At 37.9% G+C, this 220,427-nt stretch overlaps 3 protein-coding genes across 7 annotated transcripts; 1 reads left to right on the forward strand and 2 right to left on the reverse strand.

The window, feature by feature from the left end:
* Window positions 1-53,481: 53,481 nt before the first annotated feature.
* Hddc2 (HD domain containing 2) lies at window positions 53,482-76,094 on the forward strand. Of its 2 annotated transcripts, none has more exons than XM_076859769.2 (6): window positions 53,482-53,592; window positions 54,758-54,879; window positions 56,460-56,562; window positions 61,538-61,606; window positions 70,329-70,467; window positions 75,721-76,094. In XM_076859769.2, the coding sequence occupies exons 1-6, from the start codon at window positions 53,521-53,523 to the stop codon at window positions 75,816-75,818; spliced, it is 603 nt and encodes a 200-aa protein (XP_076715884.1). In that variant the 5' UTR covers window positions 53,482-53,520; the 3' UTR covers window positions 75,819-76,094. The 2 variants fall into 2 exon arrangements, with proteins under 2 accessions (XP_076715884.1, XP_076715885.1); XM_076859770.2 differs by lacking the exon at window positions 53,482-53,592 and adding an exon at window positions 54,412-54,520.
* A 5,080-nt stretch (window positions 76,095-81,174) lies between these two features.
* On the reverse strand, window positions 81,175-170,657 carry Tpd52l1 (TPD52 like 1). Of its 4 annotated transcripts, XM_076858284.2 has the most exons (7): window positions 170,486-170,657; window positions 120,010-120,125; window positions 110,732-110,880; window positions 96,258-96,359; window positions 89,365-89,403; window positions 86,299-86,359; window positions 81,175-81,833 (listed from the first exon to the last, which is right to left on the reverse strand). In XM_076858284.2, the coding sequence occupies exons 1-7, from the start codon at window positions 170,502-170,504 to the stop codon at window positions 81,705-81,707; spliced, it is 615 nt and encodes a 204-aa protein (XP_076714399.1). In that variant the 5' UTR covers window positions 170,505-170,657; the 3' UTR covers window positions 81,175-81,704. The 4 variants fall into 4 exon arrangements, with proteins under 4 accessions (XP_076714399.1, XP_076714400.1, XP_076714401.1 ...); XM_076858285.2 differs by lacking the exon at window positions 89,365-89,403 and having other exon boundaries at window positions 170,486-170,656; XM_076858286.2 differs by lacking the exon at window positions 86,299-86,359 and having other exon boundaries at window positions 81,740-81,833; window positions 170,486-170,650.
* Window positions 170,658-205,707: 35,050 nt separating this feature from the next.
* Window positions 205,708-206,082, reverse strand: LOC143402341 (transmembrane protein 254-like). Its single transcript, XM_077109549.1, has one exon. It carries the CDS (start codon window positions 206,080-206,082, stop codon window positions 205,708-205,710), a length of 375 nt encoding a protein of 124 aa, XP_076965664.1.
* Window positions 206,083-220,427: the final 14,345 nt, after the last annotated feature.

The raw sequence follows: 220,427 nt of genomic DNA on the forward strand, positions 1-220,427 counted from the left end.
AACTACAATAAAAAATGGTCAAATCGTTGTTTCTCTTAGGGGTTTGATTTTTCCTTTCATGAATAAAAGATAAAAAGAATAAAAAATACAAAGATGTGAAAATTAGCTAAGAGTATGGCAAAACAGGCAAAGTGAACATCAGTAGCCATACATGAATTTATAGGTTTTCTAAAGTGAATTAACTTTTTAAAAAATGGCTAGAAAGTGTTTTAACAACTTCAGAACACACAAATATTAAAAAAAGGTATGAAGGAACGCTGAGAAATATTCATTTTTGATCCATGAGTTTTCAAACAATTTATTTGGAGCCACAAACTAAATTTTAAAGAGCTTCATGAAAACCCAGATATATAAGAAAAGTAGATGCAGCTGGCTTGAAATTAGTAGTGATTTACTTAATAAGAAATTTTAAAAGAGCACAGGAACATGAATAACTAACCCAGGGATGAAAAGATGATCAAAACATCCTTGAATATTTATTAATGACCCAAGATATACATAATATTTATTGGTGGAAATCATAAGTATGAAGAAAAACAGAAATTAGAATTATTCAAGTAGACAAGCTCATCATTTTATCAGTTTTGTTTTTAAACCACTTTGCTTTTCAACCATTTTTATAGACTTCCCACCTACTTGGAAGGGCAGCATTAGGGTCCCAGAGTGTGTCCCTGGATCAGGTCATCTCAGTGTGGTTGCCATGTGCACTGACTACAGCTGCTACAGAGAAAACCTGAACTACATCCCATTTACTAATGTGCTGAAGTTACAAACCAGATGATAGGTACAGTCTACTCCTTCTCCCAGTCCTTCTTCTTTGAAAAAGAGTATATAATAAATTATTCATTACTATTGATCCTTAAAAAGACTAATTCTTTTATAGCATTTCTCTTTTAAACTATACATACCCACAATGTCATTTTAGTCATTGCTCCCTCATTTTTGTTGTTGTGTTGTTTTGGATTTCTCTTGCAGAAAGTCTCCTTATGAAGCCAGCAGATCTAGATAATACCTTCAAAGCAGAAAACCCCAGTTCTTTCAATTTGACTCCTACAAGAAAGACTGGAGCACCACTTCACACCCACCAGAATGAAATCCAAAAGACCGAGAATAGCAAGCATTGGTGAGCATGTGTGTAAACTAGAATTCTCATTCATTTCTGATTGTTATGGGTTGGGTATGAGATGTTCCTCCTAAAGCTCATGAGTGAGACAATGCAGGGATGTCGTTCAGAGATGATTCAGTTAGATTATGAGAACTGTAACCTAATCAATGGATCCATCCATTTGATGGGTTAATAATTTGAGTGGATCACTGGGTGGTGACTATAGGCAAATAGGAAGTGGCTGGAGGAAGGAGGTCACTGGGTTTTGCCTTTGGAGTTTATATTTTGTCCCTGGCAGCAGAATGTTCTCTCTGCTACCTGGATACTATGTCCTGTGCTGCTTTCTTCCACCACATCCTTATACCACGATGTTCTGCTTCATTCCATGTCCAGAGGAATGAAGTCAGCTGACCATGGGCTGAACCTTAGAAACTATTAGCCAAAATAAAACCTTACCTTCCCTAAGCTATTCTTGTCCAGTATATTGGTCATAGTAATGCAAAGCTGACTAAAACACTGATGCAAATTGAACAGCCACTCTGAAAAATAGTTTGGTAGTTTCTAAAATGTTTAACCAAAAAAAAATTTGCCATATGACTTAGCAGTTACACTTCTAGATATCAAAACTATCTAGAAAATAAAAATAAAAATATGTGCCCACATAAATCCCTATATACTTATTTCCATAAAAGCACTATTAAAACTAGTTAAAAAACAGGATCAATTCAAATGTCAGCTAAGTGATCAGTAGATAAACAATATGTTGTATGTCCATACAAGGGAACACCATTCAACAATAATAATAAAAGCAAATTATCCACACATGCTACAGTGTGGATGACATAAATGTTAAGTGAATAAAAAGTCAAACACAACCAAAAAAAGTGATTCCATGTATTTGAAATGTACAGTAAAAGCAAATCCAAAGAGAGAGAAAGTGTACTAGTATTTGCCTAGATTGGGAATGGAGAGTGATTGGCACAAGGGATGCTTTGGGAGTGATGAATACATTCCAAAACTGGAGGGCACTGATGGTCACACAGCTCTGTAAATTTACCAACGGTTCTAGAATTATCTATGTCAAAAAAGTGAATTATTATTCTGCAAATTATAATATAAGTAGCTGAAAAAAAGGAAGAGTGGAAGTCAAATGAAGGAGGCAAGGAAAGAAAGAAAACAGAAGCAACCATAATGAAACATCTCTCCAAGCTGGAGAGAGTCTTTCCCTGGAAGCACTATGTAACAATGCTCTCAACAACCACAACACAAAATGCCCCACTAGACCTTCCTATTTCTGGAAAAAAAAATAAGCACGTTATGCATAGAGCTAAGAAAGTGCACAGGCTGCAAAGGGCGGAAAAAAAAAAAAGAAACCAACCAAATCTTTCCTTTCGTCTATTTTTGTAAAAGTAACAGAAACTATAAACATCTTCTCTTTCCTGAATTGATAATTTTATCCCTCATGACCTGTGTTTAGCCTCGGAGAAGGAAGTCATTTAACTTGAGCCATGGGACGGAGAGGTACTTGTAGCTCTCTCACTCTCCTTGTCAGCATGCAGCCCCCTCTGTTGCCACATCTTCTCTCACCTCCTCCTGTCACTAATCTTGCCCATCACTGGGAAGAGAGGACAGAAGAATTAGCTGTTGGAGCAGTGACCTGACACAGAGGGTTGACCCAGAGGCCCGAGAGCATTTTATTTGTTGGATACCACTTCCTCAGAGCTGACAGGCGGCCCTTCATTCTGAAATCACTCTCAGGCCACCAGCAGCATACTCTGACACCACGTGTCCACAGCTGGGCAGAGGCCAAATTCATCCCACGTACTTACTACTTGCTGTCCCAGAAAGAAACTAAGGGCTGTGTGGGTGCTTCGCTTCCTGGCAAGATGCTGCTGCTGTCTGGAACTCACCAAGCGTATGTAAGGTCGGCACGGTGCCCATTAGGGAACTAACAAAATCAGTGAAGAAGTAACCTGTGAAAACTCTGGTGTCCTGGGAGTTAAAAACACACTTGTTTGGACTTATCCAAGAACAAGCTCACTCTTTGAAACCACATCCCATGGACATTGAAAATCTTCAGTAGAACGTAATGCACAGTGTATGTGCCAATAATGTCACCTTTAAGCCAGAGCAGTGTATTCTGTTTTGAACAGCTTCCAAGAAGATGTTTTTCTTTTTTTTTACAGTAAGTCAAATATCAGACCGAGTAGGTGTATTGGAGCTGGAGGAGGAGAGAAATGTCAGTCTATTGTCTTCTTATCTGTTGAACCATACAGAGACTTTTTTTTTTTTTTTTAAAGATTCCTATGCTGGAAGTGCCATGAAGGTGGATTAACTCACTAGTAAGTGGGAAACCAACCCAGCCTGTCACCTACTCCAGGGAAGGACTTCTGAGTGACAATCTGAATGGTGGAACATTCAAAATGATCACAAGGTGGTGTGGCACATCCTAGATGAACATGTGGTCCACTTGTACAGAGATTTCATAGGATGTGTGCCCAATCCAGACACAGGATCACATCAGCCTTCTTGGAGGAAGGTACGTGGGACAAGTCCACATACAGACATATTCTGGCAACTCTAGTCTTCAGAAGAAGCATATCATTTGCTCTACCTACTCTTTCAGTGACTGCCTTTTATTCTCTCTTCCTTCTCAGTCTCTGATTTTTGTGTTTCTATTATTCCTAAAGTCTACATTTACAAGTTCCTTGGATTGCTATCATGGACTTTTTCTTTCCTTCTTTAGGTGATCCCATCCATTCATATGACTTTTAATATCACAATGGCTAATGGTTCCAATGTTATTCTCTGCAGTCCTCAGCCCTCCCCTAGTCTCAACTGGAATATCCAAATGCCAATTTGATACCACCTATTGGTCATCCTCTGTGCATCTCAAACTTTATATGCCCCAAATTATTCCTCTTCTTCATTCTCACCCCACCACCAAATTTATATCCATCTTCCGCTTTTCCTCATTTCAGCGGCTGGTCCCAGTAGAATGGCACCAGGATCACCAAGTAAAGTTAGGTAGAGGTGCCCTGCAGAGGGGTAGGGAATCTGAAATCCAGCTTGCACTTCCCTTAATGGACTATATGCCCTGGAACACAGCTGCTTGCATCTGCCTCGGTGAAGTAGGATATCTTCGTTTGTCAAAGGTGACACCTGTCCTAAAAGCTGAGTTGTTTTACAGAGGGTTGTACTTGCCATTTTCATCCTTAAGTAGGTGAGCTACAGTCCTGTTATCCACCCAGTGACCAATCTTGGGCTCTGCATTGGTAACTACTACATTCATTAGCAAGTTATTTTGCTTCTCTCTCATCTCCATGACCACCACCCAAGTTCGCATCTCCATGATAAACCAGGCAGACTACCACACATACCTCCATCCATTTCCTGCTTGTCTTTTGGTCCATTTTTTACACATTAGCCAACTTAATTGTTTAAAAATAAAACCAGATGTTTTGAAACATCTTCCTCTGCCTTTGCATAAAATCTTTTAATGATTCCCCATCCAGAGAATTCATTTAAATTTTCTCCACCTAAAAAGCCCTCCATGAACTGGACCTGCTTATACTCTTCAACCTCTTCCCTTTATGATCCACTTCTGTCCCCTTCCTCATAACACAATAGAGACAATGGCCTTTGTCAGTTCCCCAGGAAGATCAAGCCTCTTTCTTGCTTTAGGACCACAGTTCTTGCTGTTTCTCCATCTGGAACTTTCTTTCCTCGCTCTTCACAAGACTCGCTCCTTCTTACCCTTGAAGCCTCTGCTTAAATATCATTTTTGTCTAACAATCTCAAATGGGATTTGAGATTTCTATAATGCTCCATTCCAGCACTTTATTTATTTCATAAAACCCCAAACAGTCTCTAGTTAATATGCTTATTTGTTTATTACCTACTTTCTACATAGACTATAAATTCCTGAGGATAAATCATGTGTGTGTGTGTGTGTGTGTGTGTGAGAGAGAGAGAGAGAGAGAGAGAGAGAGAGAGAGAGAGATTTGTTTTGTTTCAGGTACTAGGGATCACACACTTGGACACTCTACTTCAGCCCTTTTAATTTCTACTTTAAGATAGGCTCTTCTTAAGTTGCTTAGGGCCTTGCTAAGTTGCTAAGACTGGACTCGAACTTATGGTTCTCCTGCCTCAGCTTCCCGAGTCACTGGAATTACAGGCACACCGAATTCCCTCTTCCGTCTTATGTTCCATTATAATTTCTGGGCTGTTTCTGGATCGTAACCAGCACTCAGTTTGTATTTGTTGAAAAAAAAATTAATTAGTATGAGTTTGGAAAGATAAAGAAGTTATCCAAATTAGATTGTGTTAGGGTAAGTTCTAAGTGAAACTAGCAAGTACAGAAACTTAGCAGATAGAGGTCACAGCTATTTGAGGACATTTGGGAGGGTGTGTTCATAAGGTCAAAATGGAGATCACAGGGAAAATGTGCTCTAAAATGAGCAGTATCACTGTGTCTCACAAAACATTGAACAGAGAAATTCTGAAAGAGTCATAAGAAAGTCACCTCCCTCAATCTAAGTGGCTCCTCACAGCCCTATGTAACTAAGGATCTTCTGATTATACTATCAATTGGCCTTTGATACAATTTCAAAATAGAAATAGGACACAACACTAGGACATTTCATAATGATTAACATAGTTGAAGTGTTCAAGGCACACATTTTGATGTTAAATTCCCAAGTGTATTTTTCTCCTGGATTTAATTTTTGGTTGGGAGAACAGTTATAAAGTGAATACCAGATGCATTATAAGGTTATAAATGTGAAATCCATTTTCTATTTTTCTGCTAGTTGACTATGGATTTTAAACAAGACCATTAACATCTCTGAAATGCATATACCTTGTTTTAGGGGGACAGGAAGGAGTTGATGGTACTCACAGATTTGGAGAGTAGTGTTCTATCTTTGTAGGTTTAAGTTATTCAAAACAGCATAAATGTTTATATAGTATGCACCATTGTGTGAAATGGGTGTGTGTGGGGGGGGTGGGTAAAGACAGATATTTGCATGTATTGCTATAGAATATTTCTGGGAAAATACACAAGAAGTTAATGACAGTAATTGCCTCAGTGGTGGGGATCCAGATGGGACAGCCGAGGGAGTAGGGATTTTCACTCTCCTCCTCTTTTCCTCCTCCTCTTTCATGTTGCTAATAATAGCTATTGTTAAATGTTTCACTGTTCTTCATGACTCTTACCCTGTATCTCAGAACTGTGACTTCTGCTTCATAGAAAATACAGAGATCATCTCCACACACATTTCTCAGTTTTACAGACATTACCGTATATATCACCTGACTTGGCATTAGATTTCACTTTCTTTTATGCCCCTCAGGGGATAAGACCTTTCTCTGAATCTTCCCCTCCCTCTCCTTCTCTGGCTTTCTCGCCACACTTTCTTGGCAGTATTGAAATATCCTCATATTTTTCCTATCCTTAAAAAAAATCTCTCCCATCCAAGACCTCCTCAGCTGCCATTGCCCTGCTCTTTCCCCTTTTAGCTGTCTCTTAGTGTATCCCATATTTTCTCTCTCTTTGTCATGAACCATTGGCATTCTTCCACACTGACTCAATTCCTTACACTCCCCTTGTAACAGAGTTCCTCAAACTCACCAAAGACATCCTCTGTTATTGAACCTGATGAATGCATTTTTCATCTTATTCAACTTCTGCCCAGTCTATTATCAGTGAAGCCACCTCTTCCCAAGTCTCTTCCATGGCCTCTCTAAAGCCTTCCTTGCCTTTACCCTGAGAGAGGGAGCAAATCCTAGTTGTCTTCATGAAAATCTGATGTGCCTCTACCATATAGTCATCCATGGACATGAACACTTAATATCCTGAGGGCAGGAGCTGTATCATGGTGATCTTTGAATCTCTAGGAAAGATAGTGCCATAATCAGTAAGTTTGCATTACTGAATATTGAAGGATAAGGACATTTTCTTCTGTAGCTTTAGTTTTAATACTGTGATAGGAACTGCCCATTTCTTCTAGTATCTGTCTTCTTCCTTAACCCTTGTAGCAAAACCTTGCTGGAAAGCTCCCTCTCCCAGCCTCCCTAGTGTGGCCGTGAGATGACACTTAAGGTAGCAAGAGGAAGTAGAAATCCCGGGTGGTATCTCCAGAGCACTCTTTGTTGTTTACTCTACTGCAAAGGGAATGGCTACAGCCACATCAGCCCTCTTATGACCAGGAGATGGCAGAGCAGCAAGAAAGGAGGAGTCTGAACTCCCCAGGGCTTTGTAGGGCGCTGTTTTGAATATTTGCTGCCTTCCAAACTCGTGTCTCAATTTAAATATCATTATAACAATGTTAAGAACTAGGACTTCTATGGGTTATTAGGCCATGAGGGCTCTGCCCTCATCAATCAATTAACACTATTATGGAGGGACTAAGTTCGTTATTGGGGGTGTGAATTCCCTTTAAAATGACAAGCTTAGCCCCTTCTCTCACTGTCACCTTCTTTCCCCTTCAGCAAGAAGGTCCTTGCCAGATTCCAGAACCCCATTCTTGAACTCTCCAGTTTCCTGATGGTGAACCAACACATTTTTGTTCATGATAAAATATCCAGTCTATGGTATTACATTATAGTAACACAAAGTGGACCAAGACACAGGGTTGTTACACCAGCCCTGTACAAAATACCTTGGCACGGGCTGGGGATGTGGCTCAAGAGGTAGCGCGCTAGCCTGGCATGCCTGAGGCGCTGGGTTCGATCCTCAGCACCACATAAAAATAAAGATGTTGTGTCCACCAAAAACTAAAAAATAAATATTAAAAAAAATTCTCTCTCTCTCTCTCTCTCTAAAAAAAAATAAAAATAAAAAATACCTTGTCACTTCTAAAATGTAAGGTAATATATGCTTAAACTGTTTAACTCACTCCAGGTGTATGTCTCTTACTAGCAGCTGAATTTAATCCTAACTTACATGCATCCTAAAATAAAGGTATTAAGTATAGTTTAACATGTCTAGGTGCTAGAGAGATCAGCCTTTCTGGTCTCTGATTCCCTTTTTCCACAGGGGAAATGAGGGACAATTATCTTGATGCAGATAGAGCACAAGAGACCAGATGATCAGTATCATGTTCGATAACCATGGCTTGACATCTTTGTCCATATTAATGGACTCTTATAATGGACAAAGTGGGAGGTTACCAGTTAGGACATGTGGTTGTTACTCAGGAGTCAATTTTAAGAAAGAAAGTGACTGATTAAGTCATTTGAAGTGATGGGATTAAATAGACCAGTTAATTTAGTCCAAGGAGCAATCTTGGATTTTGTGCAAGTTGCTAATTCTAAGAGCAAATGAAATTTAGTCACAAAACAGGACATTTTAACATCACACAAGCTTGTCACTAGGGGCATATTTGTGATGATTAGGGGGAACTAAAAGTATTGTTTGGAGGGAGTATCACAGACCTAAAAGTCACAGGCCACAACAGGTAGAGATGCAGTCTGGATTATAACAATTTTTTTAATGTCTTAGAAAAGCCTGCAATTGATTTATCCACAGCTGCATTCAAAATATTTTACAGTCATAATCTTAAACGATGTTTTGAAATAATTTGAATACCTGAATGTATGTGAAAGAGTCCAGACCCATGTATTTATACTGCAAAGCTTGATAAGCCAGAGTTTTTCCCATATAGGCATGCAATTGATTTAACTATAGGCCTGACCCATGGAATTCCCTTGTAAACTTACAGCCATGAGAAAACCCACTCTTGCCATGGAGCCCTCCTCCTGAAAATAGAGCAGGCGCTTCTTGCCCTTTCTCACAGTCCTCTTGGCTTCAGGGAAACAAGAATGCTCTTTGTCAAGGCATACCCAGGAGGAGCATTTTGCAGCTCAATTTTCTCATGGTGTATTCAAATAAAAAGGAATGAAGATAATTTAATTTGAAATTTGTCCAAGTGTTTCTTGTATCATCCCTGTGCTGTGGCATGTTTCTGAAGCAAATAAGATAGTGAGAAATCAAATATGGAGAAATCCAGCAGAATGCCTCATGTCCTAAAAATGCCCATTTATAGAGCTTACCATTTCTTTTATTTTATCCCTCTTTTCTGAAATAAAAGATCTGATAACTCAGTGTCCTGGATTAAAAAAACAAAGAAACATGCTATCAGATCGTACTCTTAACCTCAACCTATAAAGTATCATTTCTTCAAGAGTCCTGCAACTTAACTTCTTTCCAGACATAGTGAGTTGTGAGTTCAAAATTCTTGGCTGGAAAGGGGGACCTAGGTCACCATTCAACAGACTAAACCTGCAGGGCCTGCATTGGAATCAATATGGTGAGAGTTCTCAGTGCACTAAACTCATCTTGTCCAGGAGACTCCATAGCAGGCAGTATCTCCCAGAACCTGGCCTAGCAACTTACTGTTGATCTTGGTTTTGATCCAGCATGTGACTCTAGTTGAGGACAGCACATAGTAGGCACTTAGTTAAGCTGAAAAGTAGAAGAGTATATGAAGTTTTGGGCTTCAAATATTTAATTAAATTTTATTTACAGTTTATAATTGAAATAAAATGCTTTTTGTTAATTTTTCATTTTGCATGCGGACAATCAACCCATATAGTTACCAGTTGAAGTCTACACAACCATTATTAGTTTAATGCTAATGACTGGATGCTGTTTTTAAGTGAGCACAAAGTATTATAAGTTTTGCTGAATGTGATTTCCATTATATTCACATATTAAAAAGTTTAAAAGAAAAGGCTCTGTGTCAGAATGCCTAAGACCTAATCACAGACCTGCCGCTTACTAGCTGTGTGATTAAGGAAAGTCCCTATTTAGCTGTACTTGTTTCTTCATTTGTAATAAATGGGGATGAAAATAATAGCAAACACTGGTGTGCAGCAACTACTCAGTGATTCCTTATAGTTTAAGGCATCAAATATGCAGAGTAGAAATTCAACCACTAAATGTGTGGTGTGGATAATCCAGTGTTTCAATTAATGCCTGTGAAGGAAACTTGAGCTTTGCAGTCAGTCTGACTCAGTCTTGCAGAACTATGTGGAACTCAGTAGGTAAAATATCTTTAACTAGATAATCTCAAATAGTTTAATGCATTATTTAGCCTGCTAGCAAGGACAGTATAGATGTTATTATAAAGTAACAAGTTGTACTAAAAATAAGAGCTATGCCAAAATTTACACACAGACACTAAAGCTTATGACTTCAACATAACTTTTTGAGGAACACAGTTCAATTCAACATTTGATATGTCAATTTAGCTAAAAATAAACTGAAAGGCTTTAAGAGCAGAATTGAGGCTTCCCTCTCTGGGGAAGAGGTTCTTACCTGTGGAGTGCAGGGTCGGCTCTTGCCCAGTAGTTTCTGCCTTGCCTTCCAGTCTGTCCTTCAGGTTTCAGACTTGCCTAGCAAGTTGCCACAATCATATAAGCCAATTTCTTGATATTGGTTCATATCAAATATATCTTTATTAAATGTAAATGTATATTTATATTAAATTTATATATTTATTACCAGTTCTCTTTCTCTGGTGGAATCTTCTTTGGTACAATACTTAAATGAGTAGTACACATCTTGAAATCCACATTTGCACACTTAGTAATCATCTGTTGAGCATCTGCACCCCAGCCAGCAGTGTGGTACAGGGGTGATGTGTGTGGGCTCTGGAGTTAGGTAGCCTGAGCCTTAAAACCTGGCTTTACTGTTTATTGATTTAGTCACCTTTGCAAAGTAATATAATTTCCCCATGCCTCAGTTTCCTTACCTATATGAGGGTTGATAATAATATCATGTTGTAGAGTAACTAATACTTATTGATTTTTAAAATAATTAGTACCAGTGAATACCTATACCAATGGTGCTGGAGATGATTTATACTGACTCAAGAAATCCAATAATGATTATCTCAACTCCATATTCAGTTCATGAACTTTGGTAGCTTGAACTTGGTTGTCTTGGGAATATTTACACTATGGTTATTGGCAAACACTGCAAGTCAAGTTTTTTTTTTTTTTTTTTTTTTTTTAAGGTGGGTTACTAGCACAACTTTGCTTATATCCATGTCTGATACAAAGTTGGCCTTCTTCCATAGTAGTGATTATAACAGCTAACTTGCAATAGGGAAAAAAGTCAGTAGGATTCATTCCCTATTCTCAAAGAGCAAACTATTGCTAGTTCACACAGTCCTGGTGTAAACATTAAAAACAAAAACAAAAACAAAAAACCCTCCTTAAGACATATCACTGACATCTGAAAAAAAATTATTAAGTTAAATAGTGTGAATGCTACTACTAAGATTTATGTAATGCATAACTTTGACAACAAACTATACTTGGTATTCCTACAAGAAACCATAGCTATGATGACAACTTGCATTTTCCCTCACTCTTTTAAAGGTAAAATTTCCCCCCACTCAGTAAGTATGTGAAAGCAAAGCTTTAAAATAAATATTAATTCTTAAATAAAATATTTCCTCTTCCAGGACATTTTGAAACATCTTTTCAGTGGAGAAAAGGTCCTCAGCAAGAGAATCCAAAAGAGAAATAAACAGTCACTGGAAGCACAAATGCTGAAGGGATGTGCAGGGGCATATATTTATAAAAGAGCTCAATTGAAATTGGGTAATGTGCTTCAAGAACAGAAAAAAAAAAATCAAAACAAACAAAAATCCCTAGGACTTTGATAATAACGCTCTTATAACGTCTGAGAACATTCTCTCTTCTTATGTCCTCCTGTTTTCTTTTGGATGCAAACCTCCAGCCCAAGCCAGCCCAAGCCAGGCCAGCTCCACAGGCTTCAGGCATTCTTAGGTCCAGGGAGTCCATACTTGAGATGCTGGTTCAGATAGTCTACCTGGTACCTTCCAGGTGCACTCACAGAATCTGCTGCCGCCCATGTCTTTAAGATGAGAAATGAAACCTCAAGGGCCACATTTACAAGGGCCCAAAGCAGCCACAACTAAGCCAGTAGTTATGCTGAAGCCTCCTGGATTCCCATGAGAAATTCTCTGGATCTGGTTCATCTACATCACAGGAGTCTGCAAACAGGAGGCTACAAGAGTTTAAAAATGCAGCGACTCTGTGAGTTTTCCCTGACCATTTTTAGTTGACTTGTCTCACAGGAGCAGGAAAGAGACAAAGGGAGATGCAGGGGGAGGGGGAGGGGAGGAGCTTAGTGGCCTACAGTAGCACACAGTGCTCCACCTGGGTGCCCAAGGCTTCCACCCCCACCACGACCCCACCACCCAGGCTCTCTGGGGTTTGTTTGCTCTCCAGGAAGCTGCAGCCCGAGGTACTCCTCCACCAGCCCTGGACATCTGCTTGGCGAGTCTATTTTCTGCTACCGGCAGAAGACAGGAAGGAAGAGTTTGTTTCCTGTAAATAGAGGGAGAGAAAATTACAGCTATTATTGTTTTGACAACGGAAGCCCTCCTTGAAACTTGTACCCGGGTTCATTCCTGACAGGCATCAGTTCTGAGTTGCCGGCTCTCCACAGAAATTCCTCCCAAGGAGTCCCCAGGAGAGCCGAAAGCCTTGATGGCCTTGCATTAGATGTCTAATGGCATGAAGATGTAATTCTGGGCTATCCTGATACTGCGCTGTGGAAATGGAATGCACGCCTGCTTTCTGATGAATGTTTTGATACAAGCCTCGCCACCCCAATGAGCATGCTGGATCTTGACCCTTCAGCACGCACAGTAGTCTGCAAACACACAGCCCAGGGTGGAAAATGTCTTGATAAAGGAAATCACTGGTTTTAATCTTTTAACTGTCTTCCCCTGTTCTCTGCTCTTCTCCCAAGCTTTATTTCTTTTGAAGGTTCCTTGGCTTTTTTTTTTTTTTTTTTTTTTTTTTGTAGTTTCAGTTGGACACAATACTTTTATTTTATTTGTTTATTTTTATGTGGTGCTGAGGATCGAACCCAGTGGCTCACACATGCTAGGCAAACGCTCTGCCACTGTACAGCCCCAGCCCTGATTCCTTGGCTTTTAAAATTTAAACGTGTGTGTATAATTTATATATTATTTAAATTAATTATATATAACTATGTATTTTAAATTATATATACATATTTTATATTATGTGTATAAAATATAAATACACACACACACACACACACACACACACACACACACATATTCCCCCCACCAGTGAAAAGCTGCAAAATTACCCACTACATATTGGGGATCCTACTCCTACTTTCAAAATATTTGATGTGTCCATGTGTTGTTGGGAACATATTTGACCATGAACCACAAACATTTATTTGTTATTTTCAGAGTTTTTTACTCATCTTTTACTGCTCCATATTTGGGAACTAAAAAGAAAGGAGAAAAGGAGCTAACAAGGACTGTTGGGTTGGGAGTTGGTGGAGAGGAAATCTATTGTATCCTCTTATTAATGACAATGAGATTTGTTAGTCACAAGGGGTAACTATCTTCTACTGGTTGGAGAAAAACTTTATTCTGACAGTTGAAACAGGATACACATTTCTGAAATACAAAAAGAAGGGATTGCTTCAATTTCTTTGGTGAACTTGCAACAATAAGAGGGGATCCTAAGTCAAAGTGAGTTACTGGGCTCATTCTTAATCTTGGCTGTCTTGACACCACCCCCTCTGTTGGTCCTCTTTCACTGGCTGCTCCATTGTAGCATCCTTTGCTGGCCCTTATCCGCTGCTCTATCTTCAGATGACAGTATATACTAAAGCTCAACCTGGGTCCTCTTCACTGGTCCACTAGGCCTATGGCTTCAATAATATCTATATGGCTTCCCAAATTGTGACACCAGGCATCACCTGTGACCTGAATTCTAGATTCTTAGAAGCCACAGCCTGCCTGACACATCTGGTTAGCTATCTAATATACTTCTCAAACTTTACATACATGAGACAGAACACACATTTGCCCATCCAAAACTTGGACCTCTTCAGCATCCCCATCTCAGTGATTGTGACCACCTTTCACCTACCTATTCAACCAAGAAACTGTCTCTGATAATTTTTTTTCTTCCCTTATCCCCATCTCTAATCTCTCAGCAATTTCTTTTAGCTCTACTTCCAACCCACATCTTCTATTTTGTCTCTTTTCCCCAACCCCTTTGCTACCATCCTAGTCCAAGCCACCTTCTCTTTCACCTGGACTATGGTAGTGGACCCCATCTGGAAACTCTATGTAGATGCTCATCCACAAAATCCTTCTACACACAGTAGCTAGAGTGTTCTTTTGAAATATAAATGAGAGTATATAGTTTCCTTGTTTAAACTCTTTCAGTGACTTCCCATGACTTCCCATCACATTCAGAATAAAATCCACATACCGTATCTCAACCTACATAATCCTGCCCCAAATAATCTCTTCTGCATAATCTGACACCCTTTACTCCTACACTGAACCACCTTTCTTCTCTTTGGAGCCTCTCCTTCTTCACTAGAACATCCTCTGCGTGGGGTTTTCTCCCCTGGCATGTCATAGGCTTGGTTCCTTCTTGATAGTCAAGTCTATGTTTAGATGTCATCCTCTCAGAAAAGCCTAAAGCCTCTCAGTTCTATTTCCATCATTGAACTAATTGCTGCCTGGTGATTTTTATTCATTGCTTGTTTATTATTTCCTCCCTCCAAATATATTCTAAGCTTATGTTAACCACAGAACTTGTCTTCATTTCCAGTGATACACCCTAAGTTCCTGGAGAAGCTCCTGGCATGCAGTGGGTGATGCTCAATAACTGTGGAATGGATGAGAGAAGCAGATGATTGGGGGCACCAATCTGTCCCCAGATATCAGAAAAACCTTTTCCTAAGGAAGTGTTGTCTGAATGGAATCCTGAATGATGATTGGGAACTAAGAGCAAGAATTCAGGGAGGGGAAGAGGAGAGCAAAGCATTCTAGACAGAAGAAACACAGTAATGCAGAATCCTAGAGATGGGAGGAGCAGAGCACAGGGAGGTACCTTGTTTGGAACTCAAGGAAGGAGGAGGTTAGTGTTAAGCTGAGACTTAGAGAAAGTGTTCAGGGATGTGTTAAGGACTCCAGATTATACTTTGAGAGCTTTTGAAAACCATTTGACACTTAAATAGGCAGCTAGAAGGATAAGATTCACTTTCTAAAACTATCTTCTAGGCTGCAGTGTAAAGAGGCTGAGATGGGAGCCATGTGGCTATGGTCCCTCTTGTTATCAGGTGGCTGCAGCATTAATGTAGAGGAAAATTTATGATAGCTCAGACAAATTACTGGTGAAGGAGATGGAGAAATTGAATAGATGCTAAAGATATTAAGGGGATAAAATAAATAGAGGTGTTTAATTAGATACAGGTGGAATGATAGAGTGTGGGGAGGGACGGCCTTTGGGGAGATGTTAAGCATGAAAGAAGCTTTTGACTTACATACTACTGGCATGGATGGTGGCATCATTCTGGGAGGAAAAATACATAGAAGAGAATTCGAATTTTAAAAAATATCACAAAGCTGGTTTTCTGTATGTTGAGTCTGAATACCTTTAACATATTCAAGAAGAGATTTGGAAGTAGAGAGTTGAATTCAGTAGTGGAGGCTCAAAGAAAGAGAGGTGAACAGAAGATAAAAATTCAGGAACACAGATTATAGTTTACGAACACTTTGATAACAAGGACCACTTTGCATTATGCGTGCATGCCATGAAGTCTAAACCACGAATATAAGCTACTATGACCATTGCAAATAGTAAATGTGTATGAGTGGAAATTATACAGATTATTTTAAAGAAGCCAAATAGATGTTCACTTACAAAGATTTTATGTTTAAAGCCAGTTAAGAAAAAACAGCAAATGAGAGAAAACTATATATTTTAAGTTTGTTGTGAACGTTTGCAATATGTTTATACTGCCAAAATTTCAAATTGTTTGGAATTTGACAAATTGGTTAGAAATTTTCCAAAAGACTACAAGTTTATTAGAGCACCAAAACTAGGTTGTAATGAGACAAATATATTATTTTTTGTTATTTTGACTGATACCTAAAATTAAACATATTTATGGAGTGCCATGTGATATTTCAATACATGTATATATTGTATAATATTTAAATCAGGGTAAACATATTTCTACCCTCAAAAAATCATCTCTTCTTTAAGGTAAAACATTCAATATCTTTTCTTCTGGACTTTAATATATATACTACATATAATTAGTGCAACACATTATTGTTATATATAGTCACATTATGCAATAACACACTGGTGATTCTTTCTCCCATCTAACTATAATTTGGTAGCTGTTAATCAATCTTTTCCCAACCCACCCTCCCCTTTACTTCCCTCAGCCTCTGGTAACTATCATTCTACTTTCAGTTTCTATAAGATAAAGGTCTTTAGACTGCACATATGAGTGAGATGATGTGGTGCTTGTCTTTCTGAAACTGACATATTTCATTTAACATAATGCTCTCTAGTTCCATACATGTTGTCACAAATAACAGGATTTCATTCTTTCTTATGACTAAATAGTATTCCATTGTGTATCTGCACCACAGCTTCTTTATCCAAGACAAATATGTCCTAAATAAAGATCTTTGGCATAATGATGTCACAGTTGTTTTACAGGTTGAAGAATTATAACTAAAAGGGCACATTTTCTTTACTTCCAAAGCAGTGCACTACATAGTCATCACCCACCATGGGATTCTAACTCATCTTTCATGTTACTCAAAACATAAAAGTGGACATTACTTGATTGAAGTAGGACTATGTGAGCGTCTTATGTTCAAGTTTGAATTGTTTCAAATGAGACATAAACGTGAGTGTGAAAGTGTGACAGAAGATACATACATGAGAGCCGTTTCTTTGAAGGTGACATTTCATGAAAGTAACTATATTACTTTTCTGTGGCTGCCACATGAAACACCACAAACTGGTGTTTCATGCATAAAATTAATGCATCAAAAAATTTTTTTTTTTTTTTTTTTGTCTCACAGTTCTGGAAGCTAGAAGTCTGAAACCAAGGTGTTGGTAGGGCCATGTTCCCTCCAAATTCTCAAGGGGAGGATCTTTCCCTGCCTGTTGTACCCCAGGCATTCCTTGGCTCATGGCAGCTCCAGTCTCTCTCTCTGTGGTCACATGTCCACCTTCCCTCAGTGTATGTCTCTGTGTCTTCACATGGCATTTTCATCCATTTGCCTCTGGATTTTCTTACTACAAGGAAATCATTCCCATTGGATAATGCCCCCTCCTGCCTCATGGAGCATGACCTCATTGAACTCATCACATCCACAAGGACCCTATTTCCAAGTAAGTTCACATGCATAGGTACTGGGGATTAAAACATCAACGTATCTTTCCTTGGGGGACACAATTCAACCTACAACATGATCCATGGGTGCTAATGAAAATACATCACATGTGAACTCGCAGGTGAGGGCCAGGATAGGAATGTGTGTGAATTTCCATGTGTGTGTGCACATAGTCAAGGGCTAGAGCCAAGAACCAATTCGTGGATCTCCATTCTGCTTCCTGGTTCGTGCTTTCAGTGGTTACTTGGACAGCTTTTATGCTGTCCCATGACTCCATTCACAATGAGTAATGGATGGTTTCCGGGCTCTCACTCCCACTTTTAATGAATACCAACACTAATTAACTGACAGTAACATGTAGCTGCTCTTGGCTGCATGCATCTCTCACTGAGGTCATAACGGCTGTTGGTAAGGTAATTTATTACTGTGTAAGGCACACTCTCAGTGTGAAGACCATTTTTGCAAGTGCCAAAGCAATGCAAGGCAGGCCTTTCTTGGTAAGGTAATATGTTCCATAGCTCCTAGGCTTGGCATAATGACGCATTAAAGTCACAATGGCTCCACTGGAATGCTGTAAAGATTTCCAAACACACCACCATCTGGTGGGAGGGACAGAGGACTACTGTTTGAAGAAGGACTACTGCTTATATGCTGAAATCAGAAACAGCAAGGGAACCACTAAAATCATCAGAACAGTATATTATTATGATGATTAATATTGTTTGCCATAGAATTGTTCTGGGGATGATGGAATTGCATCTCAGGAAAAAAAAAAAAACAGCATAGAAGCAATGTTAAGGATTTTCGTTTCGGGAATGGCAGGCATCCAAGCCCTTGAGTGCCCTGCAGTGAGGTCACCTGGGCCGCCCGCTTCTGGACCCAACTCTGCACTCCCCATGAACTCGACCAAATTAGCTTTACACGATGAAGCCATTTTACTTCTCTAGAGGATCAGAGAAGCTGGACCCAGTCCCAGTGCTCTGTAGATAACCAGTCACAGGATACGTTCGCACCCTGTTCTCTCCTAGTACATCATGCTACAGATTCCTCTGTATTTCCCAGTTTATATCCATAGAGGGAACTTAGGTTCACATATTTCCTTCTATTATCTGCACTAATCTGGTGACCCGAAATCATTTATGTACCCTCCACTCTTGTTACAACGCCTCTGGAACTGTGTAACATTTTTTTCTCATGTATGGGGCTACTGTTCCCAAACAAGTCCTTTTATCCTTCCTATAATAACCTTTGTAATGGTAACAGCAACTCCTTGTAACACTTAAAATGCTTTTCTCACAAGGGCAGTGTGACAAGGAAAACTATGTCAATATGATTTTTAAAATGACATCCGAATAGTGAAAAATCACAAGACTCTCTGGTTAAAGTACTAAATAACAATGACAGTAGAAAGATGTATTAACATACACAATAAAGAATGGAAGAGAGTTATGTAAGTTAGGATGAATTTTAGGTCTCCAACAGTGGGTGTCAAAATTTGTTTACTGCTGAATTCACATAAACTAGAATCACTCTGTACAAAATATACACATACATAGTAATGTGAGCATAAAGTATTGAAACTGACTTTTTTCTTACTATTAGAATGCAAATACCCAAACTATTATCATCCACAAACTTTGAAGCATGTGCAATTGTTTTTTTAGAAATACCTTCAAATTTAGTTTGTGAAATCAAAAACAAAAAGCAGATTTGTTACTTTATAGTCACATCTTAAACCCATCATTAAATTGTTCAATCATCTTGAATGCTAATCATATTCAGATAATTAGTTCCAAATGACTTTGTCATTTTCTGTTTCCAAAAATCGATCTGGCCTTCTTTGGACATTTATGATCACATTTTTTAACTTTATTAGATATTCCTAGTTACAAAAGCTCATAATAACTCAAAGACATGTATAGGAAAAATAATAATCTTCATCTACTTCTCTGGCTCTAATCTCACTCTCATGAGCTAATGAATTAATCATGCTAAAGAATAATAAACAGTTCTATATATCAAACTATAGAGATTTTACAATATATATCTTAAATAAAAAATATGATATGTAGAGCATGACCTTATTTTGTCTTGACATGCATAGATCTATAGTATGGATATTCCAAATTTTATTCAAACACTGTCATATGGATGCAGTCAGGATATCTGCAGTTTGTTGATACTGCAGGAAACATTTCAGGAACCTTAATTATTCACAAGTCTTTAAGCACAAGTGACTATTTCTGTGGAAGAGATTCCATAAGGCAAAATTGCTAGGTTATATAAAATTATAAAATATATTTATATATATAAAATTATATAAATCACATTTTTTACTACTCCTGCAAAGGGGGAAAAGTGCATAGAATTAGTAAACACTACTGAAATTTAATTAATAGAAAAATTAAAAGCCCAATTCTGAGTTTCCCTATGCCCATGACCAAAGAATATTAGCCAGTCTCATTTGGTGAGAACATGTTCATTTTTAAACACAAGAGAATTCATGACAGCTGTGGCCAGTTATGCTTCTTAAGGTTGTTATACTTACATTATTCCTCATTCACTCAGTTGACAGTGATACAGGCAAGAAAAATATACTATAGCTACTTACTAGATATAACCCAGCAAAAGCTTTAGGAGATCAGTTGTGAGTTGAGTCATCCCATTCACAACCAGGGAATACAAAAATCCAAATTGAACATATTTTTAAACCATTGTCAGCTCTACCTGGAGCAAGCAACAATTTCATCTGTTTGTGACATTCTCTAGAGTCATTCATCAGGTCACCCCTACAGTAATTCCTGTTCTTCATTGTTGAGTTATTCTAGCCATCACCTACCTAAGTCATCACAGTGATTTCTGACACACCATCTAAAGGCTGCATCTTAGTTTTTAAAAAGTATCTTGCACAAAGACCATCAAATAAATGTCCAGCAATGGTCACAATGTGTTTTTTTTTTGTCTCATATTTTTATTATAAGTCAGTGTGTCAACCATTCAGGGTACAGGGGGCACTCTCTGATTTTTACTGCTGTGACTAAAGAAAAGTTCTAGGGTCCTCCAAGAAGTATAAATTTTATTTCACTTGATGAAATGGGTGTCTGTCTCTGCCAGGAACAGTCATAGGCATAAGGAACATAGAGATAGACATACCAGTCTCTGGTCTCAAGGAGGCAAGAGTCAGATACAGACATGACCCAGTGACCACATTTAAAGCAGAGTGTGGGAGGCGCTGAGATGGAGATGAGTACAAGCCATGATGGAAACACAGACGTGGGTCACCTATAGTACTTGAGATTGTCTAGAACGCTCAGTCAACCACAGGTGGCCAAGGAAGCACATAAAGCTGAACATACAGTGTGCTAAACAGTACTGAGAGCATATACAATGGAATATAGCTCAGCTATAAAGAAGAATGACATTATGGCATTTGCTGGTAAATACATAGAACTGGAGACTATCATGCTAAATGAAATAAGCCAACCCCCCAAAAACAAAGCTGAATGTTTTTTTTTCTGATGTGAGAATGCTGACTCACAATAGGTAGGGGGGACAGGGGGTGGAGAGTGGAGGTTCATCAGATTGGAATGGGGGAATGGGGTAAGCGAGAGGGGGGTGGGAACGGGAAAGACAGTAGAATGAATCAGACGAAACTTTCCTATGTTCATATATGAATACACAACCAGTGCAACTCCACATCATGTAAAACCACAAGAATGGAAGTTATACTCCATGTATGTGATATATCAAAATACTTTCTACTGTAACTAAAAAGAACAAATTAGAGAATTTTTCTAAAAGAGTATCAAGAGCACAGTACTGAGTGGTAGTGAAAGAGTGGTTAACAAATGATCTCATAGCAATTTGAAAATCACAAGATTCTATTTAAGCTCTTACTTTTGAGAAACCTAAAGAGAGACTCAGGCATATTTATGGTAGAACTTGAGTGATAAGCTCATGTTAGGGATAGGAACAAACAACTTTTCAACTTGTAAAATCAACATACTAAATAAAATTCTTCCTTGACCACCAGTATATCCATACCCATGTGATAATTAGTCATTGTATAGTGAACTTTGACTACACTTCTATAATCTTAATAAACGAAAATCATTAAAAATATCAATCTTACCTTTCCTTTATTAAAAAAAAACAATTTTTTTTGTTTTTGTTTTTACAGAGATCGACTTCCATGTGACACAGTTATTGCTATTTAACTCAGCTTCAAAATATGAGCTACAAAATAAAAGAATCTCAGGGAAATTTTTTAAATTGATGATGTGTTAGCTTCAAGAACATCTGCATAAAAGGAAATAGTAAATGATGTGGAAGTAAAGCAGCTTTATAAAACATTTCCCTCAAAGTTTATTTTTTTTAATCTAAAAACATAATAGTTTCTGAGAGCAAAAATTTAACCCTTGAGCCTTTCTTTTGAAAAACCAGGTCTGCTCAGTGCTGTCCCTCCTACTGCCATCACTCACATAGAAGAAGGACATTTCTTGTTTTCCATTTATTTTTATACAACACGAAGACTTCTTAAGTAGTTTTCTTACATGAAATATTGTATACTGTCACTTGGTGTCTTCTGAAAAAGAAATAAAAATAGTGTCCACTGAGTGCAGGGCCATTTTGCAGGGGCCCCCATATATCATCACTAAGTACTCATCTACATACTAGTCAACAATTTACTTTCCTTCTTTCCTTCCTTTTTACATTCCTCTCTCCCTCCTCTTCGCCTTCTCTCCTTTCTTTCTTTCCATCTTTTGTCCTTCAATAGTATTACTGGCCAATAGCAATGATACGTTTGACGTGATGCTATCTACACATATTCCAACAGCAGTTTTAACAGATGACTCATTCATAGTCCACTAAATAGTTTTATAGAAGGATGTGATATCTGATTGCAAACATACATGTTTACATTTAGAAAAGTTGAACACTGTTGATTTTTGTGTTCTTTAAAAATATCATGACTAGAATGAACCATGTAATAGGAGCCTGATTACTGGGAGTCAAACTGCTTCCTCTGCCTTTGAGAATAAGTTCTGTTTGACTGCCTTTGGGTGATGCCAGAGATCTAATCCAAGGCTTTGCACATGCTAGGTAAGGGCTCTACCTCTGAGTTACATCCCTGTCCCTGAGAGTAAATCTTTAATGCTGAAAGAGCATAGCAAATTGAAAATGTGATTAGATGGAAACAAATTAAATTGAATGAGAAAAACTACATGCTAATTTAAAAGCAGAAAAATACGTTATACAAACAAGATTATTGAGAATGGTCTTGTTTTATGTGAAAGAATGTCAGAGAAGTATGTCTCAGTCTTGGACTCATGGTGAATGCAAAATGACTGTTCGAGCAAAGTAGAATAATAATATTTCCAGAGCAATAAAACAAGCTGTAGGAGTTCAAAAGTACTTCTTGTTTGATACTCACCCACAATATTGCCAAAGTACCATACTCAGCTGGGATACACCAATTAAAAGAAACATTGAGGAACTTACAGAAAATTTACAGATTAAGACCCTGTTTTTATATTAAGATGATTTATATTAAGGTTATCAAGCAGCCCCTGTTTAAATTGATGGCATGACCCCACACCAACTTTACTCTACCTCCACTGACAATTGTCTCAGGATATGCTCATGTAAAAGAAAAGAAGGAGAAATGTTTGCAGTATGACCCTTCCTAGAGATAGAGATCAGCAAAAATAAAAAGACTGACTTTGAAAAGCTATGTAAGCAATCAGCTTGTCACCAACTACAAAGGCATAGTTACATTTCTTCTGGATTAGAATATCTGTATCTATGAATCATTTACATGTAGTACAGAAGCTTACAAAATGTATGAGGGAGAACCACATTTTATTCATTTATTTTATATCCTTCTTTCCATCATGAAGGAGTTTAAATGGCTTACAAGGATTCTGGAAAGACGGCAGCAGTAAAGGCATGGTATTTAAATATTCTCAAATCCCCTAATAAAGAATAGGAAGAGCAACTGTAATTACAAACCAAAACCCACAAGCAATGTGTGCACAGCAAACTAAGTGACAAGGTATCTCTTACAAACCCAAAATATGATGATCTGTGTGGGTCATTGTCAATGCAGAAGGAAGCACAGAGAGTCACCAGCCATCAGCAGCCCTGAGAATAGGAGAATGCAATTGAGTCCTCGAGGTCCCACATCATCTGAGGGAGAACCACAGAGGGTGGCGAGGGTTTTACAGTGTGCCCTTCCAGGATAAAACCCTAACTATGATAAAATCCTCACTGGGAAGATGGGGACAATAGACAAAATCCACAAAATCTGAAATCTGCAAATATGGGAAACACATTCCCCTTAGAATTAACATCATAAAAATGTCAGAGTTGAATCTCATACAAAGTTATGAACTAAAAGAGAGAAGCAAAACAACCTCCATACAATAAAAAATGTGTCACAAAGCTATGCCCACCAGAAGACAAAAAGTGTGATCTAATATTTAGAAGTTGCCTAAATGAAATGAAGAAAATGACAGAAAACATAAGAAATAACATCAGAATTAGGGCAAACTTAAAAAAAAATAATAATAAGGTGACTGGAGAGAAGGGAAATTGGAAAAGAAAGGTGATAGGACTTTCAAAAGGGTTAGAGATAGAAGAAAACATGATGGCATCATATGAGATGAGCCAGGAATGCAACAAGTAAACACATCTGTGACAATTAGATGACCCAACAAAATACAAATAGAAGGAAACTTCTTCTGCTTGATGAAGGGCATCTACGGTAAAACTGACAGCTAACTTCATACACAATGGTGAAAGACACAATGATTTTTCTCCTAAAATGACAAATAAGACAAGGTTATTTGTTCTTACCAGTTCCATTCAACATTGTATTGAAAAGTCTAGCAAGGGCAATCAAACAAGAAAATACACTAAAAGGAATGCACCCAGATTGGATATGAAGAAGTAAAACTATCTTTATGTGCATATGACAGGATCTAGTATATAGAAAATACTAAGGAGCCCATTAAAACAACCAGCAAAAGGAATAAATGTTATAACTAGGTTGCATGAGAGGAATATATAAAAAAACAATTGTATTTTCATAGAGTTGCAATGGACAGTCTAAAAATTAAATTAAGAAAAATCCCATTGACAATAGCATAAAATAAGTAAAATAAAATTCTCCCCATCAAAATGCCAATGGAACTTTTTACAGAAATAATTTTAAAACAATGCTAAAATACACATGGATACACAGAAGACTTTAAAGCCAAAGTAATCCTGAGAAAGAACAAAGTATATGCAATCTGCAAACTGGAAACATCCCACATCCTGACTTCAAAATTTATGACAAAGCTACAATGTGTAAAACACCGAGGTACTTGTATAAAGATAGATATATGAACCAATGGAAATACGCCGAGAGCTCAGAAACAAGCCCACACGACCTTTCACAAGGATGCAAAGGGAAAGGACAATCTCTGCAACAGACTGGCTGTCCATGAGAAAGAACAAAACTGGATCCTCCTCCTATACCACACACAAAAATAAACTCAAAATACAGACTTAAATGTAAAACCTGAAATAAAACTCCTAAAAGAAAACACAAGGAAAAGGCTGATTGACATTGGTATCCACAATGATTTCTTGGATGACACCAATAGCTCAGGTGGCAAAAGCAAAAATAGACATCAAAATAAAAGTGAATTCCACATCTGTGGATTCAACCAACTGTGAATAGAAAAAAAACCTGGGAAAAGAAATTGTATCTGCATCGAACACCTACAGACTTTTTCTTGTCAATATTCCATAAACGATGCTATATAACAACTATTTAGAACATTGCCATGTGTTAGGTATTATTAGTAATCAGAAATTATTTAAAGTATATGAGAGTATTGTGTAGACTATATACAAATACCATACCATCTTACATGAGAAATTTGAACACCTGCATATTTTGGTATCCAAAGGAGAATCCTAGAACCAGTTACTCATGGATACTAAGGGACAACTATATTTACAAATTATATATTGATAAAGGGTTAATGTCCAAAATAGAAAAAAAACTACCATAAATTATTAGCAAAAAAAAAAAAAGAAAAGAAAACCGCAAATAACCCAATTTAAAAATTGGTGAAGGACTAGAATAAACATTTTCTAAAAAAGACATACCAATAGCTAATAGATATCTGAAAAACTGTTCAGTATCACTAAATAATCAGAAAAATATAAGCCCAAACCACTAGGAAATATTACCTCATATATATCAGAATGGCTATTACCAATGCAAACAAAGAGAAGATAGAAAATGCTGGCAAATAAATAAATTGGAACTCTTATTCACTGATTTTTGGGAATAAATAATGTTGCAGCCACTTTGGGAAACAGTAAAGATGTTGCTCAAACCCACTTCTGGGTGTTTATCCAAAAGAACTGAAATCAAGATCTCAAAGAAATACCTGCACGGTCATGTCCAGTGTAACACCAGCCAAGATCCAGAAATAATCTAAATGTCTACCATTGTATGAAAGGGTAAAGAAAATATGGTAGATATGAAGAGTGAATTGTCACTTGGATTGGCTTTAAAAAAGAAGAAGATTCTGAAATATGTGAAAACATAGATGGATCTAGAAGATGTTATTCTGAGTAAAACACAAGCCAGTCCAAAAGGGACAAATAATGCTGGATTCATTTTATATGAGATAAGAGGTTGATAGGTCAACCCCTTATACTTTCATTAACAGTCAAGCTCACAGAGGCAGAGAAAATAATGGCAGTGGCCAGGTTGTGAGGGGAAGGAGAAATGGAGATTTGTTAATCAACAGTACTATGATTTAAGATATGGCTTGTCCTCCGAAGATTCAGGAAGCTTCGTTCCCGATGTGACAGTACTGAGAGATGGCAGGACTTTTTAGTGTGGAGGCTACTGGAAAGTTATTAGATCCTGTGGAGCACCACTCATATGACTGGGTTAATATCTTTCTTGATAGACTGGGTTAGTTCTTTTGAGCCTAAATTTAGTCTCCCAGGAGTGTATTAGCTCTCAAGGGAACAGATAATTACCACAGTGGATTGTTATAAAGCCAGATTCTACTCCATTCCTCTTTTTCCTTCTTGCCTCCTTTTTACACATGCTTATTTCCCCTTCTGCTTCTCTGCCATGTTATGACACAGCGCAAGGCCCTTACCAGAAGCTTTAGATAAGCTGAATCTATGAGCTAAATAAACTTTTTTCTTTGTAGATTATTTGGCCTCCCATACTTTGTTATAGCAACATAAAATGAGTGAAGATAAAACTTATAAAGTTTCAGTTAATCAAGATGAGTAATTTCTATTTAATGAATCTAGGAACTACTCATCAATGGATGTTAGCTTGTAGTAGGAAATTGAGTTAAAAAGAGGGTTTGACAGAAAGAGAGTATGCTCAACACAATATGGATGTACCAATGAAATAATCTTCCCCTCACTCCAAAAAGTAGAACTTGAATATGAACAAGCATCTGGAATTAACCAAGAATTTATGAAGAATACGGGAGACAGAGGAACATGTTAAACAACCTTTCTTGGATGCCACCAGGACAATTCAGACTGTGGGATGCTCTGTGGGATAGATGACCCAGTTCGTCAACAGAAAATGGCAAGGGAGAAAAATAAGGAAATGGAGGGAAAATAGGTCTAAGAAAACTTAAGAACCTGGAAGAGACCAAAGGAAGTATAAGAGACCTATTAGGCAATCTGTATTTATAGACTTTATTTGGAGTTTCAATCAAACTTTTAAGTATACACACGAGCATGTACGCTCATCCACGGCAGTTTGTAAATGGGAACAATGGATATTTGGTGATAATAAATTATTACTTATTTTTATGCATGAAACTATCATAGTGTTGTATTTTTAAAGAACCCCTATCCTTTTAGAAAAACATTATAAATTGTTTAAAATTTATATAATACCTGCAATTTGTTTCACTATAATCTAGGTGAGGGTGCAAAAGGGAGAGACAGATGAAACAAGATTTGGTCATATGTTGGTAATTGTTGAAATCAAGTGACCAGTATATGGCAGTTCCTTATATAGTTTCTCCAAAGTTTACATGTTTTAAATTTTGTACAATAAGAAAGTTTTTAGTAAAGGATTTCATCAAGTGGCAAATTGATGTGCTTGCAAGGGGTTATAAACTGATGAGAGAATATATAAAAGTTAGACAAACATCAGAGTAAAACAAAGTACAAACACATCACCAGGACTTATCCACAGGCTACTGTGGGTTACAAATTTTCCCAGAACTTTCTGGCACTATGGAAAAAAGGAAAATGCTTGAGATACAAAGATTTATGTCAATTAGATAAATATCAATTGTTCAGGAAAAGTTGCTTGCTCATTAGTTTACTCTAACATTGAGACCACCAGGATTTCTCTGGAAGGAGTCCCCCCCTCCACCTTGGTGCCAGGGATTGAACTCAGGGGCATTCAACCACTGAACCACATCCCCAGTCCTATTTGGTGACAGGGTCTCACTGAGTTGCTAAGCACCTCGCATTGCTGAGGCTGGCTTTGAACTCACAATCCTCCTGACTCCTAAACTGCTGGGATTACAGGAGTGTGCCACCACGCCCAGCCTGAAGGTCATATGTGGTCATTCATTCAGCCATTCATTTGTTTGTTCCCTCTTTTCAGCAAATATTTTTTTTGAGTACTTATCAAATACCACGTTCTTTGTTAGGAGTTATACACAATAATGAACCTGAGGACAAAAGAGACTTCTGTCCTTACAATTAATTAAGATGACCTCAGCACTCAGCAAGGGTAGGTACCTAAGCCCTTTGCTGGGGGGGGGGGGCGGCGGGTGGTGGTGACGAGGAACTTGTGTAGATTGATACAGCAGGAATGGGAGCCCTTTATTGTAGGACAACAGAGGTATTTATACATTCCACACAGCTTATCTTAATTAACATAAAATAGATACAGCAGTCAACCAATAAGGAATCTCCACACTCAATGGCTTGCTGGTGCCACCTCACAAACCACTCCCCCTGGCAAAATGCCAGGCACCATCCTGACTTGTTTACAGACTCTAACACTTTGCAAGATGAAGGAAGACTCATTTCCTGAAGAAAACCATAGTGATTTTGTTGATATCTGAACTAAAATTAGCCAAGTGAGGTAGTGGGGGGAAACTGTCTCAGACAGTGAGAAGACACAAATTGGCAGGACAGAGCAGGTAGGAGCAGTTGACCATAAGAAAAGAGGAGGTTAGCATCAACCTAAGGCATCCAAAGCCAACTGCTGGTGTTTTCTCAGAAATTGCTCTTTTTTTCATCTTCTCATTTCAGCAATGACAACTTTACCCTCATAGTTGCTTAGTTCCAAAACCTTGGGAGATGTTTTTGGTACCTCCTTCTGTTATTACCAATGTTCATTCCCTTGGTAAACGCTATTTGTTTTAAAGTACACCCAGAACCCAACCCCTTCTCACCACCTCTATTGAGACTGCCCCCTTCTTAAGTGGGCTTTCTAATTATGTCCTTGATTGTTCAACCTTGTGATTCCAGTGGCTGCAGGGAATTTTTTTAAAACATATGGAAGATAACAATATCCCTTTCAAACCCCAATGGCTTCCTCTCTCTCTCAGAATATAATCTAAAGTATTGCAATGACCAGGAATTCCCTGAACAATCTGGCCCCCTCTGGTCCCTTTTCCTCTGCAGCCTACCAAAGGCCTTCTTGCTCTTCAAATGTGCCGAGCACATCTGTCCATTAGGTATAGAATTTGTTCTTGCTGGTCCCTCTGCTTGGAATGCTTTACCCCAAGTTATTCCCCAGGGTTTCTTTTTATTTCCATAGGCACGAGCCTAGATGTTGCTTTGTAAGTAACACTTTTCCAAGTCATGAAATATGAAAAAGTAATGCCACTCTCCTGACTTTATCCATATTGATCTTGGATTAGTTAACAGTAGGCTGCTTGCTATCCCCTAACAAGCTCAAGTTTTCAGTAGCTTAATATAACTAAAGTTTATTTCTTGTTCATGCAAAAATTCAACAGGATGTTTTTGATTATGCAGCATTTCTAAGTAGCTCATCTTTTAGTAGTAACTGAGGTCCCAAGTTCTGTTCATCCATGGGTCTTCAATCATTTAGGGCATTGGAGCCCATTGCTATTATTTGCTGTATCTTCCATTAAGTAGACAAACAGAAGGCAACAGATAACACCGGAAATCATTTCATGGGCCAAATCTTGGAGTGGCATGCAACTGTTCTGCCCATATTCTACTAGCTGAATCTCATGGCTATGCTTAACTGCAAAAGAAGATGGAAAATGTAGTGCAGCTCTGTGCTTAAGTGGGGAAAAGATACAGAGTGGTTAACACTTGGCCAGTCCTTAACATGTGCTGCCATTATGGACACCAATGTCTGCCTCACTCATTCTCTGATATATGGAAAATTTTATTCTCTTCCTGTGAGGAGAAATTATCATCCCCTTCGGTTACTTTATTCAGCTCAAATCCAGGACTTCTGGGTGTTGTGAAGTACTCTCCATACGACTCTGTTACCCACAATCTAAATGACAAGTTATCAGTTCCTTCACCCAATATTCAACAGTGGACAGACATCAGATAACAATGTAAAAACTCCTGTTTGAGAAAGGGAAAAATAGATACTTGGCAATTGCTGGTCAAAACTGTTCTTAAATCCTGTTGGCCACATTCTAAAGTCCCTCTTCTCAGACTGAAAGAGTTCCTTTTTTATTGTTCATTGTAAGCCTTGACCCCTCTTCCCAATAAGTTTTCCTTGAAATTCTCCTCCAGGGCCAGATCTGAAGTTGGAGACTGTGGCTTCTTTGGAGAGACTAGAGATGTAGATCCTACTTCCTTTGGTGCAAGTATTGGGCCCAAAGGATGTTTTAAGTTGCAAATGGTAAAAATAAGTAAATAAATAAATAAACCAAAAAATTTTAAACTTTTTTTTTTGATCTGGAATTATGCTTTGTTTGGTTATTTAATTTTCTCAAAAACCTAGTAAATTATTGGTCCATTTGCTTCTAATCAGTTCCATGTGCAAATAAACACATTCCTAGTTCTTTCTCAGACCTAGTTCTCAAGCCTGATTTATTGCCAGGCTTTTTTGAGCATGTGCCTCTATCTTTCAACATTACTGACCCCTCTTCAAAGTTATCTGAAACAATAGGTAGGAAAAACCACATCTTAATTTGATCTTTCCTCTAGGTCTAAATCATTTTGTTTAATCAAGAAGTTGTACTGGTTCTTCTTTGCTGGGAGCCTTTTTGGCTATGACATCTTATTGTTGTGAGTTGCTTGCTTACTGTTGAGTTATTTAGCAACAGTTGGTTTTTCCGGTGCTTCAATTCCCCATATTTAAAGTCTAACTTTTTTTTCTTCTTTATTTCTGTTTATAAAGAGGTCCCTGTCTGCTCTCATCTCTACTCATAATACTTTGCCAAAGGCAACCAGTGGTGGTCAGTACATTCCAAAATTATTTCTTCTAATCACTTTCATTAGAGCTACCAGTTTAGTAGGGATAAGGATTGTCCCCCAAGCTACTATAGGCAATAGTTATAACAGATGGTTTGCCACCATATAACACAGATCATCATATTTCCTGCCTCCAATATCAATGTTATCATTGCCCAGCATCTGACTGCTAAGACATTGCCACATATTCTAAGTTCTTTGTAATGACACCACTCCTCCATTCCTGTTGCCAATATGTGTATTATTAGTCAGGGTAGATTAGCTTCCATAGAACAAAACTCCAAAATACAAGTGGGTCTAACAAAAGAAAAGTTTCTTCCTCATACCAACGGCAGTCTAACATAAGTAGTTTTGGTTGGATGGCTCTCTTTTACATGGTGATATAGGGACCCAAGGTCTTTCTGTTTCATAACTCTGTGATTACACAGAACCTCAAAGAGCTCTGATAGATGTCTGCTGTATTAGTCAGCTTTTTCGCTGCCATAACTAAATGACCCGACCAGCACAACTGTAGAGGAGAAAGAGTTTGAGGGCTCACGGTTTCTGAAGTTTTAGCCCACAGAAGGCTGGCTCCATTCCTTGGGGCTCAAAGTGAGGCTGGACATCATGGCAGAAGAGTGTGGTGGAGGGAAGCAGTTCACATCATGATCAGAAAGCAGAGAGACTCCACTTGCTAGGTACAAATATATACCCAAAGCCATGGCCCAATTCCCACCTCCTCCAGCCACACCCTACCACTTCAGTTACCACTCAGTTAATCTGTATCAGAGGATTAAATCACTGATAGGATTAAGACTCTCACATCCCAATCATGTCTCCTCTGAATATTCTTGCATTTGAGCTTCCGGGGGACACCTCACATTCAAACCATAACATCTGCAGTCATCCATCAAACTAGCCAAGAAGGAACACAGAGAAAGCTTTTACAGAAAGGTTTGTATGGCCAGACCTAAAAGTTTTATATATCACTTTAGCCCATCTTTTAATGTCCTACTGAGTGATCTACTTTTGTAAAATTATAATTCACATATGGTAAAACTAAGGAAACTCAGTGAAATAATTGTCACAAAATTTAGAGTGAAGGACAACTATGGGGATGGGAATGAAGGTGAATGAAATTTGGAAGGAACACATAAGGACCTCACTGGGGGTTAGCAATATCCTGTCTCCAAAGCTTGGTCATGGGGATATAGATGTTTGTATTATTGTTCATCTTTATACCCCTCAGATATACTAGAAACATTCTAATTAGAATCTATTCAACATATACTAAATGCAATGAAATTGATGAGTACTATAAGGCAGTATTCAATGTCTAATAAGAAAACATAGTCAGATTTAGCAAGGAGTATGTGAGCCTTTGAATACTATAGTGACATTTAATCATTGCCAAGTTCCTATATATAACAGGCACATCCTAAAGTACTTTATATTCATTATTAATTTGATTCTCTGAATAATCCTATGATGTAGGCACTACTATTTTCCTCATTTGACAAATGAGAAACCCAAGGTACAAGGTTCAAACCCTTGTGTAAGGTCACACAGTGAGTTGGTGACAGAGCTGGAATTTTCCAGGTAGCTTGGCTTTAGAGTTCATATCCTTAATTCTTGATGCTCCATATATCTATGTTTGCGTAGGTGGCAGTGGTGGTGGATGTGTTATAAGAAAGTTGTGAGTCATGTTAGATATTCATAAAGTTAGAGGGGGAAGGTCAGAATTCTTGTGATCTTCTCCTTCTTCTACGTCTCCTTCTCCTCCTTCTCCTGGTTCTTGGGAACATGCAAAGCAAGCACTTTGCCCACTGAACCACATCCCCAGTCCAGAAGTCTCATAATTGATAACCTTCCCCAGCCTACCATTCTCCTGGTGAGGCCAGAGTAGTCTGAGCAGGGCAGTCCAGTGAGGTGAGAATAAACTGCTGCAAGAGCAAGTGGCCCAGATTACCACTTAAAATGGGTTTAATGCATGTCCTCCGTAACAATCCTATCCCTGGTGACCAAGTCACACAACTTCTTACGGACAGGGGTCAGGGGAAGATGGGCTCCCAGCTGCATCTATGGGCAAAGCACTATTTTGACTATTTCATAGTCGAATCACAGGTTATCTAAACACCAATTATGATACTCTGGTTCTCTTCAGACCATATAAATGGTTTGCCTTTCACTAAACACCAATTATGGCAGTGGATAAGGGGGAAAAAAAGACTCAAGATGAGATTGGTTATGAGGTAAAGGGACTAAAATCATCAAAAACATGACACCTTTGTACCATAATAATAATAATAATAATAATAATGTTACTGAGAGATTATATCAGATATTGTGGATAGCATCAAAGAGATATTTGTTTGGGGAAGACTGCTATTCTGCTCTTTTTTTATGGTATTGCAATTTAGAAAAACTCACAGAATTTAAATGAAACTTCAAATTTCTGGTGTACCACCTTGACAGCATCAATGAAGGATAATGACTCAAAATGCAAATTTCCTTGCACATTCGTGCAGGCTTTAGAGTTTTTTTAAATTGTTTTTTGTTTGTTTTTGGAAGGGAATGTGTGTGTGTGTTTGTGTGTGTGTGTATGAATATGAATATGAATATGTATATAACCAAATCATATTATTTTTAGTGGTATATAACTTCAAAAAATATGAATTTCTTAATAAAATAATCATTTCTATTTCTTGAATATTTCTGTTCCAAATATTATGCTAAGTACTTTGCAGACATTATAGCAATAAGTGTAATGGCACCATGAAGACCATCATTGTCCTTTTTGTTGAAAAAAATTTAGGTGCTGAGGAGTTTCAAATGTTAAGAAAGCTTGGCCCAAAACACATGGCTAGTAAATAATCAATCAATGCTCCTTAATCTGGCTCCAGTATTACACCTTATTCATGGTTACAAATAGTATTCATATGGTTTCTAATTGTATTTTTCTAGTAGCTGTATAAATCTTTTCTTTGAACCACAAGTTTTGCTCAGGTGGTCTCTACAAATTAACAGTTGTTCTTTTAACTAGATCCCAATTCACTGGTTATTTCTAACCAGCCCATTTCTTTGGCACCCTAAATCCTTCTTATTTCAGCCTATACTCATTTGAATACCTACTACGTGCCAAGTACTTTAAGCTCCTGGAAAAGATGAAAACAAAGATGCTTCTTCCATAGCCCCAGTTCATATGTATAGAAACACATCTTAAAAAATAAAAAATACAAGGTCTCACTAAGTTGAAAAAAAAAGAGAGAAAGCATAACATCCCCAAACCATATGGAGTTATTCCTACATAGATAAATTTGACCCTTAGCATAGTAAGGAATTATATTCTGGAGTCACCAATTCAAATCCAGTTTGGAGAAAAGTCTGTAGCTAGTAACATAAAATGATAGCAATAACTGGGATAGTAATCTAATGTTGTATGTCCTGCCTGCATCCCTTATAATGAAACTAAGGCAATAAATTAAAACACAAAAATATACCTCAATAAATACAAACCAAGAGATAAATGGTTGAGTTTTTTTTTTAAAGAATCAGTCATCCAGGGGCTGAGGTTATAGCTCAGTGGTAGAGCACTTGCCTAGCATGTGTGAGGCACTGGGCTTGATCCTCAGTACCACATAAAACTAAATAAATAGATAAATAGATAAACAAATAAAGGTATTGTGTCCATCTATAACTAAAAATATTTTTCTTAAATAAAAGAATCAATCAGCTAATTGACTAACTAATTTTCATTGAATCATTCAAGTGCTTCCATTGACAGAATGGCCCATGTAATTACCTCCACGGTCTTCTTCACTTTCGTAGAGAGAATTTTTAGGGTAAGACTTTTTCACATTGAAAGTTTAGGAAGTAGGGAAAAGCCATCAACCCTAGTTACTTTAGCCCAAATGAGCCATAATTCAGGTGAGTTCCTCAAATACAGATGTTGACAACCACATTTTCCACAGCAGGATTAATGCTGTCCCTGATGTACAGGTGTCTATCGGCTAATAACAAGAAGGTCCCTCAAACAGGTACAATGCAGCAAAGGGTGACTTGGAAAGCCACCTCATGAGGGCTCAGGCCTGCTGGCATTAACATGATGATGTGAATGGCTTACTTGGGGGTGCAGTGACTCAGGTATCCTCAGCAGCTCACATATGCTGAGTCCCTCAAACCAAATGACATTTAAAAAATAAAATATCTCATGGCGAGTTACCAGGAGAATATATTTTTTGATATTGCTCTGTTTAATAGGGAATCTATCCTTTTTTCAGAAACATCTCTGGATTAAACTCACAACTTCCTGTCACAGAGCCCAATGTTGTCCTCCAATTAGTCATACAGACAAATACACTATGGTTTGAAATACAACCACTTTTCACATATGTGGTAGAACACAGTAGCTATTTTGTTTCACAAGTATAACATGATGGTTTTTCTGGGGGAAGTGAAGAATAATGTATCCAGTGGGGGAGGAATGTAATTAGCCTGAATAGAGTACTCGAGTTTGGCGAGGACAATAATAGCACAGTTATTGCAAAAAAAGATGCCATTATAAATTATATAAGAATTAAAATTAAAATTTCCCTTAGAAGCTTGAATTCCCATGGTTATTTCTTTTTTCTTTCTTTCTTTCTCAAAGGAGAGCTCTCTGAGCTTGGTGCTGTGCTGGGCTGTATATACTTCTATGCCACCCTGTACAGCCAAGCTCCTGCCTCATCCTCTACGGAATGCTTACTCTTTGGTCCCTTTTTGGGCCTATGAATTGTCCCTGGGGATATAATGCACTTTCAGAAAAACAGAGCATGGAGGAGGCCTGAGCAAGTCGGGAACAAACTTGGGCCACTTGGGAAGAAATCCCTAGGGTCCTTGTTTTCTGGACTGTGGCCTAAGAGCCAGGGTGCATGCAGAGAGCACAGGATCCAGGAGGCTTGGCCCTGAGCCTGTGTACTTCTTGATTCTAAGTCCAGAGGCCAGGACAGAGCTCTGTAAAATGTGGAGCTTCATGCAGGTCCCCATGTGCCTGCCTGTCTGTTGCCTTGGTCTAATGCCAGTGCCTCTGACCTGGGTCAAATCCAAAGCATATGGTCTTAAGCACTGGGATAAATAAGCACCATAGAACATAGTAGGTAAATTGCCAGCTGAATGAGTGATTGCATGGGACACAGTACTTGTCCTCTTGGAATTTGAAAGAAAAAGACTTGTAAATTATCTATTAAATTTGGAAAAAAAATGGGCTAAAGGAATCAAAGTTCTGTGATTATTGTGAGTTTTCATACCTGGGATATTTGGTGTGGCTTTCTTTGAGGGGCACCTGCGACTCAGCTATTTAATAAAGACATATGTTATAGGCTCTCCAGGCTGGATTCTCTACCACAGTCCAGGACTCAGCGATCTCCCTGAGAATCCTTCTCAAAGCAGCCCCACTGCAGTACCTGGGTAACAGTGCACCCAGAGAAGCAGCAGCCCAGGTTGCTTAGCCCATTGTATCCTTTAGGGTGGAGATTGAGAAGGAATAAAGGAACTGAAGTCAGCCAAATAGGCCTCAAAATGGATCCACTGATTGCATCTACAGGGCTGTTGATTCCTATGAATTGTTTAATGAAGGGGGTGGAACTTTAGAGTTCTTATTATTTTTTATTTATACGAGAAAGATGCTTTTTCAAAAGAAAGTGTTTTTCTTTTAATTATTATAATAGTGATACATGCTCTTTGAGAATAATGGTGAAAAATTAATCTCCCAGAGATTTGTCATATCAAATCTCCCAGAGTCCCCAACAATGAAAAATCAACCATATTCCCCCCAGTGAAAATAATAGCCATTACTATTGTATTGCATTTTTATGTGCTAAAATCATTACCACTCATTTATGGCTTGTTTTTTCCATCCAAGATTTAAGTAATATTCTCCTATAGTATTAAGAATCTTTGGAAACATCAAGTTTAATAGCTGCATGGCAGCCCACCATATAATTTTGCTTAGGGTTAACAATTCACTTAATTATTCTATTATGCTTGTTTTGTTCTTTCATGATGCTTGGTCTTGCTATTATTTTGGATTTGATGAATAAAACTGTATAAGTTTTTCTTCTCTTGTCTTTAATATAACATTCTATATATAAAGCAAATATATGTGACGCATATATAGACATGAAACATTTTAAGAATCAGGTTAATGGGGCCAAGAGGGTAGATTGATTTTAAGATTCTGCCAAATACTTTTCTAAAATTATGGATCTGTTTTATATATTTTTTAATTAAATTTTTATTTATATATGACAGTGGAATGCATTACAATTATTATTACACATATGGAGCACAATTTTTCAAATCTCTGGTTGTATACAAAGTATATTTTCACCAATTCGTGTCTTCATACATGTACTTTGGATAATGATGTCCATCACGTTCCACCATCATTTCTAACCCCATGCCCCCTCCCTTCCCTGTGGATCCATTTTAAAACATCATTTTCTCATTTTACCTTCCTCCAACAGCATGGAATACTATTATTTGTAACTGATAAGTAAGTGTGGTAACTCTTAATTGTGATTTGTACTAAGAAAGAAAGCAACTTAAATGGAATCATGCCACACTCCCCCCTCTGAAATATGTTTGAGGATCATTTTATACGATTGCTAAAAATATCTTCTGACTTTCAATCAATGATAAACCTCTGACTTCACTTTTTTCCTAAATATTTGACTTACTGCTCTTCTTTAAATGAACATTGGAGAGGTGGCCGCCTTGGTTCCCAGAAAGGGAAAACTTTTGGTTGCGTATGGAAATTATTAAAATCTATTAAAAATGATTCCATGCTCTCACTGAAAAATCTGTGCCCAAATGCCCAAAAGCAATTCTTAACAACCATAGTCGACTCACACTAGCTGAAATTATGTCACCTTACTTTTCCATCTTATCATGTCTTTTTACATTTAGGATGTTTCGTTTTTATTATATGTCCAGTTCTCCATAATATTGCATGCTGTGCATTTATTTTTTAAAAAACTCAAACCTAAGTTTTTTGTGGACTCTCATGAGGATTATATATTAACCTCCAAGCTAATTGTACTTAAAAAACAGGAAAAGCAAGGTAGCAGGTACGAGGATGATCAGCCTGAGACCCACACTAGAAAAGCACCCGCACCAGCAGGATGTGGGAAGTTCGCCACTGACGTGTTTCCATTCATGGTCCCCCTTGTGAACAGTAGAAGCGAAACGAGATGGTTGGTGGTCTGCGCCTGTCCAGTCATTGCTGGGAAACCGTCAGGATCACAATGCTCTTTTGTTGGCTGGCTTGGCAGCGACGCCAGCCGCTGAATGGGCCACAGTGACTGTACTAGTCAGGACGACTGCCTGGTCCTCTGGAGCAACCAAAGCCCTCCCCACCTCATAGCCGGCCACCCCAAGATGACAGCACAGATGTAGAGATGCTGCGATTGCCTCCAACCATATGCTGCACCAAGTTAGCTAGTGGAAAAATTTGGCTTGGTGATGATCACTCTCAAATTCAGGAGAAGCACTAATCTCCCCGGAAACTTGCAAAAGACAGCAGATAAACGAGACGGAAAATAAAGCACAAAAATACTACTGTGCAATGGTGTGCTAATCTCTCTAAGATTGCATGGTGATTATTGGCTATTTAGCTGAGAGGGAGGGCGAGCAAAAGATTTAAAATAAAACCAGAACGAAACAGAAAAGGGAGCTCTGAGATGATATTCATGAGGAAAGTATAGAGGCAGACAGCCCAGAGGTCTGACTCAGCCGTGTTTGGTCATAATGATTTTTTATATGTTTGCTTTTGTTGTATCAAATCTCCCAGAGCCCAGGTTTTCTGATTCAGATGTATCCCCTACTGAAAGAGAGAAGGAAATCGAACATTATAAAGCAGGTAGGACAGGACAACCACTAAAAAGAACTGCTTTCTCTTCTTACAATTCCCTGCTAACTCAGACTCCTGGTTTTATTTAAAAAGCCCACCACTGCCTTTGAAAACACACAGGGTCTTTTCAATAGCAAAAGATCAAATGATGTTAATCAGGCCGTGGGGCCTAATCCTTTAATGCAACTGTCTCTTTGCATTATAAACATTCAAGCTCTGTAAGCTGGAATGATTTTTATCTTAGCTTTTCTTTTTCTTCTTCTTCCTCTCTGTTTCTCTCTTTACATCTTGAATTTTGCCAGTCAGCTCAGCATATGCATTCTTCCACTTCTTTTCCAACCCCCACCTTAAGGATCAATTATTGCTGTGTCCTGCAACGAAGAAAGACAAGAAGATACAGCAGTATCTCACCGTCCTCTCTTCTCCATGTCCCTCACACTTCTGGTTGATCATCTGAAGCTGCATTTGAGTGGGAAAATCACATCCCCAGGGAACCGCACACAGCAGGCTTCTCCCTGCTCATTGGCCCTGCTCCTCTCCGCAATTGGTTCTGCCTGATGGATTCAGTTCCTCTAACCACAGATGTATTTACAGCTGCCATCAATAGCTTTGCTTGAAACAGTCTTTTCTTCAGGAAAATCGTAGTTTGAATTCTCTGGCATATTTAGCCTGAAGAAGAAATGATTGTGGTGGGGGAAGATCAATAGCAACGATCTTCAGAAATTTGATCTGCCATCCTGTTGAAGTAGGTTTAAACTTCTGTAGGAATTTAGAGCCCTTAGGATTGTGATTACCAAACAGGGTGTGGTAGTAAGTAGAGTCACCTGTGGACTTGTTTGGGGTACAGTTCCCCTGTCTGCAGATGCTTCCTGTGGAGTGCCACTGGGAGAGTGGCCTATTTCTAGGAGCATGAGGATGGAAATAATTGAGAAAGTGACAGAATTGGACTATCCATCCCACGAGATCAGCAAAACTACATATAATTTCCCCATCTTTTTATTCCTAAGACCTAACAGGGCCTACAAAAATGTTAGATGCTCAAAAATTCTTGAAGTCTTTAGTTTTTGATTAATTTAAAAAAACAAAACAAAAAATTCCAGAGAAGCAAATTAAGCAGAACAATCTAATAAGCATAATTCTAGGTGGGCTGAGTGGGGGACAGTTCTACAGCTTTGGAGGAGTTCAAGCATAAACCGGGATTCTGGTCTATCAGGGGAGACATAAAAAGACCTATGAGATTGATGCAGCAGCAGCCAGGTTGGCTCTAGGCAGAGAGAAAATTCTAAAACTATCTCATGACAGTGAACATGTTCAGTACTTGAAGGGCACATCATCAGTGTAATCCAGGGAAACAAATCATTTAAACCTTGATTTCTGAGAGTCCTATGTCAAATTTGGGATAGGACTTATACAGTCTCAAATATCTAGTTACTATTTATAATTTGAGTTTTGTTACTAAGAATAATAGCCACACCTTTGAAAGTATCTGAGATTTGGCCTTTTTCTTTAGAGACCTACATGAATGCTGGTAATGTTAGCATAGAGTTATGGCTTGTAGGTCCATTCTACCTGAAGACACCAAATAGCTTTTTCATTTCACCTCTTTGGTCACAGTAATTTAGAACCCAAATTTAAAAAAAAAAAAAAAAAAAATGCTTAAAGTTGGCAGCCAAGAGAATTCCATTTCTTGAAACACTGGAAATCTTCTAAGATTTCTCCCTCTTCTTCCTTTTTAATTTGGAATGAAATTTGCCATCCAAGGGAGTCGGCCCTGATAAGCACTTTTGATGCCATCCCTTTTATACTCATTTACACAGAACAGCTGAAGGAAATCTCAGGTGCTCAAGTCCAGTACAGACCAGTCATTTTCTGTAATGATCTCCTGGTCAAGATTGCCACCTAGTGGCGGTACACCAATTTTTTATTTGCTTTTATTTTTTAAATACATGACAGTGGAATGCATCACAATTCTTATTACACATATAGAACACAATTTTTCATATCTCTGTTTGTATATAAAGTATGTTCACACAAATTCATTTCTTCATAAATGTACTTTGGATAATGATGTCCATCACATTCCATCATCATTGCTAACCCCTGCCCCCTCCCTTCCCCTCCCACTCCTCTGCCCTATCTAGAGTTCCTCTGTTCCTCCCATGCTCCCTCTCCCTGCCCCACTATGAGTCAGTCACGTTATATCAGAGAAAACATTCACCATTTTTTGGGGGGGGGGATTGGCTAACTTCACTTAGCATTATCTTCTCCAACTGCATCCATTTACCTGCAAGTGCCATGATTTTATTCTCTTTTATTGCTGAGTAATATTTCATTGGGCAGTACACCAATCTTGTCCTCTGTAGGCCTGAATCAGGAACAACCTGCAGTAAGTGGGTGAATCTATGTCAATATTTATTTTTTCACCATCTATGAATTCACTTTTTAAAAGAATAATGGAAAATATTTAGCCAACGTCTCAGTCTGGATCATTCTGAAAATGTTTGTATCCTCTGCAGAATAAAACACATCTCTGAACTTTAGTCAGGTTAAGGATTATTCCTTTGCATTTTAGGGGTCTTGGAGGTCCTAAACGTTTCTCCTGTTTTGGGAGAGAAACCTGGGCTTCAGAGTGATGCAATGACCTCACATGACTCCCTGTTGTTTTCATACCCATTGATGGCTACCCTGGAGCCCTTTCATTTGGGGTACTCCTACCCAACTTGGGTTCCCCAAATTTTATTTTTATAGGTTACTGGAAATTTGGAAGTATATAAAAACTAATTGTGGTATCTGAAACTACATCTGAATGAAATTTTTATTTTCATACCTTTATTATATTCTGCTTGTCCTAATAAAATAAAAATCTTTCTATTCATAGCACACAAAACCACAGGCACTGATTTCTATATAGACATAAAAATCATTGTGTATGTCTCTTAATTCATTCATGTAAAATTTTTGAGAATGTATTTTTAGATTCTTCTTTGGAGGTGGCTTTTAAGTGATCTAAAATATATACCTGGTGTGTCTGGTATTCATACATCTTTTTTCCTAAATAATATGACATTAAAGTTTCATTGCTATTGCAGGTGAAAGGCAAGTTGCTAAGGATGAGAATATTGAAGTTCCAGTCCAGTGTCAGCCACCAAGCAGTTCTATGACACACTCTCCTGGTGGAGGTGTAAGTGTGGAATGTGCATGCCTGTGTTGGGAAATAGGTGTGGCGATAAGAAAATCTACACTGCTTTTCTCATTGAATTGTTTTAGCATCCAATTCAGTAACGCACTCGAAACTTAATCAAGTTTTCTAGCATTACAATGACCACAGCACTTTCTCACTGCCACATAGCGTGCCAAGTGTGTGTTCAAAGGTGAAAAGCACTTTGATCTGCCAGTTTGGATGGAGTCCCAATTTCACCACTTCCTGGCAGAGTGACCTGGGGGTTTACTGAAGCCTCCTAAGCTTGACATCCTAAGGGAATTTTAGAGCGTGTACCTTCTTGGGTTGTGTCAAGATTAAGTACAGGAACACATACAAATGTCAGCCCACAGCAAATCAAGGTTAAGTTGTCTTCATATTATGAGATTCCTGGCTCTTGTTTTTCATATGGTCATGTGGGTTGAATAATCTGTAAGAGCTGAATCTTTTGGTCCTCAAAACATTTTCCTTAGGTTTCCTTTGCCTATTTATAGAACTCTAGCCAAAGTATCATCTCAAAAGACATAAAACAAATTCCTGTGTCACAATGGCATAAGGATTCATGTGGTTGAAGGCTGAACCCAAGAACACCTACTGTTTATTCTGCCCTACTCACTTTCACCTTCAGAACTATGTTCTTTCCAGAAAACTTCAAGTCTGAGAGAAGAGCTGGTTTCAGGATGTCTGTAACTAGTAATTGTCTCCAGTAGTCTCAGACAACTGGTGAACTTTATGGACTTATAAAGTTGTATCTACTCTTTTAATTCCTATTGCAGGTAGTGGATTTACTTACTGGACTTTTGCTTTTAGATTGTGAATGCCACAAAGACTGGACTCTGTCTTTTCTCATCATACCTAATTCAAGTTTCATGAATGATCCAAGGATCATAGTGCTTTGACATTAAACTTGGATTTCTGTCATGTTTCTATTGCCTGTTTGTTGAGTATCTTGAGAAAATTACTTTTTTAATCCTCTAAATCCAGTTTCGTTGCAACCTTGCAGATTACAATGCATCTTAGAAGCCACACCTGGAACGCCCTTAGCACATATATGCTGTCCTCACTAAAGGCTCATTATGAGTATTCCTCTCCTTTAATTTGTCTATTATGATTATTCCTTCTATGATGGCTTCATCTCTATGCTCATCCAAAGGTATTGGCTCAGATTACCAAAGATGAAAGAAAAACATGGGAAGGAGAACTTTTGGGGTGGGGGTGGGGTGGGGAAACAGATTCATCATGAGAGCTCAAATATTTGCTAAGCCCAAATCAGGAAACAGAATACAGTGTTTTCCATGACCCAGAATAAAGGCCCAGCCGGTTGTCACACTGATGAGAAAACAGTAGTGAGATGGTTCCCCCTTGTGGTAATCTCCTAGAACTACAGATAGCCACATGTTAAACAGTGAGGAAATAATTGCCAAGAACCCTCCAACTTGTCCTTCCTGTCTTTCTTGAGAAAGCAGGAATGTAAGCGTGATGTTCCCCAGTGCATTTCTTGTTCCCATATCCTTCTCCTTCACCCATTCTGAGGGGCTGTGGACAGCATGCCCACATTCAGCAGCACTTCACAGCTTTGACTCTTCTACGTTAATAGATCTCAGTGCATACAAATTAGCTCATTAGTGGCTAATCAGCAATTAACTAATATATTTATCAGTCACAGAAACAAGGTCTGGTGAGATTCTTCAGGATATTTGCATATTAAAATGTAGACTTGATCTCTATTCAGAATTCTCTTTCCCCACCTGAAAAGAAGGATGAAATGTTCATTATAAGTTATGAAAGTTTAAGGAAAAGTGTGTTATCTGAGAATGCCTACCCCAGCTTCTTAATGACAACTATTACCTTTAAAATAGTGGTGTTAAGTGAGTAACCCTAAATTATGTTACAAATGATTCAGTCCTGAATCCCTGAAAAGCAGACAATGAGCACATTTAATTATCCTTGTACTATTTGTTCACTTGTTTTAATAAAATCTATGAAGAAAAAACTAAGTCCACCAATAGAAGAAAACTCCTAGACCAGGCATAAAGCAGTGTATTCTTCCACCACAAGGAAATCCTGCTGTGAAGTTTAGTCTTTTAGAATCAGGAGGCACTTTTAAAAATAGATGGTCCAGCTCCTTCTTTTGTAAAAGAGAGTTCTATGTTTATGTAACTCAGATTTTTGTGATTTTGTTTTAACCTTGATTGCCTTGTTTGGGTTTGTTACAGAGAAGTCTGGCTCTATAAATAAGTCAGGCTGTAAAACACCTTCCACCGTGTGTCATTTATTGGGAGAGAATTGGAAGCAGCTGAATGCATATTGAGGCCCATTGCTGCTCCTGCTTTAAGGGAAGTTGAAAAGCTACATGAAGGGAGAATGGGAAGAAACAGAAAGTTAGTGAGGAACCCGTGTTGTTCAGCTGTGGCTCTGGGTTGGGAAAGGAGGAAGTACCACCCTGCTTCCTCTCAGACTTCCTGCCTCCCCAGCCTCACCCGGATGTGGGAGACCAGGTGAACATACATGGGTCAATTCTGGACGCCTTGGTTTATGACAATGTTATGGCAACATTGGACCAACAGCATCTATTCTTGCAGGAGTGACTGGTCTTGTTCTTTACATTAACATTTTGAGCTCTGGATGTTCGTCAACTCTACAAACACAGAGGTCTCACACCTCTTTGCCTGTGGCCAAGATGATGATGTCCATCAAATGGGTCTCCTTTGTACACTGCCACTAACTAACCTTTTCTCATCACCATGGAAGAAGAATGTCATAGTAGACTGTAGGTTCTGTGGTTAAAAGACGGATCAGACACAGCGTCTAACCCCAAGAATCTTTCCATTTAATACCTTCATCATGATAAAACTAGTGAGAAATATTCCAGGAACTCAGAAGTGTACTTCCAAAAGGAAGGTTCTCTGTGGCTTGGTGGTTTGCCATTTGGTTTTCTAACCTACTAAAGTCAAGTCACACTTTGAAATGACAGGAGCAGCCATCAAAAAGGGCACTTGACCTAAATCAAAAATTTGCCTTTGTAATTTTGATGAACCAATCATATATGAAGAGTCTAATATATCCCTAAAGAAACCCAGCAATACCCTTTATATAGAAAATTTCTGCTTGATATTTCTTTTTAAATTCTAAAATATGATTTCTTGGCCAGATGGCCACCTCAGATTCACTAGGTATAGTGTTGTGTTGCTTAACAGGGGGACATGTTCTGAGAAATGTATGGTAATTTCATCCTTGTTGAAACACATAGTGTCTCAGCACAGACCTAGATGGTACAGGTCAGTCATGCCACATAACTTCTTCAATACTTTTTTAATGTTTTTGTGGTGGTGGTGATCAAACCCAGGACCTCAAATATATTAAGTGAACACTCTACCACTGAACTACAACCCTAGCCATCAGTGTGATCTCTCTTGATGCAATAAAGGCACATGGTGAACATGAGGTATGTGACGTTTCTGCCATTGTACCATGGCATGATGTTTTTTCTGTTTTACAATAAACTTTTTATTGAGGGGGGGGTAGTGAGAGGTGCTTAACCACACAACAACATCCCCAGCCTTTTTTAAAAAAAAATTTTTTTCTTATTTTCAGACAAGCACTCTCTAAGTTGCTTAGGGCCTCACTAATATGCTAAGGCTGGCCTCCAGCTTGCAATTCTCCTGCGTCAGCCTCCTGAGTTGCTGGGATTATAGGCATGCACCATAATGACAGGCTAAAGTAAACATTTTTTTTTTTAGTAAGTAGAAGGAAGACTCTAAAATAGCAATAAAAGTATAATACAGTAAATACTAAACTAATAATAATTGTTTAATATCATTATCAAGTGTTATTACTATACATGATTTCATGTGCTATACTTTCAAGGCTGGCAGTACAGTCGGTTTGTATTATGATCATCACAAATCTATAAGTAATGCATCATGCTATGGCCTTATAATGCCTCTGATGTCACTGGGCCACAGGAATTTTTGAGTTCCATTATAATTTTATGGGACCACCATAAATAAGGTCCACAGTTGACCAAAAGGTCGTTATGCAATGTGTAACAGTGTGTGCATAGTAGTAGCACATTCTGTCATCTCCTCTCTCTGCATGGAGTGATAATCCCACTCAGAAGACCCTCATAATTGCCAGGATGTTCACATTTTGTTTTATTTTGTACCATTTTCTGGTTTTCACACATTTTAAAACTTTTTCTCCCTTTTAATCTTGAGGGTTGCGTGCCATTCCAATTACTGGAATTATGACCCCTGAGAAAGTTTTACTGCAAAACTTAGAAGTCTATTCTTCATCATTAGGAACTGGAACAACATCTCCTTCAGTTGGAAGTAAATAACAATTCCAAGTGAATGTGCTACTACTATGCAGCTGAATATTATTAGAAAAATTTCCTGATCTCTTTTGTTGTAACATATTCTGCATATTACAATTGGCCAGTTATATCTACAGGTTTTATATCCTTTGATTCTACCAACTGTGGACTGAAAAAATTTGTATCTATACTGAACACATACAGACTTTTTTTTTTTTACATTATTTCCTGTGTAATGCAGTAATAGCTACTACTTACATAGCATTTACATTGTGTTAGATAGTATAAGTAGCCTGGAGATGATTTGAAACATACAGAAGAATATGCAGAAATTATATGCAAATCCTATGCCATTTTGTATGGAACTTGAGCATCTGTGCATTTTGGTACTCACAGGGGTCCTGGAACCAATCTCCCATAAATACTGATGATTGCACTCAACTTTGCTGCTGTTTTACAGAAGTAACCAAATTTATTTAAAAAAGAAAAGGCCACTGCTGAGTATATGCCCTCATTTATTCCTTTATTTGTGTCTGGAAAAGGACTATGCCACCAAGCCTAAAATATCTATTGGTTCACTGGGTAGCAGCTCCCAGAGGCAGCAGTAGGCATCGAGGTCAGCTGTGAAATTCACCTGGAACTTCTACCCTATTCTTTATGATGCAAGCAAATGAATGGGGCCAAACCATAGCTTTGATGGCTCCAGAGAGATTAAAGTTCAAGTCTATTTCACATGCTACAAATAGAGCAACAGAGAAGCTCAAATCTCATGTATGAGAATCTTCAGTCACTAAAGTTGGTCATCACAGAGACGGGAGGGCTTTCCAGAAAACAGGTTCAGACAATTTAAATTGAAACAAAACAATACAGTAATGTTTCTTTACACATGCAGAAACTCTCCGTTCTGTGACCCAGCTGTGTTTAGGGACAGGCAGCTCTACCAATCTGTGAATAGTGATTGGCTTGGAACCTGGAGACCAGACTGTCCTTGCTTAGCTTGGGGTGAGCTAGAAAGAAGGCAAAGTCATCCCCAGCACCCTGAGCCCCCACACTTGGTTCCCTCTGCTGCTTCCTTGAGCAGAAAGTGCCATAGTGGCTCTTTAGTTAATGGCTGGATTTATGGCAGAGGTGGTGTGCACCCTCTGACACTGCAATATTGCCCTAGGCAAGAAAGTGGCAAAGCGGAACAAAGCCCCATCTCCTTCCCTTGAACACACACTCCCTTTGTAATGTTCCTTCCCTCCCAGTCTTAATATCCTACATTTATCTTCTTTGAGCTGAGTTGCCCTACTTTAACCTAGTTACATAAATGATCAAAGCCAGCCTGTAATTCCCCTCATCTTTCCAGAGTCTCTGTCAGGGGAAAGCTCAGGAGCCTTTCTACATGACTTTTAAAAGGGGCTGCCACGCGAAAGTTGTTTATTTCTTCATTCATTTTAATATAAGCACAGCATCAATTATCTGCTGATTGTAATTCATCAATAAGATGAAGAATGCAATTTTAAGCATTTTCTTTTTGAACATGTAGAGTGTGGTTTCTTAATCTCAGCACTATGGATGCTTTGTGCAGATAATTCTTGTTGTGAAAAGCTATCACATGCCCTATAGAAATTTTAAGAGCCCCCCTGGTTTCTACCCCATTCCCACCCTGTAATTTCCTTCCTTTGCTCCCACTTTGTTGCAAGTAAAATTTTCCCTATGTACTGCCACTAGTACCCTTATGGCAAAAATCATTTAGATTGAGAAACACTGATATGGACTAGATGTTATTATTATTACTATTTATCTAGAAAGATAAAGTTTGTAGAAGCCGCATTTAAAAAAATTTTTTTAGTTGTAGATGGACACAATACCTTTATTTTATTCATTTACTTTTATGTGGTCCTAAGGATTGAACCCAGTGCCTCACACGTGCTAAGCAAGCGTTCTACTGCTGAGCCACAACCCCAGCCCCTAGAAGCAGCATTTCTTTCTCAGATATTTTTAAAGAGAGAAAAGTCCTGAGATTTCAGTCAGGCTTGATCTCTATTCTTTAGTCAGTTCTAAGAGAATACTTAATGTTTTTCTGGGTCTCTTTTCTCAGATCTATCCACTTGTGTCTATCTTCTTCCCCAATTCTTCACGTAAACAACAGGGGAAAAAAAAGTCATAAGAAACACAACTTCTAAACAATTTCAGGATATTCAAAAGAATCCCTCTAATTTTAAACATTTTTTTCCTTCTAGTTCATTCAATTGAATACCTCCCTTGCACACTTATTTAACCAGCTCCCCTGTTCTGTGGAATAAATTGGTTCCTGTCCCCACCATTGCTAGAGGGAGATGGTTGGCCAACTGGTGACTGAAATCGATTCTGTTTAATGGGATAGATATGGGTTGGCTAATTTCTTCAGTAAAAAAGGCAGAGAAGCTCAATTGATAACAAAGGCGCCAAGGTCATCCACTAGAATTAGGTATTATGCTAGTTTGTTAGTACTATTGTAACAAATCACCACCAAGTTAGCAGCTAATAACACACATTCATTCTCGCACAGGTCTGGGGGTCCAACTGGATCCCATTAGGCTCAAATCAAGGCACCGACCAGGCTGATTTCCTTCCTGGAGGCTCTAGAGGAGAACCTCGGCTTTCCCAACTGTGGAGTCCATGGTCCTTGGCATCCTTCTGTTGTCACCGCCAGCCCTGGCCAGCAAGCTTTCTGCACACCACACGGCTTTGTTATTCTCTTTTCTGCCACCCTCTTCCACCCCTTTATGGACCCTTGTGATTACGTTTGGTTCCTCTGGGCAAATCAGGATGATCTCCTTATTTTAAAATCAACTGATTAGCAAACTTAATTCCATCTGCTACCATTCCCCTTTGCCATGAGATGCAGCAATATCACAAGTTCTGGAGATCAGCATTGGGCATCCATGCAGATAGCCCATTATCCTATCTGCTGCAGTCATTTTCTTCTTGGTTTGTTTAATGAAATGGTTTAGAGGATCATTGATTGAGACAATTAAAAATGAAACAAAACAATACAGTAATGCTTCTTTACATATGCAGAAGCTCTCCACTTAGTGACCAGATGTGTTCAAGGGCAGCTCTAGCAATCTGTGAGTGGTGATCAGCTGAGAGCCTGGAGACCAAACTGTCCTAGCTGGGCTTGATAGAAACAAACACTGTTATAAGCCTTGATGAACAGTTGCGGTTCAGAAAATCAAGAAATGGCAGTATTCCTTGAGTGTTCACAGTAACAATCTATTTGGGGATAATAATATCCCTTTTAAAATCCATTGTATCTTTGAAATAGGGCCCCTCAAAAAGAGGCATACATTCAATTCATAATTTCTTAGCTGCTCAATGTCTTCCAACACCTGGTAACTTTGGAGAAATTCTGTGGCTTGTTGCAAGTAGAGGATTTGTATGTATTTTGTACATGAGGTGCAAGTACAGATAGGATTCCTAGGAAGACTAAATCAAGTCTGCGTCAATAAGGGAAAGCTCAAAAGAAATCAAGGCACTGCCAGCAAAGAGGCCGGTGACACTGCTCAGAAGAAAACATGTCAGCTGTCCCAGGTATACATCCTCTGGCATGCAGGTCTGTTGTTTCATAGGCTGTCTCTAGGATGCCCTTCACTGTATCCTTAAAATCTTCCCGATTCCCCTGGATCTTTTGTTTGTTTTTGTGCTCTTCCAGTGAAGCTGACTATGTTGTCCCTGGTCTTTCCTTTATCATCACCCATTATCATGAAATGGTACAGTTACTCATCCCAACTGTATTTATCACAATCCCCACTGCCCTTAGCATTCATTTGGTTCTAGTAAGATTCAATCCTTTACTGTACCATGCTCCAAAATACCTATTTTATGTCTTCTTCTTCTTCTTTCTCCTAACCCTCCAATGACTCCTCCTCCCTTCACTAATGTTCTGGCCTCCTCTCCTCCCAGAAGCATGGTAGCACTGAACTCCTCAGGCCCTCTTTGAAGTTAGATGTGGCAATTTTGCCAGTGATGTGGAAGAAAGGTCAGATATCACTCCAAGGGACGGGATTTAAGAGCCTGGGTGCCAATTTTCTTTTTTCCAGTCTTGGTAAGAGGAGTACAATGTCACCTGGCTCCCTGAATGAGGTTAGGACACCCCCTAGAAACTGACATTTGGCATGTAAGAGAAATACACCTTCCATGTGTCAAACTGCTGAGAAACAGGAGACAAGGAGGTTGCTAGTTGCTACAGCAAAACCCGCTGACATTGGGCTTCCTATTTTGGTAAGCAAATGAAAGCAATCAAAAGAGAACTTCTACAATCTCTCGTAGCTGCGTCTGCCTTGATTACTCACCATGTACTCTGCCTTCTTCCTGAGTTGTAGATAAATTTTCCATCTTCCTAAGGCCAGCCTTTCATCTTGTATACTAGATCACATGCATCTTCTTTTCCTTACTCAAGGCCATCATTCAACATTTCTCCGCTCTCTTTAATGAGCAATTTTCCCTCTCTACTAAGTAGCCTCCATCAGTAAATAAACATACTGTAATTTCTACTTTAAAGTGACCATAATAACTGTAGAGATTTTTAAAATTCCAATCAGCTGCAATATTCACTCCCATTCTCTCTGGAACCATCTCAATAGGTTTTTATGCTTGCCCTACTGCCCTGAAAACCACCCTTGCCAAGGTCACCAATGATGCCAAATATAGGAAATTGGGTAGTCAAATCTGGGTCCTTTTCTGATATGACAATAACTTGGTTGACCACATTCCTTCCTTCTTGAAATATTTTCTTCCAGGTACTTCTTTAAAATTCTCTTCAAAATATTTCTTTTAATCCTCTTCCTACCTCACTGGCTGCTCCTTCTTGGTCTCCCAAACTATAATATCTGGGTGCTCCAGAGCTCAGGTCTTGGATGTCTTATTTTTATTTCATCCACACTCTCCTGCCAGGTGATTTCATTCAGTTTCATGCACCATGCTATATGTTGATGACACACAAAATGTTTACCTCACCTCCAGATAGTAGAACAATTATAATAATATATTGCAATGAAAGTTATGTGAATATGGTCTCTATCTCAAGGTTTTCTTTTTATTGTACTGTACTATATTTTTCAGATCTTGTTTGATTGTAGGTAACTGAAACTGTGGAATGTAAAACCATGGCCAAGGCTTGGGGGAAGAGGGGAACATTGATCCTCTATTGCCACCACCCCTGGACCAAATCCAGACCATGCTTCAGCAGAGTTATTTTAATAGTCTCCTAACTGGTCTTACTTCTTCTTTCCTGCCCCATATAGTCTACTCTCAAGGGAGCAACTAGTCATCTGTTAAACAGCCTGCTAAGGGAGCAACTAGTCATCTGTTAAATCAGAAGCAGGTCCTTTCTCACTCTAAGGCCTGAAACTGCTTCCCCATTCATTCAGAATAGAAGTCAAAGCCCTGACAGGCCTCCAAGGACTTCCATGAATGGATTACTCACCTTCTTCTCATATCATCACTACTATTCTCTCCCTCATTTTCTCAGCTCTGAAAACACAGCATGTTTATGGTTCTGGAAATGGCTATGTGTACTTCTGCCTCTAGGAACTTGTGCTAGCTTGCTCCACCTAAGCTCTACCCACCTGATCATCTATCCCCAGGTGTCCTGGTGACTCTTTTTTTTTTTCTTTCTTGGAGTCTCTGTTTAAATATCATCTTCAGAGAGAGTTCTTCTCTGAGTAGTTTATATTAACTATATCCCTCATCTCTAGTCACCTTACTCTCCTTATTTTTCTCTCAAGCACTTCTTATCATCTGACATATTAGTTGTTTTTTGTTTATCTGTCTTTCTCTAACTTTAATGTAAGCCCTCTGAGAGCAGAAACTTGGTCTATTTTATTCACTGGTAAATCTCCAGTGCCTAGAGTAGTGTTTGGCATAAATCAGGAAATTAATAAACATTTGAATTAATAAATCGCATATTATAAATTGCCTTGAATAGCTATTAAACCTCTAGCATATGTGACTCTTATATTAACCAAATAGTAAACACTCTCAGGAATAAGTCAGAGTTATAGTTTGGATATGAAGTGTCCCTCAACAAACTCACATTAGTCGATACAGCAATGTTCAGAGGTGAAATGAATTGACTATGAGAAACTGTTCATGTGGTCTTGAATGACAGACATACACAAGTGCTGCTCACGCTCCAGCTATACTACACTGGTTGCTCAGAAAGTTGCATAAACCGATCCAGGCAATACCCAGTGCTTGCATTGTTTTCCTTTATGGATGATCTCTAAGTAATGCCAGTGGCTTCAGACACCTGGCATTCATGGCAATTTCATCTTTTTTTCCCCATTGAAAATGATTTTTTCATATGAGTAACTTCTTTCAGTGCTAAATCTCAAATAAATGATAAGTGCTATTTAAGATACTCCACTTTTATAAAGGCATACTTAAGAAATGCACACTTTTTTTTTTTTTTTTTTTTTACTCAGAAGACACACATTGGTGCACAAGTTCAATATGATGATTTTCAACCCAATCAGCTGTGAAGGTCATATGGGAGGTTTCCATAGTGCAACCCAGAAGAAGGAAGGGTGTGCGGGCTATAAATACAGACACAAACAGGAAATAAAGACATCAACTCATGGAAACTCAGTTCTGCAAGGCAAATAGCCTGGTGAGTGGTGGTATCGGAAATGTGTGCCTTTGTAGCTTTTTATTTTGACAGCAGAGTTCCAAAAGTGTTTAATTACTTTTTAGTTTTGTATTTATGTTTTGTTGGCACTGGGGATTGAACCCAGGATCTTAGGCAAGCAAGTGAACTGCCACTGAGCCACATTCCTAGCCCTTAATTACTGCGTTTTGTAAAATGTTTCTAATTTTTATTAAGGCTACAAACCTTCATATTAAAGTTGTTCAGTGGGCCCCAAACAGTGTAAACAATCTAAAAATCCTACAAAACCAATCTTTATTGTTTAGGTGCGTGTGTGTGTGCTGTTGTTTTGGTAAAAATTAACAGCAAAGACAGGGTTTATCAAAATTCAGGATAGTGGTTACCTCTGGGGAGATGGATAGAGGACTCAAAAAGTTCTAAATGTATTAGCAAATTCTTTTTCTCAAGTGACCTAAAGTGCAATGCCCAAGCAGCAGCCAATAAAGCCAGAAAAGATGGGATGCTCCTCAGAAGAGCCTAAGAAAACCAGGTGAGGAAATTAGTGGGTGGAGGAAGGAGGAGGAGAAGGACGCAAGGACAGAGGGAGGGGGAAAGGGGCGGGGCGGGGCGGAGGGGGCGGAGCCTCAGGTGGCGGCTCCCGGCTCCACCCGCGGGATAGGCGCCACATGGCTTCGGCCTCCACGGGCCTCGGGGCCCGGTCCTTGCTGCAGTTCTTGCGGCTGGTGGGGCAGCTCAAGGTGAGCGAGCGAGGGGCTGATTGTTTAGACCGGGCAGCGGCAGCCACGTTGGCGGGCCGGTGGGGCCTCGGGGCTCCTAGCCGGGCCCGCGGCCTGCCCGGTCCTCCGCCCTCTCTGCCGCGTGGAATTCGGGCTGGGAAATACCCTCCCGAGGCGACCCGCGTCGTGGACGGTAGTTGAAGAGAGGTGGCTCAGCCGGCCGCGGGGCCTGTCCGGTCCCGGCCGAGTCCGATCCTCGGCGTCCTGGTAGCGAGGGCACCAGGCAGCCGTTCCCGAGGCTCTGCGGCCCTCGCCTGCCGGGTCTGCACCGAGTACACGGGCCCACGTGTGCGGGATGCTCCTGAGCAGCCGCAGGGCAGGAACGGAATCCAGCGGCCAAGCAGAGGTCAAGTGGAGCGCTTGAACTCTCACACAGTGACTTCAATAACAAGACACCCTCCCCCAGAGGATTTTTATATAATACACACTGGAATTTCATCATGTGCGTCCTGCCCTAGCTCCCTCCTATTACAGTTAGTGATTTTGCAGAAGAATTTCCCCAAGTTCAAAGCAGATCATCTTCTTGCCACTGACTACTGTTTATAAAATGATTTAGAAATGTGGAATTCTGAGGCGGAAAGGCAGTCTTACAGGATCACATCATGGTTTTCTTTTTTGTTTTGTTTTGTTTTTCCTTTTATTAAAAAGGAAGAGTCCTGACTGGTAGGATGATCAAGCAATTAGAAATGGTTTTCTCCCTTTGGCTTCAGAATTTGGAAGTCCTTCACATGTTCAAATTCAGAGACTCCATTCCAGTGATCTCCACTTGTGTAGGATGCTTTTGTTTGAAAGGAAAAAGCTATAACTCTTGTAGTTAAGAAAAAAACGTAATTTTGTTTTTATGACTAAAAGATTTGTATACATTTCACAATTATGCTTCATTAACAGAGTAAGTTGACTTTTGGACTTTGGTATACTTTCGAATTACGTTTTACTATCCCCCATCCACCAAACTCTCTAGTTTGATTTCAGATGTTGATCATTTTGTTTGGTTTCATAAAGCATTTTCTTATAATAGGTTCTGAAATAATGGCCTTTATGTGCTCTTCCCTGGACATCTTTTAAGCATAGCAGATAGTAAGAGGACTTGTTTTGTTTTTAACTTTTTCTATTTCATACTTATCAGAGAGTCCCACGGACTGGCTGGGTATACAGAAATGTCAAAAATCCAGAGAGCGTATCAGATCACATGTATCGGATGGCAGTTATGGCTATGGTGACCAAAGATGACCATCTTAATAAAGACCGGTAAGCTAATCTGAACTTAGATGGTTGTAAGAGTCTGAGACTAAGGCCTCTGTCACATTCTTGTAGGTTGGTTTATATGTCAAGCAAAACTATTTGAGGCCAACCAGATTTTAGGATGTGGGAAGGAAAACTCTTGGAGATGATTGCTTCAGTTGTAAAGTGAAGTCTGGGCTTTTTGTGGGCAAGTTATAGAACCAGCAACTGGCCTTGGTCTCAGAGGAAGCATAAACATAATATTAGGGCTTTGAAGGTGAGAATGTTATGTCTAAAATTATCAGCTGTATTAGTATACTATTTGTCCCTTTTATGAATAGTAGAACCCATTTGTGAGGTGGCTTTGTAGTTGGATGTTCAAAATGCTTTTGGAGCATAGAGCAGAAGTTAATTAACATATAAAATGGTAAATAAATCTCAAATAAATTTCAGAAGCGAAAATCAGCTTCTAAAAAAAAGTATGGAGGAAAATAAAGTTATTGTCAAAATTAGGCAAGCATTCTAACAGTAGGGGAGATCCCCTGTTCATGGTTGATCTTAATGGAAGAAGCAGCAGGAATTGGATTCTAAGGATTGATAAAGATAGAGAAGTAGTAGTGGCACAATCCACAGAGAGAAGGGGATAGAAACCAAAGTCTGGAGGCAGGGAAGGTAAAGAAATATCTTGGAAAGGAAAAGAATATCAATTTGATTTCAGTGATGGATTCCTTAGGAAGTCTGGGGAGTCCTGTTACTCAGTACATAGGAACAGAGGAGATTTTTGGCAAATAGTACAAGATGGAAGTGAAGTCAAAACAGATGAATTTAGGAGTAAAAGTTTTGAACTAGATTCAGAAGGAGATGAGGCAGGGAAGCCTAAGAGAAGGCTATTAAGTTTGGTACTGCCTGTGTAACAGTGGGAGTGCTAAACAGAGTCATCTGGGCATTTGTGTCATTGCTTGCCTTTGTTATTTTGATGATGATTATCACAAATCATTAATTAATAATCATAGCCACTTGCTGAATTATCAAAATGTTCCAGGAAAGTTTTTTATCAAATTTAATTTTTACACCAACTTTATGAAGTACTGTTATCCCATTTTTACAGATGATAAATGAAAGGTGACAGAATTGGGTATTTAAATAATTTGGCAAAGATTTCATGTGGGTTGTTTGCTGAATTCAAACCCAGATCTGTTCAGCTTTACCCATGACCCTATAAATGGCTTCATTTTGTAATCTAACTAGAACATTGGGGAAAATGATTGTTTGTAAATTTTGTATAAGTAAGTAAATGCTAATCAGATTATCTCATGGCTTTGTAATCTGAAATTACAAACCTGTTAAAGAGAGATTTAGAAACCAGTCATTAAAAAAAATCATGCAAAGAGTTTCTCCTATACTCTTCTATATTATGTTGAATATTATACTAGCAGTTTTGTTTCAGAACTGTTGTAGGCTGATGGAATATAATTACTTTAGAAAATACTGCATTAAAATCTGTGGGGGTAGAGAAAAATGTATTATGTAACTTAAAAATAGCATAGAAAAGAAAACTTATAGTGAATATAATTCTGTATAATTTTCACCATTTCTTGCCTGGTCAGATGTATACGTCTAGCCCTGGTTCACGATATGGCAGAATGCATCGTTGGGGACATAGCACCAGCAGATAACATCCCCAAAGAAGAAAAACATAGGCGAGAAGAGGTCAGTATTGATTATTGATTCTTCAAAAGACCACTGGAAAAACCCATTGCCGGAGCATAGCTAAGTTCAATAGAGCTATTGCAGTAAAGGAGAACACCACCTAGATAGTCTCATTGGTATCTCAGGAAGGAGAGTTTAGGTGTAGATATGTTTAGTTTTAGAACCTGGACTGGAGAATGTTAAAATGGGACTTACAAGATAATAGGCCATTAGCTGGGATTGCAAAGGGTGTAGGACTTAATTTTTGGATCAGTGGGAGGCAGGGCCTTGGGAGAGTCACGGATTAAGCTATTGGAGCTTACTTTCTTAGGTGGTTTACACAAGAATAGGAATCTATGCTTGTTCTATAGCTTGTTTAACACAAGGATAGGCAGTCATTAAAATGTAGACATCGATAATATGACTTTCATTAGAGCAATAGAAATGGTTGGAATTTAAGTTAATTTGTGGAAATTTTTCATGCTAGTTAAGCTCTTTGGAGAGAAAATCTAGATCAAAAGTATAATTATTATTTAGCAAATTTGAATTTTGTCCTCTAATTCAGTGATTGGAAGTTTAAAAAAAAAAAGTAAAGGAAAACTTGTAATATAAAAAAACAGTAACATCAATAAAATGTAAAATCAATGTTGATGTGAGCCCTAAATTCAGAGCCCAGGGCGAAAGAGGAAGATATTTTGGAACCAGGGCTGGAAAATTAAGGATGACTTTTAAAATGCTGAATGAATAGTTTCTAAGTCACAGATTGTTGCAAACTACTTTATGGTAGACCTTTAAATTGTCCTAAATTACTGAGTAAGGGAGCTTTTATTGAGATCTGAGATGGTTTAAGAAGACTGGTGGCTCCTTTTTTTTTTTTTTTTTTTCCTCCTTTGCCGTACTGGAGATTGAACCTAGGGCCTTAAGCATGCTAGGCACGTGCTTAACCACTGACCTATATCACTAGCTCTCTAGTAGGCATAAATAGCTTTTTCCAGAGGTGTGGGAGACTAGAGTGCAGTAGCCATTAGGGTTTTTACCCTTCTAGAGGCAAGAAAATCCACAAAGAAGTAGAGTCCTAATTTCAGAGTTGCAACCCACCCTAAATTTTGAAAACAAAGAATAGTATAAGAAATGCCTTCCTGTTCCTGCCAAAATATAGGTCTATAAGATAGCCTAAACCATCATGACAGAAAGGGAAGAATGTAAGGAAATGTTTCTCTATAGAAGTCTACTGTCATGAATTGAGAATTCTTGTTGTGTTGGCAGAATTGATACAAAAAGAAAGCCATTTGCTCAAGAGTCTTGAGTTGCAGAAAGGAACTGGCACTTGAAACAGAGGGTGGTGAGTGTAATAATATCAAAGAAAAAGATGGGGGAAACTCAATTATGCAGCTTGTTTGGGTAAATCTGGATATGTAGAGGGAAATCATACTGAAGTACTAGAAGGTTCTCAAAGACCTTTGAAGTGAGGAGAAGGCATGGAGAAATATGACAAAGAAGAAAAGGAAAAGACAAATTGTCTCTTTAAAGGTACACAAGGAATTGCTCCACAGAGGAGTTAAGTCAGAACCTTCTGGAGAAGAACCCCAGTCAGTGTGAAAGATCTCCACCTACCACTGACCTAACAGAGGTCGAGTCCTGGCCGGTCTTACCCCATGGAGTACCTGAATAATCAGGGTGCTGCTGTTATTTCCAGATGCTGTCTCTTGGCCTCATAAAACCTCTTAGCCATTGCCTGCTCTTGCTGATTCACGGTGGAATAATGTCCCAGGTGGAAGGGACAGGGAAACAGCTTAAGAACAGCAAGTTCTTGGGCCAGAAACCAAGGGCTTGGAGAGCACTCATATTTCTTCATCTCTTCCTGCTTTTGGTCAAGATTTGGGAACAGAAAGAAAGATGAGAGAGGCAAACAATTTTTTATGGAGATGGTATTTATGAATAGGATTCAGATGTCTAAGTCATGCATTAAGATAATTAAATGAGGATTTCTTGGCTTGAGGTGGAACATGCATAAAGAGAACCAGGAAGCCTCATTTGCCCAGAGGCTAGCTCACCATATCCACAAGGCTTCAAACTGAAGTAGGAGGGAGGAAAAATACTAGATAAACTGGAAGGCTGATTGTTACAGAGGACGTGGTATTAAGATGAAAGGGAAAGATGAGGGCATTGAAGAGAAAATCCAGGAATGGGGCCAAAAGCAATACTTATAGTCTGGCCCCTTTCCTAAATACAATAACATAAACTTTACATTATAACCTGAGCTAGTGTGTGTTTCCTGACAGGATCATTGAGATTAGGGAGATGACCTTTAAAATGGAATTTAGCAATGGCAGGTTATATTCCTTTACAAAGTGAAAAGCTTATTAAAATGGAAGGCAGAGTCATGGTACATATATATCTGCAAGGGTTAAAGTGGCTAGAAACTTGGGAGGAAAAGGAGAAGGGTGGAACATTATTATAGGATTGAACATGCAGGATGGAAGAAATGAAAAATATAGTGAACTTTGACAGATGGCTTGTATGTACCAGGTTCAGAGCACTTTACATATGATAATTCAGTCCTTACAACAATTCTCTTAGGAAAGGACCATTATTACACATGAGAAACCTGAAGAACAAAGAGGTTAGGGACTTGCTCAGGGTTCCAAAGCTAATAAACAAGAAGCCAGATTTCACATGCAGTTTGCACCTAGCTACCACATTGTTTGATCTCCCCAGTATGTGAATGACAGATGATGCTTCTTGGATACTCGTCACAAACCTGTCACAAGACATTTGCTGACAGTTCCACTCAGCTCAGAACTTCAGGCAAATTCTTGACATGTTCTGCTATTGGAGGAAGCTAGGGAAATTGTCACTAGACTGATGTCCGAACGACACAGTGAGAGTACAGAAATGAGGGTATAGGGCCCCAGACCAGGAAGCAGAAGGTGGTCATATTCACCCATGATTGCTAGACTCAAGTGAAGTTGATTTCCAAGGATTTATTTTAGAAAACAGTGATGATTCTGTTGCATCTGCCATTAAACCCTAGGACTATTTTGCAGTTCTAATTGTTTAATAATAAGTGATATCAGTGAGCTTAGATTCAGAAAATCTACTCAGTTTCAGGAAGAGCATCAACATGCTTGTTATCTGTTTTAAAGAATGTGGTGATTTTAGTTAACAGAAAGCTGATTAATCAGTCAGTATTGGAATGTGATCACTGAAAAGCCAATTCAGTCTTAGGTTACATTTATAGGAATATAGTATCTAGCATGAGGAAGGTGATATAGTTTCATCTCTTCCACCTTGGTCAGTTAAGACATAAATCATGTTCACTACTGGGTGTATCACCTTAAAGGGAATAAAGTAGTCCCTTGTTAAAGCAGGATTGTAATGTTTGGATTCTAAAAGTTTAGAATAAAAGTTTAAACAAAAGGAATGGGCAAACTTTTATTCTGGAAAGTGTGGAAAAAAGCAATCTATTTATAAAGACATTTGTTTTGTGAAAATGTAAAGTACTTTCTTAAGCATTTTGCTGAGATTATAAGAAAGAAGCCAGGAAGAATGTAAGTATAAAGTACACTAAATTTTATGCCACTAAGGGTAGTCTGGAGCACAGCTCTGTGATTGAACAGCATGCTGCTGTTAACTTTAAGAGCTGATTGTTGACATTGGTAAACGTGATTTACTCTGTAAGCAAATGTATTTGATAAATTTTTTCCTCCCAGTAAGTAATAAATACACACATAAATATTCATTTTTGTTTTCATTTATGATCTTTATGTTTTGCAAAAATGGTTCTTATAACCATACTATTTTCAAGGAGACTAGCTTCCTGGTTAGAAGAACTGAAGTGAAAGTAAAAGGTATGTATTGAGATAATGAAGGAATTTAAAGCCATTTGAGAGTAAGTTTATCCCAAAATGTGATATTTTAGAAGGATACTGGAAAAATTTTAGGGAAGAGACTGGAATAAGGTTAACTCTTGAGACTTTGTAAAGATTATAAATGAGTGTAGGGCCTCATGCTGCACAGGCCAGGCCAAATCCTTTTCCCAGCCCCTATTTCATTATCTTTGGGCTTTGTGTATGCACACGTGTGCACACATGCATACACATACACACACACGCACACACACACACACACACACACACACAGAGTGAAAAATCATTGTTTTGTTTTTGTTTGTTTCTCTTTCAACCTCACCCAGGTCCTTATAACTCTCAGGGATGGAAGGGTTTTACTATGGACCTCTGGTGGTGACAGGTACTGGAGGAACCACTACTGAGGACATAACACCCTCCACTCTTATTCTCTTACCTCAGCTTTCTTTGGGTTTTGACTAACTCTCAGACTTCTAGTGAGGGAAGTGGCTTCCCTCTATCAGCTTCTGTTAGATAAAATGTGGAGAAGGACCCAGAGTGGCCTGGTTTAAGTTATGAGGCCATCCCTTTGCTTACTTACTTTGGCCACAGAGAGCCTGACCTAGCTCGTCACTCCCCCACCCACCATTTGACACTATGCTTGTGGATGAGTGAGGATAGCAGGAAGGATGGGGTTAAGCCTGGTGGAAGGACTACAAAGACTGTTGTTAGCTTGACATAGGAAAGTGCTTTTGACAGTGCTGCCTAAAACCCATGTGGGAGTCTCTTGAGAGGCTGAGTTCTGACTACTGAGCATGTTTGTGGAGAGAGGACAGAAGTGTTCCACTTGCAACTTGTGAGTCAGTGAATCTATGAAGGTCTATACTGTGACTTCCTTCATATTAATAACAGTAATTGCCCTGTGTAGTATTTTAAATTTCCAATAAAATCATATTAATAATAGAAAATAATATAATGCTACACAAAAATGTTGATACCAATGTAGGTCAATTTATTCTACTGCCCCTATGGGAGTTATCTGTAATAATCTGAGCCTGCAACTCATGTATAGTTGTTAAGCAGTAACATAAATAGTTGTTAACTTAGACAAATGTGAACATAATGAAAATAATAGTTTGATATTTCAGGAAGCTATGCAACAGATAACCCAGCTCCTACCAGAGGATCTCAGAAAGGAGCTCTATGAACTTTGGGAAGTAAGTATACAATAGGTAACTTTTTATTTATTGCAACTGAATTTATATGGTTCATCGATGTTTTAGTTGGCTTAGATTGCCTTAACAAGCTGTCTCAAATGTTGGTCTGTTTTTCACCTCCAAGTGGCTGCAGGAATCTCTTGGGGCTGATAGTCCGCAGTCCTTATTTATCTCACCACCACAGTGATTGGGATGGATTTTGACTCATAGATCCTGGATTTCTTGCTGATTTGCTTATATCCATCTATCCATTTCTGGTCTCTGAAAAGAGCATGGCTTTTGGAGATAGTTCAGAAATGGGATTGAATTCACCTTACCACTTAGTTGTAAGTCCTTGGGCACGTTCCTCTTATTGAATCTGTGGCGGTCATAAAGCCTTGAAGGGTCATTAGGGCTGAGTGAAGTAAAGGTGAAAGTCCACTGTGCTGCCTGGCACTGAACGGGGCTCATTCAGCATGGGGGGTTCTCTCCCTATGCTTGGTCCCTTCCCAGTGCTGCCAATAGACAAGGGAGGTGAGACTGGAAGGAAAGGACAGGGAGGATAGAAAGGGGAAGTAAGTTGTTTTATCTCATTGCTTCCATTCCTAATGTTGCAAATCCTTTGTGAGGGAAAACAGACTCCTCTATGGTACCCTTTCTCACCTCATTCTGCCTACACTGGCATAGCCTTGCTAGAGCTCTTAGACTCACTTTTTTTTTTATCTCCCTGCCCCCCCCCCCTTTTTTTGGTACTAGGAATTGAACACGGGGGCACTTCACTGAGCCATATTCCCAGCCCTTTTTATGTGTTTGAGACAGAGACTTACAAAGTTCCTTAGGGGCTTGCTAAGCTGCTGAGGCTGGCCTTGAGTTTGTGATCCTCCTGCCTCAGTCTCCAGAGCCACAGCTAGACTCACTCTTATTCCTGTGCGCAGGTAGTCCTGCCTTCCACTCTCACTTCTCACATTTCCTTCAAAGTGCTCACCTTCAGAGCCTGGTCTTCCACCTTCTGTTTCTACATACCCAGACCCCCACCCTGCCTTGCCTTTCTCCTGAACATCAAAGCTGGCAGTGGTCCCTTTCTTATGCCCTCACATGCTGGGTTGGTTCTTCCCTTGGGAGTGAGATGGGACATGAATGGGGTTGAAACCCTGAACAGACTTTTCCTCCTAGAATGTCATGTTTTACAACATCAGATTCTGTAGTGCACTGTTATTTCTGTGGTTTGTTTCATTACGGGATGAAATAGCCCTTTTAAGACAGTGGGTAGGGTGCAGAAATCAGTGCCTTCTAGTCAAAGAGTTACTTGACTTTTGTTTACATGTTTCTTTTCTAGGAAGTGAGAGTCAGATAGGCCTACCTACCTGCCCATATCCACAATTATGAAATTCAAAAAGTTCAGAGAACCAGTTTTTAAAAACTTGACCTCATTTGAACTCATTTATCAGCAAAATCATCTCTGAATCAACATTAGGCTATTTGGAGTTATTCATCCTCTTCCTTGTGATAGTTATATTTAGATGGAGAAATATTCATCTGTTTGGTAGCCAAGTACTACCCTAAAGCCCACTAAAGTTATTCAGTAATATACATTATATGTGCCATATTATTTTTTTAAAATAAGAAAATTTGAAATCTGAAACCAATCTGGTGCCAGGGTTTAAAATGAGAGATATAGGCTTTTAACATCTGCCTTGTTGAACAGTAATGAGAATTAAATCTGGTGAAGTATGCATGGTATCTAGCCTGGAGCCTGGTGTAGGTGGTATCTGTTATAGTATAATAGAATTTATTTAGGAAAAGGTATCTCTTGTTTGCAAGCATGTACTTTCAAGTAGTTTTTGGAACACTCTTTCTAAGATGCGGAGTAAAGAAGTGGAGTAGGTTGCATCTCATATATAAAGAGAAAATAATGGCACCTGAGTTTATGGAACTAATCCGTGTATGGTCTTTTAAGGAAGAAACATTCAGAATTTGAAAACCTTTTATAATAATTTGTCCCTTTGTGACTCCTAATTATTGTGAATATAGAGGTAATGTCTATAAAATTATTTTCTTAACTGTGAGCAACTAGCTAAAATTTTTACTGCAAAATTTATTTGAATTTAAACAGTATTCCAAGTAGTATACTACAACAGTTACTAAGAAAGACTCTGGAGATGATTAAATATAAACCATAGAATTAAAATCCTTGATAACCCCCCAATAGGTAACACTTTTGCTATCTTGTGCCATTCTTGGTTGATAAGCAAAGCTTGTTGAAGAACTTTTCTCCAGACACACTAGGGAAGGATGCTTCCTCTCCTCTTTCCAGCTTCTTGTGGTTGCAGTCCTTGGCAGTCCTTGGCCTATAGAAGCATTGTTCCAACCCCTTCCCTTTAGTCATGTGGTGTTCGATGTTAGTGTCTGTGCCCAGAGTTGTCTCTATTGTATTAACACCCATCCTAATCCAGTATGAATACCTTATAATTCAATTACTTCTGCAGAGACTATTTCCAAATAAGTCATAGTTACAGGTCACATGTAAGATTCAGGTGGATATGAACTTTTTAGTATAGTACAGGGACCTATAATAATTTATGTATGTTATAATTCATATCCAGTGTTAGTTTATGAGCTTCAATATGAGACTTCTGGGGTTCATATACCGGCTTCATATATTAGCTTTGTGGCCCTAAGCAACTTATTTAATTTCTTCATTTATAAAATGGCAATGATAATATACCTATGTTATATATTTGGGGGAATTAAAGTAATTAATATGTGTAAAGCAATTGGAATACTGCCTGGCATGTAGTAAGCTCTATTTTTCCTTATACGTATATTCTATTTTTCTCTGCCTCTAGTACTTATATTATGATTTTGGTTTAAGAAAATATGGTCAGTCTGTACCCATGAGAATTAGAATAATACTGGCTACATATTAAATACTAGTTGATTCATATTTGAAGTGTTGATCGCCATAGCTATTCACTACTCTAAATACCTATCAGCCCGAGGGGCATGTCTGTTTAAAGCAATTAGACAGCCTTGATTATAATTTTTCTTTCATCTTGGAAGAGTAAAATAGGATTTCAGTAAACCAAGAGGAAAGAGTTCTTTTTTTTTTTTTTTTTTCCTGAACGTATTTTAGAAAGGTGACTACCTTACCTCCTGCATTTCACTTTAAAGAAATTCCTTGTGGGCTGTATTTGTGGCTCAGTGGCAGAGCGCTTGCCTCACACATATGAGGCACTGGGATCGATCCTCAGCATCACATAAAAACAAATAAATAAAATAAAGGTATTAAAAAAAAAAGAAATACTTTTAAGACCCCAGTATGAACACAATCCTGATTGTGTAGTACACAGAGGATGCTGGAATTGGACTTTCATTTTTTTCACACTTATTTGCTTTGTTCTTCTTTACACATGTGTTATCTCAGAATAGTAGTTATATACCATCATCATCATTTCTGATACAAAAAAGAAACAGTTTGCCTCTGCTATCTCCATTTTTCCCTTTTATAATCATTGTATTGTGTCTGTGTTTTCAGAACATCTAACCATTGCATGCTATAGCTTCTCCTTTTCATTCTTAGTTCTGTAAGTAACTATATCATTGAAGTTCAACACCAGTTCTTATTTCAGTTTCTTAACAGTTCTGATTGAGACTTATTCTCTAGTAGATTCTTCAGGAAGGGCTTACAGGAAGTATGTTCTCTAAATTCTTGCATTTTGTACTCTTTGTACAAACACTCCTTTCTAATTTCAGTTTCTTTGGATATAAAGTCCTTTGCTCCAGTTTCTTTCCTTGAATATCTTAAGTATGTTTCTCTCATGGTTTTCTTGACATAAAACATTGCTATTAAAGTCTAATCATAATTTTATTTTCCTTATATGCCAGATGCTCTTTTTTGGGTATCTGAAGAATTTTTTTTTCTTTTAGGTCTTGGTAATTTTATTACAGTGTTTTTTGTTTTGGTTTGGTTTTGGTTTTGGGGATTGTTTTGGGGTGCTGGGGATTGAACTTAGGGGCACTTGACCACTGAGCCACATACTCAGCCATATTTTATATTTTTTATTTAGAGACAGGGTCTCACTGAGTTGCTTAGCACCTTGCTTTTGCTGAGGCTGGCTTTGAACTAATGTTCCTCCTACCTCAGTCTCCTGAGGCACTGGACTTACAGGCATGCACTACTGCGCCCAGCTATTACAGTGTGTTTTTGTGTTGGTTTTTCTGGGTATATTTTTAACATATACTTTGAAATCTTTAAAAAATTTTTGATTGTAAGAAAACTTTTTTGAAATGTAATTTTTTTTCTTTGATTTTCTTCTGAGATTACTCTATGTCTACTCATTTATTAGTTTTTCTTTGCCTAGCTTTAATACTTGTCAGTTTCTCTGAAATCATTTGTTTATTTTTCTTCTCCTCCTCTGCCTCCTTCTTCTCCTTCTTCCTTTTGATTTTTGTTTGAGAACCGGATCTTGCTAAGTTACTCAGTCTGGCCTCAAACTTGGGATTTTTCTGCCTCAATTTTCCAAGTAGCTGAGATGATAGGTTTATGCTACCATGCTCAGCTTTTTTCCTTTTCTTTTAATTTTGTATTTTTTACTTTTCAACTTATACTCCTTTCTAATTTCTGTTTCTCTTAAGGCACTGTTTGTCATGTTAATTAGCATTGTACTTTTTATTGATTAACTTTCATTTCTAAGATTACCTTTTATCTGATTCTTTTGTTCTTTTTTATGTTTTGCATCATTTCCTCCTTTTTTTTTTTAGCTCCTTTTGAAATTTTTGTGGTAAAATTGATCTCTTATTTTGAATATCTGTCTGATGTAAATTGTCTGTGGAGATGTTGTTTTGTTCCTTACTTTCTTTATCTTATGATAAACAAGTAGAGGATCTAACCACTGTGCTTTCTGTTGCTTGTTTTGATGGAAAACTAGTTTTCCTGAACTTTTGGAAGGAAACTTGATTCAGAATGACTTTTTTTTTTTTTTTTTTTAGTTTGTTAATTTTTGTTTCTTTTTAATTGACAAAAATTTTATATATTTGTGTACATATGATGTTTTGAAATATGTATGCATTGTGAATTATAGGATGGCTAAATTTATCTAATAAATAGATACAATACCTGTTTGGGTTTTTATGGTTAAAATAGGGAGAACCATCAAAATTATAATGGGATTGTTTGCTCCTAGTAAGGAGCTACTGTAGAAGAACATGAAGGATGGAGGAATATTATTAATCAGCTGTTTCCTAGAATTACTTACCTGTCTAATCTTCATCACCATTTTTTGTGGTGAGAACAGATTGCCTTCTTAAATTCACAAAACTTCCTCTTCAGCTTTTTTTTTTTTAAATGAAGTGTTAGAAAAAACATGTTAACTTGTTTTTAGAAATTTCTTGATCTTTTTTTTTTTTTTTTTTGGCTTTTTGGACTAGGGATAGAAACCACTGAAATCCCCAGCCCTTTTAAAATTTTATTTTGAGACAAGGTCTTGCTAAGTTGCCCAGGCTGGCCTTGATCCTCTTGCCTCAGCCTCCCAAGTAGTTGAGTTACCAACATGTACCACCACACTTGGCTTAATTTTATTTCCCTTCTTCATTTTATTTATTTATTTATTTATTTTTTAAAGAGAGAGTGAGAGAGGGAGAGAGAGAGAGAGAATTTTTAATATTTATTTTTTAGTATTCGGCGGACACAACATCTTTGTTTGTATGTGGTGTTGAGGATCGAACCCGGGCCGCACGCATGCCAGGCGAGCGCGCTACCGCTTGAGCCACATCCCCAGCCCCTCCCTTCTTCATTTTAATCTGATTCTTTTCTTCATCTCTAGAATCCTTATCCCATTCTGTCTTGATTCTGTTCCAGAAATTTCTTCTCACAGGGCATCTGTCCTGGAAGGGCACCCAGGAGGTCAGACTGGAGTGTGCAGTAGGTTGCACTTTGCCTGTGTTCATCCAATAGTAGAGTGGACAAGGTCTCCTCCAGTGTGGACTGCTCTCCTGAAAATTTGAGAATTCTAGCAAACACCTGTCTGTCACCTTATGAGTGACTGAGTTACACTCCCCAGCTGGGTGCTGAGGCGCTCAGTCACAGAAATGGGTGTGTCTTGCTACAGCCCCATGGGTGAAGCTATGCTCACATGTTCCTTTGTAATATAACCCCTTGCCCTGTTTAGGATAGAATCTTCCGTGGAAGTGCCTTGTGTGTGTCCCCTCCTCTTACTGTGCCCTTGGGTGTGGCCTACCCAGGTATCAGTCAACCTGCTGACAGTGAACATCATGAAGATAGACTCAGCCCCCTGAAACCTGACCCCTTGCCTCATTTGAATAGCTTCTCCTCAATAAAAGGGGTCATCGTGTGCTCTTGCTGTCTCTTTCTGTGGACCCTTAAGGTCAGAGGAGCCGTCACAGCAACCCCAAAGAAAAAGGTATTTGTGTCTCTTGTGTAGTTATTTCATGCAGCCCAGTTAGCCCAGTTTAACTAGAGTGACCCCTGAGCCTTTTAGAAACCCGGCACCTGTTGGCTATTTTGAAATTCTGTTTTCTGTCCATCAGGCATCCTCTTTTTCCTTGGTGCTTCTTCTTGACAGGTGGGAAGGGCTTCTGCAGGGCTTATAGCTGGAGATGTTTTGTCTCATTTGTGTAGAATTTGAAATGCATGGGAATGTCACATCCTTTATTATTTATTTATTTGTTTGTTTGTTCATTTGTTTATTTTTGCAAAAAATATCCATGATATTTTGATTTTGCCATTATTTTGCTCTGTCAATTTTTGTCTGTTTCTTCTCCTTTGCTCCCTGTTTTACCATCTACCTAGTTACTCAGGCCCCAAACTAGGAAATCATTTTCAATTTTTCTTCCCATTTTCCTTCTTATTTTATTTTATTTCATCGTTATGATTTCTTAAATTCCCCCCACTGTCCTTGTCTTCACTGCCATGGTCTTAGAACAGACAGCATCTAGTTTAGTGCTACAAAGTCTCAGAACCTGATTTTTCTGCTTCTGGTCTAGCTTTTACCCAGACCTCATTCAGAGTGAGCTTTCTAAAATCAGATAGAAGGGGACCCTTCCTGCTTGAAACCATCTAGTGATGCCCAGGAGTTACAGGGCAAACTGTGGTGTCCACACCAGGCTTTTCAAGTGTGGGCTCTGGCCTCCATCTTCAGACTTTTCCTTCCTGTAACACTCAGTCCTGTCATTGGGAGCTACTTGAAGTCATTTTTCCAAATCCTTCACCCTTAGAGCTTTGTCTATACTCTTTTCTCTGTGCCCTGCCTCCTTTTGGGAAAATAAAATTGGAGAAGGCCCTTTACCATTGATTTTTTTGGGGGGGAAATTCAACAGTTTACCTTTAAAAGAAATCTGTAAGTTCACCAGAATTTGCTACAAAATATTGTATTTCCTAGTGATCTTGAGATATTTTCTAATTTCGATTTTCAATAGAAAATAAATGCTAGATTGCTTTGCTTGTAGTATTCCATTTCCTTTTGTTAAATCATAAACTTTATTTAATGTTGCTATATAATGTGAATGAACACTTAAATAAGATGTAATTATTTTTAAGAGCCTTTGAGATCAAGCAAAATGTATTGAGTTGCATATTTAAATGATTCCCCTGTATAATATTCAGCTTTATCAAATCCAAAGAGCTGCCTTTATAAAAAATAAGGTATCTAATAAAAACCAAGAAGCCTTTCAGTGATTTGTATTATGTCACTCTGCCAAGAAAGTATGACAGGCTTATTATCTGAACACATCTGGGTGGAATTACAAATGAGAAGTTTTCAGGGAAACCAGGTGGGAACACTTTGGTCTTAATAGAAGGATGATCCTGTATGGCATTCACAGGGACTTTTGTCTGTGTGGCATGTGTCCTGCTCAGAGACCTGCTAGAGCTCCTAGTTTCAGATCTGCCCTGGGGAGGGAGGGACTAGTGGGAAGAGGAAAGGTGGGAAAGCTGCCCCCCTCCCACCACCTTCACCCCTTGCCACCAACATAGGACCCACACTGGTGTGTGCAAAAATTCATAGATCTGACTATCTCCTCAAGAGTCAGAATCCAGGGAGACTTAAGTAATCTTACACTTAATGGGAAAAGTAAGGACAGAGATTCCCAGGTAAAGTGATAACCAAAAGCAAAGGGTGAAGCTAGCAATTTGTTTAAGAGAAAAAGGTAATCCTTATGAGGAGGGAAGTAAAAGGTTGAAAAGCACAAGATGAAGTGTCATCTTGAAGTTACAAATCTCTAAACTGCTCAGGTGTTCTTGCCAGACATGGTAGTATATGCCTGTAATCCCATCTACTTGGGAGGCAGGAGAATCACAAATTCAAGACCAGCCTAGGCAATGTATCAAGACCCTGTCACAAAATAAAAAGGGATGGGGATGTAGCTCCTTGGTAGAGTAGTTGCCTACCATGTGTGTGGCCCTAGGTTCAATCCCCAGTTTGGGGAGGATGAGGGTAAAATAATGACCTTGAAATGAAGGCAGGATAATGAACCGGAGAAAAGTGAGTGGATGAACAAGTGAGACTTCCAAGGCATCTGGTGGAATATGTGGAAGGAAGTGTGTGCATCCTTCTTGCATGGACTCTGGTGCTAAGCTGTGAATTAAATGAAGTATCTCTGAAGGGTTTGCAAACGGGTGAAATGTAGCCAAAGTGATTTGAGCTATGACTCTCACTACTGGTTCTATAACCAGAAGTTTCCTGAAATACCTACCTAACCTTGCTGCTTTGATTTTCCATTTCCTTAGGAGTATGAGACCCAAGCTAGTGCAGAAGCCAAATTTGTGAAGCAGCTGGACCAGTGTGAAATGATTCTTCAGGCTTTTGAATATGAGGACCTTGAAAACAAGCCTGGGAGGCTGCAAGACTTCTATGATTCCACAGCAGGTACTTGATGCTATTTTTTTATTTTTTGTTCTTAGGATTGAACTCAGGGGCACTTAACCACTGAGGCACATTCCTAGCCTTTGTTGTATTTTATTTAGAGACAGTGTCTCATTGAATTTCTTAGGCCTCACCAAGTTACTGAGGCTGGCTTAGAACTCGAGATCCTCCTGCCTCAGCCTCGCAAGTTCCTGGGATTACAGGCATGCACCACTGCACCTGGTCATAATGCTATTTTCAATAAGAATCTGTTTTAGTTTGGCTTATTCTAAGTGAAGTGACTAGCAGGGTGTTAATAAAACCCACTGTTGGGAGCATCTAAGAAGAATATAATGGGATTGATGGTAAGATGACATTGGTACTGAAACGCATCGTTGCCTTGGAGTCTGAGCATCGCATTCACATTCCACCTCTGCCCCATGCCCACTGTGTGCCTCTGGGTAGCCTCCTGACCTCTCAGAGCCTGTGGTCTCATTTGAAACAAAAGGGGATCATAATATCCTTTGTAAGTCCAAGGTTGATTTTTGAGATTCAAAGAAGATGATATGTTTGAAAGGGCCCTTTGATCTATATGTGCCATGTGAGATGGAGGTAGAAATCGAGATTTAAAACAGGAAAACCTCTATAGCTGCAGTCACCTCTATCATTATAGTACTTCATAGCACAGCCCTGGAGTCAAACTGCTTGGGTTTGAATCCTAGATATGCCATTTACAAGCTGTGTGACCACCAGTAAATTATTTAACCTCCCTGGGCCTTAGTTTCCTTATCTTTAAAATGGGGATAAGATATACTTTTATAGGATAAAGTAGGAATGTTTTAGGATATAGTAGGCTAGAGTAGTGCCTGGCAGTAAGTATTAGCAATCTTCATTTTGATTCTTTACAGAGTCAGGAGCTGAGAACACTGTATTAGTGATAGCTGTTTTTCTTATTGTTCCCTGGAAGAAAACTCTCTTTCCTGGGTACTCTTCAGGCTCTGCTCAACCTGCCTTTCTCCTGAGTGTCCTGCAAGGGATGACCTTTCTCTGACCTCTCAGGACCCCACATGGTCTCACCAAATAGAGAAAAGTACTAGCTCACAGTCTCTGCTCCGAATATATTTGCATTAGAATGAAGTTGATTCAGTTTTCCTTTTCTCTTTTTCCAGCTCCGCTTCCTCTGCTCTAGACAAGGCCCTCATTATTTCTTATTGGACTGTTGCTGTAGCCTCCTGACTTAACCTGCCAGCAGGCTTGCAAGTACACCCTGCATGTCTCCTGTCTTCTTTTGTAGATAGTTATTATCATGACTGTCTTTATTTATTTATTTAATGCAGTGCTGGAGCTTGAACCCAGGGCCTCATGCAGACCGGACAAATGCTCTATCACTGAGCTGCTTGACTTCTTTATTTTAAAAACTCATGTGGCTTTTCTTTTTCTAAAACATAAAATCCTGATACTTTTTGAGTGACCTAAAAAGACCTGCAGTCTAAGACCACCCATCTCTCTGGTCTCCTTTCCTAATCCACCCTGTCACAATTAAACATTTTCTTTTTGCTCAGTCTGCACTTGATCTAGAGCTTGCCAAGGTCTCATAGTCTACACACTGAGGTCCCTCTCTGGATCTCTCTCTTCATTAGTCAGCTCTCATACTGCAGCAGAATCCCTGAGACAATCAACTTATGAAAAGGAAAGATACATTCTGGCTTACAGTTTTGAAGGTTTTAGTCAATGACCAATTATTTTGGGCTTGTGGTGGCACATCATGACAGCAGCATATGGTGGACCAAAGCTGTTCACCTTGTGACCAGGACATGGTGGGGGTGGGGTGCAGAAGGAAAGGGTTTTGTTTATCAATTCCCTTTGAGGACATGCTCTCTATTACCTGAAACCAAGCTGAGGAGCAAGCCTTTTCGTGGGCCTTTGGGGGACATTACAGATCTTAACTGTAGTGCTCCCCAACACCCTGCTTGATCACCAACTGATAGAGAGCAAGCTGTTTGATGACCAAGACCAGTTTTGGTTTAACCTGTCTTTGATATGCGAGGTGCTCAAAAATATTACCATAAGTAGAGTTAATTTAAACTTAATAATTTAAGTTTATTCTATTTAATTTAGTAAGTTATTAAGTTAATAACAAACCAAATAGAATAATTGTATAAACCAAGGATCAGCAAACTGTGCTCTAAGAGCAAAATTAGGTCACTACCTATTTGTGTAAATAATGTTATATCAAAACACAGTCATACCTCTTCTTTACATATTGTCTCTGCTGCTTTTTATGTTATAACAGCAGAACTCAGTACTTATAACAGACTATATAGTCCACAAAGCCCAAAATATTTACTATTTGGCTTTTTATAGGTAAGGTTTTCTGATTCATGTTGAAGGCAAGGATTGGGTTTCAAGATAGCATATCTCACCATAATGTAACTAGAATATAGGTTATATTTATGTGATTCTTTACATTTTATATAATTATCTTCTATCATAGTATATTCACAGTGAAAAATAGAAAATGAAATATGAAGTACCAGTAGAACTAAAAATGTGTGAGTGGAAGAGTTGTCTAAATTTCACATTTTACTAAGAAAGAAACTTGAGTCCAGAAAGATGGTGAATGGCCTGTAGCTGACTTGAGATTAAGATTCACTGCACTTTTATTCTGGTTCTACTAAATAATTAGTAAATAAAAATAATATAACTGATTCAAGCAATAGCTTCTTACTTAAGAAAAGTTTACAATCAAAGATGTATGTAGAATTGACTACTATTGAAGAGGAGGTCAAGGTTTTAGTGTTGTTGTTTTTTTTAAATTCACTTCACAACTTTGTATTTTCTTTTTCTGTCTTTGCTTTCTGAATCCTTGCTCACTGAGGAGTAGTACAAAGGCTGTGGCTGATAGATGAATAAAAGAGGAGAGTGGGAGATGAGCCTCCAGAAGTGGCTCATGGAGGATTTATGGGCACTAGAGGACCTTGACTGTCCTGTCAGTGAGATGAGGAGCCCTGAGAGGATGTGGAGCCCAAGAATATTTTGATCTCATTTATGTGCATGTATGTTTGTGTGTTTTCTCAGAGCTGAGGATTAAACCCGGTGATAGTCTGCTCCCCTTAGCTACATCCCTAGCTTTTTTCTTTTGCTTTCTTTTTTTTAAAGACACAAACTTTCAATCCTCCTGTTTCAGCCTCCAGAGTAGTTGAAATTTCAGATGTGAGCCATCATGTCAAGGTTATTTAAATTTTATTTTATTTTTTAAATTTTTTAAAAAAATTTTTATTGTTGGTTGTTCAAAACATTACATAGTTCTTCACATATCATGTTTCACACTTTGATTCAAGTGGGTTATGAACTCCCATTTTACCCCGTATACAGATTGCAGAATCGCATCGGTTACACATCCACTGATTTATTTAAATTTTAAAAAGGCCACTTGGCTTGAGAGATGGAGGCAGGAGGATCTCCAAGCTTAAAGCCAGCCTCAGCAACTTAGAGAGATCCTGTCTCAAAATAAAAAATAAAAAGGATTGAAGATGTAGCTCAGTGCTTAAGCACCCCAGGGTTCAATCCCTGGTACAAAGAAAAAAAAAGCCACTTGTGCTGAAAGCAGGGATAGTATATCTGGGGACTACAGCCATATCCAAGTGAGAAATGATGGTGGTTTGGACCCGAATGATCGGGACAGAGTAAGAAATGGTCAGACCCTGGATGTGTTTTGAATATAGAGTTTACAGGATTTGTTGGATAATTGCATGTGGGGTGTTTGTGAGAGGAGTCCAAGGATTTTGACATGATCAGCTGAAAGAATGAAGTTGCCAATAGATGGAGAAAATGGAGGAAGAAAATAGGGATTCCAGAAGCTAAGGGAAGAAGGTGTTTTAAGAAGTAAAGAATGGCTATCAGATTTGGTGACATGGAGATAATTGGCGGTCTCAATAAGAACAGGTTTGAGCCCAACTGGAGTGAGTTCAAACACCACTGTGAGGAATGGAATGCAGGACTGACTGTAATCCATCCCTGACTGGGTAGAACTGATGAAAAATGGGGTTGTGAATTGGAGAGATGCATCATCCTTAGAGTTCATTCATTTATAAAACAGTATGTAAAAAGAGCACATTTATGTGCTGATGGCAGTAATCAAGGAAAGGGGTGAGGATGGCTTGGGTGGGATCTCCTGCACAGTGGGGAGGCTGGTCTTGAGAGCTGGGACAGTTCATCCTCACTAAATTATTGCTAGTGATGATTTCAAGATGTACGCGTAGGAAGAGGAGACTGAGGAAGAGACAGAGAGGACTTCCAGAGGAGAGAAAGTCATAAAAAGGAGAGAGGCTATTAGAAGGATAGTCTGCATGAGCACTGACATCACGAATTCTGATGGGTGACAATGAACCTCAAGTGGTAATTTTCTAGGCGTGAATAGAAGTGGCTTACAGTGCTTTCTGTAGATGACAGCGGCCATGAGCGGCAGTAGGTGGAGTAGCCAGGTAGTGTGACCTTGGCACAGTGGAGCTAAGTACACTGTGGAAGCAGTAACCAGGTGCACGGAGATGGTCCTCAGCCCTATGGTAAAAACCTTAAGAGAGAACAGGGCCAGTCAGGGGAAGCCACATCCCCAGGACCAGCCAAGAAAGGGAAGGGAGTTTTCAGAGAAGAGACTGAAAACGGATTAAATAGAGTTTAGTGTGGAATGAAGAGTAAACAACAGTAACCTACAGACAGAAAAAGAGAGTGAGAGAAGAGATGCTGGGTTTGAACATTCCCCCACGTTGAACACCATTGACCTATTATAGCTTGGGCTTGGTTGCTGCCCAGTGCAGAAATCTGGAGAGGGCTGAGCAGCAGAGATGACAGCACAGATAGCCAGTGCAGTATTTGTGTTCTTTTTCACATCCTGGGACAGCCTAGAACTCCTGATCATCCCACTCCTCTTTTATATATAGGTGCTGTGTCCCCCTTAATTACTTGCAGTTTTGGACAGATTGGGTTCAGCTCTCCAGTAGTCTCACACCTTCCTGGAGTTTCTGATAGAGATAAGGGTTTCTGGTGAAGTATCTTGTGGCTTTGCTTAATTGATGGCTCTCTGCCTGATTATCATTCTACTTGGTGGCACCTGAGTGACAGAATAAAGTGATCCCTTGTCCCCTTCCTAGGATCCAGAGTGTCCTTCTGCTAAGAAGAATGGGTCAGATCAAAGAATGGAGCCCCCTGAGCCCTGGGGTCAAAGTGGGGAAGTAGGTGCCTTCTGTTCTCAACAGCAGTTGTCTTTTTGCTTTGCAGGAAAATTCAGTCATCCTGAGATCGTCCAGCTTGTTTCTGAACTTGAGGCAGAACGAAATGCGAACATATCTGCGGCCTCCATGGAGCCATGCTCCTGAGCTCTGTTGCTGCACTCCTATAATATATATTTCATTTTTCTGTTTCATGGTATTGTGTTTTGCCATTTTTGGTCAAGTGGTTTCCCCCGATGTGAATCTATTTATTTTCAGTTGTCTAGACTTGAGAAAGAAATGTGATATGATTTGAACACTGAAAGAAGCCACAGAACAGGAAGTGGTCATGATAATGCCACAGATGAAAACTGGACAAGGCAGTACCTTTTCTAAGAATTAAATAAATAAATAAATAAATAAATAAATATTTAACATCTTAAACTTTGGAATATTTATTGGAGATCTTAAGTCATCTTATTCTGATTTAATAACCTTGACCCCTGAAGGCCAGATTCACTGAAGGATAGAAAATTTAATTGTAATTTCTTTAAGAACAGAGTCTTCTGCTGATGTAGTAATAAGTATCCAGAAAAGCAAATGTGTTAGCAATGTATTCTCTTCTCAAATGAAATACTGCTTTATCAGATGGTCACTTTTTGAGCCAGACTTTTAATTTCACTGTGCCCTGATCATAGACTTTTAAATCTATTAACATGATCTGCCCTTCCCCCCAGCCCTTTATCATTTGGGAATATAAATTGGAACATACAGCTTCATAGCCACTTGCCTTCCTTTTTTTATTTTTCCATTTGATATACAGATCTTGAGACCCTGGTTATAAGAACATTTATTACCAGATGAAAAATATGTAAGAGGAAGAGTATTGCTAGAATCAGAGCCTTAGGTAGGCTATATATAAGCCAAATTTCTTCTATTCATTTCCCTTTATGAGATAAGGGATCAACCCCACATGCCTTGAAGTGAGGCACAATCACTGACTGCTGTGGAAAGGAAGGCCCTTCATGCAAACATGCCCTGTATTTGGTGTGCAGCAATGCGGCCTGTCTCTTTAATTCAAATGTCAGTTTCTATTGGAAGAAAGCCTTTGAGGCTGGCATGGTGAAATTTCTAGGCAGCGTTTCTTTGGAAACTCTTTGCAGTATCCATGGATACTCAATCTGCAGGAAGCAAGGTGCATGATCTCTTCAGAAGCAATGCACATGCACATATAGTTTCTCTGCATTGGAAGGAGAAGTACTGCAAAATCTGATTATTTTTGGAGATTATTAATACAAAAACAACTCCATCTATCAGTGTCGTGGAGTTTTATTTGTTCTGAAAACATGTACATAAAATAACCCCAGAAGAGTTCAAGTATTTATAACCAGAGAAGTTTATTGCCTAGAAGCCTTATTCTGAATGTTTTGTCTGCTTTATATTTGTCACTTAATCATTACCTCAGTTCATCTGTCTACCAAGAAATGGTTCACAATTACTCCTAAACCTTCCTGGGGTAATTTACTTAAAATAAATAAATAAATAAATAAATAAATGTAACAGTGCTGTGAATAAAATCTCCTTTTAATAAAAACAAAATGAAGATCAGTTAAAGAAGATAGTTATTGAGTCCAATGGCGATGTCTATAAATATTTGAACATTATTACTTTAAAGAACATTCTTTTTTTTTTTTTTTTAATACTTTCTACTTGCCTGGACTTGGTCTTCTGAATACCAAACCCTGTAATTATGATGCAGAGTAAATAATTATTCTTGGATTGAACTCAACAAAAAAGAATTCCTTGTTACTGTTTTTCCCTTGTGGACTGGCGTTTCACCAGCTGTTACATAATTCTCAGTGTCCTTGTATTTGAAAAATGTCAATTCATCTCAAAGCCTTGTGGTAGTGATATGAGTGATGAAATACTCTTGTAAAAAAGCAACCCCTATACTCAGCAATTTTATAATTTTATAGTCTTCATAATTTTATAGTCTTCTTACTTAAAGATGAGTTGACTTCTTCAGGAGTCTTCTGCTGATGTAGTTACTATACTGTAGTTTGATTAGGGTATGTGTGTCTCCCAAAGGGTCATGTGCTGGAAACTTTGACTTCAGTGTTGGCAGCTTTGAGGTAGTGGGACCTTTAAGAGGTGGTGCCTAGTACAAGATAATTAGCTCATGGGGCATTGCCCTTGGAAGGGATTAATGCTGGTCTCACATAATGAGAGTAAATTGTTATAAGAGTAATTCTGGGGCATGCCTGTAATCCCAGCAATTTGGGAGGTTGTGGCAGGAGGACCACGAGGTCAAAGCCAGCCTCAGTAAAAGTGGGATGGCTAAGCAACTCAGTGAGCCCCTGTCTACACTAAAATACATAATAGGGCTGGAGCTGCGGCTCAGTGTTTGAGTGCCCCTGAGTTCAATCCCTGGTACCCTGAATCTCTCTGGCTTCCTCTTTTGCCATGTGATCTCTCCTGCATATTCTCTTGCCATTGTGATGCCATGAGGCTCTCACTAAAGTTGAGCATATGCTGTTGAATCTTCCAAAATGGTGAGCTGTCTAAACCTGTTTCCATTATAAAGTATTCAGCTTCAGATGTTTTGCTATAGCAACAGATAATGGCCTAAGATACTTATGACTATTAGCAGAAAACATTTTACCGTTCTTAGTGATGATCAAAGTAATCACAAGATTTTGCCAAATATTATCAAATTATATTTGAATACCAAATTTGAAGTTGGGTTCACATTTCATATAAGTAAATCACTTTTTAACTTTAATACATGTATTAACTTTCACTAATAATGAAATAGAGATAATTAAGTTAAACCAGTTTATTCTGGTGCATAGTTTTTGAAGTTCCAATCCACGATTGGTTGGCCCATTGCTCTGGGCCTATGTTGAGGTGGCACATCATGGCAGAAGTGCATGAGGGAGTGAAACCATTCATTTTGAGCTAAGGATGTAACTCCATGGTAGAACACTTGCCTAGTATGTGTGAGGCAACAAAAAACTCACCTACCTTAGGAGATAGGGAGTGAAAAGGAAGAGGAAGAAACCCAGGTCCCCTTTGAGGGCATACCCCCAAGGCCCTAAAGGACCTCCCACTAGTCCCACCTCCTACAGTTTCCACCACCTCTTAAAAGCACCACCATGGGGACCAAGCCTTTAACGGTGAATCTTTGAAGATATTCAATATCCAAACTAAAGCATCATTCTGTCTTCTTTTAAAATACCCATTCCAGTTTGACACCGATAGGAGAGCAATGGGTTGAAGTTCACAATATTAAGCACCATTTTATAAGAGATTTAACAACTTTCATGCTGACAGGTACTGGTGGACCAATAAGCAGGCAGAAGAGCTGCCTAGATCTCCAGCATTCTCTCCATGGTGGCCATTGTCAATGAGGTGGCATCTAGTATCCATAATAAAACATGCAGTGTGTTCTATTTTCAATGGTTCAAAGAAGGTTTCTAAGAAAATATATTATTTAGTCTAAGATGGAGATTGCTTTGTTGACATAACCTACCAATAGTCATAAATGTTATGAGTGATTTATAGGATAAAGCTGCATCACAAATTTACAATTTTTCCCATCATCACTTTGTAAAAGTGCTAAATAGTTAAATTACATAATGGTTTGCTTTATAAAAAAGCTAGTTTATTTTGTAATTGTAATTCACATTGGAATTTTTGGTGCCTGGAATAATTTTTTATGAAATATCCTTTCATATACATGTTTTTGACCTGAAGTAATTTTTGTTAGTGAAAGGTTATGTCCATTATATACCAATACATTTTAGCACTTGTGAAATACTTTATGTGAATTGAGCAAGTCAACTTAATGGAGGAACTAGCAGTCAAATCAGACTATTCTGAACTTCCACAATTATGAGTAGGTGGTAAGACCAAAACAAGGCTCACTACTTAATCTTTCTAAGACTAACCAATTCTGACAACCAGTAGGCTCAGACTACCTACCTACCAATAACTGATGTGATTATTCTAATCTGTGTGATGTGGCTTAGTTACACATATCATGACATGGCCATTAAGAATACATTCTCAGAGTGAACCATAAAAAGCCTTTAGGTTTCCAGGCCCAGTGGTGGACACCTATGATCCCAGCTACTCAGGAGGCTGAGGCAGAAGGATCACAAGTTCCAGGCCAGCCTGGCCAACTTAATAAGAACCTGTTTCAAAAAATTAAGAAAAGAATTGGGGGCATAACTGAGTGGGAGAGTGCTTGCCCAGTGTGTATGAGGCCCTGGGTTTGATCTGCAGTTAAAAAAAAATCTCTAAGATTAATAAAGGTGACATTAATTATTTTATATATATACACACACCAAGCTAACAAAATTAGACTTGTGGTGATTTAATAAGTAGCTAGAATGTATATATTAGAAGCTTTGAGATGTTAATACTAGTTTTCTTATTTTTCTGTCCAATTTTAATATTGTTTTCAGACAGTAGGGCTGGGGCAATTATATACAGTAATCTGTGAGTGAATGAAGATATTTGTATAGTACTATAGCTCTGCTTATTTCATACAATGCAATGGCTGAGTGCAGCCAAAATGATGGTGATGGCAGAGAATTGAACAAATTTGAGCATTTCAGATTTCCCAATAGCTGCATGCTGGGCCCAGGGAGACTATACTTGCATGAGGCAGGGGTGATTCCACAGTGCATGTTCCAGCCAGATAGAGTTGGCTTCCTGCCCCATGAGGAAGGCCTTGATTTCAACCAACAGCCTGAAAGGACAAATGAGAGAGAATGCCAGCGCCCCCACTGGCAGGGCCCTTTGTCCACATTTGTCCACTCTGGTTCAATGTCTCGGTGTACTCCCACAGCTAAGATGTTAGGCCTCAGAAGGCTATGAGTTCTTGAACCAGCTTGATTTTTAGTTAGCTGTACAGACTGGATGGATTGTTGTACTCCATAAATTGGAATAGAATTTTTCAAATTGGCTTTATTGCACTATGTCATTTTTTCTATTTCTAATTAAAAATAAATACAAAAGAAAAAGAAAAAAATTAACATGCTTTCATGTGTGTATGTGCATAGTATAAATGTGGCCTTTTAAAATTGTGCATTTTACAAATATGTCTTAAAGTTAAATCCCTATTACTTAATATCAAATGTATGTTCCCATTTAGAAGAAATGAGATGCATATAATATGGAAGGTAAAAGTGACAATAGAAATATGATTGTTAATAAAAATATCAGTTTTTTTTCATACTTATGAAAATTTGTAGACTTTACGGGGTTATAAAGCTCTGCTTCTCCCATTGTATAGCTGTCCCCTTTTTAGATATTCCTTAGTTGAATAGCTACTACTCTATGAAGCAGAATTTTAGAATGGAAGATTATTTTAGCATCATAGAATAACTGAAGTTATAATTACTTTCATGTATCTGTCCTGTTCACCAAGTTGATTTAAAATAGCATGTGTAGAATAATATATCAACTTTTTAAGCCATCAAGAGCCCTGAAGACAAAGAAAGCAAGAATTCTGTCATTGTTAAAATCAATTATTTTAATTGCTTAAATAAACATACATAATTGATGTAGGTGCAGGAGATCACAAGCAGTTTGATGAAATTTGCAGTGAGTCATCTTACTGCTGGAGACAGTCATAAAGAGCTCCACCTGCTGATCTGACCAACTGAAAGAACTGGTCACTCTGTCTTCAAGGACATGCACATTGTAAAGGAGGCCAAGCAAAAATGAAAGCAAATAACTAATAGATATACGTTTGGGAAATAAACGTTGAATTTCACAAACAAGTTATAACCAATCATGTACCTGCTCCAGTTGGGACATTTTAAAAGATAGCAATCCATGATACAGAAATGTGAGGGTCAAGTGGTCTATCATCAACACACATACAGATAGAAACCATTCAACTTTCTAGAGAGGCCCTTTGAATAATAACATCAAGACCTCAAGTTTTCCCAGTGAGATTTTGGTCTTCTTATCTGGGTGTGTGCAGGCAGAGATGGGCTGGGCAGTGGCCAGCCTCTGGGTGCGACTGCAGGCTAGCTGGACCTAACACTGCAGCTTCTCCTCCTCAGCCTGCCGGGGGCCTCCTGAGGAGCTCTGGGCGCTGGCGTGGGCTGTAGAGCTGAGGACCTCCTCAAAACTGCCTCCTCCTTGGTTCGTCCCACCTACTTTCGTCTGAAAAGGCAAATCGGCAAAAAATGCAGTTAGTTATTAATTATCATCTTTACAAATGTGTTTATAAGAATGCCAAAAACTTGTTTACTTTTAAATTCAGAAATACTGTCTTTCTTTGGAGATAAGTAAAAGATGTAGAGAAGTTAGTTTCCTTTAGCAGAGTGATAGAATGTATGTCATTCATACTTTGATCTTGGGATAGGATTCCAGACTTCAACTTTGCAGTTTTAGTAATGTCCTCTAACTGTTCCATATCTAAGATTCTCATCCTTTCAAGAGTATAATCAGATCTGTAGACTTTCAGTATCTACCCCACTCATCCAGAGAATTGATTTCATCAAAATGGAATTGGATTTTAGATTAATTCTACCAATTTTACAAATGTCTGAATGTCCTTATGTGACTTATACTAAGGTTTTCTATTTGAGATTTAGCAGGACAATCTGAATTTCTGAAAAATGATTCTTGACAAGAAAGAGTGGCTAAATGGAACATGATTTCTGGTCTCTGCTTAGAGATCTGGCAATGGATCAAGTCCAAAGTACTGCTAATTTCACATCTTTCTAGGCAACTGCCTTCAGAGTAGGAAAACCCCTTAGAATACAAGTTAAGATGCTTCACAAGGCTCTCTTGTATACTTGTAATTGACAGAAGAGAAACATGAAGGAATCAACTTATATTTAAAAAAACATGATTAAGTATTATGAAAGATTCTTTATTAAAAGTCCTTCAAACAAATATTTAATGGTTCAAAAACGCTTGATGCAAGTTTTACTAATATTTGCATTGGTCTTCCCTTATCCATTCCCAATGTGGAAAAGGAAGATATAGTAGAGACAATGTTTTTGTTGAACTGTTATCTATACCTCACAGTCGTCAAATGATTGCTCAGAGGCACAGGCATGACACAGGAACATGTTCATGTCCCTCACCTGCCTTTTTGAACAGTTGATCAGGGTTTAAAAGCAGCTCATTCATTGCAAAACAAGTATTTTTTTTTTCTAATTGTCACTAAAATCCCTCTCTGCCTCTTAAATTCAGCTACTAAACTGACATTTTCTATAACACTTGGGTCAGAGAAATTCTTTCTGTAAAGGGCCAGAGAGTAAATATTTTAGGCTTAGGAACCACAAGGTCTCTGTCCAGATATTCAAACCTGCTGCTGTTGAAAGTAGCCGCAGACAGCATCTGAGTCAAGGAGCATGGCGGTGTTTCAATAGGACTTTAGCTGAGGACAGTAGGATGTGAATGTCATGTAATTTAATATTCTATGTGATAAAATACTCTTATTTTGATTTTTTCAACCATTAAAAAATGTGAAACTATTTTTAGCTTATGGATGAGTCAAAAAGCAGGTGACTAGGTGAATGTGGCCCATGTGCCTTATTCATGGGCCTCTGTACAGAGAACTGGTCCCTCCTCTCTGTTACCTCAGCACCTGAAAAAGGCATGGTGCAAGGAGAGGCTCTCAAATAAGATTTTTCATTGTACTTTCTTTCCTGAGAGAAACAAATTAAGATTAATTCAATGTGATCTATTCTATTAATAGTTCACATGATTTTTCTTTAAAAAAAAAATCCACATTCTCTTTGGCTTCTGTTTTGCAATAGAAATCACATACAGTATTCAATCAAGTGAATACAAATTACTGATGTTTTCTTCTGGGTTTTGCTTCTTCTACTCTTTGGTTTTCTCAGATCAAAATAGTAAAACCAAGGAGGAATGGAATGCTTTGAACGAAATCAGTCTGGCAAAGAGGGGGTGGAATACAGGGGCTTCCTAACCCCATGGGCTTACTGATGGTCACTGCAATACTTTGGGCAAGGACTGCAATAGATGTGAACCACAAGCCTTTGCTGGAGCTTCTCTTCATAAGGACCTTTCATCCAAGAACTTGTCAGTTTGTACCTAAATTTATAATTATTCTTTGGACAAAATCTCATTTGAACTGCCAAGCTGGGGTTCCTAACCTCAAAATGAAATAGCTGGTTGAGAGGACACAAAGAAATCAAAAGGTATAATATTTCTTGCCCTCCCTTTTTTAAGGTTTTGATTTAAGCCATGCATTCATCAAAAAGTAGGTGCACTAAAAATATGGTCTGCTTGATGCAGATGGAGAATGAGTGGCAGGGATGTAGTTGCCCATGATTCACTGGAGAACAGCTGAATATGACAAATTTGGTTTCATGGGTGTTGTTTCTGTATCTGCCTGTTTGTCTTGGATGAAATAGATAGGATGCTCCTTGACTGTACAGGTGACATCAGAAGAGATGTCATACACTAATACACTGCAAGGGTGTATGCAGGACCAAATTTTATATGCTTAGGACTGAATATAAAGAAAGAACAGCCGATTTGGTACAAATGCCACATGGTGTGCTTCAGACTACATGAGGAGATGGCAGGTGTGGGCCTTACTTCACACAACATCTTTTCTCATAGAACATAAGTAAGAGTTCTTAAAGCAGGACATGTGAATGGAAATACAACCTGGAGAACTGCAAAGACTTCTATTCATCCTCACTGATTCAGGAGCCATTCCCTCATCAGAAAACAGGCTCAGGATCCACAAATGAACAATAGAGACATTTTGGAGAAGATTTAGAACACAAATGTAAATTGCAGAACATAAGCTCTAGAAAGGATTAATTTAGTCTAGAAGGGGAAATTTAGTCTAGAAGGGGAAAAAGGACTGAGAAATATGTAATTGTTGAGGAGGTGGGAGGTTTTACACAAAGCACGATTATCAGGTATTCTACATTTCCTAGGTGGGCAGAAGAAAAGGAATTAGGCATTGGCTTTGAGACAGGAGATGTGTGAGATGTGAGTCTTGTTAAACCCATGGACAGTCGTACAAGCACAGAATCCACTCACAGGAGATCTCAATGCAGACCTGGTGGGCCAAGTGGGTACTGGGCATCTCTGAAGGAGGGGCAGGCACTATACCTTCTATCCCTATAAGCTGAGGACAACGAGGCTGAGAGTGTCCATCAAACATTTATAAATCCTGTGTAAACCATGAGGTCACCAGCGCTTCCCAAAGAAAATGAAGATAGATTGTTCTTTATTCTTCTTTAGTTTCTGCATATCTCCTTCTAAAAAAACCTAAAAAGTACAACTTGTCCTATGTCAGAACATGTCTAACAAGCAACAGGTCCATTCTCCTTGGGCTAAGGCTGAAAACTAAGTTTGAGAAACTGATACTTAGTATTTCCAAGACTTTTGTTTCTATACTAGATGTTCTTTGAAGAGAAATGTCCACCACACTGCATACCCCTCCCATTAAAAAACCGTTCCTGGTAATGGGGTGACTTAATGGCTCCTGGCTAAGTGATGGTGTTGACAAGCAGAGTAATAAAACTGCAGAAGTAGAAACTGTTGGTGAATGAAACTAGTGAAGGCATGGTAAATGCTGAGTAATAATTCCCTTCTTAGGCCTGTAACACCTGACTGCAGGCCTAATAAAGTAGACCCTCCACTAAGAGAAAAACCCTCCAGGTCACTAAGAGCATCTGTGACCTGTGGGAGGAGTAACTCTTACCCTCACCTGCACCCAGCAGGCAGCACCCATGAGAGTCCCACAGCCAGATCAGGAAGCAGCTCAATAATTGCAGTGAACACAACTGATTTTGATCTGGTGAAGAAGTGTTGCCTTTGTAGTGCTAATAATTACAAGATCTCATTAAATCACTGTTTAGATATTTTTCAAAGCATAATCTTAATAGTTTCCATCATTTTTTTCCTGTTTTAAGTTTATGCCTTTTGAAAGCAGACTGACTTTATTTGTTCTTTTTTCCCCTCTGTAGATTAACTTATCTATGCTTAAACAATAAATCTAGTCAATTTTTAAAAATACTATGTAATAGGCATATTTTCTGTTTATACCCAGGAATCAATGCATTACAATAAAATAGTGCATTGTGTGGCTCAGTTCAATTTTCTCTCCATGAAAACTGTCCTGTGCTGTGCTCAGGATATGAATTTGGTAAACTAGCCTAGACAGACAATGGGGGGGTGGATGGAATTATAACACATAGTACCTGCTTTGTTTTTGCTGGTTCATGTTCAAACCAGAGGAGCTCGGGGCTTTTATGGAACCTGCTCTCACATGCTGAACTCAGAATTCAGATATCCTTGATTCTACCCACAATCCTCTTTCACATGTCTACTTTCAGGCAGACAGCATTCAAGATGAAATGGTAGACACAAAGCCAGTTCATTATAATGAGCAATTTCACCCTTGAGTTGTTCGTACAAACGACTCTAAGGATGAAGCAACACTAATCCATACTGATTTTATCTACAGAGTTATATGAGAAGCAAAGGGTCTGCCTTCATTCAGGTCTAACCTTCTTGGCTGCCCTGAATGCTCATGGCCCTGCCTTGCCCTCAAAACTAACAGCAGCAATAACTAAGCTGTCCTGATGGAATGGACCCAATCACACGAAATCCACTTCATCTGTACCTTAAGGCTTGTGACAGTTGTCTCAACCCTCTCCTCAAATGATTTGAAAGTAGGAGAATTCCTAAAATAACAAAAAAAGAGAGGTCAGCTCCAAAGACCTAGCGTCTTAGCAACCGTGCTGTTTGGTTTTCTGCTCTGATTTGTAAACATCGCCTCTGCACCAGAGCTAGCTGTCAGCTTGCCACCTACAACAACCATGTTTAAAATATGTTCCACTTCTGCTAGGTTAGGTCCAGAAACCATAACCTGACATTGGATATTTCTAAGGAAAACAGTTAGATGCTCAACTGTGGAATAAATAGTACAGTCTGTGGCAATGATACAACTATAATAATTCCACAGTGCATCATAAATCATTTCCAATAAGTTAATGGAGTGACAATAGCTTAATTTTTCACTTGCTAATTAATTGCTACTAACAAAACATTCCTCTTCTGTTTTTTTCTTTCTTATTTCTTTTTCTTTTCTTTCTTTTTTTAAAATTTTATTTTTTGTAAGCAAATGGAAACTCAGCCTGAAGAGTGTCATGTCTGAATTTTCCTACTTGGAATTTTAAAGTTATTTATTTCAGTAAATATGAGACAAGACAAAAATAGCTCAAGGGGGGGGGAGGAGAAATGTTCATAAAAGTTCTTTTCCATGCCTTAAAAAGTCATCATATTGATAACTTCCATAACATGGTGTTTCTGAAAGTTCATGCATTCATTATTTTATGTTGAAACTTATCTACGGACTGTTTCACACCTGAGGAAAATGGCGTTAACAGCATATAATTTTCCTCCTAAAGAGGACATGCCTTTTTGTTCTCTTACCAGACAGAACTTTCACAGTTAATTGGCATTTGATTTGTAACTCATTCATTGTGTTTAATCTACATAACCATGTTTTTTGCTTTCAGTGTAGATCCTTTATTGGTGATTTCTGGTTTCTTATTTGGGATTTGGCTACATGACATTACAATTTAATGAAGTCATTACCATTAAAAATGATATCACTAAGTCCAAATAAAAAGATAGGAACTGAACTAAAAGATAGCTCTTAAATCTTGTATTCATATCAGCTTTTGGAAGCAACAACTGGCATTATTATCAGTTTCAGTTAAATGTAACTATATTTGATAAGCCCATCTGTTATTCCCCAATTAAGTATAGATACAAAATAAGAGGAATGACTTATAGAAACTTTATAAGGAAAAGTTGCTATAAAATATGGGTTTTACTGAATGTTGTGAGATGAACCATACCCCTAAAACTATCAAGAGGCAACTAATATAGAAAATATGTTTTTGAATTTGACTTTGACTTATCTGGGGATTGCCTCCTGAAACTTTGGTGCTTCGAATGGCCAAAAATGCACCTCCATTTAGGCTGTGTACACTACTGGTGAGTTTAGAAGAGCCGGGCATGGCATTACACCTTCTATGTATGTGACTGAAACAGTCAAATTCCTATAAGTAGTCCTTTATAATATTTCTGTTTCATGATGAATATATTAGTGAAATTATACTTAAGTGGCTCAAAAGTATATAGCTGTGGTGCTTCACTTCTACTGCAGGTTTCATTTGGCTGAGCCTGCTCCTGTGACCCACTGTCTTCCCCACAGTGGACATATATGTTAGATGATTAGAACCAATTTTTCTTTAAAAAGCTAATTTCAGGAAATTCATAGGGATTGCACTTGACCTATAAGCCCCTAGATGGATTCCTGGTTCACAGAGCAAAACTATATTATTTTTTTTTCTAAGCTGCCCAAATTTAAAATTTATTCAGCAAAGGAGCTCATAGCTTTGTGTTATATTATTTCATCTGAGTGCTTCATTTGATGAACTAATAATTTTGAATATGTATTCCCTATTTACTATCAACTATGGAAAATCAAATATTGTGGTCAAATTTCCAAATCAATCAATTAATCAAATAACCCCAGTGTAGAAGAGACTTCATGAGAAATAGTAGAACAAACATCCCTCTAATTTAATTGTTCCAGAATGCATGCCAGAGAAGAAGGATAAATTGTTTAATCAGATTTAATCACATCATGTGCAGCTATAAGCTTGTAGCACTGCAAATGACCCTGGAAAGAATTTGGTTTCTATGGTCTCAAGACTATTAAAAAGTAACTGAACTTCCTCTATTGTGTATTAAAACCACAGTGTATATGCTATTAAACAAGTAGAAGGGTATAGTTCTGACTAAAGTGGGGGAAGGTCTCAGAGGCCTGCTCTCCCCACCACCAATGGTCGCCCAGACACCTCTAGGACTCTACAGAGCACCTTGGAAAGAGCAGCAAATCTGATTCAAGCTTCTTATTTTAAATATGCCAAAAAATTGATACCAATGAAGTGACTTTGTCAAGGCTGCCACATTCATCCTTGGCAGAGTTGGTACATCATGTGTCTTCTAATTCCCAACCCTACATTCCTCTAGACTATTAGTTTGATTTTATCTGATTGTACCACTAAGCCATACAACATGAACCTGGGAATGTCTTTCTCATAAGTTTTCACCCAGTCAGTATTTTTGTGACATTTATAGTTCAACAGACATCTCACCTTAATATCTACCTGAAACATCCTAGTGATATCCTTTCTAGGACTATAGACCTATCCTTTTTATTTTACAGTTTCTCCCAGGCTTGCATTTAGTTATGTTGAAACAACAAATGTATTTCCACCCTTGCAAGTGTGCTTGGAATATCCTAGACCTGCACTAAGTTCTTAACACAGGTTACTTTGTTTTGGTGTCATAGCATCCATATGAGGTGGGTCTTATTTCTTGCAATGTATGAATAAGAGAAAGGAGATTGCAATAGGTCGATAAAATAAAACAGGAAAGGCTGGATTCAAGCCAGTGTGTCTGGTCAAAGGCCGAAGCCCCTTACACCATCCTTCTATAGAATTGAGTCTTAGAGATCAGCAGAGAGAAGGATGAGGTAGACCATGGCACTTCAGCAATTTCCTTTCACATAAAGGCATGTGCAGAGGGAAGCTTACAACTAGATATCAATAAAGTAACAATTCATATACATTCTGCATCAATGTTATGTAAAATATTTTACACACATTACCTCATAGCAGGCATACTTATGGAATGACGAATGGAGTAACTTCAGGACAAAAGCAGATTAAAAGAAAAAAAAAAAGAAGATAGCACAATATAAGTACATGAAAATCTCCCTCTTTGCAGTTCTAAAACAGCAATCTCAAATATCTGAAGTATTCCTTGCCCATGCAACCAAGATATTTGTTTTCCTTGGGCATAAGGGGCCAGAGTCAGTTTTCAAGGATATGAAGGAAGAGTAGCTGGTTCATGGTCACATACTACTCTATTTACTGAACGGTCCCTATAAGAAATCTGATAATATGTAGTATCCTCCTGGTCAGCCAAGTAACTCATGGATATCTTCTACAGGTCTAATCTGGGTCTCCACTCTTCCTGAGAAGGAATTCTCAGGAAGACAGTAAGGAGCGAAGAGTAGTACCCAGGAATTAAAGCCAGGCAAGCAGAAGCTAGTTGTTCCACTGCAGAGAAACTGTCCAGAGAAATGTACATGATTAAAAAATACATTCAAGGAAGTGCATGCCAGGCTAACACAACTCACACTGTTCAACATGGAAGGTCAGACTCCTACCTCCACTGTGGTTTAATTGTTAGGGACACCTAGTACAAATATAAACATTCCTGAGAATTTTAGGGATTCATCCTCTTAATCCTGTAATAGCTGACTCGTCTTTCCCTGCTCCCTTGTTATTTTCTATTGAGTTCCACTCAGAAATCAGGCTGAGCAGAGGGAAAAAGCAAGATGAGGCCCATTTTTTCCTGGATTGGTACTTCTTCCTCATCCATTTTCCAACACGGCCCCTGCTTTCTCTTCTACCAAAGGCTAATAGTCTTGGATAAATTTATCACCCTTCCCTGACAATATCCATTGACTTCAATAGTAAGGGCAGCACTTTATTGGAATGCAAAACGAAAACAACTGAAGGAATTCAGGGGATACTTAGAGTCTTACCCTAAATGCTCCATACATATGTTATAGACAAAAATATTTCCTGAGAAATTACATTTGAAGATATCACTAAAAGATATTCAACATTACCAATCTGTTCATCTCTTTTAATACAAGCAATTACTTAGGAATTTCTTTTTAAGTTTATGGTGAAATTCTAGCTAAAAGAAGGCTTAATTCAGAGGCAGGAGATTGACCATTGCAACTTCTTTGCATATGGGCGTTTTCACCCACCTTTCTTACCTTCAATTTCAGAAAGTACAGAAAGTTGAAGATGGAGATTATCAGCACAGGTAACCATGACAAGAAATTCAGAGAAACACAATAATCTAGAGAAAATAATTTTCCTATGTGCAGTTTCATTTTCTAGAAGTTTTATAAAAATACATTATTCTCAATTTGCACTTGCTTTTTTTTGATTTTCTTTTTTCTAGTCTTAGAATCTTTCAAACATAGGAAGAAACATTGCAGAAAAGAGAAGTTACTAAGAAATTGCTCAGCGAGTGAAATGGTGCAAATATTAGAAACGAGATAAATACATGCTTAAATAAATTCAAATGTATTAGGTGTCCCACAATTGGTATCTTCCTGGGTATGTACACTGTCTGGAAAATAGTCTAGCAGAACAGTGCTTACCCGATGGAGTGAGACCTGCATCCAGGCAGCATGGGAGAGAAGAGCAGGGGCAGAGTTAGCATGTCGGATTTAAAGAAATGGCCACACTGACCCTTGTTGTCCCCTCTCAAGAGCTTAAAAACAAAGATTACATATTCCATTCACCATTTTTTTGGGGGGTGGGATGGGGAGAGTACCAGGGATTGAACTCAGGAGCATTCAACCACTGAGCCACATCCTCAGTTCAATTTTGTATTTTATTAGAGACAAGGTCTCACTGAGTAGTTTAGCATCTCACCTTGGCTTTGAACTTGTGATCCTCCTGTCTCAGCCTCTGGAGCTGCTGGGATTATAGGCATGTTCCACTACATCTGGCTCACCATTTTTTTTTTTCTTTGAGTATATTGTTGACTTATTGCATCTGTGAGAGATTGGTTCCAAGACCCCATGTGGAAACCAAGATTTGCAATGCCAAAGCTCCTTATACAAAATGGTGTGGTATTTGCATATAACCTAGGCACATCCTCCTATATATATATATATATATATTTTTTTTTTTTTTGAATCCCTAACGCAAGGTAAATGCTATGAAAATACTTGTTATACTGTATTGTTAGAGGAGTAGTGAGTGATATGAAAAAAATCTGTATCCATTCAGTAAAGATGATTTTTTTTTCAAATATTTGCAACTTGCAGTTGATTGGATACAGAGGGGTAACCCATGGATACAGAGGACCAACTGCATTTTTTTTTTTTTTTTTTTTTGGTGGTGCTGGGGATTGAACCCAGGGCCTTGTGCATGCAAGGCAAGCACTTTACTTACTGAGCTATGTCCCTAGCCCATCAACTGCATTTTAAAACATGTTTTAAAGATTTTTTAAAAATCTATTATAATTTTTGCTTCTTTGTTTTTTTCATGGCCATATGAGTAACATTATGTGCCTCCTCCAGACATTTCATTCTCACTGGATTATAGGTTTGAACAAATTCACTGAGAAATTCTGAAAAATATGCCAATATTATTATGAAAATGTTTCCAACACTTTCCATTTCCTCCATAGTACTTTCATAAATGTGATTTCATTTTAATTTCACAGTAAACATTTTGGTGAAGCAGATATTATAAAAGCTATTTTATATAGAGAGAAAGAAATTGGACAATTTCATGACTGGCCCAAGGTGACATCACCTAATTGTAGTCAGGTTAAAATGAAACTATTATTTAGCTCAGGAAATACAACTTATTTTTATAAAACATATAAATTCTGACACAGGGATTTTTATTTTATTTTTAAAAAGTTCATGTTGTCGGATTGATTTTTTGCAATGTTCAGGATTAAACCCAAGGCCTCAGGCACACTAGGCAAGTCCCCCACCTCCAGCCCTTTTTATTTTATTTTATGTTACTTTATTTTATTTTGAAATGGTCTCAGCAAGATGCTCAGGCTGGCCTTGAACTTGCTATCCTCCTGCCTCAACCTAAAGCACAGTTGGGGTTACGGGCTTGTACCTTCACACCCAGCTAATTTGGAATTATTCTAAAGAAAGAGTATAAGATACTGTTTTTCTCCTAAGACATCTAAATTTGGCTGATAATCTTTTTGAACAAGTTCAGAAATGTGTTCTCAGAATGCACAAAAGAATTTTATCATGTAACTACTTAAAAATCTAGAATAAGATGATACTTTAAACCATAAAAGGGTTTAAGGTAAAAATTCGTGCAAAGATGTTAACATTTCCCCCACTGTCATTTTATAAATTGGCACATTGATTTGAGCAAAATGTCAAAACTTTGTAATTTTTCTCATTTAAGAGTCTTTATTGAACTTATTAAATATTAAAATTATATATATATATATATATAATATATATATATTTTATATATATATAATAATTTAAAACCAAAGACTCTTTGTAATATTTATTGTTTTTGCAGGGAATTATCTTCATTAATACACAAATGTTACACATTATAACTTGAGAGAAATAAAAATACCTAACGCAAGGTAAATGCTATGAAAATACTTGCTCTAAATTTTTCCAACTTCTCAAAATATTTCAGGACTGTATTTGAGTCTCTAAAAACATAGGCATCATTTTGTAGTATTTTTAGCCAATTTATAATGACAATGTTGTATCTTCTTTTCTTGGTATAAGGGACTAAACCCTATGGTGTTTAACCACTGAGTCACATCCTCAGCCCTTTTTATTATTTGAGACAGGGTCTTGCTAAGTTGCTTAGGGTATCACTCAGTTGCTGAGGCTGGTTTTGAACTTGTAATCCTCCTGTCTCAGCCTCCCAAGCTACTGGGATTACAGTCATGTGCCATCTTTCCTGGTTCAGTGTTGTATTTTCTCTATGAAACAATAATTAATGAAAAGTGTGGAACTCCTAGAAAATAGGTTATGCACTGTGCTAAAACAAAGCCACATTAAAACAGGAGTCACTACAATCTGGATATGATATTGAATTACTGTATGAACATGATTATATCAACATACAGCATATGTGCAACACAGTCTTCATTCCTCATTATGTGCAAAAACAGTGAAGAGCTTCACAAAACACAGTGTAGACTCCTGTTAATGGATGCTTCCTAATTTCCATCATGTGGGATAACCCTGAAACTAAGCTTGTCACTTAATAAAGATTAAAACTAGTACTCATTGAGTGTAAAATATATGCCAAACTCTCTTCTGCATCTTTTATAACTGAATGTTGTTGCTACCTTGTGTATGTGTGTGTGCATGTGTGAGTGTGTGTGTGAGTGTGTGTGATGATGGGGATCAAACCCATAGCCTCCTGTATATGAAGAACATGCTCTAGCCCTGAGCTATACCCAACATTGTTACTCTTATCCACATTTTGTAAATGAGTACAGTTGAGTACAGGAAGCTAAGTTATATTGGTCCTCTTCTTAATTTGATCACCTGAAGCCAAACCACCTGAGAGCTTGTTACAAAGGCAGATTCCTAGATTCCACCAATACCCACTCATGCACAATCTTGGAAAGGTGAGACACTCATTTTAAACAAGCTCTGGGGCTGTCTGCAAGATTCCCTAAAAATGGAGAAAAAACTATTCTAGTTGTCACTATTATGCAGAGGTCCAAGCATTCAAGTGAAAGATTTCAACTGTGTATCTAAAAAATAAATTTTATAAATATGGAAAAATGTATTTTCTCTGGTATAACAAGTATTAGGATCTTTCCTGTTCTAAAGGATTATGAATTCATTTAGAAAAATGTTACAATGCCTTTAAAATGACTGCAAATCTTATTTGTTAAACTCTGGCAGTCACTAAAAATTCAGAAAGTTGACCTGTTCAATGCATGTTGCCTCTGAAGAATTAGAATTGCTCTTGATAGTGCAGTTTAGTAAAAATGAAGATAAAAACAATATACTCAGATTCACACATATGTCCTTACTTAACTCTATCCTCATGAATGCCTAGTTGTTAAGGTGGTTCATGAATATTGGCATAATGCACCAAGATATAAATATTTGCCTCCGCATATCAAAGCTGCAGAGAAATAAGTAAAATAAGAATTGATGGCTAGGCACGGTGGTGCATGCTTATAATCCCAGTGGCTCGGGAGGCTGAGGCAGGAGGAGTACAAGTTCAAAACCGGCCTCAGCAACTTAAATCCTAAGCAACTTAGCAAGACCTCGTCTCTAAATAAAATATAAAAAGGGCTGGGGATATTGCTCAGTGGTTAAGTATCAAAAAAAAAAAAAAAAAAAAAAAGGAATCATGTTGGGTATAATGGCACACACCTGTAATCCCAGCAACTCAGGAGGCAAGGCAGGAAGATCTCAAGTTCATGGCCAGCTTCAGCAATTTAGTGAGGCTCTAAGCAATTTAACAAAACCTTGTCTCAAAATCAAAAATTTTTTAAAAAGGGCTGGAGATATTGCTTAGTGGTTAGGCACACTTGGGTTCAATCTCTGATACCAAAAACAACAACAGAAAGAGTTTATTAACCCAATAAAATAAATGCACAATTTCTTAAAAGAAGAAATTAGAAACTTCCTTGAAAAAGTTTTAACAATAAAATCTTGATTTCTAAAGAGAAAAATGAAATTGATTTCTAAAGAATGATCTCCTAAGGTATATTAGCCAAATTAAAAATAAACTGAAACTCTTTTAACTAAGCAAAAATATGAGAGTAATAACTCTAGATAAGTAACTTCCTTGACACTGTAATATCAAACAGAAAAATGGCCAATACTACATTTTTTGCTTCTAATACCTACAGTGAGGATGTTTTGTTCTCAGTTTAAACTATCTTCCTGTTTATCCTAGTTTTATTTAACAGTAATTCTAAAAATGACTACAATATAGAAGGTACTGCCTTAAAAGTTTTGTTACTGTTATGCACTAGATGATAATAGCCATTAAAAATGAAATTCAAAAGTATTAACATTCATAATTACTGCTAAAATAAAGAAAAATTTATTAGAAGTATAAATCAAAAGAATAAATATGAATGTATATATTTAGCACAGAAAAAATAGCACATAGTTGTATGCACAAATGTAAGCTAGGATAGTTTATCAGAGTGTATTCCAATGAGCACATCCACTGTTTAAGTCTTGCAAGATTCAGTGTGTGCTGCATTTTTATGAAATCCTTCCTCCTGACCCCCTAACTTCTACTTTTACTAATGAAAAAATATCTTTGGGACCAGGCCCCCTAGGCTAACCTTCAAGCAAAAATCACCCCAATAAAAAAATTTATCTTAATCATAAACATCACTTTTATGCATTAAAAGAAAGTTAAGACCAGCCAACAGACAATGCTTCTTTAACAGGATTCCCATCTGTTATGATTTAGATCTAGAATGTCTCCCCACATCTCAAGTGTTAAAGACTTAGTCCCCATTGCAGCAATGTTCACAGGTGGGGCTTTTAGGAAATGATTGGATCATGAGGATTTAACCTCATCCATGGATTAATCCATTTGATGGATTAATTAATTTGAATGAACTAACTGGGAGGAGGTGAAAACTACAGGTTGATGGGGCATGGCTGGAGGAAGTGTGTCACTGGGGTGTGCCCTTGGAGACTATATCTTGTCCCTGGTCCCTTTCCCTCTATTTCTCTTCCTGCTTCCTGGTGGCCATGCACTGAGCCGCGTTCCTTTGCCATACATACCCTTGTTCCATGATTTTTTGTACCTCCCCTCAGGCCCAAAGCAATAGAACTAGCCAACCGTGGACTGAAACCTCTGAAATTGTGAGTTAAAATAAATCTTTTCTCCTGTAAGTTCTTCTTGTCAGATATTTTGGTTACAGCAATGAAAAGCTAACACATCATGCTTCTTACCCACATACCTCATGTCACCAAACTTCTTGCTGATGGCTGTTCCCACATTGCTGAAAGCTGCCGTCGCTTTCTGCCCTGCATGGCTCAGGGTTTCATGTGTTTTCTTGTAGCTAGAACCAAAAGGGAACCAGGGTAAGCAATACAATTTTCCTACCATTATCTTCCCCAGACATTCACCTTTCTCCTCTCTTCTTACTTTGAAAATTCCCTTTCTTAAAAAGACTTAGGAAGAAGATGATCCACACATGTCATCATTTCTTATTTGGGGATGATGGGCTGACTGCTGTTCATCAGTAGGAAAGCCAAGAAGAACATGCATATAGAAATACAGGGAGGGGTATGAAGGTCTTTCATTGTAAATGCTGGAACTACTCAGAGAGCAGAGAGTTATTTCTAAAGAAATATATTAATGCTATGAAGGAACTTGTCAGTGACAGTGCTAGCCACCAAAGGTAACATAGAAATTAGAAAGTATAGGTTTTTATGAGAAATCTAGCATATATTGTTAATTTGGGTAAAAGTAACCAGAAAAAGGTAAAATACTACTATTTATTATCTTATTTTTCTAATATTTTAAGTTAGGAATAATAAGGGCACATAATCTGATGATAATATGGTAATTTTTATCAAAATAGATCTAGGAAGACAGGAAGTACTGCAATTACTTGTTTCTAAGTCTGTTGTCCCCATGAGACTGTGACCACATGAGAGCAAGGAAGTCATTCATCTTTGTGTCCTCAATATCTGGCAGAAGTTTACAGGAGAAACTCAATTAATACTACATGAATGAATGGATGACATAAAAAAAAAAGGACACTCCTCTGTGGCTCCAAATAAAGAATAATAATGGCAATAGGAACAGGGAGAGGTATGTCAGATAAAAGAAATAGAACAGACAGACTTGACAGGAGACCATAAGTGAGAAATATGAACCAGACAAAAGCACTGTCCCCAGGTTCCCAGCATGAATGACAGGAAGGACAGTGGAGCTATCCGAAGGGCTGAGAAATTTCTGAGAGTTCATTAATAAAGTGGGAAATAAAAGATACATAACTTGAGGAATATAGAGAAATCAGCAAAATTTCTGGATAGATTTTAAAAAATCATTCATAGAGTCTATTTGCCATATTCTTCCAATTTATATTGCTCTGGGGCAAGTTCCCCCAAAGCCACCCAAAGTGTATATATGGCACAATTGAGAAAATTGTATCAGATGAAATCAGCTGTGAGGAGCTTGCCTTTCCCTCCACTCCTTCCATCCCCTTTAAGTTATTCAGTCCCAAATATAAGACATGACTCCAGCAAATGCATTAAAACGTGCCCCTTGGTCTTCCCTAGGACTGAAGTCTCTATGGTATTCTATTATTTTCTTTTTGTTATCAAGACAGAGCGAGTCTGTTATATAACAGCATACCTCATTTATTACACAATGCCTGTTTTTCAGGGTGTTTAAAAACTATGTTATCTAGAAACCAAATAATTTACTGAACAGACATTTCCTACCAAATATGGGAAGATCAAGTGAACAAGGGACAAAGAAGAATCTATTGAGTAGGAGGTAATTTGTGAGTCTGGAGAGGGCTGTGCTTGTGAGTGGAACAGGAAAGGTGGACCCCAGATGGCACTGTGTAGGTCATGCAGCAAATGAGAAGGGAGGAGATGAAAGAAATGAACAGCTTTGAGGAGGTCTGCCCCTGAAAAGGTCCAAAAATATCAACTTACTCAAATTATAATTCTATTTTTACATTTTACTGCATGATTTTAGGTTTTAATTATGGGAAAAGAAATTTTGACCATGAGAAATCATGGAATTTCAGGCACTTTCCAAATAAAATATTAAAATAAAATTTGTTATTAAAGATAAGATAATTGGCATAACATTAACTGCTAAAGATCAGAAATAAAAACATCAATCATTATTATAAGATTTTAGATGCAATCTTGAAATGGAATGTGCAGAAAATTCTTCAGAAGAATCATGCTACTAAATAGGTCCCTGCAGTCCTAAACACTTGGATTAATCAGGCTCAGAAAATTTAAATGCAGAGAATTTAGACTTATTTATAAATAAAAAAAAAATCTGGAATTCCTATCCATTACATTTTTACAATGTTTTCACAAAGTAGTAATTGGGATATGAAACCAGATCTATTGCAGTGTATTAAAAATGAAATCGATACATTTTGAAATTAAGGAAAACACAGTATGATATGTAAATGAAGCATTCTCTTTCACTGTGGACTAGGATTCAGAATTAGGCCCAATTCAGGACTCTTTCTACTGATAGCATAATTCTGAAAAATATTAAGGAATATTTTTTTTCCTAAGCAATAGTCTCTCATGCATATTGGTAAAGAAATAGAACAGCCCTTTAGATGCAACATGGGAGATCAGCATCATTTTAAAACTTCTGTTTCATTCATCCTCTCCATCTAATCCATCAGGAAACCCTGTTGTTGGTGCATTTCAACTTTCAAAGGAAATCCAGAATCTGTTTCCTCATCACCTCCAAGGCCCTCTACCTTAGTTCAGACTATCACCATCCTTCTCATCTGAGCTCCTATAACAGCCTCCCAAATTGGCTCCCTTCTTCTACTTCATCTCTCTGTAAGTCCCTCTCAGCACAGCCACCAGAGAGCTTCATTGAAACATGAGTCAGAGCACATTGCTTGCCTGCACTAGGGCTGGGTACGGTGGCATATGCTTGTAATCCTTGCAACTCAGGAGGCTGAGGCAGGAGGATGGCAAGTTCAAGGTCAGCCTCAGCAAATTAGTGAGGCCCTAAGTAACTTAGTTATGTTTCAAAATAAAAAGGGTTAGGGATATAGATCAGTGATAAAGTATCCCTGGGTTCAATTCCCAGTACCAAAGAAAGAGAAAGAAACCCCTGCACTGGCTCCACATTTCACTGAGTGAAAAGTCATCAAAGTTCACATATGCAGGCCTTTGGTAGCCTTACACAGGCAGGTCCCTTAGCTCAGTTCTCCCTCTTGCTCTTATGTCCTCACCCCACTTCCCGCCACCCTGACCTCTTTGCCTTTCCTGGAACATGCCAGGCCCTACCCTATTTTCTTAGGACTTCTGCTCCAGATGTTCTGCTTTGTGATGCCATCAGACTTGGCAAGAAAAAGGTTCTGTTTTATTGTAAATGCCCCACTTTGAAGAATCAAAAGACCTGCCACCTTTCTGTGTCCAATCAGGTCCACAGGGCCTGGGGACCTTAGTCAAGTGAGTGACAATGAGATGAAACTGAGCTCTAGTGGTAAAGAGGAGATGGGGAGACGGGGGTTGAAAAGGAGATTAGGGAAGGGTAAGGGAGAAAGTCTATTGGGCAGCCACCCCACATTGATTTTGGCCTGAAAAGGTGACTCAAGGAAAAAGTGAAGAAACAGTCTGCAGTAACTATGGCCTTCCCATTGTGCAGGAACTGGCTACTAGTCAGAGAATTCCTTCTCATGCTGGTCTTGTATTGCTTTAGAATCTCTTGCAATTTGACCCTGTAAAGCTGTTCTACATAGGTTAATATTATGTGTTTGATGTGGCTTTGAATTTTGAAATAACAAGTGACTTTTGAACACTTGTGCATGTATGTGTCATTCTGAATTTGATGGCTTAATTAAAAATAGCTAGAAAGAAGTTCATATTGTAAGCAATAAGTGTTAGCAACATTGTGTTCTAAACACATTTCTACAGCAAAACGGAAGGTGAGTAAACATAAAGATGGGACTACTTTTGTGTAGTACGAGTGACATTTATGTCACACAATGAAAAATTGATCTGTTTCTACATGAAATTTTGATGTTGCAATGCAGTCTTTAATAGTTAAGTGGTTTTAAAGAAATTATTCTAGGACTCCTTATTTCTGAGAATTATTTAATGCCAAATCTGAAGGGTACGAGATATATTTTTCAGATTATAGTTTATGAAGACAAGGCAGAGAAGACGGTCAGGACTCCTTGGTGACAGGATAGGGCTGGGCCCAGTCCCAATCACCCACCTTTCTCCAGAATGACTTATTGCCTTGGAGGCAAATTTGAAGGTGAGTCAGGTTAGCTCTCAGGAACTCCAGTGTCCATGGGGAGAATACTGTATTTTAAGAATTTTAAAATGCACTTTTTTTTCACATTTTTCCTCTTTTTCCCTAGGCTAACCATCACAATTCATGTAAATAGTTTGTAGCCATTTTTCATGCATGCTTAGAGATCAACAATGGAGAGACAGAGAGAGTTCAAGGAGATAAGCAAGGAGAGAGAGTTTTAGGCAGGGAAGTGATTACCAGTGATAAAGTAACCAGGGACCCATGAGAATAGGCCATTGAACTCAGTATACTGAAAGGGTCCAAGGAGCACCACTCACATCAACGTCTAAGTGAAAAGAATCTCAGAGGTAGTATATTATATCTCTGAATATTATGTGGAGTTCTGATTGAACTTGATCTTAAAATCGAATAAGTTGGATTGGGGTTGTAGCTCAGCGACAGAGAAACACTGGGTTCAATCTTCAGCACCAAATAAAAATAAATAAATAAAAGAAAGATATTGTGTTCATTTACAATTAAAAATATTTCTAAAAAAATGAATACATAATTTTGATTGGGCAAAGGGGAGAGAGGGAATTGGAGGTGGTATGGGGAAGGAAAGATGGTGGAATGAGATGGACATCATTATCCTAGGTACATGTATTACAGCTAATATGGTGTGATTCTGTATCATGTACAACCAGAGAAATGAAAAGTTGTGCTCTATTTGTGTTCAATGAATCAAAATAAAGTATGCTTTCATGTATAATTAATAGAACAAATTTTTTAAATTTTAAAATAAATAAAAGCTGCTAACTTAAAAAACAAACAAACAATGAGATATGGATGGTGGAAGGGGATTGTCATCTCACTCCAATTAAAATGGGTATTATAAGAAAGACAAAAAATAGCAAATTCTGGAGAGCATGTGGGGAAAAGGGAATTCTTATACATTGTTGGGAAAATGAGTTAGCAGAGTTACTATGAAGAACCATACAGAGGTTGCTCAAAAAACTAGAAACAAATCTGTCATATGATCCATCTATCTCCCTTCTAGGTATATATCTAAACGAAATGATATCAGCTATCAGAGAAATACCTCAATGCCCTTGCTGCACTATTCACAGTAGCTAAAACATGGAATGAACCTGGATGCCCATCAACAGATGAATAGATACAAAAAATGTAGTGTGCATCCCTAATGAAATGTGATTCAGCTATAAGAAGAAATATCCCAACATTTGTAGCAAATTTATGCTTAGTGAAATAAGGCAGACATCAGAACATGAATATTGCATATTCTCTTTCACATGTGGAAGCTTAAAAAAGTCAATCTGAACATAGATCAGTAATTATTAGAGGCTGGGAAGGGAGAGGTAGAGGGAGAATAGAGAGAGGATGAATAAGGAGTATCAAAACACAGTTAGACGGAAGCAATAAGTTCTAGGGTTCCATAGCACAGTAGGTGACCATAATTCACAAGAACCTGTTACATATTTTATGAAGAACTAGAGGAGAGGAGCTTGAAGATGCCAAATACAAGTAATGACAAGGAGACAGAAATATTAAGTACCCTGATTTGATCAGTATCCATTATCTACAGATATTGAAATACCATTTTGTACCTCATAATATGTACAATTATTATGTTATTCAAAAATTTTGTTAACATCTTTAAATGGAAATGCTAACTACTCTGATTCTATCATTACATATTATATACAATTTTACCAAATTATTGTATTGTACCCCATAATTAGTACAATTAAAATAAAAAATTATAAAATTAAAACAAAATAAATAGTCGTTGGATATTCAATAAATTACTTGTGGAAAAAAAACAAAAAAAAAATCGAATAAGTAGCATATTATCACCATCCAGAAGAAAGGAGCCTAAATCTTGAGAAAAGATCTTTCTGTCAGGTCACTCCTCAAAGAAGTTGGCATATTTGCACTTGACTTTCTTTATTAGGCCACAGAATCTGGTACAAAGTTTGTACTGCTGACACTTAAAATTGTTTTTCAGCCCTAATATAAAGAACTGTGTTTAACAATAATCAAATAATGGATATTAACCTTCTGTTTGACTCGACAACCATTTGTTTTAAGTGGAAATAATAATACTTGACATCCTAGATTACTGGCGTCTCTTACTTTAAATGCAGATTACACCATTTATGACTTACCTAATAAGTAAAATGGAGAATCAGAACATGTTTTCCTTAAGCAAAAGTAAAAAAGGTTAGGATATCCTCAGGTTGAGGTCAATGTGTTTAGGTGGCAGAAAGCTTGGGAATCTGTGCTTCACAAAGTCTGTTCTATGCCTCTCCTCTGTGCCCGCACAGTCCTCTTTCCCGGGTCTCTCAAAACCCTTCATTGTGTTGCAGTGGTGATTTTCCAGTCTCTCTCCATGACCTGCCTGAACTTTCAGGGGGTTCATCTTGTTCATCCTCATTGTATCTCTAGTGCCTGAATTAACCACAGCAAGACCAACACAAACGCCAAGGACTAGAGTCTAGTTTGATTCATTTCAATTCATTGCCTTCCCTTCAGTTACAGAGCCAGGAAGATTTGGTGTGAGGTCCCTAACTCTGGAGAACAATGGAGACCTTAGGTGCTCTAACGCCTACAGTGGAGGAGGGTTCTGTGGGGACCTGTGCATCCCAAGAAGGCTTGAATCTGGTCTAGGAAAGAACCATTCTTTGGCAAAGGTTTAGTATGTGGCAATAGTGCCTACCACTTATTGGGTATTTCATGTGCACTAATTCATTCACCTAAGAATATTTACAGGCAGATTTCTTATTTGTTTGTTTTAAGTACAAGTAAGCTTCCTGGTTTTCTAAGAAACTCAATAGGAATGTAGCCTTTACTTTTCAAACATTCAGTTTGGCTGGAATGGATAGAATTTAACAAAGACAGGTTAGTCATTTGGCTGGCACACAGGGATCTGTACTAGATTCTTTTAGAGGATCTTTCTTTGCAAACCAAATAAATAAAAGTCAAATAAAAATCTGTAATAGATTAGAGAGGTACTTTGCATTAGGCAGAGGGGAGTGAAGGGAGGGGAGTGGGTTTAGGAGTAGGAAGGATAGTAGAATGAATCAGACATTATCACCCTATGTGCATATATTACTACATGGCCAGTGTGATTCTACATCATGTACAACCAGAAGAAGTTATAATCCATTTATGTATGATGGATCAAAATGCATTCTACTGTCATGTATAAACTAAGTAGAACACATAAAAAACAACCATTCTGTTGATTTTTAATGTAGATTCAGCTTGTCATGACTCACTAATTTGAAAGTTAGTGTTAATAATCAAAAAGAGAGAGCATGTAGTCATCTAAATGGTTTTGACTTTAAGGCATTTTTCTACATGCAACTAGGAGAAAGAATTAAAAATTAAACAGTATTTTTACATGAAGATATTTCATAGCATGAATATATTTCCTATTATGAGATTTAAAAGACCGCTTTCCTTGTATACAAAATATTTCACCAAAATATTGTACAAAAATATTTAGGATTGTTTCCTTCTAAAAGTTTCCTAAACATGTTATCAAACATAAAGTTACCACTTGTATCTAGGGAAAAAAAAAATCTGCTTCCTGCCTTGTACAATACGATGATGACCTGAAGGTAGGAGGAATGAACAACTAACTGTGTAGAGACTGGGTATGTACATCTTTTTAAATTAGGTCTTTAATCTTTACTGGTACTTTCAAACTCAACAGTGTTGCAGTGGGCTCTTCATAAAAGGAGATAATAATCATTTCTGACCATAATGGCCTGGATGTCTTAGAAGCCCAACATCCAAAAATAAATAAGTCATAAACTAAGCTCCAGTTTCTGTGCACCATGCACCTCTTAAATGCTGCACCTTAGGCTTTTACTTCTCTTTATGAAGGATGAAACTATTAAGCTTTTCAAAAAGGTAGAATAGTTTAAATTCTGTTCCAAAACCTCCTGCCCTCTACAGACCTACCATGTGGTCTGCGGTACAACTCAGAGCGGCTTATTAGTGGGAGAATTTCATGGGTTCACAAAGCAGAACACTGAATAAATAAATTAAGCATATGGGTTTGCAGACCCACCACGAGGTTGTATTTCCTAATTCCAACTTCTTTTTATCTACTAAAGAGATTCAGTCTCTCTCCTTGCTTCACTCTAAAACCACTTACTCTCTCATGCCCCTGTGAAGCCTAAAAACAACATAAAAAAGATGGAGAAAACAGAGCGAGGGCGTTTTGGTATATTCTTAGATTCACTCAAATCAAGGTACATTAGAAACTGACAAGAGCAACACCAAATCCCACACACAGATGAGCCCTTGACCTGCTCCTGTGTCCCTGGAATCTTTCTACAAAGGGGATAATTTGAGTCGGCTGTGTAATTATTCCTACTCATCTGGTCCTATTGCAATTTGAATCCTACTGCAGAGAAAAATATGCCAGGATCTTTCATTAACATACCATAGATTTTCTTTTCATTATAAATCAAACTAAATAGGTCATGATTGCTTAATCAGTATGCAAAGTATTGCCTTTGGGAATCACACACATCCTCTGACAGCTGAAATTCTTTTTAGTGCTATGAAATCTAATTCTAACCAATCTGACCCAACCACAGCTCCTCACTCCCTCATGTCCATTTTTCATCAGATGAGCTGAAGATCTTTCCTGGAACGGATATCATGAACACTAACAGAGCCAGAATTTAATTAATTCCGGGGAAATAGATTTTATTTTCCTTCCTCCCAACCTAGGATTAAGACCTGTGGGAGACCAACCTTACACATGACTGAGTCACACTCCCCGGCTGGGTGCAGAGGTGCTCAGTCACAGAAATGTGGCAGAGCTTTCCCCACCCTTCTTGGGTCCAAGGGTCGGTGTCTCATGCAGGGCCCCATGGGTGCCGCAGTCTAGCTGGGCACAAAATAACCGAGCCACCACGAGGCATTTGTAGGTTCAAACAGGAAATCCTTTATTGCCCAAACTCTACCAGCACTCCACACGCACCTCCCAGGAACTCTCTCACCCTCCACCGGGCTCTGCGCGAACTCAACAGGAACCCAGCGAGAACTCCACTGGAACTCCAAAGTAGCAGGCTCCTGAGGCAGCAAGAGCCGCCCTATTCCCGGAGCCGCCCTATTGTCAGACAGCAGGGTCCATATACAACTCAGTACACAGCCTGTTTCAATCCAGCATCACCCAGTACAGAAATTATACACAGCTTAACTTAATTATCACCATCTTAATGGCTCGCTGGCGTCACCTCTCAACCATTACTTCTGGCAAAATGCCAGAGGCCATTCCGACTCTCTGTGGCTCTCAACACATGGGTGAAGCTACGCTCATCTGTTCCTTTGTAATATAACCCCTTGCCCTGTTTAGGATAGAATCTTCCATGGAAGTGCCTAGTGTGCGTCCCCTTCTCTTACTGTGCCCTTGGGTGTGGCCTACCCAGGTGTCAGTCAACCTGCTGTCAGTGGATATCATGAAGATAGACTCAGCCCCCTGAAACTAACCCCTTGCCTCATTTGAATAGTTTCTCCTCAATGAAAAGGGTCAGCGTGTGCTCTCTCTCTCTCTCTTCCTGCAGACCCTTAAGGTCAGAGGAGCTGTCACGGCGACCCCAAAGAAAAAGGTATTTGTGTCTCTTGTGTGGTTATTTTGTGCAGCCCAGTTAGCCCAGTTTACCCGGAGTGACCCCTGAGCCTTTTAGTCACGAGAACAGAAACCCGGCAAAGACCCTCTTCCTTCTTTCAGCAGAAAAAAAGGTTGGAGACAGACCTTCCCTTGAAATTATTTGGTTGACATACTTCCACCTCCTTCTTAAAAAAGGGATCAATTCATCCCTACAAAGGAAAGTTTGCTTCACTCTTAAAGGCTAATGAGCCCAAGATCTTGTGGATCTGTTAGGTAATCTCTGCAAGGGCTGGGAGTGTCGCTCTGTAGTAAAGCACTTGCTTCCCAGGTGCAAAGCTCCAGATTATCCCCAAGCACCACAAAAATTAATTAATTAATCATCTGTGAGGAAATCTTATGAAACCCTATAGCTGTCAAGGACACCTGCGGATGACCCCCCGAGTGGCCACATCTGTCTGCCTCTGCCTCTGCCTCTTTCTGAGTCATCCTCTCAGTATACAACTTGCCTGTCTGTTGGGTAGTGCAGACTCCACGCAGGTACGACAGGATTTCCCCTCCAGACCTGCTTCCCAATCTTTCTCACAACAGCAGACAATCACTCCATGCCTGGAAAATGCCAGATGCTATTCTTCATGCTTTACAAACATGAACTCATTGAGTTCTCACTGCCTATCGGCTGAGTACTGACATGGTCTCATTTCCCAGATGCAGGGAGATCTAGGTGTCAACCCAAGCAATCGAGTCTGTCACCCATGAGCTTAACCACAATGCTGTGCTTCCAGGGTGGTAAACATACAATGCTCACCTCACAGTCACATTTGATCTCTGTGTTTCTTTCACTGTCCACCTCCAAAAACACTGGGAAGTCCTGTCACAGTGACCTCCAAATCCTATCCCCTCTCTGTGACTCTCTCTTATATCGTCATCCACCTGAGCTACTACAGTGACCTCATAAATGATTTTCAAGTTTCCACAATCTACATTACACAAAGTAACTAGAGTAATCTTTTTAAGAGGGGAACTTGAACTGGTCACTCCTGCCTCCAACCATTCAGTAGCTCCCAAAGTCCTCAGGACAAAATCCCCACTTCTTTTCATGGTCTGGAAGGCCCCAAGTCTGTGGCTTCACTTCTTCTCACTACATTATAAATACAAGAAATTTCTTTTGGCTCCTGAAACCATCAAAGCTAGTTTTCACCTCTGGGTCTTTGCAACAACTTTCCCTCAGCCTGAAAACTCACCCCTCCAACATTCCAAGAATGCATTTTTCTTGTTACTCAAGTCTCAGCTTGAAGTAAACTCCCAGGACACCCCCTTCCTGGGCCTCCAGCAGAGCAGCTCCCACCCATTCCTCCAAGTTTCCTTCTAGCATGTCACCCTGTGTGGTTTCACTCAAGCATTTCCCAGTATTTCCTCATTTTTGTTAATTTAAGTACTTGTTTCTTGCTCCTTTCCCTTTCAACACTCAATGAGAGTAGGAATCTTGTCCATTTTTATTGAATTTTACTATCTTGTGGGTCTAGACTATAATACCATGATAGTAGATACTATTAACACTTGTTGGATAAAGGAATGATTAGGAAAACCCCTTCAGTGATTTTCTATTGCCTGTAGGCAAAGAAGAATTATTTCTATCAACAGGTGCCATAAGGTCCAGTATACAGCAAGCCCTGATCCTCCTCTTAATCTCAATAGCACAAATTAACTGGATGTTCCTTAGGATGGGGAGCCTTCTCTCCTGCCTGAGTCTTTACCAGGCTGTACCACCTGCAGGAGACTTCTTCTGTACCTATTGGCCTGACTACATCCTGACTCTTCCTTCAGAGCTCTGCTTAAACATCACCTACCTATGAAAACCTTCCCTGAGATGCAGGCCAGGCTTAATCTCCTTACAATCCCTCAATATCCTATATTCCTTCACCTCACTTTTCACACTTAACATCTGACGTGTAAAAACAAAACTCTGTCTTTATGATTATATGGTAAATTCTATAATCTCAGGGAATAAATATGCTCTCTCCATCCTACAAAAAGCTTTACACTAAGTAGGTGGCCTGGCTACATCACCCATTTACTTATCATACAATGGAAAACACAAATCACATATTCTTCACTGTGGGAGTAGGCCAGAAGACTTCCTTGAATTTACCTATTCTAATTGTGCATCCTAGGACTCATAGGCATCTCTCACCTCTCTGTCCATATCAGATGCAGGGTAAATTTAACCCACTTGATGCTCAGATACTCCTAGCTCTCTTCAGCAAGGGAACCGCCCTGTCCTCCATTAGGATATCTTATTCTTGCATTGATTAGGAAAGCCAAGCGGAAAGATCCGGCTTTTTATACCCCAAAGGCAAGTTCAGATTGGTATGACATAATATAAACTGAAATAAATGGGAAGGCAGACAGACTCAGGAAATTGGAGGTGGTTCTGTCTCACACTGTCAGGACCATTATTTGGTATTGACCTCCAAAGTATAAAGATAGAGGCCCAAAATACTGGCAGATAAGCTTATTTAATTTGGTGCCTAATATTTAACTGTATTGTTTTTGGAGACTATTCATCTGGTATTGCAATCCAGTGCTTTAAGCTGGTGCACATCAATGTGTGGTTTCTCATCTCCTTCTGTAATTGTCAACAACAGGTTGGGGAAGGTTGGTTAGCTTCTGAGATGAACTTATGTGCTCCAAGGTTCCATCCTGTCCTACTCTAAGATGTGCCCTGAACCCATCTGGATGAATCCTTGGGCACACAAGCACAGAATCCTACAGGACTGTTAGGTCATGTTATACGGGCAGAAGAATATTCTCCTTTCATAAAGAAACCAAGGGCACAACACCAAGGAGACCTCACACTCCTTTCAGATGCAGCTTCTCATGTGAAGGGTGTCTTCACAGAGTACCAAAAAGTCTTAGACCTTAGTGCTTAAGAACCAGAAAGCAAAATTAGCCCCTAGCAAAATTGAAATAATTGCTATAATGGTACCTCTTCCTACTTCACGGTCTCTCTAGGCCCAGGAGAAAAGTTCTGCAAAGAGAAAAAGTTGATTCCCACATAGGCATTAGGAGTGCATGATCTTTACCTTCTAACGAGTGATACTAGGGAAGAACATGCATAACTCAAAAGCAAAGATCTCTTGATGGTAGAACTTGAGGCTAGAGCTAAAGCAGGGATAGGAAGTCTCTTAGATTTCCCCATCAGTCCCTTGTCTTAAAACACAAAAAGAAGAAAAAAAATCACTTCACATATGTGAAAACATTCTTCCCATTTGGTACAAGACACCTGACAAGGCAAAATATTTTAAATCATTAGAAAACTATCACCATAAATATTTTACATAATTTATAAAGTAAGTCAATAAAAGCATGATTGCAGAATAACCAAGATTACTGGTACTTTGCCTAATACAAGGCAAGACCACAGCAAACCCAAGAACATTCCTTTGATCTAAATCCATATTTAAATATTCCTTAGAGGATTAATGAAAAGTACATCCTAAAAGATGAGAGGCCCAAGGTTTTCTTTTCTTTCTTTCTTCCCTCCTTTTTGTCATGTGTGCCTGTGTGGGATTGAACATAGGGGTGCTCTACCACTAAGCTACATCCTTAGTCCTTTTAATTTTTTTTTTTTTTTTTTATTTTGAGACAGGATCTCACTAAGTTGCCAAGGATGGCTGCAAGCTTGTGGTTCTCCTGTCTCACTTCACAAAGTTTGTGGGATTACTGGCATGTGTTATAACACCTATCATAAGGTTTTCTTTCAAAATTAATTTCCAAAAAGTCTGTACAAAAACCGCAACCATGTTTGATAGAAAATGAAAATATACAGTGAGTGTGGAAGGAGGACAGAAGAAATAAGGATAGGTAGAAAGAAGACCAACAGGGAAGGAAAAAGAAATTGTCAATAAATCTAAGAAGCTCTAAAGCCTGTTTTCCTCCAGGCCTAAAGTCTTAAAATGCCCTTGAATCTCAGAGTCCTGGGAGTCTAGATGATCAATGCCTACATGTAACCTTGCTAGGCTATACAATGTATTTTCTTTAGACTGAATAAAGCAAAGGAAAATAAATATTGCCAGAGACTTATGGTATGAGTATATGCCCAACATTATTAACTAGATGACCTCAACCTAGCAATCCTGAAAGAACCAGACCATTGTGACCTGCCCTGTGCTCCATGATTAAGAGAATTAAGCTCACCAGTCTGATGTCACCCCCGTGGTCTTCTTATGTTTACTATTTTAAAGGTTTCTTCTAAACAGAAGAGCCCAAGACCCCAAAGTGCACCTTGCTCTAGAGTGCATGTATCCTGCTCTATCACTTGTTTTCCTAAATAAATCTGTTTGTGCCTCTTTTGATGTGTCCTGAAATCCTTTTTCAGCCTAAGTCAATAATCTGCAGGTCTGAGCTGAGATTCTCTTCTCCCTCCTTGGGAACTTCTTTGGTTGCCTGTCCAATGACAAGTGTCAAGTATTCTGAGAAAAAGAAAAATACCTGCCCACTTATAATTTTCATAAGAAACATCTCCAGTGTTTAAAAACATATACTAAAAACATTTAAACTATAAAATTCTGTAAAAGTAGTCTAAAAGAAATGAGTTTTAGTCAAAAGTTTTTGTTCCTCTAAGCTCTTTATAGTTTTTTTTCACATGCAACATATTTAGTGCTTTTTATATCTCTTTAGTTTGCTATAAGCACCAAATCAGCCTCACAGGATGAACCAAATGAGCCTTGTAGGATAAACAAAAACCCTGGAAGATTGTGAGACAGTGGCTCTCTGCATATTTAAATCAACACTGTAGAAGTGATACTCACGCAGTAGTGGTCTGCATGTCATGCCAGCTTTTGCTGAAGTTCTGCTTTAATTCATTCATCAGGTTCATGCCGAGTTTTTGTTTGATCTCAACCAGATGCCTTTCTTTCGCTGATAAAACTTGTCGTAATGTTGTAATTTCGTCTTCTAGCTACAGGTAGGAGGAAAAATGATAGAGCAAAACATCAAACAGATGAAAGGTACATTTCCAAAGGCTATAGTGCTCCAGAGCAGCCTCTAGAGCCTAATGAACTGTCTCATGCTTGGCCGTCCCAAACACATGCTATACAGATGGGAGAGTCTCACAGCACAAACTACAAAGAGAAATTTTTAGTGGTAAGGATTATAAAAGTAATAAATATTCCATGTAACAAAATTCAGATCTCACAGCCAAATACAAACACGAAAATAATTCACCTGTAACCTAGTAGGAAATAGCTTAGCTGATTGGGCTTTGGTTCTTTCTTTCCATTCTCCCTCTCTTCCTTAACAATGATGCTGGGATTGAACCCAGGTCTTTGCACATGCTAAATACTGACTCAACCACTGAGTTACACTACATCCTCAACGTATTTTTTTGGTTTCTAATTTAATTCCCATTGGAACAATGTTAGGAGGTGAGACCACTAAGGTGATTAATACCATCACACAGGAGTGGGTTAGTTATTTTGGGAGTGGGATCCTGAAAAAAGGATATTATAGTTTAGATGTGAGGTGTCCCCCCAAATCTCATGTATGAGACAATACAAAAAAGTTTAGAAGTGAAATGGTTGGGTGTTGAGAACCTTAACCTAATCAATGCATTAATCCATTTGAATTGATTAACTGGGTGGTAACTGCAGGCAGGGAGTGGGCAGCTGAAAAAGGTGGGTTGCAGAAGGCATGCCTTTGGAGTTTATAGTTTTTTGCTGGTGGGTGAGAGTTCTCCCTGCTTCCTGGTGGTCATGTCCTGAACTGCTTTCCTCCTCCACACTCTTCTGCGATAAAGTTTTGCTCACTGCAGGCCCATGGCAATGGAACTGGCCATCTATGGACCAAAACCTCTGAAACCATGAGCACCAAATAAACTTTCCCTCCTCTAAAATTGTTCTTGTCAGGTCTTTTGGTCACAGCAATGAAAAAGCTGACTAAGACAAAGGATAAATACTGATGCTATCCTCTATCTTGTGCACCTCCACGTGGCCTTTTCCCATGTTATGACCCAGCATGAAGGCCCTCCCCATATGCCAGCACCATGCTCTTGAACTTCCTGGCCTCCAGAACTGGGAGCCACGTCAACTTCTATTGCATACAGTTTACAAAGCCTGTGGTATTCTGTTATAATAGCAGAAGTAAGAGTAAGACTAATCTTCCTAATGTTTTTCTAAAGTTGTACATGGATATAATTTTTTAACAAAAATTGATTTTGCACTACATACTTTATTTTATAAAACAAATTCCAGTGTTGCTAATCAGTATTGCTTACTTTTTGTCAACTTCATGTAGCTGCATTGGTGCAAGTATGGACATGGCAGACACCGTGGCTCTACCAAGCTACTGCCTTAAGGATAGGAGGATGCATTTACTGGTGTGATTTGTGTTACTTTTTCAAAGTGGTAAACATATCAATCATCATCTCATTGTTCTTTGTAATTCTTCCCTCACTCTTCTTTCCCCTCCTAGACTTTCCCTGTACACATCAGTCAACCATTGACCTTCTTTCCTCCATTAGAGTTTGGTTTGCATTTTGTAGAATTTTTATATAAATTTAGTCATACACTATATACTCATCATATTGCTTTGTTCACTTGGCATACTTATTTAAGATTTAGCCATGTTTTTCCCTCTTCATTAAAAAATAGTATTCCACAAGCAATATTAAATGTTGGACAGTCTGTGGGGGGAAAAGGTCCACTCATACATTGCTGGTGGCATTGCAAATTGGTGCAACCACTCTGGAAAGGAGTATGGAGATTCCTTAGAAAACCTGGAATATAACCACAATTTAACGCAGCTACCTCACTCCTTGGTCTTTACCCAAAGGACTTAAAATCAGCATACTATAGTGACACAGGCTCATGAATGTTTATAGCAGCTCAATTCACAATAGCTAAACTGTGAATGCCCTTCAATCAATGAATAGGTAAAGAAACTGTGATATATATACACAATGGAATATTACTCAGCATTAAAAGAGAATAAAATCATGGCATTTGCAGGTACATGGATGGAATTGGAGAATATCATGCTTAGCAAAGTAAACCAATCCCCAAAATCCAAAGGCCAAATGTCCTCTCTGATAAGTGGATGGGTTGTGCTCCATTTTTATACAATGAATCAAAATGCATCATGCTGTTATATATACCTAATTAGAACAAATAAATAAATTTAAAAACTAATAAAGAAAAAAGAAAGAAAAAATAAAAGTAGTGTTCCACTGAATGCATAAATGACAGTTGTTTCTTCACTTGTTGAAGTATATTTGCATTTGGCTAATACAAATAGATCTGCTAAGAACATTCGTGCACTGGGGCTCTGTATGAACATATTTTTTTTCTTCCTCCATGCTGCAGGAGAGCACATTTCTTCAACATTACAACATTGCTCTTGCAATTGTAATTTCTAACAAAGGAACTGTGCAAAATACCCAGATTAGAGAGTGTTCTTGTATCCTCTAAAAATAAATTTGAACCTCCACAAGGTCTGATTTTAATTGGTTGTCATACTTAAATTGTCTGCACTATACATATAGATGTGTTATATATATATATATATATTACCCTAGTAATTGTAATTAAATTTATATTTTTGCTTTCTAAAAAGTAGAAATATTTGTGGATTTTCTTTGTCAAGCCAGGAAAGAATCATTAAGATTCCCTTAGCTTCCCACATGCATGAGGTTAATAAAAATCTGCCAATTTTCTAGATTTCTCATTTAAAAATTAAAAGGGAGGAAGAGTTGTGTCTCAGGTATGTTCAAAATATCACTCTACTTTTGAGCATGAACTACATAACTAACCCATTATACGTCTTGTAAATGTAAATGTGTTCTCTAGGGCTGGGGATGTGCTCAGTGGTCAAGTGCCCCTGAGTTCAATCCCTCATTACACCTGGACCCCAAGAAAGTACTTTAAAGGATGATAGTGGTGAATTTAATTCCCTCATTTGACAAGGAGACTTCTTGGAACTAGTTCTATTAATGTGTCTCAGCTTCAATTCAAAGAAGAGTCAGCTAGAGAGCATTGTTAGAATGCAGAATCCCAGCTATGTGCTCATTTTTTTAATATCCTGAGATTCAACAAGTATTCCCAGATACTCTGATGCAGATGGTGTGGAAAATCTTCACATCAAATTTGGAACAAAATGGAAAAAGTTAAATTACATTAATTGATTAAAATATTTACTATATTCTTTCCATTTAATTTAAAAATAATTATTTCCTCATTAGAAATTTATAGTCTGTTTCTTTGGTTTCTTGATTCCCTAGAAGATCTACTTGTAGGATAAATACTTATGATCAAAATTAAATATCTAAACTTGATTATTTAAATATGAATTACAGGGCTGGGGTTGTGGCTCTGGGGTAGAGCAAGTGCAAGGTGCTGGGTTTGATCCTCAGCACCACATAAAAATACATAAATAAATAAAATAAAGGTATTGTGTCCAACCATAACTAAAAATAAGTATTAAAAATATGAATTGCATCAAAATAACAAGTGTTGATACAGATGTGGAAGAACTGGAATCTCTGAATGTTGCTAGTAAGAATGTGAAATGATTCAGCCACCATGGATCACAGTACAGGGATCCACAGTTCCTCAAAAAGTTAAGTACAGAATTACCATTTTACCCAGAAGTTCTGCTCCTCGCTATATACCCCAATAAACTGAGAACAGTTACTCAAGCAAATACCTGTACACCTATGTTCACAGCACAACACTAATCACAATAGCCAAGAGGTGGAAACAGTCCATAAATATATAAACAGTAGTTTATGTTACAATACAATTTATTCAACTTTATAAAAGAAATGAAGTATTGATGCATGCTCCAACATGGATGAACTTCAAAAACCTTAGGCTACAAGTGTCCATCAAAAATGAATGATAAAGAAAATGTGGTATATATACACAATGGAGTTTTATTCAGCCATAAAAAATGAAATTATGTCATTTGCAGGAAAACCTATGGAACTTGAGACCATTATGTTAATCAAAATACGCGAAACTCAGAAAGTCAGGGGTCTTATGTTTTCTCCCATATATGGAAGCTAGAGATAAAAAAGAAAAGAAAGGTGTTGGGGGGCGGGGGGTGGTGATCACATGAAAAGCAAAGGAAAATCAGTAGAATAGAAGGAAGGGACCAGTGGGTGGAAGAGGAGAAGAGAGAGGGGAAGTACTGGGGAGGGATATTGGCCAAATTATATAGTGTGCATGTACAAATGCACAACAATAAATCTCACCATTATGTACAACTATAGTGCAGCAATTTAAAAAAATAGGCTTCCTGAAAGAAGCCAGGCACAAACATCATGTATTGTATAATTCCATTTATTTGAAATAGTCAGGTACGTTAAATCCCTGTATAGATTCAGATTAGGTAAGCCCCTGGGACTCTATATAGAGTGCAAGTGGGACATTGCCAGAGGCTAAGGAGGTGGGAATGGGAAGCTATGTACATTCAGCTGTACATAGTTTCTTCTCAAGGTGACAAAAATGTTTTGGAATCACACTGAGGTAGTTGATTATAGTATATTGTGCATACACAAAATGACACTGGATTGTTCATTTAAAAATGGTTTATCTTTTGTTCTGTAAACTTGACAAAAATGTGAATTAACTAATCAAAATTAGCCAATAAATTAATTTCAATATGAAATTTATGTTAAGGTTAAAATTTTATTTTTCTATTCTACCAGCAATCAATGAAATGCATAACTAAAACCCAGGAGTAAAACTTTCATCAGTATGAATCATCAGTGTACTGTTTAGGAGTGATATCATTTGGTGGCTTTTACATACTCTTTCAGGACCTGCCTCTTCAGGCTCTTCCTGGCTTGAGGTGAAAGTGTCAGAGAAGAAAAATGAAAATGCACACACTGTCTGGGCAGGGCATAACAATAAGGCCTATTGACCATAAACCCATGTGAGCTGCTCACTAGCCCAATCCAGAAAGAGGCGAGATCTTGGGGAAAGAACACAGAGAGAAAGGCCCCAGGGCTCAATGTTCTTCTTTAAGAGCCTATGAGATAGTAGCTGAGGGCACTGTGAATTCTTGGGGACATATGTACCAAATGAAGACGCAAGAGTCAAGACAGAGTTGGATAGGCTTTGCCTACTCGCTAATACCATTTGGTGTATTTCCAACTCCTATCAATATGTATTTTTTCTTGAGTCATTTTATCTAGGAGCCATTGGCAATATTTGATTATTATATAACCACAAATGGGCAGTACTAATGCCTACATTTCATCCTCTCCAAAAATCAAGACACATTATCTATAATTCCAATGCCAGGCACAGAATGCATCTTAGTGAAATTAAAGTGGAAGTGAGATGACAGTAACAGAATAATTCATCAAATTTATTTTAAGAGAGAGAGAGAAAAATTAAAATGTTTCAAAACCTCAAAACCAGCTGGTAACAAGACAACAAATATCAGAAACAAAATAGTACTTCTTGGTACATTGATAAATTTTGTAAAAAAAATGCCTATTCTACTTTGAGCATCTGCAAACATAAATATTCTCATAAGCTGCACAATAATTTCAATTAACTCTATTAACTGGACTCCTTCTATGCACAAACCATCACACCAGATCAGAGATGATGTTGGCTTCACATTCACAGGACTTTCAAGAACACACATATAGCATGACCACAGCAATAAATTAAAGATCAAATTCTATTAAAAGAAATTTCTTTAAAAATATTTATTTCAAAAAGATGAATTCATCCAAGGTGAAGCCTTTTTGACATGACTGGCTTATGTCATTGCTTCCACCAAAAGAAGTCTTCCTGTTGCCAGCACTTGATAAACACACAAAAATGCTGGTTGTGTGAGCAACCGTGGGTTGTGAGAAAGTAGAAGTCTAAGGGCATCCTCCTGGGGATCAACAACAAAGCAGGGGAATAAGGCTGGGGGAAGTGAGGTGAAAGGCTGGAGGAGGAGGGATCCACCCCAGCAGGAAAGCAACAGGGGGACATGTGGGAATCAGGAAGAAGAGTGAATTAAAGTACAGACTGCAAACCTGGCACATCAGAGACCTGCTTTTGGCAAAGCAATAAAAGGTGGGAAGTGTATGTATACACAGAAGCTTTGCTCTGGATCACAGCCACCCCTGCATGCCTGGGTCAAAGGCAGTTATCCAATAAGCTGGCCTCTGGGCAATCTTGGCACTCAGGTGTCTAACAGGCTCGTAAGATCTCCCCTTGGACAGAGAGTACCGTTCCTTTTGACCAAGGGACCTGGAAGAATGTCTGTGAAGAGTTGAGACGAAGGAGCAGAGTTGTCTCCAAGATGTCTTAGTTATTCTTAAGGCGGGTGGTGAGACTCCTTAAATAGATCTGGGTGACCTTGTTATAATGAAACCAGAGCACTGAGGTAAAATCTGAACGCATCTGTGATGTGAAAGGACCAGATCTGCTCTGTGTGTGCATGTGTATGTTTGTGCACATGGATGCATGTGCACATGTACTTGTAAATGATGAGAGCAGATTTAGGAAAAGAATAAGCATAAAGCAGAGGTGCCTTGAGGTGAAGGGAGAAGAAATGGAAATGCAAAGAAAAATCACAAGGATACCTCCTTGCTTTGCTTTTCGCTCGCCCTGGAGCCCAGAGTCGAGCCTAAGTCACTATGATGTTACCTTTGGCAACATGCAGTACTTCATCTGAAGAAGGCAGAAATAAGACAGGAAGCTCTTGCACTGAAGGCTAATGCATTATGGAGGTTGAAAGCATGAATCCCCATAACTTGAACACAGTATCAAAGAGTTTGGTGTTATCTTCAGAAGTCAGGCTCCAAACATCTTAGAAATGAAATTTGCTGGAAGCTGTTTACAGTGGCCAAATGAGACAGGAATTTATAAAAACACTACTACTTTTTGGGTATTCAGAGACATCCATTTAAAATCAGTGCTTATTGGGCTGGGGTTGTGGCTCAGTGCTTGTCCAGCTCATGTGAGGCACTAGGTTCAATCCTTAGCATCACATAAAAAATAAATAAATAAAATAAAGGTATTGTGTCCATCTACAACTAAAAAATATATTAAAAACAACCAAACCAGTATTTACTGTTTCGTGATCACAGAATAAATGCTCATTGTTGAACATTTAGAAAATATAGAATGTGGGCTGGGGTTGTGACTCAGTGATAGAGCGCTCGCCTGGCTTGCAGGAGGCATTGGGTTCGATCCTCAGCACTACATAAATGTAAAATAAAGATATTGTGTCCACCTGAAACAAACAAACAAACAAACAAAAAAAAGAAAATATAGAATGCAAAAAACAGATTCATACATGTACCTGTGTACATGTCAGTCATCGAAGAACCCAGAAGAAATCAAGACATTTTATAGCAGCTGGTCTATAACAGAGGGATGTGCTTGTACATAGATCACAAAGTTCTCAGAAGAAGAAGTTGTTTTAGCTTAGAGTTAGTTAGCTTACACCAGTCTGCAAGAAAAAACTTCTGGGCAATGCTGTTGACATGAACAGGTCATGAACCAGAATTTGGGGCCTTAAGAAAATGTGGGGCGAACCCATTACCCATTAAAGCCAACTTTGGTCTGTGTACTCTGGTCTGTGTGGCCAGTTGGTAGCCACAGACAGAACCAGCTAAAGACCCAAGCCATTTGATTTGAGGCACTGTGTTACTGAAATAATTTCTCCTTGTACCAGAGGAACAAGCTGCTCTTTAGATTTTAAAATAATATTACTTTAAAGTCAGGGACAGAAAGAAAAATGCCATATGATATCACTAATTTGTGGAATCAAAAAAAGCTGATCTCATCGAAGCAGAGGAGATCAGTGATTACCGGAAATTGGAAGGGTAGGCAGAAGGGGAAATGGATTAGTCAACATGTATAAAATTACCGAGAAGAAATAAGTTGTGGTATCCTATTTCACAGTAAGTTGACGATAGTTAGCAATATCTTATTATATATTCCAAAATAAGCTTCTAGAAGACAAAATTTTGGATGTGTTCCTACCATAAGGCAAGGATAAATGTTTGGGGTGATGGAGATGCTAATGACCCTGATGTGATCACCACACACTGTTTATCTATATGGATACATGACGCTGCACCTCACGACTATGTGCAACTGTTATATGTCAATTAAAAATAATATTTAAAGATATTTTTAATGAAATTATTTTAGGATGTGTCTTGTAAAAGCATCTGGAAAGTCCTTCATATTATGTTGAGCTATCATAATGTATACTATCAGAACAGAGTGGGCTAAGAGGCAGTGGATATGGTGGAGCTCAAAGTGGTGTCCTGAGCCTGTGCAAAGGTCCTGGGCAGGAAGGGAAAGCTTTGCTTCCAGTGGGAAAGGGAGCCTCCTGCCTTGTGCACTGTGAACAGAATGCAGAAGGATACTGGTCTCTGTCTCTCCTGTTCTGCTGCTACATTCTATACAAGGAGTCTTTTCTCCAGCCTCTCCACCCAGAAAGTAAAGCTCTTCAGCACCAAGTCTAAGGATGAGTGGGTCCTGCAAAGGCTTGCACAAGACCTGTACTCACCACGAGACCAGCACCCTCCTCTCCACTAACCCAGATCCATGGCAACTACACAAGATATAATTAACCTTCAATTAATATAGCTCTCCTCTCCACCCCCACTTTATTATTCTGCAAAAGAGTAAATTTAGTTGATTCCATACTTGAATTTTTCATAATTAAAAAAAACACCATTTCACAGAAAGCTAACTGACTTAAAACAAATGGCTCTTAAAGAGGAGCTTGCATTTGTACAAAGCCTTTAAGAAATTCCATCAGATGTGTAGGTGAAGCATCCCAAGTATCATGATACTAAAAAGAACAAGAAGTACATTTCTAACACTAGTTATTGCTGTTGATTAAAACAGCTCAACCATTCATTTTACCACTGTAACCAACAGGTAACTAATAATTAGCTCTACAAAAATAACTTGGAGAAAAATCAGTCATCTTGCAATGTATTTATAACAGTTTTGTAAATAAAAGACCAAATAATTGCAATATGGGACCTGTATCAAACTAATATTAATGTTCAAGAACCAAGACAGAAATAGCAAATAAAGAAGATTACTAAACATACCTGAACTAATTCTGCCTTCAACTCCTCCTTCTCCTCCTCAGAAAGCATGCTAGAGAAGTCAGCACTGGCTACTGCATCCTCATCTCTTCCTTGCAATGGTTCCGTCTCCAACAAACCTTTAGGCAAAATTAATAAACATAATGCAATTTAAAAAATAAACTTATGCCAACTTCTGTTTCCATAGCCTGGAGAACTAAAGACACTGGGTGACCCTCCCACTGGAAAAGAAAAAATATCATCCTAAATGTGTAATGAGCTCTAAGAGCACAAAGAATGCTCAGGAGTCAAAAGTGAGAACAGAAAGCCCGAGATGTAAGCACAATAAGCTTCATCAACTTTTATCTTTGCCACACAGGTGAATTCCGGGTTTGTTTTTTACTATGTCAGGGGGCCCAAGACCCACCCAAGAAAGGGGTTTAATGTGAGACCTCTGTAGAAACCTATGTCCCTGCAGAGTGACATCCCAAGAGGCAGGTGAATTAGAAATGAATGGCTTTCTTCTCCACAGGGGTATGCCCATCTTGAAATTCGGCATCTAATGGACAGACCAAAAAAAAAAAAAAAACACCCATCTGTTGAGAACTGATAATCCTGAGTGGAATTGCGGGTGAACCTGTCACTTAAATCCATTTTATTGCGGACTTCAAAACAATCTCCAGACCAGAATTTAAAATACGAAGGCTTTTCCCACTTTGGATGTGGTAAGCGTCCCAAATTGCAACAGTAGCAGCTGCCAGGAAACATTACAGACTAAGGTTCTGGCAGAGGACAACCAAAGGACCAGGTTTCTTGATGCCATTATTGTGCCTTGGTCTAACTACAGGACAGCTCAACTTGTGACTTGTTATACAAGAAAAATTCCTTCTCATTTAAATATAAAGAAGTTCCCAGGAAGGCCCGTGGGCATCTGGCAGACATCGTGTGCCTGTGTTCTCTCGAGGACCCAGGAAACAGGCCCAAACATGTATAGAAGCTTCATTTACAATATGATTCATGACAGAGGTGACATTTACACATCTGTGGAAAAAGGATAGCCTTTTAATGACTGTTCTGAAACAAGGAACTATCTATGTAGGAAGTTTAGACACCTTCACGCCATTCACTGGGTCAAAGCTCTGGACGTTCTAGAAGACAATCCAGGAGTTTATACTTGTGAACCTCTGGGTAGTAGGGTCACTCTTAAATAAGACACAATAAGGGTAAACCAGAGAAGAAAGGATGGATAAGATTAAAAATGTCTCTTCATCAAACACTGCAAGAAAATGAAAAGACAGCCACTGACTAGAAGGTACCTGTCACATACATAATGAACAAAAGCTTTGTTCCTAAAATATACAGAATTTCTGCAAACCAATTTTAAAACCAAAAAAACAACCCAATAGAAAAATGGGTTAAAAGACCCAAACAGATTCTTTCTGGGAAACAATCACAAATGGTTAACAAGCCTAAGAAAACCTGCACGACTTCATTGACACCCAGGGGAACACTAGTTGAATCATTCATTTCACATTGACTGGGTTGGCAAAAAGTTTCAAGTTGACATTACTAAATGTCATGACCACACGGAGGATCCAGATCTCACATGCTACTGTAAAGAATATAAATAAATAAAAATAACTTGGAAAATAATTTAGCATTATCTATTAGAACTTAATTTTCACATACTCTACAACCCAGCAATTCAACACCTATGTATGTATCCGGTGTTCTACATGAGCCTCAGATACTATAAATGAACACAGAGGTCATTAATAACAACTTTCATGCAAAAGTCCATAAACAGGACATTGCAGAAGTATGCCAGGGTGCAATTACACAACACAAGCTTGACAGCCCCAGCACAGAGAGTGAACAACAGCTATCCACACCATGTGAATAAAATTTTAGAGACAAGACACTGAATGAAAAACACAATTTTCAGAAGAACAATAAAGTATAATTCCACTCACATGAGATCCCAAAGCATGCAAACTAAATAAAGTATTGTTTAGCATAAAATTATGTTAAAAAAGTCAGATAAGGATAAAGAATTCAGGACTGTGGTTTTCTTCGATGAAGACTGTAGGAACAGATGGAGGCTATGGGAGCCCTGCAGGATTAATGGCCATGCTTCATTTTTGGAACACAGAATTTCTGTGCATGTGTATGTTCTGTATTTTACCCTTATTTTGCAAATATTCTTTTCTTTACTTATTTATTATTCCATAAAACAATTAAAATGAATTTTATATGAAATGAAAAGACAAAGGTAAAAATTACCCTACGTAATCAGAACGTGTCAGGTAAAGAGAGTAAAAACATGGCTCAAGTTTGCATGGATCTTCTGAAGCTGGTCTTACCCTGAGTCCCTCAAACCTACATCCTTTTGTCTGAATCAGCAAGGTACCACTATCACCTTGCACCACTGCTAAGACTCTAACACACATTCGTAACTGAGGTCTATCACAGATCCAATGCCATCAGAGCCTTTTCCTTCTACCCAGAGGCCAGTTTCAATGCTAAGAAACTTTCTTCTTCATAAGTAACATTTGTTCAGTGTAGAAGACAGTAGAATAAAATGATCCATTATTAATTAAAGTCGCCATTAATCACACTATCTAAGAAGAGTAATCACTTTGGTTCTTCCTTTCTTATATTTCTTCCATGTATAGATACACTGTCTTGTGTACTTGTAGAGCATGACTTATTTATTCAATGGGATATCATAAATATCTTTTCATGTCTAAAAGCACATATCCATGTTTATATATTTTTGATGACTGTATTTTGCTGCACAGATGGTTTCTGGAAAGCTGCAGTGAATATCTCCTAGTTAAATTATTAGTCAAAACATAGATGATTTACTATACATTGGACTATTCAGTCAAAGGGCAAGGACATTTTTAAACCTATTTTCAAATTATCCCCTAGAGAGTATACATCAATATTATGCAAATACCAGAAACCAATGAAAATACAGACTTAGGAGAATATAGAGAAGACTCTTACCACAACAATGCAACTACAGACTATTGGGTGGAAATATTTTATTTATTTATCCAGAAAATATGCTTATATATGGTCAATGTATTTTTGGCTAATGTTTTAGGATAACTGTCTAAACCAGGAATCAGAAGCAATTCCAAGCACAGGTACAAGAAAGGATGCAGAAGGTAAGCTCTCCCCTACATCAGGGGTTATAAGAGAGCCATGGTGGTGGAAAGTACAAGGCACTGTAGTCTTCTCCCGAATTCTCCCTGGCCCAGGGACTTACAAATATTGCTCAAATTTAACTGGAACCCAACTGTTCAATCTTCCCTTATTTTCATAGTCTGAGAAGACACTGGTCAGAGAACTGGTCAGAGAGCTCCAACGGCTTAGACTTTTCAAGACCTAAAATATCTTTACTATCTCCCCATATTCTAGAAAGAAAGTCCAAATCTTATGTAATGTGTAGTTGAATTGGGAAACTTCTAGTGAAAATAGGAAGAGGCAGACCCAATACCCAGCATAAATGATAAAGTGAGATATTCTGCACTGGACTCTGGCCCCACTCTTCAGAGACCTTATAACTCTTTCAAAGTCTCACTGCCAGAAATCCCTCATTCAAGAAAACTGCCCCGAGACCAGGTTGCTAGCTAGTCCAGGTCCAAGGTTCCTCTCTTCTTTTTCCATTTGTGCATCTATTTCCCTGCTACATCCTATCCCAGTGGGTGTTTTCAGAGTTGAACAGTTCAGCACAAGGTGCCACATTAACACAAACAAAATGCAAACAAGACCTGGTGTGTTCAGCAGAACATGTTCCACTCTCTGGGTCGGGAAAGCAGCAATCAAGTTATGAAGTCAAAGGATAATTACAGAATCAAGGAGTAGACAAAAATAGGAGTTAAATTTTTTAAAAAAGGGGGGGGGTGATTTACCAGTTAAACTGAATCAAAATCAGGAGAGAAAGAAAGAGAAAAAAGGAAATGATAAAAGATACCAAGTAACAGATGATGAGAGAATCGACTATAAAATTATAAGATTACCTGTTACCATAGAAGCAGATATTAAAGATTAAAAACATACATTTTGATGAAAGCAGTTATCATTGGGCAAATCCACTCAAGAATCACAATTTTTAGCAGCTATCAGTACATTATGAGCCAAAGGTGTCAACTGTGCCCCTCTCTTTGACACAGAGCATAGAGGGCTATAGTGGGAGTTGAGAGAACCGGAATTCTAGTTGTAGTTTAGCCCCTAACTAGCAAACTACATTTGACCTTGATTATTTTATCTGTAAAATGGACACCTATGGGATTGTTGCTAAGATTCAATGCCACTTGCCTCCTTGGTAAGAAGTTGGTACCCCTGCAGCAGAGACTGAGGTTACAGGCCCCGGCCAGAGGTCTGGATGGAGGAGGGAAGAGAATCTCCCAACAATAAGAGCCAAAGCGAGGCTGAATCTGCCTAGAGGGTCAACTGGGCCTAAACTCAGCTAAAGGAGATACGATCACAAGTAATGGGTATAGAAAAACCTCAGCATCGGAGAATATCACATTCCCTGTGACTAAAGAATCATAAAATGTGAAGCACTGTATGGGTCACATGAGTCCTTCCTGATATACAGTCTCTCCTTGGACTGGGACAAAGGAAAAGGGGAGCTATCTAGAAAAGGAGAAGACTGACCCAGATGGTAACCATTTATTGAGGAATCGGGAATTATTTATAGGGGCTTTTTAAAATGACTGCATTGGAATGGACTAAGCCTAATATTATTCTCTCACTGCCCAAAACCTAGGAGCTCAAACTTAAATCAGGTATGGGTTTAAAAAAATACTGAGCACATGTATGTATGTGCACCTAGATGTAATGTGAATGAAGTCTGCAATTATGACAAGGAGGATTTTGCACTTAAGGACTGCCATTTTACTCTTTCACAAGCAAAATTATACATAAATAATATGTTTAATAATGGTAACAAAGAATCATAGGTCTGATTCTAGTGCAGAAATTGCACTACTCTATTGGCCAAAGGAGACCTCTGGAATGCAGGTGAGTGTTCAAGTATTTGTCAGGTGCTACCATAAATTTGCTATCACTATACCTAAAATTGGCCAGAAATATTCCCATCTTTGTGCCATTTGCAGAGATGAATGGCACAACAAACATAACTAGACGCATGAGTTATCACTTTGGTTTGATCCCAGACTTGCTGATGAGGAATCACACTCAATCCCAAGCTGCTGGGCCCTAACTAAGACTAGTCTTGCTCCAAAGCCTAAGTTCCTCTCTTATTCTGTTTTACAGAGAAGAGAGATTTGTTTCTTATAGTTTTTACAGAGAAGAGAGATTTATTTCTTATAGTTTTATAGCTGAGAAGTCAAAAGTCAAGGGTCCTACACTTGTGTCTCCTTGCTGTATCATCCCATGGAGGATGGGCAAGACAGCACTCATAAGAGAGGAAGAAAGGGGACCAAACTCACCCTTTCACCAGGAATCTACTCCTGCAGTAACTAATCTACTTCCACATTAGCAGCTTGAATCCATAGGTGAGGGAAGAGTCCTCATGTTCTAACCATCTCTTAAAGTTCCACTTTTTAGCATGTTAGGGATTAGTTGCCAACACACAAACTTCAGGGACGTATTCAAGACACAGCAGTGCTTCCCTGTCTTACAATATTAAACAAAATGTTAGTAGCCATGAATCATGAGATGAGCTTTAGGTTAAAGTGCCCACTCCAATCTTGAGACCAAACCACCCATTGCCATCCACATACTCTTAATGCCTCCAGTCAAACATTCCTGGAGGTTAGATGGTGGCTTCATGGCCATAATTGACTTTGTGAGCTGAAGTCATCATAAACTATGATTTTGCTTCAGTGACCATATCCTGTGTTATTGGCAAATATATAGAAATTACAGAATTACTTTCAAATAGAAACATAATCTTGTACTAAATGAGGGAATGTAATAAATCCAGCTATGTAACCAAGCAAAAGGAAAAAAAAAAAAAACACCTACTTTGAAAAGAATACAAAATTATCCCAAGATTTAATAAAAGAAGGAATGCAATAAAGTAGCTTAAATGAAAATTAATCATGTCTTAAATAAGATATTTAAGACCATAATATTTATCACTTAATTATATTTTCTTCATAATGTCTGATAAAAATAACCTCAGGAATTATTTTAACATAAAACTTTGGAATATCTCCATTTATTCCCCAAGGGAAAAACATTGAGCTAATCCCATTACTTTAGTATTTATGATTATTTTTAAGAGCACACTAAAACTAAGAAAATTCTAGAAAGGTGAAAATTAAAGACATAAAACATGTTTATTTACTAGAATCCTGCTTTCTGCACATTTCCTCAACCCATCGCAGAAATCTAAGTATGACTTCTCATGTACTTCTCTTAACTGAACTGCTTTTCATTCATTTTTTTTAAAAGTAACTTGTCACATTTCCTATTGCCCTGTAACTCTGGTAGAGGCTGCAATGCCAAGAACAATACAGGGGTGCTGTTACCCCCTCACATCCTAAAGCCAAGTCTTGACCCCTAATGGATGAAAAGCCAAGGGATTTTAAAGTGGGTTCTGCCAGGACTGGAGACCTCCTACCTCCAGCCATTGAAAGTAGGGCCAGATTGTTGTAGGGAAACAGTGGCATTGTGGGAAATTTGCTTACATACACAATTGTAAAAATAAATCATAATCCCACTTCTCAGACGTCATACATTCAATCTACATTTTTCCTATATACTGCAGTATACATATTTCCCCCACATTTTACTATCTAAGAAATCCAGATGCCTCTTACAATCAATAGTGTCTTAGTATTAATTGGCAGTATTTCTTTCTTTCTTGGTGGTATACAGAATGATGGGTATCTTACTACTTTTGGCACTTTAGAAGATTCAAATCACACACACACTGGTATATACTACCCTATCATACCTGAGTACCTATGGGAGATTGGCTTCAGGACTCCACACAAATAACCAAAGTCTTCAAATGCTAAAGTCCATTTTTAAAATGGCCTTGTATTTGCATATAATCTACATATATACTCCCATATGCTACAAAAGTCATCTACAGATCTCTTATGAATCTAATACAATGTAAATATTATATAAATAATGTTATTCTGTATTGTTTAGAAAATAATGACAAGAAAAAAATTTGTACATGTTCAGTACAGGCACAATTTATTTTTCTGAATATCTTTGATCCACGGTTGGTCCCATGAATGTGAAACCTGCATAAAGGAAGAGCTAGACTGTATGTGTCCATATCTATGTAACTAGAAATGAAATATCATCACTTCTTTCCTTTTCCCCTTTTCCTCTGTCACAGAAAACCATCTTAAATCACTATAGTTGCCCCACCCTTATTCCCAGCAGAACCCTTGTAAAATATATAAAGAACTGCTATCAGGCAGCCTCTTTTTTGCTCTTTAATGATAATTTTTGGCCTTAAGAGAAGTTAATGAGAGACTCAGATTTTCAAATGCAACCAAGTAGCATAATAATTTACTATTCTTAAGCCTTTGGGGGGTTTCTTTCCCTGAATCATGCCAAATATATTTTGAAACTCAGAAGGTCTGCCCCAACTCTGAAACCGTACTGAGAAGGGCTTAACTGTTACTACCACTGCAGGAGCTTTCTCTCAGCAGCTGCTCAATTACTCTCTCAAGGGAAGAAGTAGAATAAATGTGATTTTTTAAAAACAGAAGCTAGGCACCAAATATATGATACATCTTATTTTTTTTCTCTTCCTCCCCAGAAGCACATTAGTCAGGTGGTACCATGAACATTAAAGGATCTGAGATTTTACCCAACTTGCAAGTGAACAAATGACCTGCTACAATTCCCCAAATGCCTGAAGAAGAACCAAGACTCTTGGCTAAAAGACTTATGGCATGAATATCATATTTAGGTTTGTTTTGGTTTAGATATGAAGTATCCCCCCAAAAGCTCATGTTGAGCAATGCAGGAGTGTTCAGAGGCGAAATGATTAGATTATGAGATCTGTGACCTATTCGGTGGATTAATCAATTTGATGGGTTAGTAATCTAAATTGATTACTGGGTGGTAACTTGTAGGCAGGTAGGGCATGGTGGGAGAAAGCATGTCACTGAGGGCATGTCCTTGGAAACTACATTTTGTCCCTGGATGCTTGCTCACATTTTGTCCCTGGATGCTTGCCATGAGATGAGCAACCCTAGGTTGCCTCTGCCATGCCCTTTTGCCATGATATTCTCCCTCATGAAGCAAAGCAATGGTGTCAGCTGACCATGAACTGAACCTCTAAAATTGTGAGCTCAAAATAAACTTTTCCCCCTCTAATTTATTCTTGTCAGTTATTTTTGTCACAGCAATGAAAATCTGACTGATGCAAGGTTGGTTCTCCGAGCCACCAAACTCCCTTAGAAAAGCCTAGGTGGATACAGTGCACACAATGGGTTTGCTTCCCAGGTGAAGAGCACTGAACCCAGGGAACGTTGAGTCTTTTTTAATAGGCAGTAAGCAAACCTGCCTGCTCTCAGACTCCTGTCAAACCCTCTGCTCAGGACTGGGGCTCACTGAAAGCCAAAGTCTGAAGCCTTCACTGGGAAGAGTCAGGATAAGATTATGTCTCTCAAACTTTCTCTTATAGGACCTGCTCTACTTATATCACTGGATTAATACGTTAAGATAGGGCTGGGGATATAGCTTAGTTGGTAGAGTACTTGCCTTACATGCACAGTGGCCTGGGCTCAATCCCCAGCAACACACACACACACACACACACACACACGCACACACACACAAATACCTTAAGATAAAAATCAAACTATCAAGTTGTCCAGATGCTGTTTCCATAATATCTGTCATATTTGTCTATGCCTTTTAATTTTCATTGCTATGATAATGACTCGGGCTTCTACCACTACATACTCAGATTGCTGAAATTTGAGTCACATTTCATCTCCTTGCTTGTAGACTTTCCCCACCAACAAATCTGCACAACACTGAAATAAATATTTTGAACACATTACTTCCATAATGTCAAAACCCAGTTCAGAAACAGTCAATAGATGAATATCCGTTGCCTCTAGCCTAAATCTGAACATTCTTATACACACAGCTGGCTGCAAGTGATAATTGCAACTACTGATTATGATTTTTTTCCACTAGTCTCTTTTCCAGCTGGGCTGCCAAATGCAGTGTTCCTTGGTCACATCCTATCCATTCCCAATCTTTAATGTCATTTCATCACTGCTGAAAGACTTTTCTTTCCTTCTCCTTGGTTTCTCTTCTAAAAATCTTGCCAAGTTGTCTAAAACCATAGAATAACTAGTATCATGTTGTATGCCTTAATTTGATTTAAACTGATGGCCCATCTGTCTTTGTATATATTAATCTGCACATTAGTCTCTCTATACATATTACTGCTAAATACTTTATATAATCTGAACTTCATTACAAATCACATCATAACTAAGATACACAATACTCTGTAAATATTATTGTCCACCTTAAAATGCAAGGAACATGTGAGTCACCACTATTAATAGTGTTGTTTTCCAAGCTTTGGTCTCATCTAATAATGTACTAAAACTAGAAATTATATCTATAATGCTCAGTCTGAGAATGTACTGGTCAATTGAATAAAGAAAAATTTTATGCTTTTTACTAAATATTTTTATTTGAAGATGCTTCTGGGGTTGAGCGATTAAATTCTGAGACTCTATGGTTCCTTTTTCCTTCTTGTTCTTTTTAATGTGCTGCTTAGATGACCATCTAAATAGTGCTGATTTAAACTGACTCTCATCTCTAAATAAAGATTTCTGACTAGCCAAAATCTGACTTTAGCTAAAAATGGCAGTGATACATTATTACAGATAATGATCAACAAGTATATACAATTATATTCTTCCATTTCTCATTCAACCATTTCTGACAGAAAAGGTAAATATGTCATTGATGTAAAATTCGCAGGTTAACTGTGTACTGACAGCCTGGTAACAGGCAAAGTTACCAAAATTCAATGGAACACTAAAGATAGCAAAAGTTATATGGTACCACACTGTAATCAAGTACACAGGGACTTAAGGAATAAACAACCTTCAAGAAGCTCGAACCAGTTAAGGCTTCTAGGATGCATATAAACCTAAATGACAATTTCCAAGATCTGACCAGGACTCCTACTCACCCCAAGGAATAATAATCTGAGAGCTCAAACTGGACTTGTTTAAGAAAGGCTTCCTGGTCTCATGTCCAATGCATGCCCGTGAAAGGCTCTGAAAATCATGTGTGGATTTGGATGATGGGTAGATCTGACCTGCTAACTCCATGGGTACAAAGACACAGCTGTGGACCATGGGAGTTGCCTGCTTCAGATAATCATTTCCCTGGGCTGAGGACAGGAAATGTTACTGCATTAAGACATGGCTTTGCTCTGCTTCCTGGCTGTCATGAACCCATCAGATTTCCTCTGCCATGCCCTTTCACCATGATGTTTGTCTCACATTGGGGCCAGAGCTGTGGAGTCAGTCAACCATGGTAAGACCATGAAGCAAAATAAACTTTTACTTCTCAAAAAAAAAATTATAATAATTAAAAAAAAAGAAAGAAAAAGGCATGGTTTTACAGTCTGAGATCCTCATATTGGCTGCAGATTGAGACAGATCATATTTCAAGCTGTCATCTGCAGTGTTTTAGGATCTGAAATTTTATTTCATCAATTTACACTATATTCCTCTCATATTCCCAGACAAATCCTAAATCTTTACTTTCTCAGAAAAGAAACAATATGTGAGAAGACAATTGAACCAAGGTCTTCATGACTTGAAGACACTTACAGCAGAGGCCATCAGCCTCTTGGATATTAGTTTCTACTAACAAACATTTGGGGAGAATGATTTGCCAGTAAAGCAAACACCTTATGGTAAGTAGGGCACATATGAAAAGCAAATGATTATGTGACATGCATGGCAAAGAACAATGACTTCAAAATATTGCAGCACTCAATGAGCTGTATTTTACCTGCATGATTGTCTTTTTCTTCCTTTAGATCACAAGGTGTCTTTTCCTTTGTATCTCCCTGCTTTGTTCATAGGAGGTACTCAATAAATATTTGTGGAATAGTTTAATTAGCCATTGTGGCCTAACATACATATTGTTCAAATGTCTATAAATTAAACTTGCTACTCAGAATGGAGGCATCTCTCTTCTTGTAATGTTGAAGATAAAATGACCAAGATTTGCAACCAATGTAATGGTTAGAAAGACTAGAGAAGTAACAACAAACACACATATGTAAATAAGCCCTACTGGTAAGTACACTCCTTTTCTGTTACTGAGTCTTGCCCTTTCAAGACTACATTGAAGTCACAGGCTAGCTTTCATTTTATCAATGTTTTGTTTGATAGATAAATGATCTGTTTCACATTCCCAGAAAAACAAAACTAAATCCCTCCTTCCTAGGAAAAGCTACACATAAATAAGATGAGAAAAATCAAGTGAGACCAGACTTTTCATGCTTGACAGACGACCCTACAATGGCAGCCTCATTTGGTAAACCAAGACAAGTTGAACACTGGCATTTACCTGAGATTATCTGTAGTAGAATGGCCTCTTCATGTCACCAGGGCATAGTTGTGTTATATTTTCTAACCTTATGCTCACCCATGTTGCTTAGAATATATCAGTAAAAGAAAGCCTGACTTGACTGTGTTACAGAAATTTTTAAAGAATTTTAAAGAAACCTTTGTAGAAATAGGTCAAGGGAATGGGTATAGAAGACATCAAGTTTTCTGAAAGAAAGTCAGAAATAAAGCAGCTTGAATTTCTTACAGTTGATTTGGTTGGTGTGTTCCTCCAGGGGCTGCTTCTGAACTTGACTCTGGTGGGGCCAACTTGACTCACAACCAAAGAGGGAGCCGCCCTGACCTGGGCTTTTATTCCTGACACGGGGTCACATGGCCTTGTCTGTTGTTATTGGAATTTCAACAACAACACTAAAAACTGGAGAAACACTAAACCAGTTTTCATTTAAAAATGTAAAATATTTACCATAAATCTCCCCAGCTTCTCCAGTTGCCTACATTTCAAATAGAAGATGAAGGCATTTAGGATATTTTTGAAAGATACCACACTGATGCATACTGAATAACACTGCAAGTCAGACCAAAACAATCCAAAAATAAGGTCATTAAAAACACAGTAGCCACAAACTTATGAATAATAAAAAAAAACCCTACATACATAGTGATGGAGAAACAAAAAAAAATATTTAAAGATCCTGATGGATAGACTCCAGGAACTTCCTTCTCTAAATAAACTCCCACACTGCATGAGGAAAAATAAATAAAAACTATTGCAAGAATGGGTACTGGCCAACCAAAAATAGCTGCACCAGCTAAGCCTATAAGTCATGTTCCTTCCCTCTGCATTCCATCCTATTTCACAGCACGCACATTCAAATTCACCTGTCATGGGACTTGGAAAAGGAAGCCAATGGTGTGTGACAAAAGATAAACCTCCAAATTAAACACTCAACCTTATATTTTGCCTTATGCAACAAGGGAGGCTGTCTCATTTATATTAGAATAAAACACCAGAGAAAACAATTACTCTGAATGCAAACTCATTAATAAAAATTAACATCCATTTTATTTAAAAAGAAACTCATCCTCCTTCTCCTTTTCCTAGTAGCAAGTTTACTTGAGAACTGGATTTTCTATTTGTGTATTTGGTTCCCTGAGTCTTTCTGAGATACATAAGCTACAGTCATGGGCTCTGGGACCAGTTTCATCTCCTGCAACCCCTGAGGAAGTGAGATGGACTCAAGCTTGCACATGCCCAGCCCTGCCCAACAGGCTACATTCCAACCTGGGTCATTCCCTGGATGTTCACTAGTTTTGATAAGTGCTGGGTCATCCCCTAGGGCTAGTTCAAGAAAAACAGTAAGCTCCTTCCCTGGATAATGGAGGACTCCCCCGCAACCCTCGACTCCCACCGTATGAACAGGAAGCAGGACAAAACCTAACTTTTTTCCAAGGTATACTTAAAGAAAGGAGTAGGTAGTAAGAAACACCTCTTCAGACAGGCCTGAGCTTTGTAGGGCTCTCTAGCCCTTACACAATACCAAGGCTATGGCAAGAGTGATATCATGATATGACCACCAACACACCATTCCTGGACCCAGGCCTACTGGTGCTGCAACTGTACTTGGAGACCTGCAGATCTGAAAAGCTCTAGTCAGAAGTACAGATGGTCTTTCCTTGACTTCAAGCAAATTAGGTCAATAACATTCACATTATTCTAGTTTCTCTTATCAAGTCTTCAGCATTTCAAATAGCTGCTACTAACAGTGTCTAGGTAAAAATCTCTTTTCCTCCTGAAATTTGGAGATAAAAATAAGACCTAAAAGAGATGAAAAGATGTGTTTCTGAATCATGGAATGTTTAGCAAACATAAAATGTGCAGGAATCAAAAAATTTTGAGGCGAGCCACAGACAAGAAAATGTAACAGCCAAATGAAGTGAAAAGACACTCAACTCACATGTAATAAAGACAATGCCAATGAAAATCACAAAAAATAGAGTTTTTCTTTCATCTAAGCCATTCAGCAAAATTGAAAAAATTGAATAACAGCCTGTGTTGAAGAGGTGGTAGAGAGGCAGGTCCTCTCTATATTACATCTCTAGCTTCTGCCTTTGATTATTCTACCTGTGAAAATCAATCTACAAAATAGAAGGAATAGACCTAAGGAGAAATATATAAAATATTTACTGCGGCATTGTTGGCAAGTGACAGAAAACTACAAACATTGAAATTGATACAGTATAACAAAACTGTAGTGCTATTTTTTAGCTATTAAAAATAATGACATGAGGAAGTGAGGGGAAAGGGAAAAAAAACAAGGGGGAGAAATGAATTACAGTAGATGGGGTAGAGAGAGAAGAAGGGAGGGGAGGGGAGGGGAGGGGAGGGGGGATAGTAGAGGATAGGAAAGGCAGCAAAATACAACAGACACTAGTATGGCAATAGGTAAATCAATGAATGTGTAACCGATGTGATTCTGCAATCTGTATACGGGGTAAAAATGGGAGTTCATAACCCACTTGAATCAAAGTGTGAAATATGATATATCAAGAACTATGTAATGTTTTGAACAACCAACAATAAAAATTAAAAAAAAAAAATAATGACATGAGCTGGGTGTGGTGGTGCGTGCCTGTAATCCCAGCAGCTCTGGAGGCTGAGGCAAGAGGATCTCAAGTTTAAAGCCAGTCTCAGCAACTCAGCAAGATCTTGTCTTTAAATAAAATACAGAAAAGGGCTGGGGATGTGGCTCAGTGGTTAAGTGCCCTTGGGTTCAATATCTGGTACCAAAAAGTAAATAAATAACTAAAGATAATTAAGTGAACTAAACATGTATTGTCCATGAGGAATTTTCTTAGTATATTGTAAAATGCAAAACAACAATAAAAAAAAAAAAAAACAAGTTGCTGCGTCAAGTTTGCACACAATCCATTTGGAGGAAGAATAAAAACACCTTCTATATACAAACATGAATATCCATCTATGAGTTTTTATGAATACTGAGGAAGGTGAGAAAAGACACATGATAACTGTTAATGCAGGCTACTGTACCAGGTGAGATTGCACAGGGAAAAGGAAAAATTATTAACTCTGTTTTAAATTCCTCAGTGTTGTTCAAATGGTTACTATAAACGTGTAATGGATAAAATTTGTATCTTAAGCTAAAATTTTAATATAAATAAATAAGAAAAGATTTTACAAGTCCAAAATCTTAGTGATACACATAGGTACTCCTTCCTAGTCAATTATGATAATAAAGATGGTATCTAATCCTGGCTGTTTACATTTTAAATATCTAGAAAATGGGACTTTAGGTTCAGGAGTCCTGTGGTCTCAGAATTAAAGAAAGGGAGTCTTTCCTGACATTTAAATTACTCTCAGTACCATGGAGAGTAATTTGAGGTAAATGTCAGTAAAGACTCTCTTTTTATAACACATGCCTCTTTCCCATTCACCTCAGCCAACAATTATTACTATCCCTTTTCAGTGGAATTAGAGAACATTTGAATATACAATATCATAGATGTAGTTTGATTTTGCCTAACAATATTAACTGGGAGATTCATAAAAGAATTATAGAAGACAAGTAACAACAAAAAGGCAGAATGTTTATCATCCAAAAGTGGATTATTTATAAGCATTATGGAAGTCCATGCATCATAAAACATCATTTTTCAGAAGAATAATAATTGATAACTGTAAAATATACTAATTTTAAAATATACAAACCTGTAGTTTCAATTTTATATCAAATATTATATAAAATGCATATATTTCTACACATAGAAAAATCCTACAAGAAGGAAATTCACAAAAAATCTTCAAAATAAATATTACTGGGAAGTGGATTTGTGAGCAACTTCTTTTCACTACTTCTAACTGCTTTCATGTGTTAGATTTTCTATAATAAACATACATTAAGAAATAAATGCATCATTCTAGAATAGCTTCCAGGGGGCCTCTGCACCACACCTGTCGACCTTACTACAATAACATCTCAGCAGACCAGCCTCTGGGCAGGGGGTCAAGGCCAGGAGTTCCTCAGCACTGGAGCCTGCCGGTCTCCTGCACCAGTCAGCCTACAATTCAGCCTTGTCAGTTCATCATTAGGCCCTTTCTGATCCCATGTTTGCTCATGCTATTCTTTGGCAACTGTGCCCTTCCCTAACATTTTCATGTGCCCAATGTCACTTCATCCTAAAGCCCAGGTCAAATGGTTCCTACACTGTAAAGCTTTCCTCAGAATCAGCTGCTTTCTTTCCTTCTTTCTTTCCTTCCTCTATCACCTGTTCCATTCTAGCACTTACCACCTTGAGTTTAGTGCTTATGAAGCCTTTCCTATGACCTATTCCAGAGCGGAGACATGACTTGAATCATGAGCACACTGAGCACAGCTGTGGCATATAATAGGTGCTAAAAAGAATTTGATGCAAAGTCAATAATACATAGTTTACTAGAATGAAGTATAATATTATATCCTACAAAATCATTCAGAATCATTGGAGGCTGTTGCCCCAAATCACCAATTAAATAGAACAAACAAGAAGAATCATTAAATCAGAGAGTTCCCCTGAGGGTGTCATGGAGCTTATGGAAGAGAAGCTATTTTAGATTTAAAATAAAAACCAAAGGCCAGTTTCCCCCTGAATTCAAACAAGATAGGATTTTACATACACAAAAATAGAAGGAATAGATGGGTCTTTTCAACCAGCTAAGTGATATCACCAAAGCAGGGGAACATATATATATTATATATATAATGATTTTTTTCCATAATATGTAATGGATAAAATTACATGTTATGGATAAATATGGAAAATTTACAAATTTTATCCATTACATTATATATATATATATATAAAATGATTGCTTCCTTTCACTTTCAGTGGGAGGCAAATGCACATACTACAAAATCATGAATGAGGATTTATTTCATATAACATTGAGTGGGTGATGGAACTCGAATGAACCAATCAACCACTCAGCCAAAGTGGGTCCAGATATTGGAAGGAGGCTGAAGGGACAGTGTCTTTGGAGACCAGTTGAGCAGGACAGATAGAATCAATCCCACAGTTCCCAACTTCAACTCCCTAGCAGAACCATGCTCCTGCCTATCAGACAGGCCTTCCATTCCTCCCTCACTCAGAACCCTTCACAGCACTGGCCAGTCTCACACTCCCAGACACACTCACTCCATTGCTTCCTCTGGAGATAAATGACTACTGAGATACATTTAAAAATTAGGACAAGTTGAATTATTGAGAAAGAGCCTGTATCCTTTGTCCCTATTTTCTGAAAACATTTCCCATGTTTCAAATGGAAGAGTTTTCAAAGAAAATCCACTTTTAAATCTGTTTGTAGTTCATGCAATTGTCAATTTTCAACACTTTTTTTTTTAACGAATGACTGAATCTAGAACTATTTCTTAAAAAAAGAAGCTCAACTATTTTAAGAATTTATTAATGGAATTTGTGGCATGCAAAACACAGAAGAAAGCAGGAAGAGGCCCAAGTTCTCTTTGAAAATTCTTCTCAGATGACAAACAAAACTAAAAAACGGAAGTCTGCAAAAGATGACTGAAGGAAGAGCTTAATAATCAGTTTTCAAAAACACATTCTTTATAAAAAAAATTAACAAGTGCTACCTCAGAAGCTTAACATGGTGTAGCAACTATGGACTATGACCACCACCTCAGGCTCTTCCCCTGGGTCCCATGTAACCTACCCCAGGCAGTGAGATGGTGACCCACATACTAAGGGACTTCATCAATATCACAGAAACACAAGGAAAGTTGTTCCTTATGAAGACACTTTTATGCCTTCAGATCATTTAAAAATTTTCATCCACATCTTATTTCCCATATTTGATGATATAAGTGCTTAATTGTAACACATTTTAATTGGAAAAAGTTTCTTAATGCCCAGAATTTAACACTTGACATTTTTTGGTCTCATGTATCATGAAAATCTAATTATTTAATACATCATGAAAACCTAGAAAGACATTTTTTTATGGTTATGTTACTGGTTTAAAACCAAATCAACAGATTCCAGCCTTTGATCCTTCAATTTATAACTCAGTTCCCCGGATGCGTAGTTACAAATACTTATCTAAATTTTCAAAAAAAAAAAAAAAAAAAAAACTCTCTTAGAACTCAACGAAACTTTTCATGTTTCAATGAAAAATTACTTTCTCATCTAAATCAGATTTTAGTTTCTCAGCAGTTTCTGGATTCTATAGGCTCTTCATCTCCCTAGGTGACAGAAGAAATCAATAATGTCACAGTTAACAGTGTTTATCCGTAAGGAAAATCAGCTGACTTCACCCATTTTGGCTCTAAGTATTTAGCCTGGGTTTCTCAGCTTCAGCACTGCTAACATTTTTTAAATGGAGAATTAAGTGGGAAGTAGGTGCTGTCCTGTGCATTGTAGGATGTTTAGCAGTACCTCTGGCTTCTGCCAACCCTATACCAGTGATACCCTTCTTCCTAGATGTGACACTCAAAAATGTCTCCAGTAATTGTCCAAGGTGCTTAAACTGTGCCAGGCACTGTGATAGGAGTTTTATGCACATTTTTTCTTCAAAGTGCTGGGGATGGAACCCAGAGCCTCAATCATGCTAGGCAACCACTCCACCAATAAGCCAGATCCCCAGCCTTATGCACACTATTTCACATAGGTAAGTTAAATATCACTGGCCCTAATTCTTAGATAAGAAAATTGATGTTCACAGAGAGAAAGTGGTGGAGCTGGGTTCTTCCGCTTTTTTGTGTTCATGTGACCCATCACCTGAATGTGTCCTGGCATCCTCAGCTTTGGAAACTGATGATGTTCATGGTCATGAGTTTATAAAAATATTTCCCCTGCTCCATGCATCGAAGTAGGTGTCTTCAGGGATAGAACTGGGTGGTAATTCTACCCAGTGAGCAGAGATGGAAAATGAAGGGGATTTCACAATTGTTCCATCTCTAGTAAATAGCTGAAAATCATTTATCCACCTGAGCCTACAGGTTTCAAACACTGCACAATACAGGGCAGCACAATAGATAGAAGACTCCAATTGCCTGAAAGGGCTTAAAGGACTAGTAAGGGTCTCCCAGCAGCTGATGGTCTTGTGGGTCACCTCTGCTGTATTCAAGATGCACCAGAAACTGACTGCAGACCTCTGTCTCTGAAAAAGAACAAATCTTAGACTTCTTCCTTTGTAGAGAAAAGCAGAGTACAAGATCACACTCAGTTCAGCTCAGCCAAAAGCCCTGGTCTTGGCTTGAAGCCCAGGGCACAATCCTAGTTCCTGGTACAGTTTTGACTCTGCTTGACCTTCCCACATCCTGGCCTCAGAACCCCAGGGCTAAGCGATCACCTGCCCCAGGCACGTGACCCAAAGCTGGGGCATCTGACCCAAGTAGATTCCAGCAGTGAGCTGCTGTTCACCCCATAGCCTTGTGACATTCCCTCCCTCCATCTTTCATTTCCTTTTCTTTGAAGATGCCAATGACCTTACTGCTTGGACACCCATGTGCCTTTTTAAATGCTGGAAATTGGATGGTGTCACCCCTCACCTCTGAGGTTTGCCAGGTTTCAATTCCCCCTTTGATCTTATCACCACTTCCCCAGTTGGGCACACTTTGCTTGTTAAGTTCCTGCCACCACTGAACCCTTTCCGCTAAATCTGAACCCTTCCCACTAAAATGTCAGTAAAAGCAAACCACCACATGGCTTATACTTTTCTGGGATACATCCTAGTTGAGAGTAATCATGGGAAAGACACCCTTGTTTCCAAAGTATGGCCTAAACTTAAGAAAATGTTAAATTATTCAAACTTGCTTTAAAAAAAATCCTTTTGACTACTCTATCTGTTTCGAGCTCTAAACTTTTCAAGTCTTTACTTTGGGGCCTGGTAGGTAAAAAGAGGGGAGTATCTCCTGATTTGGGGGCAAATATTTCCCTAAAATTCTCTGTGGTAGGAAAAGAATTGAGAAATGAAAATTAGCTGTAGGAAAGTCACATTTCTTGCAAGTCTGAGCTAGTGAACCTGCTCATATTGAACGGGGTCACGTGGAGAATGTGTACACTTTAGAGATATTAGAGATTATGAAGAGAACTAGGATGAAAGAGTAAAGTGATTCAAGGAATTGGAAGTGATCCAAAGTAATCTCACATAGAAAGACTTTCATCTGCACAAGGGACACTTCTAGAAACTGCCACAGAGGGGTTCAAAAAGGAGGGCTGTCAGCTCTTGCCTTAGCAAGCAAGAAGAATGATAATGAAAAGTTCAGAAAGAATAATTGTGAGTCTGTTTTAGGACATATTTTCGGATTGTAAACTAGATGTAACCTTACATAGGATACAAAAGGCTGGGGAAATCTTTTCTGGAGATTCTGGAGGGAGATTCATCACATGCTGATTCTGATTTAAAACCACAGACCTGACAACACAGCTCTGAGAAGGAGCACTTTCCTTTCCTTCTTCTTCTCTTCCTTCCCAATTTCTTCAGAATGTGGTGACACCTCTGATATTAAGAGGGAGGATCTGAATGCTGAGTCTGCCACTAAAGGACCAAGTGACTCTGAACAAGATTCCTCCTGACTCTCACCTCTGTGACTCATGTGTCAAATAAGGGTGACAGCATGTCAGACCTATAAGTCTGTTTAGATACCATGGTGATGAGTGAGGTAGAGAGTCTAAGAATAGTCTGATATCAAATACAGAAATGTGAAGGGGAAAGGGAAGTTGTATTATCACAGAAATTTGTTGTATAATTTTAATGGAAACTAATAAATACCAAAGTATATGTTATGGATAAAATAAGCATCTATTTCAAATTATGAAATATCATATACTTCCTATAAGCTGCTGAAAACATAATTCAAGAAGCACTCAACATATGACAGATTTCTTAAAAAAACAATTTGGCAATTGTTGGTCTTGCATTGAGACAGAAGCCAGGATGATAATTATTTGTTTTCTTTATTTCTAGGACACCAAATATCAAAACTTGTTTATACATTAAAACTACAAGTAAGCCTTTGCATTAATGCAACAGTAATCAAAGTGTTGGAACTATCCTTATGTTTCTGGTGCTACTGTAAGTTCATGTTTGATCTTATTTCTCTCTGTGACAGTCACAGAGAGATGATTCAGGATATGGAATGAAGGTCTAAAATAAAATACAGACTCTTAAAAACAATCACAGTTTTGGAAACTATAGAAAGCTTATTCTTCCTTATTTTCCTGAGTGTTTGATGATTCATACATTCAAAGCCAAATTTAAGAGCATGATTTCAGGCCTACTAAAATTGGATCTTTGAGGTCAACCTTGCACATCCGTGTATTTTTCAGCTCTGCAGTTGACACTGATGAGTAGCCAATGTTGAAAACCTATGATTGTAAATGATAGGACACGAAGTGAACCCAGCACTAGCTCCAGATCCTGGAGAAACCATGGTCATCAGGCAGGTAGGGCCCCTGCTCTCCTGTGGCTTAAGATACATGATGAGCAACAACTCACTTGGCTGGGACAGTGCTAAAGGGGCACTGTGACAGGACAACTGGAGACAGAGCTTATGCCCCAGTGAACGACCACCAAAAGCTTGAGAAGTTAGGGAATGTCTCTGAAATATGGGTCAATAGTTCTGACCTTGAGAGGCTGTCACGTAAAATTCCAAAGGAGAAGAGTTTTCCAGGCAGAGGTGACATCTACTTCAAATGCCTTGCTTGGTACATCTATTGAGGTTTTTTATTTGGTTTTGTTTTATTTTGTACCAGGGATTGGTACCAGAAGTGCTTAACCACTGAGCCACATCTCCAGCCCTTTTTATTTATTTATTTATTTATTTTGAGGCAGGGTCTTGCTAAATTGCTTAGGGCCTCGCTAAATTGCTGAGACTGGCTTTGACCTTCTGATCCTCCTACCTCAGCCTCACAAGCCACTGAGATTACAGGTGTGCGCCACCATGCCCAGCCTCTATTGAGTTTTTGTTTGCTTTACAGACAGGGTCTTGCTTTGCTGTTCCTGCTGGTCTCCAATTCCTGAGCTCTGATGAACCTGTGTCTCTGAGGTGGCTGGGACCACAGGAGCCTGACTGAGCTATCTGCTCAGCCCTCCCACTAACAACAACAACAACAACAACAACAAATGCATATAATGTAGAGTGTTTCTTCTAGATCTTTTCCTGCTATCAGTTGCCATATCTAATTGATTGCAAACTAGAGGTTGACAAGGGACAAGAAAAGGTCACTCTTAACATTGATCCTATAATTGAAATGAAAATTTTAACTCTATAGGTGATCCCAGACCACAGCTAAGGATTAAAAAGCATAGGGTCTTATATTTGTTTCTCCCCACCCCCAGAAAATTTCCATAGAACTCTTTGTCTGAATCATGAAATCTAAGAGAACTGATCTATAAAGTGAACTGTCACTGTTACTCTCCAGAAAATCAAAAGCCTATGGAGTTGTAAACTTTTTGAAAGTCTGAGCAAAGCCTTCATCCCCACCAACTCCCCAGCTCAAGCCACCGGTTATCTAGCAACTGCTCAATCAAAAGGTGCTGCATAATGACTACAAGTCAGCCTGCATCCTTGCTAACATTGAGGCTGGTATAGAGAAGGACAGCTATACCTTGACTCATATATTTTTAAATATATCTTAATAAATATATATTTTCATTCATATGTGCTTTACCTATTTTTCATGTGTTTACTTTATATATATATATATATATATATATATATATATATATATATATATATATTTGTGTGTGTGTGTGTGTGTGTGGTGCTAAGGATTGAACCCAGAACCTTGTGCATGGGAGGCAAGCACTTTACCAACTGAACTATATACCCAGCCCTTATTTTTCATATTTAATATGCATGTTTTGCATAGGTATGCGTGGGTTTTCATATACATATAATGTTGTCCTTCCCCAGTCGTCTACAGTTGTGTAATGCCCCTTCAAGCTACACAAACATAGGGAGGGCTCTTAACAAAGGAAGTCACAGAAGAACTGCTGGGGACTTTCCAGCTACACTTTAAGCCCACTGGTTCTCAGTTATTTCTTCATCACAGTACTCTTGAGGGCTGTCGCACAACCTATCAACAACAGTGACTCTATGGAACGATGACCTTCCATGGTGAGGACAGAGATTTCCTCTCCCCTACTCCACCATGGAAAGCACACCAGAATGGGGAGGAAAGGAGGAGAGATGGCAAAGGGGACTCTAAATATGGCAGCTTGGAAAGAACTCACTAAGTACTTCTGCCATACCCCACTGGGGAACAGATCTTAGCTGCAACCCCAGACTCCCAGATTCAGAATCAAGGTGTAATTTAAAAATATAGCCTTTAACGTTAAATGGGCCTGAACCTAGTCTCAGCAATACAGTTATTAATTGAATGACTGTGAAGGAATTGGGACGATTCAGTTATATAAAATATTGGGTACAATGTCTAACACATAAAAATAGTGACCAGATATTGGCAAAGATTACAATAAACAACCAGTTAGGCAGAGCTGAACTACACAGGCAGTGCCCTGGTAGTTGAATGTCTTCTGTCAGGACATGGAAGCTGATACCATCTTTCACACTGGTGATGGATCCAGGTTTCACTGGAGTGGCCACACCAGGGCCTGGCTTTATTACCAAGGTACTCAGCAGGTCTATGAAGACCAGGAGAGAGCAAGTGCATGTGGGGGAGTGCAGACTCATGCCTGCCACCAAGCAGATAGCACAGAGCGCCTGCTTGGTGTTTAGAACCACACCTAGTATTTTTTTTTCTCTTTGGGTTCTTAGTGGATTCAGTCCTAGCTGGGAAATTAACAGAAGGAACACAGATCAATGCTTATTTCCTTAGAAATGAAGATGGTCAACAGACAGACCATTTCTTAAACTGCAATGCACCAAAAAAAAAAAAAAAAAAAAAAAAAAAGACAAGCCTTTCTTCTTCTCCCTGCAAATGGAAGAAGTTTCTGGCAACAGCACGTCCCCTGGTGGCTGGGTGATGTCACAGCAGATTTTTCTGCACTAAAGGAGCAGTATGCATGAGTTCACATTATAGCTGAGTGACCATTTCTCTTTCCCTTAATATCCTGTGTTCTAACTTGCCATCATGCTGAGATCACATAGAGGTCTCACCGTAGAAGGAAGAGTGGAATTTTCTTTTGTTTTTAAAAAAATGTATAGCTACATATTAATCCAAAAGAACTGCATGTTGTTTAGATTAGCTGAATTTTAAAACACTTGGCATTAAGGGCAGGTGTCAATGTGACTGGGTGATAGTTGAATGCCTACAGCTAAATGGCTGGCATCCTGAGTGTCAGTCAGGCTCATCACCAAAACAAAAATTTCCACTTGGAGTCAAACCAACCTCCCCTCCCTCTCAGTCTTTTCCTACAACAATGACCAGAGAACAAAATTTTCTTCCCCAATAGCATGTTACAGAAACTATTAGGAAAGTGGGTGGCTATGTGATAGCTATGTCAGGGTCCTTCATTCATAATTTTGTTCAAATCTTTTATGATTCCACTTAGATTCTGTCTTGGATTAGTAAGTTCTATATACTACTACATAAATACTGACTCTTTTTTATTTTTCCTAAATTCACTTGTTAAAAAATTAGTAATAGTTCATGACAAGGTATGTTGGTGTTCAATGAACAGAGGGTTGAAAAATCGGAAGTCCCTGAAGCCCGTAACGTGAAGTTCCCATAGCTGTTTATTTCTTCCTTTGTCTACAACTCTCTTCTCAGATGACAGAGAGAGAAATGTGCTCAGAGTATGTTTGGTCTTACACTCAGAATGTCTACACCTTATTTCTCTGTTTTAACAAAGTACATCTGAACGCAGAAAAGCTGGCTCAGTCCTAGCTTGAGAACTAACGAAGGAAACAAAATTTCATGCTTATTTCCTCAGAAATGAAGATGGATGCTGGGTTTGTCACTGAGTGGTGTTACGTCACCCCCCAGTTATTTTGCTGCAGCCAGACTGCGGCAGAGTGGCAGAGCTCTTGCCTAGTACATGTGAGGCACTGGGTTTGATCCTTAGCACTGCATTTAAAAAATAAATAACATAGAAGGATGCTGTTCATCTACAACTACAAAAAAAAAATTAAAAAGAAAAAAGAAATTATGATGGGCAGTAGACAGAGCATCTGGTAAGGTGAACTGCCAGCCAGATGGAAACACTGCTGTTCTTGGATATCTACAATGCAGTACAAGTCAGATTTGCAAGTGGGAAAGTTCCTGTAAACTTTCAGTTAAAAGAAAATATATATATATTATTTGCCAGTTTTAAACATATATTATTTCTTTACCATTTTCTCTTAAAATTAAGGATACAGAATTGAATCCATATTTTGATGGAACATGGAAAAGTACACTTGTCCCCTTTTCACCGAGAAAAGGAAAAACTTGCCTGAGTTCAAAAAACACATCAAGCAAGAACACAATGGATGAGATGCAAGTGCCAAAGGACAATCTGTTCTTCTGCAAAACCATCCAGTAGGAAATAAGGCTAAGGATATTACGGAGAATACAGAAAATGTAATTTGAACAAAATAATGACAACAAAGCTTTTGCCAACAACAGAGTAAAACCCAGGGTCAGCAAGGAGTGATTCAGTTTAAGAGAAATATGTTAATTATAGAATGGAAGACAACTGAATTTAAAATCCTGTGAAGATTCCGTAGGGCATCATACAAATGACTGCGGTCAATACTGACTGTCCATTTCTCTTCCCCTTGATACACTGTGGAGTCAAGACCATTCCATACTATTCTTTTGGTAGAGAAAAAAAGAATGGTATACTAAGTGCACCCCAAAAGCCCTAAAAGCCACTCACCTAACATGAACAGCTCTCAGTCCCACTGGCCTCCCACTACCCATTTGGTTATTGCTGTGTCTCCCACACTCCCACGGACCTCAGTACGGTTTTCAGAGTGAATGACCTAGGAAATAAACTAAGAGTAAACTACAGAAAATGGAGAACCAGGGACAAGAGTCAACTTCACTTGGAGCTCCTTGCAAGTTTAATGTCTTATATTTGAGCAGTCGGAAAAACCAAGAAAGGCATATTAATTCCTGCCACTCACAAAGACACAGCTGGTAGAAATAGTTCAAATTAGGACCAATATAGTTCACAGAAACTATTTCCAGTCTGGCACTTTCAATGACTTTGAGGTTAATTGTCTTCAGCTATAGAAGGAAGTAGCAAATGTTTTTGGAGCAGAAAGCTCTCTCTCTACTTCCTGTCTTTCTAACCCCTGGTACTTCAATGCTAGGAGAGAAGTCTACTGAAAGAAGGGAAGTGGGAGGGTGAATGTTAAGGGGATCTATAATTTGACTTCCTACAGCTCATGCCCTTTTTGATTTGTGTTCTGTCAACTTTTAAGTTATTGTTGCCATTGCTTTTACTTTTACATCCTTCTCTGCGTGGTGCACATTAAACAAATCTGAAAACAAAATGGTTCAGTTGACTTCAAACTCATGTAGTCAGGAAATAAAACCAAGTTCCTACAGTATCAGATTTGGAACTACTTCAGAGTGAAAAGGAAATAACAATGAATTTGTGAAAGGAGACTTGTGGAAAAGTACCAAGCAGAGAGAGGCTGCCAAGTCTCATCACAGCTCTCCCGCCATGTGACAAGGTCTCTTTGAACAACACCCATGAAATCAAAGGCATGGATGTTGATCACGAGAAAGTTACACTTTGAAAAAATAAAATTAATGGCCAGATACAACAATGTTTCTTACCCAGGGAATATCACAAAATCCTTCTGAAATTAAGCATACTGTAAAAGATAGCATAAGCAGAGCCCATCTTCCACCTGCTGTTTGAAATTTTTTTGCTCCCAATCCAGTTAACATTACTTTCCTTTGAGGTCAAAGTATGAATTGGGTTTTCAAACACTTCTACTTTAAATGTTTGTACATGGGTCACTCTTGTGCTTAAGACCCACACAAATCCTGCATTTGGAACAGATCTTTAATGACCTGAAAAAGAATAAATTCAGCAGTTTTCCCAAGTGGGGTAATTATTAGCAAAAAATATACATAACTGGTTTAGTAGAGAACACTGTCTTTTTCTAAGTTGAGCTTATTATTTTAAAGTCTAAATGGGAAAGGTAATCCAAGAAAGCTTAGGGTAGAAGTAAAAATCAGTGGAGATGGCTTCTATTTATATCAAGATGACCAGCCTTCTCAGGACAGACCCAACTGGTGGAGAAAAATTATCACTTAACGTGTCCACCACAGCAGAAAAAGAAAAAAAAATCACCTCCCATTTAAGCTAATTCCCTAAAAGTATTGTAAAGATTTTGTTTAAGGCATACCTAAAACTACCATCAGGAATCTGCAGTCAGAATGTCTTCCATGTAACCTGGGTTTATTGGTATATATGAAATGAAGCAAAACATGCCTAAGTCTGATTTGACTCAGAGTTGTAACTGTCTCACCAGCCAAATAGAAACCCTTTGACCGTGGAATACCATGCATGCAGTTTTGATAGGAGTCCTTCGATGCAGTATTTTTTTCAAACTGTAGATCACTATCCCATTTAGTGGGTCATGAAATCAAGTTAGCAGACTGTGACTGGAAATTTTTTAAAAAGAAAATTATATAAAGTAGAATAAAATAGAGTAGAAATTATGAGGAACACAAATAGTGACGGCAAGTGACCTGTCATGAAACTTTGTTTCATGAGAACATAACATTCTCTATAAAGTTCTAAGATAAATATTTTTAGATCAGGTCATTAACCGGACTATCTTTCTTATTTTACTCCTACATACAGGCAAACTCACACACTTGCTAACAACCCAATGTGATATTTGTTGCTTGGAAACACTTTGTAGAGAATATTTAATTTTGTTGTTTAATACAGTATGTACATTTGTATCAACTATCAATATAAACTCCTCTTTTAACAAGGTATAGGAGTGGGAGTCAACAGAATGAATGAGGCCATTTTTAGCCATACTGAGTATAACTCACAGTCTGGGACGTAGAATCAGCACTCCATGAAGACAGCAGAGACCCAGAAGGACGAAAAGGTATCTTTCCACTTGGAATGAAGTTGATGATATGGGTGTTCCAACAGAGCAGAGAAGCACTGTAAGGTTTTCATTTGAGTTATGGGTTTCTTCGGATATGATACTTATTCTGAAACCTAATACACACTGAAGGCTTTAATGATTCCACAATATGCTTTGATTGTTAACAATTCAAACTGAATATGTGTCAAATGTTGCAGCTATACTTCATTCTTTTAAACAACTGCTATTCTATGATAAACAAATACTGCGTGTTTTCAAACATTGCCCTCCTGATGTTTTTTTTCTCCTTAGATTTTTTTTTTCTGCAAAAGAAGTGCCTATTATAATCTGTGCCACAATTATTATTTTTGTGCCTGTGTTGTTATATAAGGTAGCTTTAGTTCTGGAAAGTTCCAAGAGAATTATTCAAATTTTAAAACAGGTTGCCCAATTATTTTCCAAAAAGGCTATAACTACTCACACTTTAACTATTAACACATAAAAGTATTTTTTCTCCATCCTTGTCAGTAATTGGCCTGATTATACTTTTTTTTTTGTCTAAGATATATAACATAATATCTTATAGTTAGTTAAATCTGTATTTCCCTGCTATAATTAAGAATATTTTCATATGCTATTGACTAATTGTATTTGCTCTTATGAAATGGCTCATTCAAATTATTTGTGTTCTGCCTATTTTTCTATTGGTATAAAAATTATTGGACTTTGTCATATTATATTGATATTAATTAATTAACTGCTGTATGTAATGAAATTCTTCCATCTATTGTTGGTCTGTTGAATTTCTCCTGTGCCTTTGTATTTTCCTATTCAGTTGAAATAGTCTCCCCAATTACTACATTATGAGTGGTCATCTCATTTTTCTTTTAATATTTACATTGTTTTATTTTTATAGTTAAGATTTGGATGCACATAAAGTTAATTTTATAAGTCAGAAAGTAAAAGTCAAATTGTACTTTTTTCAAATAATTATTATTAAATAAAACCTATTGTTTATTGAATTCACATACATCAAACTCCAGAAAATTGAAAGGTTCATTTTGGACTGGGTTCTGTGGTTGTTATTTGTGGTGTCAATGTCATGTTGTTTTGATGAAAGTCATTTTATGGTGCATATTAATAGTCCACAAGACATTACCCTCCAGTAGCATTTATCCTAACGCTTTGTCTGTTCTCTCAATTTAGTCTTCTTTAGCCTTCGGAGAGTGCTTGATTCAAATCCAAAATATGTTCACTGGGGCTTTAAACGGAACTACATCAAACACAGTTACTAATTCATCTTTGGAAGTTTTGAATTTTTAGATTAATTTTGGCAGTTTACATTTTGCTATCCCACCTCTGGTTCAGGGATCAGCAAACTAAGGCCTGCAGGTGAAATCCAGCCTGCTGTCTCTATTTTTGTTAATTGAGTTTTGCAGTATCTTAGCCAAGCCAATTTGTTTTTATCTACTGCTCTTTTTGTGCTATAATGATGGAATAGAGTAGTGTTACGAGGACTGGAGAGCCTGAGAGGCCTAACACATTTACTATCTGATCTTTATAGAGAAAGTTTGCAGATCCCTGGCTCTAGGTTTAAAACATAGCTTCCAAAACATTATCTGGTACTTATTCTCTAGCTTCTAAAATTTATCTTAGGTACATTTCTTTTCTTTTTGGGGGAAATGTGTTCACAGAGGATTGTGTCTTTCCAGAAGTTAACTACTGAATGTATTTACCCTTTCCACCATTGCTATTTTCTATGTCATTATGCCTTGCTTCCATCTTTTTAAATTCTGTCTTATTTTAGTTTTTTTTTTTAATCTAGCTGAAGTATTATTCTCCTGTCTACTGTTTTCTGATAGCTAAAAATTTTAATTTTGACTTTATTTTTTGGCCCACGTGTGTTTGTTTCTTCATTTCCAAGTTGTTAAAATTTTTGGTTATATTTTAATATGCATTTCTATTTTTGTTGGAAAATAATTAAAGAATGTGGTCTATAAAAGCTCTTTAGAATTTGTTAGGCTATTCTTTGTGCCAAATACTTCACAGATTTTACTAAATGTTTTGCGGCACCAAGAGAACCAGAGGAAGGACATAACATTCTCTATAAAGTTCTAAGATAAATATTTTTAGATCAGGTCATTAACCGGACTATCAAGATCCCTCTGTCCTTACCTAATATCTATGATCTACCCTATGAAATAGAGTAGAACTTTGAAATTAACAAGAGAAAAAGAGGGAATGACCATTCTTATTTTTACTCCAAGAGTCTCTCCGTCTTTGCACAAGGGTATATTTACATTTTAATTGCTGCACTGGGTTTTTTGTTTTTTGTTTTGCTTTTTTCTTATTTTACATCTACAATGTATTTTACTGTTCTTTGCTCTTTACTATTTTGCTGGCTTGTAAATTTCAGTTCATTCCCTCTTTTTTTTTCCCTGTTAATTTCAAAGTTCTACTCTTTATTTCCATTCTGTAAGTTGTTGCTTTCCCTTCACAAGAGTTAAATTATAAGCTTCTGAAAATAAAATGCCTAACACTAGTAGTGAAAGAAATCAAATGTGTGTTATCATCTACAAGCAAAATGCCAAATATTTCTTTTTTGCAAGGACCTTTCTGGTTTGCCCCAGCAAATATTAAGCTTGGATTCTTTCTCATGGACCCCGCCCGCCTTGACTGCAAAGTCCTGGAAGCTGGCCTAGGAGGCAGAAAGCCAAACAGGCTTTGGTTTGGTCCGGTAGATGTCTTCCAAAGGGATTTGCAAGACAGCAGCCACTTCTGCTCTTTGTTCATTTGAGAGTAGTGATGGAAGTATTGGTTTTCTGAGGCTTCATGGGTTCAATACATACAGGTATGATTTGTCCACTTTGCTAGTGCAAATAGAAGAAGGTATAGATGGATAATTCTGTTCTTTGCAACTGGACCATGACTTATAGGTACATCCTGTTTCTCTCCTTAGAACTGCCAGGCTTTACTGAGATGATAATCTACTACTTTTCATTTTAGATAAAGTTTTCCTTTTAATATGTTTCTAAAGCCAATGGCAGAGCTGCAGTTTGAGGACTAGGGAGGTACTGATGGCAGTGGCTGGCTGATCTTAATAGCTTTTAGATTAATCTCTTCTACTTCAAGAATCCTTACTTGGCTCTTATATTACACCTTCCCAGTCACTGCCATTATCTATTTTACATTTCATCAACATTTGAATGTCAATCAAGTTGCCAAGAATTTGGCTTTGCTCAAAAAAGACTGCTAAAACTTGATCCCTGTCTTACTGTTCTACATTAGTCACAATCCATAGACTTTATAAATGTTTCCCAATTTCATTCTCATACAATCCAGTAAAGCTTTGTTCATTGCTTTTATTAAAAATACTTCCTTTAAGCTCTTCCAGAGAAATAACTACATCATTGCTTCCACACAAGGCACTTGGCTAGGCACTCTTCATCTCTCTATGCTTCTTGCAAATACTTATATTCTAAAAACCTGGCTCCAAGCACACAAGAAGTTCTCTTGTAAAATCCTATCCCTGGCTGGCCACCCTGAAATTCTTGGGTGCTTCTGTGTTCTTCATACTCAAATGTTGTTATCCACATATTCTTTTTTTCATTCCCATTTATTATCTAAAGACAAGTTATGTTAAAAATTCCTCACAAAGCATAACTTGTCTTTTTGGTTGTCCTTACATTTTATGACACTGTGACTGGCAACAAGTACTCAAAAAAAAATACCAATCCATGCATTCTTATTTCCACCATCTATGTGTGTGTGTGTGTGTGCGTGTGTGTGAATTCTTATGTGTATAATTGTTATGTACTTGGCACAAAGTTACTTAAATTCTCCATGCCTCTGTTTTGCCACCTGTGAAAGGGAGATGCCAGTGCCCACCATGTAGCTAGGGTTTTGAGATGAAGTAGAACCCTGCACAACAATGCTCACTTAGCTATTGTCCAAGATCCAAGGCCAGAAGTTGGAGGGTCAAGGATGTCGGAAGGCAAAGCCTAAGATTTTAACATTCTCCCTTCCTCAGCTTTCCTTAGTCACCTAAACTAATGCCCCTTCTTCCAGTTTACTCATGATACAAAGGCTACTTTAAGTAGCTGTACCCAATGTCTAGAACATCATTGCACATCCAGATGGCAGGTTCCCTCCCTTTCTACCTTCAACCAGCTCTCAAATACCACCCCCTCAACACTCCTCTGCTACTGTTAGAGGGGGAGCCACTCGTCTCCACCTCATTCTCCCTAAAAATGCAACACCCACGATGCTTGGCTCACGACTCCAGCTCAAGAGTCGTGAGAAAAAGGCAGCTTGTCCTTGCACATCATGAGAAGTGACATGCCCCGGCCTCTCTGTACTTTTGATGTTAGCACATCTGCCTTGGAAAACATACAGATTCCATTTAAATGAGTTTGTCCAATTCTCAGTCAAGTAATACTTAGAAATGTTAATTTAATAAAGTCCCAGCACTTGGCTTACATCCCTCCCTGCCCTCCTATTCACTCTTGGGCATCCATGCTTAACTGGTTTCTAGAAAGTACAGCTGCAAACAAGTACACTAATGTCTCCTAAAACCAGGTGTCCTGAGGGAAGGCTTGCCCATAAAAATTGACAAGAGGGACGTTCAAGACAGGAGTCACCTGTGGAAGGACAGTCCAAAGCCAAAAATTTACTGACCAAACTGCCCTAGGATCATCCTAATGTCCCAAACATCCCTTAGGCCCTCAGATCTGTGCAGGATCCAATATTGACTCACTCTGGGTTCTCCCAGAAAATCTTGGCCTTTGACAACCTGGTAGACAAAATCCTATAACACACGCAATCCCAAAGTAAACTGATAACACCTATGTTTCTACAGCTACCTGTGCTGACACATTCTCCCATCTCTTCTAGTTCACCATTGCATCCCCAGAAACTGGACATTCTCTAGAAAGCTGAAGATGTTCACCAAATGTTGGTGAGTACATAAATGTCTTCATACAATAACATGTACTCCTATTTAGGTCTGTCTTCGGTACTAAAATTAAGACACCCAAATTCTTAAACTGTTCACAGTTTAATATTTAAATACCATGATGCTGGTGAAGTCTTGGTTTGGTTTCCTCTCTGTATATTCTCTCTAGGAAACAGTGCCTATGTAAGAAGGCAAAAAAGTCAGTTTTTTCTCTTAACACTGTTGATGAATTCCCTATTTACCTTAGCTTACTTTGTTGCACCCTTGCCTAAATGTTTCTTGGTTCTTGAAGATCTGTTTTCCCGTTCTCTCGTTTATTCCTAAACCCTTCTGAGGAGGTAATTATAATCTGACTTCTTAGTCTTCCTGAATTTTGGCCTTTGGATAGTTCCCCTGCTAATCATCTAGATGACATATTATTAGGTATATTATTGGATTACTACAAATTAATTACTATAGAATCTAAGCTAATTTATTATGGTATCATATGCACTACTGGGTTCATTGTTGTAGATTCTTTTTAAAAAATATTTATTTTTTAGTTGTAGTTAGATACAATATCTTTATTTTATTTTTATGTGGTGCCGAAGATCTAGAACCCAGGGCCTCGCACATGCTAAGCAAGTGCTCTACCACTGAGCCACAATCCAAGTCCCCTATTGTCATAGATGCTTTAGTCTTTCCAGATTCTAAAGAGAAACATACACCACAGGCTTGAGCCTCACTTCTAACATTACCTTAAACCATCTTCTGGTTCTGGCTTTGTAGTCTGCATAAGAGCAACAGCCACCTCCTTCACCGCACCAGAAAGTACCCTCAATACTCACAATTAGGAGCACTGAAAAGCATTCAGTACTTACAAAAGCTACGTAATAGAAAGACATTTGGCTGCATTCTGTGATCCCCAGAGCAGGGAGGTGGTATGATTCTGTTCCTTTATTTGAAAGTACTCTAAGCAAGTAAACAGAAAACATTCTTGATATCTAAATGCATCATTACAAGGCCCACCAAACAAGTGTTTTACACAGATGTCAAATAGCCCCACTTCATGTTTTCATTTGTGAGTTGAATTTCCCAAAATGGGATAATTAACTCTCCTTTATGGTGTCTGATCAAGGAATAGCTGAATACCTATGTATATATAGAACATGTATATTTAAAAATCATGTACCAAATTTAATTTACAAAGTCTAATATATTAGTAATTTCAGGATCTTTAGGTTTACAGTAAAATTTTGCTCAAAAAAAAAATAGGTACAGGTAGGAGTATAGCTCAGTGATACAGCATGTACTTCTCATACACAATTCTCAGCACCAAAAAAAAAAAGTTATAGATCCATGTGTGGATCAGGGTCACCAGTGGGAATCCAATCAATGTCTCAAGTCAAATCTCAGGTCCTTACAGAACTTCAGGTTTACTCAGAAGGTGATCCATCTCTGTTGGAAAGTACCCTCAATTAACTGACAAGGTCTGTATAGAGTACTGGTCCCAGAAAGAAGTAGAATCATCTTACAGCTACCACAGCCACACATTTCACATCCCTTCTTCATCAATTTATTTATTTTTCCTAGCATTTACAAAATATCCACATACTACATGTTTTACTAACTTGTGTTATTTACTATTTGCCTCTTCCCTAGAATGTTTGCTTCATAAAGATATGAATTTTCATTTTGTATGTTGTTGTTTTTCTAGAGCCTAGAGCATTGCCTAGCACATAATTTGGATAAACACTGAATGAAGAAATTCATAAATAAAAACCAAAGAATTAGTGTTTTGTGGGAAGGCAGCTAAATATTTGGTATTTTGTGTGTAAGAAAAATTTGGTCTGTTGAGGGAACATCAGGCTAATATCTATAATTTTAAATGCTCAAGTAATTTAAACTCGTGATTTTTAAGTGAGAATCCTACTGAATTTCTAAGTAATATTGAAACATTTAAGAGGATTTTAGATTCATTATGCCTCTATATTTAATTTTTGGATTTAAAAGATTTAAGTACTTGGGAATGCTACTCAATTATAAAATAGGTACTTAAATACAAAATTGAATACTATATTAACAGAATTTGTATGTCAGTTAATCTATTTGAATATCATACTATCTAAAGTTGCTTTAAAAGTAATTAAACATTTGTTAATTTTATGAGTAGAATAAGATTTCCAGGCTGGACTTTAATATGTAAATTTTCTGAATCCAAGACTTTTTAAAATTAGTACATTATAGTTATTTGTAACAGTGCAGTTCATTTTGACATAATCATACATGCAGGGCATATAATTTGCTCCATGTCAATCCCCAGTGCTTCCTCTTTCCCCCTTTTCTCCCTCCTCTTATTTCCCTTGCTATATTCTTCTGATCTTTTTTTAAATAAATTGGTGTTTTATAGATATACACAAAGGATGAATTCATATTCATATATGCATATGACATAATTTTATCAATTTCATTACATATTTCCTCCATTTTCCCATCCCTACCTCCTCCCCATCAAACCCTTTCCTCTATTCCACTCATCTCCCTTCATTTTCATGGGGTCTGCTCCTCTTTTATTCCTTACTTTCCTCTAGCTTCTGCATAAGAGAGAATGCATTTGACTCTTGACATTCTGAGTCTGGCTTATTTCACTTAGCATGATGTTCTCCAGTTCCATCTGTTTACCAGCAAATGCCACACTTTCATTCTTCTTTATGATTGAGTAAAATTCCATTGGGTATATACGTCACATTGTCTTTATCCATTCATTTGTTGATGGGCGTCTGGACTGATTCTATAACTTGGCTATTGTGAATTGAGCTGCTATAAATATTGGTGTATTGTATCACTACAGTATGCTGATTTTAGTTCTTTTGGATAAATACTAAGGAGTGGGCTAGCTTGTTCATATGGTGGTTCCGTTCCTAGTCTTTTGAGGAATCTCTATACTACTTTCCAAAATGATTGTACTAATTTGCAGTCCCATCAATAATGTACAAGTGTACATTTTTTCCTGCATCTTAACAAACATTTATTATTATTTGTATTCTTGATGATGCAAATTTGTATTCTTCATCTAACTTGAGTGAGATGAAATCTCAATGTAGTTCTGACTTGCATTTCCCTGATTGCCAGAGATGTGGAATATTTTTCATTTATTTGTTGGCCATTTGTGTTTCTTCTTTTGAGAAATATCTGTTCAGTTCTTTTGGATTTAAAAGATTTAAGTATTTGGGAATGCTACTCAATTAATTGAATACTATATTAACTAAATTTGTATGTCAGTTAATCTATTCGAATATCATACTATCTAAAGTTGCTTTAAAAGTAATTAAACATTTGTTAATTTTATGAATAGAATAAGATTTCCAGGTTGGACTTTAATATGTAAATTTTCTGAATTTGAGATTTTGATTGGGTCATTTGTTGTTTTGGTGTTAAGTTTTATGAGTTCTTTATATATTCTAAATATTAGTCCCCTGTCAGAGGAGAAGCTAGTAAATATTTTCTATCATTCTGTAGGCTCTCTCTTTACATTCTTGATCATTGCTTTTCCTGTGCAAAAGCCTTTTAATTTTATGCCATCCCATTTACTGATTCTTGATTTTATTTCTTGAGCTTTAGGGTTCTTGTTAAGGAAGTCAGTTCCTGTCCAATATGTTGGAGTGCTGACCCTGTATTTTCTTCTAGCAGTTGCAAAGGGTCTGGCCTAATTTCTAGGTCTTTGATCCATTTTGATTTGACTTTTGTTCAGGGTGAAACTTTAATAAAATGTTAACATTTAAATTAAAAATAAACCTCTAAATACTCTCTCAGCAAGACATACAGATGATTTAGGTGGCCTGTGCTGCAGAAGGCAATAGACTGCTAACAGAGAGGATCCGGAGTATTGGCTCTAATGCTGCCACTCATGTGGCACTAGCCTAGATCAGTGACTTGGCCTCTATCCAATGCTCTTACCCACAAATGAGGAGAGTGTATGTATGAGACCACTTATTAAGTACTTTCCAACTCTAAATTATGCTGCTCCCTGAGGACAAAATAGATTCAAAATGCTGTGGGAGTTGAAAAGAGGGATTGTTTTCAATGCAGAAATCAAGAGCTCACTGGCAGAACCTAAGCAAATACCTGATTATCAGAATTCACGTATCTATTTGTATTAAGACGAGATTTTGCAAAAAGGACATTTTTTAATTAACAGCTTTCTTGGCAACTTACTGAAACATGATCTTTTACTACTGTATTAGAATAAACTAATAATAACTACATATTCATTTTACAGACTATATTTTTAATTCTCTGAAACAGAAAGACTATCCACACATTAAAATATTTCTGTAGGCAATTTCCTCTGCCTAAAATTCTCAAAAAGCTAAAAATACCCTCCATTGAAAGGTCAGTGAAATTTGGAGATGAATAGATTCATACTCATCAATATTTCAAATCCCAGCAGGCTATCAGCGAAGAGTTGGCAAGGTGGCACATCCAGGGAAATAACTCAGCATTTTATAAGTTTAGTTCAATAACTACTTGCAGCTTGCAGAATGTGAACATGTTTTCTCATAATTCTCTATAAACTAGCTAAGCAGAACAGGTGATACATGCAATACAGAATGCCACCAAACTACTGTAGCTTTCATTTTTATTGATGAGACTGATTTATCTGGTTGAAATAATTTGAACAGGTGCTGCCAATCCAAAGGTCTCAATTGCACTGAAAATCAGCTGCCCAGGTACAGCACCCCCATGGAAGTCAGCTCTACTCTCCTCCCATCCCTCTTGCACCATGTTGGAACCTGCACACCAGAACAGCCAGGAAAACATGGACCCCCAAAACTCATGGAGTCTGTGCGCATATCACACTGACAGTCTTTACAGTATCCTCAGTGTTTGTTTAATGGAGATTGGGAGAAATTGAATACCTATTTCTTAGTCCAACATACTTCAGCTATCCAGTGATTTCTTTTCTTTTGAGGCCTTAATCTCTAATCCCACAAAAATTCAATTGAGCAATTCAGAATTTACTAAAAATATAAGTGAAACTAGGAGTTGGTCTATACCATTAAAAGCATCTTGTTTCTCTTTTCAGTCCCCAGGAATCTTGTCCTCTTCCCTTCTCTATTTCTTTTTATTCCTCTAAGGCTCATTCTTTGTGCATCCTTATCTCCCCTGCTTGGATACTGTCCCTTTACTTTCCCCACATCCCCCTCACTCTCCCTTTTTTAAGAGCAACTTAGTTCTATTCCAGCATCTATCTTTATGTTGACAAGTTAAATACTGTCTTCAGGGTTTCATTACTGGGGACAACATTTAGAGACCATGATAAAGTACTGAAAATTCTTACTATCATTCTAGCACTTCTTTAATTTTAGGAGTTCTTATAAGAAGTTACAATAAGCCAGGCATGGTGGCATACACCATGTTCTTATAAGAAGTTACAATAAGCCAAGCAATTGTAAGCCAAGTTACAATAGCTAAATTTCAGCATACATTATAGTGACTCCAGAGGCTAAGGCCGGAGAATTGCGAGTTCAAAGCTAGCCTCAGCAATTTAGCAAGGCCCTAGGCAACTCAGTGATACCCTGCCTCTAAATAAAATACAAGGAAAGGCTGAGGATGTGGCTCAGTGGTCAAGTCCCCATGAGTTCAATCCCTGGTACAAAAAAAAAAAAAAAGATGTTACAATAAATTTTTCTTAAGAACTATTCATTTCTAATGAAAATTGAAATGTGTATTCCCCCACTACCTTTTGCCAATGTTATAATGATGCTATATCCACCCAATACCACCCATTCATTTGTTAATTCATTCATATCTATGGAGTACTTTCCATCAACTAATCATTGTTCTGGACATTGAGGACATAGCAATAAATAGTCAATACCCTGCCCTCAAGGGGCTTAGTGTGCTCCTTCAGAAGAAAAAGATAACAAATAATTATACATAACATAAAATATCATAGTTCAATGAAGAATAGGACAGAGTAAAGGTTATTTATTAAAAGTTTTCATTTGTGCCTTAATTAATTTTTTAAACATCTAAAATGGCAATACCTGAAATCCATTTGTCGTTAGGAGCTTCTCAGGATACTCAGCATTTTCAAGCATGCTACCAAGCAATAGACATCATGATGTTAAAGTCCTGCCATGGGCTGTGCATACCTTGTTATCCTCAATGTTTGAGCCACAAGACAACAGAAATAAGATCTGCTGAAAAGCTAAGCACCACTGGCACTTCCCCTGGTGGTTATTCAATTATTATGAGAGGGGCAATGAAATGTGAACAAAACATTTAACCTGTCCTTCCTCAGAAAGTGTTCAAACGATGAATGGTTAGTATGTCTGCTGTATATATCCTTAAGCTTTTATCCTAGTAAGTAAGGGACCAAAAGCAGCAACTTTTAAAAATCATTGTCTTGTTAGATAAATTTCAATGTGGTTTAATAGGTAAAAATGCTTCAGAAAAGAATTCTGTGTGCCAGCCAGATGTCCAAATTCTGTCAACTTCTGCATGTATTTCTATCTTCAACCTACTTCTCTCTCCTTAGCTCCAGAAAGCTACTTTTAACTTTGTGTCAGGTAGTGTATGAAAAGTCAAAGAATTTTCTGATGAAAGAATATGTTAAAAGTAGTCGCTCAACACTTCACTGCTACAACAAAAATAAGGTGACAAGCTCACCGGGCAAGGAGCTCGGATGTGGTTTGTGCACATCTATTTCCCTAACGCCTAGTTCAGAGTCTGGCACATGGCTTGCTCAATGCATATCACATGAGAAATTGTCTTTCTTTTTAAGTGCCATAATTGTACCCAAGTCCTGTCATGAGTGCCACACATCGGTCATCTCACTTAATCATCACAAAACCCCCATGTGACCCCAAGTTTATTTTTGTGGATGAGCAAATTGAGACGTGGTAAGTTAAGGGCCACATAGCAGTGACTGAACTGGGAAAATGAATCCAAATCTTTGGGACAGTATCCATGCTCTTCACCTCTAGGCAAGAGCCCATTATATGACAGAACCTTTACTTTGTTTTCTTCCTCCTGATTTCCCCTCCCAGTAACATAGTCATCACAGACAGGAAAAGGAATTATGTGGGTATGTAGTCATTCTTCATATGAGACGTATAAGCATCCAGAGCAAAATTTTAGGAATTACATTAAATAGTGAAAATATCTACCTTTTCTGCAAACTTTTCATATGGGAAATGGAAGAATACACTTTAAGGAATACCTAATAAACATGCACATGCTCATATATATGTGCATATACATTTAAAAAGCAGCTTTCCTTGAAGGAACTTGAACAAGTCTGTTAAGAATGAGGTAGGCAAGATCTTGAAGGCATGTGATTCAACCTTCTCTGGTAAGGAGTGAGTGCAAGAGATAAGCAAGGAGAGGAACAGAGGTGAATGACAGAATCATAGGAAACCAGGTTCCTGGCTCCAGGCCAGTGTGCACACACTCAGTCTCTCTCTCACTTTCTGCATCATGTTGCCTCCCAAAAAGGGTTTGATCAAAAGATGAATGGCAGAGAAAAACAGAAAGCAACTACCCAAAGGAAAATTCAGATGGATGAGGAGGACAAGTAAGGCCCTCTATAAGCACTTCCTTGGACCATATGACTGATTCAAAAAGTGGAAAGTTTTTTAGCTCAAATGACATTGGGCTCTTTCTTCCTCTTTGATTCCTTGTGTGAGCACACATTCAAGCTTATACAAAATCACACATCAGCCCAGCTCCCATAAAACCTTTAGAGACCTAATGATAGAAATTGTGAGCTCCATTCAATAGCAATATTGGTAGGTAAATTCTGGCTTTGCAAGAACTGCAAACCTAGGGTTGATTTATTCTTTCTAATGGAGAAAGGCCAGGGAATTGAATCAATTTTTTCATTTACTTATCTACTTTGTTTCAATTCTTTTCTTCACGTTTATTTTTACCATTCTAGCAATGGCAAAGGCTATAGGAAGACTCTGTTGATTTTAGTGGAGCATTTACCATGAACCAGGAGATTAAAAAAATATATAGCTTACTTCATTTGTTCAATAAATACTGACTGGATTCCTATTATGTTATCAAATCCTGTTGTAGAGGATGAAGATTCAGCAGTGACCAACACGGTAAAATATGTCAGCCTTGCAGAACTTATGTATAGTAGGTATAGGAAGAGACAAAGAACAAAATAAATAAAGGAAGACATACGGCATGTTAAAAGGGACAGTTGCTAAAATATATAACCCCCCTTTTTTAAAGGTAAAAAAGCAGGGAAGGAAAATAGTAAGTATTTCTCTGTGTGGCACAACTGTAAATAGAGAGACCAGGACACAACCATCATTAATGTGGGCAGAACCCAAGGCAAGACACAAAGGAAGTCATAAGGCCTATCCTCTCAGCACCTTTGAACCCCTGGGCTGCATTAATTATCTAGAGCTGTATCACCAATTACTACAAAGTCAGCTGCTTACAGAGATACACATTTATTTGTTCAGTTTCTATGGGTCAGATTTTCCAGCACAGCTTAGCTGGGTCTCTGTTCAGGATCTCATTAGGCTGCAATCAAGTGTCAGCCAGCAGTCTGCCCTCTCCACCGAGGGACACTGGCTTCAAGGTTCATGCAGATTGTTGGCAGAATTCATTTCCCAGCAACTACAGAACTGAAGGATCCAGGTTTTGTTGCCTTGCTCCAGTCCTAGGAAGTGCCCACACTTTCTAGAGGTTGCCCACTGTTCCTTGCCAGGTGGGTTTCTACAACGTGGCTGATGACTTCATTATCCCCCAGAGAGAGTCCTGGCTCTAGTCTGCTGAGATGGAGTCTTACAAATGTAACATAATCGTGGAAGCCACATTTCTTTGTGTTTGCCATATTCTGTTAGAAGCAAGTCAGTAGTTGCACCAACATTCCAGGGGATGGGATCATGCAAGAGTGTGAATAACACAAAAAAAACCCTAGGAATCACCTGAGGGTCTGTCTGCCACAAGCACTGACAGGGACTTTATGCACGTGCATGTGAACAACCTGTGATCCAAACCTTCCAACACGAGTATCTACCTGAATTACCAGGGCCAATCCCCAGAATTTCTGAGTTGTTAGGCCTTGGGTGGGGCCCAAAAGTTTGCATGTCTAACAAGTTTCTATGTGAAACTGAGAATGCTGGTCTAGGAGCTGCACTTTAAGATCTGGTTTCCTAATTAGTGTGTTAAAGCTACTCTCATGACTACCCTGAAATCAGCCACCTCCCAGTCACCTCTTGGAACTAGAAACAGACATTCTGACACCTTGCTAATCTCAGGGGAGATCTGTGTACGCCTGACAACACACTGAGGGCTGTTTGGATAGGGAATTCTGGAATCTTGGGTACCCAGGGCATGGTGTAGAAGAGGAAGCACAATCTCCCAGTGGGCCTATGAATGCCTCACTGTAAACAAAGGCTCAGCAGAAGAGGGCTAACCTGGAGCCCCCTAAAACAAAGGGTTCAGGACAGGGGTTAAGAATTCTGAAGGGCCAGATTTTACCTTAATTTCAAGCCAACAAATTAGCCTGCTAGTTTCATGAAAGTTGACATAAGATACAAGACTCTTGGGCCACAGACAAAAGACAATGTATTTCTTTTAGCAACAGCAGTAACCAGAGCGATATCATGCATTCCCTGAGCCCTGATTCTAAAAGGTTGATAAGGGCCAAGGGCTCTGGGGTGATTATAGGAAAGTAACATGGAGATTAGGAAACCCTGATTTATACAGAGGCTGCTAGTAAATCTGCTCAATGTCTGCCAACGGCAAGTAAATCTGCCCTGAAGAGAAAAGTCTCTATCTTCCAAGCTCACCTACTATGGAAACAACCTCAAAAACATGGGCCAGAGAAAATGAGCCATAAATGCATTTGCTCAGAAGATGAGTTGTGCAGAATCGTGAGAGACCAGCTTCCCAGCAACTGGGTGCCAGGTACCAGGTCTAAGGGTATTAGTGACTTGCAATGTTTGGGTAAAGAGACAAAGAGGGTGAGGAAGCAAACCAGGAAGATATCTGAGGAAGAGTTTTTGAGGTACAGGTATTAATAAATTCAAAGGAGAGAAAACAAAGAGAACTAAGGAGGAGCACACTGGGAAGTGAGGTCATGGGACTAATGTGGAAGAAGGGGAAGCAGACCAGGTAGATCCCTTATTTGCCACTATAAAGACTTTGCCATTGATTCTGAGTGAACTGAAGAGTTATTTGAGTTTCCTGAAGGGAGGAGTGGTGAGTTAGAGAATGACTGAGAGGCCTCTCTGTTGAAAACATTAGACTGAATAGAGGCCAGGGCAAGGCAGAGACCAGTTCAAAAACTCCCACAGTAATCTAGGTGAGAGGTCTGGCCCGAGGCAATATCAGCAGAGATGGTGGCATGGTGTTCAACTCTAAATGTGTTTTGAAAATAGAGCTGATATGACAGACTGGAAGTGGGGTACAGTGAAGAAAAAAAACAAAACAACACCTGGGGGACGGAGATAAGTTTGGAGCTTTTGCATTTGAAATGAAGATACCATAAACAGAAATGGGAATGACTTTAGGAAAGAGGGAGATGGGTGTTGGGCAGGTCCAGTTCAAGATGCTTATGAGATATTCGTGCAGACAAATCGAGTAGGCAACCTGAAGTTGAGGGGTAAGATCCAGGCTGGAAAAATAAATTTTGGAGTTGTTAGCACATGGGTCAAATTCAAAATCATGCGTCACTAGAAGATGGCCAAGAGAACGAGTGTGGACAGACAAGAGAAGCAGGTCAAGGACTGCCAGCAGTTAGCACAGATGAGAAGGCTGGTGACAGAGGAGGAAAACAAAGAGAGTTCAGTGTCCTGGAAACCCAGTGAACACAGCGTTTCAAGGAGAGAGCGTGCAACTGTGCCAAGCAACGCAGACAGGTCAACCAAGATGAGAACTGAGGACTGAGATTGGGATTTGGTATGGGGCAGGAGGCGGGGAGAACAACTGAACACTAATTTTCTTTGTCACCAAATTCAAAACCAGTACAAGACACCAGTAATGTCCCCAACTTATTTATTAGGTCCTATTACAATAAAATGAAATATTTATTTTCCCTCAGCCTTGGGGAAGGGATAAAAAGAACAGAAAAAAATCTGAGAAGGACAGAGGTCAACTGTACAGAGGTGGACAAAGGGCACCACCTGAGGGGTGACCTCTGTGCATGGGCCTCAGGGCATTGTCTGAGGGGAGAGGGTACTGAACCCTTTGTGCTGCTCAAGCATCAATCAGAACACTGGTGCCAAGTTATTTGTCTTCCTCTACACTCAGTAGTTTGTGTACTTTTTCATGTGTTGTGAATTCCTGGGTAATTGCAAACAAGCATTTAATGGTGAATTCCAACACCATTAAATGAATTGGATATAAATCAATGATAAATATAAATTTATCATTGCCCTCCATTAGCCAAAGTTATAAAAAAGATGCTTATGCACCATAAATTTCAGAACAGTGCTTGATATTATTGAACTTTTTGCTGAGATCTCTTGATGAAGGAAAGAAACAACTCCATAATTAAGCCAACATAGAAAAAATAAGGTAACACCGACTCCTTTCAAACATATATCTGAATCTCTTTGCAGATGTTTTGCCTCTGTTAACTGCTACCCAAACCCTCTCCTTTTTTAAAATGTAAGAATCGCTTTCAAATAAATAAGACTTCTTACTTTTGAGACCAGGACTTTCCTACACTATGGAAGCCAAAACAATTTCTGGAAAGGAGGAACTAGGGTCTCAAGGTTTTCTCCTGTATACAAAACAATCAGTGGAGCACAGCTCACTCACTGTAAGAGGCAATCATCAGCCCTCTCACATCTTCTGCATGTGGATTTTTTTGAAAATAGCAAAATCATGTTTTGAAGAATATCTGAATGTGTGTTATTACTTCCACATATCTGTAAACTGTGAGAGTGAAAACTGCAAGTCCTAATCCTAAGAATATGCTTCTTTCTTTGAGGGCCAGTGTCATAAGAAAGGGCTATGAGAAACGACGGAACATCTGAAAAATGACTAGAACAACGCCAGGTAAGTAATAGGCCAACAATAAATAGATATTTTCCTTGTCAGCAGTGCCTTTCACATATCAGGTAAAATATGAGCACAGGGTGAGTGCTGAAAGGCCTTATGACATGCCATTCGCAAATATGCCACTTTGCCATAAGAATTATTTTAAGCTGAAGGTATTTGAGTTCTAAAATTCCTTATCTGCCTAAAAACAATCTCCCCAAAGAACTCAACTGTCATATATCCCCCTCACTAGGAGCAACTCTTTCTTCTCTCCTAGACATTGTGACAAAACTATAATATTTTCCATTCATTCTCCTAAGGGTCAATTTATCTTTAAAAGTCATCTGTTCTCTTGATCTTACCCTTTGTTCTCCACCCTCTCACGGATTAAGATGGCATATAAACTCTCAAATCTCACCACTTTTCAGGCATGCACTTCTTTCTGGTGCAAGCAAAATTTCAAAATAAATAAATCTGTATGCTTTTCCTCCTGGTGAACTAGTTTTATTCCCAGGCTCCAGAGAGTTAACCAAAGAGGGTAGAGGTAAGGATTTCCTCTCCTATAGTGCTTAAGAGAGCCTTTCAATGCTGTAAAACAAACTTTGAAGGTAGCATGGATATCCTGAGACTTCCTATAGGAGCCCTGTAATATTTTAAAGAATAATAACAGAAAATGAGAACTATGTTTCCATTCTGGTCATTTCTAAATTTTAAGAAAGGGAAGCCATCTTTCCCTAAGGTTCTTCTGTAGAAACGAATCCATTATGGAAGTCAAAATGTTAGGAAATATTTATTTTTAGGCAATGTTGTTTTTAGATCTTATTATTGCTGCTCTCAACTCATTCATGTGGGGGGAAGGGAGGAGTGAAATCAGTGAAAAACCATAAATATCCAACAGCTAGATACTCTCAGATTGAGAAATCTGATGAAATCCCCTCCCACTTTCTTAATCCAAAATTGTTGTTTTCTTTTGAATGAATCATTTTTGCTTCCCAAATCCTTGACAAGGTACTCTTGCTTTTGATTGAAAAGAGAAATTTATAATTGAAAGAAAAATATGTTTTGCAATTTCCAAGGGATTGAAGAGGATTCCATATTTTAGATATATGTCAGAACAAACATAATTTGGGCAAGACGCAAATAACTGTAGGCAAATTTGAATATGAAGTATAACACAGACATGCATTTTCAATATATGGTATGTTATTTGACTATAGCGAAGTGCCAGATTTTTGCCTTTTGAAAATTACCCAACATGTTGGTGACAAAGGGTATTCTTGTGGACTTTGGTTTTATTTCTGGGAGCTTCATTTTCTGTTCTCCACATAAAAATGCAACATTTATAAAGGATTCATACTGTGAAAAACTATTCAAAATGCATCATTCATTGAGGACCCAAAGCTTCCTTCTAATGCATTAAAATGTTCTACTATCTTCCCTGGTATATTACTGATAACTCTTAATTTAATTCATTCACTTAAAATAAATTACATTTTATTTCATAAACATCCAGTGAACAGTAAAATTACATGGTTGAGAAATCCACTTTTTGCAGTCATCTTTTATGTGCTCTTAATTGAATGGTAACTCAGTAAATTTAAAAAGTGGCTTCAAGGTGCTATTGGTGGAATTCTAGAGTAGCAGTAATGGTGAACATCTTCATATATAGACAGCAAGCCAGACAGGTGACTGAGGCAGAGACCCTCATGTGATTACCATTTTAGACCACAGAAATTTAACACAGAGATTGCTAGGATAGCTTTAAGGACAAATCCTCTCGATCTCCCCACCTCCTCCAACAATTTTATTAGATACATTCTTTTTTGGCTTTTTTCAGTACTGTGACTTTTTTCAGTACTCTGGTTTGAAGTCTTCCTGGAACAAGATAAAAGTAAATAAATGTCCCATGAGCAAAGTATAATGTAAGGTAATGCAATATTTTCATTTTAATGGAATTTGCAAACAGGAATAATCCAATATTTATTACTTTATGTCACTCATGGACTTCTGAGAATTCTCCTGAGTTGAATGCCTGAAAAGAAAAGCTAATTATTGTAGTAGGCTGAATAATGACCCCAGGAGACATCAGATTGTAATTTCTGGAATCTGTGTTAATTTATATGGAAAAGTGGTTTTTACAGATATGATTTACTTTAAAAGCTTGAGATGGAGAAATTATTCAGGATTATCCAGGAGGATCCTAAATGAAAATACAAGTGTTTCTGTACAAGACAAGCAGAAACTAGAGTACTTCTGTACGAGAACTTGCCACAACAGGAGAAGACTAAGTACTATGGAGGCAGAGATTGGGTGATGTGGCCAGAGCAGGCTGGAAGCCACCAGAAACTTCAGAGATGCAAGGAAGAGATTCTTTTGTGGACTCTCTGGAGGGAGTCTGGCCTTGCCAACACTGTGACTTTTCCCAGTGACAGTGATTTTAGACTTCTGACCTCTAGAATTGTAAACTAAATTTCTGTTGTTTTTAGCCATCAAGTTTGTGGTGATATATAGCATCAGCCATAGGAAACTAATACAGCTATTAATTTTTTAAGAGAGAATGAGAGAGAGAGGGAGAGAGAGAGAATTTTTTTAATATTTATTCTTTAGATTTTGGCAGACACAACATCTTTATTTGTATGTGGTGCTGAGGATCGAACCCGGACTGCACTCATGCCAGGCGAGCGCGCTACCGCTTGAGCCACATCCCTAGCCCAGCTATTAATTTTAATACATAAAAGTGTTAAAGGGAAGTTTTACATTTAGCATTAAAGATTTTGAAAAAAGCAAAAATAACAAAGCTACTATGATCTAGAGTAATAAAAAATTGAAAGGTAGTTAAAATGTATCAGGAAGTTTTTATTTTAAAAGACTATCAGAAAAATGCTATATTCCTAACCAAATTCACTTTCCCAAGATGTGTTATATGCCAAGAAATCTTCATAAACTAAAAATATCCTAAATTGAAAATGCACTTAATCCACCTAACCTACCAAATACCACAGCTTAGCAACACAGCTCATTGTAGATTGTGAGCAGTTATTCCAGGTGACTGTCAGGCTGTTTAGCAGTTGTAGTTCACTGCCACCACCCGGCATCAGGAGACAGCACCACACTGCATTATTGCTATCGTGGGAAAAGATCAAAGTTCAAAATGCATATCACTCTGACTCCACCATAAGTTCAAAAATCTTATCCAAACCATTTTACGCCAGGGACTATGAAAGCAGAATTCCTCAGTTCCAGTGGAAAGTCACTGGAAATGCCCTCCTCTGTGGACTTCTCATTCCAATCCATCTCCAGCCCTTCTCGATGAATCTTTCCACTGGGAATCCTCCTTCATGTTCCCATCCTGCCAACTCCCTAGAATGTCTTGTTTTGATGGAAATAATCTAGTCTTTCACAAAGTTAAAGAACATATTTGCAGAATTTCACTGGTGGGAAAGTTTTTAGGACCCACTATTGCATTTTCTGAATTACATGTACAAATAATTTCCATACCACCCTGATGGTCTCCTCAGCAGTACAAGAAGCCATCTGGTCAGCAGATGCCTGCTGAACCTGACACATCTCTGTTCTAGATTAAGAGACACAAAGAGAAAGAGGTAGAAAGATACATCATCCCTGCTCCAGATAATTCTAAAATAAACTATACTGAAGGTAGAATAATATAATATGTTGCAAATCATAGAATTAGTTTTTTCATTTAGCTCTCCCCACTCAAAAAAGTTCTATCCAATGAGGTTCTACAACCTCATTGAATAACAGAATCACCTGAAAAGCTTTCATGTATACCCATGCCTAGGCCCCAGAGATTCTGATTTGATTGGTATGGGGTCAGCCAGGGCGAATCCAGGGGCCTTCCATATTTACAGGTGTCTGTTTCCTTGGATTCAATCAACTGTGGATGAAATATATTTTTTTAAAAAAAATTTTGGAACATGTACAGACTTTTTTCTATTGTCATTATTTCCTAAATAAGAAAGTATAACAATGATTTACATAGCATTTGCATTGTATGAGGTAATATTAGTGATGTAGAGACGATTTGAAATATTTGGGAGCACATGCATAGGTCACACCCAAATACTATACCATTTTATATAAGAAACTACAGTATCCCTGGATTTTGGTCTCTTTGGGGGTCTTGAAACCAATCTCTCATTGATACCCTGGGACAAATGTATTTGAGTATCTCCAAATAATTCTAATCTGTGAAATCAGGTTGGGCATCTCCAACATTGTTCTGCCTGCTTCAGTTCAGTTGTGAAGGCCTTCAAGTAGACCTCTTTAACCAATATCAAAGACTTTCAGCTTGGCCAATTTTATCAGGCTTCTGGACCTTCCCTAGCCTGATCTGTGCTCTTCCTTGTAAAATTCAGTTGTACCAAAGAACTACTAAACCATCTTAGTCAGAGGCCCCTCCATCCTCCATACCTGATCATCCTCAATATCTGACCAGGTCCCTCCACTATCCCCCCACATGATAATTGATCACATTGGCCAGGTTTCAGCAAGAATCCTTTTGGATGGGTTTAGCCAAAGTTCCCTTTACCTCTGATGTTCTCTCTTAGTAATCTTCCACCCACAGACTCCCACACTGCCCCTTGGCTGTACATTCCCACCTGCTCATGCCATATTTGGAATTGAGCCCAAACCCTGTCCCACAGGTCCCCACAGTATTTCCATAGTCCAGGTCCCCACAGTATTTCCATAGTCCTGAACAGTTTTCCTTAACGTGCCATCACAAATATCCTTGAATAACTCTTTCTTTAATTGGAACAAGGTTCGCCCTTGGGTGAATTCCCCTTTCCTATTTACATAACAGGAGAGGAATACTGAAAGCCTCAGCTTCCTGAGCAGGATCTTGGCTGATGGAATCAAAGAGAATTCCTGCTCTTCAGACCTTTGTAGTTGGCAGCAAACCTGTTGGGTGACTTACGACACTGCCAAATCGCCCTCCTTCAAGACGCTTCTGCCCCTAGAGGGCGCGTGCATGGGGTCTTCATTTTAGATGGACTTTTATTTATGTTTAAAAACCACACACTTCCCTGCAGCCTGAAGAAAGGTGGCCAAGACTGTGGTACAGGTTGAACTCCGCAACCCGTTCCTTTGGAGTCAACTCCCAGGGTTGACTCCGGAGTCAATTTCCTTCCTACCTGTCCCTGGCTCCAGAGCCGCCCACTTCTACCCCTTTCCACCGTGAGTTTATTTCCATTCTTGGACGATTCAATAGGATCTTCCCAATCCTTGTTCAATGGTGACCCTAAAAATATAAAGCTACCCTTCGTGAAGCCACCGCTGGTTCCGCCAGCCGGTGGCCCGGGTAGCGCGCGGAGAGGACTGCCAAACATCGGCCTGGGGCCCAGAGCGGCTGCCGAGGAAGAGATCACTCCCTTATCTCTGGAACCCACAGCACACCTGTGTATTTGCTGAGGTCAGGGGGCTGGTACCACTCACTTCCCCCAGGAAGGCCGATCCCCAAACAAGACCCCACCTCACCGTGCACCCCTCTAGCCCCTCGATTTGGGAGTCGCAGCACGCGAGCCCACAGCTGGGTGGAGAGAAGCCGCGCTCTCTCCCCACTCCTGGGACAGGAATGGTAAGGGAACGCTGATCCCGGACCCTAGACAACAGGTCCTTTGGGTACCCCCCAGGTTGAGGGAGACTGGCGGAAAGGGTTAGGACATTCCACTAGAGCGTTTCCTGCCTACAGACCGCTCCATTTATTGAACCCTGGCCCCTTCACAGATCCCCAGCCCCACAGCAAGTACTGAGTTTGGCAAGAAAGCATATTCCGAAGGCGCGCGTAGGAGAGGAGTTCCGGACGCGTAGGATGGCACCAAACCGTTCTGTCCGAAGGCAAAGTTAGGTGATGCAGAAAAAGCGCCTCCACGTGAGCCTCGAGAGTCGACCCTCGGGGGCGATCGGCGACCACTCACCTTGTGCCTGCGCCTCCATGGTGGCCGACTTCGAACTGAGCGCGGCAGGGACGCCGGGTGCTTCGCAAAGCAGATGCAGCGGTGCAGAGCTCGGAACACAGCTGGCCCGGTCGCTCGCGTCCTCTCCAGGCGCTTGTCTCCAGAGCTATGTGGAGGGGGTGGGGGACTGCGAGCGGCCACCACTGGCCGCTTCTGTTACCTCCGCCCCTTCCAGTCCACCCGGTCCACACCACGCTGCAAAGAGAGCGGAGCTCGGCGCCACCTGCCGGCCGCCCTGCACAGCTGGCGAAAGGCGCCCACTTCTGGCACTGGAAATGCCTGACTCAAACCAAGGCAGTGCAGGGCGGTACAATGGGAAAATACCCGGTGAGAAAAGAGGGGAGTGTGGGCTTTCAATAGTGAACCATTACTCCGAGCCGAAATACACAGGTTTTTGCAAGCCTTGGGTCCAATATTTTTGACAACTGATCAATACATGACTTTGTTTTATTTCTGTTTAAAGACACTTTGCTTAATATATGTTGTTGATTGGTTAACATTGAGCAAACAGCCAAAAGCACTTAACTAGAACTGAAACAAAGTATATTAAGTTTATGTAATGTATATATTTTCTCTGAGAGGCTCTTCACAGCCTTCCTGCACTTAGGAACACTAGACAGCGCTTCATACTACACATGGGTGCCATTTAAACAGCAAAATTACAAATAAATCTTCAAAATGGCCTATTTATAGGCTAGGGAAAGGGATGCTTGTTCATGGAATAAAAACTGAAACAAGAAGGCTAAGCAGTCTTGTTTGATCTCGGGGAAAGCCTATGCATTTGGGGGGGGGGGGACTTTGTCCACGATTCCAAATTCCAGTGAAGACTGCTGGGATTATGGACTTTGTTGTAACAATTTTTAGTGAGAAGAGAAATTCGTGAATATGGAATCTACGGGCAATAAGCATTGTATGTGTTTATTTTCTAATCCAATAGCAGTAGGTTGTCCTCATAGGTTGAGAGGCATTCATGTTTTCAGAGAAGACTAGAAAGAAACCCACAGTCCTGTTGAAGGTTGTCTGATATGTGATTAGTAATTATGGAAGAAAATAAGAATTGTTAGCTTCTGTCTCACTCCCGCTGGTCTTTAGCTGTTACAGATCTTCATTCTTTTCAATATCTACACAAATTTCATCTGTGAATACAGTATAGTTTTTATTTTCAATGGGCCTGGGATAGTTTGCCATCTAGGGAGCTGCTGTTCTCCTTCTCTCTTAAAATAGAGATAAAGGCCAGTAGGGTTGAGCATGTATATTGTATTTCATCTCCCATGATTCCTGCCAAAGAGTCTTGTACAAATTTATCTCTGAAAAGCAAACAACCAGAAGGTTATATTGTATCCATTCCCAAGTTAGTCTCAAAGAATAGACTAATGAACATTAAGGGGCTCTTGCATTTTTATTTGAAAGAAATTATATTCGGGGTTTCCTGACACATGTACAAACATGTCAGTACTATTTTGTATAGAATCCCAAACCCAAGATTTTTGGATAACTTGCTAATAGTGACCAGGCATGCATGAAGTAATGATTGAGTGATTAAATCACTTTTGGAGTCTATTCAGTTGTTCTGGTCTTCTTAACCCTGGAAACTAAATACCAGGTTAGGGTTGACTACCAGCTGTTAAAATGAGCTAAAAATAGTTAATGACTTTCCAACTTGAGTCATCAAACTTTCATCCACACTGTGACTCATTTTTCTGATTTATCATTTTTAATATTTTCATCATTGTTTAAATCATAAAACATTAGTATCAATTCAGAAATAGTTATTGAACATCTCCTGTGAGGCAGACTGTGATAGATGCTTAGGATATAGAGGAAGGACATTTTTTTAACCCTTCATGATCTTTTGAAGAGGAGGGAAAGTCAGATTCCTTCGGAAGCAGTACCTTGTGGTAAGGGCCTTGCCTAAGGTGAGTCCAGCATCTTGGGTGCACAGAGGGAGGCCTCTTAACTGAGACTGGTAAGAGCAAATAAAGGAAGGGTGCTTTGCTTCAGCCCAGACTTGAAAGATGAAGAAATTAACCAGGTAAGTTGTATGAGCCCCTAAAACAGTGGTTTAGCCAAGGTTATTGAAGTCAACACATAATCAAAAGGAAGAGTTCATATTTTGTATCCTTTCTTTTCCTTATCACTTATAATGGTGAATTTCCTTAACTTGTTGAAAGTTTATTCACACAGTCATCTTATCCTTCCTATTCATTATCCTTATAGCTAACTACTCTATGTGGAAGACACTGAGCAGAAATGGAACTGGTCAATGAATTCTAAGTCACCCAGGGGGTGATCTTTTATTTTCCTTGAATTTTTAAAAATTTGTTGTTTTTAGACACACATGTAGAGTGTATTTTGACATGTTATACATACATGGAGTATGACTTATTTTAATTAGAATCCCATTCTTGTGGTTGAACATGATGTAGAGTTACCCTGGTCATGTATTCATATATAAAGATAGGAAAGTTATGTCCAATTAATTCTACTTTCTTATTCCCCTCCCTTTCATTCCCTTCATTTCCCTTTGTCTAATTCAATAGACTTATATTCTTCCTCTCCCTACCCTCCCATGTTGTGGGTTAGCATATACATATCAGAGAGAACATTCAACCTTTGGTATTTTGGGACTGGATTATCTCACTTAGTATGATATTCTCCAGCTCCATCCATTTACTGGCAAATGCTACAATTTCATTTTTCTTTATGTCTAAGTAATATTCCATTGTGTATATATACCACAATTTCTTTATCCATTCGTTTGTTGAAGGGCACCTAGTTTGGTTCCATAGCTTGGCTATTGGAAATTTAGCTGCTATAAACATTGATGTTGCTGTTTCACTCCAGTATGCTGATTTTAAGTCCTTTTGGTATAAACCTAGGAATGGGATAACAGGGCCAAATGGTGGCTTCATGCCACGTTTTCTGAGGAATCTCCATACTTATTTCTAGAATGGTTACACCAATTTGCAGTCCCACCAGCAATGTGTAAGTGTACCTTTTTCCCCACATCCTCGCCAGCATTTATTTTGACTTGTATTCTTAATCATTGCCATTCTGACTAGAGTGAGATAAAATCTCAGTGTAGTTTAATTTGAATTTCTCCCAATTGCTAGAGATGTTGAACATTTTTTCATATATTTGTTGACTGTTCATATTTCTTCTACCGACAAGTATCTGTTCAGTTCCTTTGCTCATTTACTCTTTGGGTTATTTGAATATTTGGTGCTATATTTTTTGAGTTCTTTATATGTTGTAGAAATTAACATGCTCACTGAGGTGCATGTGGTAAAGATTTTTTTCCGCTCTGCAGGCTCTCTCTTCACATTATTAATTGTTTCCTTTGCTGTGAAAAAGCTTTTTTGATACCATCCCATTTATTGGTTCTTGATTTTACTTCTTGTGCTTTAGAAGTCTTATTGAGGAAGTCAGTTTTAGGAGGTGACCTGGCAGAGACTTCAATAGCCCAATGGATGCTGTGCGTCAATAGTCCTTGCCTAAACCAGTTCCAGATCACTCACAATATACTGTGCCAGGGTCACCTATGGGTGGTGAGCATGACAGAAATGGGAGGAAAGAGTCCGAAGGACAGATAAAGTACACTCTTCTGGCCCATAAACCAACCTTAGTAAAACTTAGAAGGAGAATAAGGGCCTTGGGGTTCTGTTAGATTCCCATTCTGAAAAATTACTAGCTGTGCAATCTAAAGCAAATTTCTTAGCCTCTATATGCCCGACTTTCTGGATTTTGTGGCAGGATATTACATGAGATATTTATTTATGTACTCTTTCCTTACCATCCCTTTGGGGACCCATGTTTCTGAAGTACTAGTTCCCAGCTTCCTTGTGCATGAGCACCAGACAAAGGGCTTTGTGATATTTCTGATATTTGGACTCCACAGCCCAGGTATACTAGTTTATTTTTTGAGAACTCTCTAGGTAATATCAGTGTGTTTCCAAGATTGAGAATGGCTATTTTAGAAACTTTCCACAGCAAAGATGAAATGTACTAAACTCTTGGCTTTTAAATTTAAAAGTTGCCACCCAGGTAAACAGAAATAATGAAAAAGAAATGTGTGCAGACTCAGCAAGGATCTTTGGCCCTAAGTCCAGGGGAATTGGAAAGGCAGAGAAGTTCTGCAGGGCAGAGAAGTTTGAAGAGGGTTTAGGTTTGGGTCTATCTGTGTATCTCATTCCCAAACCCTACAGAAGCAAAGAGAGTCTGGCCTGGACAGTCCTATTTGGAACTCTGATTCCCAGATAGTTTTGAGAAATATGTGAGGAACAGGGTGCTTCTTGTCATTTTGGTTTTCCCACCCTTTCAGTTGGTATAGGGAAGCTGCTAGGAGCCCTCTCCATACCCACAAAGGGCGTTGGCGTTAAGGTAGAGAAAACCTGCTAGCAAGCCTAGAACATCCCCGGGGAGGCTGGAGAAAGGAAGGCAGGATCACTCACAGAGACTAGGCACTGTACCCTGCGAGGCAGGCCATGTCTTGCAGGACCTTCTCCCAGCCAGAGGCCTACCAGAACTTCCCCACCCACCCACTATGAGCCACAGAGCATGGCAGGAGGACTTGGGAAGTCGGCCATGCCACCAGCGCTGGCTTCATTAAAGAAGGTTCGATTTGTGAGTAAACGCTAGGGAGTTTGAAATTAAAGAGACAAGACTCTAATTACCTTTAAAACCAGCCCCAGGACCTTCTCCTAGCTCCGGCCTCCAGCCACCTAATGTGGTAGCGAGGTTTACTGAAGAGGCTATCAAGACAGAACATGCTTTTATTGGACTTTTATTGGGGAACAAAAAATTCCAGGGAAAATCCCATCCAATGAAGGTTAAGGGGGACAGCATCCCAAGGTCAGGAGCGACGATTGGGTCTTGGGTCTTCGGGGCAGTGGCCAGACACATCTCTGCAAGGACCTGGAGAAGGGTAGGGAAAGCTCTGACACAGGTGTGCCTAAGCGCCTCTCACCCAGCCAGGGGGTAACTCACATCATGTGCGAGGATGGCTGCCCACAGGGAAGAGACCGTGTGAGTGCCCAGAGTGGGCCTCCTGCACTGCTTTTTCTCCACCTCCTTGAACTTTGCAGTTCTCAGGACTGCAAATGGTGTCTGAAGTTCAGAGAGTTGGCTGTGGAGGTCAGGGAGATTTAGCAGGCTGTGGTCTTGCCAGGATCACTGAAATACAAAGCCCAGAGGTCGAGTCAACACCAGAAGAGTGTGGCACAAGGTCATAAGTAGGGCCCCTGGTTCTAAGGGACCTGTTAAATGAGGAAACATGCTGTCGACCTTACCCAGCCTATGGAAGCATTGGGGGCTTTTCCCCTTCTTTGCAATCTCCACCATACATTTCAGCCAACAGGAACTGGTAACTAGAAGAGAAAGGATCTATAGGGACCTGAAAAATCAGAAAATCAGGTTAACTTTCACAGTTACACACACACACACACACACACACACATACACACACATTTTTACTGGATCCATAAATTATGTATGTATGTCCAGAGAATTCAGAAGATAAAGGCACTTTCTTTTTCATTTTCAAGATAAATTATTTAATTGTATCCTGAATTCCTACGTACAAAGGTTACTCATTTAAAACTTTAAAATATATAATCACTAAAATTGCAATCTCTACCATTCATCTAAAATTTATTAACGTTTTAAGGTTTTAATGCAAGGTTTTTTAACCTCAGCCCCATTTACATTTTTTTTTCTTGGATAATTCTTTGGTGTATTGTAGGATGTTCAGGAACAGGACTGGCTTCTCCCTGTTAGAGATAGTTAGTAGCAGCTTCACAGCGGTGACCATCAGAAATGTCTGCAGATTTTGCCCCCTGTCTCCTGGAGAGCAAAACTTCCCCAGGGGAGTGAGAACCATGGCTTGGATTCTTTTTAGAAGACTCCAAGTCATTGATCACCGGGTACAATACAAGCATGCCTACAGTGAAGGAAAGTCCTCTGAGCCTAGTCAGGGATGGAGATTTTTGTCCCTAATTTCCACAAAGAACTGCTCTTGGAGTTTTTCTGTCTCCTTTATCCAAGAAAGGACATAGGGAAATTTGCCTTCTTCCTAAAGAGAGAGGGGAAAAGCAATAGAAGGAAGAATGGCTGAGGAAAGTAGTAGACATTTTTTCTCTTATTTACTTTGGGATGGTGAAGTGGGGGATTGAACAAACAGATCCATATGAGTTCTGTCCAGGGAGGGTTACATTTCATTTCAAATTGACTGGTGTTCTTATCTGATCTGTTTTCTTGAGAGGTAATAATAATGAGGATTAAGAAGGATTTGGGTGCCATGATCTTTCATTCCAAAACCTGTAGTTTGCAAAATGGCTACTTTAAGGCTGATTATATTTCTTTGTTTATTTTTTTAAAGTATTTTCTGCCTAGTTTTTATTACATTTCCTATCAAAGATGTTCAACTCTTCCAGAAACACTGAGGAAAGAAAGAAAGAGAAAAAAAGAGAGTATTTTCCTTAAGGTTAGGCCAATACATGGTATGGCAGGTGTAATGGACACAAGAGAACTTCAAAGAAGAGGCACAAATGGATAGAAGAAGACAAAGGCCTCCATCATACAGTGAATTACCTGTTTTGTCTTGTTTTCATTTCTTAAAAGATGTTTTACTCCCCAACACCACCAAAAATTAAAATAAAAAATAAAAAGAGATATAATTTCTTTCCCCCCCCTTTTTCCTATTGTTTTAAGTTATACACAATAGTAGAGTATATTTTGACATCTTTATACAAATATGGAATACATCTTATTCTAATTAGGATCCCAGTCTTGTGTTTGTACATAATGTGGAGATTCGCTATGGTATATTCATATATGTATATAGGAAAGTTAAGTCAGATTCATTCAACTGTCTTTTCTCTTCCTATCCCCCACCCCTTCCCTTCATTCCTTCCTTCCCCTTTATCTAATCCACTGAACTTCTCTTTCCCCCTGCCCCCTCTGGTTGTATGTGTTTTTAAGGATAAAACAATCAAGTCCTGTTAGTGAAGATTTGTGAAATGGTTTTCCCAAGATTTAACACAATTTTTGTTAAATTTATCTTAAAACAGGGAGTGGGATCCAATAACTTTTATTATTCATTTTAACATTCTGATTTGAAAAAAATCAATTTATACATGTATTTTGATATTCCTTTCAACCTATACATTAACTTTACAGAAATTAAAATATCAAGTATTTTTAAGCCATAGAAAAACTAGAAGAAAATTTAATTGAATATTTATTAATTTTTCATCTTACGGAGTGTGTTCAGAGTTTATGTGAGCGTGAGGGGAAGACATGTGCTCTGGACAAAGGCAACCTTGGTATGCAGATAAAAGTCTGTAAGGTGATAAAAGCTGTCTTACACCTTTCCTAATCAAAATTTGCTTTGTGGATATATATTTCCTTTATAAAGGGGAAGTTTGTATTTTATTTTAGGTTTTTGAGGGAGTGGCAGAGACTTTTTTTCTGCTTTGGCTGGTTCTCAATGTCTTTTAGTTCAAAGTGGTCAATACACCAAAGTGGCTTATTTGGGGGTGGCATATTCTGATTCCCATCATATTCATGATGACATATCCTGAGCCTCATCAACAGGAAAAGAATTGAAATCTCTAAACTCTACAAGATCTTATATAGCTACAATCTTGATATCAAAACCCCATAAGAATAGCCCTGAGAAAGAAGATTAAGAAAAACAATTACTATAAGTATGGAATTTCTAAATAAAATGAAGGCAAGTAAAATCTAATAATGTATTAAAAGTGTGTGTGTGTGTGTGTGTGTGTGTGTTCCTTTATCAGCCGTGATTGACATCTGGAATCCATGGATGTTCCAACTTCAGAAAACAGCAATGGAAATAATGGAGTACTGGAGGCAGCTCATATCAGCTCATGAATGTTGATAATGAAATTTTCAATTTAGACAGCAAAATAAATAACTTGGGAAAAACAAATGTGAATTTGGGAGCAAGGTCAGAAATGCAAAATGGAATGAAAAGCAATAAAAGTGGTGAATACAAATAAATACAAAATAAAATTTCGTCTGTAGAATGCAATAAAAAGCATTGTCTTGTGAGGTTTAAAATATGCATAGAATTGAAATCAATAGCACAATTGCATATATGTCAAAAGTTAAGGTGTTCTAAGAATCTTATATTGTCTAGGAAAAGGTTAAAACTAACATTTAACATTAGAATTTTATAAATCAAAGGTGAATTTATTAGTCACTTATAAATCAAGATAAATAGAAAATAACCAAATTAAAATTGGCAAAGATTATGCAAAAAATGATTCAAGCAGACATGTAAGTGACTGGTAAATTGATGAAAGTATTCAAATTCATTGGAACTCAAAGCAATGTGAAGTCATTTGAAAACAAGATAGCATTGCTTATCCATCAAGTTTAGGAAAGGGAAAATGTCTAACAATAATGTCCATAGGACAAGGAGCAATATGGATTCTCACCCGCTGTTAGTGGGAGTGTAAACCTGTACGACAGCATTGGAGAATAATTTGCAGATACCTAGTAAAGTTGAAGATATATATTTAAGCTTCAACTCATTAAATTCATAAATATCTATATTTCAGAGTTGGAGAAATGCTTGCCTTTGTGCACAATGAGACACACACAGATTCTGATTGCTGTTTTGGTTGTAGTAGCAAAAATTTTTAAAGAAGCATGTCAGTTTGGTTGAGCTAAATGCATAATTGCACATCTGTTCTTTTCTTACGTGTCTTTTTAGTTGTTTCTAGCTTTTTGCTATCATAGGGACTACTATGAACACTCTTGTTCATACAGAAATGTGCAACATTTCTGCCTAAGTGTGTACTTAGAAGTGAAATTTCTGTGTTGAAAATTGTAAGTTGTTAAGGCTGAACAACTAGAATGGATTAATATAATAAGTATTTTTTCTTACAATTATCTGCATGTACATCATCAATGTTTACTTCTGTGAATTTTAAAAAAATAAGCAGAATGTTTCTTCAGTGTTTCTAGTAGGTAAAAAATTTCATTTTATTGTGCTCTGAATATTTACTCTCCCAAATTATAATGAGATTGTGTATCTTTTCATATGATTATTGACCATTCTGTTTCCTCTTTTGTGATATACCTGTTCATGTCTTTTGCCTGATTTTCGGTCGGATTGTTTGCTTTTTTCTGATTGACTTTGGGAGTTCTTTACATATTCCATATACTAATTTTTTTTCAGTTACATGTGTTGCAACCATTTTTCCACTTTGTAACTTCCCTTCTCACTTTTTCATACATCTTTTGATAAAAACACATACTTATGGCAAACTAAACATATTTTTTTTGTAAGAAAACATTCATTCCCTTGAAATTACAAACTGTATTAGTCAGACTTCTGTGGCCAAGGAAAACAACTTAAAGAAGAAAAGATTTATTTTGGCTCATGGTTTCAGAGGGTCCAGTCCATAGTCAGCTGGCTCCACGGATTCTGGGCCTGTGGTATGACAGAATATCATGGCAGAAGTGTGGTGGAGCAAGACTGCTCATCTCATAGCACCTGGGCAGCAAGAGAGAGAGAGAAAAGAAGAACCAGAGACAAGATATACCCATCCAGGGCATGCCCCAGTGATTTATCTCCTCCAACTAGGCCCCCACTTGCTACAGATTCACCATTCACCTAGGAACCTACAAATGGACTGATCCATTGGTGAGTTTGGAGCCCTCATGATCCAATCATTTCCCCAAAGCTCCACCTATGAACATTGCTGCATTCGAGACCAAGCCTTCAACAAGTGAGACTCTGGGGGACATTCCAAATCATAGCACAAATATATTCTTATATGTTCTTCTAAAGGTTTTAATATTTTGCCTTTCACATTTAAATAAATTTTTCTGCAACTTTAGTGAATTAAATTTTGCCTAAAGAGTGAGAAAGAGGTCTAAGTACATTTTCCCCGTACCATCCAGTACATCTTTATTACTAGTACTTCTTTTCTACCTGTGGATATGCAATGTCAATTCTATCATACATCACATTTCCATGTTTGTTTTTTTTTCTGAAATATCTATTCTGTTCCATTGTTCAATTTATTTACCACTAGTTCAATACTATAACATCTGAATTATTATAATTTTATACTAAATTTCTACATCAATTCAGAAGTATCTCCCTGCTTGTTCTTCTTCAAATATGTCTTCTTCATATAGTCCTGTATCCTTTCACATACATTTTAGACTTAGCACAATACATTCTGTAAAAAACAAAACAACAACAACAAAAAAAAAAAACTTCTAAAAATTTGGCCAAAATTTTATGAAATCTATGGATAAATGTAAGAAATTTGAATCTATTTTTCATTAGTATAGTAATTAACTCAATTCATTTTTTAATCTTCTGATGCGATTTTATCATATTCTAAAGACCTTGAAAATTTTTTGTTATATTTCTTCCTAGGTTCCTTGCATTTTAATTTTGTGTTTCTATCAATAATAATGTCATTTAACTGATAATTTCTAACTTTTGATATTTAGAAATGCAGTTTTTAATTCCTATTTTTCAGCCATTAAACATAATAAACATTCTTAATATATTTGTGTAGATTTTTTGTTTTCTAAGTAAATAATTATATTATCTTCAATGAAACTATCATCTATATCAATGTATATATCATTCATATAACCTCCCCACTTTAATATTAAACAAAAGTGACAAGCATGAATGTTTTCTCTTCTTTCTGACTTTTAAAATGAAGCTTCTAATTTTCTATCATTTAGAAGAGTATTTAAATTGGGTTTTTAGTAACAATAACTTTCAATTTCATTTCCCTTAGGTTAACATCCTGAAAAGATATTAGATATTTTCAAGTGATTTTTCTGTACTTGGTGAGATAAATATATATTTTTTGAATCTTTTAATGTGGTGTATTATATTAATATACTCTCTAATGTAAATTCACTTTTGTATCCTTGGAAATAAACATAATTTAGCTTGTTAATAGTTTGTTTAGGATAGTTGCATCTCCCTTTATGAGTGAATCTTTCCTTGATATCAATCAGGGGTCAGTGCGGGAAACAAACAAGTCTATGTTTTGTAAGTAGTCAGGGATTTTATATAAAATTAGGGACTTAAATAATCCTTGGCATATAAAAAGAGCAAGTTTTGTGTGTTTTGGGATGACTCTACACAGAAAATAGAAGTGTCCCACTAAGAGAACTACCACATTGATACATCATTGCAGTTATGCCAATTAAGTCTGGAGCATCCATTCCATTCATGAAGCCATCTATATGTAACTGTCCAGAAGCTGAAGGCTGTACATCCAAAACTGCTGAAGTTAGGGATCCTTGCATAACCAGCAGAAATAGTTAACAGCTACAAGAAAATGGCTTCTCTCTTGCTCCTTCTAATCTCTCATGAGAGACTATCAATGAGGAACTTGACAGATGTCCAAAACACCACCACTAAGGGAGTCTGAGAAATGTAGTCTTTATTCTTCTAGCTTCTACAACATAGAAAGATATTTTTATGGAAGCAAAATGAATTTAGCAATATCCACTTATGATAGCTTGTATTTTTTATCACACTGTCCTTGTCAATAATTAATATCAAGGTTATGTTACTCAGAATCCAATGGACAGACTTCTCTATTTGTGTAGTCTGGTATGGTTGTAAATATTTGAAATTCTTTATATATTGACTCGGTAGAACTCACATGTAAAGTCATTTGGGCCAGCTGCTTTCTTGTAGAAAGATTTTAACTACTTATTGAATTTTTTTGGTTGTTTTTAGGACTCTTTGGGGGTTTTATTTGTTTATGATTAACTTTTGTGAGCTGTATTTTGCTGGAATGTGAGCATTTCAGTTACAGCTTTCAAACTTATTTCATAAAATTTTTGAAGTATTTTCTTTAAGTATGCTCTAAGTTCCCTTTTTTTGTTGTTAACATAGTTTATTTGTACTTTCTTTAATTCTTTCTTGATAAGCATTGTGAGGTTTATATTGCTGTGACCAAAATACTCAACAAGAACAACTTAGAGGTGGGAAAGTTTATGTTGAAAGTTTATGTTCAGAGGTTTAATCCATGGTTGGCTGGACATTCTCTGAGTCCAAGGTGAGGCAGCACATCATGGCCAAAGGGCGTGGTAGAGGGAAGCAGCTGAGAACATTGCAGCCAGGAAGAAGGGGGCAGGTGGAAGGGGCAACAGGGAAGAACAACCCTTTGAGGGCACACCGCCAGCCAGCTATCCTCCTTCTTTAGTCACACCCACCTGCACAAGGTTGATAGGGAATAGGCAGTGAGAACATGAGATTAAGAGAATAACTCTATAAACTGGGCCCCTTGTGCTGATCCCAAATGCTATCTTTTCTTAAAAAAAAAAAAAAAAGCAATTTGCCTGCAGTCTTCTCCCTGTTCTCCCTGGCTTAACTCAACAGGATTTGTTACATTGCTCAGCAAAAAAAGTCTCTCACCTGCAGGAGAAATGCAAGCCTGAAATGCAGATAAAAATAACACAAATCACCCTGAAGTGGGGGCCTTTTGTGACTCTTGACCAGGTCCCAGAACTCAGGGACATAAGGATAATTCCCCCTAATGATAAAATCGGTAAGAATGGGTTCCAATTAAAACCAGTCAGGATGGGCCAAGGTGACCTGGAGTTGTTATGCACAGTGGAACAGTGGAGATTTGAAAGTCTGGGGCCTTCCTGCTGTCAGTCAAAAGTCAAGAAGACGAACTTTCTGGAATCTACCCTAGGAACATCAGTAAAACTGGAGGGCCAGCAGAGGCACACATCCTCTGCCTCTCTGAACGGTGTTTCTGCCTCCCCTTTTTTCTTTTCCAATCCCTTCAATAAATGCATGCCTGCTACTCTGAATGACATGTCTGAAATCTTTCTGGGCGTAATCACAAGAATTGGGGTGACAAAGAACTGCAGTAGTTGCCTCAGTTTGGAAGTGTGGCTCATGTTCATTAACAAAGTCAATCCATTCAAACTAGGATGGACTGATGAGGTCTCAACTCCCATAATCCAATCATTTTACCTCCAAATATTCCTGCATTAACACCCCTGTTTCGTAGGGAACACCTCATATCTAAACCATAACATTGCACCTCTGGGCCCTCAAAAGCCCATATTCATCTCACAATGAAAAATGCATTTAGTTCATCTCCAGGACTCCCATAGTCTTGTCAGTTCCAGCATTACCCGAAGTTCAAGCGCAAAGTCTCCTGTCACAGGGAAGATGTACTCTTCCAGGGCCCACCCCTAGAGGGCCACCTCCTCCAGCTATATCCTGTCTGCATACAGTTGCCACCCAGTCAAACAATTCAAACTGCGATGACTGATTGGTCCCAGTTCTCACAATCCAAACATTTCAAATCTGAACATTCCTATATTAACATAGGAGCTTTGGAGGTGCCTGCTTTCCAACTATAATACATTGCTAGATGTTTATGCATTTTAGCCTTTTTAAGGATTACATTTTTGTATTTATAGATTTTATTTTGCCTTTTTCTCTTTCATTATTCTTACTTTATTGTTATTAATGCCCTTCTTTATAATCTACGGACTATTATTTTTTTCTGAATTTTCACCTTGGAAGATAAGCTTTTTCATTTGCCTTTCTTTTTTCTAGTATATGCTTATAAAGTTTTATATATTCCTTCTGATACCAATAGCTCAAGTTTTGTCATGAAGAGTTTTTTTATGATTCAACTATAATTTATATTTTTAATTTTATTTCTTTTTTGACATGAAAATTTTTTAGTTATGTTTTTAATTTCTAAATATGTGAGGGCAGTATTTAGTTAACTTTTAATATTTTATTTCCAATTTAATTTTGTTGCATTTGGCAAATGTGGTCTTTATGACATAACTATTTAAAAATTTGTTGAGATATGCTCTAATATGTGGTCAACTTTTGTAAATCTTCCATTTATATTTAAAGGAATATGTACATTCCCATTCTTACATATTCATGTGTCCTTGAGATAAAATTGATTCATTGTGTTGTGAACATTTTCTATACCCTATTGATTTTTTTCTTCTACAATCAATTATTAATTGTTGCATGTTAAAGTGTTTCATTATAATGGTATAGTTATTCATTCTTCTATTGAAAATTGTTACCAAAAATTGTTATTCCTTTGAACAAATTTAATATTTTTTTCTTTTTATATTTAAAGACGTTATTTTGCCTTAAAAATCTGTGTAAACAAAAGAGAATATATAGGTATGCTCCATGTCTTGGGGTTTGCATTTACTAATTTAGCTTTTTCCAATGTTTAGTTTCAACATTTCTATGTTGTCTCTTCAGAAAAGCACGGTGCTGGATTTTTTCTTATTTTTCTCTCTCTACTATTTACTGCATATAGTCTATGACTTGCTTTTTTTGTTTAATTAGTGCATTTTAGCTATACTGAATATAATGGGTTTCATTGTGGCATATTTTTACATGCTAATAACATTCATTCCTTTAAAATCATAATTACTCATATGTATTAACTTATTTCTAAATTTTTACCGTGAGAATTTTCTTCCAATGTATCCTTTTTTTTCTAAATCTTGTCTTTTTCTTGTTCCATTTATTTCCCTGTAATTGTCTGAAAATATACACACTAATTCTATTCGTTAGGGATGATATTTCATATATTAACCTTTATATTTAAGAAAATAAAGTTCAGTAATATTCGTATCCTCTTCCTGCATCATATGATAAGAATTTAAGAAAGTAGTAATGTCAGTCACCCTCTCTCCACCTTATATACAATTGTAGTTTGTTATATTGAAGTGTCATATTTTTTATACTAATTTTATTTCATTTCTTTATAAATCTCTATTTTTATTTCAGCTGCTTTTAAGATTTGGTGGGCTTTTTTGGTGTTTTTATTCTGTATTTCTTCTGATATTTGTTTATGTTTGGATTTGTTATGCTACTCTTTCATCAAGTATTTTAACTTTTTAGGTTAAACATAATTATTGTTTTATATCATCTTATTTTTTAAATTTTGCTTTCTTATATCTCAGATCTTATTTCTGGGAACATTTTACTTTGTATAAATGTATGTCTTTTAGAAATTCCTTTCTTAATAGTTTCTGAAAGAAAGTTTGATATTCAAGTCAAAATTTGTTTCTTTCAGGATTTTAAAGTATTGCTGGGTGCAGAGGCATGCACCTGTAATCTCAGCTACTTGAGAGTCTGAAGCAGGATGATGGAAATTTTGAGGCCAGTATGGGTAACTTAGAGAGATCCTATCTCAAAATAAAAGATATAAAGGGCTGGGGATATAGTTCAGCAGTAGTCCCATTCTCCAGAGTTCAATACCCAGTACTGGAGGGTGGGGGAGAAAGAAAGAAAGAAAGAGAGAAAGAAAGACAAAGAAAAAGAAAGAAAGACAAAGAAAAAGAAAGAAAGACAAAGAAAAAGAAAGAAAGAAAGGAGGGAGGGAGGGAGGGAGAATTCTTGTCTTTTAATCACTGAAATTGAAAAGTTATTATACTAATTTTATTTAATTTCTTTGTAAATCTTCTCTATTTTTTTCTGGCTGCTTTTAAGATTTGTTTTTGTTTTGTGTGTGTTTTTATTCTGTATATCTTCCGATATTTGTTTATGTTTGGGTTTGTTATGCTACTCTTTCATCAAAACTGGAAAAAATTTCAGTTAATTATTTTTAATATTTTCCCCTATATCATTAATGTAATTCTGGTTTACATAATAGTAATATTTTTGTTTTAACTTCCATCTATTTTAAGCTTTCCTTGGCATATTTCATTTGTCTTATTTTCTTTTCACTGATAAAATTTATTCAGTTCTTTCAGTACCCAATTCTCTCTTTAGCTGTGCCTAATCTTCTTTATTCCTTGTAATTAATGCAATTTATTTATATGTATTACATAAATTAAATTTGTTTTTATTTTTATAATTAAAATATCTATATGTAATATTAAATTTTATATTTTATTATTATTTATATTTTATATAAATATAAATTATATTAATTATTTATATTTATATTATTATTATTTCTAAATATTCAATGTTAGCTTTTTTTCAAAACAGCTCTTATTTTTTGTTTCTTGCTCCTTAATTATGATTTTAGATTCTTATGGTTACAATAGCAAATTTCCACAAACGTGGTCCTTTAAAATAATAGAAATTTATACTCTTATAGTTTTAGAGGTTAGAAGTTCAAAATCATTATCAATGAGTTAAAATCAAGCTGTTGGCTGGGGCTGATCTGTCCCTCCAGTGATTCCAGGGAAGAATTTATTCCTGGCTTTTTCCAGTTTTTGGTGGCTGGAAAAAGCAAAAAAAAAAAAAAAAAAAAAAAAAAAAAAAAATTCTTTTTCTTTTTTCTTTTTTTTTTAAAAGATGTTATAGGGGCTGGGGATGTGGCTCAAGCGGTAGCGCGCTCGCCTGGCATGCATGGGACCCTGGGTTCGATCCTCAACACCACATAAAAATAAGAATAAAGATATAGTGTCCACCAAAATAAATCAATAAATATTTAAAAAGATGATATAAAACAATAATTATGTTTAATCTAAAAGTTAAAAAACATGGCACTTAAAAATAATAAGCTATACTTGTATATAAGGCAGAAAGTGAGTGATTGATGTTACAGCTTTCTTAAATTCTTCATATGATGCATCCACTTTCTTCATCTCTTTTGTCATATTGGCTTCTTCCTTCTCCTTCCTGCATCAAATGTCCTTCTGGCTTTTTAAACAAATGCATAAGATTTTGGCATTTAGGGTCATCTCTATAATCCAAGATAATCTCATATCAAAATTGTTAATTAATCACGTTGGCAAAGTCTTCGTTTTTCTTCTTGCTCTATAAAGCAACATTCATAACAGAGATTAAGATATGCATATCTTTTATGGGGTCATTATTCAGCCCACCACAATCACAGTGTAGTTCCCTGTTTCATTTCTTTAAATATACTCATGATACTTAATTTGTATTCTGTTTGGTCTTACTAGTAGAAGTGATTGATTCATTTGATTCTCACTGGTGCTGTTTCATTTTGGTTTACAATTCCATTTTAATTTCATGTTTTTTGAATTCCACCAGTAGAATATTTGTGCCTTAGGAAGAGTAGATGTTCATGGGGTCGAAATGGTGTTTGATTTTACCAGGTAACTGAAGATCCACTTTAAATGACAATTCCAGGCTTATTAATATTTAAAACCATGCAAGCAATATTAATTCAGTCCCCAAACTCACATGGTGGCTAGCCATTATGTAAATATTTGGGGAAAGTGTTTTAACCCTCACTAAGAGGGTCATGTGCTTGTGTGGCTTAGAGTTTATTTGAATATTCCTTCTCTGGAATATTCTTCTGGTTTTGAGTCTTAACTTTATGAAGAATTCTCCAATTGTTTCCTATCATTTGTGGTTGCAAGATTTTTTTCTTATAAATGGAAGTAAGAATCTGCATATATCCCCAGATTTTCTAATCTCTCTCTCTGCTCATAATTCATTTCTGTCCTTGCATTTCCCTTACTATCTTTAATGCCACCTTTTTATTTAAAAAAGTATCAGGCTTTTGAGTATGTCTTGTTATTAGAGATTTAAAAGTTTTCATTTGCCAAAAATCAGATTTACCAATACAAAATATTCTCATTCCTACTTTTTTCATTCTAATTTCCTATACTTTGGATTTCCTACTGATGAACAGATAGATGGACAGATAGTCAACCATCCATGTAGAATGCTATAGGAGGTGTCAGAATGTTACCAGAATAACTCCTGACTCTTGAGAACATACTTGAAATTCTCCCATGAAGTACAGATCTGGATAACTTGAAGGCAGTGTTAAAAAACAAACAAGTTCTTTGAATGTATAAATGTATAAAATACCAACTCATATGCTAATGTCTTAAAAAGGAGTTAAAGACCTATGCTTGATAAGTTTGATTGAAAAAAGTGAAAATGGGGTGTTGCCTTCAAGTGACGTTTTCATTGGAGTCCCTAGAGAATGAAAGTCATTAAAAACAAAAAAATACAAATGCTTTCTGATGTATGATGGTATCATCCTGATAAAGTCTATGTTAAGTTGAAAATACTCTAAGTGAAAACACAATTAATACACTTCACCTACTGAACATCATAGTCTAGCCTATATTAAATGCTCCCAGAGCATTTACATTGGCTTGCCTTTGGGCAAAATCATCCAAAGGTTATTTTATAATAAGTATTGAATATATTATATAATTTTGGGGTTCTGTACTGAAAGTGAAAAGCAATGTGGTTTTGCACCATTTTAAAGTCAGAAAAATCATAAGTTCAGCTATCATGAGTCAGGAACTTTTGCAGTTCCAAAGAATGTTGGAAAAATGTTATAAACAAATTCATGGAGAAATCTTTCATCACTCATGATATAGTGTTATGTGGGAGACCAACCTCGCATGTGACTGAGTTAACTCTCCTGGTGGGCAATGTGGTGTCAGGCACCCAAGCTGCTAGACTGCCCCACTCTTCCAGGGTTCCAGTGACTGTGTCTTCCTGCCAGGCCATATTTTCCTACAGCCCATGAGTGGAGCTATGCTCACCTGTTCCTTTGTAATATTACCCCTTGCCCTGTTTAGGATAGAATGTTCCATGGAAGTGCCTTGTGTGTGTCCTCTTCTCTTACTGTGCCCTTGTGTGTGGCCAACCTAGATGTCAGTCAACCTGCTGACAGCAGACATCATGAAGCTGGACTCAGCCCCCTGAAACCTGACCCCTTGCTTCATTTGAATAGCTTCTCCTCAGTAAAAGGGGTCAGCGGCATGCTCTCTTTCTCTCTCTTTCTGTGGACCCTTAAGATCAGAGGAGCTGTCACATCGACCCCAAAGAAAAAGGTATTTGTGTCTCTTGTGTGGTTATTTTGCATAGCCCAGTTAGCCCTGTTCACCTGGAGTGACCTCTGAGCCTTTTAGTCGCGAACAGAAACCCGGCAGTGTTATACTTGCAAAAAATCAGAAATGTTTGTTGATCTGATTGGGATTCATAATTCTGCTGTTAACCATCGTGCCAGATTGCCTCTGATCGCTAATTTTGTTTTTCTCTATTCCTAGGAACAATTTATAAATCACTGTTGCTATTCATTCTATAAAAACAAGCAGGGCTGGGGATATGGCTCAAGCGGTAGCGCGCTCGTCTGGCATGCGCGCCTGGCATGCGCGGGGCGCTGGGTTCGATCCTCAGCACCACATAAAATAAAATAAAATAATGATGTTGTGTCCACCGAAAACTAAAAAATAAATATTAAAAAAAAAATTGGGCTGGGGATGTGGCTCAAGCGGTAATGCGCTCACATGGCATGCGCGGGGCGCTGGGTTCGATCCTCAGCACCACATAAAAATAAAATAAATGTTGTGTCCACCAAAAACTAAAAAATAAATATTAAAAAAACTGGGCTGGGGATGTGGCTCAAGCGGTTGACTGACATCTAGGTTGGCCACACACAGGGGCACAGTAAGAGAAGGGGACACACACAAGGCACTTCCATGGAACATTCTATCCTAAACAGGGCAAGGGGTAATATTACAAAGGAATAGGTGCACATAGCTCCACCCATGAGGCTGTAGGAAGATATGCTATGTCGATTCCGACGATTCGCCCATTGTACAGGGGGGAAGGAGGAGGGGCCGATGGGTTCGATCCTCCGCATCACATAAAATAAAGATGTTGTGTCCACCGAAAACTGAAAAATAAATGTTAAAAAATTTTCTCTCTCTTTAAAAATATTTTAAAAATTCTCTCTCTTAAAAAAACAATAGCAAATATTCAGTGAAATTATAAATTATCAATCTACAGATTAAATTTATTGGCTATGAATGTTGCGTGATATCAGTAGAAGAATGTGAAAATAAAAGAAAAAATACATTGACTTTCTTTGAAATGTATTGCTTTAAATTTATGCTGGGAAGCATATCTAATGATATCTGTTAACCAACCTCCTGGTTTTTTGTTTTTGTTTTTGTTTTTTATTGGAGGAAGAAAAGGGCTTGTCCATCATGAGCTAGGTCAACAGTTTAAAGCATTCACTGAAAAAAAAAAAAAGGAGAAAATTAACACAATTCAAAAAGCTGCAAGAACTCTAAAGCAATGTGACAGTTTAAAGCAGTTCAGTAAAGAAAATGCACAATTATTTCCTATAACTGTCAAATGACCATAACAACCAGTCTATATAATGTCGAATAGAATCAATCTGAATGCGAATAAGATCTGTCCAACTGCATAATTCAATTTCCCACAGGAAAAAAAATCTTTCTTTTTTATTCCTCTCACATATTCAAAGAGTTTTGTTTTCTACCTTATTATCTTTCATTCATTCCATCTCTTCGTAGTTCCAACCCACGTTTCCCAAATCACTTGGCAATAATACACACACACACACACACACACACCATAAATACACACACTTGGGAACTTAATTTCTAGGAAAATGACCACTTCACATGACACAAATCTTCAGTCTTCTGAGTGACCCAGGTGCCTTCCTCAGTGGCCTACTGCCCATCTCCAGGCACTTACTCACAGGCACTCTGGGGTCCAGCCATTTATAACAATTTGAATCTCCCAATGAACCCATGCTTCCATAACTTTCTGTAACTATACTTGGCTTAGTCTGTATTAGAAAGATTTTTTGTCCCCTTATTCAAAAACCCAACTTCTCTAATTCTTCTAATTAGAATTCTTCTAATTCTTTTTTTTTTTTTTTTTGGTATCAGTCATTGAACTCATGGGCCCTCAACCACTGAACCACATCCCCAGGCCTATTTTGTATTTTATTTATAGACAGGGTCTCACTGAATTGTTTAGCACCTTGCTTTTGCTGAGGCTGGCTTTGAACTTGCAGTTCCCTTATCTCAGCTTCCTGAGCTGCTGGAATTACAGGCATGTGCGACCACACCTGGCTCATAATTCTTAAAGATTCAATTTTAAAAAATTGTTTTCTTTGTGAAGGCTTTCCTGAGTTTTTATATCATGAAATATGTTAATATAAAATTAGGTTCTTCAGATATGGGAGTGTAGCTAAGGGACAGAGTGCTTGCCTCCTGGAAGGTCCTGGGTTTGATCCCCAAGTACTGCAGAAAAGAAATTAGGTTTTCAAATTGTTGTATAAAGTATTATTCTGTTAAGCACTCAAATAAATATTTTTTTAGTGTTAATTGTTATGCTTTTATTATAATGCATATTAAAACTATTCTGTTTTTTTTTTCATTTTGACATAACAGTAAAACATTGGTTTGGGAATAAATTGATTTTATCTTAAAAATAAATCAATTTAAATAGAAATATTAAATAAGTAGCAACTCATTTGGATGTCTCAAAATGGCATATAAATGATCATACTTTGAGAAAGTTCCGATATATTACTAGCTTAACACCTGACAACGAAGTAAAAATTGTTATGCTCAACATGAACACCAGACGGCGCCAAATCACAAGCACTTTCAAACTAGCATGTAAATGATGACTTTATTTCAATGGTAAATTCGATGATAACAGCTATAATTTCTTGATTATCTATATTGTTCTAAGCATTTTCTCAGCAATTTACATAAATAAACTTGTCTCTCACAATATGCCTTAGAATTACCTATTATTATCTTTGTTTTATAGATGAGATTATTTCAGATAATAACAATGTTTTACTGTTTTGTTTCAATTTGCATTTAACATGCATTTAATATTGTTCCATGCACTATGCTGGGTTTGGTATAGATTATCTCAGTTATAATTTGTAGTATCCCTGTCAATTATTTTGTTTTATATTCCTTGTTTGTAGATGAAGAAGTTGAAATTTAGAGAGATCACTTAATTTACTTGAGAGCAAATAGTAATGTAGTTATTGGTGGAGATGAGCCTATTCAGTGCTATAGCTGCCCATTTCACTGTCAAATAACCTCAGCAAGATGTCAGAATAATATTTTTCTCTTTATCTCTTCCTGCTCTTTTTCTTATGCATTAAATTTACATCTAATATAGTAACTTTATATGTCATATAGCTATTATGATAGGTTAATGTTTTAAAGGCAATCCACATATAAACAACAATAATGTTCACACAAGCAATGGAAATTTATTACAATGTCTTTCTTTTAAGTTTATATGCCTATATCTGGTAAGAAAAATGTCCTTACTTATGTATATTTATCAAAAAATAAGGATGAGAAGGAACCACTAGACTTCAATAAATTCACCACTGTGAATTTTACCATATTATATGTTCATTTCATGAGATAATAAAATGACTTATAATAAAGTAAATACAAGTTAAAAATAAATAAGGATTTGTTGACTACAGGCTCTGGGTCATTTCAGAAATGCAAGAGTCAAACTCCATTGTATCAGGACCCAGAGAGTCCTGAGAACAAGAGAGCCTCTTTAATAGAAAGAGAGATTCTAGGACAATGATTATAATTATGGCTTTAAAACTATTTCTGATTCCTCTATCAGTGCATATCACTAGAACATAGAGTGTTCACCACAAGAATCCTGCATTTTAGCATTTCCATTAGCAATACCAGAAAAGAAATTCAAATTGTGAAATTGAAAATGTGACCATAGTCCTTCATTAGAATATTTATTTTACTAATAAACTAACTGGGAAAAAAAAAAAAAAGCAGAACAGCCCAGGTTCCTGACTGCAAAGATAACTAAAGAATTGAAGCATTTTCCTTTGTAAGGTTTTCTCCCTATAATTTGTTCTGGGACTTTAGAACAGGCTATTAATTCTGACAAAACTTTCTATCCTTGGCCACCAGAGTGTCCTCTACATTGAGGGAAGCTTTTTGGTCTATAGTAATAAAAAAATAAGATCTTACTAAGTGCTTTTTGGTCTTTAGAAATAATAAATAAGATCTTACTAAGTGCAAGAAGTTATAACTAATATGAGGAGCTCGATATTTAGAATTTAGGCCATAAAAGTTTGCTGTCTGATTAATAAAAAACACACTTGTTTTAATGAGGAACTTTGAAGTGACTGGAGGGTAATTTGCACCATGTGGCCTCCTCCTAAAGGTCTGGCAAGACATTTGTGGGTATAGTGCACCCACTGAGCCTATAACAGGCTGATTTTGCCCTTCCCTCTGAGACTGCCTGGTGCTGTCCATCTCCTGGCTGTCCAGGTAGATTTGGAACTCTTCAAGAGCCCTTCCAGCCTCACCATCTCCTTCTACCTTTGTTCATGCCCAGAGTGGTTATTGGTTCCCTAGGAGTGCTGTAACAATGTGCCATAGATGATGTGGCTTAAACAAACAAACCAAAAAAAATATTTTCTCACAGTTCTGTAGGATAGAAGTACAAGATCAAGGTGCCAGCAAGGCTGGTTTATGCCCAGGCTCTCTCTGTGGCCTTCTTTCCCCTATATCTTCACATGCTCTTCCTCTCTGTGTGTTTGTGTCCTAACATTTTATTATGAGAACAATAGTCATATAGAATTAGGGCCCACATCTAAAGACCTCATTTTAACTTAATTACCTTTTTCAAGACTCAATGGTCACATTGAGATTACCAGGGGTTAGGACTTCAGAATATGAATTTTGGGGGAAATACAATCCATCTCATAATAAGGGTTGAGAATTGTAGTAGGACCGTTGCCTGAACTAATGTCTCCTTTTTCTCCCTATTTACTGCAAGGTTGAAAGGTGGTAGCAGTAACATTCTACACATATTTTAATCTCTCTTTTTTCACAGTAGGGCTTCTATGGACCCTGTTACTTTTGGAACCAGAAAATTATTATTTTTAAATTTTATTTTACATTATTTTTTATTTTGCCAAAATATAATTTACAAACAAATTATAACCTTATCTGTATGTTATGTATCTACAACTACATGTACACATATGTGTGTGTGTGTGTATATATATACACACACACACACACAAACTCATGGGAATGGTATGGTAAGCCAGCTCTCTGCCGCACTCCCCTAACCTCAAAATCCTCTGTTTTTGTAGAGTTTGCCCATTTCTGTAGTGTAAATGCCATCATTTTTGCAGATTTCAAACTGCTGACTTGATGTTACTGAACATTGTCTGTAAGAGATGAACCTTTGCAAACTGATAGAAGCCCATGCACAACTTTCCTTGCCAAAAATGTCTGTGGTATTGTCTTATTCTTTCCTTTGTTATCCTTATCCCTACAAATTCAGTATTGATCCTGCTCATGCTGCCTCTCATTTCCTTGGCTCATCTTTCCACTCCAGTTACACAGAAGCAGTCTCTTGCTAGCAAGTATACTGAGGCAGCAGCTTAGCTCTGATTTCCTCTTAGAATTCTCTGCCTCTACTTCACATGACATCCCAAGGAGACTATTAAACCCTGGAGATTCATGTGGAAATGCAGGCATATGAGGGAGTCATTGCTCCATCCAACCCTTGCCAAATGGGGACCAGAGTTGGTGATAATTATCTCCAGTCTGCAGGGAGGGCGATTCTGAGGCAAACTGTGTGGTGCTTCAGAGGTCCTGTGGGACTGAGGCACAGTTGCACAAAGGGACCTTTGATAATGTATCCTTCCTCAGCACTTCCTCCATTCCCCATCCCTCATTTCTGTTGTTTGGATTCACATCCTCTCTCCCCCAAAATTATTACCTCCAAACAAGATCTAATCTTGGGCTCTGCCATTCTGGAGGGGGTACAGCCTGATAGGCTGTTCCTGATGCTGCAATGTTTTGATGAGACATAATTGCCATCAACATCGCTGAGCAGGTTGTTAATTAAATTTTGTCTACAAATACTTAAATTGCTTCCTCTTTAGTTGAAATCCAAATGAAGAGTAATTGGCTTAGATTGTAACTTTTAGAAAAGAAAAAAGCTATGTGACAATATCCAAATGTGCATTAAAAAAAGAAAATTCTTTAGAGACAGTGGTATATAAAATCATTTGTCTCAGCCATATTCTATTTAAAAGGTTTATATACCAGCAAATTATCATAGAGAAGTGCAAATAGATTTACTCAGTAATCTATGGATTTCTTCTGATCACATCCACAAAATATGAGTTCATAGTGAAAGTAAAAGGTCTAAGAACACACAAAATTCTTATGTAGTGTTTGAAATAGCTATGGAAACACTGGTCATCATATTACAATAGCAAAATATTGTGATAAAGCACATTCAGAAGTAAAAGGAAAAAATAATGAACTCAGAGGGTGGTAATAACCCACATTCCTTCTGAGTTACAGACTGGGTTATATTATTTTCAGCTCAAGTTTGAATTATTTAAGTATAATAAGACAGCTAATTTTGGTGAATGTAATTCTTGTGTTTTATTTTTGTTTTATATAATCAGGAATTAAAATCTAATATAGATCCATATTTAAATTACCAGCTCAAATGAAATAAAACCATAAAGACTTTAAGTGCATACAATAAAGTTCAATTAATAAGACAAATACAAATTTAAAATCTTCTGTAAAACTGTAATGGGAAATACCCAAGTATATAACCAGATGAGTATATTTAATTTAGGTTTAGAAAAACAATAATTTCATTTTTTCCAACTTTCAAAAAGAATCTGAACACAAATGAAAGCTATGTAAATATAAGAATTTAGAAAATGCCAAAAGAATAAAAAAGAAAATAAACATTGTATCTTATTTGGGTGTAGAAGGATCTATTTTTCTTCTTTTGTGTGTATACATAATTTTAAAAAAATTTTAAACAATTTCATTATCCAATTGGCATTACCTTTATATTTGAAGTATTCTAGGATGAGCTTCCATTCATGTATAAATCATTATTATAATCAGGTTAAGGAACATTTTCCAGAAAGTTTTTATCTTTGCTGTTTTCTGTTCCTAATAACACTGTGCCTCAGACTAAGACAGCTATAAAGAAAAGATCTAGCTGAATGTGATGGCACACAACTGTAATCCCAGTAACTTGGGAGGCTGAAACAGGAGGATGGCAAGTTCAAAGCCAGCAACTTAGCGAGGCCCTCAGCAACTTAGTGAGAGACTTTGTCTCAAAAAAAAAAAAAAAAAAATCAATAAATAAAATGGTCTGAGGATGTGGTAAAGTGCCCCTGGATCCAATCTCCAGCATCCCTTTCCTCCCCAAAAAATGAAGAAAGAAAAGGTGTATTTTGGATCAAAATTTTGTACATCTCCAAGGGACTGCATCTGTTGATGGTTTTCTTATTGAAAACCAGAGCATCAAATGGCAAGAGACATGCGTGTGTGTGTGTGTGTGTGTGTGTTCCTCTTCTTTTAAAGTCATTGATATGCAATTAAATTGGGGGTGTCCACACTGATAAATTTACCTAATTCTAATCAATTCCCTCCCTCTAAACATCATAGTTGGAATAAAGTTCCACCCTCTTAATATCACGCAATAGGAATTAAATTTTGACATGTCTTCAAAGGGGACAACCCTTTTATAGGAATTTGTGAATTCCTATAAAAATCAAAAGCAAGTTACATGCATCTAATACATAATGGCACAGAGTAAACATCTCCATTTCACAAGGGATAAAAAGGCATAGAAAGAAGGAATGGGACCAAAGAAAGACGAAAATTCAGCTAGGCAAACAAGTCCTGTAGCTGTACATTTGGCATCTTAGGCACATGACATCATGATGTTCTCTCCAAAGGCTCGTGTAACTGCCCCTACTGACTTGTTGGTTGCAGTCCACATGGCCTTTCTTTTGGCTTATTCTGCTTTATGCCTGCAACTTTCTTTGGCACACATTCCACAGTACTGTCATCTCTTAATTTTGAGGGATCTCTACTATAGCTTTGACTTCCTTCTCACTTCTTCATGCATCACCCTCTCAGGGCAGCCTGCAGAGACACCAAACCTGCTCCACCTTTCCTGGCTTCATAGGTCTTCATTTGAAAGATCAGTGGAAAACCTTCATGACCTCCTAACTCCAGCATCCTCCTGCATTTCTGCACAGTGAGCACCACAGAGTATACGCTAAGGTCTGCACCTTCTTGAGCAATAGCCAAATCTCCTGGGACCATGACTGCAGCAGCCCCTGAATGCCTGTGTGGCTGAGCATAATGAAACAAATTCCTATGTCCCCTTTTGAAAACATGGTGCCCCTGTGGTCTCTTCCCAAATGATGATTTACCTTTACAACCTTGAGCCTAAGATGGGTATGGTCTTGCCAATTCCTGAGTTATCCTCAAGCCATCTCTCCTATTGTTTCTGGTAAAGAATTTAGCATCCCTTTAGTGGCTGTAATCTCTTAACAACCACATCTTCCATATCCCCTGCTTTATACACACTTTTCTAGCCAAACTGCAAGTTTTTAAAATTTTTCAGCTCTGCTTTATGCTCCTGATTATCAGAGTAAACTTAACTAAAAGCTGCCAGCAATAACCATGACACTCCTGAATGCTGTACTGCTTGGAACGTTCCTCCATCAGATTAATTAGTCCATCATCTTTAAATTTAGTCTTATAGAAATTCTCAGAACCTGAGCAAAATATAGACAACTTCTTTGCCAGAATATAACAGGAATGGCCTGTAGTCCAGTTTCCAATAGAGTCCTCCTTCTCGCCTGAAACTTCATGAGCCCAGATTTTACTATCCACGGTCTGATTGGCATTGTGGTCTTCTGAGCTCCCACCAGAACATCGCATTAAGCCTTGCTTACAAAATTCTAAAGCTTTTCCAGCTTGCATCTCTCATCTTTTAAAAATTCTTCCCACAAACTCCAAAAAGCTCCAAGGGCTTCTGAACCACATGGTAGGTTAGTCACAGCAACAACACCACTTCTCAGTACCAATTTGTGTTTTTGTCCAATTTTTCATTGCTGTGACATAAAGATCTGACATGAACAATTTTAGAGGAAGAAATGTTTATTTGGCACTCATGGTTTCAGAGGTCTCAGTCTCTTAAGCTGACTCCAAAGAGTGAGGCAGAACATTATGGAAGAAGCGTGTGGAGATGGAAAGCAACTCAAGACATAGCCACCAGGAAGCAGAGGGTTCTGCTCACCAGGAACAAAATATCTCAAACTTTTGATGTGGTCCCATAGATCCTTTAAATTCTTTTCATTTTCTGTCAATCTTTTTTTTTCTTTCTTGTCTTCAAACCGAATGATTTTTAATTGATTGATCTTCAAGTTTACTCTTTACACTTCTATCTCCATTGAACCTGTTTATTGAATAGTTTATTTCAAAGATCAAATTTTTCAGTTTTAAAAAATTCTCATTTGGTTCTTTTAAAAGTAATTTCTAGTTCTCTGCTGAGATTTCCTTTTTTTAATCCATCTCCCTTTTGCCAAGTCTCTCCTCTCAGGTCCCTGCCCTCACACTCCAGGCTGATCTGCCTACATTCTGTGGTTTTTGAAGGCCGGAACCAGGACCAGGCTTCTGTTAGCATTTTAGCAGCTGTGCCCTCTGCAACTGTGCCTGGGGTCAAACCACTGGAGAATAAAAACCAAGCACCTTCCCACTATGGGGATTGGTTCTGCACATTTTGATTCTTCCACAATTTGCCTGGTTTTGCTTACTTTTTTTTAGCATTTTCAGGTGTTTTGTCTTTTATTTTGTGGGGGAAAGGGGTCTGCTGTCAGGGTGTCACATCTCCTTGCAGAACCAGAACTCTTTGGGAACTTTCATTTTTGCTTCAAAAAACAAATTTTATATAGAGGAATAAAAATCAGATGCAAAGCATTGGCATTTCATCATAAAAAGGATGACTTCTTGCATGAAGTACATTTGTTCAACCTTAAAAAAGTTTGGGGGTTGATCTGGAAACTGTTCTTGGTTATTTGAGTGACAGCACCAAGTGAAGTTGAAATGGTCATCTCAGAATAGGCTTCAGAAGCCATCTCAATGCTACGGTATTTTCCCATTTCTATTCCTGGTGGCGTATCCAATGGATTCATCATTGCAGTTCCCAGGTCTTTATTAAAATTTCCCTTGTGCAGAAGATAAGTAGTAGGGATGATGATGATGATGATGATGATGATGATGATGATGATGATGATCTGAAGAACTCTTAACAAAGATATGAGAGATGTTTGATGTTGTTCCCTAGTGACATGGTTGGCTGTTCAAAATGATATGTGAAGTATTCCAGTGGAAACCTCAAATTGCCTCCGGTGACCTTAAAAACCAATTGCATTTTCTTCTTTTTATTTTCATAGTCTAACACTGAGCAAAGTTTGAGTTCAAAGTAATGGAAGATGAGAACAATTGTATCAATCATTTTAAAAATGCAGTTCATTTAACAAAACACCACCAGTAGCTAGTCACATAGTAGATCTTTAATAAATAATCATGAGGAAGCAACTCTGAGAAGAATGCGATGATTCTGAGTGCTTGTTGGTGGCTCCAGGAAATTTTGCAGTGGTGTGTGGGATGTTTAGTTCAGATTTCTTCCTTGGAAGACTGAATGGTTCTAGCAGTGAGCTAGCAACATGACCCCATGAGTTCTTTGAGCAGCCTTTATTCCCCTTGCTCAGGATTCCAGCTTCTGGCCGCCTGGAGTTAATTGCAGCTGCCAGCTTTTCCTGCAGAGCCTGCTGCTTTTTATGGTCAGAGGAGATAAACAGAGGCGCAATAGGAGATCTATTTCTGGGTGTTGAAAGAGCCTCTGTGCCCACTGGTTGAGGGGGAAATCATCCAACCTCCCCCATGGCATGCCTGTACTATTTCCTAGGGCTCTCCTCTTCAGACTGGCACTTCCTGTCCCTAATTTAAATAGCAGATAGGCTAAGAGAAATAAAATAAGTCTTAAAAAGTCTAAAAGTATGAACCCATGTCTAACTTGGCAAACCGAAATTCCAATTTGGCAAGCCAATACGTGTTCATTCAATGTTGAATTCATGGTCAATATAGAAAATATATTCATTTGTGCGGCGGTGGGGGGGGGTCACAATTACTACCCAGCTGTGGTCAATAACATTCTCTGGGTCAAGAGTGACTTGCTTGAGGGAAGGAAGGAGGGAGTTTCCATTCACTGAATACTACTTTGGGCCTCCTGTGTGATTACAGTATCCGCAGTATATTTATTCCCTTTATGTAGTTGTTAAAGCAAAATTGAATGTCATAAAATTGTGAAAGAGGCTTATACTTGCGCTAGTTTGATTTTATTATACATTATTAGTCATACATTGTGGTATAGCACTCTAGAGAGCTGGTTGTCCCCTCCCCAACACTGAAGATGGTTTGAGCAGCTGGACCAGCGCAATAGCCTAGGAGCCGGCAGTAGGAACCAGGCTTTAGACACCTGAGCCCTGCTCATTTCACTACCCCAAACCATCTTGTTTATGTGATGTAAGTTTCTTGATTGGGGACACAAGCCAAGAACAAAATCCTAGTTAAAATAGTAGCATCAAGAAAAAATATCTTTGTTAACAATGATATTAGTGTCTGAAAAGAAACAGTCATATGCTAATAAATAATACACTTTTAAGAGCCTTTTCCTTATTATAGAAATGCATAGTATAGGAGATAGACATATTTGATTCCAGCTCTAAAAAGTAAATGTGCTGCTCAAATGATTTTCTAACGAAACAGAATCTGCTTACATTGTGATTTAACAACTATTTAGAATCATTTAAATTAGTTATGATCACTTTCACAAATAGGATGGTGTTTTAAAATTTAATAATGTAGAAACAGGCTGTGGAAGATTAGGTGACTTTCAAATTCTAATATAAGATATTGCTGTCTTTGGACTGAAACAAGCAATTATGCACTTTCTGGAAAGGAAATAGCACCTGTATCTAATTGACTGCATGTCCCAGCACCCTTCAGCAACAGAGAATATGTGGTGGGTTTTGCAACATGGAGCCTGGAGGGCTCCCTGGACTGTTTTGTGGTTTGTGTTAGGGCCCTTGCTTTTGTAGGGATGGCTACACACTGTCTCAGTCTTCCAGAGAATTCCATAGAGGAAAGAAGGGAAAGTATTCTTTCTTTTTTTTTTTTTTTTGCTACCTTTATTTTATTTATTTATTTTTATGTGGTGCTGAGGATCGAACCAGGGTCTCGCACGTACTAGGCAAGTGCTGTACCGCTGAGCCACAACCCCAGCCCTTCTTTAATTCTTTAAATAATATTTGTTAAGTGATCGATGACTGTGTGTCACTGCTGTGGTTATCAAGGTAGCACATACAAGGCGTTTAAAACTCACAACAACCTTTAACTAAAAATCTATTCTGATTTTATAGATTCTGAGAGGTACAGGGAGGTTAATTACCTTGTCCGAGGTCCCTGAGATAGAACGTGAAACCAACATTTGTGGGACCAAGTCTATGATCTTTGTTTAATGCCTGGGTCTTTCAACTGTAATCCCTAAACTATCATCTCCTTAAATCTCTTATTTCCAAATACAGTCACAATCTGAGATTCCATGGGTTAGAACTCCAACATATGAATTAGGAAAGAATCCAATTCAGCACTTAACACCACCCTGGGGAAAGTGGAGGCACTACAGGTAAAGGAAGGCCCAGGAAGGGAGGCAACTTCCAGAAGTTAGGAGGGGGAACAAAACAGAGCCACCTTCAGAGCTGCCAGAAGGAGCCAGAAAGTGCCTAATTGCTTGTTTCAGTCCAAAGGAGACAGACTTGCTGATGCTGATTTCAGACCTCAGGCCTCAGATCTGTGAGAAGACTTTAAGCCACTGAGTGTGTGGTACTTTACTTAGGAAACCTATAATGTCAATATGACTGCCTTGTCCAGTGGTGACTTGTAGAGTCCTCAACAGATGCGCCCATGGTGATGTACCTGGCTGGGTACAGACAGGAAGGCATCCTGCAGGAGAAGATGCTGGGTCATAGGACTATGGAGACTTGAAGTTAGGAGGAAGTGGAGGTAGAGAAGCATCTTACACAAAGATGAAGTGGTTTGACATTCCCAGTCTGGGTCTGAGAAATACTAGAACTGAGTAGTTTGAACTAATTTTAAAAGTAGGTTGCATAATTTCACAGGAGAAGAAATACAAATAGTCAACAAAAATATGAAAAAATGTTCATCATCTCTAGCAATTAAAGAAGTGCAAATTAAAACTACACTGAGATTCCATTTCACTCTCATCAGAATGGCAATTATCAAGAAAACAAGTCAAAATAAATGTTGGAGAAGATGTGTGGGGAAAGGTCCACTCATACATTGCTGGTGAGACTGCAAATTGGTCCAACTACGCTGGAAAGCAGTGTGGAGATTTCTTAGAACAGTTGGAACGGAACCACCAGTGGACCCAGCTATCCCACTCCTTGGTAGAAACAGGACTCAAATGGTAGAAACCCAGAAGACTCAAAATCAGCATACTACAGTGATGCAGTCATCTCAATGTTTATAGCAGCTAAATTCACAATAGCCAAGCAATGGAACCTACTTAGGTGCCCTTCAACAGATGACTGAATAAAGAAAATGTGGTATATATTTATATAATAATGGAAAATTACTCAGTCATAAAGAAGAATGAAATTATGGCATTTTCCAGGAAATGGATGGAACTGGAGACTGTCATGCTAAGAATAAGCCAATTCCAAAACACCAAAGGCCAATGTTTTCTCTGATATGTAGATACTAAACACAATAAAGGAAGGGGGATGGAAGAATAGATGTTCATTGAATAAGACAAAGGGAATGAAGAAAAGGGAGAGGGGATGAGAATAAGAAAAACAGCAGAACTAATTGGATGTAACTTTCCTATGTTCACATATGAATACACAACCAGGATAATTCCACACTATGTTCAACCACAAGAATGAATCCTAATTAGAATAAGTTATACTCCATGTATGTGTAATATGCCAAAATACATTATACTTTCATGTATGTCTAAAAATAACAAATAAAAAAAAATTAAAAGTAGGTTGCATAGGTCCAAATTTAAAAGCTGAAAGAGGCCTTCGAGATTGCTCTTGCACTCTTTCATTTTTATATCAACATCTGGGCAGGTATCAGAGAACAAACTAGTGAAAACATTCAAGACAGAAATCTATCTCCCAAGCATTATCTAATATTCTTTCCACTAGACCAGGGTTGCAGCCTAGCCTTTTCTTGAATGCATATATAGCATATTTCTTAAAACAGAGCAAGGGGCACAAAACATATTTACTTAAAGAGTAATTAACTGAATAAATAATATTTAATAAAATTTGAAAGAATGAATGTCAGAGAGAAAATAACCATTGGTTGTAGGTGTGCTTTCAGATACACTGTTTCACTTGATGGGGACAATTCAATGTTATTATTTCCTAATTCCCAAGGTCTTTTTCAAAACTGCAAGTGTTAAGAAGTTTGGGTAACTTGCCTCGAATTTCCTGGTTAATCAGAGAAGGACTCTGAAAAGCAATCTAGTGCTGTGGCTTCAGACTTCTGAACTCTGGGTTCAGATCTCAGTTCAGGACCCTTCCAGACTGTGACAGGGGGCAAGCTATTCATTTTTGGTCAAATGTTAATGAATAATGCAGCCACTGTAATTTCCAGGACACCCTGATGTAGTGCAAAGGAATTTGCTTTGGAATTTGAATCAGGCTGGCATTATGTCTCCATCCTGTTTCACTTTCTTCATCTTTGAAATGGGAATGGTATTTAACTCATAAGGTTATGAAGATTCAAAAAAAAAAATTATATGCAACCCTGAAGATTTCTGCTCATTATATCCACTTGGCAAATGAAAATTCTTTCCACCTTTCACCCCTACCCTCCTACAGGGGTCTTGCTGGTTACTGCAAGGTTAGTGATCCCTTTTTGCTAACCTATCTTCTTCTTCTTCTTCTTCTTTTTTTTTTTTAAATTTTTTGTAGAGAAACTCACAGCATTTTATTTGAGTTAGTCTATTTCATTCAATCATCTGCCACATTGTTCTGGGCACCATTAGTATTTTTGTCATTATTAGTGTCAATTTGGAGACAGCTATGCTTTAAAAAAAATCTGGATTGGATCTCCATAATGCTTAACTCCTGGTCAATTATTTTTTCTTTACTTTTTATTTTTTTTTCTTTTTCTCCAAGAGAAAAAAAAAAGACTGAGATATATTTGCAAAAAAGTTATCTCCACTAAAAACAATTCATAGCTCTGATCTCTCATGGGGGCTTTCTTTTTGGGGAGAGTTGTTTCTTATAAATGTTTGCTAATACAACAACCTGCCCAAGGAATCATAAAGGGAAATGAGAAATAGCTTCCAGAGAAAAGCAGATGCTTTTCACAGAAGGAGCCCTAATGTCTCCTAAGTGTGATGGCGCCATTCTGCCAAGGTAAAGGGACAGAGATAGGGGACATCTCTCCCCAAAGGCCAGTAGTAATAAAGTACATTCAGGTTAATCAGGGAGGTAGTAACCAGCTGGAAAACCCAGAGGTTAGCATCTCTAGAGAGGAATGTGGGTGTGACTGAGTAAGCTAGGGCTGGATGAAGAAAGTGACAGATAGTGGGAGAGTGGGGAACAATCCACGTTTCCCCAGAGGACCCACAGAAAGATGCCACCACTACTGAAGGCATCTTGTGCTGTAGTAGGAGACGAGGGTACACAGAATGAATGATACAGAACAAGTAGAAAGCTAAGTGCTTCCCTCCTTTCTCAATAACACTGGAGGAGAACCACCTGATGCACAGGTGGGAACAGGTGCCCCGGGGAAAAGGATAGCTGCCTGAGTTGTGGCCCTGAATTGAAGGTGCAATCTAGCAGTGGCCATCACACTCTGTCTACCACAGAGTACTGTGTCCCTGGGGCCGTGTGTAGGGAAGGATCACTGCTGGCTGGCAGCATCAGGGAGACCCGGCCCTGGTCCTCTGCTCTGGGTTCTCGGCAGGTCCTTTGGGCCTTTACACAATTGCTTAGTTGAGGAGATAAGATCCTGTCTCACAGGTGTCTAACAAATATATTATGGAAGTGTCATTTCATTTTGGTTCAGAAAGGCGAGAACAAATTTAGAAGAGATGCTTTACTCAGAAACAGGGAGCACAGGCCCACCAGCAAGCAAATCTAGTACTCCTTTCAGCCCTGAAGACAGAGAGGGACCAGCACAGCCAAGGGCCTCGGAGGGGGAGGCTGCAAGTCTGCTGCCATTCAAGTTTTCTGCAGACCTTGGAAAACCAAGTTATTCTTATTTCTTTCTTAGGTAATAACTAGTCTACACAAGCTCAACCAGAGCATACGGAAGAAAAATGAACATTGAGGGGGTCTTAAATACCTTTGTAGGACAGACACTTTTAGAAATGTAGAAAGATCATCAAGTAAACATAGCACCCCTCAAAAGAGAGCCTGAATGTGAAAGTGGAGAGGAAGTTTTGGCTTTCTCCTTTAACTGTGTTTTTGGCACTTTGGCCTGTAAGCAATCAAGATAGAGAGAGATGCTATCCCAAAGAGGAAAGCCTGCAGGAACCAGAGTAGTTGAGCGGGACTGTCTGTGATTCCTTTATACTTGCACAACACCATGGCATACAAGGACTCTCCCACGTGAATCAGCCAGGCAAGCCAATACCCATTTTGCAGGAGGGTGTGATGGTGGCTCACCAAATACTGAGTAAAGTAGCCCAGGGGTCCAAGACTCTGATAAGGGACACTCTGGGGCCAGAGGACAACCCACGTGTAGTAGCCAAAGGAGAGGGTGATGACTGTGAACCAGAACAGACTGCCCCTCCGGAAGTAGGCTGCACCATCTGCTACAGTCGCCATCACTGCAGCATCTCCAGGGGATTGCGCGGCCACACAGTTCAGCGCGGGGGTGGGCCTAACCTATCTTCTTAAGTTTCCCTTCCTTTTCTCTCTTCCCTTTCATCTCTTTCCAGTCTTTTTCTTTTGGGTTACGTTCAAAATGAAATGTAGAAAAGTGAACAGATAAATGGAAGATGTAAGCAAGATACTTTAGGTAGCTGCCTTCCAACCTCTTCAGAAACATTAAACTTATTAAACAACAACAAAAAAAGTATTTATCCTTCAAGCACGCAGATAACGGAGACCGCCTCGGATTGTGTTGTCCCCACATAGATGCTGCTGCCTGGGAATTGCTCCCCTTGCTCTTCATCCTGGGTGGAGATCCGTCCTCCCTCCAGATCCAGCTTTGGGCAGGGAACCGCTACAGAGGTGGCGAAGAGCGCTCCACAGGCACGCGCTCTGCACCATGCGCGCTCCATAACCCACTCCGCCGCCTACCCTGGAGCCAGAACAGTCACCACCACCCTGGCCTAACCACTGCCCGCTGGCGGCCTCCATGCCAAGGCTGCAGTGGACAGCGATGCTCGTGTGCCCACGCTCTGATGCCCCCTAAAATTTCAATCCCAGTTCAGCAGTGGTTCCCTGGCGTCCTGCCGCTAGCCCCAACAGGCTTTGGTGGGACCTGCACAGCTGCAGGGTAAGGATCAGAAGAATGGGGTGGACTGGTCACAGGGCCTAGGTGGAGGCTCCTGCCAGCAGAGGCCTTCTCTATTTTGTACAAAGGCAATTCTAATTTGTTTTTGCTTTATCTTGCTTTATTTTGTTGGTGATGGGCATTGGGGAATGGGGAGAAGAGAAGGATGTTGAAATTGTGAAAGGGTATGACTTCCTTCCTTCCTTCCTTCCTTCCTTCCTTCCTTCCTTCCTTCCTTCCTTCCTTCCTTTCTCCCTCCCTCCCTTCTCTCTCTCTCTCTCTCTCTCTCTCTCTCTTTCTTTCTTTCTTCAAAAGATAGAATTCTTCTGGGGCAGAAACCAGGTTAAATTCAACCCTTCGAATTTAACACCAGCTGGAGGGTGAGGACCCAAGGTAGTGACATTGGCTTCTCTTTTCTGTCCCACATTCTTTCCATCTCCAGTGGCTCTGTTCTAATCTACTACACTCACATGTTTGGATTAGGAAGACCCAATTTGAATCTCTGGCTTTATCATTTCCAGGGTTGCATAATCTTGGGCTCCATCTCCTATTTTTAGTTTTACCCTTTATTCTACAAGCATTTCAGTGTCATGATGTGCCTGCCAGTTACTGTAGAAGGTTCAGGGGGCACACTAATGAGTAGAATAGGAACCCTGACCTACTGGAATTAATTTTTTTGCTAGGGAGCCTCAGATATTATAAAAGTAAAAATAATCAATTCTTTTGGTGATTATAGAGTGAGGTGGGAAGAAGAGGCCTGTTTCATATTGGGGATAGAGGAAATCCCAGAGTCCACATGGAATGGACAAGTAACTTGGAATGTGTACCTCAAGTTCCACCCCCCACTCCGCCCCCGGGCACCTACCTCATCCCATCTCATCTCAACCACTCCATCCCCAGGACTGCTGCTGAATGCTACTGAGTGTTCACAGGAGCTCTCAGCTGCGTCCCCCACTCTAGTGTTCTCAGACGAATGTCCTGCTCCCAGGAGCAGGTGGTGTTCAGAGTCTGCTGTATGTAGTAGGTATAAAGGCCTGGTCTACTCGGCTCAATTTGGGACAGTCTGCAGGGCTATCTAGCTTCCTGCTGATGGACCCAGGCATTTGTGGGGACTTCAATGCAGCCCCCTTTCTCTCCCTATCTAATCTTGATTCCGCTACTCCCTCAAGACGTTCATGCTGAGAGAATGTAGCAAAAACAAACAAACAAAAACACCTAAGTGCAAATTCTGGTTTTAAAGTCTGTTTCTCAGAAAAGGACCCTCCTGCCCCAGACAGAAGCAACAAGGTCAGATTTTATTTTAGCAACATCACCCCAATAGTACTGTAAAGGACTCTAATAAAGGACTATAATCTTTTGTCCAAAAAAGCACAGTGGACACCTCCTATGAGCCTGTCACTGTCATAGGTTTGGGAAATACTGAGAGGGAGCCTGAAAGTGAAAACACCAGTAACTGCTGTGGTCTGAATGAGAAATGAGGGTAATCTGCATTGATAGGATGAAGGTGTGAGTAGAGAGAAGTCATTTAGGAGTTGTAATCAACAGGGCTAGGGACAGAAAGGACTAGGTTGGGTGAAAGGAGCCACACAAGGTGAGTCCCAGCTTTCTAGCTTGGGCATCTGGAATCCATGTCAAGAGGCTGCCCTTCTCACATGTCCTTCAAATACCTGAAGGTCTGAATGCCAAAAGTCCATTAAAATATTTTTGGCAATAGAAGAATAACTACGAAACACTTTTGAGGGATAATTTTTAAGATAGTTTCCCTTTACATTGTGAGTATGGTCCTGTAGCGGCCACAGGGCTCAGCTCTGGTGGCATGTGCACAGATTTGCCTTGTCCCTTCTGAGGCCCCATGATAAATAACGTGGGCATCCTGCTATGTGTGCTGTCATCACTTGTTGAATAAAGAAAGAAGAAATGATTGCCTGTGACCAAGGATTTTATTATGGAGAGAGGAGGTCAACTGAAACAAGACTAGGCATCTTTTTCATGTTGGAACTACCCTCTGGCTAGTCAATAGGCATTTTTTTTCCCCTATCTCTTGCTCACTTTTTACAGGGTTGACCAATGGAGAGCTCAGACTTCTTTTACTCTCTCACCTTTCTGGTATGCATTTAAAAATTATGTTTCTAGCTTCTGCCACGAGAATGATTCTGGTAAGAAATGCTGCCAGAAGTCCAACCACAGCTTACTAACAGGGAGTGTCCACCAGCAACTTAATGAGAAAACAGTAGAATCTAACAAGACCAGCAGAACTGAGGGGCTGCATCCACTAAACCAGGCATTCCTAGTTCTGCAGAAGATCTCTCTATATAATAGGCTTTGCATGTAACCTCTGGGGCTGAGATTGCCTAATCTAGCTGTGGTCTGGAGTGAGCAGGCAGCCCAGGTTTGGGCCACTGAGACCTGGAATTCTCTATTTCATTGATATAGAGTCTTCCTGCTCTAATATATCCTGGATAAACACAGAAATATTGTATTGAGTGGTTAAAAAAAAACAAAAACAAAAACAAAAAACAAAAAACTTGCTTTGCTAATGCATCAGATCTTATTAGTTCTAATCTTAAATTTAAAAACTTCTCATTGTACCTACTATCACTGTCCTGCTCCAAGCTGCCTTCAGAATCTTTCCTGATATATTGTGCTGCCCTCCTGGCTGATCTCTCGTTTCTTATCTGGCCTTGCTTCAATCTGGTCTCATGTCAGAAGCCAGAGTGATTCTGTTGGGAAATAGGGATGGTCATATTACCCTTCTGCCTATAATCTCCAGTAGACTTCTCGTCTCACTTCAATAGAATGAAAATATTCCAATTCTCTTTCTACCTTTGCAGCACTGTCCCCTAATCCTCTGTTCATACCACTTTCACCTGCTTCTATTCTGGCTACTCTCGCATCTTGCTCTAGATCCTTGCCCAGCTGCTTCCTCTGTCTTGATTGCTTTTCTTGCAGTGCAACTCGTCAACACAGCTTCCTCCCTTCTCGCATGCTTATGCTCAAATTCCAGTTCTTAAGCAGCCCATACTCCATGACCTCATTGTCCAACTCTTTTCCCTGATTTACTTTTCTCCTTTTTGCTTCTACGATTTACATATTTTACTTATTGGTCTGTTTCCTCCATGACTGTAAAATGTGAGCTCCATGAAGGCAGGCATCTTTTGTTGACTCCTGTATCACCGAGTCTTGGAATAGAGAATGGCACATAGTAGGTACTCAAAAAGTATTTGTTGGATGAATGAATGGCAGCCATGCCCCAGAGATTCACTCACTATGGCCAGGAGATTGGGGGAAAGCTTCATGATCTGTGGTGACTGTGTCTGTATTGTTGTATCACTTTTTGGACAGGTGCTTTAAGGAGATGGCATGCTTGATTTCTAGTTGATATGAGATGCTCACTGTCAGAACTGTCACTACACTCATAGACCAAAGAAACCCTGGCCTCCAGAACTACATTGCTTGGGAAAACACAGGAACGATAGGTTCTATAAGGGTGATGTAGATCCCTGTGAATATTGCCAATATTTTTCCAGCTTTCTCTCAGCTTCTATTAGTAGCTTTGTTCTAAACAAAGTGGGTTGAAACTGTAGAAATTTACTGTCTCGTTGTCCTGGAGGCTAGAAGTCTAAAGTCAAGGCATTGACAGGGTCATGCACTTTCTGAAGGGAGAATTCTTTCCTGTTCTTGAAACTCTTCTAGCTTCTGTTATTTGCTGGTAACTTTTGGCTAATAGAGGCATCCCTCCAGTCACCTCTCTTCTAGGTGGAAGAAACATCTTCTGGAAGCTCATAGGCTCACATTTCATAGTTATAACATTAGAGGAGGACAGATAAGAGTTTTCTATGGTCTTGGGTTGAAAGACTGAGGAGGAGGGGTGATAGTTGGCTTCATTTGACTCAGGCATCCATCTCTGAACTAATTGGTTTCATTGATGGGGTGGATCATGAGAAAAATTGGCTGTGGTTGGGTGGGTGAAGAGGAGAAAACAATAGATGTTGACTAATTAATGACTTTCTGAGTAAAATTTTACATTTAACCATATACTAATCCGGAAATATATGTGTCAGGCATCATGCATTAAAATAATTTGTCTTTTAGGGCACTTCATATCACAACTCTGAGACAAGGTACTAAGCTTTCATTCTCAGTTGCTTGTGGCTGACATCATTGCTTCATTTTGTATTAGCCAACCTGTTCAAATGGACAGTTACTAACAGTAACAAGAACTAAGGTTTCTTGAAATCTCATAAGAGCAAGTGCTTAAACTTGTATAAAACTTGGTTAATCCTCAAAACTGCACTGGGAGGCATATACTGTTAGTTTCCTTTTATAGAAGAGAAAACCAACTCACACAGACGTTAAATGACTTACCCAAGATTACACAGCCTGGAAGATGCAGAGTTGGGGTTTGAATCCAGCAGTCTAGCCATCAAGCTATACTCTTACCTTCTTCACAAACCTACCCCACTTAGGATCTGAGAGTTAAAACCTGGCTTACTCTAAGTTTCATGCTGAATAATACAGTCATTTACCTCTTTTTGGAGGGGTTTAGGGGGGATTTAACTCAGGGGCACTTGACCACTGAGCCACATCCCCAGCTCTATTTTGTATTTTATTTAGAGACAGGGTTTCACTGAGTTGCTTAGCACCTCACTTTTGCTGAGGCTGGCTTTGAACTCTTTCTTGATCCTCCTGTCTCAGCCTCCTGAACTTCCAGGATTACAGGTGTGTGCCACAGCACCTGACCTCATTTAACATGAAACTCCTAGTGGTAACTAAGATGAAATATAAAGGCAGTTAATAAATACGTGGAACAGAGTATTAGGTAAGGGCAAGGAAGAAACTTCATAAGGAGGTCTCCCATTGATGGCTAATCCATCATCTCTCAATAGACTACCCTGGCCATGTTAAAGACATTCCCCCCCCACTCCCCACTCTGAGGGCTGGATGACATAAGTGGCTTAAAATGAGGGTGTATGTAGTTTGAAAAACACTGTTCAATGCCAGAACACATTCAGCCTGCTCAACACTTGGAAGAGGCACTGTGGGACCAGAATGCCAGAAGAAACAGGAATTCACAGTTCCCAGCTTATATTTATGTTGGAGCATATGTCATGCCAAACATTTGTGGTGAATTGTGTAAGTGCAATACATTTCTACTGTATCATGCATGTGTGTGTTGTTGGCAACTGTAATTATAATAGGAGATACCACCATCTTTTGTATTTAAAAATAACAGCTTAGGGCTTGGAGATACATGAGTGCTTATTACAATGAAAGAAACTAAATGCAAATGGATTTAAGGGCAATTTAGAGAACAGAAATTCAGTATAATGTATGTAACCAGTCTGGACATGTTTAAAAAAGGTTAGATGCCACTTTATCACCTGTCAAATTGGCACATATTTTTTAAAATGACAAAATCATTTTTATGAGGACGAAATGAAATGGATATTCTTGTAAACTGATCACCGGAATATAAACTGGCATCAACTTAAACATTTGACATTTGGGTATGTGAGTGTGCATGTGTCTCAGAGTGGTTTTCAACCTCTGATCCTGCAATTCCATTACTAAGAATTTATCCCAAGATTTGCATCCAAGAGAGTTCACTGCAGCCTGCTAACAGCAGGAAAATACAAATACCTAAAATACATTCCATTTGCAAAGTTAAATATTATTTTTTCAGTGTATTCTGATGATCCAAGAAACACAATATAGCATAAAAGACAATAAATTCTTTTAGGTAGATGTCATATTGGAGTCATGTTTGTCTGTATCTGGAATTATAGGTGATTTTTATCTTCTGAATTTAAAAATTATATTTTTTGCTCCCTTAAGTTTTCAAATGGAGGAATAAAATATATTTAAGATGTTTAAAGTATACAGATTTTAAATGTCCAACACAAAAAACTATATATATATATATATATCTCCATCCTGATGAAGTTTTGTACATCATATAAATATGGAATGCAGACTGTATTGTGTCTAGCATAATTTGTACAACCTAATCTTCATGAGATTCAACTATTTTTGCATTGATTGCTCAGTAAGTTTTGCAATTATTATTGTTTTGGGGGGTAGGAGTACTGGGGATTGAACCCAGAGGTGTGTAATCACTGACCTACATCCCCAGCTGGTTTCATATTTTTATTTTGAGACAGAATCTCACTAAGTTGCTTAGGGCCTTGCTAAATTACTGAGGCTGGCCTTGAACTTGCAATTCTTCTGAGACTAGAAATGTGCATCACCATACCCAGTGCAATTTTTTTTCATCTTTCTTGCTCTGATATGTTTCATTATATGAATATACCCCTATGCATTTATCCATATTCCTGCTAACAGAAATTCTTATACATACCTTCAGATCAACAAATGCCCTTCTTTCCCTGTAACACAGCTAGGAAAAGTATTACTAGGTTGTAGAGTTGGTGTGTATATTTGACTTAGATGTTTCCACTTTTCTTTAGCTAGTCTAGCTTCCTTTATCAGGAGAGTGATCACCACACTAAGCCAATCTCTTACTTTCATGTTATTTATTTATCATGACTCACTGAAGAATATCTGGACCAATCTTCACCTTTTGGTGCTTTTCTCCAAAAACTTGTCACAGCAACACACTCCACCAAAATCACACTCATAAATTTCTGTTCATTTCTGCTTCTCTTTTCTGAGAATCCAGTGCAGAAATGACTCCAATAACTTCAGATTTACTTTTGTTTGAGTTTTGGCACTAATTCATTTACTTTAGAATCCAAATCTATTGAAAAAAACTCGAGAGTCTTGTCTCTTAAAAAACTTTTATTAGGTGTTGCTAGATGACGTTGCACGATGTATCGCACACATCCTGCAGTAAACGGCACTCACAGTAATCCACACGACAGCTCATACAGTGACAGTCACAGCTGATTCCCCTTATAGTTTTCATCCATGTAGAGTGAGCATCATTAGATTTTTCCATGAGATCTGATCTCAGACTCAAGATTACCCTCCCATCTTAAAATAACCAACCAAAAATAATTAAAAAAAATAAAAAATAAAAAATAAAAGCCCAGCTACAACAAAAGGCTATAGGGAAATTACCAAAAGTCTATAATTAGACTCTACAAGAATATCACAAGGTATTCATCTTTTCAAAGATGTGTCCCTAAAATTTATGTGATCTGACACTTGGGTTGTTTTACCACCAGCAGCAAGTGAGATAGTACTTCTATAGAAGGAGCAGTACACTGACACATATCCACTGAAAATTCTTGAGGTAATAGATTTTTAAATTTCACTGCTTAAAAAAAAAAAAAAATCTGCTAATTTCCAGGTCCTGTCCAGCAGGACCTATCTGTTGGATAGGAAGATTCTTTTCTATTTTTTTCTTCATCAAATATTTACACATATTTGCATATACAACCTGTATCTTTGTCTTTTCTAAACACATGGTTTATTTTATTCATTCATCATACATTCATCAGGAAAAGCTGAATTACATACTATGGTACATAAAGAATACAACAAAACCAGCATTTTGTATAAAGCAAAACAAAAGACACAGACCAAGAAGAGCAAAATAATATTTTAAACATAATAGCTTGATGTTGATAAAGCCCACAGTGAATGAACAGCAACATGAATTTGTGAATCTCATGGTTATCCAACATCTGTATGGAAATTTATTACTAATAAAATATCTCTGAAGACACGTTGTAGAGAAATGATCAAATACCTGAAGTAGCATATACTTTGTTTTATTTTTAATGCTTTTGTCCTAGTTTGAGCTATAGATTTACCTGACAGTCATTCCAATTCCTGTTTTAAATTTAATTAGTATTCTTTTTTTTTTTTTTTTTTTTTGGTGTGGTTTAAAATACACTTCAAGTTTAATGGCTTGAATTTCTGGTACTTAATATTCATTTCATACTTTCTTTTAAAATGAACAATGAGTTTAAGAAAAATGCACTGGCTAATTTGCTGTTCTAGAGATAATACAGTAGATTATGGTAGCAAATACAGGCTATATACATCCCTAAAGAGATACCATCTCATTAGCACTTTTTAAATAAAGGGACCAAAGAACACTCACAAAAAATAGATATGGCTCTTCAGATAAGAAATAAAGTCAAGTGAAAAAAATAAGGCACTAATAACATATATAAATGTTATACACCCATCACACAAAGCACCATATGGAAGGTTAAAGGGACTATACATTAGTGCTATTGAAAAAAGGGAATTAGCCCAATTTCCCTGGCTTTTCTTCACCCAGTTTCTTCCTTTCTTTTCTGTAATCCGTGTAGACACACTAAGGTGGTGAGAAAATTATATACTATGCAAAATTAATGGAACCAACAGCACAAAATAATCATTTGGAAATAAGAAGTTGATTGTTCTAGCAATGTAAGAAATTTTTCCTTTTAAATTATCCTTATTTTCCAATATTTTTAGCTCAGTAGAATTTGCTTTCTCCTTTCTAATTTCTTTTCAAGGATTTCTACATAAGAATATTGTCCATTTGCTTATTTTATTTTTACCTGTCTTTTTCCCAACATACATTCAAAAATTTTTTTCCAAATAATTTTAAGAATACCAAACTTAGTAGTATAACTAATGAAAATCAGAAACAGTTAATCATTAAAGAAACATTTTTTTTTTCAATCAGGCTCATTTTAAACATAAATATATTATGATATATTTTCAGAAAATGACTACAAATTTTAAAGAAAACTTTAAGCAATATAATAAAATGGATAAAATCTGGTACAAGCTACTACTGGAAGTCACTCACCTTAAATTTAAAAATTTTCATTTGATACTGTTAATGAGAATATAACTAAAATGAAATGTATTCTGATATTTAAATAGGAGATGCAAATTAGTTTTTAGAACTTCAGTTTCTGAATATACAGGAATAACAAATTAAAAACCCCAATGTTTCTTTTTAGCATTTTATACTCTTCATGAAAAAAGGAAAATGTGAATTATTTACTTGTCCTACAGTTTTGCTATACATCTATATTAATAGATATGAGTATATTTGTTTCATAAAAATGTTTGTTTAAAATAGAAACAAAACAATTAATTCTCATGGCTTCTTAATAAATAATATTAATATAGTCACATTTTAATGCTGCAGTTTTTGTGTTTCTTCTACACAAAATTATTTCTGTGGCCTTATGAAGTTGAATTATTATTATATGTTCATAACTGCTTTCTGAAGCAATAAGATTGTCAATTAAATTTCACATTAAAAACCTGTAACAGATTGTCCTTAATAAGGTAAATGGTAATATATATAAACCAATTACTGTTCTAAGTTTCATATGAAATATAAGTTTGATCTATTTTAAAAAATATTATCTATAGATTAATTGTGATGAAAATGATCAAATAATAAAAGTAAGCTATTGAGGGTAATTTTTAAAAAATGGAATATGGAATTTCAAAAAGAGGGGTCTTTAGAAAATAGTCAGCTGATAAAAAATCATGATACTTGATCAAAAATTTCTTTAGAAAGATAAAGCATGCTAATTTATATATTGAAAAATTTAGATTGTGTATGTCAAATATTTAGATACTATTTCCTTGAAATAAACAAAATATAATTGAATATAGAGGAAGTAAGATGTTAACAAATAGCAGTTTTTTAAAAATATTTGACTGGATTATTTTGAGAATATTTTTCTAGCTGGGGCATGACAGGAAGATCTCCCAAATTTGCAGAGAACTGATGACTGAGAGAACACATGTCAGCTACAAGGAAGAACAAAGTGACATTATTTCCATAATTTCTGGGGCCATTTACAACTAACTTTGACTCTCCCTTGAATTTTTTTTGTTATGTACTAAACGTATATGAAATACAATTTGAGTGTGGCTTATGTCTATGAAAAAGTTGAACATTTGCAATGACAAACAGTTTCTAAACCATTCATTTAAGTTCATCTATTTTGGGGTATCAAAAATCTAGTAATGTTCACAGTATGAATCAATATTTGAGTCTTACATACAAATGCTGCACTATATAAATCCCCCACAAGTCCAAGCTGGAGGCCCTCTGGTTGAAACAAAGACCAATGGCCATAACTGTAACCATAACCTATTTTGGATGAAGGATAAATGACTTGGGTTCAGGTTGGCTGAATGTCTACACACACTTTCTAGCCAACTGATGTGCAAAGACAATGCTGATCTTAGGATAATGTAAAGCAATTTTTGAGGCTTTGTTCTAGAGTATTATTAAGCTTTCTGGTTCAACTAATATCTTCTCATTTGATTTACTTTTTGGCAGAGGGCTATGTGGAAGTTCTTCAACTTCATCAAGAGGTGGGAAGAGTATCCCAGGCACTCCTGGATATATTTCAATTTACGGATAAAATTAAGCAATATAAATTATGCTCATTACCAGAGTTAAATTGTATAGTCCTTTAAGAGTAGAATTTTTATTTCATCAGAGTGAAAGGAGTCAGAGGTGAGATAATTCATTCAATACTTGGTCATTAGGCAAGGTAACTGCAAAGGCAAAAAGCAAGATCAATCAGGAAATCTAAGAGATAGGTAATGTTTGAAATAGATGGGTATCACTGCCCAGTCAGGTAAGAAAGTCATGTAATTATTCATGATGGAACAGTGAAAGAAATGTGGCACATGATTGAAAACAAAGATACATTTTCTATGTTAATGAGTCTTCATAGTCTAAGTGATGTGTGAGTGTTAAGAGTAAAACTAATAAAAATCCTTTTAGTACGTATAAGGAAATGGCAAAAAGTGTGGGATAGTGACAATGTTTTGTGTATTTTTAAAAAAATAATTTACCATATTTTAAAATTTAGGTCCATATAGTTACTTTTAAAAATGTCACTTCTTTAGTCAAAAGGAAAAATAAAGAATATCATTTCTAGTATGTATAATTACATGCTTCTATAATTGGCAATATGTATAGGGGACCGTAGAATAGGTGGTAGGTTCAGGTTTTAGCTAATGCTCCAAACAGATAATTATAATAGTCTCACACTACTGTGACTCTGTTTATTGGATCTGGGACCTCACAACTTGTGACACACAAAGGCTCTATACAATACTTTGTTATGAAATGAGTATTAGTTCTAACCTTAACACCAGGAGTTCCATTGAATTTTCCTCTTAAAGATTATTATCATTGACTTGCATTCAAAGAGTAACATTTCACAATCTTAAATATTTCCTAAGTAATGTGGTGTGTGTGTGTGTGTGTGTGTGTGTGTGTGTGTGTATAAAATGTGATTTTAGAACTGGATTTCCATAATAGGAGAAAAATGTCATAATTAAATTATGAGTTTGAAAAACAAAATATGTTCAAATTGTTTTGATCTACCATGTTTTTAGTCAGGGATACTTCTTTCATAGAATACATGAACTATGCATATATATTTAAAATTTTCAGTAAAAATTCACTTAACATTTTAAGCAAATGTTCCAACTAGGTTATTAGATAACATTTATTAAATATTATTTGCTATATTTGAACTCTAAACAGCAGGATTTTTGAAAATTTCCAGGTTTACTATAAAAAAACTGCTTCATTTTTTCAGGTTTTATTTTTTGACTTATTTTAAATGTTTAGCTTCTGATTCTACACAAATTTAAAGAAATGACAGGTTTGCTAACATTGGTATTCTACTCTATCCATTGAAACATCTACATTAGTTGCTTTAACTTTGACATTAATTTATTTAAATGGCATGAGTATTCTACTCTATCCATTGAAACATCTACATTAGTTGCTTTAACTTTGTCATTAATTTATTTAAATGGCACAAGTATTTTAAAGTGCATAATGGACTTTTAAGGCTATATTTATAACCAATTAACACAAAACAATAAAGGTAACCACAGGGAAAAATTATTTTCTATAGTTGGGATAGATTTCAATCACAAATATGGTTGGATAAGCATATGACCCACTGAAAAGATTCACATTAAGGCCTATGCATATGTAGCTTCCTTGTAAAATCTACGATGGCTTTTGATGTGAATTTTCTTTTCTTTTCTGTTTTTTGTACTTAGTAATATATGTCGACTAATGCGATTTAGGCCACTACATTTTTTTTTTCATCAGTATAAGTTTAATAGGTAGCATAAAAGTCTAATGTTAAAAACAATTGCATTTGTTTAACAAAGGAGAATTCATTTAACATGGCATGTCTTGGTGATGCCTTCCAATGTGACAAAGATCAGTCAGAAATGCTGATGCTCTGCACAGGCCAGACAACTTTTCACCTCTTCTGTTTCTTCTCGTTTCTTTTGGCAAAGAGGAGTAGTTAAAATAGCAGAGGTGTAAATGTATGATATGTCAAGATCATTGTATTGTTTTGAGTAACTAATAAAAAAAATAGCAGAGGTGTGGAGGAAAACAAGGTTGGGAAAGGTAAAGGAACTGGAAAAGACTGCAGCAGTTTACAGGTATTTTATGGGAGCAATGGGTCTTATATTTGGGTGGTGGAATTGAAAAAAAGAGTCTCAGAAAGGGCCTGGAGGCTCATGAGATGGTGTCACAGAGCAAGGAGTTTCCTGACAGGCACCACTGAATCTTGATCCCACAGCAGAGAAAGTACAATTGAAGATATCATGTTGTAACCAGACTGGTGTTTAATTACCTCATATCACTTTCCTGTCTGTTCTAGTCTTAGGACACAATAGCACCTATCACTAAATCACGGTGGTGGTAATAGGAGGTTGCTTGTACCACAGGTTGGCCTCTTTCTTCTTCCTACTCCACATAGAAAAATCTCTAGGGCACTGTTGTGATTCATTATAATGTCTTTACTTTGAATCTCTGTTTTTTTAAGAGTTCCCTGTTATTCTATGATTTATTTTCATTCCACCAAACCTTACATAATGTAATTTATTTTTCTATGGATTATTGTGGGCATTTGTAAGTACTGACATACTGTTTTCTACTTTTCACATGAAATAGTTAAATTTCTCTGTGAAGTCACGTGCATAAATGTAGATAGTGTTTAAAAAAATGTGACAAACATCATCAGTTTGGTTTGAATATTTCATTTAAATCTCTCAAGTTTAAACCAGGCAATTCAAAAATCTTTCTCATGTTATCTGACAGACAGTTCATCACATTTTATTATTATTGGCAAAAGATTAATTTTCAATAAGTTTTGGTAAGGCAATTATTTGGCTAATCAAGCAGGGAAGAAATTATCGTTCAAAAGATGTTCTCTTTAAAAATTCTGCACTCCTGGTTAATATTTCTTTTACTCAAAAAAAATTTCAAATACCTTATTTCTCATTTCCTGAAAATGCATTGAAATTTTTATTACAAATATCCTGTAAAAATAAAAATTTAAAACTATGGAAATGTTCATGCATGATGACAAAAATATATGCCAAAGGGTTTTCACTAATGCTTTGTAACAGGGAAGTGGAAACAATCTTGATGTCCATTCAATAGGAAACTAATTCAACTAAAGTATAGCCCCACAATGGATTATGTAGTAATTTATAAAAGAATGAGGTAAATATATGTATATATATATATAAACTCTTATGGAAAGATATCTACCAATATATAAAAAAAAGAAAAAGTCACAGCAAAGAAATAATATTATTATTCTATTTATATAAAATACATGCATGACATGTATACACACACACACACACACACACACACACACACACACTCATACACCCC

The sequence above is a fragment of the Callospermophilus lateralis genome, chromosome 6 (genome assembly GCF_048772815.1).
Source record: "Callospermophilus lateralis isolate mCalLat2 chromosome 6, mCalLat2.hap1, whole genome shotgun sequence".
NCBI lineage: Eukaryota > Metazoa > Chordata > Mammalia > Rodentia > Sciuridae > Callospermophilus > Callospermophilus lateralis.

Coding starts and splice junctions, on each gene's coding strand:
- Tpd52l1 (XM_076858284.2), bottom strand. Junction 110,881..120,009: donor TGAAGGCAGAATTAGTTCAG/GTATGTTTAGTA, acceptor TCCTACCTGTAG/CTAGAAGACGAAATTACAAC. Junction 96,360..110,731: donor GACATGCAGACCACTACTGC/GTGAGTATCACT, acceptor TTTTGGTTCTAG/CTACAAGAAAACACATGAAA.
- LOC143402341 (XM_077109549.1), bottom strand. CDS start 206,082: ATGGCGACTGTAGCAGATGGTGCAGCCTACTTCCGGAGGGGCAGTCTG.
- Hddc2 (XM_076859769.2), top strand. CDS start 53,521: ATGGCTTCGGCCTCCACGGGCCTCGGGGCCCGGTCCTTGCTGCAGTTC. Junction 53,593..54,757: donor GGCTGGTGGGGCAGCTCAAG/GTGAGCGAGCGA, acceptor CATACTTATCAG/AGAGTCCCACGGACTGGCTG. Junction 56,563..61,537: donor AAAAACATAGGCGAGAAGAG/GTCAGTATTGAT, acceptor TTGATATTTCAG/GAAGCTATGCAACAGATAAC.